This window comes from Rhinolophus hipposideros (genome assembly GCF_964194185.1).
Source record: "Rhinolophus hipposideros genome assembly, chromosome: 9".
In the NCBI taxonomy this organism is placed as follows: Eukaryota; Metazoa; Chordata; class Mammalia; order Chiroptera; family Rhinolophidae; genus Rhinolophus; species Rhinolophus hipposideros.
In genome coordinates, this window is record NC_138055.1 from 42,812,888 (window position 1) to 43,101,245 (window position 288,358).

At 34.3% G+C, this 288,358-nt stretch overlaps 1 protein-coding gene and 1 pseudogene across 2 annotated transcripts; both read right to left on the minus strand.

The window, feature by feature from the left end:
* Window positions 1–38,482: 38,482 nt before the first annotated feature.
* CPNE8 (copine 8) lies at window positions 38,483–214,713 on the minus strand. The gene is made up of 20 exons (XM_081058554.1): window positions 214,186–214,713; window positions 191,612–191,652; window positions 187,373–187,419; window positions 174,602–174,705; window positions 165,466–165,505; window positions 152,830–152,906; window positions 133,054–133,117; window positions 126,026–126,129; window positions 121,210–121,314; window positions 119,853–119,894; window positions 102,947–103,022; window positions 98,434–98,487; window positions 97,287–97,348; window positions 82,798–82,844; window positions 75,620–75,801; window positions 68,423–68,550; window positions 56,086–56,188; window positions 54,821–54,878; window positions 50,311–50,384; window positions 38,483–42,067 (listed from the first exon to the last, which is right to left on the minus strand). The coding sequence occupies exons 1-20, from the start codon at window positions 214,320–214,322 to the stop codon at window positions 41,879–41,881; spliced, it is 1,734 nt and encodes a 577-aa protein (XP_080914680.1). The 5' UTR covers window positions 214,323–214,713; the 3' UTR covers window positions 38,483–41,878.
* On the minus strand, window positions 195,792–196,621 carry LOC308502556 (small ribosomal subunit protein uS2-like; annotated as a pseudogene). The gene has a single exon. The product of its transcript is annotated as a small ribosomal subunit protein uS2-like (transcript).
* Window positions 214,714–288,358: the final 73,645 nt, after the last annotated feature.

Sequence of the window (288,358 nt, forward strand, 5' to 3'; positions counted from 1 at the left end):
AGAATGAAAGCTACAAGCTGAAAATAAGGAGACATGAAGCTGAAGAGACCAAGATTACATTATGAAGGATTTTAAAAATCAGGCCTGTAAGGAATACCTGCATTTTAAATAATCTAGATTAGTTTTCCAAATGATTTCTTTGAAAAAGTAGTCAATCATTAAATCAGATGCACAAATAGAATGGTCTCAGTATGAAGATAAACTTCTTTCCTTCCGAAAATTAACATGAGATATTCAGACCTCTTCAGTCAACCTAGTTTTAAACATAGGGGTGGAATATTTGTGGTCAGTAGAATTTGATAGAGAGACTTACTGCACAAGATTTTCAAGCTAAGAAAGAGATAAAGATACTCAGAATACTATTTGGTGTTTTCCATTCCCCACTTCCACTGTATACCTTACTGCGTTGTATGATTCCTCAAACCTTCCAAGGTCTCACAAGCCTCTATATCACTGTATATGTGCATTCTTCAGCCTCAAATGCCCCTCCCCTTGGTCCAAATGAAGAACTCTCACTTATTTTTCCTATTTCATTTTCTGTTCTCTCATAACACTTCATTATGCAAGCCCCAATTAGTCCACTTCTACAATTAAAAAACATTTTGCATGCTCCATCATTAAATTTTGAGCTTCTTAACAGACTTTAGAATGCCATATTTACCCTTATTTCTTCATAACTTAGTACAATGCTTCACAAGTAGTAGCAAATAAATGTTTGTTGTGTTATTTAACAGTTTAAAATGGCTTTATTTTCCATTGTAAGTAGGATAATTATGACACAAAATCCAGGAGTTAATGAAAAGAAGGGGTCTTATATCTCATGAAAATCCTGCAAGAAGAGACTTTAAATAAGAAGATGCTGAGGGAGACAGAGCCACAGCCAAATTAAGACCAACTTGGGATCAGCTCAAGACCCTGAACTTCAAAGAGAAGAAGCCTTGTAGACAATGGAAATCTTCAAATTATAAATATTTTCTCTCAAAATAATGGAGGTTAATGCGAAAAAACAACAACAGAAAAACAATTTGTGCAGTCAAAAGCTATGCAAGAAAGCTGAAGTTGGCATAGTCATATAAACTGGTGTATTTGGAATGCTGAAAATGCATATGGCAACCGTATAGGAGTATGTTCTTACCAAACTGCAGTGATTAGTTTATCATATTTTTGTTTCTTTGCATTTCCAGCTAAAGTCATCCTCTGTTGATACTAATCTTGAATTTTATTTTTGCACTTTAATATTTGAATAACCCAGTACTCAAAATTTCCTCCCAGTAAGAAGAAACTAGCCAATCAACACACTACAGAAATACTCTAATAACAAAAGAAATACTATCTTACTACTGTACCCAGTGTATTAGTTTCCTATTTATTGTCATAACAAATTACCACAAACTTAATGCCTTAAAACAACACAAGTTGATTATCTTACAGTTCTGTAGGTTAGAAGTCCAACATAGGCCTCACTGGGTTAAAATCAAAGTTTGACAGAGATGTACTACTTCTGGAAGTTCCAAGGGAAAATCCATTTCCTTGTTGTTGCTTTTTTCTAGCTTCTTGAGACCACCCACATTCCTTGGTTTATGGCCTCCCTTCTCCATCTTCAAGGCCAGCAACACAACAACTCTCTAACCCTGCTTCCATTGTCATATCTCTTTTTTTGACTCTCTCTTCTGCTTTCTTTCTCCACTTTCAAGGACCCTTGTGTTATACTGGGTCCACCCTGAGTAATCCAGGATCATCTCCCTATTTTAAGGTTACATAATTAGAAACCTTAATTACTCTGCAATCTTAATTCCCCTTTGCCATATAACTTGACATATTCATGAGTTCCACAGGTTAGGATGTGGATTTCTTTGTGAGGGAATTATTCTGTCTCACACACCTGGCAATGAAAATATATTTAGCCTCACTCAAAAATAGCATATGGCTTAAAGGTAATCCAGAGATGAGGTAACCAGTGATGTTAGGAAAGATTTATTCTGGCCAAGGTGTGCACATTTAAGTATAAGTTTAACAGTTACCATATTCCTTCCCTTCATATGTAAAAGGAAATATCCTATCAAACAGTTTTTCTTAACTTGGTCACATCCTTTTAAAATATATACTCCCAAAGAATATTTTTCAGTATTTTCATATTATGTTTTTAAATAAACCCAACAAAATATTGTAAAAATGTTTTCACTATTGACTCAACTGATGTAGAAATAGACCTGCAAGATGTTTCTAGTGCTAAGTTGGGCACAAGAAGCCATAATTATCTGTGCCATCTTCTTGACTCAGAAGTGATATTAATACTATTATCAGTATCAAAAATTATGTTGCAAATATTAATTTTTGTTTAAAGATCTACTCTACTATATTCAATTGTGTTTGAAAAGATCAAAGGATTGAAAAGAGTTCTAGTGTCTAGAAAGAAACCACAGAGGATTAATAAGGCCTTTATAATTAAATTGAAATAAAATCCCATATTTGAGAAAGATCATTAAAATCAAGTTATAATGTAGACATAAAGAGAATTCTTTGGAAGAGTCATGATATAGTTGTTCTGCAGGAGATGAAAGCTTAAAACAGCAGTCCATGTTTGACCTTAGTTGGATAAAGTTCAAATAGATAGACGCAGAGCAGGATATTTCCAAGTGAAAAGGAAGATGTTATGGCAGTTAATCTACATGTTCTGATAAGCAGTCAGGAGCTAGAAATATGATTTCATAGGTAAATAAAATTTTGGTTAAGTATTTGTTTTCTAACTAAAATAATAGTTACTTTCAAGTTGAAATGCATTACTCATACTAATCTGTCCATTTAATAATACTTATACAAGAAAAATATTTTAAATAATTAAAAATACCCACAATATTTAGTAAATCTATAACTATATAGCTATACCATTATACTCCACGTTTCAAATTAATCAGACATTAGCCCTAGCTTCACAAACGTTATAGTTTGATGATTTTATATTAGTATGGATATTAATAAGAAAAATGTACAGCTTAATAATGTCCCCAGAAACAATGTATCGTGAAGAACACAATTCAATATAAATAATATGCACGAGTACGTTTGAGACTGCATGAACAGAGTTACACTCTTACTAACTTAGTTCAAAGGGTGTTATTGCAAGAAGGAAGAACAGGAAACAGTCTAAGGAGTTGCACATTCAGATGTCATAAAACAGTGAAATATCATTCAGATTACTGTAATGACTCTCCCAATCCTCCAAACCCAGCAAGCTATCCAAAGGACATCTCTTGCTCCCTATTGTAGTGTTAACCATCTTTGTGTGACTTATGGGCCCTCTACCTACACTGCTATCTACCTCATGTTTTCTTCTTAGTGCCTTCTCTGTATTTTGACTGTTGCCTTACTCTTTCTGTACTTTCATTCATGCGCTCCAAGAAGAAGAGAATCTGAGTGCTTGATAATTACATCCAATACAGATTCATTCTTTTCATCAACAGAGATGCAGCTTTTGCAGAGCTGTTATAGTGGCTCATTTCAAGAGCTTCTGTTGTCTGCCTTGAGCTCCAATCCACCGTGACCAGGGAGTGGTTTCATGTAGCACAAATGTAAAAGGAAGCACTTGCGGCTATTTTTTTTCTTACGGAATGTAAACATGGCAGGAAATCAGGAAGCTTTATCTTGCTCATATATAATGAATATTCTGTGGGATTTAGGAAATTGTAATAGCCTAGAATTTTAGAATTCCTAGCATGATGACTTTTAAAACTTAATATTCACATCCTAACCATAGAAGACAGTATATTGATCATATTTTTCTATTTTAATATGTTTTTAGTAATCCATAATGTTCATTAGGCTTTCATTACGCTGTAACAGAGAACTCACAATAGCAGGATCTTAAACAAGATATAAGTTTATTTCCTTCTCTCATAAGATAAATCTTATTTTAGTCCCAGGCTGGTGGAATATGCTAGGGTAATAGTAACTGAATTTCCCAATAATATTTCTCTATTATCTTTAATGTATGGCTTCCATTCTATGTTTTAAGATGGCTCCTCAAACTTCAGATATCTGTATTTCAATCAGCACAATGAAGAAAACAACAAAAGAAAGGAATGACCTCTCCTACCTCTCTTTAATAATTTTTCCAAAAAATTGCACATAACACTTCTGCTTAATTCCATTTAGCAGCATTTTTCATCTGTTCACACAATAGCTTTAACACAATAGCTTTAACACAATAGCTTTAAGGGAAGCTGGGATATTATTCTTGTTAACCATGAGTCCAGTTAAAACCTGAGGGTTCTATTATCAAGAAAGAAGGGGAAATGAATATTTGGGGAAAATTAACTCACTCGTTGACCATGTTACCATCCACCCAAAGGAGTTTATTATCTTTTTAAAAATAATAATATCTTCCTTTAAATTTTAGTGAGTAAAATTTTCTCCAGTATCTCTAATGTATGTATATAGGTGTATGTATGTATATATGTGTACGAATAGATGTCTGTATCTATCATCTATCTATCTATCTGTATGTCTGTCTATCTATCTATCTATCTATCTATCTATCTATCTATCTATCCATCTATCATCTACCTACCCATCATCTATGAGGTATCAAATTAATTATCTACTTACCAATACACCCATCTAATTATCAATTTAGCCAACTATCTGTTTATCAATTTTTTAAAACGACATCATTGCTTCCAACGTTCTCTGGCCAGTCCATTTCTAAGAATTTTTTATTGTTGTTATCAACAGCTAGAAAAGGTGCTTAGAATGAAGATAAGGGCTGTATAAACATTGCAACTGTATGAGGGGTATTGTCATTGCTTGGCACGTGGGATTAATCAGCAAAGCTAAGAAATCATGTGGTGACAGCCATAGTCTCTCTGTTGCTGCATAGTGTGCTTGGAACTAGTCAAATAAGTACTTTTGATAAAGCCAAAGCAGTGCATATGAATCTGATGGGGAAATACAAGAATATCTCATCAGTACCAGAACAGTTTCTTGATGAGAGGCATCAATTTACAATATTTCCTATTTTGAGCTGTGTAGAGAAATTGATTGATCTCCATTATTATCCATAAATTTCACATCTCTTTTTATTTGCAAGAAAATGCAAGTAATTGGAGGTAGAGATCATGGTTTCAGAGTATGACTTTATTTTTCTTGAAATTAGCAAGAAAGAGCTGAAAGCTTCTTTCCCCATCATTCCTCTGTTCGTATTTAGTCCATTGAAAATAAATAATAAGTACACTGTTACATCCAGATGTCATAATTCCAGGCCATAAAGGATCTATCTGAGTGATAAAGAATGGAGATGACTAATATTAGTCTTCAGCCAGGGTGTTACAGGTATTATCAATGCAGGTGTTAAAGGTATTGAAGCTAATGGCAAGAAGTTGTCCTGGTTCCTTGAATATATGTCACAGGGAATAGAGATAGGATATTCCAAGTAGTAAGTAAAAAATTGGAGTAACCAGGAGTGTGCCAGACTATACTCTGGGGAAGACTGTAGGAGAAAAGCTCTTTCAAGATAAGAGTTTAATTATCCATGTATGGTGAAAGGCAGAATTTCAATTTGTGTACATGTTTAGAAATTCTTAGGACAAACTGAACTGAGAATAATTTTTTAAATGTTACTTCAGAGATATAAAGAATCTAAACCTCACAGAAATCTTTAGAAAAGACACCTATTGCTAATGTGCTTTTTAAAAATAATCATAAACACATTTAACAAATGTATTTGTAAAAATAAATCTTACACAGATCTGGATTCTTAAAGTTTAATGTTATTTCTTATGGAATACAATGATCAATCTTGCCTCGATAATTAATTTACAATATAACATCCGTTCTGTGGTGTTTATACCACCTAAAAAAACTATTTGAATTTTCTTTATTGTATAGGATACTTACCGATTCATATAGTCTCCATATTTTCCCTTCAGCTGATTATTAATGGCATTAATGATATTAAAAAATAATTTATCTTAAAAGTTTGCATATGACATTTTGCTTTTACTATTGATGTACAAGAATTATTTTCTCATCTGCACTAATTCCTCAGTTTGTATTCCAAAGTAGGGACCTCCACTCTTCAAACTAAACAGAAAGAATGTTTCCACCATTCTTTCTAACTCACTCCTCTCTAAAGAAAGAGAGCCTGTAGAATTGGAGAAGAACTGAGCTTATGGAATTCTGCCCATCATTCTTTGATTTTGGATTCGCCAGCATGCATAGAGGATAATTTGGCTCAATTCCTTATGAAATGTGGCAACTATACTGACACTAAGACCCAGAAATATCTTCTCCAAATAGGTCTAGGGGAGTCTATCTTCCTCTACCTCTCTACTCTCTTGTCTATATGGATATAAGACAGCTCCCCTTGGTCCCCGATGTATGGAATGGTTGTTGCTTAGCTTCATGGAACTCCATACCTAAGTCACATTGGGTACTCTATTTTCAGTCGTTTGATCTCCTTTGGTGCTCAGTTGCAGAATCAAGGATAACACGTTACTCATACTTTGTTTCTTGTATTATGTACATAATCACAAGTATATTTTCCCCTCCCTTTTCCTTACTAATTTATACAGAAGCAAGCCAGTTATCATCAAATTTTTAATTTAATCCTAAGAAGCCAGCAGACTGGCATCTCTTCTACCCTTCAAACAATTTGGTAAGCACTTTTGTTCTCTCTAGTGAGTCTCTTTCTGCTTGAAATACCTAACATATTTTCTACTTCCTGCATGTAACATTGCTTGGTATGTTATGACACTAGTTATATGACATTGATGAAACCTCAGTTTCCTCCCTGGAAAATGCTGATTATGATACATTACACAGTCCTGTGAGAACAAGAGAGAAGGTATACAAAGTGCTGAGCTATAATAAATACTCAGCAAATAATTGCTATTTTCACCAACATTAATGAATAATACAATTTTGTTTGAATATGAAGTGTATGCCCACTTTATAAGTTCTCTATTACGTTGTCAGAACAAGAAGAATACCAGATGATTATGGTTTTTGTATTATAGTCATTTCCACAAATTATAATTAAACAATTCTGTGGTTCCCTATTGTACATTAAGATATTTTCTTTGGGGTTCGTATAATAATTTCTTGCCCCTTTACCAATCATGCAATCCTTCCAATTTCAAATCAGGTTGGAAAAATTATAAGGTTTCCGATTTTCATAGGGATTACCATTCAGTTCTCTTTTGTTCACGAGAAGGTTCTGACTGAGAAAAAAGAGAGATAAAAGCCCATTATGTTATTCATAAATTTGGAATTTTCCCTCTGGGAATTTATGCAACATAGATTTGTCACATTAGAGGGAAATGTCATTTAATTTATGCTTTGCTTTTTTGTGTGTGTGTGTTTGTGTGTGTGTGTGTGTGTATGTGTGTGTGTGTGTTGAATTCTATAAACAGAAATTTTCTGAATATATTCTGCTGCACAATATTAAAGTTTGATTTTTTAAATAACATCTTTTGAGGAATGTGAGGTCCACATTCCTCTGTAATAAAGTAAGAAATAAAGAATCTCTCCGTGTGCTTCTGTGACCTTTGACAAGTGTCATAGCTAACTGGTCTTAGCAGCAGCAGGATTTATTTCTTTCACAGACGTTTGTGTTCTGCCAGGTGGAAATAATCACTAAAAATAAATGCCTCAGGTTTAAAGAAAAGTGTTTGCCTTTTTATTGTGCTTACTCTGACTCTGAATGGTCGATGTGTTGGGTATCCCACCAAGTCAGAATAAAAGGGCAGAGGAATATTTGGGGCAGGATGAACTTTGACTAGTTCTAGATCTTGCTTTGTTTACAAACTGATGACAGCTTTATAAACAAACCACCAGGGGTTCGGGTAATTTACTTGTAAATATATTGAAAATCCTCATTTCGGGATGTTTTCTGCCCCTGCTCATGTTCTCTCTGAAAACTGCTGATTCTTGAATTTCTACAAACATTTAGTCAAATTGACAATTCTGACTCATTTAGGGACCAAAAAAAAAATCAGGCTCAACTCTTTGATGGGAACATGTTATTGATGAGACTTGCTTTGTCCATATGTCATGATCCATAGATGTAGCTCTAACTTGACTCACCCCAGCATTTATAAAACCTGGCATAGTGAGTCAATATTAAATAGAATCCTATATCTAGTAAAATTGTCCTTCAAAAGTGAGAGAGAAATTAAGACATTTTTAGATAAACAAAAGATGAGGGAGTTTGTTACCCCTAGACATGCCCTTCAAGAAATGCCAAAGGGAGTACTACAGGTTGCAATGAAAGAAAAACAGAAACTTAAAGCTGTATGAAGAAATTAAAATCTCAGTAAAGGTAAATACATGGACAATTATAACAGCTAGCATTATTGTAACTTTGGTTTATAACTCTACTTTTGGTTTTCTTCATTATTTAAGAGCAAAATGCACTTTAAAAATGATTAGTCTAAAAATTAGTATTATTGTAAATTTGGTTTGTATCTTCACTTTTTGTTTTCTACAAAAAAGTCTTTTTGTTTTATTTGAGACTGATGCATTAAACTTTTTATTGTCCATGTTTTGGATGCAAATATATAAAGATGTATATTTTTGACATTAATAACTGAATGGGATTGGAGCTAGAGATGTGTAGGTAAAGTTTTTGCATGCTATGGAAGTTAAGCTGGCTTAAATTCAAATTAGAGTGTCCTACTTTAGCATGTTAAATGTAATCCCCATAGTAACCACAAATAAAATAGCTATAAAATATACATAAAAGGAAATGAGAAAAGAATTAAAGCATTCCACTACAAAAAAATTAATAATAAACTAAACACAAAAGAAGACAGAAATGCAGGAATTGAGGGACAAAAATACTACAAGGCATTTAGCAATCAAATAATAAAATGACAGAGGCAAGTCCTTTCTCATCTGTAATTACTTTAAATGTAAATGAATTAAACTATTTAATCATAAGACACAGATTGGCAGAATAAATTAATAAAACATTATCCAACTATGTGCTATCTATAGGAGACTCACTTGAGGTCCAAAGAAACAAATACGTTGAAAGTAAAAGGATGGAAAAAAGTATTTCATTTAAATAGTAACCAAAAGAAAGCAGGGGTGAATATACTAATATCAAACAAAATAGACTTTAAGTAAAAAAAAAAAGCTTATACGAGAACAAAAAACTCATTATATAATGTTCAATACGTCAAGAAGATATGACAATTATAAATATTTGTACAACTAATAACAGACCATCAAAATATAAGAAGCAAAAATTGACAATTTTAAGGGAGAAATAAGTCTATAATGATAATTGGAGACTTCAGCACATCACTCTAAATAATGGATAGAACAAACAGAAGAAGATAGGAAGGAAATAAAGAACATGACCAACACAATAAAACAGGTTAAATGTAACAGACATATACAGAACACTCCACCCAACAACAACAGCATACATATTCTTCTCAAGTGTACCTGGGAAAGTCTCCAGTATAGACCATATGTTAGGACACAAATTAAGTTTCAATATATTTAAAAATAGATATCATACAAAATGAGTTATCTGAACACTAAAGGATGAATCTAGAAATCAATAACAGAAGGAAAATAGGAAAATTTACAAATTTGTAGAAATTAAACAACGTAGATTTAAACAACTAATAGATCAAAGAAAAAAATCACAAATTAAAAAATACTTAGAGATGAATGAAAACATAACATACCAAAACTTATGGGACACAGTGAAAGCAGTGCTAAAAAAAAGGTTTGTAACTACATTAAAAAAACAAACAAACAAACAAAGATATCACATCAAAAAAACCTAAATTTACAACTAAAGGATCTGGAAAAAGAAGAATAAACTAAACCTAAAACGAGACAAAGGAAGGAAATAATAAAGGTTAGAAAAGAGATAAGTAATATAGAGAGTAAAAGAACAATAGTGAAAATGAATGACACCAAAATTTGGATCTGCATAAAGATTAACAAATTGACACACCTTTAGCTAGATGGGCAAGAAAAAGAGAGAAGACCCAAATTACTAAAATCAGAAATTAATGTCAAGACATTACTACTAATTCTACAGAAATAAAAAGGATTATAAAAGAATACTACAAACAATTACACATTAACAAATTGGATAACCTAGATGAAATGGAGAAATTCCTAGAAACAATGCCTACCAAGACTGACTCATGAAGAAACAGAAAATCTGATTATATGTATCACTAGTAAGGAGATTGAGTGGTGAATGCAGCGATTCTTCCTTTGTTCCTGACTTAGAAAAAGTTTTTTACAATTGAGTATGATGTTCTCTGTGGGTTTCTCATAAATAGCTTTTATTACTTTAAGGTTAATTCTTTCTATCCCTAGTTTGTTGAATGTTTTTATCATTAAAGGATTTTGGATTTTGTCAAATGCTTTTCTGCATCAATTGAGACGATCATGTGATTTTTCTCCTTCAGGCGGAGATACATGAGAATGGATCTATTTTCACCTACCCATTTTTTTGAGCTTCAATCTGAAACCTTATAACATTCAAAATTAGAAAATAATCAGCCATTATCTTCTCTTAGACTATTGTCTTTTTAACCTTTGCTTCATTACTAATTCTAGAATTTTTATTACTACATGTTAGATTTTCATTCACTACGTTTTATGTCCACAACCTACTTTATCCTGCATAAACTGCTAAGTCTATATTCCAATTTGTTATCCCTACCCAGTTGAATTTAATGTTCTATATAATATTTCCCTGTGTTCTTAATTTTGATAATTATGTTTGTCATTCTTAGAGATTTCATTTGGTTCTGTCCCAGATTTAGGTGTCGTTTTTTGTTTTTTGTTTTTTAATTTCATACTGTTCACATGGTGGGTTTTATTCCTCCTTGTATTTCTTTAATAACCTTAAGTGTCAATGCCTGATAGTGATGGTTAGACCTTTTTTATCTCTAGTTTTTCAAATATGAATTTTCACTTTTGCTGACTTGTTTTGCATTGCAATTAATTTTCATGTATAGTTTGAATTTTTAATTGTAATCTCATCTTCAGTAAGGGTGGATTTTCTTTGTGGGAGTCTCATATATTGTGGGCTCATATATTGTGTCTCATATATTGTAGATTCTGCTGAGACCAATGTTAATTTATTAACTTCTGGTTTCCTACCTCATGTGTAGTAAGCATTCAAACCTCACAACTTCTGATTTGGAATTGGGATTTTCATTTCTCCAAGGTTACATTTTTTCCATTTATGGATCTGGTAACTGGCACATTTCCTGATGCTTCCCTGGATCTATGCATTTTCTAAACCAATTTCCAGAGATATTGTAGCCGATTGTGACATCCAGTTCTTTTTTTCTTTGCAGAGGGTTTGATTCCAGCTAACCACCTTGTGAAGCAAAAACTATAGCTCTTGTTCTACCATGAGCAGCAGCACGCCAATCTGTCAACTTCATCCCAAATACCATACCTCTGAGCTACTTCAAAAACAGCCTAAAGTTCTGTCTTTATGTTTCCCCTTCATTTACAGCAATAAAAAAAATCCCATTTTTCTTCCTGATGAGTTTGGCTGTGTGTTTTCCAATGTATTTTTCTCTTGGAATTAAGTATTTTTCCTGTAGAAGTAAAATATTTGTGGAAGGAGTTTTGTAGCAGTATATAGCAGAATAGTATTAATAAAGTTTGCATAGATAATTTATTTTACCCACTTAATAATCAACATAGACATATTTGTAGTCATTGATCTCTTATTGTTATTACTGGCTTAAAACTATTTAATTACATTTATGTGTCCTATTTTATCCAACTAAATCCTCATTTTTGTTGTTTCTAGTGTTTCTCTCTCATAAATGTTTTCTCATAAAAATATTGCATTATATAATTTTCCCAAGTGTTCAGTAAAAAAAAAAAAATCAAGGGATATAGATAACATAATGACAAAGACACACAAAAAAGCTGAAAGTTCTAGAAAGTAAAGAACAATAGTGAAGGAAAGAGTTAACACACGAGAGTGTATCAAAATTTTCTCTGTGGCAATGTTTTAGCTATAGCAAAAGGGTTTGTGTTTTTGAAATAGGTCTGTTGGTTTCTTTTTGACAGTTATGAATAGCTCAGAAAATGAAAGAATTTTATAATAAATCAGAACCAAATTCCTTTGCTGGCACTGTATGTGAAAATGAGACCTCAGAAAAACATTAATATGATTGAAGCATACATTTTCTCTATTTTTTGTTGCCTTCTTTCTATTTTGAGGTGTCTAGTGGATGGTAACATATTACATACTGAAAAACTTTACTTTATCAGTCTTGAAAAGGGGTAGCAGTTGTGATTAGGATCTCTGAACTGAAACTATGGTAAGCTTGTTGGAACGAATCCCCCAAAGTGTTTATAATACCACAAAAGCCAGCGTTGCTTATAAAATCTGTGGTAGTCTAGCACTCTTTACAGCTTCCAGAATTCTCTTCCATCCCAGAAACAGTCTATTTCCATTAGACTGAATAGACATAAAAATATAACTAAAAACTTCCAGAAGAAGCAGAATAAAACGTTTTTAAAATAAAATAAAACAAACAACATGGAAGAACACAATACATAAATCAAGAATAATATACAATAGTTAAGACAAAAGTTGCTAAAAGAGACAAAAGAGGGGATTCGATTGCTAATGCTAATTTTCCTGAGGGAAAAAAAATTTAGTGACATTCATTGGAAACCAATTCCATCATCTTTACAATTAAGGTTTTCTTCATAAACTGACAGTAGACCCAAGTTCTTAATAGTATTTTCTTTCTGCTCACAGTGCCTTATGGAGAGATCTAATGTGTTTTAAGTTGAAGATAATGTAACTTATTTTCTATTTAATGGATCTAGTTTTACTCCCACAGTTAACGGAAAGCTAAACTGCCTTCAGCTGTCAATTGGCCAACTAATTTGATTGTCTGTTAGTCCCAGGAAATATAATTTCTGCTTACTTTCAAGTTTAATTAGGTTCCTATAGTGTTCTGAAATACAGCATTGCTTAATCCTTGATATATACACGATAAACCAAGCAGAGCTCAGTCTTGTAATTTTTTAATTTGGTCAATAGAGCTCAGACAGGTTAAGTGACTTGCCAAGAATGTCGGGCTGTTCTTCCAGGTTATTCAGGAAAGTCCTCACATGCGAGATAAATCCTGACCAAATTTTTTTTTTTTAATTTATTGGGGTGACAATTGTTAGTAAAATTACACAGATTTCAGGTGTATAATTCTGTATTACATCATTTATAAATCCCATTGTGTGTTCACCACCCAGAGTCAGTTCTCTTTCCATCACCATATATTTGATCCCCCTTACCTTCCTCTCCCACCCCCACCCCCCTTACCCTCTGGTAACCACTAAACTATTGTCTATGTCTATGAGTTTTTGTTTCTCATTTGTTTGTCTTCTTCTTTTGTTGATTTGGTTTATATACCACATATCAGTGAAATCATATCGTTCTCTGCTTTTTCTTACTTATTTTGCTTAGCATCATACTCTCAAGATCCATCCATGTTGTCACAAATGTTCCTATATCATCTTTTCTTACCGACGAATAGTATTCCATTGTGTATATATGCCACAACTTCTTTATCCATTCATCTATCGAAGGACATTTTGGTTGTTTCCATGTCTTGGCCACCGTAAATAAAGCTGCAATGAACATTGGAGCACACATGTCTTTATGGATAAATGTTTTCAGATTTTTTGGGTAGATACCCAGGAGAGGGATTGCTGGGTCATATGGTAATTCTATTCGTTATTTTTTGAGGAACCTCCACAGTGCCTTCCATAACGGCTGCACCAGTCTGCATTCCCACCAACAGTGCATGAGGGTTCCTTTTTCTCCACAGCCTCTCCAACACTTGTTGCTATTTGTCTTGTTGATGATAGCCATTCTGACTGGGGTGAGGTGATATCTCATTGTGGTTTTTATTAACATTTCTCTGATGATTAGTGATGTTGAGCATTTTTTCATGTTTATTTGCCATTTGTATGTCCTCTTTGGAGACATGTCTCTTCAGGTCTTCTGCCCTTTTCTCAATTGGGTTGTTTGTTTTTTTGTTGTTGAGTTTCATGAGTTCCTTGTATATTTTGGATATTAGCCCGTTATTGGAGGCACTGTTTGCAAAAATCTTCTCCCATTCAGTTGGTTCCCTCTTTATTTTGTCGATGGTTTCTTTTGCTGTACAGAAGCTTTCAAGTTTCATGTAGTCCCATTCGTTTATTTTAGCTTTTACTTCCATTGCTTTGGAGTCAAATTCATAAAATGCTCTTTGAACCCAAGGTCCATAAGTTTAGTACCTATGTTTTCTTCTATGCAGTTTATTGTGTCAGGTCTTATGCTTAAGTCTTTGATCCATTTTGAATTAATTTTGGTACATGGTGACAGATAACAGTCCAGTTTCATTCTTTTGCACGTGGCTATTCAATTCTCCCAGCACCATTTATTGAAGAGGCTGTCTTTCCTCCATTGTATGTTTTTAGCTTCTTTGTCAAAAATTATCTGTCCATATTTATGTGGTTTTATTTCTGGGTTCTCAATTCTATTCCATTGGTCTATGTGTCTGTTTTTCTGCCAATACCATGCTGTTTTGATTATTGTAGCCCTGTAGTACAAGCAAAAATCAGGGAGTGTGATACCTCCAGTATTGTTCTTTTTTCTTAAGATTGCTTTGGCTATTCGGGGTCTTTTGTGGTTTCAACAAATCTGATGATTTTTTGTTCTATTTCTTTAAAAAATGCCAATGGGATTTTGATGGGGATTCCATTAAATCTGTATATTGCTTTGGGTAATGTGGCCATTTTAACTATGTTGATTCTTCCAATCCATGAGCATGGAATGTCTTTCCATTTCTTTGTGTCTTCTTCCATTTCTTTCAAAAATGTCTTATAGTTTTCAGCATATAGGTCCTTCACATCCTTGGTTTAGTTTATTCCTAGGTATTTTATTCTTTTTGCTGCAATTGCAAAAGGAATTGTTTTTTGTATTTGTTTTTCTGAGATTTCATTGTTAGTATATAGGAATGCAATGGACTTTTGTACGTTGATTTTTTAGCCAGCAACTTTACTGTATTTGCCTTTGATATACTAGAAAGACATATTTTGATATACTAGAAAGATGTAATTTTGAAGGGAAAGGAGACCACCCTAAAAGGAAGATATAAAATTTAAAATTTTTATAGTAATTACTAGGGGAAACTTTAAGAAAATGTATTTCAGGATTAGTTCTACAATATATCTTAGTCATAGGAGTTTAAAAAAGTATGAAATCAGAGAGGTCTAATTTTAATCCTGGCTGCACTTGGGGAAATTCTAAAAATATGTCCACTCTAAAATAATCCATACTCACTTACCGAAGACCGATATAATTTGTCTGGAGTCAGGTATGAACATTGGAATGAAAACTAAAACAAACATCAAAAATCTCATAATTGATTATATTGTTCATCTATCATTGAGAATCACTGACTTCTGTCATTACAAAAGATTTTGTTGAAGAATGTATAACTAAATCCAACCCATAAAGGATGGATAGAGTTTGGGTTGCTGGGTACAATGGCAGAGTACAAATTAGATATTTCAAGACCAGCACAAGGTAAGTGTCAATGTCTTAAATGTTTCCTTATAAAAAAGGCATGTTGGACAACCAGGGGTTTAGGAAAATTATGTATATTCCGTCACCAACACTCTACTTCTATCTTTGATCTCATTTAGATTTCTCACTTTCCTCTGATGGTTTATATACAGAGTCTCCCTTTTTTTTAGCTCCCTTCTATGGAGCAGTCATCTGGACCTCTAGTTGACTCCTCCTGGCATCTCTTTCAAATCCTCATACTTTAATCACACGTGCATACATACATACATACATACATACATACATACATATACCATCAGTCAGTGTCAGCCAAATATTATTAACTGCTGTACCCAACCTAAGTTCCCATGACACTACAACCACAACCAATCATCCCTTGCATGCCATAGAAATGGAATGCCACAGAAGAAGTTTTAACAAAAACAAAAATCATCCAATGCAGAAACTTCTGGTTATAGATTATGAGTGTCCAACTCTTTTCGTGTAATTCACTTCATGTACAGATTTTTAAAAATTCCTTATTACTTCCAGGTTTTGGAGCCCACTCTCCTTAGACATTATTTCACTTTTATCTGGTCTACCAATCTCCATACTATTTCAAGGGTCAGCTCCAAACTGTGTTTCTCACTTAAATATTACAGTGCATCTAGAGCTGATTGGGAAAATGCCAAAGTTGGTAGAATAGCACTGTAGATACAACCTCTGGGTCCTGGGTGAAACTCAGAAGCATCCTTTTATTAGACAGTCTCTGGTTTAAGATCAAAATGACCCTATGGTAACATATACTATTTTCCAGAAGTATTTGAAATTTACTTAACTACTTATTTCAAGTAACTAATCAAAATCGCCTCTCTTGTAGTTACAGGTCATTTTATACTTATTCTACATTAACTCTGAAATCTCTCCTTCAGAGCTTGGCTATATAATTATGTTGATTGCATTCACACTTCTTTATTTCCAAAGTGCACACCAGGTAATTGTAGAGGTGAAGCAGAGTCTGTGTTAGATTCATACTCATTTACTGTGCTAATAAAAGGTTTAACCCTTTGGTCTTGGCAGCTTACTAAGCTCTCTCTGCAAATGTGCCTAAATTTTGTAGCATAAAGAAAATTCCTATCACTGTGAGCTAAATTAATAATCAAAACAGGATTATGGATGGCATTTTTTTAAAGATTAAGATGCTCAGATTTGCTGTTTTCCTCTCAATTGCCACCAAAGACAGTCACCAAAGCAAACTTAAGTAGAAAATAGAACATTTTATAGGACCTACCAAACACAAAGAAAATCACATTTGAAATGCAAAACCTTCTAGAGTCTACTAAGTATGGCAAATATGATATATGAGTAGAATTTAAATACATGTAGATAAAGCACAACTTCTTTCCATATATAAAGAACTTTTCAAATTAATAATAGCCCCACCATTTCACATCTAAGAATTTATCCTAGATATACAAACATGAGAGTGCAAATCAATGTCATTGCAGCATTATTTATAATAGAAATCTGAAATAAATCTAAATGCCTATTAATAAGAGATTGTTTATTACATTATAGTATAGCCAACAGTTAAGAAAACATGGTACAGGAAAGTAAATTATGGCTCAGGAGCAGTAATATATATATATATATATATATATATATATATATATATATATACACACACACACATACATATATGTATACACATATTATATGTATATATACGTGCATATGTATATATACGTATATAGATAGATATATACATAGATGTAGATATAGGTATATAGATAGATATAGATACATAGATATATCTGTCATAAACAAATAGTGTTTATCTCTGTGTGTGGTTACAATATCCAATATACTGATTAATGAAGGCAAATTTTAGAAAAACATGTATAATATAAGCAAATGCATGAACATGGAGGGAAAGCGTACCATAGATGCTGGTAGAGGAATAGATTTTGTGAAACTCTATGAAAGAAACTGCAGTAATCACTCCCGAGGAGTGACGCTTGCGTAATTGGAGGTAGAAGAGAATGATGAACAGGCCACTTTAAAACTATCTGAAATATTCTATTTTACTTAAATTTAAAAAAAGGGGGTGGGGGAATTGAAATCTCCAAGGAGGAGCAAAGAAACATTGAGTTCTGCTATTGCTCAATGCTTAATGTCCAGATATTTTACTTAGATGCTTACCCATGGCTGACCATTTCCTTTTGTCTTGGAACTGCTTGTAAGTTGCATCAATGAAGCATGGTTTTGTAGACTGACCTTGGTTTTCAAATTTCATTTCTGCATTAATAACTGCAGCCCAGGAAAACTAATCCATGAGCCTGAGAGGAAGGTGACCACAGAATGAAGCAATTAATTCTTGGCAAGAACAGGTGTATTCACTCTGAGTGTTCAGTACAAGCTACATTTGCCAAGCCGATTGTCACTGCCAAGACTTTGCCTGGGATAATAGCCTTATTCAAGGATTTCTTCCCCCTTGGCCAAACCAATAGCTGCTTTTTAGTACCCTCTTGGCTGACATTGAGAATTACAAAATTTTAGACCCGGAAGAGATTTTGAAAATAGTTTAGTCCAGTGTTTTCATTTGGTATATTTGTAGTACAGATTCAAATGATAGTCTGGTCATTCAGCTGGGTGAGGACAGAGGTGAAATTAATATGTTTCCTAACTGCTAGTCAAGTGCTATTGACACTTGATACATGGTGTTAGAAATCCAGTGATTTTCAACGATGTAGACAGATAACCATTTTGCTTCTTCCTTTTCTTGGTTGTTATTGACACTAACTGATTGGTTTTGATGAAATTTTAATTTTCACATCATGACTCATAACAACTGCACAAGCCCCATGCCTTCAGAAAAGTCCACAAATATCTATTCTTTTTGGCAGTCTTTTGAGGCATAATGGTCAAGCTCAAGGACTGTAGAATCACACTGCCTAATTTTGAATCCTAGCACCATAACTTACTAGCTGTACAAGCTGTGTTACTTAATCCCTTGTTTCCTCAGTTTCCTCATATATAAAAAGAGAAAATATAGTATCTATTTCATAGGGTGGTTATGAGAATTATGTAAAACAATACATGTAAAGATTAGAAAATTACCTGGTATATGAAAAGTACTCAATAACTGCTAGTTTTTTTCTACCATTAATAGTATTATTATTACTAGTTCTTGGAATTTTTCCCTGTTCTCCTACTGTGAGTATCTGATCCAAACTTTCAACTGAATTACTGAAACAACTTCTCAACTTTCCCTCCTGACCACAATCTTTCCTCATTCTTTCTCATCATTCCCAGAGCTGTTAGCTGTTAGCATAAGCTTTATATAATATTAAGTTTTATAATGTTATTTTCCTTATAAAACATTTCAATACCTACTTATAACCTGATTAAAAAATCTAAATTCCCTGGCATGGCACACAATGTCATCTGTGTCTGAGAGAGCCAATAGATCATTGTAAAACAGTGGCCCCTCTCCCCCATGCATGATAAAATTATTAGGAAGGAAAAACGGTAATTTTTTATAATTTGTCCTATCTTGCCTTAGAGCACAGACTCTTTTATAATGTAATCAAATGGTATTAAAGTGTAGTCCTGTGTAAAAGTTTTAAAGATATTCACATTTTGGTTTCATAAGATTAAAAAATTATGTCTTTTTAATTTTTTTTTAATTTATTGGGGTGACAATTGTTAGTGAAATTACATAGATTTCAGGTGTACAATTCTGTATTACATCATCTATAAATCCCATTGTATGTTCACAACCCAGAGTCAGTTCCCCTTCCATCATCATATATTTGATCCCCCTTACCCTCATCTCCCACAGACAATGTCTTTTTAATTTAACTTAATTCATTGTATTTAGATTCAGTAGGCCTAGAGATACTGTACAATAATGCTAATATGTGTGCCACATTTGTTTGTTTGGCTAAATTGCACATTTTAGAACCTTTTTCAACAGCGTAGGAGGCTAATGGTAGCACTGAAAACCCTTAAAATTGGTATAGTCATCTCTAGCCCAGAACTTTCTTCTCAATTTCAGATGTTTGATATGAATGGACTATTAGACATACGCACATGGAGATACCACAGGTATTTCAAACTTGGCAATGAAATACTGCTCTACCTCCCTTATTCTCTGTTCTTATACCAAGCATCAACATGTGCCCAGTTCCTTCAATTAAAATTCATTTGATATTTCTCCTTATTCACCTCAAAACTCCATCAGTCACAAATTCTTTTCTGATCGCTTTCAAAACTGTTGTATTCTCTCGCTTCCAGCAATGATTACTTTCACTATGCCTTCAGCTGGTCGCTCATCATTTCTTGTGTGGATGATTGCAATGACTGTGGAGATCTCCCTGCCTCTAGGCTCATTTCACTTGAGTCCACCTTCTCCACAGTTAGCAGAGACAAATATCTAAAATACAAACCTAATCCTTTTACTCCTTTGCTCAAAATCCTTGGTAGCCCTCCCATAATTCTTTAAGACAAAATTCAAATTCTTCAATCTAAGAGGTAAGATCTTTCTCAGTAAACTTTCTCTGATCTTCCTCTTTAAACTTACTCCTTTTTCCTGAAATACACTCTTTACTCTATACATACCTAAGCAATTGTCTTTCTCTGAATGCTGTGCTATTTTATGCCTCTATGCCTTTGTACTTTTAATCTTTTTACCTGGAACACCTGTATCTATTTCCTCCTGCTATCTTCCTCATTTGCTTAACTCCTTTCTACACATTTTTAAATAGTAGCTTCATTGTCCCTCCATTTATAGGAAACCTTTTTGACCCACCTGAATTAAATGATAATTAACCTGTGCTCTGTTAATTCTCCTGTGAATAGCCATTTATATAACACATACCACACTTTCCTAAAATTTTCAGTTCTCTTCTTTCTATCTCCCTCTGGAATATAATCTCTTTGAGGATAGGGACCACACATTATTTATCTTTAGAATGTACTCACAGGACCTAGCATTTAGTTGTAAGGAAATCCTAAGGTCAATGTGACAATGGCAGCTAGTTAGGGAGCAATTCCCAAAGAAAGAGAAGCATCCCTCTATTTTATAATACAATGTAATGTATTCTATTAGATGATTATTTTAGGGAATCTAGGAGGTTTTCTTATACTGACACTTATTTCCTTACATGGACATTCAAGAAATACATGTTGAATGAATGCATGCTTGGATGCATGAATGAACAGAACTGAGTTCTACTGGGAAAGTTTCATATCTCTTTCAATATACCAACCCCTTCCCAGACTGCATGTTTTCAGATTCTACAAGGAGAAGGACATCCCGGAAGATGGGTGCAATTCTACATTCATTATACTATGGACTATTATTGCACTTACTCAGAGAATGTGGAATCACGTGATTCTCAACATCTACTTGGGTATCTCATGGGACTGCTGAATTCTCAATAGTTCTCACAGACAGTTGGAAGTGAAAGATAGACCCTATCTCCTATTACAGCAATGAAGGAAAATAGCATTAACTTAGCCACAAAATACGGTTTTGTACCCCTCCCACACATAAAAATATCAGACTCTAGAAGTCTACATTTTTTTTTCCATTCACCTGAGTTGAATTTGTCCTATTTTTATTCACCCAAGAGCCTTAGTAAGATAAGAGTGTTTTTATAGCAATTACCTAATCCTTGCTTTGGCACAGATAGTAGCCTGTGCAAAGGAGAAAAAATGTCTCACAATTGAACATTCCATCATAGAGTTTATGAGATTGGTACTGCTTTGAAAAGCACTATTTCTCTTTATGTACATAAATCTCCTCATACTCAGTAAAATGGATAACATGTAAATATTTCTATGGATTTTATTCACTTAAAGGAAAAATAATCTATGTAGAATTCTTGCTAAAATACTAATACAGATATAATGATCTGTTTAACACTGACAAAAGAAAAAAGGTAAGCATCTTTAATGTTAAAAATCTGTAACTCCCAAATAAACGATGTTAAGGGTATGTCTGGGTAAGTTAGTTAAATTTATTCTCCCCTTACCCTAATTATCTAGTTTATTCTTTTATTGTGACAATCTAATTATCCAAACAATAATGACAGTGTGTACCTGATATTTTGAAATGGACCAAGGCGGGGGCCAATTTAATGAACTTCATTATTCTCTGTCATTCCCACTGAGAAGAAAGTTCCTTGAGAGCAGGAGTATGTTTTCATTTTTTCTCTTCACTGTTGGATCATATTGTGCAGCTTCATGAAAATGGTGGGCTCTCATTAAATATTTATTAAGTAAATAAATGGTATCCTTTGGAATAAAAGCTATAGAAATTAGGCAGGCAAGAAACAACCCATCCAGTAGGATTAAACAGGTAATGGTTTATTAATCTTTTTAACCCATCCAACAGGGCAAATGGGTAACAGAGCAAACAGAACATACATGAAGCTGTTCGCACTAATGCCTACGCAGTGGTGATTTTAGATTATGTATTTTTTTAGAATAGATTATACAGTCTCAAACAGGCAAGATCAAAGGAGTAAAATTTCATTAGGATATTTTTAGGAGTAATAAGCAGAATTTTCTGGGGAAATATATTTCATGCACAACCAGGAGCAAGGAATATTTTATTACAACGCTTCCTGAGAAAAAGTATTCACTTTTGAATGTACTAGGGCCTTCAGTTCAATAAATATTTTCTGAGTAACTCCCAGTCATGAGGCAGAGTCCTGGGCAGTACAGGAGAGAGTATCAAAATTATCCTCTACTAGTCCCTTCAAGGGGTCTCTTTGTTGGATCATCATTATTTTTTTAAATTGAAAATGCCATTTTTTTTTCTTTTTTAATTTCCCTTTGTCTGGTGTACTGAAGCAGGACCTACTGAAGTCATCCCAGAATTTCATGCATTATGGACTTCTGTGATCACAGAGTTATTTATATAGATCATCATACTTGAAGCCCTTCCAAAGCAGAGCCTGCATATTTGTGGGGGGAAAAAATCTCATCGCACATTGAATTTTAAATTAAAATGTTTAAAGCAGAATTCTTTTCATTGGTGATAGATGTCAAAAGCTCTTTGTGATTGCTGCCTCCATAGGAATTTATGAGTAAGTCCTCCGGATGTCCAGATGAAAATATCAGTGCCATGTAACTATAGAGGACATGAATTTAATTGTTCTGTTAAATTCAGCTTACTACATAAAGTGCGCCTTATTATCACAAGTCATTACAACCTGTATGAATTCTGAAGCTTGAACAAAATCATTTGTTTTTTAGATCCATCATGGCTTATTGAATACCTAGCTGGCATGAGCCCTGTGACTCAGTCGTAAAAAACAGAAAGAGAATATTATAGTGCAGTACAACAGGGGAGTTGGGGGAATACCAAAAAGGGTATGTCGGTTCAGGGTGGTTTCCCAAAAGCAAATAATAACAGATAAAGAGTAGCCAGGCAAAGGGAGAGGAGACAAAGATGTGTCACATTTAAGGAATTGAAAGGTTGAGTGGTGTGTGTGTATGTACATGTATGCTGGAAAAAGAACTAGGGATGACAGGAAGGATGGCTAAGACATAAAGCTGAACATGTAAATTGAAACCTAGAGGTCATGATAAAAAATGCAGACTTTTTTCTAAGGGCAGTAGGGAACCCTTGATAGAATTAATAGGGAGAGCGATGACACCAGATTAGTGAAGGTTCCAGGCTGCAGTGGGGAGAAAGGTTCACAGCGGGAAGGCAAGCAAGTTAGATGGCTGTTTTAGTCATTCACATCAGAGATGACAGTGGATTCATACAGAGTGGTAGCAATGGAAAATGAGAGAGTAGGTGGATTTTAGAGGTATTCAGATGTAGCATAGACAGGATGGACTAAATGACAAGACATGGAAGAAGAGAAAAAACGTTTAAAAGTGATTTCTGGATTTCTGGATTGAACACATGCGTTACTGTTTACAGACTTATTAATAGTAATTATTTCCTTGATTTTGGCAATGGCAAGAACTTGCATTTTTCCAACTCCAAAGTCACAGCTAGGCCTCATCCGTAAGGAAGAACACGCATGAGCAGAGCAGCTTCAGCATTGATCCTTGCCTCTCTTACTAAGCCATCATTCTTGGATAGAGATGGCAGTTCAGAACAGAGCTAGGGTATGGCAAGTAAATAATATAGATTTTCAACAAGTCAACCTGAGTTATGAGGTGTAGGAAAAAGTGGTGGCGACTAAGACAATTAAAAATCCAAGGAGAACAAGACAAATTTTGGAGACAGTGCTTTTATGAATAGCTTCCCATTTAATGATGTATTTCAAACTAAAGATGTCCCTGGGCAATCCCATAACATTTTTACATCAATCAGGTATTGAAGTACAGATAAAACTGACTTGACTTTGTATATACTGATGCTTCAAAGTACCCTATTTTAGTATTTCAATAAAAAAATAAAATGAAGTATTGGTTCAACACATGATTACTTAACAACTTTAGTTCACTCAAGGATTCTACAATTTGAATGTTAGGTTGAAAACTAAGATGGAAGTTTTCTATAGCCTGATAAGAAAGTGGGACAGATGAGAGGCAGGAGATTTAAGTGATTTTTTATTGAGGTGTAGCTAGGCCAGATGGCTATAGCTACACAGCATATGAAAAATTCAGATTTAGTTGATGCTATTAGAATTATTTTCTAAGACTTTAGAATGACTGTCAAGATATTCACTCCCAAAAATGGCCGATAAACTATACTAGTTTGATTAATTGTGTAAAGCACAACAAATATTCCTCATTCATTCTTTTATTTGACAAACATCCGTTGATTACCAAATATGAACAAACACTGCTAGGATCTAGAGTTTAAAGACAAATAATTATTTTCTCTCAAAAAGCAGTTTTAGTAGAGAACAGCCACTAACTTAACGATAACGGCACTATGTAGTAAATTCTGTGATCAAGAATGAACAGAAGAAGGGCAGGAAAAAAAAAGGTTATGTTTCAGCAGTAAATTAGATAAAGAAGTGGGGAGTGAGAAAAGTGAAAATTTTAAAGTGAGAAATCGGCGGCTCACAAGCATGATATCCAAGGGAACTGCAGAACGTTCCAAATGATGAAACCAAAGGTTTTGTGAGGACAATACTGGGAAATGAGCCTGAAGTAGCAGGCAGGAATCAGACATGTTATTAAAAGCCTGCATGGCAATCAAAAGGGTTTGATTTTATCCTGAAAGGTATGGGGAATTATTGCAAGATTTTAAGCAGAGAAGTGACATAATCCAATTGGCAATATGATGTTATGAAAGTTGGTGATCACACACGAACTGGCGGCAGCCAGTTTTGAGGATATGGAGAATTGTGCTTGCAAATGTCTCCCAAATATAATAATATGTGCAGGTCACATTCGAAGAATCACAAACCTTAACTAAAGTGAAGAGTACACAAAGCATCAGTAGGAATCATCTGACAGTGGAGCAGATTTATGCTGAAAAAGAAGAAGAGTCTTACCAATGGAAAGGCAAAATGTAAAATACATATGTGTATATATGGAAAATAGTGATTGGACTACATCCTAAGGTGTAATAAGCAGCCGAAGTAAATGGTTTGAAGCTGATTTGGCCAGAAACTGCTATTAAATCTTAATCCCCAGCAAATGCCCTGTGGTCTTATTTTGAATCTCAGACACCGAGAAAAAAATAGCTAAAGGTGCATCGGGGTTTTAGTAGGTCATTAAAATTTAATTGCCAGTGTGGAACACTTCCAAACACAAATTGTCTACTATAGGTATCTTGCAACACAAACACCTACAGCAGTGTAGCTTTAGTTTCATATAATATCCAGCTGAGAGATAATGAGACTGTTTCATAATCATGGAGGAGCTTATATATTGAAATGATGCTAATCGCCTTCATTATAGGCCATATGCTTATTCAAATAATTCTCTCTAACAATTCTATAGACTTACTCAAGGAAATTCTGAAATTTAAAATTTTATGAAAACATTTCCAACAAGTATAGCAGGAAAAATGGACTGAAAGGGAATTAGAACAAACAGAAAAATACATAAAAAGTGTAAATCCCCATATATTTTCATTTTTCTTTTATGACTACTTTTCTTTTCTCTATTGCTGTTACTTAAAAATAAAGGGATATACATAAGTTGTTTAGGAAACCAATAAAAAGTAATAAAGAATTACAAAGAACTATGAAATTCCATGGAGTAGCTATTGTACCAATACAGGAAAAACAATCATCAGGGATGTTCACTTGGGCCAAGGACCAATCCAGCCAACTTTTTATCCCAACACACTTGCTATTTACCATATTTTTGAACTTCTAATAAATGTCTGTCTGTCTCCTTATGAATTTCACCTTGTTCCCTAACTCTTACTGATTCTGAATATAGGTCAACATATGATTCTCTTTGCCAAGGTCCTGCATAAAAACCCTAGCTAATGCTTAGTTTTGCAGACGTGTAATGAATTCATGCCACACTTATCCCATTACAAGAGCAATGGGTTAAAGAGGGAGTTTTGGAGAGCTGCTATGACTTTCAGAGATTTATTAACCAAAAGTTCATTATCGAAAATGCTATGGAAGTGGTCAGGAAGATACGCAGCAAAATAGGTAAAGCATGATTTGTGAAACAAGTTATGTTTTATATTATTTAAAGTAATTGAGACTTTTGATTAAAAATGAGGTAAATTTGTTTAGAGTATTGCCTCTTAAAATGTTGGCTGCAATTGATTATAGCAGGCAATACTATTTTTCTGGCTTTTTAAAAAACAGTTCTGTTGAAGTATAATGTATATACCATAAAATTCACCATTTATAAATGTAAAATTCATTGATTTTACAGTTGTGCAGCTGTCACCACAATGCAGTTTTAGAACACTGGTATGTTAATTATTTGGTAAAATCAACATGCTCGAGACCTTTAATAAATAGAACAAAGTAAGGGAATATCAGATTAAGCCTAGGCCAGATCTACCACTGGGCTCAAACAATCTGAGGCTCTCTGGTGAATGGGTGGATTGAACCACTGAAGTCTAGTTACAAGAGGAAATACGGAATTTCCTTGAGGAAATTATTCTGAAGGAAGAAGCATTTTTATTAAGCAACAATGGATGGACCCATTCTTCTGACTCCAATGGTGTATGTTACTAGAAATTTGTTGCTTCTTCCACTCCCATATTCAAGTGGTTTTTTTGCCTGGTACATATTAGACACTAAAGAGATATTTGTTTATTAAAATATTTTTTGAGTGAGATAGTTTTATTTATATAGAGGGACCCAAAGAGCAGATTTTGAGACCATTAGAAATGTAGCAAAATATAATAGAATACATTACAATAAAGGAAAAGGAGATTTTTCATCTTCTCTGCAATAGGACTCTGAGCAGCTTTGACATATGACAGTTCTATTAGTTGGCTGCAAAAAGAAACCACACTACCTGCAGAGAGATGGCTTTACCTGAGAATAAAGTTGAACCTAGGAGACATGGTTTGGTGAAGGATCAAAGAAGAGTTATGAACACTGTGACATCAAATTGTCCTGAACATATCAATATGTTAGATGAATCTCAGCGACCCATGGGGAATTAGAGGTGTTGCTCTATTTTTCCACCTCATTCTCTACCATCCCTGCCCTTGCTCACAAGGTTCTTGCCACAGTGGCCCTCTTTCTGAACTTCTACCGTGATAAATTACTTCCTCCTTAAAGCCTTTTTGATAACTGTTTCCTCTTCATGAAATGGTCTTGTCTCCTACATCTTGGAGCTAATACTTTGTCTTCAGATTTCAGTTGACCTCCTGACTGCTCAATCTCAAATAAGCACTGAAACACTTTTTATCATATTGCTCAGTTTATTTTTCTTCATTGCACTTAGTATATAATAATATTAAACATGCTTATTGATGTACATAAGATATATTATATATAATATATATTAAAATATGTACATATATAAACACTTATAAAATATATATATAAGCATCATGTTAGAAGCATGACGAGAGAAATAATAATGAAGCAACTTTACTTGTATAAGAGTTTTAAGGTTATATTATAAAAATGTATTGCTAAAAACTTTCTATGACATCTCCTAGAGGTCATCTTGCCATTTAAGTATGTCAATAAGAGATTTGCTTTCTATTAGTTTCAGCCACTCTGTAGTTGAAAGTCGAAGTTTTAAAAAAAATTCTCATACTGATACAAAAGATGTTTTCTTGTACTTTTACAATTCATTCTGCTTTTTTCCCTTTGGAGCATATTGTCTTAATCTCTACTCAAAAAATTGGTCTGTATACCATATCTACACATTAGTTTTTTCCAATATTTGATGGACTCTAGGTTTTGCAATTTCAAACTTTAAACAGAAATGAGAACATTGTGATCTTCTGGGAAGATGGTTCTTGGGGAGTTTAAAAAAGATATCTAGGAAACAATAACCAAAACAATAACATTACCAGACAAAGAGCAAACAAGAGTTTACTGAAGTCACTAAAATGGTTAGTTAGACTTTCATTTTGCTGCCATAGAAATGAGGGAGGGAAGCCTTAGGCGTAAGGTAGAGCAGATTCAAGGTCAAGAAGCTGGGTTTGACTGGTGCTAGGCTCAAGTCTTCATCTCATAGTTTATTTTCACCAGAGGGTGAAGAAACATCAACTGCTGGAAATACCTTGAGGCTCTCAGAGCTATGTTTTTTTAACCTGTGATGATATTTTGTGGCAAAAATAATATCTTGCTACCAGCTTGCTGCTTTACATTGAGACTGGAGGACTGACTTCCATCATATGAGAGAAACAAAAAACAGTCTGTCAATGGCAATACAGATGACATCACAAAGGGATCAGAACAGTGTGAAAACTCTGATGAGCTTTACGTTTTTCCTGAAAAAGTTAGAATGGGTGAAATTAAAAATTTTCCTTCAAGTTGAATTGCATGTACATGGTTCTCAACTGTTTTTATAATTCAACTCACTGGATATTCAATTTGGTTTAACGTGCATTTATTGAGTACTGAAAATGTATCAGGCTCTGTGCTGGCTCTAAATAACCAAAATAGAAATGCAATCCCATCACCAGGAAGCTCACTGTATGGTGAGGAAAACAAATCAGTAAATGAGAAAGTATTATTGTCCAAACACAGTTGTGCGTAGGAATACTGAGCACTGGACCCTGGAGGAGCGTACACAGAGGACATCTGTCTAGTCTGAGAGGATCAGGGAAAGATCCTCAGGGAAATGACATCTGAAGTGAGACCTGAAGAAGAGGAAGAGATAACTAGAAGAGTGGGGGATGTGTATGGACTTACAAATAAAAGAGACCAGACCTCCTTTGACACACAGCAACTAATTCTGTGTGGCTGAAGCACATGTATCAAAGCTGGGAGATACAAAATTAAAAGGCTAGACAGATGAGTAGAAAGCAGATCTCGAAATGCTCCATGTTTGGTTATAAACCAAGGAGGAAAATAATGCAAATTAATTCTCATTCATATTCTCGCATTGCAGGTGACATTGCCCCTATGCAAGGCCTCAGTTTTCCCTGTGCTATTATATATTTCACTATCACACAGTACTCTGAAACTTAATAAATATTTGAATGAATGAATTTTGAACCTTGACTCTACAATTCTCTAAAATCAGATAGATGCCTGTTGGTTAATTCCTTTTCTTACTGCTCCAGGTTTGTTTTTTTTACTTCCTCTCCTCATAAAATGGGCATGTTATTTGTCTTTAGAAAATTTCCATTATGGTAGGAAATACAGACACGTTAATAATACTAGGAGCTTCCATTTCTAAATAGGATTAAGGAGCTTGTGACAGACCAATACTTACACACACACACACACACATATACACACTCACACACACACACACACACACATACAAACCTAGAAAAAGGGCGGGGAGGGGAAAGGTGGAGAAACTTTTTGGAAATCAAGTATGTGTCTAGCTAGTCTCAGTCCAGGCTACTATAAGAGCGTACAATCAGTAACCACCCTGGAGGATTAGGGAAAGGACCCAAAAGGAAATGATGTCAAAGCTGAAGCCTAGAGTCCAAAGTCTTCGAAAGAAGGGATGCTTGTTTAGTCAAGCTCAACATTCTGCACTGATTTTTTTCATTTGGGGTATTTGCTGAATTTTGGCTTGGGCTGTGGGGGTGGGTAGAGATTAAGACAAAATGCTTAGATCTGGTGCTAAGAAAGAGAGAATCTAGCCAAAATTTAAGCGTAACTTAAACTCTTGTTGAGTTACGCAAGAAAACCTGAGAGTTCAGAATTATAAAGGAGAGATCCATAAAGGACAGAACCTGATAAACACCCTTCAGTTTTATTTAGAAGCCTTGCAAAGCTGCACTCTAGGAGCCAGGGTGAAGCAGAGCCGAGGTAGGATCAGCCTAACACAGTGTGCCCTCCTGCCATGAAACAGCTCAGTCCTTCATTAGATTAAGGTGATCCCCTCAATAGGAACCGTCCTCCTACCTGTAAGAAAGTAGGAGAATACTCCATGGAGAAACAAATTTTCTAGAAATTCGGTAATTTTTTAATATGTTTCCCATATTAAATAAAAAATTAGCAAGCAAACCAAGAAACCAGGACAAGAGACTAAAAGAAAAATATACAAATAGATCCATCAATGTCCCAGATGTTGACGTTATCAGACACAGATTTTAAAATAACTGTGGTTAATATGCTCAAAAATAGAAAAGATGATGAAAATGCCCTCTAAAGAATGGAAATTTTTAAAATATAATGAAATAGAAAGTACAATAATCAAAATAGAATTTAATAGGTAAGTTTAACAGGAGATTGGACTCAAGAGAAGATTAATGAAATGGAAAACAGAGTAATAGAAAATATCAAGCTGAAGTACAAAGAAAAATGGATGGAATACACTTCAGAAGTGTATAATAATTTCTAGGGCATGTAACTAAAATCCCAGAAGGGGAGCAAGGCAACTATGCAGAAACAATTTTTAAAAGGATAACCACTGATAATTTTTAAAAATCTATCAAATGAAAAGCCACAATTTCAAGAAGTTCCATGGACCCACATAAAAATAAGTACAAGGGAAACTCCAGTTATATATAAATGTCATAGTAAAATTGCTGAGCAACAAAATAAAAAAAATACATTTCTGTGGGGAGAGGAAGGCACATTACCTTGAAGGATAAACTATAAGTCCTAGAAAGTTGATTTCTTAACAGTGGAAGTAAAGAGACAATGGAAGGACAACTTTAAGGTGCAAAACAAAACAAATAAATGTTAACGTAAAACTTTTTGCACAGAGGAAATATCATTAAAAGTGAATGCAAAATTAAAAACCTTACCAGAAAAAAAAATTTGAATTTTTCACCAGTAGACTCTTAATAAAAGAAAAATATAGAGTTCTTAAGGTAAAAGGAAAATTATCTCAGATGGTAATACTGAAATACAGGAAATAATGAAGAAAAATGGAAAAGATACATGGGTAAGTATAAACTATACAAAAATAATCACAGTGTCCTATGGAGTTTAACATATATGTAGAATTAAAATACATTAGAACAAAATCACAAGTTTAGAGTTAAGTCTGCAATCCTAGAATTATCTGGGATGTGGCATACATACTAAAATCTTTAGAATCTGATAAATCAGGACATATATTATAATCACCCATGCTTCAGGGTGTGCTCCATTTAAATTAACTTTTATCATTAAGAGAACCACAGAAGGATAGTGCTGTAAGGACCTCTGGAAATATCGCCCCAATATATAGATGATAAAAATTAGGTTTAAATATTTGGTGATATTTTACCAAAATCAGACAGCTGGGATGAAAGCTCAGGTCTTTTGACTCCAATATACATTATGTTAATGAGTTATCAAAGAATAGTAAAAGAACATGTGAACCAGAGGCTAATAGATTGGTAAGTTTATTATGACATAAAAAATACTTGATTAATTCAAAGCAAGTCAGGTAAGGAGAAAAAAACAAACACAATATGAGCAGAGCAAATTTTAAAAAATAGTAAGATGGTAGATATTAACCTAAGCATATCAGTAATTACATGAACTCCCACTATGGAATATTACCTCCCTAATAAATCACAGATGGTCCTTGTCTGGTCCTTGTCCACAGATGGACCGTATCCTGGTCCTTGTCTAGCAGAGAACATAAAATAAGAATTGTGGATTCTATCTTGCCATGTAAGGGGAACCACAATCAGGATTGGCAGTGCAGAGCCCTGCGGGAGATTGAGTAACACTGCAGTCAGGGAACTAACTCATTGGGAGACAGTTGGGATCTTTGAGAGGCTGGATAAATTACCCCCTTCTTCTCTGAAGCAATGATAAATAGGACAGAAGAGTAAAGCAGATGGGAGATAAAGCATTACCTTTATCTCTGACAAAGGTCATATTGGAGAATGTGACTCATATCTTTAGGCAGGTGGGCTTTCTCTTAATAATTCTCAGAAGTAGACAGATTGATTTCCACAGAGTTATGGCAGTAAAAGCTTCCCACTTGCAAGCATAGCCTGCCCATGGGGAGGCTGAGCAGAATACCTATATACAGGCTGGAGAAAAAGAGGCATTGACTCCTAGTTGTACTCTAGGGAATGCAGAAAGTTTTGTTGAAAATCAGCATTTGAGCTGAGGCTTGGTGGATGAGCTGAGTTTTGATAGGTATAGACAGAGGTTACATGTGAGATAGTGTTTTGTAAGTCATTATAGTCATTATTTCTATGGTGTAGGAAATAAGCTATCTAATGGAGGATGTAAGATTTTGAATATTTAGTCATTCCTTCTTAGAAAGTTAAATGGAATTCAGTCTTATCAATTAGTGGGTGGAATTCTGAGCTAAAATACCAATACATACTAATAATTTCAGTCCTCCAAATTTCTTCCTCACAGCCAAATTCATATTCATTAAATTCTTCTCCCGTGTTGAGCAGAGGATGCAAGAATACATTAAAAATCATAATATTAGCAGAATAGGATTTGCAAGTCAATCTGTCCTATTATGAATGCAGTTGTAAAGTTCTAACCTTCTGTGTTCTTAGCCACACTCTTTGCAGGCCGGGAATACTTCCCCTGATAGATAATCAGCACCAGGAAAGGCAGTAACTGCTTGTAAAGCGCTGTCATTTCTTTTGTAACCCCATGTCCTTGTTTACTGTCAGCACATTTAGTATTGCCTACCCATATCTGCAGGTACACACATGAGTGAAGGCATATATTCACCACCTACATACACAAACACACTCCACTTATAAATACACAAAACACAGACAAAATGCAAAGGTAGGAATACAGTACACTTTTCTAGTACCTAAACTATACATTCTTGTTGCTTTCATTTTTAAGGTAGAATGTGGGCCAGCATGCTTTTAGTTTAGATATGTTTTATTCAACATACTTGGTCAAAGGAAATTTCAGAGTAGAAATAATATAAGATACTGGCATTTGTGCATACTTCTCAGACTATCTTGAGTAAAGACCTGTGGCTACCAGATGTGTCAAATCTTCATTAATCTCTTCTCTTCTGCTGCCTGCCTGCCTGTCTTTGTATTGCACTGCTAATTAGCATGTGAGCAGGTGGAGAGAGAGAGAGATGCTGCTAATCTCTACTCATTGTCTTCACCATTCTCTAAACCATTCAGATCTGGTTTAGAGGAGGTATAAATAAATATGGAGAAAGTATGGTTTGCTATTGTTTTAAGATTTTACTGATCTCTTTCAGGTTTATCTTAAGATACCAAGTTACTGATTAATGTACATTCTTAGTGATCAGTCATTTGATTCAATTCACTTTCAATAATTCAATAGAATCTACTAATAGAAACAACAAATTATTAAAAATGTGATAAGTGAGGAGATCCAAGATGGCAGAGTAGGTAAACACTGTGCCTGCATCCTTCCATAAACACATTAAAATACAACTAAATTATAGAACAATCAAACTGAAGAACCATCTGAAGTCTAGCCAAACAGAAGTACGATAACTGAAAATATAAAAAAGAAGCCACATAAAAACTGGAATGAGGGACGGAGACGCAGAATGGGCTCCAAACCTCCCTGCAGCAGTTGAAAATCAGAGGGGACATCTCAGCTGCAAAGGTTCCCCCTGGAGGAGGGAGGGTACACACAAAGGGTGGTCTCAACAGTTATGAGAGCCCACTGGGGCAAATATCAGCCAGTGGGATAAGCCTCACACACAGCAGCCTATTAACTGTGGACATGGCCAAATCCCACAGCCAGTCAGCCTGAGGGTCAGTCCTAACTACTGACATGCCAATACCAATTAAGGCTCAACTATAACAGGAGGGTTTACACAACCCACACATGGGACACTCCTGGAGCACCTGACTCGAGTGTCCAGGGAGACTCTGTCACTGGGCCCCAAAGGACACCTACTACTACATAAGGCCACCTGGACAAGACGGGTAAACATAGCCTGGAGTACTGGTGCCGGGAAGGGGAGCCCCCACAACTTCTGGCTGTGAAAAACAGTGGGGATTCCGATAGTGCGGGTGGGACAGAAGGCTATAGAAAACTCAGATATCCTCTTAAATGGCCCGCATGTAAACTCGCTCGTTCGCAAGCACTCACCTTGGGCTCCAGTGGAGGGGTAGGGCCTCGTAGACATAATTAGGGGGCAGACGGAGGAATGTGGCTTCAGTGGGAGGACTGGAGAGCAGTCAGCATTTTTCCGGGCAGGGATTCTTCTCCTGAGCAGCTGTTAGGCAGGCGCCATCTTTCCTATGTTGAACCCGCCCCCACAGGCCAAATCTAAATCTGATTGGCCTGGTGACCTCTGCTGCTCTGCCCTGCTGACTCACTGGGCCCCCCGCCACACCCAACCTGTGTACTGCAAGAGGCACTTTTTAATGAGAGCAGTCAGCCCCTCCCTCATTGCACTCTTTTTTGGAACTATCAGAGTCCATGGGCCCCAGATGGGTGGTGACTAGCCTTGGGGTGCTCTGAGACTTTTGCTGAGTCACTCCAGGCTCAGCATTGGCACCAAACAAGAATTTACATTAACCTGATGACTACAACTCTCCCCACTCTAGGTGACTCCCTGAGACCTTTCCTTACCCAACTCACAAACTGCAAGAGGCTTTATCAGTGGCTGAACCTTAAGGGAGCTAGCAGGTGGCAGCAGGCCTCCAGGTGTACTGCTTTTGCAGTTATCCCAGGCCTGGTACTGGTGGCAGCCAATCTTGGTTCACACCATGGCCTCTCCCACATGCCTCCAGGTTTAGCACAGGCAGTGAACAACTATGGATCACTGTGTAGCTCCAACCAGGTAGCCCCTGGCCAGTCACAGGCAGTGGCTGACTTGGGCCTGCACCATAGACCCTCCTAAGAGTCCCCAGGACCAACATACTTGGAGGTTGGCTTCTGACAATAGCCCAGTACAACCCAATTAGCCCCACAAGTGGTACACACAAAGGGTGGTCTCAACAGTTATGAGAGCCCACTGGGGCAAATATCAGCCAGTGGGATAAGCCTCACACACAGCAGCCTATAAACTGTGGACATGGCCAAATCCCACAGCCAGTCAGCCTGAGGGTCAGTCCTAACTACTGACATGCCAATACCAATTAAGGCTCAACTATAACAGGAGGGTTTACACAACCCACACATGGGACACTCCTGGAGCACCTGACTCGAGTGTCCAGGGAGACTCTGTCACTGGGCCCCAAAGGACACCTACTACTACATAAGGCCACCTGGACAAGATCGGTAAACATAGCAGATCTACCTAATACATAGAAACAAACAGAGAGAGGAAGCCAAAATGAGGAAATAAGAAATGCATTCCAAATGAAAGAACAGGAGAAAAATCCAGAAAAATAACTAAATGAAATGGAGGCAAGCGACCTACCAGACAGAATTCAAAACAATGGTTATAAGGATGCTCAAGGAACTTAGTGAGAACTTCTACAAAGAGAATGCAACCATAAAAAGCAAATGAAAAAACAAACAAACAAACATAGAAACCATAAAAAAACAACAAGTTAGAAGTGAAGAATACAATAGCTGAAATGAAGAATGCACTAGAAGGAATCGCCAGCAGACTAGATGAAGCAGAGGATCGAATCAGTATTTGGAAGACAAAGTAGTAGAAAACACTGAATTGGAACAGCAAAAAAGAAAAAATAATTTTAAAAAATGAGGATAGTTTAAGAGACCTCTGGGACAACATCAAGCATCACAGCATTCACATCAGAGGGGTACCCGAAGCAGAAGAGCAAAAGCAAGAGATTGAGAACCCATTTGAAGAAATAATGACTGAAAACTTCATAACCTGGCAAAGGAAATAAACATACAAGTCCAGGAAGTTCAGAGTCCCAAACAGGATGAACCCAAATAGTCCCACACCTAGGCACATTATAATTAAAATGGCAAAGGTGAAAGACAAAGAGAGAATCCTAAAAGCAGCAAGAGAAAGTAACTAATAACTTATAAGGGAGCTCCCATAGACTGTCAATTAATTTCTCAACAGAAACTTTGCAGGTCAGAAGGGATTAGCAGGAAATATTCAATGTGATGTAAAGCAAGAGTTACAACCAAGACTACTCTACCCAGCAAGGCTATCATTTAAAATTGAAGAACAGATAAAGAGCTTCCCAGACAAGAAAAAGCTAAAAGAGTCCATCACCATCAAACAGTATTACAAGGAACGTTCGAGAGATTTCTTCAAAACAGGGGAAAAAAATCAAAATTACAAACAATAAAATGACAATAGTTACATAGCTATCAACAATTACTTGCAATGTAAATGGATTAAATGCTCCAATTAAAAGGCAAAAGAGGGATGAATGGCTAAGAAAACAAAACCCTTAATATGTTGCCTACAAAAGAATCACTTCAGGTTGAAAGACATACACGGACAGAATGCAAAGGGATAGAAAAAGATATTTTATGAAAATTGAAATGAAACAAACAAAAATCGGGGGTAGCAATACTTACACCAGACAAAACAGACTTTAAAACTAAGGCTATAAGAAGAGACGTAGAAGGACCCAGTAATCCTACTTCAGGGTATTTATCTGAAGAAACCCAAAACGCTGCTTCGAGGGGACATGTGCATTCACGTGTTCATTGCAGCCTTGTTTACAATGGCCAAGATGTGGCGGCAGCCTTGGCGTCTGTCAATAGAAGAATGGATAAAGAGGAGGTGGTACATACATAGAATGGAATATTGCTTGGCCAGGGAAGGGAATGTGTTCTTGCCATCTGTGGCAGCATAGATGGACCTGGAGGGTGTTGTGCTGAGTGGAATATATCAGACAGAGAAAGACAGATGCAATGTGATTTCACCTACATGTGGCATCTAAGAATAAAATTAACAAACAAAACAGAAACAAACTCATAGATACAGAAAACATTTTGATGGTTGCCAGTCTGAGGTGGAGGGGCGATAACTATGTATGGTGTCAGATGGGTACTAGATTTGTTGGGGTGATAGATGGGAGGGGGTTGAGGAGCAGGGTGAAAAAGGTGAAGGGATTAAAAAGTAAAAATTGGTAGCCACAAAATAGTCACAGGGATGTAAAACAGGAAGTATAGTCAATAATATGGTAATAACTATGTATAGTGCCAGATGGGTACTAGCCTAGTCAGGGGGATCACTTCTTAAATTATATAAATGTCTAACCTCTATGTTGTACACCTGAAATTAACATAACATTGAATGTCAACTATAATTGATAATTTAAAAACGGCAGGGGAGGTGAAGGGGAATAAGAGGTCCAAATTTCCAGGTATAAAACAAGTAAGTCATGGGAATGTAATATGCAGATGGGGAATATAGTCAATAATATTGTGATAGCATAATATGGATAGCATAACATAGTCAGATGGTTGCCGGACTTAACATGGTGATCACTTCTTTAGGTATATAAATGTTGAATAACTATGTTGTACCCCTGAAACTAATATAATATTGTATGTTAGCTAAAAATTTTAAAACATTTTTAAACTTTTAAAAAATTTAAAAATTTTACAAAATAAGTCACAGGAGGATAAGAGTAGAGAGACAGGCATGAGGGCACATACCAAGAAGTTCAAAGACATTTACAGAGGAGGGGGATTCTAGCTTTTTCTCCCATCTTTCCCACATCCTCCTGGTTCTCAGGCCAAGAAAAAGGCGGGAATATGTGGCTGACTTGGAATAATGGCTCAGTTAATGACATGCCTTTTTAACTAAGAAGCTGAGCCTTTTCACTTTCTGACCAATTTCTCAGAAGGCTCTTTGACAGCTCAGTACAGCAAGTTCATTCAATAAACCTCTCACCTCAGGTTCTTAAAGGGCCAAACTTCAGAGTATGCTCCAATTAAAATAACTTTTATCATTGAGAGAACCACCGAAGGATAGTGCTGTAAGGACCTCTGGAAATATTACCCTAAGTAATATTTTGTAAACATCAGACAGCTGAGATGGAACCTCAGGTCTTTTGACTCCAATATCTTAAAGAATTATCTTCTTTCTGGTGAAGCTTCTAGAAATTTTATAACCAACCTATAGTAGAGACCAAGCATGCATATAATCCTTTGGATTTAGATGTCAAATTATTGATTCAAAACCACTATATGTCCTCAAAACATAAATGAAAAAGTAAGAGTACTTACATCTTCATCTCTCCAGACGGCCATTTGATAACCTAACTCAGGGTTTGCAAACTGATATCATAGATGTTTTTTGTTAGGTCCATAATTTAGGGATGTAAGTTTGTTCTCGAGGAACACAAAGGGGTTTTTAGTGATTGTCGCTTTGTTTTATCAGCATCCCCACTTTCTTTTAAATCTTCTGGTGCAGAATTATAATCTAAAGTGCATGTTGCATTTACCCATCTCTAAATTATAGAATATGCCTTTTTCTATTGTTGAAAATGATGAACTAGTAAAACAATTTTGTTAATTTTAAGTAGATTGAGATTTTTTTTTTAAGTTGTGCTAGGTGTTTTATTTAGTGTATCCTGTCAGAATTATATTGTAGAAATTTTAAGAGTTATCAAACTGGCTGTTCTCTGTCAAAATTGCTGAATCAGTGTTATAATTTCTATTAACTTATTTTGTAGGGTGAGGAAGATCATGCTTATAAAAGTCACCTCGGGACAAAGAAAACAGCATACAGTAAAAATAAATAAGTAGTAAATAGTAAAAGGAAGAAAAAATATTATAAAGAAGTTACATTGTTGACACAAAAGGAGCTATTTTTAAGCCAACCCAAAGCATATTCCTTCCTTCATTCTTCCTCCTAATTTGTAAGGTCAATGATATCAATCTCTTTGGCTAATAGCAAATCCTATCTGTATGAAATCAGCTTATCTAAATACATTAGGAATGCCCAGCAGGCCTGTTTCATGAAAATTAAATTACTGAATAACTTTGTGATGAGAAAATCATGATGTCACAGCCACTACTGCTTTAAAACTAAATGAACAAACCTTTAGGTCAGTCTGCTTTTGCCCTTTCCATGGTAAGCACCTCAGTAGTCAACTTTTGGTTAGATTTTGGTCCTCGGGGCATCACCAAAGCCCAGCAAGAAGAGCAATGGCAGATGATGGCGTTAGGGGTGATTTGATCAAGTATGAAGTTAGCAACAGCTCCAGCCTTATGAGGTTTGAAGATGTTTCCTCTAAAACTGTTTAAAATTCAGTGATAGGAATCAGAACTATCATGTCTTTAGATAAAATTATTAGTACAAATATTATGTGTGGAGACTTCTGTTAATTATATGTTAGTATATTTTATTTAATTACAAATATTTCTAGACAGTAAAATAGTTGCTGGGAGGTCACAGCAATTTAAAGAAAAATAATTTTGACACATTTACCCTACTCTTTATTGGAAAAACACTTCTATTTGGTGGATCTTTACTCTGGTTGTGAAACTGGAATTCTGAGTTGTGAACATTGCTAGGCTGACCATCTATGAAAAGAGTGGTAAACAGAGCTCAAGCTTGCATTATTGGTTCTTTCATTTTCCCCTTCGTATTTTCAAATGCAGCCCTTTCCAGCATGCTCATGTACGCTCATGTTGTACCTAGACTTCCTCATCAAAGGGAAGAGGTATCTTATGAAAAGATCTAACGTAGAAAAGCCTTTCAGAAAAATAAAATGTCAGTATGTTTATAAAATGTGCTTATTAATTCTTAACAGTTCCACGTCTTTCATCTCAGCACTTCCCTATATTTTGTAGAATGAAAGGCTTTGCCTATTGTTAAGTAACTTTCCGGTATCAGCAGAACAAATGAAGGAATATTTGGTGGAAAGGTGGAGTAAGGGGCACAGCAATAGTGAGTAATTGTCTCTGGAAGTTTTCATTGCACAGCCTCTAACAGAAACTCAATAAAAAATTAGGTAGTTATGACAAATATTTTCATAATGGTAACAAGCTCTGATCTAGTTATGTAGTCTTAGATATTACTCAAACCCTTCAATCTTGGTTTCACCATTTATGTAATAAAGAGACAAGATTAGGTAGTTTCTAATCTTACACATAGAAATAATATCACATATGTTTCTGATAATTATCATCAGCCATACAAAGGATACATTTGTAACTGAGATGGTTTCATTCTTAGCTATCTACCCCCAATAGGTTTTAGCATACTGCTATTTAGATGAGAAGGGCATATCTTTCATATATACTGATCAGTTCAAAGAAAAATAACTGATGTTTGACAAGAAGGAAAGAATATTGATCTTATTTATTTTTGTTATTTTGGATGGATGAAGATAAATAAAAAATCTGTAGGTTAATAAACTATACTGGTATAATTATTTAAGATCAGTAAAGGAAATAATCAGACTCCAGGTCATTATACATAAAATTTACAGAGCAAGAGTTACCCTTTTAAAGATTTTAATACATACTTAAAAATGGACAATTTAGTATTACACAATTATATAACATTTATACTGTAAGATGTGTATGTATATATTTTTCTTTTCAGTAAAATAGTTTCATGCTTATAAAAGTCAACTTGGGACAAAGAGACAACATACAGTAAAAATAAACTAAGTAGTAAATAGTAAAAGTAAGAAAAAATATTATAAAGAAGTTACATTGTTGACACACAAAAAAATAAATAAATACACTTTTCTATTATTTGAAGGCAATTCACAATCATTTCCAGGAATTCTGTGAGAATTTAAGGCCATTTGTTCTAAAGAAATGCTTTAATTTGGACACATCACAAAATTGTAATTCTTGTAAAAACTGTACATGCAAAAACTCTTTACAATTAAGTGTGGACAGGCAGATTAGCATATAGGAGTGAGTTATTTCACAAATGGATTGTGCACTAAGTCACTGGGAATTCACAAAAAAAACTCCGGGATGTGCACCCTGTGTGGCAACGTGGAAAGGTGATAAGGAATCCAAGAGAGCCAGTATCCCTTTGAATTAAAATATCTAGACAAGGTATAATGGAATAAAAAGTTTAAAACTTCTGCTACGTGGTTCATAGTTAAATATTCTGGGTTTTAGCCTTTCTAAATAGCATAATATAAAGATGCTACTTTTTACACAAAGCATTTTCTGTGCACTTACAGTTCACAATGTTTTGACTTTTTCAAAAATTTCTACTTGGCATTACAAAACATAAAGTGACTGCAGTCTAAATTTAGAACCCAAACTCCATGAAAAATGCATGTTCTTGCAGGATACACATCTGCTAAACTTAAACTACCGTACTTGGCCAACAAGGCAGAGGAACTAAGCAGATGAAAATTCATAAGACAATTCACATACTGAGAAATACAAAAGTATCTTTCCTTTCCCTCGTTTGCAATTGTATTTGTCCAGACAGCCATCCAAAGAGATATTGCTCTTGTGATTATAGCTATTGTAATTTGAAGACAAAGGATTCAATATTCAAAACTCTTATTCTTAAGAACAGTTATAAAAGTATTGAAATTTAAAAAGTAGTAACATGTAAACATTGATACAGAGAGACTGCTTTCTTATACACAAAGCAGTCGAGGACAGTATTTGAGTTAAAAACATAATTTGTGCTTTTTACCAACAATAAAATGAAAATTAGCCGTTTTTGTCCAAAAAAAAAAAAAAACAAAACAGTAAAGATTCAGAGAAGACACCCATATTTTGCTTCAAGCATTCAGACAATATTTCTGTTGCTCATGCAACAATCATATTTACAGTTTTGGTTTAGGAAGAGAATTAATTTTGGATCCAGGAAGCATGTTAACCAGTACTGCTGAAAGCAAACGGAGAAAAGTTCCTCGTTCCCTGGTTCATGACTGAGCACCAGGAGCAAAGCTTGACTCAGCAGTTGTAACTGACGTGCACTTAACATTAACATTTCAGGGCACAGTCATATCTGAGTCTGTAGCATGTGTGTAGGCGGGGTGTACGGGGGAGGCGCAGGTGATGGCTTGATTCCTCGGGCCCTCATGTAGGAGAGAAACTGCTCTGGGATCTCAGCTAGGACATCTTTAGCCAGTCTAGCCATGCTCAGTATGTGGTTTCCACTTCTGTCAATATAATCTCTGAAGGGCACGAACTAAAACAGAGGTGAACAAATTTTACAGACTTTAGTATGCTATTTAGTAGACACAAGAATTAGCACATGTAAATGGTTATTGCAGTATCAGAGAAGCCTGGAGTCATGGTGACATGAATAATAATTACTGTGCATTTTAAAGATACATGATTTGTGACAAACAGCTATGACAGTGACCAAACTTTCTAATATGAACTTTATCTAAAAAGGGATGTAACTGTTTTTAAGTCCATAACTCATGTCTCCTGGTCCTGATAGGCCCACCGCATTGCCACATGTGTTTGGCAGTTTTGAGTTCTCCACGTCGGCTGACTCCTAATAGGATGCAGCATTGAACATTTTCAGGGCTCAGTTTCCTGTCAAATGGAGTTAGTACATATCTAATTCAGGTTTCAATCTAGAAATATTACCCAAAGCAGGGTGAGAAAAACAGTGTATGTTGTTAAAGATTCCCAAATACATGTATTTTTAATGATTACTACAACATCAAACCAATATGGACATATGAAATTCACACAGTTCATATTAGTGGGAACCTAAAATATTCAGTACATTGAATCTTGCCCCAGTGTCGATACTGAAATACCATCATTCTTATTTTTACACCGTATAAAAATTATTGCTCTGTCTTTATACAAGTAATTATGTGAGAGCCTTTATCAGCTCAACACCAAATACTCTGGCAATGGTTTGCCTGATTCCCTTCTCATTTATAATGATCACTTAAGTTAATAAACACAGAGTTGTTTGAGGACATTAGTTCAATTGCCCCTTAGAGATATGATGATTTTTAAAGCAACTCGGAAATTGGAACTGTTAATGAATGTTGTGATAGTTTGAGAACACAGTAATTTTAGGTCTTAAAGACAAGGCACAGGGAAGACACTTAAGGACGTTGAACAATTTCGAAGTATAATGTTTCAAATTTTAAAGTAAATCATTTTTCCCCATACATAGAGAAAGTAAGCACACTCCCACCTCATACAGTAACACAACTATTTTAAATTTATTTTGAAAAACTTACTCTTGATTTAAGCAATTACTCAAGATGTGCTTTCAAAAAACAACTGTTATTAGGAAGCAGGCTTCAAAATGGTCAACCGAGTTAAAATGTTATAGGTAAACCAAGTTAAAATGCTAAGAAATAAAATAGAAGGCATAATATCTTGTATGCAGTGAAAGCAGTCTCTTTTAAGGAAGAGTAGAAAATCACTCCTTTCTTTTTAGAATAAGACATGCTACAGGCAAAGCAAGACTATATTTTTACCCTATCTTTCTCAGAAGGAAAACTCAGCACAGCTTTTAGAAAAGTGTCATAGAAAGGTGACAAATCTTTCTCTTACCCCTAGAGGTAGTAGCTAAGTAAGGGTAAGAAAAAACTAACAGAGCAAATATAATCTTCAGCTGAGAACAAAACTAGGGGAATGTGAACTTTTATGAAGTCATATTAACTACCTATGGATAAGACTTGGCATTTTAAATACAAAAATCAAAGAGGTTAATGTTTATTTTCTCTGTGAAACAATAATTAGAAAAGAGAGAAAATAAGAATTAACATAGTTAAGGATTAATGAGAAAAGATGTCTAATTGTAGCAATAATTTATTTCATCCTTATTTTAAAAGGCCTAATATTTTAAAAATTAATACTTAGTAATGTTGGTACAGTTAGTATACATCTAATTATCTTTTAAGCTATTTTTAAAAAACAGAATATATTTTTCAAAATGTGTATGTAGCTAATACCTACGTTTCAGGAAAATGACACCTCTGGCAAATAGTTGGTACTTCTATGGGGAAGAAGGAGATCTCACCTACCTAGTCATTCCTTTACCTCAGCTTTGCTTTTTTATATTTTTATTTGATTCTTTACCTTTCATCTACACCAGGGACATTAAGCTAATTTACCTTTTGTACCACTTATTCTCACAGACTTTGGAATGAGACTTCCCAGGTTCAGAAGATGGTTTGCTACTTATTTAGCTACGTGATCTTGGAAAAATTACTTTCCATTCTGCTTTGGCTTCCTCTTCTATAAAATGAGGATAATGATAATACCTTCTTCATTAGGTTGTTATATTAAATAAGTTAACATGTAAAGTGCTTAACACAGTATTCAACTCATAATATGTACTATATATGATAGTTGTTATCACTATTCATCAATTTATACATTTATATATTCAATATAAATATGAAACTATCTTCTTAATAGTTTCCTTTTTACATTCATATCTAACATTATATACAAAGAACATTCTTATCTATTTATCTCTTTCAAATATAAGTACAATATCAGTATTGGGTAATCTGAAATAATAATTCCCAGACTTTTTGTAAATTTTAAAACACCTGTTGTTTCACCTTCCCAGCAAATTCTATAAGATATGTTAAATTTTTTATTGAAGTAAATTAAAATTCATTATTAAGAATGTTAAGGTTATGCTTCTCTGGAATGTCAAAACTAAGAAACAAGATCACTGCTTTCACAATATACACAGTTCTACTCATCTAAAAATAATTTTGTAAATAGTGGGCAAGAAAGAAATATGCATCACATTTAACTTTGGTTTGTTAAGTGGGTGCACAGATACGCCCCTTGAGCATTAAGGAATTTTGCCCTAGGTTACAAATCACTATCATAGCAAGTTACTGTTATCAACAGGAGTACACTTCATCCCACATGTGTGTTGGAGTTGGAAAAAAAAATGTTCATAACTTTCTACTCATGAACCTAATTTATCTAAACCTTTTCCAATGGAACATTCATCGATTCAGTCATGTCAGGACATACCCTCCTAAGTGAAAGACGAAAATAACAAGTGATTCTTCATTTTCTTTACCTGTTATTAATGTCAAATCTTAAAGTTTTCAAGAAAAACAAAATGCCCTCTTTCTTCTTAAACTATTGCTCATATCCTTCTACAATCAGTTTTCCACTCAACCTTTCAGACCACTCTGTTTATTGTCCCTTTTAGTCAATTATTTTTTATTATTGTACGTGGGAACCTGCTGTTCAAAATAATGCCCACATACCTGTAAATACAGTTGATCATTGACTATTACCACCAATTAACTTGGACCCTTAAAATGCTCAGGTTAGAGGAATAAATCAATTTTCACCTTGTACTAAGTTATCACATTCATGTGAAGAATACCGATAAATACATTCTGTTCCACAGAAATACCCTATATCCTTGATACTCTACATCTTTCTTTTAGCATCCATCCACCACAAGGAAAATGTCCCTCATGACTGCTCTACCAGGCGGCTTCGCCTATTTGTGAAAACAAGTTTAAATCAGTTTGGGCAAATGGGCTTTTAGTTGCGGCTCTGCTCAATTTTACTTGATTTTTCCTACTGTGCAGAGCTCCATTAGTGATTTTCCAGTCTAAGCCTTCAAGGTTATTAGTCACTTTTTAATGGAAAATATGATTTAAATATAATTTTTAAGGAAATGATAGCCTGGCCAGCAGCTGCATGCAACTAAGAGAAATGACATTGTACTTTATACAATGGCCAATTCATAGCACAAGCAAGGAAACAAATAGAAAGTGTATATATACAAAGTATATATATACACTGTATATATATATATATACAGTGTATATATATAAAGTGTATATTTAATATATATATATTAAATTTTTATTTATATATAATATATATTTATATATTATATAAATAATATATAAATATATATATATAATATATAAAAACATAAATATATATAAATATATCCACATATATACATATATGTGTACATACACACACACACACACACACACACACACAGTGCCAAAAAAATGTATATACATTTTAAGAAAGGAAAAAACTGTATTATTTCTAATACTCAATATAAACCAATAACAAAAGATGAATACAAGTCATGTTTGACTTCTGCAGTTACAAGAGGTGCTCAAAGTTGTTACCATCAGCATCCAGACACTTCTGATTACGGTGAATTACTGCTTGAGTAACATTGACCAGAATGTCCACTAGTATTTTTTTGATACCCTCTGTATATATACACACACATATACGTTGATCAAAGAAAATAAGTCATTTATGTTTTAGAATAACAACCACAGGATCTCATCCTGTTTACTGTTTATACTATAGTCATATGAGATTGAATCTTGAGGCAATGAATATAATCACACATAAGGCTGACTACAGTGTCATATGTCAAGGGACAGCCACTATAAAATAGTTACATAAAATGCTTTCCCACTGGACCATGCCAAATACTAACTAATCATAATAACAGACACTGATATGAATACATTTATTGAAAAACCAGAAGTGGGAAGCCTTCTGCTAAGGGATTTAGTACAATAGTTTACAATATTTAATTTTTATAAGCACATTATCCATATTTTGAAATTACAGAAGAGGAAACTGTAACTTAGAGAGTTTACTTAACTTACCCAATATTAGATAGCTATAAATATCAGAGTCATTATTTGAGCCCAAATTGATCTGACTCTGATACATTAACCATGACAGTAAGATGAAAATGGGAATAGATCCTAATAACCTTCATTAGAATTTTGCCTTTTGGGAGAGTACATGTGTTATCACAGAAAGAACACAGGTTTTGAAATCAGAGCTCTGTTTGAAAGTTGAATCTACCAATTTATGACCCAAATAACTTTGCAAAAGTTGTTTAACACCCCATCTTGTGCCTCAGTTTCCTTATTTATAAATTACTACAAGGAAATAACTAACCAGTATTTTTAGAAAGATGTAAAGTGATATGTGAATAAAGTGAACAAAAAGGGGAAATTAGTTCACGTGTGCAGAGAGAGGGCTTTGTAAGAGGCTGTATAGTGGGAAATTTCAAACTGTAGGATCTTAATCAGCCCAATGAGGAGGAAAACTTTGAGTAAAATGACAAGGGAAAATAAAGCAAGAGCAGTGGAACTGTGTGATGCAAAGATAGTCCTATTTGTCTAGACAAAGTGTGTGTGTGTGTGTGTGTGTGTGTGTGTGTGTGTGTGTGTGTGTGTGTATAGCTAAAGAGGAAGACTGGGGTCGGTCTTAGAGACTCTTGAATGCTACCTTAGGTTTTGGAATCAAAGTTACGCAGAATATTTGTTAAGAATTTTAGAATCTAGCATTTTAAGATTTTTAAGGTTAAACTGTGGCTCCACTTCTCACTGGCTATGTAACCACAGACAAGAGAAATTAAACTTCATTTCTTCTTTTTAAAAATATGGTAGTAAAAGTACCTGTCCCATAAAGTCAATTAAGGACTGACTGAGTGAAGTAATGCTATTGTCTTAGCCTACCTGCATAAGTGATTAAATGTTATTATTATAGGAAGAAGTTGGATGGTACTTAAGATTTGACATAATAATGAAAACCCCAACTACTACCCCCAATTTCTGCTGAACTCAGCTACCTACTATTATTTGCAGGCTTGGGGTTTTGTCCACTTAAGAAACATGGGGTTTCATTTGCCCTTGCATTAACTTGATTAGCTTCAACATGTAAGAAATAAAAAGTAGTGAAAAGGTAAGAGAGCCTAAATAGACCCTATTTTCTGATGATATTTTAGCCTTTGTTTATAGCATTGTTTATAGCATTGATTATGATGGCTTAGATATTTTTCTGATGATGGGAAGACTGACAATGTTATTCTTGGTGTGCCCTCACAACTCCAATATTCTAAATATTAAAGAATATTTCAATTCATGAAAATAACTCATTAAAAATGTTTTAGTGGATAGTTGAAGCTGGAAAACTGTGATGATGGAATGTTTTAAAATCTTATTCAAGACGAGAGAGAGGACACTAATTCTTCATCAATACATTGAGATATGTAAAGTATTACCTTGCTTACTATTTTTTAACCATCAATCACCATCTAGGGACGTCATAAAATTAGAAAAGGGCACATCAAATCTCCTTAACTAAAAGTAGGCATGTAAATCAAGATGTCACTGTCATTCAGGATGCTACTAGTTTTCTGGGGACATTTTAATTTCGTGTTCAGTATATGTAAGATCTCACAGTTCTTTCAGTTCAACTGTATGTAGTAAAATCCCTTCAGTGTTTAGCTATATTCCCAGGTGTCTTTAAAACCTTTGTGCATTCCAGTATCATACTATGGCGGTAGACTACTCTTAAGGATTCTGACTGGCAAAGAGAGAAACATATAATTATACTAATATACTGATAAATAAAAAATATTTTCATGTCTGTTACTTCTTCCGAGATGCAAAACATCATGGAGAGAGCAAAGATAAAATAATTTAGAGTTTAGAGGTAATGAAACAAAGGCTCAAAGAAATTTATTGACTTGTTCAAGATCAGAGTGCCAACGATATATTTTCATAGATCTGGATCCTGCCTCAATATTTTGTCCAATATACCATATCCACTGAGAGACTAAATACTTCTATGATCAAGGGAAATGTTATTTTACAAATAAAATAACAACTGCTGGTTGTCATTAATACAACGTATTAGTCCTCTTAAAAAAAACCTTAATGATGTGAGCAATTTTCACTACCTCCTAAAGGAGAAAAAGAATACCAAGTTTTCCGTAAGCACCATTTAGATGATACTATGAGATAGGGTAACTTTATAAAAATGCATTACAACAGCAACATAACACATTCTAAAGGACTTCAAATTCATACTTCCCTTTAGTAATTCAATTTTTGGAAACTGAGCTAGCATTATAGAGAGCTTTTAGATAAAGTGTAATTACTTGGACTTACAATTATGCTAATGAGGTTCAGGTGAATATTATATGTTTAATTAGGAAAACAAAACACTATGGGATTCTTATATAGATGACCAAATTATATGTTCCTTTTCTTAGGTGCTTTTAACCTTATCATTCATGTGTTTATCTGCTTTTTACGCTACCAAGAACATTAAGTTAAAAACTTTAACTCATACTTAATTGTCTTTGAAAAAAGTTTAAAAATGTTTCTAATTTAAAATTTAATTTTGTTGACTGATAAAAAACAATGCTTTTTAATCTTTATCAACATTAATCTTTATATTATCATATTAACAAATTATTTTAGTATATTCTCCCTCAAATTATTTTAATCATTTTTGTTGTATTATACTAAGTTCTATTTCAGGAATGTATTTTATATACATTATATCATTTAATCTTTACAACAATGCCAGAACACTGAAATTTATAATAGAAAGCCTGTCCATGTTATCACAGTGAGTAATTTCAACCAAACTCTACAGGATTCCAAATTAGATTCTCTTAATGACTGTATTATGCATGTGTGTGTGTGTGTGTGTGTGTATATATATATATATATATATATATATATATATATATATATATATATCTGTTATTATTTAGGAGTTAATACTGAAGTCCATTGTTTGTTCCTCCAAAACTTTTAGATCATGTACTTAAATGGTACTGAAAACTTCTTCCCTTTCCTATATTATGAAGATATACTTCACAGCCCTTTCCCTTCTGACATCCTAACAGATATGGAGACTATAAAATATGCACAAATTTAGTTGAATTAACTCCTTTCTTTCAATTACAAATTTTAAATATATTAATTACTGAATTTTTTTTTTCTATTCACTCCAAGAACAGCAGGCTTTAGTTAAGTAGTTTTTTTATTCGAACCAAATTGTGACTCATATATATCATTATTATTATATATGTCATATATTATCATATTATGTTATATATATATGATTATATATATAGCTTATATAATTTATACATTTATATATAGTTTTAAGATCTTTTTCTCCACTTTTTAAACCATCATCTATAGGGGAAATATAAAAACATCTACAGTGTTTGGTTTGTTTCTACTATATTTACCTATTCTGAATATGTATCAGCTGTCTTAAAATACATTTAGTCATTATTGAGGACTAAATAATGAATAGATAAGCATCATTAAAAAGGCTGTTATGTTTCTAGCCTCTTAATTTTACTAAAAATGTCAATGCCATTTTCTGATAATAATAAAGTAGGTAACAATAAAATAGTAATAAAAATAAACGGATTAACATTTCTGTTTTATTCATGGTGAACCTGAAGTACAGGGGAAAGGAATTTGTGTTTATTCTGGGCTCTACTACTTAACATGTATCTCATAGAGAATCAACCAAGTAGGTTAAACAGACCCCAGACTCTCAATTTCACTTTAAGTTGTTTATTTACAAATCAGAATTGACACGGGCTCTTCACAATGAACAAAATAAATCATTTTCAATAAATAAATTTCTTACCTGCACAATGTCCCTTTCAGCATATTTTCCTCTGGAAGAAACTCTTACATCATCTCCATCCAACTCAATCATTGCTTGAAAATAAAAGAGAATAATTTCTCCAGTGCATTTTAGTCATACACTAAAACAATGTAGGCAATAAGGAAACCAAGACATCAGAAGTACCAATACATCCTATGTAAAGGCAGAAAGCTATCGATCTCTTCATTTTCTCACTCATTTCTCCTACAAAATTTGACTGAGGGTAAGTTTTACAAATGAAGAAAGTAAGCCAAGACTTCGTGTGACTCTTTGAAAGATGAAAAGAGCCAATGCAGTGCAAAAGACTTTAGGTACACCTCCTCATCCTAAGGGTTCTGAATTCTGGGTTCGATACTTACATGACTGTTTGGGCAAGTGCTACTAATCTATTCAATTTTAATTTTTTCTTTCTAATTTAAGAAACGTGTTGCTAATCATCATAGAATTTCCAATAACAATTTGAACTTTATTCTCATTGAAACTACAACAAAGCTATCTGTCCTTATCACCCAATTTCTAATTTATAACATAGATTTAAAAACAAAGAGGCATTTGCTCGGCCCATATACTAATTGGATAAAGCATGATTTTTTTTCTGAAGTATGATTTTTTTGTTAGTTAAGAAATCATTTCAACATTACATATATCAGCTGGTATTTGGAAATGCTGCAATCTAATGGGACAGTTCACAGTGATACAGTAATGTTATGCTGCAATTAAGAACATTTTCCAGTGTTTGTTAGGTTTTCAGTAAGAATTCTCTAAATAATTAATTACATGAGGAATGCTAATCTGTGCTTAAAGTATAATTATATTACTGATAATTCATTTTGTACACACAGGACATTCACTAGACTCCAGAGAGCCACTTGCAGTTATAATGTTTACCTCAACCTCTAATAATATTGCTCAGTCAGAATACAATCCTCACCTTTCCTTGCTATTTTTTCTTCAGTGCTTGGATAATGCATTTGGGTTAAAATCATTGTTTTAAAATTTCCTTTTCTATACATGTTCATGAGTCAATGTCTGGGCTAAAGCATTGCTAGTACTCTAATTAATAGAGAGACATCACTCAATTTGCTTAGATATACCATATATGTCACAATTTAGTAAAATATTTTACTAAAAATATTTAGTAAAATATTTTGTAAAATATTTAGTAAAATATTGACAATAGTAAGTTAATTAACTTATTCAAAATACAAAAGACCTATGTTTTCTCCCCTACTTATTAGGGATGTAAATAAGAGAATTCATTATACTCAAACATTTTCAATAGTTAATTCCTCTTTTTGGTCTAGGTTTGTTTTAAAAATTTTCACATTGCTTTGAGACATAAATGTACATTGATGATGACATCCCAACAATAGCAGAAACTTCTCCTTTATTATGTAATTTGCTAACTAAAGAAAATGACAGTTATTCAGGCAGTAACATATTAGCATGAGATCCTATAAAATATCTCCCACTTTTCAGTATGTCCTTTGGATTCAAAGGCTGTAGGTAGCAAGAACTGGAGACCACACTTTTGAGAGCAAGGAGAAAAGAAATGGCATGTAAGTGGTGGAAGGGTAACATTCATCCTTCAGGTTTTCAGATTATCTGGTCCTCAAGGAGCCTGAAGATGTAAGCCCTGGTTCCCCTCCAGTACCCCTGCTTAGAAAAAAGGTGTGTTTGAGACAGACCTACACTACTTTGTAGCCATGGGAAACACCGTGAAGTTAGAGCCCTTTCTATTTCTCTTCTCCTAAAGCAAATCAAAGCAGATGCTGCTTTAATTTGACCTTTTGCCTTTTAAGGATAAAGAAATCCTGCCTTGAGAAATCTTTCCTCTTATTGAAGGTGCATTATAGAGGAGTAAAAAAAAAATCATTGGGAGAAACTTGTACAGAAAGTTGTAAATTGTGCTTATTAAAAAACAGAAATAAAAAACTGGAATACTCATTCATCTGAGAGTTTATTCCTATTTCCTCTACTTTCAAAGAACGGATGGCCAAGTATTACCTTTCTTGCCCATGCAAATAATGCCCTTCTGGTTAAAAATGCGTAGATGTTGAATTTAGGTGGTCAACTGATAAAATTTGCAAGTTTTATTTCAGTCTTTTCCTATGTCAGTTTATATGTGGGACATATAAACTTACTCTGTGGTAGAGTTGGAAGTGCCCAGAGAAAGACTCTTCTGATAGGAGAGTAGTAATTTGAATGTAAGTCAGACATTTTTCTACATGAAACATGAGTATTCTGTCCTTTTCTTCTTAGCCATTGATGAAAAGAAAATCCTTTCGAGAAGCATCTACTGTCTCTTAGTGGGATAGCCTACTTTTCTAGAACTGGCCTGGAAGATTCTCTGTCCTGTTTAAACTTCCATCATGGTGAAAACAGAAACCAGGGGTTGCAGAGTCCTAATTCCCTGTTCATATGTCCTCCCACAGGAAAGTTCCATTCTAATTCCCAGGAGGGAATTCTACTGGGAAAGCAACTTCCCTCTTTGTCTACAATCGTCACTCACTTTTCCACATGGAAAAAGGAGTGATTTCTAGGATTACTAAGATTAGAAGAAACTGACCTTGAGTCTCTTTTTTTGGAGCAGCCTTTCCTCAGGCTGAAGGCAATTTCTCCCTGTGGCACACTTAATAGGCAGACTCTGCCCCTTTACGGAAGTAGGCCTGGAGATAAGGGTTGAGGTCATTTAATCTTGTGGGAGAAGTAGTGAGAAGTCTGACTTTGTGTACAGGTTAATCCAAATTCTCCAATTCTGCATTGCTAATAATACAGCTTATATTCTGGTCTCTGTCTGAATGTTTCCTGCATTTCATTTTTTAAAGTTACCTCAGTAAATCAGAGAAGGAAACGATGAATTATCATACCTCAAAACCTTAATAAATAATTAACTGGGAACAAAAGAAAAAAACAAAATATATAGGTGTGGCAGTTAGATGAGGGCAGTACCCAAATAGCTGTGCCTGCTGCACTGAATGGAAATATATGACTAGAAATATACGCCAGGAATGGTCAGTCTCTCCATAATAAATATTATGTGTGGGACTCTTGAAGAACAGGTGACTGAGTTCACACACTTACTAGTGGCCTTCCATAATAGTCTGGGAGACCTGAGATGTACCCAATCAGAGGTGTATCCTTGATAGGAAAAAGCAAATTAGTAGCTGAAGAAGAAAGCATGAGTCATTTTAAACCTAGCAATGGGTGAAGTTTGGGAATTTCAGTTTGTCACTTATTAATGCAGATGGTCAAGTGCACAAAGCATTAAGAAGAAAGATGTGTCTCAGCTTTCCTGACTCCAGAGAGGTGTCTCAAATTCATGCCTGAAGTACAATGCAAACAAGATACAAATATCCAGAGACAGAGAACATATTAGCAGAAGCAGTAGCCATCAGAGCTAAATGACTTTTGCTTTAGAAAATGGAAGATTATAAAAATGAAAAGGGTTACCAGCCAAGCATGGAATTGAAGGAAAGAATTGACTGGATCAACAATATAATTTTGCCTGTAGTTCTTTACCTGAGGCTGACAGATATATACTACGCTTATGGAGGAGGCACTGGTGGTTAAACGAGCATCATCCCAATGTGAGTTACTCATACTAAAAGTAGATACCTACATGCTTAAATTAACCTGCAACATACCAAAGGTCGTTCCAAATATTCTAAAATTATTTTCATTTCCGAAGTCCCAACATAAAGAAATTGTCATTGTTAATATAAAAACACCTGAACCAGGTGAATGTTATGTAGACATGCCGGTGCGGTCTAGCACAGAGTTTTCTTAAAGGAATTCACCAAATGACAAAGAGCAGACCATCCTTAAAGAAGTTGACCCAGATCACTGGTTACACAGACACCTGTCACTTAATTAGCACTTGAACAAGGCCTGAGCCCAAGCAGAAAACTGCCCCGTAAGTCAATTCAGCATAATTATACAATGTCTCATTAAAGCTAAGATGGTCAATTCCATTTTCATTGTACTTTGCTCTTTCATATTCAGAATTTGTATATTTATAAAGCTAATGTCTATCAACTAGCTGGGGTTGGAAAGTCCATTATGCTTATGTTAACATTTCTATTCACAACCTAATGGTTTATTAATCTAGTGCACATCCTTGAAAATTTTTAGTGAACACAGAGAGTATTTTGCTTTGGGAACAAAAACTCAATTTATCACTCTGTAAGTCTTAAAATGTATTATTTTGAGGTACAAACCATCGCTAATGAAATGGAAAGATACACGTTGAATTAATCTATACTAGAGAGCTAATGTTCTACTCAGAAGACAATCTTTTAATTTGTTCACCTTAATAGACTTCATCGTGAGATATCTGTATTTATATCTAAATGTATGTTGACATTATATGCAAATCCACATGCACACTCATATCCATATATTTTAACAAGAGTGATAGAAACTTACTATCATGATGAGTCAGAATAAATAAACTCTCATGGAATACAACTGAAATTTTATTACTCACCATCAAATTCTGCTGGTCCAACTCCTACTATAATTATTGACATTGGAAGTTTTGAAGCCTTCAAAGAGAATACACAATTAGTTCACAATTAAGAAACTGAGTTCTTAAGAAAAGAATTAAGAAGAAAGTTAACATCCTGTTTTATTTGATATTTTTTCACAGGTGTTCATTAAAATAGTTTTGAACATATTTAAAAATAACAGAATAATATACTTGATTCCACTCTTAAGCTTTCTGAACTCTGTACATATGTTAATTCAGTGGGACATTCTTCAGAAATGACTAACTTTGGGTAGCATAAAAAATAAAAGGTTTGAACATCAGCTTTTGCTTGCTATTATCAGCCAAAGTCCACCTGAGCTGACTTTGGGTATCTTTGATCTCTTTTCTCACGTTCTCTCTCCTTTGGTCTCTTGTTTCACATTCTCTTCCTATATGCTAATGAGGAAATAAAAGGTACCATATTTGTGAAATAGTAGTGTCCTATTCTTCCTCATATATACCCAAGATTAGGAAAAGCAATTTTCATAGTAAATGAGTGAATACAAATGATAATTACAGAAAGTTATTATTAGTATGTATTTATTGGTATTATTAGTAAAGTTATTATTAGTATTAATTCATATACTAAATATCCATGAGATTGTGAGGAATACTGATTACTTGATGTTATGGCATGTTTTTCCATTATATGTACCACTTAAATGATATCATCACTTTAAATATTTTACTGGTAAAACTGTGAGCTACAACAACTGATAGAGTGAACACTATAGCAACCACATCTTCAACTATGAAAGTCATTGAATTATGAAAATTTGTTGCTCAGTGCATCATGTCCTATTAGTTTAAACCTAAATTATTAAGTCCATATTTTAAATTGAACACTAATATCACTGACCAGAATATAACGGAAATCCATATAAATTCAATCCAAGTGTGTCTAGTTAAAAAATAAACAAATAAATGTGTGAGCCTTTACTCCTCCTCCTTTTTACATTTGCACGTGAAGGTAGTGCTATTAACTTATTTATTTTTATATTTTGGAAATAATTTTGTTACAACTCACTTATCCACACCCTTAGCTTTGTCCTCATAAATTAATAGCACAAATGTATCTGAGTTGTCTGGGTAATGTGTAGAATGCAATTGGTTCCAAAAGCATGGGCATTTTGTTTCAGTGTCAAGTGAACAGACTCTGGTCTCAGCCTGAGTAGCACAATGCTGTCATTTAGAGAGCCCAAGACTGAATGACCTCTACTTACGTTAACTATAGACTCCTTAGTTTGAGCCATATCTGAGATCACACCATCTGTCACAATCAGGAGCACAAAATACTGGGAACCATCCTTTACAGAGGAAGCATATCTGAAAGGGAACAAAAAAGGTAAAGAAGACCACCGAAAATAAAACAGTTCTTCTCTACGTGATGACTGCTAAGCATCATTTGGAATAGTCAACAGACTTTTTAATCTCCAGAAAATATTTAAACATATGTTAGGAGTCTATACCATGCAAACTCTCAAACATAACATTTTCCTGAAAGAGCACACTAGAAGAACAGCAACATCACTGTAATGCTGGGGCATAGTAATGCCTGGGTGTCTTAGAAAGTCATTTCGCTAATAAAAAGTGAGCTGGATGAGAGGATGTTTAGTGGAATGGATATAACTTTTGAAAGAAACGTCCTGGCTAAGCAACACATTACGTGTATGAATCAGTAAATTACTTGAGCTATCTGAACTCTATTTTCTTACCTTTAAAATCAAGATAACACACTTTTGTATAGAGCAACTGTATGTATGGTACTCAATGTATAACACAGTTCTGTAAGTGTAAGCAATAATCATAAATGCTTCTTGTTTTGGAACTAGACAGAGGCGAAGGTTACACAACATTGTGAAAGTCACTGAACTGTACACTTTAAAATGGTTACTTTTACGTTATGTGAATTTCACCTGAATAAAAAATTGCCATAGAAAAGCTTGTGACACATCCATGGTTCAAGTTCCTAAGACATGTTAAATTGCTAGAGATGTGTGGGGACAGAGCCCCAGAGAGCAGTTTCCAGGCTCTTGGCCTCACCTGGAGGAATGCTGGCTCGGGTGACCATCAACTGTGATTGGTTGGCCATCAGCTATAACCGGTTAGCCAATTGACTACTGATGTAACTGCATGGCTGCGTTGATTGGTTGGTTGGTTAGCAGGCAGAGAAATGAATGGCGGACTGCAGATCATGCAGCTACTACTGCATGTGTCTCGCTAGGCCGCCAGTGAGAATATAGTGGTATGACTCCCCTATCTATGGCTCCGTGGGCGTTCCTTTTTGGCCTAGCCATATCCTGTGTTCTTATGTGGGGAGCGGGACCAGAGACCCCGCAGGCAACCCCACATGACAAGATGGAAAGGAGAATTATACCCACAAAAGACAAAATTAGGTTATGTAATATAACATGTCTAGTACTTGAAGAAGTTTCTCAAAATTCTCGCCAAATAACACTCAGTAATTTGAAGGGGAATTTTATGAATATGTTATATTTTATTATATCTCTTTTTTCCATCATGTTGTATATTCTGGGTGTCTAGATTTTATTATCAACAAATATAACTTTTATGATCTTTAGTATATAACTAGTATTCAGGTCACACCTAGGAATGAGCAAGAACCTAAGGAATTAAGTTTGAACAGGTCAGGGACAGACCAATAACATAATATATCAGGGCAAAACTTTTTTCTTGGAGAGCAGGATTAACAACCATTTGTGAACAAGAAAAATATTTACAACTTTGCAATAGACTATAGAAATTAATAATTGCTCATGCTACTAATAAAATGACTGGTAATTTTATAGGTTGATAAAGACACTATAGTATGTGGTCTGTTCACACTCTGTAAAGATACTGTTCAATTGGTTCCACAACTTATAGTGAAAAATACTCCCACAATATTGAACGGTTGATCTTGGACATTAAGCATTTTGTATTAATTTGATGGTAACACAATCAATCGAAAACAATCCAAAGCAGATATATAAGCCTCTTCTATTTTACACTTACCGTTTTTCTTAAGAAAAGAAGTTGGATAATCTCCCTCAGGAACTCATTTTTAAATTTTTAACTATCCATTATTTTTTAAAAAGTATCTTTGCTTCAGAAACATAGGATTTTGTATTTCGTATGATTAATGGAAGGCTATAAATAGTAGTGAGAAGAGCTCCTATGAGTACAACAGCATGGCTTTTATGCTTTTATTGCCACATGATGCTCTTAAAATGGCAAATGTCTACCAAATTCAAAAACAATATGGAAAGTTGAGTATTGTGCAGTCTTATAAATACAACTTCAAGTGGCTTAATGGACTGATTCATTCATTTCCTTCCTTCCTTCTTTCCTTCCTTCCTTCCTTCCTTCCTTCCTTCCTTCCTTCCTTCCTTCCTTCCTTCCTTCCTTCCTTCCTTCCTTCCTTCCTTCCTTCCTTCCTTCCTTCCTTCCTTCCTTCCTTCCTTCCTTCCTTCCTTCCTTCCTTCCTTTTTACTTTTTATTTCTGCTTCAGTGCTTCTGGTTACCCATGGAGAAAAGCTCAGTTGTTAGTATGTCTTTTTTCTCCCAGCTTTAGTAAGGTATAATTGGTATACAGAAAACTGCACATAGTTAATGGATACAATTTGATGAGTTTCAACATCCGCATACACTTGTGTTACCATCAAAACAATCAAGGTAATAAATATATCCATAACCTCCAAAAGTTTCTTTGTGTCTGTGTGTGTGTGTGTGTGTGTGTGTGCAGAACATTTTAAATGACATCTACCCTTAACAAATTTTAAGTGCGCAATACTTTATTCTTAACTATAGGTACTATGTTGTACAGTAGATCTCCAGAATTTACTCATCTTGTACATATGCAACTTTATACGAACAACTACTCTATGGAACCCTTTCCCCCAACCCCTGATAATTACCATTCCATTGTCTACTTCTACATGTTTGACTATTTTAGATGCTCATCTAAGAGGAATCATGCAGTATTTGCCTTTCTATGACTGACTTATTTCTCATAGCATGATATCTTCTGGTCCACCCATGTTGTTGCAAATGGTAAGATTTCTTTCTTTTTTTAAGGCTGAATAATATCTCATTGTATGTATGCACCACATTTTATTTACCCCTTCATTTGTTTATGGATATTTGGGTTGTTACCATTTTTTTCTATTGTGAATAATGCTGCAGATATCTCTTCAAGATCCTGATTTCAATTCTTTTAGATATATATACTCAGAAGTGGGATTGCTGATACCATGTTTCCCTGAAAATAAGACCTAGCCAGACAATCAGCTCTAAAGCATCCTTTGGAGCAAAAATTAATGTAAGACTTGGTCTTATGTTACATATGGCCTGGTCTTATTTTACTATAAGACGCATTAGAGCTGATTGTCTGGCTAGGTTTTATTTTCGGGGACACACAGTAACTCTAATTTTAGTTTTTGAGGAGTCTATATTGTTTTTCATAGTGGCTGAACCAATTTACATTGTTACCAAGAGTGCACAAGGGTTCCACTTTTTCCACATCCCCACTAACGCTTATCTTTTGACTTTTTGATAATAGCCACCCTAACAAGTGATAGATGATAGCTCATTGTGGTTTTGATTTGCATTTTCCTGTTTAGTAATGTTGAGCATTTCTGTGTATACCTGTTGGTCATCTGTATGTCTTCTTTGGAGAAATGTCTGTGCAAGTCCTTTATCCATTTTTAAATTTGGGTTGTCCTTTGCTATTGAGTTGTAGGTGTTACTAATATATTTAGGAAATTAACACCTCATCAGCTATAGGGTTCATAAATATTTCCTTGCATTCCGTAAGTTGCTTTTTCATTTTGTTGTTTTCTTTTGCTGTGTAGAAACAATTTAGTTTGCTGTAGTTTCACTCATCTATTTATATTGCATGCTTGTGCTTTTAAGACCAATGTTAAGAAGCTTTAACTCTATTTTCTTGTAAAAGTTTCAGTTTCAGATGTTAGGTTTAAGTCTTTAACCTATTTTAAGTTAATTTTTGTGAGTGGTTGTAAGATATGGATCAATTTCATTCTTTTGCATGTGGATATTCAGGTTTCCCAGGGCCATTTATTGAAGAATTTACCCCTTTTCCATTGTATATTCTTGCTATCCTTGTCAAAGGTCAATTGACTGTACATGTGAAGTTTTTTTCTGAGCTATTTTCTCTCGCATTGATCTATATGTTTACTTTTTATGTCAGTACCTTGTTGTTTGGTACTGTAGCTTTGTAGTAAATTTTAAACATCAAGCAGTGTTATGCCTCCAGCTTTGTTTGTCTTGCTTAAGATTGCTTTGGCTATTCGGGATCTTTTGTGATTTCATATAAATTTTAGGATTGTTTTTCCTATTTCTGCAAAAAAAAATTGCCATTGGGATGTAGATAAGTATTTCATTGAATCTGTAGAACACTTTGCATAGTACGGATATTTCAACAATATTAATTCTTGCAATACATGAAGACAGGATGTCTTTTCATTTATTTGTTTCTGCTTTAATTTTTCTCATTGTTGTTTTATAGTTTTCAGTGTAAAAGTCTTTTGCCTTCTTGCTTAAGTTTATTCCTAAGTATGTTATTGTTTTTGGTGTTATTGTAAATGAGATTATTTTCTTTTCTGACAGTTTATTGTTAGTTTCCATTTATTTGTGAGTATTCCTGATTTCCTTTTATTTTTGATTCATAGTTTTTTTTGTTTTGTTTTGTTTTTATTGTGGTCAGAAGAGATATGTGGGAATGATTTCAAGCTTCTTAATTTGTTAAGACTTGTTTTGTGACTTAGCATGTGATCTAATCTAGAGAATATGCCATGTGTGTTTGAAAAGAGAATGTGTATTCTCCTGCTGTTGAGTGGAATGTTCTGTAATATCTGTTAGGCCCATGTGGTCTAGAGAGTTGCTCAATTTTGCTGTTTCCTTATTGATTTTCTGGATTATCTATCTATTGTGAAAGTAAGGTATCAAAGTTTTCTAATATTGTACTGCAGTCTATTTCTCACTTCAGATATGTCAGTTTTTGCTTATATAAATTAGGTGCCTTGATTTTAGGTGCATACATATTTATACTTATATCTTTCTGTGAATTGATCCTTTAAATTTTTTTCATTCTTTTTAATAAGTTGTATTTATTTAAATTATATATGAATATATTTATATTCATATATTCATATATAGAGGGTGCCAAAACTGTATACATATTTTAATAAAGGAAAAGTGTATTAAAATTGTAATAATATATACCGATAACAAAAGGTAAATACAAGTCCCTTGTGACTTCTGAAATTACATGAGGTGCTCAAAGTCATTACCATAAGCATCCAGACACTTTTGATTACAGCAAACTACTGCTTGAGCAACGTTGACCAAAGAGTCCGCTTGTATACATTTTTTTGGCATATATATATGGTTATTAGTCAAGCTAATTAACATATCTCACATAGTTACCATAGTTTGTGTGTGTGTGTGTGTGTAATTAGTGAACCTGAAATTTACTCTTAGCAAATTTCCATATCCAGTATACTATTAACCACAGTAATCATACAATACATTAGATCTCTAGACTTATTCAACCTACATAAAATAACTTTGTACCCATTGACCAATATCTCCCCTATTTCCCCTTCTTCCACCTTTGGTAACCACCATTCCACTCTCTGCTTCTATGTATTCAACTTTTAAAAATTCCACATATAATTGAGATAATGCAGTTTTTTTCTTTTTGTGTCATTTCACCTAGCATAACATTCTCCAGATTCATCCATGTTGTTGCAGGTGTTCCTTTTTTTTAAGGCTGAATTACATATATATATATATATATATATATATATACACACACATATATATAATACATATGTAATATATATTATCTATATTATATATATTACATATATAATATATTATCTATATTATATATATTACATATATAATATATATGACATATATGTCATAAATATATATGATGATAAATATGAATATATATAAATATATATAAATATATATATGACATATAAATATGTCATAAATATTTGATGTGTTATCAAATAATGTGGTGTTTAAATTTAAAAAAAGTTATTGTAGTAAAAGACACATTGCCATTAATCCCCCTCAAAATACTCTCCCTCCCTTCAAACACACTTATCCTATCATTCTTGCCACTTTCTGAAGCAGTTCTGGAAGTCCTTTTTCATGAATGTCTTTAGTTGTGATGTCGTGGCTGCCTTGATGTCCTAATTCTATTCAAAATGTTTACCTTTCACGGTCATTTTGACTTGGAGAAGAGCCAGAAGTCACATAGTGCCAGATCTAGTGAATAAGGCGGATGAAGGCACATGGTAATATTTTATTTGACAGAAATTGCTGTACCAGAAGTGATGTGTGACACAAAACCTTTCATTGTGGTCACAAAATATGGTGAATGCTGCTGCCGAGTGCCAGCCAACAGAAAGGCAGGGATCTTCAATATGGGAAGTGGCGCAAGGAACCTTGGCAACATTGTGTGACAATTTTCAACTTGTTCGGTGCAGTCAGTCAGGTGTGAGCTACGGTTGAGAGAAGGTGTGTTTTAAAGTGTGCTATAAATCATCCTCCATCATGACAACGCTCCACGTCACACATCACTTCTGGTATATGGCAATTTCTGTCAAATAAAAACATGACAGTGTGTCCTCATCCATCTTACTCACCAAATCTGACACCGTGTGACCTCTGGCTCTTCCCCAAAGTCAGAATGATTCTGGATGTAGGCAGCAACAACAGCACAACTGAAGACATTCAGGAAAGAGGACTTCCAGAACTGCTTCAGAAAGTGGCAAGAACGATAAGTGTGTTCAAAGCAAGGGGGAAGATTTTGAGGGAGATTAATGGCAATGTGATTTTTACTATAATAATATTTTTTTTATTTAAACATTGACCGTATTGTTTAATCATACCTTGCATGCGTGTGCATGCACGCACGTACACACACACACACATACACACACACAAAATCACATAAGTTGACCTTTTTACTATGTAATGACCTTCTTTGTTTCTTGTGACAGTTTTTCACTTAAATTCTATTTTATCTGATACAAATATAGACACCCCTGCTGCTCTCTTTTGGTTTACATTTGCATGGAATAGCTTTTTTATCCCTTCATTTTCAGCTTATGTTGGTCCTTAAATCTAAGTTTAGTGTCTTATAGACAGCATATAGTTGGATCTTGTATTTTTAACCATTCAGCCACTATGTATGTTTTGATTGGTGCATTTAACTCATTTACATTTTGGTTTTCATTTGAATCACTAGTGCTTTATATTTGTTAACTGAAAAAAATTAATGCTGTACAAAGATATGTGAGAATACGTGTGGCTCTCACTATTGCTTAGATACATTGCTTTGAAAATAAATTCCCCTCTACAAAAGAACTATTCAATCCATTTTAGTCTGTATCACCATCAGCACCATAAATCAATCATTTTAAACTACTCATTGTTTTTCTGGTATTTACTCTACACATTCACATACCGTTGCACTTTGCTAGTTAATCTAAATTTCAAACAAAATCATATTTTATACTAAAAGTATTATATATTTATGATAAAGTAATTTAAATGCTACAGAAATGTAGAAAGTAGAAAGTTAAATGCTGATCACATCCTAATCTTCAAAAAGGTAGCACTGATATACAGACTTACAGATTCAAATTATATTTTAAATGTATTAAATAAGCTTGCTTCTTAAAAGAACCTAATGATGAAGCCTTTTATAAATTGCATCATAAAATTCTTATTATTGAAAGCCCACTGTCTTTTTTCATATATAGGCAATCTATAAGTTATATTTTAATATTACTCTGACAAATTTGAGGGAGAGAGGTTAGCTTTCTCAGGGTTTTGGTGCCCAAAATCACATTTCTTTGGAGTCTTTGTGAAATATGTTTCTGGGATTGTTTTTTTAGAAAGTCATAAATGGTTGGCTCAGATTTGTGGAATATTCTTTCTGCTCATTAGTTCACAGGACTAGAGAAGGCAACAAAACAAGAAACTGACTCAGTAATGTTTTATTTAAGTAGTTTAATTTTGACATACACAATGAATTAAACCTTCGTGCTATATAAAGCTGCTATATAAAGCAATACGTTTAAACAGTTCAATACAAAGTAACACAGTAATGTTTATGTTACTAAGTTGTTTTCCAAACTACTTTTGGCAGTATAATGAAGTGACCAACTGTGTCCACATAACTGGTTGTTTTGTTGCACTTTCTTTTGTGTGTCTTTACCTCTGTAGCAGAGATAAAAAGGTTTAAGTATGCAAGGCATTATAACATGGTAATCTGAAATCAGATTATTTTATTTGGAATTTTAGCTCCACCACAAATGGCCATTCTACATTGTAATAGTAAAATATGAATAACAACACTCTTGTCACCTCTTAGAGTTGCGAAGATTAAAAGAAATAATCTACATTATAACACTAAATATGTTGCCTGAGATCGATTATGAGCTCAATAATGACTGTTATTTTGATTTTATTATTATTGATCATACAAATGAAAGAAATACAACACATTCTTTAGATTAATTTGAAAATTAGTTATGGACATTCCAAAATAAAGAAATGTCATTTCCTGAAAAGTGAAAATTAACTTTAGCTGATTATCTGGATCCTGGATCTTTCTCAATATCAGAAAAAGAACAAAAGAAAAAAAATTGCCAATAATTAGAAATTGATAGATTTCTCTAAAAAGTATAATGTGACATCCTCAAAACAAGTAATTGGTTAGGCACAGGAAAAAAAGGACTATCAGTTAGGAAACAGTGAATATTATTTAAGTCAAGCAAAAAAAAAACAGTGACATTTTCATGATAGACTGAAAAGATAATTGATATTTTCATTAGTATATTTGTTTATTTGTGAAGTAATAAATTGGTCAAATATACCAACAAATATATTACAGATAATTTTAAGTTATTGAGGTATGAAAATAAACCTTTGGAAAAAATGACCTAAACAGAAATGTGAAAGTAGTAACTTCCATATCCAATAGGAAACTGAGATTAATCAGGGGATGAGTAAACCTCCATTATAGTCAAATGATGTATCTATAAACACATGATTTCCTTAACATTTTTCTTCCTACTGTTATTGATTAATGAGGTTTAAATATAGTGCTATAGACATTATATATATTATTACACTCATATACAATAGGACCTAGAAGTATTTCTCTGATTTTAAATTTGTTTTCAATTTACAACATAATGGTAATAAATTTCTTTTGGTAGATGTGACGGTTAGTCTAATGTGTCAAGTTTTCTAGGTTATAAGATCCAGTTATTTAGTTAAACCCCAATCAAGGTATTACTATGAAGGTATTTTGTAGATGTGGTTAACATCTACAATCAGATGACTTTAAGGAAACAAAATTACTTGATAATGTGGGTGGGCCTCACCTAATCAACTGAAGGCTTTAACAAAAACTAGTTTCCTGAAGAAAAAAGAATTCTGACTCAAGACTGCAACAATATCAAATCCTGCCTTAGTTTACAAACTGCCTGCTTGCCCTATAAATTTATGACTTCCCAGCACCTACCACTGCATAAGCCAATTCTTTAAAATCAATCTCTTTATCTATCTATCTATCTATCTATCTATCTATCTATCTATCTATCTATCTATCTATCTATACACGTAGATCCTATTGGTTCCATTTCCCCTGTGAACCCTGACTGATATAGTAGGTATTAGTCACAATCATATTTCCCACAGGTCATTAAGATTGACTAAGGATTATCATTAGTTTCCTATTATAACCTTATTTATTAAAATACACTCATAATGTATGGCATTCAGAAAATTCAATTAAAGAAACAGGTATGGATTTCTCAGTATAAAGTGTTGTGAGGTTAAATCACATTTCTTCTCTTCAATTTGGAAAAGATCTATATGTAACAATGGAGTAGGATCAAATTAGTGAGTGCGATGAGAGCTATATAGGGAATGACATCACAGACCAGAAGTAGCAATTCTCTATGACTGAATTGTAGCACATTTGGGAGAGCATGGAGGAAAAATGAAGTTGGATGGGTGAGTGGTAGTTGGAGATTGCAAGTTCTTGAACACGAAAGTGTTTGAACTTAAATTTGTGACAAGGCATCAATAGCTGTTGAGTAGGGTTTTTTTTTTTTTTTTTTTTTTACATTATTTGAAATGCTCTTCCCTGGACAACTCTGTGAAACGAGGACTGAGAAGGCAGAGAATTAGAAGCAAGGGATTGGAAAGCCCCAGAAGAGCAAAAATAACCTTCAAGTTTTGCAAACTTGATGCCTTGCGTCTTGACTATTTCCCTGTGTTGTTATCTCATTATTATTATCTCAAAAGTCAATAGTCTTATGACATAGATTTTAATTCTAGAAATAAGCATGCACTTAAATTATTATTTTTTAAAAAGAGTAAGAGTTAGCATTTATCAAGATGCTTATATAAAAGTATTACAAAAAACTACGCTTTTACCAATAAAGAAAACTCACGTTTTGAAACGGAACAAAAATCAAGTAAATAAGAAAGTATGGAAAAAACATTTGCTTTTGACATTCCAAAAAATAATTTTTAACGACAAATATTATAACACACACATAATTTATTCATTAGACATTTGGTGAGTACTTACCTCCTATATGATAAGCATGGTGAAGTACAGTTGAAATGCGTTTAAGAGTGACAAATGCACAAACATCTTAGAAACAAGTAGTAACTTGTCTTTTACTTGATAATTTTACAATTTCTGTCTGAATGAATAAAAACTTAAAAATAAAACAAAACTCTCAAAGAGAAAAGAGAAAGACATTTCTTATATAGAGTCATAATAAGAAATACTATATATATGAAACTTCAAATTGTATTGGAAGGAAGAAATGATTCCCCCAAAGCAATATCTTACTGGGTTTCTTATTTTCTTTCATTAAAAAACAACAATAAGAAATTATTATATCCCAGATTATTTTCAAAGATCCTGAAAATCTTAGCTGGCAACTATCCCTATATTTGAGAATTTTTAAAATGCTGGACAAAATATAAAAAATGGTAATAGAACCATGTGGAGCCTGTATTTTTAAATGGTATACAGAAATGCACCTAGAAATTGTATATCTAAAAGCCTAACTTTTAAAGTAGACACATACCAGGACAAAAATACAAAATTAATTGGTAAGCACTGATAAGAAGATCTATAATAACCACCATGAGTTCACACAAAATAAGTCCTATCATTTTCCTCTTATCTTTGTATAGAAAACAGTGATTTGTATGGTAGTATGTGAAGTGAGCGTTGACTATAATTTATTGTGCATTAATATTTTTTAAATATTTTAAATCATTTTTTGGGTCAAAACTTGCATTGGAAAAATAATAGGAAAGAATAAGATACCATGGAAATAAAGAGAAAATATGAGATAATAAATATTATTTCATAAATAACCTTTTTTTTTTACTTGTGTGTGTCCAATGTTGACATGTAAAATTTATAACTTAGTACAGATTGTAGATAAAAATGTTTGAAAACCTGCGTTATAGGGTCACACTCAGAGAATGGTCATTGATAAATCAACCTGAGGTGGAATCTCACAGGAGAGTTCCACTGGGGTCAGCCCTGGGTGCCGGGGTATTTTAGCATCTTGTCTATGTCCTAGATAATGGAAAGTAGAACACATTTAAGTTGCTCATGATGTCCAATAGGGACATGGTAAACTTCCAGAACCTTCCAACAGAGAATTGAGGTTTCATATTGCCTTTGTGCATTGATAAACTGATCCAAATGTAGTAAGTTTTTAAGTGCTGATTGAATATTAGGAAGAATACAAGAGCTATAATTTTTTAGTTATCTAAAAATAAGGCAAGATTTCATGGAATTTGCAATTGGGTCAACTCAAACTTTTTAGGAATTATGAAAGTGAAGTCTAATTTATTTATGCACTAATGAAGAAATGATAAGCAAATATATATAGATTTTCACATTAAATTTTTTTTCCAGAACGTGTACTTGGAATCATAAGCAATTACATTCTGATCTCAAAACTCTGTATTATATACAGGTAGAGCTCTGAGAATTTGTAAAATTTTCTATTATTTTAATTTCAGAGAGGTGAAAATAATGTGCCCTATATATCACTGAATGGCTTTGGTCATTTTCATGGAGCTCAATTTCTTATTACTTCTATGCTACTATGAAACGTGATATTAGACATGAATAATTTACACAGTTCAGATCATGATTGATCTTGTTATTGCTCTCATGGATGTCTTTTCAAAGAAAAAATTTTTTTCTTTGGCTGAACAAATGCAGGTCCTTAACATAACCCAGTGTATATTTCTTCACTTGAGATTTCGATGTAAATCTTTAGCCAAGTATCCTGATAGCTCATTGGAGATGCTTTCTACTGTGTATCTTTTTCCTCACTCTCTTGGAGGTAAATTAGAAGGAAATAACTTTTATCTGTGGGGTCATGATAACAATCATGTAATGATTTTACTATGGTCCAGTACATTAGAATAAATATGTTGTGTACTTCTACTTACCGCGCTACGTGATTAATTACAGGAGCAAAGTTGGTTGGCCCATACAGTTGTACAGATTTCAGACTCCTATAATAAGCCTCCATGACCCCTTCAATGCCATCACAGTAGGGGTTTTGAGGGTTCCCATTCTGCAGAACATTACAGGCAAAAATCAGTAAAAACTTAATAGTGTCTATAACAATCAATTGAAAAAGAATAATAAACATTGATACTCATAAAGAATTTTTGAAAGAACACTCATTTATATATTTGTAATAGCAAAAAAATAATGTAAGTGGTCAACAATAGGTTACAATATATTACATTGATTGTGATATGGTGATATAATGTGCAATCACTAAAATGGATACTGTTCAAAAATGGGGCAAGAGAAAATTCTATATCATCTTGAGAAGCTGAATATCACAACATTCTGTAATAAATAGTGTCTTAATTTTACACAAGTCTTTCTATATGTAGAGATGAACACACAAAAACCTTGAAAAAAAGTAAATAAAGTACTGAGTGGTTAACTCTGGGTGGTTATATACCGTATTTTGCCATGTATAATGTGCACCTTTTTGCCCAAATTTGTGAGGGAAAAAATAAGGATGTGCATTATATATGGGTAGTACTAATTCCGTATCTACATAAATGTTTTCAATTCTTTTATTTATGCTTACAAGTTAAAAGTGTAACTCTAGAAATCAATAATGATATCCGTATGCAAAATAATACCCTGGAAAACGATAATTTTTTGAACTTACAATGATGAAGAGTTCTTGGCCTTCTATGATGAATAAATATCATAAATTTATTACCGGTACATAACATTTCTTGTTTCTTGTATCTGTTCTTGTGTTTTGTAATTATTACATACAATTTCTTGTACCATAATAGGTTAAAAAATAAATGCTGAAATCCCTTTATAATACAAAAAACAAGTACCTAAATATAAACAAATAAAAATTTGAATTAAAATGAAAGATTTTTTCCCCCTGAAAGTCTGGACCAAAAATGTGGGTGTACACTACACACAGGAGCACATTATACACAGCAAAATATAGTAATTGGTGACTTGTATTTCACTCTTTATTCTATATTTTCCAAGTTTCTGTAGCAATGTATTAAAATTAAAAATAAAATGTTATCCATTTAATTTTTACCTTACAGAAGAAAAAATGTAAAATATCTGCCACATGAACATTTTCAAGTCATACTTGATAACCGTAACTGGAGAAAGGGTCAGAGGGAATGGAATTTGGTATGAGAAATACCAAGACAAGGTAGAAAGAAATCAAAGAAATATATTCATTTTGCTCAAGGGAAATGGAGCTTGTCACCAAGGAGTTCATATTCTGAAAAAGAGTACCCAGTAGGGCACCGTTGAGTTAAGGGGACAATTCCCCTTAGGAGACCTGGTCTAGCTTTGTCATACCTTAAATGCTCTGTTATTATTAGGTTGAATTCTCCTAGCCCAGATTCCACAAATAAGGCAGTGTATTAGTTATCTATTTTATGTGGCAAATTACCCCAAAAGTCAGTGGCTTAAAACATTAAGCATTTATTATTTCACACATTTTTTAGGTGTCAGGAATGCAGCAGCAGCTTAGCCAGGTGGTTCCCCCTCAGAATTTCTCATGAGTTTTCAGTCAAGTACAGATGTGGCCATCTGGCCAGCTTGACCAGAGCTGGAAGATCTGCTTCCTAGAAGGCTCACTTATGCAGCTACTGATAGAGGGCCAACAAGGACTCTCCATAGGGCTGCTTAGGTGTTCACAAAACATGGCCATCAACTTCGCCAGAATGAACAATCAAAGAGAGAGAGCAAGACAAAAGTCCCAATGCCTTCATAAGCTGGTCTCATAAGTTGCATACCACTGCTTCTGTGTTAATCTATTTGCTAGAAATGAGTCACTAGGTATAGCCCATACTCAAAGGAAGGGGAATTAGGTTCTATCTCTCAAAGGGAGGAGATAGAAATAAAATTTGTAGATATATTTAAAAACAATAAGGACAATAACTATACTTTAACAAAGCAATAATTTTAGCATGCATGTTTTTATGTGAACAATTACAACAACTGCTAATTTATAACTAAAATTGAACTTCTAATACCAAGCTTTATTTAAAAATACTTATATACATTAGTTTTTTTATAACAACTCTAAACAAGTAGATAAAACACTGTTACTATCCCTACTTTACGGACGAAGGAACTAAGGCACTGAGAGCTTAGATATTTTACCCAAAAGTCACACCAGTGAGAGAGCTAGTATTTGAATCCATACAGACTAACTCTAGAGACCAACCATTATGCCACCATTTTATGAAATCCTAAACATTTTGAAAGACCGGGGATCTTAGGAAACTAAGCCAGCTGGTACCAACAACTTCAATTTTGCTATTTGTGAGAGAAGGATTTATACCCACTTTTTTCTTTTGTTTGCTTCTTTTCTTCCAACTTTTTATTAATTAACCCTCATGTAAATTTTTAAAAACATAAAAATAATAAAAGGCTTCTTCATATTAGAAAATTTAGTTACATCAATTGATTGAAATTAAAATGTACAAGTTTAATATTTAGCACAAAGCAGTTAATGGTGGGTTTTGATATTAATCTGAGCTGACCTATTTAACTTTGCTTTTAAGTAAAATTTTACAGTGCTTTATTCCCTTGAAAAGCATAAAGGTAATTAAAATTAAAAATGATTATTGATTTTGGGCATAAAAATGTATTATATGTCTGCTTTAAAGAAATAATTACAAACAGAATAATTCTAAGCTACTTTTTTATTGTCTTTTTAAAGACAATTGGCTGGGGTTTATATTTCTATAAAACTATTTCCTCTATTTCTATGGAATTGAAATTACAAGGTCACCATTTTTCTCACTTATTTCATTTTTCTTAGTGGAAAGATAATCTTTGGATGTTCCATTCATCATTATGGAATATTTAAAGCACTGATTTCTGTATTAGTCCTACTTCCATAATAAATTGCTCTAAGATTTTCTCATATGCTTTCGATGATAAGAATACTTAATTCCATAAAATTATACATTCTTTTAAGTACATGCTTTGCATTACATCAGGATTATTTTAAATAATTTACAACCATTAATATGAGATTTTTTCCTCTTAATAACAAAGTTGTAATGAGTTATAAATTGTTTTTTTAAGTCTTTTTAAAGACTCGTTTCTTAAAATAATCATGCCAGGAATTAGTTTTTTGCTCTTAAAATAAAGTAACATAAACTCGTATGTGGATCCAGCACAAAAAACACAGGATGTGAAAAAAGAGCATTCAATTTTGTTTCATAGTAATGAAGACAGCAATGGATGCTCTATTTTATATTTCCACAACGTTTCCATTTATTAATGTGATGAATGTCAATTTGTGGAGCACATGTAGAGTAATATATAGAACAGAATTTAAAATGAGCAATAATCCCACTGCGCAGACTTAAGTGGGAAGGGCTCTCCAGCTTTCACCCACTATCCCTCCATTTGGCTCCCCAAGGGACTGTAATTGGGAAGTTAGATTCAGTTCTGGGCAAGAAGCCTATAGTCTATTGTTACCCACAGCCTATAATATTTTTCAACAGGGCTAACATGCTGACAAAATGGTACTGAAGAGAAACTCTCAGGGGCTGTTATTGCAGTTACTCTTTGAAACTGTTGCTGCTCAGAGATTGATTGCTTACTGTAGGGGAAAGCTGAGAGAATTTTCCCCTTAACTCAATAAACAAACATCTACTGAGCTGCTCTTTTGTGCATACAGTGTGTTAAGGATCCTTGGTTGTTACGCTGTTAGCATCTAGTGGAAAGAAAAAGCAGATACATAAATATTAAATTGCATAGATTCCTATAAATGCCAAAATAAGTGAAAAGCATGCAAGTGCTTTTACATTATTTAGTAGGAGAAATTGCTTGGACAGGTGTAGCATTTCTCTACTGATCAATGCAGAAGGCCTTTTATGGGTCACTGGCCACGTGCCCATTACAAATACTTCCTCTAAAGCCCTGTACGTATTTTCAGTTATAACACCATAAGGAGTCATCAAGAATCATGAGAGAAGAGCAGTGATTCAACCTTTTCACAACCCAAAGTGCTAGCCTGGCAATACTAGAAAGTCTCCCCTCCCCTCCCCTCCACTCCCCTCCCCTCCTCTCCTCTCCTCTCTTTTCCCCTCCTTGCTCCTCACTTCTCCTCCTCCCTCACTTCCTCAACCCCTGTTCTTTTCTGACTAGATTGGTTTTTATACAAATTTCACATGAAAAGCTGTGGTTTACCTAAGATCCTTTTGATTCACCAAAGCTCAATTTCAGCGGTTGAGCTAACGCAAAACATCAACTAGGGATTATTTAATTTTTTCAAAGGGCTCCTTTGCCATCTGAAAGATTATTTGATAAATAGATTAACGGTTGTGAATGCATATCACAAATTCTTACTAGGGAAACCTGAAAGTTTGCTAACATTAAGTAGTACATTAAGTGCAGAGTGACATGGGACTGAAGTTTTTGTATTTGTTATTTTTGGCACTTACAGGATATATATTGCAGGTTTTTAGGTTGAGGTAAATATAGAATACTTTAGCTGAAATCAAGTCAAATACTGTCTCACTGAAGATCCACTTAACCTTTGCTAGCTAAGTTTTTCAAAACAAAAGTGCTTTGAAAAAAATTAAAGTGTTATAACAATTAAGTAATATTAAAGTTGAAGCATTATCATCATCATCATCATCATCATCATCAACATCATGATTGTTGGTTTCATTATCCATTTGGGAGACTATTTTTCATAAATTAAAGGGGTATGACTCTACCCTATAAGGATTTGAGTTGGGTTCAAAGAACAGTTTAAGAAAAAAGACTTCTTTATCAGTAGATATTTGCATAGGTTTGGTTACAAGGAATGAATGTGGAGGTAGAAAAAGCAGAAAAGAAGAGGATTAGATGGAGAGATAAAGGGAAAAAAAATCATACACAAGGGTGAGAAAAAACTTATGGAAGGAAAATTAATAAACCTCATTTAGTTTAACAAAATTATTCATTTTCTTAGGCTTAAAATAGCTCGTAACCTTTTTCCGGAGGCACTTCAGACTTAGGATCACATGAGTGATTTTTGTGATCTTATAAATTTCTGAAAGATTTTAATTCTCTAAGACACAAAATCCCAACAGATACTCATTTTCAGATGACATTGGGAGTGTGCCATATGGACTATTTCATGGAGAAAGAATTAAACCCTCCAGCAAACTTTTCAGAAACTGTGCAGGTGATGAAATAGAAAAGTAAGGATAAGTACAGAAATAAACATATTAAAATACTTAAATATTTAAAAATACATACATTTAAGAAAAATAAAATATCGCTTAAAAGCTTCTGGAAAAACACACACACACACACACACACACACACACACATATATTTAACAAAGCACATTTCTGAGTAGCTGTATTATAGGTACTTTTATACAATGTGATTTAGTAGTTGGTTAAGAGCATTGATTCTGAAATAAGCTGATCTGTGTTCAAGTCCTGTCCTTTGGAACCCTGGTTCAACCTCTGAGCCTCTGAGCTGAGTTATATAATTTTTGGGTGCACACTTCTTACTGTATTCAGTATGAATGGCACGTGCTAGAATGATGTAATGTGACAGCCAAGATATACCTACTCCATAGGAATTTTATGAAATGAGGAGTTTTATTAAGAAAATGAGTATAATATACTTAGATCAAAACTCAGTAATTACTTAATAAATTGTATTATTATTATTATTTACTTTTGTCCATTTTACTTGCAGAACTTAAAAATTCCTATAAAGATTATGCATTGCTTTTGTAATAAGAATAAAAACAACGAAGACCTACAAAAATATTGATGGGAGACTTTATCTCCTTGCTGCAACATGTAGGGTGAGCTAGGGAGGCACTTCTATTAGGAAAACCTACATTTTTTCCAAAATGGTAGCTCACTATCCTATATTGATTTTCTCATTATTTATTTGAGAGTGCATATGAGAGTAAGGCTGACTGAACCTGTCAATAATAACTGTGTGTTTATTTTTGAAGATAGACTGCTGCCCATTGCTTATCTGCAATCATACAATATGGAAGTAGATCCATGTAAATTAAACATTAACTAGAGAAACATTTTTATTCCAGTCATTTCTACTCCATTATGTTGAAATTTTAATTCATTATAGTCATAAATATTGCTTCACATTTACAAACATTAATTCCAGCCATGGCTAGGTCTTTAAATTTGAAATGCCATTTTAGGAGATGTCCTTGGGAAGATTTATAAATCAGATGCACTGTCGGTAGATTAGGAATATCTATACGTTCTTTGATCCGCCTCCCCCTGAGTGGTACAAGTTACTTCCCCTACCTTGAAACGGGGCTGGCCTTATTAGTAACTTGCTTGACAAAGAGAATGTGGCAGAAGGAATGTTCTGGGACTTCCAAGGATGTGACGATATATATAAAGAGCCCTACAACCTCTGCCCCAGCCTTTTGTAATAGTCACTCTGGGGAAGCTGGCTGTCATGTAAGAAATAGTTATCATGAGACCAACTGTGATGAAGCCCATAATAACCGCATGGACAAGTTATGTGTAGAAAGAGGGAGAGATGTCCAAGCATCCCAGCTATTTCAGCCATCCCAGCTCAGGCATCAGACATAGCAAAGATGCTATCTTAGGAGGCATGCTAGCCCAGGAGACATAACATGGAGAAGAGGGGAATCCAAGTGACAGCCCGAAACAAGCCCAGATATATGGCTTCAGCTGAACAATTCCAGTCATCTCTAGCCATTCAAGCCATCCCAGGTGAGGCCCCAGACATCACACACACAGAAAGAAAGCATCCCCCATTGTATTCTCCTCGAATTCCTGACCCACAAATCATGACTATAATGAAATGGTGAGGTTTGCATCTCTAACTTCTAGGGAGTTTTGTTATGAAGCAATAGATAACCAGAATATAGACTCCCTATTTGTAAATGAGATGCACTTTAGGTAGATTTACTGCTAATCTATTTAACTTTTTTTCTCCGATAAATGCCACACTCCTAAATCAATCATTTAAGAAAATTAAGCTGAGTCTATAGTCACAAAAGCTTGCTACGTGATTGACTAAAGCATAAATTGTGAACCAATATTTAAAAATCCAACTTTTTTTCCCCAAAATATCAAAGCCTTGTGATGTATTCTTACCAATGCAAACTCATGAGATATCCTTCCATCTGGAGGTAGCTTTGCACCAAAACCTAGAGCTGGGAACATTTTATCACTGTCATAATCTTGAACGATTTCTCCCACTGCTTTCAGTGCCATACCGTAGGCATTCAGTTGATAAGGATTTATGTAGTGGAGAGAAGTGGGATGGGCAGGGTTGCCTGATGACAGAAAAATATTTCAAACGTGAATGATCAGGATAAATATATATATATTTTTGACAATATTTTTCTTGATATCTATTTCAGAATGAAACATTTAAAAGTACATTTTTTTCTGCCTCCATCCATAGTGTATCAAATAGTTTTTAACATTTATTTACAGATATTAACAGAGAAATATTTATCATATTAGACCAGACATGGAGAATGTGTCCCAAAGATATGCCAAAGCATAGGCAGGTATGTTTCAGAAATTATTCCTCATTGTCAGTGCCACAGGCTATTTTTGAATTTCAGTTCCAGAAGAAGTATAAAAGCACTTTTGCTAATCTTATTTTATTGTAATCTTTATTTTTTAAAAAATCATGTGCCTTTAGTTTGAATCCTTAGGTCTATAATCAGGACCCAACTGATTAAATGGGCTTCAGTAATTAAGAGGTCTTCCTAAAATTATCGCAAATGTTAACCTGAAAATAAAAAGGCCTTTCAAAGTGAGAGGCAACAAGAGTCTATTTGAGACCAGTTAAGAACAGCTATTCGAGAGAGCATTTGAGGTCTTTCTCCCTGGCATACATTGTCAGTTTAGCTCAAATCAACTTATAACAATTATGAAAAAAAAGAATAGCTATTTGAGAATCATTAATTTGGGCAGAAGTCTAAATAATGTTCTGATTAGAATAAAAGGCAATAGGTATTTATGAAAAGTGGAAGGGGTACAATTACATCAACAGAAGGAAGGTGTTTCCATTGGTGCAGATAACATAACATAGTAATATTAATTCTAAACATTGTTTTTAAGTTCAGTCCAGGAGTCATCAGTATAGTAGTTAACTGCTGTCTTGTTATCTTCATAAATAGTTCTTTGGGACACAATGTTGCCCTAGGCTCAGTTTAAAGGTTACTTTGCCCTGTTGCAACATTCCAAGATTTGAAGCATGAGACATGTAAGGTAGTTCCTCTGGCATGACAGCTCTGGCTCCATTTTAATGCAGCTCCATTTATATTATTGTTCATACAAACAAAAATTAAACATGTGAGAAGTATCCCAATATCACTTAAAAAAGGAGAGTGCAGTGATTTTTAAATTCATGGTAATTTAATATCTAGATCTGAAAAATTATTCAGTTTCTAACTAGACATTAAACTAGGAGATAGACGACCCACAGTTGAGTCTTGCTATTTGCAGGACAACATTTATAAAATGCCTGCAGTAAATCCTACCAGTGTTTATTGGGAAGACAAAATTAGATTACGTGTGTGGAAGTGATTAAAAATAATAAATCACCACAGAAATGTTAGGTTTAACTATTACTGTCATTATTGTCTGGGTCATCCACAAGCTTTTAAATTTTCAATATGCTTATAATTTAGGTAGGATGTTCTATTTGAATAGAGATGAATTTGAGAGAGAATATATGTGTTACAACTCAGACACACTGAGTCACAATGAGTTACCCTAATTACCAGCACAAGGCAGTCTGAAAGTCCATTTAGTTTCTTAAGTGAAAATGGAAAGGTAAATAGGACTTGTAATAACACATAGAGCTCAAGTCCACATTAAAAACATTGCCTGAAGAAAAGCCTCAGGGTATAGTTCTGTTCTGATAAGGAAAAATAATAAGACTTGAGATCCAGAGAGAAACAAAATAGAGATCTCTCCTTGGTTTAGAATACATATAATTGTAACCAAAACATTTTTGTTCTAAAACTAATTTATTGTGTAAGTGAATTTATAATTCCAAAGGGTTATCATCATTCAAGGGGTGGTTGCACATGACAAAATCTCTAAACAAATGTGTCTTCTGACCAAAATGGCCTTAAATGTTCCCCTCAGCTTGACAAAACTTTGGACAGGTTTCTCCTGCGGAGCTCCCTTTTCTTAGAGGATTTACTTTAGATAACTTGTAATTGTAAATTCTTTCTCTGCCCCATTGAGATTTAAATCTTTTACAACTCAGGAATGTCTTTTTCAAGGACTTGGAAGCCAGCCCATTTAAATATCATCATAGGAAAGATAGTATCCCTATTGCCTAGTCTCTGTCGGAGGGTAGGAGTCTAACTTCAATAAGTATTAAACAGCAAGCACCGGTGGCCTATTCACACAGGCCAGCCTTCCCTATAATGTCCCCCAGTACTTTTCTATGAGTTTACTGAAGCCACTTATAATCTCCCCCACCTTTTTTGTTTTGGAGGAGTTAGGTTCCATGTCTCTCTTATCGCAATAGCTTTGATCTCTATACCCACAGTCCTGAATAAAGTCTTCCTTGCCTGTTTAATTCATCTGGTACAATTTTTCTTTGACACTCTCTTCTAAAGTAGGAATTTTGCCACTTGGTTAAAAGTCCACTGAAGCCACAGATAAGCAATACCATTACTTGACTACGGGGTTATTTAACATAACTCTCAAATATAAGTAGAGTTGTTACCCAATGGTTGCAATAAAGCAATTAATTCTGTTTCACTAAGAAAACCATAACTTAGTTAAAATTAAAATACCATTAATACCCCAGCACATCTAACTATCCTAGCCTATCAGGCATCGCAGGGCCCAATCCTACCCATTGAAAGATGTCTTTGTCTTTCTAGCATCTTCATCCACACCACTCTTCACTGAACCACTAATGACATCTGCCTTCCTACCCCTACCTCTCTAGTTACCACTCTGACCTTGAAATTTACTTTTTCCTCAGCTTATGTCTCACATATACCAGGCCACCTTCCTTGTTTATTCCAGCCCTTACTGTCCTCTCCCACTCTTACAGCTCTTGAGTTCTGCACCACACAAACTGGCAGTTAAAAATTGCCAAACGGTCAGTTCCTTGAATCTGGAACCATGTTTGTATCACTTCTGTATTTGCAACAATATATATGAAGAATGAACATAAATTAAGTCGATAACATTGGACCCAACTAATAACAATGAGAATTATAATAGCATGGAATATACCACGTATTGAACACCTTACTTCATATCCCAATTAATCCTTTTTCAACAAACCTGTGGGTACTTTTATTATGACCACTTTTTAGATTAAATAACTGCTCCAAATCACACAGTAATACTTGGTAAAATTAGAACTGTGAATCTAGGCAGACAGATTCCATAGTCTTTACTCTTAGCTATAACTCTTAAGGATTTTGCAATATTTTAAAACTTGAATATTATCAATCTTTTATATCTGATTTCGTTTTAGAGGTACACTGTGTTTTGCCAAAAATCATACTTGGATAGACTTTTTTTAAAAAGTATTATTGAGATACAATTAACTTAACTTACAATTCACCCTTCATTTAAACTGTATAATTCAATAGTTTTAAGTATATTCACAAATACGTATAACTATCACTACAGTCAATTTTAGAACATTTTTATCACCTTAAGAAAAAACCCTGTACTTATTCCTTATCATTCCCTTATCACTCAATCCAGTCCAGCCCTACACTGACTAATGGACCTTTTGTCTCTATTAATTTAGCTATTCTGGACATTTCATATAAATAGAATCACATAATATGTGGTCTTTTGTGACAACTTCGTTCACTTGGCATAGTGATTTCAAAGCTTATTTGTGATGTAGCATGCTTCACTACTTCGTATTTCATTATTGTTTATTGCTGAATAGTATTCCATTGTTTGAATATACCAACATTTTTAAAATCTATTTATGAGTTGATGGATATTTGGATTGTTTCCACATTTTTGTTATTATGCTGCTATAAATATTCATGCACAAGTTGTGTGGAAATATGGTTTCATCTCTCTTCTATATATATCTAGGAGTGGAATTGCAGTTATATGGTAACTGTAACAACTTGAAGAACTTCTGAAGTGTTTTCCAATGGCTGCACCATTTTATATTCTCTCCAACTGTGTACGAAGGTTCCATTTCTCCACATTCTTGCCAACATTGGTTGTTACCTGATTTTTGATTATTGCCATCGTAGTGGGTATGAAATAATATATCATTATGGTTTTGATTTGCATTTCCTCATTTCTATGTATGCCCAGTACCTTTCATGTGGTTATTGGTCATTTGTATATCTTTGGAGAAATGTATATTCTTGCTTTTAATTGCATTATTTGTCTTTCTATTGAATTATAAGAGTTCTTTATACATTCTATGTACAAGTCTCCTATGAGATATGATTTGCTAATATTTTCTTTCATTCTGGGTTTGTTTGTCTTTTCACTTTGTTAATAGTGTTCTGTGAAGCAAAAAGATGTTTTAATTTTGGTGGAATTCAATTTATCTATTTTTTTCTTTTGCTGTTCATGTTTTTGGTGTCATATCTAACTATCAAATGCCAATCCAAGGTCATAAAAATGTATCCCTATGTTTTCTTCTAATAGTTCTATAATTTTAACACTTACATTTATGTCTTTGACATATTTTGCATTAACTTGCATATGATATGAGGTAAAGGTCCAACTTCATTCTATTGCATGTGGCTATCCAGTTGTCCCAGCACCATTTGTTGAAAAATATTCTTTCCCCATTGAATTGTCTTTGTACCTGTCTCAAAACCAGTGAACCACAGACACATGGGTTTATTTATAGAATCTCAATTCTATTTTCATTTATCTCTATAGCTATCTTCATGCCAGCACCAACGGCCTTGATTACTGTTGCTTTGTAGTAAGTTTCAAATACCGGAAATGTCAATCTTTACTATTTTTTCCAAGTCTACATTGCCTCTTCCGAGTCTGTTGAAATTCCATATGAACTGTTGGGTCAGTTACTCATTTCTTCAAAAAACGCCTTTTAGATTTTGATGACATTGCAGTGAATATGTGAGTCATTTTGCAAAATATTGCCATTTTAACAATGTTGAATTTTCCAATCAATAAACATGGCTAGTTTTTCCACCTATTTAGATCTTTAATCTTTCAACAATTTCCTTTGGAATGTAGTTTTAGAGTATATGTTTTGATTCACTTTGTTAAATTTATTCCTAAGTATTTTATTCCTTTTGATACTATTGTAAGTGGAATTGTTTTATTAATTTCATTTTCAGATCATTCATTGGAAATGTATAGAAAAAGAATTGATTTTACATATTAGTCTTCTATCCTTCAATCTTGCTGAGCTCATTTGTTAGTTCTAAGACATTTTTAGTGAATTACTTAGGATTACCCATATACAAGATTAAGTCAGTTGCAAATGAAAATAATTTTATTTCTTCCTTTCCAATTTGGATATCTTTTATTTCTTTTTCTCATCTGATTGCCATGACCACAACATCCAGTACTATGTTGAATAGAAGTAGCAAGAACAGACATTCTTGTCCTATTCCTTCTCTTAAGTATAATGTTAGCTATGGGTTTTTCCTATTTTCCCCTTCATTAGTAAGTCAATTTCTACTCCCAGATTGTTAAGTGTTTTTATCATGAAAATGTGTTAGACTTTGTTAAATACTTTTTCTAAGTCAATTGAGATGATCATGTGGTTTTTACATTTCTTCTATTGACATAGTGTGTTACATTATTTGTTTTTTGAATATTAAGCCAGCTTTGCATTCCTGAGATAAATTTTACTTGGTCAGAATGTATAATTCTCTTTCTATGTTGCTGGATTCAGTTTGCAAGCATTTTTTTTTTTTTTAATTTTTATATCCATATCCATATCCAGTGAAGCCATCTGGACCTGGGTCCAGATAAATTCTGTGGGTAGTTTTATTATTATTATTATTATTATTAATTCAATCTTTTATCATACATTTATTCAGATTGTTCACTTCTTCTTAAGTCAGTTTCAGTAGTCTGTGTCTTACTATTAAATAGTCAATCTTCTAGTTGTACTAATGTTCATTAGTAAACAAAAGCTAGCATTTTAAACCAGCTGGACTTTATGTGTTAGTTTTTTATGTTCCATATTTTACTGAATAAAACATATGAGTAAAAATAATTAACTTGATTTTAATGATTTTAATAATGTTGGAGAATAAACTTAATATAGGTCAAAGGAGAGCTGAATTAGAGTCTGGTCTTCTCATCTCTATTCCTAACTCTAGTACTAGTAAGTCAAGATGTATTTATTAGTAAAAAGACTTTCTGGATCAGAGTTTTCTCATATGTGTAAGAGGACAGTTTGAGTAAGTTATCTCTAAGATGCTTTCTTCACCAAAAATTCTATTATTTTGTGAAATGTGAGTGAATGTGAGATATGTTTGAAGTAAAGAGAATATAATGGGAAAGCCATAGAATAGCAAGCAATTTGGAAAAAAAAAAAAACTAGATAAATAGAAACTGATGGCAACTTCTGGTAAAAATTAAATAATAAGATTTATATTCTTACAATACATAATTGATTTCAAATGATTGGTCTGTTTGAAACAAATTTATTTAAAAATAAAATTAAAAGTTCACTATATTCTCTGTCTTAAAATGTTTGATATACAAATTATGATTATCTGTACATAGGGTATTATGTAACAGCCCTTCCAAATTAATTAAATATAAATATAAATATAAATATAAATATAAATATAAATATAAATATAAATATATTAACATGAGTAATTCTTAAATATAAATAATCGAATAAAAATGAAGCATGTTGCATAAGGTACACATACTTGAATTACAGTTATATAAATTAAGACACACAGAAGTACTACAAAAATGAGAATTATAATTAGAGACAGTTTACAATTATAGTTATGTATGGAGAAGAAGGGACCGTAAAAGAAATTGAGCAGGGGCACACAATGGCATTAACTAGATCTAAAGCTTTATTTTATAAAATATGTGAAACAAAAATGACAATATTACAATATTTAATAAATTTGAATAGGACTACTAGGCACTTTTATTTCCTATAGTCTTTTGTATACCTGAAGTAATTCATAATATTAAAAAGAAACATTTCTGAATTTTATATGAAACACTTTAAAAGTATGAAAATGTGGAAATAAAATATTTAAACCATAAAAATAAATATTTATTTTTCACCTAATTGCTGATAATTTTTATTAGAAGATAGTCACAATACTCACCATTTGATGCTGTAAAATCAATAGCCACTGTGAAATTGATTTGCGTTCTACAATATAAGTAAATAGGAATTATTAGTAATGAAATAACCTCACAAAAAGGAGTTTGATTTCCATTTGTGTTATATTTTTAATGTAACTAATTTTCTTAAATGTTACAGTACACGCTGGATAGCATCAGATAAGCAGTATCTACAAGGTAAGAACTTGGCACAATACCTTTAAAATCGTACAACTGTAAAACAAAAAAGTGTCAAGAATAAAAATAACTTCTACAAGTATTTGGGAACATAATAACCAAGCAAGGAGTTCATAATGAAGTCAAACTTATTTGCCAGTTTCCAATGTCAGCATTTATTCTTCATTTGTTTTAAAACTATTCTATAGTCAATGTGAAATTATTATGTCCTTAAAAGTGTGGCATAACTCGTCATTCCTAATAATATCATTTCTTAAACTATTTTCAACAATGCTGAAAACACATGATTTTTTCCTGTTTTCTTCAAAGGTACTGATCTATCCCTCAATATTCACAGCATTCCTGTGTGTGTGTGTGTGTGTGTGTGTGTGTATGTGTTTCTACAGATATAAATATTTATACAATAAAATTGATTCTATATATTTTAATTTTCAGCACATGGTAATTACCCAAAATGATTTCACTAGGGTTTTTTTTTTCTTCTTTTTTTCTGATAAAAACCAACAGGTGACATTTACATGAAAATATCACTCTTTTGTATATACCTCTGATTCTTTATGTAATCCAGCCTCTTTCTCACCAAAGAAGACATTAAAACACAAATAAATGACAATGATATGATTACTGGGATAATCTACAATCACATCAAATTTTAAAATAACTTTAAAAAGTAAATCATTTGAAAATATGTGTATTTAGACTATTTTCAGTAACAATTACTTCTGACACACTGCACAATTGATTTACCACTTCAAGTTTGGAACTGTGGTTTAAATGGCAGTGGTGGGGGTAGTGGTGGTGATGATGATGATAGGTACTATGGCAAAGGAGCCCTTATAATTCTGTTAGTATTAAGTATAGTAATATTTCTATCTTCCTTTAAAAATTCAGCCTGAAAAGACTGAAATACTACTCAGGTATTGAAATAAGCTCACAATTCTTTCCCCCTAAGGAATGAATCTTTTGTGCTTTACATTTAATAAAATCTAATATAGTAGACTCTCTTTATAGCTATCAGGTAATTTTTTTCTCAGAGTAGAAATTAGGTTTATAGACTAAGAAGAATACAGGTTAATTTGGTTCATAACCAGTATGAACAAAAATGAGTTAATTTTTTAATAAAAAGAATATAGGAAGACATTTGGGAGAACATTTAGAGATAACAAATCCCTTCAAGAAACTGAAAAGAACGGTCACCGTCAGTACATTGCTTTGTCATTCTGCTAGTGAGAAAAGTCACTATAATACAGGGTAGGATGGTATATTAGAAAGGTTACAACTTTTGAGTCTGAAAGAACTGGGTTGAACAACCAAATTGCTGACATCGGCCAAGTTTCAAAAGTCTTAGAGGGCAAGTGCCTGGCACACAATAATGAAGCCAGGACTGACAAAAAAAAAACTACACAAAATCTATCTATCTATCTATCTATCTATCTATCTATCTATCTATCTATCTATCTATCTATCTATCATCTGCATAGGTATATAATACAAATTATGTACATGTACATTATATATTATATGTGTTTTACATAGTGCGTATCAATTAACCTATAATAATTTTTGAAAGAAGATACTATTATTCTCCTTTAACAAACAAAGATATCTGTGCTCAGAAACTTTAATAACTTTCTACACAAGTAATAAATGCTAGTACTGGAATTTGAATTCATGTCTAACCTCAAAGACCATATTCATAAACTCTATACTACTCTATTCTATAATCAAATATTTGTAAACGCCTGGCTATAGTCAGAACACAATACAAGACAGTGATTATTATGTTGCAAATCTAAAAATTATACTGCATGGATATCCTTAATTATAAAGATGCCAGGACATATCCTCATGAGTGAGCAAATTTGTTGTTCTACTAAGTATGTTATAAATACACAAATCACAAAATTAGCAGTACAAACGCTTTTTTATGCTATTTTATTCAAATGACACCTCGTTGGGAATAGAAAATAACTCTGAGCTTCAAGAACACGTTTTAGCCCATTATAAAGATCAATTTAGGAGTTGAGTCTTTGGTTCAATCTCCCTTAGGTTGTAGGAATAGACAACTTGTCTTGATTCAACTGTCTTTTACAGCAGCACCTGTACAACACTTTCCACATATTGGAATACACATCTGGTGGTAGACTGATTTCAAGATTTGATTAGTTCTGTGCCTCATTCTACATGTCAGAAAGAATCTTACTCCTTTACTGTTTGAATCAACAGTATTCAAATCAGACAGAAAATACGATGACATATTACATAAAACAACTCATGGTTGTGATGGTATCTTAGCCTATTATCACACCATTTGGATTTTTTCACTTAAAAAACTATAATTCAACAATTATTTATTGACAATCTTCTGATTGTCAAGCACTGTGTTTAAGTGATAAAGAGAAAACAGGAGCAAACCAAACACTATCCTTGAACTCACAGACCTTACATTTCCATCTTCCTACCGTTAAAAAAAAAAAGTGACAAAAACAGCACAGCAGATTGTCATTGAATTCATAATCGATAGCATAATCTAAAACTCAAGTGAACAATATCTTGTTCATTCTCATGATTTCTAAGAGTTTCCATTCATAGTATAATATCTACTTAGTATATCAAGTGTCACATTCTATGTATTTTGAAAATATTAACTAATACAAATTTTAAAGAAAGTTGCTAGCAATACTATAACTTTAGTCTATAAGGCAGATTTCTTGAAAACTTTGATAAATGATTTGTGTCATAAAAGTAAACCAAACAAAACATCTTCATCAGGAATCCTTTTATCCATTTTCATTCTTTAATATTGCTTGAAGCCTACTGTTAAAGAAAAAAAAAGCAATCATGTGTCAAAGTAAAATATCAGAATTCACATGAATTGACTCCTGACAGAAGAATATTCATAAAACTATTACATATAAGTCCTCAAAATATTTTGCTTAGGAAGTGTTAGTTCAGCTGTCATTTTATGTTTTGCTATATTCTATATTTATGTTATATGCTAGAGTATAAAAAAGGCAGGCATGACAAATTTCATGAGTTAGTAGTAACATTTCATGAGACTTCGCAATGCATGTGTCCTAGTACAGCTAAAATACATACTTGGAAACTGGCCGTATTTCACTCTGCCACCTTTCCAAAAGCAGTGAATAACAGATAAATCAGATGTCAAGATGGAAGATTTAACTAGCACAGCAAAGACCCATAGAAAACAAGTATATATGTGCACATCGAAGAAAACTACACATACTCATATGTACGCGCCGCCCCCACACAGAGTACTACCATCTTAGATAACTTTTCTACAGCTGTCATTATGAATTAATTATTGAGAACTAACAACTGTGATGGCGGTGTGCTGAAGGATTGCTTTACTTTCTTCCCAATTTCAAATTCTGTTCAGTTGCACAAACTGAACATCATCGGTGTGAAAGATGAACTCTCCCCATTTTTCTTTAAATTACTCTTGACAAATGCAGATTCAGATCCGCAAACTATTGGAATCTAGAACACATACATGCAGTTGAGATATGCATACACTCTTAATATTCCTCTCATTCTTGCCATGCTGGTACCAAGACTATGCTTCTGCCTTGACTCACTGATATGCACTCTAGTTCACGCTTTGGTTCGAGATCCTGCCCTGCGCCCTGGCACACATGTCTCTGGCACTGTCATCTAGCCTAATCTTTCATAACCCTAGCTCACCCTAGCTCAGGATTCAAGGGCTAAACCTTGAATCCTTTTCTGTCTTACCTTTTCCCTCTTTCTTAAAAGTAGTTCAACTACCTAAATGGCGACACACAGAGCAGTCTGATTCCAAGTTTTGCTATATCTTCAAAATCCCTGCTTTCATGCCCATAAAATACTCACAAGATTCATTGCCCTTGTGAGATCTGCTAGAATAAGGGCAGGCGTTGAGATACACAAATGCAAATTCAAATATAACTACTTTCACCTACCTGTAATATAATCTTGAAAAAGCTATTTAACCTCTCTGTACCTCATTTGTAGTAAATTAAGGATACTAAAACCCTCCTCCGATTGTTGTTGTGAGGACAAGAAAAGTACCTGTCCTTTAGTAGGCACTTAGTAAGTAGTTGTCATGTTTACTATCACCGTCACTCATGCTAGTTTTGTAGGACTTAAGTTTAGCATATTTCTTTGACAACCAAGGTATGCAGTGCCTACTAATTTGTGGATCTACCAGAGTTTCAGGTCATTTCTCAAAGCCTGACCTTCCCATGTCTTATTCCCTTTCCTTCATACCAGCTGGTAAGGTCCCAACATGCCCAACCCTAAACTGCACCACAAATGATCTAAACTTTTAGAAGGTTCTATATGAATACTTCCTCAAACTTCCCTCTGCGTTAAGTAATTGTAAACTTTGACCTCTGCCTTATTTTCCTTCCTATCCCTCCAGGCATTCTGGATTTTTGAGGGATCAGTGAAATATCAAAAGAATAAAAAGAAACTGGAAACAAGTGATATGATTATTCAATGATTTATGTTAATATTGTTGGTCCTTACTAAATCTAGTTTTCACAAATTAACAAACCTTTGTGCTTTCTCCAAACTTTGAAAATTTCAGGGTTTGTTTTTTGTTTTTTTCTTCTTTAAACACAATCAGAATCTTCCAAAGTACAACTTCACAAGGTTTTAGAGTTCAAGAACTCATTAAGGAAGGTATGCAAAATGGTCTACCTTTTTTCAAACCACTAGTTTAGAAAATATGTCCTAAGTGACATAATCAAAATAAACAAAACTAAATACCAATCCCAAACAAAAAATACAAGCACTACCCAACAGAATCCCTTTTAAAATAAGGTAGGTGCCGAAGATGCCTCCTAGAAATACCATGAACTTTTGAATCATTGATTGGAGTTTGAGTCTTAGAGTCACAACCAGCTAGCTTGTTATGACTTCTCTGAAAAATTGCCAAGTCTCTGAACCCCAGTTATTTCATATAATAAATAGGTAATAGCCACTTTGAAGAAGTCCTTTAATTATTAGAAATAAAACCCCAAAGAACCTGCACATAACAAATATTCTACATGCTGGAGAACAAATCTCTTGATGACAAATCAATGTCATTTTCTCCTCGTTCATATTCATCCTTTCCTCTGTTGGGTCAGAAGAGACAGTTCTCTCTTTACATTAACAAATTTTTTTTTCATTAATTATTACCATAGTGTTTGAGTGGAACAAAGGTGACTCCATCTTGAAGCTAATCCACCATTTTGACTCCTGAATGAACCCAGACCCTTGACTGTCCCCTGCGTTTTGGAATGTACATAAGAGCTCTGGGCTAATCATGTGATTCCCATTAGTTCTACCTCCAGAGCAAGACACCCTCAATGTCATCTATTTCTTAACTCCTTCTGGCGACAGAGCCTCCTGGTACCTGGTCTCTTTGATCACCCATTCCCAGAACGCAGGCTCACTGCTCAGGAGATATAAATACATAGTCTAGGGGTGGAAAGCATGAAAGATATCCAGATCTTCTTGTCACTGCCCAACATGTGCCTCATTTGTAAGTTCCCTTAACAAATTCTTGATATAATGATGGAGTCGACAGCTTCTTTCTCTGGTCCCTTGGCCCTGGGGAATTTTACGTAAAGTCAGTGGTGTATCAACGGTGGGGCAAAGAATCCCCAGCCAGTGTAGGCAGTAGGAGTTGTCTGTAGAGAACTTAAAAAGAATAATGTAATCTTCTAATACTCAATTTACATTCTAACATCACCATCTACCAGGAATGCTAAGCAATGACAGTAATAAATTCTCCCTCTCTACCACAAACTACCCTTAGTAAGGCACTCTTATTTACCTGTTTCTCCTTCCTCCAGTCCCCAACTTTTTAATTGCACACCAAAGAAAAAACATTTTAAAGATAGCGTGGCTAAAAGTGCACACTCTGATCATGAAACACAACTAAGAAACTGCCTGATACAAAACAGATTGTTGATATTTTGGCTAAGTTAGCGTTAGTTCTGATGACGACACATACATGAATTTCCTTTGACTTTAAAATGCCTAGCTCTGAAAAACTCATTTGAAAAATAACATAAGCTGGCAATGACATCACACTCTTAAAGGAGATAACTGGAAATATCTAGACTTTTCAGGTATGCATTTTACATGTACAAAAATTATAATTAAAGCATTAACCAAAACAATGTTAAGAGTCTTAACCTTTGAGTCTAAAACTTTCTTTTATAAATCTTTTTATATTAGTTTCATTTAGTTTATATATGATAATGTCCTATATGAATGTATTTATAGAAGGCAGAATGGCTTTATTTTTATTAGACTTATCCCCATTCAGCACTGCAGGGTTTAGCTCTCCACTGATATGATAAAAGCAAAACACTTGGGTGCCACAACTAGCAGCACTATAAAAAATCCTAGACGTGTATATTAAGCTTTAAAATAAGAAATGTGATTAGGAAAAAGAAAACCTTATAGTGTTGCATGTTCTGGCAAGATGTGTTCCCTGAGGCAACATGTCCAATATAATGTCACCAATTTTATATAATTAAGGCAAACATTTAATAGCATCATTTTACTGCTTCAAGTATTTTTAAGAAACAAAAAAGATCCTTATGGGGTTTGTTGATTGCAGGACTTAATGATATTCAACTCACCTTTAAAATAAGCAGTATTAATAAGCCCACTTTAGCCTTTAAAATTTGCTTGTAATAGGTAGGTAGCTTTTCCCTCCACCCCCTACCCCCCCGCCATCAAGACTTTTTGTACTTCTTTTAAGTGGAATATAAACCTTTTATCTTTAATTTCAGACAAGTTTTGGATCAGGGTCAAGAGTTTGGGTGGAGACTGACTGGAACGGCAGGAATGTCCTGACATTCCTGCAAAAGTATTGAACCTCAAAAAATGACTTTTATGGACTTTGGAAGTCTGAATATATCTTTTTCTTTCCATGTCTCTGATAATTAGGACAATCATCACCAACAATATTGTGATCATCAAATGAGATAAGACATATTGGAACTTTAAACAAATTGAAATTATTCAGAAAAATGATACGTAGCATTCACAGAGGGTTAACTATATGCTATTTAATCTACATAGACCCTCTATGAGATAGGCGTTCTATTTTTATTCCTATTTCCTAGAAAAGGAACCAGGTTATGCTAACAAGAGGCAGATCTAGGATTTGAACTCAGCAGTCAAGGTCCGAACTCAACTTCTTGGTCACTACCATGTACTGCCTTTGCTGTCAGCAACCACATCTTGGCAACAGATTTTGTGCCAAACATTTATCTCTTTGATTCTTTCCCAGAACTTGGCATCTCCCCTATTACCTTCTCTCATGCTCCCTTTTTTTTTAAAGTGTAAGGAAAACAAGGAATTCATGCTTCTAATCTTGATCTTGCCTTCCATCCAAGTTACTACAAACCCAGGTACAGTCTTAAACTGCGATAATTTCTGGCAGAGGCAACACAAAAGCATTTTTTCTTATTCCAGAAAGCCTGGTCCATCGGTTTTGTTTGGTAATTGTTGTATGAGGTGTGGAATGAGGAAGGTCACAAGGTGATCAAGTTTGAGACAGACACACACAGGGGTTTAAAATCCAGTTCACTGAATTGTCACACTCTTTGTTTAAATGCCCTATTTATATATAATATTTCATTACATTAAGGGATTTGGGGAAAAGGGTAGAAAGTCAGGCTTAAAATGGCTTTCTAATTAATCTATATTTATTCAGTGGCTACTGTGTGTTCAGCTCTCTAAAAATATTTAAAAATGGCCAGTCTCTTTTAGAAGACAAATCATACAAATGGACAATTCAAATCACACCCAGGGAAACTAGCTACCACTGGATATAAGTAGTAGGGACTTGTGTAGCACATTAGGACCAGTTGGATGAGAGTTTGGGCTTTCCTCAGAGGAAGAAAATGACAATCTGTAGATCTGCAAGTTCCTAATATACTCAAGTTTCTGATAAAAACATAGACTAGGGTTTCGTGTTGATGTGAAATTCTGGAGCTTAGAAGAACTTAGTGTGCATTAGAATTTGTGATATGTTTCCCCCCTTCATCTGCCAGTCAGAGATGTGGAAAACATTATAGACATTTTTTCATGGTTATGTTTGTTAGTGGTGGAGTGAACAGTTTCATGAAAACTTAAGACACATGGAGAACTGAAGGGCAGAGAAAACCAAATTGAAATTTATAATTCTGCCCTCAGATAATTATCGTGTGAGCTGTTGGGAATATGGAAATATGTATTCTACAATGTATAGGTCAATAAATCCATTTCACCAACAATAACAATTTTTTAATAATGACGATGCTACCCTAAAGGAGTATCTTAGATTTCAGAAGAATCTATGATTTTAAATGCATCTGACATTGTCCTGATTAATGGCAATTGGGATATTCAATGTCATAGATTGATTACTGAATAAATATCTTTAGTTGCCAATTATATCAGACTTTCAATATTTAAAATAATTTCTTAATAAGAGAAAAAAAATAGCACTGGGACAAACGTACAGAGTATGATTAAAAATAATGACCCCAAGGTCAACAATCCAAAAGTGGCAATCAGTTTTTAGTATTCTACAGTAAGATTTCCTTTGTGGATATTATTCTTCTATTTAGAAAATAAAACTCTTTACTACCTCAAGTCATAAAATATATCTTATGCTTCAGGAGAAGCATAGGAGTGCTTAAGCAAACAAAAAATGTTCTAACAATTAGATTTTTATTTCACAGAATATTTGCATAAAAATTGGATCTTGGCTGATTTAGAATGCATCTGTCTCATCCGCTCAGTACGTACCAAAATCCATAAACCAGTCGACTGCAGCTAAACAGTGTTTTATTGAGACAGTGAATGAAAGTAACAAGCTAATAATACAGGTTCACAATCAAGGTTATATTTTCATGTAAATATCTACCTCAATAACGACTCAAGTAATGGAAGCCTAGACTATCTAACACCAAAAATTAGGCCTAGAGAAAAGTTATTTTGAATGGAAAGATATTAAAGGACTATGAAAAAGTTTTGTTTAGTATTTAAATGTGTTCCTTCTTAACTCTGCATAATTTCTATTTGGATTCATGCAAAAACAAATAACATTTTTATAATTTGCTTTTCTATTATCTTTTTTGTGAGATGAAAAAATCGAGATGAAATTTTAAAGTGCAATTCAAGAGTTTGTTTCTCAGAATTTAATCACAAACTGTTAGTCCTACATATTCCACATCAGTCACCTGTTTTACCTCCTTTATTTATTCTCATGCTCCCACACATCCAGTGTAAGGAAAATGGTTTATAAAATAACTGTAGAAAACTGGATGAACACAGGAAAACCTCAACTAACTTTATTTTAAATGGCCCGGAGTTATCCAGAGTACTGATTTAATTGTTACCCATATTTTATATGATGATTTTTCACCTTTTTAAAAAACCTCTAGCTTGTCAGTTAAGATTCAGCATAAGCAAAATTCAACAATAGTTTCTCCTAAACTAGAAAGCATACGGTGAGTAAGTCACTGAACTGATATCACCGAAATTAGCAACAATTATGCTAATCCAAATTAACAACAAAACAATCCACAACTACCAGTACCAAATACTGATATCTTAGTTTTTTAAGTTAAAAGTGAGTAGTTACTATTATTTATTATAATAACAAAACTGAAGTCAACACTTTGTTCCAATAGCCTCTGATATATCATACTTATTTGGAAATATGGTGGAGCATTTCTTCAAAAAAGCTAACCTTGATTAATTCCACAGATCCTCAAATGTGTTACTATAACCTCCAAAACACTACTTTGGATTGCTTTATTGATTGCAGCCCAAAGTATTAGTTTATTTTACTGTTCTTCTTCAGTGTGATTACAGGACAAAAGGCAAGGCCAGATAGCTAATTTAAAAATAGTCTTTTTAGATGGTGTGCTGAAGAAGGGCAGTGTCAAAGACCAAGAGATGTGAATATTGGGAAAGTTTAGCTGAAGTGTTGACAGCACTAAAGGATGTAGCTGCCAGCCAGCTACCTTTCTGTCTTCTGTCCTCACTTGAAAATATTCAGTCTTTTTTGTTGGGACTTTTGGAAAAAGAAGCAGAGAAAAAGAAAAAAGAAAGAAAAAAAAGAAGGGTTCTGAAATCTGTTTCCAAAGACACAGCTGTTTAAACATCAGCTTTTACAAAGAACATCACAATTAATAAAAAGAGGTTTCACGGATAAAAAAAACTGATAACTTATAATACTAATCTATTAAATTAGCAAAAATGAAAAAGGAGTAGCACTATTCAGTAAGGATAAGGGTAAGGATATGGTAAACTTTCAATTACAAATGTTAGCAATCTAAATTGTTATTACCCTTTGAGCAACCCCATTTAGAAAAATCAAACACACTGTAAAACACATGTACCATTTTATTCAACAACGGTATTTCTAGGAAGTGACGCTGTTGACTGTAGACATGCTTAATGAAGTGCACAAAAAGGTATTCACCAGGGGTTTACATTGCAGCCTTGTTTATAATAGGAAAATAAAATGGATGCAACTAAAGTGTGCAGGAAATTTTTAAACTAAAGTGTGTACATCCATACAATTAAAAGCTATTAAAACAAGGTAGACATATAAGTACTGACGTGTAAATACATACAAAATATATTTAATGAACAAAATACACACTATAGAATATTTGCACAGTGTAATCCCACGGTTATGAAAATAACATATGCTTGAGAATAAACAAATTCCTAACAGTGATTATCTCTAGAGAGTATGATTACAGGGGATCAAGCTTTATAATAAGTTATTTTCATTTAATTTTTCTTTTTACCATTTCACATTTTATGTTTATAATGTCAAACACAAGTATAGATTCTTACGTTTAAAATTTGGGAGACATAATGTTTCTTTTACCAAAACCCTGAAAACAGCACACTAATAAAAGTATTCTGTGGTTTTCAAAAAAGAACTATGAAGAATACTAAATATTATTGAGGTGTTTAACAGTTTCATATTTTTTTTAGTTGCAAGAGACTAGGAATTCTGACTGATTTTGTTCACAAGAGACTCAATAGCCATTATTGAAACTATACATAATTAATTGTCAATTATTATAATTAATTCTAATCTGAAGTGAGTGCAGCTTATTATATTCTATTTTGCTATTATTCAGAAATTTTCTGTAATTATGTGTTTGCTTTTAAGGCGATTTTCCATCACTGCAGTACATTTATCCACTTAGAGGTTGAGGTTTCTTAATAAGCAAGGGCAGAAAGCCCAAAAGGCTTGTCTAAAACAAATAAACACAAAAAAACAAAAAAAGTCAACAGAAAATTTATCAAGAAAAATAAAAATAATTTACTGTAATATTTAGAAAGATGTTTGTAGTTATATTTCCACATAGGTTTTCATCCTGGTGTTCTCCATTTAAAATTGCTATGATTTGTTATTTTCAGACTTATAGAGATTTTTAAGAAAGACAGAAACATGTAATTCTGCTCTTCATTTCTTACAACTCTGAGTTCATCAGGTATTCTATGAAGTAAATGTCCTGATCAATCCCCATGACTCAAAGTTAAATAAAGTTTAAATCTTCATAAATATCTAATAATAAATTCTTAGATAGTCTACATGTTAAAACATCACTTTCCCTTAAGGTATGTAAATTAAATTGTATTTTTGAGTGGCAGCAATTAGGTGGTAAATGTTAGTTATAAAAAGACTGAAAGTTAACCATACAAATAAATTAATTTAGTTTTAATTATTTTTTATAAAAGAAAATTATCAATATGAACATTGCTCATGAGGGAAAGAGGGAGGAGGAAGTGGGTGAGCAAAGGGGAAAGAGCACATGGAGAGATAGGTAGAATTAATTCCCAGGAGGCACTTAGCTCAGGGGCTGACACACAATAAGTGGTCAGTAGATGTTAGCTATTATTATACACAAATTACATTGTATAGCAAGCTGATAAGTTAGAGTAAATCTTCTGCAACAAGAGAAACTAAAGAGTGAAGGAAAATATATATCATTAAAGCCATGAAAAAATTGGAAAACCTAGTTAAATACCATCATTTTACAGGTGAACTATAAAACTACAGAGCCTCGTGTACTAGAGGAAACTGAAAATTAGATATATGAAATAATTTGCCTACCATTATATAGCATGAGAAGTGTCATGATAAAGCCAGATCTCCTCACGATATCATTAACAAAAATCAGAATTTAAAATTTTTGCCTGGTTGTTACAATAAGACCTTAAGAACAAAGACACACACTACAATAATGATTTTGTTTGCTGATTTGCATTTCATTATCTAAAAGGACACTATATTAAAAGATATATATTTATTACATACATCTTCATATAAAAATATATTATATGTAAATATTTTAATGTCTTTTTTAGATATGGTTATAAGCCCAGTTAGATTAATTATGTAGTGAAATTCAAACTATTTCCCCAGTCCCCATTGGTAAATCAAAAATGGGTTCTTAGAAGTCATGAGAGTCAGGATTGGAACAAAGTGTACCTCATAGGTTGGGGCTCCATTTATATAAAGATTTCTGGCAGAAAATGGTCTCTAGCACTTCTTCCAATATAGGCAGTGATATAAGTAGAAAATGTGAAAGCCAAAAAAAAAAGCATCTTGGAGGTTGTAAGTGCGTAGCAGAAAAATATGAGTGTGATATAGTCAAGACTGTCATTGCTCTAGGTACTACAGAAACCCATTTGTTCTCATTAGCCCTCAGGATCCTCAAAAGGAGAATGTGAACAATCAATAAAAGTGTTCTATTGGTAACAGATTCTGAAAATGTTGTTTACTGATAGACACATACAAATGTTATAGGTTTGCATTGCTGACAAAACATATTGGGTATTTCATTCACACATACACATTTCTCATGCTCACAAAGCAAACAAAACAATTTTTAACAATTAAAAACTTTAAATCATTATTTCAAAAGGAAAATTATAGCTAGACATAGCACTTTTTTTAAGTTTATAAAGCATATGTAAGGGATATCCATGGTCTTACTGTCATTTTTTGTCGACAATTATTTATAGCTACTAATAAGTTTATTTATACAAGAATGTATTTTTATAAATTCAACTTTCTATTTTTCCATCTTCTAAAGGTAAGAATATGCACAGATATTGGAATACCAAAGAAATTTGGCAATCTGTATGTTTTCCTTTAACTTTATTAAAACAACCACCATAACTTCTGAGTCTGTGTAACCAGGTGGCAGGTTGCAATATGTTCATATGTAGTAAAAATTCTCCATATAGGCAAGCATCATTTTTGTTTGTTTTGTTGTTTCCTCAACTAAGAGCAAACAGGGAAATCTCTGTTTTTGTTTTTGGTTTTTTGGGGGGTATTTTTGGAAACTACCTTTGTCCCTCTGGCCCCTTCATTCTCTTATCCCTTCCTTTTGCCTCATGACATTTGGTCAGTAAATTAGTATTGGGGGGGAAATTTGTTGAAGAGATTTACATGAGTACTGTCTCTGACTGCTATTATTTGTCATGAAGTCACTAAACATTCAAATTTGCCTCTCACCATTTTTTTATATATTGTAATACAAGGCAACAGCAAATAAATTAGAAAATATGGATATTTTACAGTGGATGGTAATGAATGATTGCAATACCTGGGGATTCTTGGTTAGGTAAAAACTGGGAACACCAAGGTTAAAAATAGCAACAACTTGGGAAAACTTTCTTATTTACCAGGGTATAAGAATCCATAATACATTAACTAGACAAACTCTGTCTGGACTCTGGAACATTTTAAGAATGGTTACAACAACCAGTTTTTTTTTTTATATAATATGTATTCCTGCCTAGAAGCTTAGGGGGCAACTAAATGACTAGTCACCGTCTATGTCGGCATTATGATTTCATGACAAGATACAGTCTTTAATATTCTGGAGCTAGAATAAATATTTACAACAAGCCCTCAAGCTTTTCTTCTATTTTAAAAATAATATGAAGTACATCTAAAAAGTCCCATGTGTTAAGCAAATGAAAACTTTCTATGGAAGCACACAATAGCTTTATCTACAATTATTACTAACACAATAAAGTTTTTTCTCTTGGTCAAAGAAAAGTGACAATGTTTCCTAAAAGTAATAGCTCTTGGATATAATTTTATCTCAATAGGTCTGAAACAAAGGTGCAACTGATGTGGCATCAAAATATAACATATGTGATCATATCAGTTGCCTGTTTCCTAGGGGCAGCACTTGCTACACATTTCAAGAAATGCTGAAGCAATAAGACAATTTTAGAGATGACTTACCCTCCTTTAATATAGTCAAGGAATGAAACTTCTGTTTCTACCAAGAAGGAGAGTAAGGTAACCTGAAAGAAAAATAAATGAATGAATGAATGAATGAATGAATGAATGAATGAATAAAAGAAAAACAAGGCAGAATTACCTGCTAGTCCTAACTGCAATCCCAAATGGACTTTTTTCTAACTATTAGGGAGAAAAATCATATTTCCTAGCATGTAAAAATCAATAAGGATATTATTCTTTATTTAAATCAGCAGGACCGATTGTTCTTACATTTAAAATTATCAGATGGAAAAGAGCCTAAAAAACGAACTAACTCATTTCTATAACCAGTTTACTTCCTTTGGAACAGCATGAAAATTATCTGCAAGGACACTGTGTTCCTTCCCATTTTAGATAAAAGGAAAGATGAAAGGGAGTTGGAAAATGGTTAAAACGAAAAACAGCAAAATCAGTGAGTTAAGCCGTATAAGAGGAAATGTGTGTTTTTGTCTTGGTCCTGTAATGAAGCCATTTAATATTTTAAGTGTCTTGCTTTATAGAGATCTTTAAAAGGAAACTTGGAGAGAACTTAGATTTTGCTTCTCCCAAGAAGAATTAATCTTAGGACAAAATCTTCAGTATATGTATATTTTAACGAAATAGGATGATTTTGATTTTTCACAATTTTAAGGTACTTTAATCTTTGTACCTTCCTGTACTGATTTAGTCCAACATTCCTACAGAGTTATAAATTTTAATGTTGTGTAAACAAGTACTCTCACATCTTGTATAAAATGAGTCATAACAGTTAAGTGGAGCCTACAAAGTGTATAGTATTTTGTACTACCACTTAAACTTTTCATGTCTTTTTGATTCTCTCCAGTGGGATCCCACTGAATGAAGAATTTGTAGCAAAACTTCAGCTTCCCTCGGAGATCTTACAAGCCCAGGAGCAACCTGCAGGAAGCTGGGTCACAACCTCCTATTAGGTGTTGTTCTCTATTACAACCATTCCCATAGCAAGTTTATTTTTCTATTATATACCTTCATACTAAATTCCTAAGTGAAATACCTCAGTCTTGAGTTTCTTCTATTCTGATTAAAAATTGTTACATATGTTTTATTCATTTATTTAAATCCTCAATGAATAACATGAAATTTGACTTACTGTTCCTGAATTAATATATTTTTTCTTCTTTCCTTTCTTTTTCGGATTCACCACCTTAAAAAGCAGATAAAACTATTACAATGTGTTAGGTTTTACACTACATGTTTAAAAAAACATGTGGTTCAACGTACTGCCTTTACTTCTTATGTATCTATTCATTTACAAATTCCTTTAGCATGACTCCTGCACAGTCATTTAACCAAAACTTCTCTGCAAGTTACTAGGGATCAGCGTCTTAAAACTTTTTTCTATAACGTTCTCAATCACTTTATTCATTGCATCTGCATCTGCTTGATGCAGAGATCTTTAATACCTAAGGTTCTCAATAATATTAATTGCTCTGTAGAAAAAGCAAAAGTGGTGAAAGAAAAGTATACTCAAAAGACAATTGTTAGTAGGTTAAATACACTAACGTAGCAAGTCACACAAATATGTGAATATATAAGGGCTCTATTGACTCTATTTCTTTATACTGGGAGTAATTTCTACCAGATACCCAGGCTGCATCATAATTGGTAAGGATCTGGTTTGTGGACATAAGACTAAAATTGTGACTGTTTATTACAAGAGGAACTATTATTGTATTCCTACTCGTACAAGACAGTGGAGGATATAGGCAATATAAAGACAAGTAAGACCTGTCAATCTAATAGAGTAAATAAAACACATAAGTGCCTATCTCAATCCAAAATATAGAGGAAGCATTTTGACAGGGAGAGAAAAAGAATTCATGAATAAGAATTATTTGAACTGTAATTTATTAATTTAAACTAGGGCTCCAATGAAAAGGAATAGACAAATACAACATTCTAAGGAGAGGAAACAGTAATTGGACCAGGTTGGCTGGAGCAGAGAGCAAATACATAGAGACTGAAAAGGAAATTGAAGGCCTGCTGGCTTTGGGGGCAGCAGGAGACACTGTCATCGGCACTCTTGGGGATCCTGAAAGGCCCTATGCCGGGGTCCAGGCCCCTCCCAGCTGCCGTGCACCAACAGTCCTGTGGAGCCAGGGTTTCAGTGGGACATGATCCTGTCTGTTCCAGCCCCTCTCAGTCACAGTCTGTGAGCAATTTTGCTGGCACACGGACCCATCAGGAAACACTCATGTCTGTACCTCAGGAGATCCTGAAATGTCTCTATATTGGATCCAGACTCTCCAGCCTTGGTAGAGAGCAATCCACCCGCCCAGGGACCTCGTGGGAGACATGCCCACCTGTGCCTCCAGACCCAGGTCTATACAGCTCAGTCTTGGCTATAGAACCTGGAACGGTGATGGGGCTCAGTTCCAGGCCCTCTTAGGCCTGGTCCAGGGCCAGACCTGCCCACTCAGGGAAAAAAACCTCCCAGGGACCTGACAGGAGCCACAACTTCCTGCACACCTAGTAACAGGCCACGTGACTAAAGACCCACCTGTGCAACCTAAAGAGGAAACTTGTCCCCGTGCCACCTTACTGACCGAGGTACTGGAGCCAGTCTCATCCACTGGGGACCCAATCCATACCTGACCGAGCTCCTGGTAACAAGCATGCCAACCAGGGTCCCCGCTGCACGCCTAGAGCAGCCTCCAAACCAGCTCCAACTCAGTATGACGACGATTCTGAAGGTAATCCTATCAGCCCAGGAATCAGACAGAAGATACACCTGCCAGACCCGCTTGGGTTTTTTAAAGCTCAGGCCTATTCCTGGGAATCTAGAAGGTCAAATAGGTCTCGGCAGGTCTGGGCACATGGCCAGGGAAGACCTGACGATGTCCTAATCCTTAATCTCTTACTGACCTTGAGTCTGCTCAAATAGTAAGTGAAAGCCAAGGCAGGATTTTACACTGTTGGAGCACATAAGGAGTGCATCAAGATACACATACACAAATCTCTGTCAGATCACATGCAGACCACTTCCTAACCAGGCAAAGACTTCAAGGGCCCACACCACCACCACAACAATTAAAAAAGATTTTAGAGTATTAGTCCAGGAAAGTTACTAAATAAACAGCAACAACAATAAACCCTGGAGAACGCGGGGATCAGATCTCCAGTGTTACTAAATCATATTTTTAAAAATTTCCAGATTCATCAATAACAAAAGGTACAAGACATGCATAGAAACAGTAAAGTATGGTTCATTCATAGGAAAAAAGCAGTCAATAGAAATTGTCCCTGGGAACTCACAGACATGGGATTTATTTATTTGAAAAAGTCTTTAAATCAGCTATGTTAAGCATGTTTAAATAACAAAAGAAAACCATGTATAAAGAATTAAAGTATGAAATAATGTCTCATAATTTAGTGGTTACCAGAGGGTAAGGGGGTGGGGGGTGGGTGATGAGGGTAAAGGGGATCAAATATATGGTGATGGAAGGAGAACTGACTCTGGGTGGTGAACACACAATGGGATTTATAGATGATGTAATACAGAATTGTACACCTGAAATCTATGTAAATTTACTAACAATTGTCACCCCAATAAAATTAATTAAAAAAAAAAACATTTAATTACTCTGAAAGATAAATGACCATCAAAGCAAAAAAAAAAAAAAAAAAAAAAGAAATAATGTCTCATGAAATAGAAAAAAATAAGTACATCAAAATTATAAAAAAGAATCAAATAGAAATGATCAACTATTGAAAAGCACAATAATTGAAATGAAAAATTTACTCGAGGGGTTTAATAGAACATTTGAGCTGTCAGAAACAATAATTAGTCATCTTAAGAATAGCCAATTGAGTTGAAGTTTTAGAGTTTAAGGAGGAAAAAAAATAATAAAATAAAAAATATGAACAGAGCTTGAAAGACCTGTGGAGCACAATCAAGCATAACAACATATTCATAATGGGAGTACCACAAGGAGAAGGGAGAGAGAAAAGGGGAAGAAATAATGGCTGAAAATTTCCATGGTTGTCTCAACAAAATTCAATCCTTTGCCTGTGTGTAAAAGAGGACGTTTCCAATGTATTGGACCAAGAATTGTCCACTAAAATCCTAGAACTGCCTGTACATTATACATAACAGCCTCCCAGATTTTCTTCAGACGGGTCTCTTCTATTGATAACATGTGTAACAAGAAAACATTTATATTTGAAATTATGGCACAAATATCCACACAGGTAATAATTGTTATGAAGCTTCTTTGCCATCTCAGCAAATATGGCACCAATGTCATTAAACTAGCTTTGTTGGATAAGAGAGTTCCAAAGTGCAGAAGGTATTGTAAAAGCTAGGGAAACTCAAGATGTTTGCTTATGGAGGGTTATGTGGTGTCTGGCAGTAGATGAGTCCTAAGTACAAGGATCATCTGTGATATTCCTCCTCAGCTTTGAGGGTAGACAGGGAAAACAGGCATCTATCTAAGTACAGCTCTTATACTACATTCATTGCCCGTTTTGAGCCTTAATATTCCTTCCTTAGAAGATCCAGATAGAAAAATTGATCCATTAGTTCATCTTTGTCCTTGCATGGGAAGCTTTCTTGGGTTGAGTTTGTCCTCCCTCCATCAATATCTCATAGTCTGCTAAATATAATAGTAGTATATATAATATATATATACATATGGCACTTATCAAGATACACTAAACATATTTCATGTGTTTGTCTCTCACATTAGACACTGAAATTTTTATTTATCTCTATATCCCAAGAGCCTGGGGTATATAGACACCATGTAATAAATAGTTATTTATAAGTTAATTAATGAATGCATGGAATACAACTGCTTTAGCCCAGTAAGAAGTGGTAGAAAAAGGTGATTCCTCTACTCTTCATTTAAGAGGTCGATTTAGTGGCAATCTGGCAGCAAGAGTTACCATTATCGACTAAATACAGATATACTTGTATTTAGTATTTAGTATTCTTCTTTGCTTTCCATGTATATTAAAATTGAAAAGTATAGAGAATGTACAACAGATAGCATAGCTCAAGGATTAACAGTGCTAAAACATACCATATGCTCAACACATATCTGGTAGTTAACTGGCAAGGTAGGCAAAGTTTTTTTTAAGACAAAAATAACTAGTGATTTCCTTTAGTAACTTGGATTTCTTTAATCATTGAATCATGCCTTGTCATTTCCTTCAGTGTTCATCTAAACAACAGTGAAGGAGCTCAAACACACTAAACGACCACAGCTCATTTTATAACACCATGTTGACACAACTGAAATCTGTATTTTTCTATTTTTGTTAAAACCAGGTTGAGGAGGAGGTTTGTAGGAAGGCAAAACATAAAGGCTGAAACTTCGGGAAAAATAAACTTGCATCCATGTTGAATTTTTTAAAAACAAGAAAAAGTTACATAGGCAAGAATTTTAAATCTCTCAAAATAGATTTAAAAGACCACGTGACTTGAAGAGAAATAATATCATTTAATCTCAGAAACAAGTCTACTCAATAAATTTAAAGACTCTTACATATATTGGTACTTGTACTTAGCTAACCTTTGACAATTATCCTTTGCAAAGTCTACTTTTAAAACATAAATATACTTATACCAGAGGGAAATAATCAAATAACATTCCTCTTACCTCATATACGTTGAATTGTGATTGCCCTCTAGAAAGTTCCCTATAACTTGTCATAAATTCTCCAATGAAATCATGACTAAAATTAAGGGGAAAAATATATAGTATTAGTTTTTACACATTTGTCAATTATTTTTTAAAGTTTGTTAGAAATGTATAGTTTAAACATGAAAAATGCTTGTTATGTTATGAACATAACATATTTTTAAAGAGACTGATACATATTTCATTGTTCTTTAACCCAAAGTTATGTATACTCAAAAATTACATTTTGTTACTATTCAAATAATATATAATTTATCCCACCAATATTAATATTTCAAACAAATATATTAGTTTTAATAACTCATATGTCCCAAACAGTTTATCTTCAACAGTATCCAAATGACTATTAGGATGAAACTTTAAGACACTCAAAAATTTATTATTAATCATACCAATATTCACAAATACGTAAAGTCACCAAACTTTCCTACGATCAGGATGTAATAGGACATTCTTTTTAAAGGGTTTCCCATGTTAAAAAAGTCACCGAGCCTTATTTTCAATAATGATCATTTAATAGTACATTGCTAATACCAACATGGTTATTCTGAATTTCTTCACCTTTTTAAAGCAATCCTCACTGCCTCCTCTGAAAGCAGGCCTTCTAAAGATGTCTTCTCAGTTTAGGTGGGGAGGGACAAGGATTGAGTAAGCATGTGTTAATTCTACTATAAAATGCTTATCAGTGTGATTACTGAGGCTGACGTATGCGACTGTAAAACATGTAAGGCGTTGGCAGTGTACAGGGGACTTGTTTTGCACTACTACTAACGTAATGGTCAACACGAGGTTCAACACACACTGCTGAGAAAGAAGAGTAAAATGCTGGTGTCCAGTGCAATGGTGAAATGTAATGAGTTAGAGGAAGAAACGATTATAGGAGATAAAGTAGTATAACAAACATAAGGGATGTTGCTGCTATTTTTATCATAGTATTTAAGGTTGGCCCATTTGCTTTGCAAATGGAAAGTGTTCATGACCATAAAATACACATATGTGCAAACCCCTATGCAGGTTTAATGCTTAGTTGTGCATCACTAAAATCCACAAACCTTCCATAGATCTGGTGACCAATGCCAAGCCACAAAGGAACTGTGTCTAGCCAACCAAGATATTGATTTCTAAAGATGGGATTTGGAAAAAAAAAACTAGCCATCATTTAATTTTATTAGAGTTTTTGAAATAAGAAGTTATTTTTTTATTATTTAAAATATAGCTCATTTAGACATCCAGCCTCCCAGTTCTCCTTATCACAATGATCTTGTACATGTGTCACAGTTTTCTATACAGAACATTCCTCTTTACACCAATATCACCTTGACCTCATCTAGATTTAATTTTTAGGAATAGATCTAAACACATGAAAATGGTGAAGGGAACAGGTAATTGAAGACTGTGATAAACATATTTGTATTTATGAACCCAAATCCCTAGCACTCACTCCTTCAAGTTACACAAGGAAAATTATAAAACAGTACTTTGGTGCTACACATTTCTTGTAAATAATTCTATTTGACCTTCCGAAGTGAAAGCTAATACTTGTAATATTTTTCCTGAAGATCTTAAAACCTCTTAAGTTATGGAGATTCTATTTAGAATCTATCCTCCTCCATTGCTATACATGTTTCTGATCTTAATAATCATTGAGATAAAGGTTCTATTGTAACACTTCAAGCATAATGCTTTGATATTGATAAGTATGGACAAGCCTTATGTAACCAGAGCTCACCATACTAATGGTGGGAATCTAATATAGAGTCCTTAAAAAAAACACGCCTGGATCATGTAAGCCCTTCTGGCAGTTTCCTGATTGTGTAAGTCGTACCTCCATTTAGTTAGTTGTTTAAATTCAACGTTCAGCTGTTACTGTTAACACTAAATTCCTGCCACTCAACATTATTCAAAAACTTGGTAGAGACAAGCAATATTCACTGTTTTCAAGTAAATGCAATTACTTCATCAAGTACCAAGTACTACATCTATCTGGATGAAGACAAATATGGATGAGTAGCAAATCTGGACCCAACACTAAATGGTCAGGTTTACCAAACTGCACATTGACTTGCCCCATGTTGAAGTCATTGTGGAACTTTATAAGAAGCAGTTCTTTGATATTTGGTTGTTTTGTTCTTGTTAAATTTGTTACTGTACAGAATTGAGTGATGGACAATGGAATACAATTTTCTTTGTTCTCAGTGCTAGGAATCTGTTCTTATTTGTGTTTCCTATTCTGAAAGTACCCTGTTTATCATGAAACAGACACTTCCCGCTCTAAGTAGTTGTTAGAGGGATGAAGGCCAAATTTATGGTCCATTTTATAGCAGCATATGTCTTCATGATGTACTGTTCTCGGCCAACTTTTCGGATAGCTCACCATTATTTCCCCTTTGCTTCAATTTCCTCACATAGTTGAATTAATCATGTCTTATTATATGCTTTCTGTAAGTGGTCTTGGATCCTTTTTAAGAATAAGACAGATCATCAATCAATCAATCAATCAATCAATAACTTGCTCCCCATTCTGAATCTTGTTCAATGTGGTTATTTTGAATGAAATGCTGAATTTTCATATCATACAAATAAAATGTTATTCTTGTGTTGTAGAAGAGAAAATGTATTGAGTTATATGTTACATTTCAGCCTCCAAGACAATATTTCTGTGAGATTAAAAAAAAAAAATCATTGTATATATCCAGAGAAATGGATGATCAAGAGGTGAGAATTTGTTAAAAAGCCATAAACATAAGTGGAAAAAAGCAATACAATAGCCAACCCTAGCTATGAGGTGCTTTGTCTCCAGAATAAATCAGAACACTCTGGGTGGATAAGTGGATACATTCTTAGCTCAATTTTGTTATAGATTTCTTAGAATATTGGAAATTTTTATATTTTCCTTTGTAAACTTTTCTACTTCAAAAAGTGTGTATTAAATTATAAATACTTTAAAGAAAGTATTAAACATGGTTTTCACTGATTTATTCTTATAATTATCTTTTTCCTTATCAATTATTCCTAATTTTACTAAGATTAAAAGAAAATTTAATTTGCTTTAATATTTATATCTGTTCATGATTTCCAATAATATATATTGAAACATTTTCACTATACAAAGAAGTATAATGAAGACTTTCAATAAATCACAACAATTTCCTTGTGATTCAATAATACTGGCTTGCATTTCCTGTTAACTTAATTGTAACTAAATAATTATTCTATGTTGTAAGTCTCAAGCTCTCTGACTGCATTTACAAAATAAAATTTACTCCAGGTCTATTTATCTGATTTGTGTCTGTTTACATCTCCAATTTGTTCCCCAGACTCCTTTGTGTGTGTGTGTGTGTGTGTGTGTGTGTGTAACTGAAAATCTGAAGAAATAAAATTAAAAAGATATTTAAAGCAAATTGGTACTATAGCTAGTACTTTGGCTCCAAAAAGCCTTGAGTAAAATGATTTAATTGTTAAATAAAATCTTTATAGTATTACAATCATTGCTATGTTCTATGAACAGTGGGAAAAAAATGGGTATTACATGTATTCATATTTCTATCTGAAACCTGTACGACAATCCCTTTTTAACAAATGCTTCCATCCTCCCCTACTTTAGGCATCTTCTCCTGCATAACCTATCTTTTATTCTACAGCGTAGCTATTAAGTCCTCCAAGATTTTCCTGCTTCATGCCCTTCCTCTTTGCTCTCAAAGAACCCCAAGATCGTTTCTATCATTATGCTTCCTGTATTGTATTATACCTGTTGTTTATATATCTCATCTCTCAGAATTGATCATACTTGAAGTTAAGAAAGGTGATAATTCATCTCAGTATTTTCAGCACCTACCTCAATGCCTGGGACACAATGGGCACTGTTGAATGTGGCGACTATACTCAAGTTAATATCACAGGCATGCAGTGACCTTTCATTGCCAGTAACATTAACAAATTTGCTTCGCATCAATTACATTCAGTAGAAAGAATGGCACAAGTGCCTATCATATTAACCATTGCTACTCTCTCTACCTCCTTATATCAACTCTGTGAGTAATGAAGACAAGGGTTATTTTCCCACAGAAATACACCCACATAATCACACAAAATGCCTTTGGTTGGTGTTTCAGGGGATGTTCTTGCAGGCCACGACTTGTGTACAATGGATGATACTTATTTTCTTGACTGTCATTAAACTAGTTTTTCACAGAAGTGGCAAGTACGTACTGAATCCATCTCACCCCTTTCTCTGCCATGACATGACCTTGAGTAAATCTGTCAACTTCTGGGTCTTATGACTTTACCTAAAAGTTGGAGGCAGTACCTCCTCACTGTTTCAAAAAATAAACCCAGATTTCATTTGATATTTTCTGTGAAAGACATTTAACTCCTTAAAAAAGACACTATTAAAATGCATTTTTCTAATTATTAAGAATATGACTCCAAAAACTATTATGTAGTTTTAAAGAAGCTCTAAACAACATAACTTGTAAAGATATAATGGTTTTATGAATTGATCCATGATGTCTTGAGATATTTTGGAGTTAAACATACACCTGTGGCTTGTATTGCCCTGGTGCAATAATGTCTAATGCATTAGGCATGCCTCTGCTTTGGAGTAAACCACAGTGACCTGTTTCAGGTGTGCATTGAAGGGTATCTCAAATGAGGACTTGTAAACATATTGTATATTAAAGACAATTCTTTGATTGGAATGTAGAAAATATTTCAGCACAAAAACTGGCATGATCTTTCTTTTGGTAACAACAGCCTCAGATATGGTCTCCTCCATTTGTCTTTCAACAGTGTGATTTCCCATGCTCCTCTATGTTGTCTAATCTATTCCAGTCCTAGCAAACATAGCAAGAATTTCGAAAATAGCAAAAGACTGAACAGTCACAAAATGACAAATGCTTTTCATTGAAGTGTAGTTGTGGTGATCTTAATTCAATGCATAGGTTGCAGACATTTCTACTGTTGAAACCTATATTTGCAGGACAGCAGCAGTGGTTTTTTGGAGGTGACTAGAAATCAATCCACTAATTCCATGATTACAAGTAAAATGTACCATGGGACTTGTGATTTTCCCTGATTGTCACAGAAAAGTCTTCAGAAGTCCAGATAACAGATAACAACATATTAGCTGTCCCTGGCTTAATTTTCTTTGCTTTTCTTCCAGTCAAAGCCTTTGACACTTTTCAGCATCTAAGAATTTTCTATAACAAGGTAACACCAGCATTCATGGATTCTTAAAGAAAAATGTCCCATTTTAAAATTTTAACAAAATCCATATTTTTCCTTGTGACTTCCACAAATCATGATGGAGAATTTTGTCTCCCTTAAAAAGTCCAAAAATATGGCCTTTAAACATTCCTCGATTATGAGCTGGTCTAGATCTACATCTGTAGAATTACTATGATTCTTAATTGCCCCAATAAACATAGATTATAAACACATTCTGACAAAAGTAATTTTTTTCTTCATAAAGTCTGGTTTATGTTTTTACTGGTAGAAATTATTATATATAAGATCTTTATGAATGTATGCAATGTAGAAGTGATCATTTATCTTCAGCTTTGTTGAAATTTTAAGTAATTTCGAGAGGTTTACATTTTCTTTGCTCCCTCTGTAGATTGCAATAATACTTCTGGTCCTTCAAGAGGGAAATAGATATAATCATTCTCAAATATTAACAATTTAGGAGGAAAAATAGGCTAATTTTATCAGTCTTATTCACACCTGCCCTTCGATCCATTTCTAATATAAATTTTTAAAAGATAAACATACCATAGTTATAGATATAGACATATGATATAGGTATATACATATAGTAAGTCTTATTGTCTTCTGGGTATAGATATATAAAATTTTATATAATAACTTAGAATAGTACATCTACATAAATATCTATTTTAGTATGTATTTCACCTATTATTTAAATTTTGTTTAACTTTATCTTCACTGATTTATTGTATCTACACAAAGACAAATCACATATTCTAAGATAAAGACAATATTTTAATTTGGTTTACACTGATATAGTAAATGACATATACCACAATAAAGAAAATGTACTATAAGATGATTTATCACATTTAAGCCAAAATTATATGCCTACATAGATACTCCAAATTAAAATAAAAACACAGGGTATAAATATACTTTTTTAGTGTTCTCATAATGCTAGATTATTTCAATTGTATGTGTATCTATCTATTAGACATGATGTAAATTTTAACTATAAAGGTTAACTTTTTAAATATAATGCATTACCTTTAATTCTTTTGTATTGCATTTAATAAGCTTATTGCACCAAAATATAGTCAACTCCTCATTCAAATTAAATTTTACCTGATCAAATAAAAAACATATCATATTTAAGGTAAAAAAAATTCTTAATATTAAATAACTTTTACCTTGCATTAGTTTCCCAAATGCAATTTAATCCATTGACAGGTAGGGTGGAGTTTCTTTAGCTAGATAGGATCTTTGGATATTTTTCTAGGATTATATGTTGGAAAGTTAACTAAGATTATGTCTGCAGTTAAAATCTCCAGCTTCATGGATTTTTAAATATTTATTTCATCCATGTCATTTTTTTCTTTGTAATTCCAAACTGATTGAATTCTAGTGATTAGCTTGAACAATAATCTCTAGAAAGAAAGGTCTATGTGAATCAGTATCCTACTTCTAAACTTTTATACTTCAGCCAATGAGTGTTATTTTTTCAAACTAATGAGAATTAATTAGTATTATTATAATAAGCAAAACAACAAAAAAGAATCACACAATAGTAGCATAAAATAATGATAAATTCAGTGCTGGCCAAAGGATCAAAGTTAAAAAAAAATGAGATACTAAATCTCTATTCTTGTACCTTTTTGTTCTTTCTGTGTCATTGGTCTACGGCCAAATAAATGCAATTAAAAGTAATTACTTCCTTTCCCACATATTAATAACCTTTAATACGATACCTTTATTCACAAATTTTAAAAAAACTTCAGTCATAAAAGGATGAATTCATTTCATATTTTTAGAAAAATTGGTATTAATCATGCATCACATGATTAATATATTCTTTATATTCTTTATATTCTTTATATTAATATATTCTTTAACTATGAGGCTCCAAGAAACTATGAAGCAAAATTTCAGAAGTACTAAATTCCCAATAGATAAAAATCTAAAACATTAATCAAAGAATTAAAAATACTGAGTAAGTTAATGTCCAGTCTGCTAAGATGACACAATACCTATTCATAGAAACTTTTATTTTTTAAAATAATAAACATTGTGGAAAACGTGTCCTTAAATACATTATAAAAATTGAAAATTTTCTAATGGAAATTAAAGAAATATCCATGCAACCCCCCAAAAATAATTTCTGCCTATTGGTTCCACCTTTGGGTTCCAATGACTTTGGTCAGTCATTAGGCTTTCTAATAAATTTTTTTCACCCTTCAAAACCGTAAAACATATTTTCCTATTCACTTTGAAAAGAAAAGCTGAGCTGATTAACTTGAGTTGTTTTGAACAACTCACCAGAAATTTGATTAAGATTCTTAGAAAATGGCCATAAATGCAGTCCTAATATCAATATATGTTAAAATTAATATTAGAGATTAAAATGTAAATTTATAATATATATGCTCCATTGTCTGTTCATTTAGACTATGCTCTAATATATGCTAATATATTAACCTGTGATCTAAAGTACGTATGGTAAACTCTACGTATTAAATATCTTATTCTATACTTTTCAGAAAAAGAACACTAAGGAACTGTTTACATAGTAATGACTTCAAATAGGCATTAAGAATGTGTGAAGGTTTAAATAAAGGATATTTTTCTATAGATATAAATAAACATTCCAATTGTGAATTCACTTTAAACATAAATCATAAGGAAAATAGCATATCAGAAATTTGTCTCGCTTATATGTTTATTTTGTTCTACTTTTGCACAAAATTACATATAGAAGCCAAAATATATGTTAAGTTTATATCGCTATCCTAAAGTTATAATCATAAAATAATGCTAGTAAACCAAGCAACTTAAGTAGCACAATCTATGAATATTCATGGTTTTGATATGTTTATAATGTTTTATTTCCAGAATGTATCAATCTGAATATTTAGAAGATTTGGTTTCAGGAAAAAGTTGCCAATAATTCTGCAACACTACTTAGCATAATATATATTATTATAATTAACACATGTCACTTGTATTCTAACTATATGTATAATTAGCCTAAAAACCCAAAACTCCAGATTATTTTGATATCCTTAGAAATGTTATATTTAATCACAGGAGAAATTGTGAAACCAAAAAAAATCTAGTTCTTTTTAAGGACCATATTTTCTAGTCCAAAAAATGTTACCAAGGACTTCCTATAATGACCTCAATGCCAAATGTTTACATTTAATCTGCTGAAATATACACAGAGAATAAATAAGAAAAATGCAAAAGAATGGCTTATTGTCAGTTATTCTTTGATGGTGTCTAATTTGGTGCAATGCCAATGATATAAATTTTATGTGGTGTTAGCTTAAAATTAAAATGTTGCTAAATTTTAGTAGCATGCATCTTAATGTGGACTATATAAACTAGTTTAAACTGTAATGCAGAAATAATTTAAGATATTATGAAATATTGTACAAACACAAGAAAGTTGTGCCTTAAATTTCTAATGAAGTGGATAATTAAGTATATTATTTAGATAATTCAAATACACAATTACCTGTATATTTCAAATAAAACTATTTTGAAGGCTTTGTTTTCCCTCTTCAACTTGCATATATAGACACAATTTAGAAATTGCAAGAACCAGAACTATGCAAGCTAGAACTAAGAATATTATGGTTGAACACCAAAGCTTAAATATCAAAAATAGAGTAGAAATGTTTGATGGAGGAGAGCAGCAAATCAAACTTTAGGACATAAAATAGCATTTAGAGAGCTCAGCTTTTACCTATACCAGGAAGGAATATGTCAGTCATCAGGTCAAAAAGTCCAAAAAAAAAAAAAAAAAAAAATACCAGCACCAGCTCTCTAATGTATTTGAATATTTACCAAAGCTAAACTTTCATTGGTAGTGACAATATTCTATGTGTCTTAGTTTTCCTCAAGATCAGCAACTGCAAAACTTTCCTTTCTATGCATGATTTGACTGTAACATAAATAAATGGCTAAAATACATTTTTGTCTTGTTTTAATTCTCTCAGGTTGTGTCTACTATAGTTAACATCAAATGCTAAAGATAGGAATTTATGTTTCAAAGGGAAGATTCTGGACTTCTAAATATCATGCTCCATTTTTCCTACCAAAAAAACAAAGGGTGATGGGAGATTAAAGCAGCACTTAGAAAGACAATTATGGCAGAATAATAAACACAGTCATTTAGTTTGAAAGCCAATGACTACTTAACAGTCATGTAAAATGGACAAATCATTTCCACATTCTGAGCCATACTTTTCATATCTAAAAAGGAAAAAGAACAATAATATTCCTTATTTGAATTTTTTTTGAGACTGAAGAGAGAATGTGTAAAATTGTTTGGAATATCAAATTAAATTTAAAACTTTTATAATGAATAATTATGAAATTGGATTATCAAACAATTCCATAAGAGCAGTTTATATAACAAAAATACCACACCACACTAATCTCTCTTTCTCATTTATATTCTCGTTCTCTCCATCTCCATCTCTCCCTTTCTGACTAGCCAATTTCAATGTAATACTAAAATTATAAAGCAAAGGTATTTTGCAAAATCATGTTTGCAAGGAGCTTTTCACTTACTAAATTTAATGAACTGTTTTTTATTTCGCAAGACTTAGATGTTCCTAAGCTTAGTTGTGCGTGTATTTCAAACACTAATATATGATAGACAAATGCTATACAGCTACACAGGTTTGTAACACAAAAATCTCAAATTGTCCTAGTGTTTAGAGAAACGGAGAAAATAGTGGGGGACAATTAGCTACCAGAAATCACTCTATTGTACAAAGGACACACACCATTACTATCACAAATTGTTCATCATTCACAACCAGAAGTTTCACTTAACTGGAAGACTTTTATGGCAATCTCTGCACAAGTTTCTCCCCAAATTCTCATTAAGCCATCAATATACTTCTGTTTCAAATACATCTCTCCAATTTATACCTTTAATTTATACTCCAGCAATTCTCTGATTCCCTGGTCTCTTCTTTGCAATAGCCTGATACACACCTCCACTGTCATATATGTGTGTGTGTGTGTGTGTGTGTGTGTGTGTGTGTGTGTGTATATATATTTTTTTTTAAAGAATTGGAGTGGGAAAGAGAAAAGCAAGTACAGTGAATGACAGAGTCTTTAGCAATGCAATCGTGGAAAAAATAAAGAGAAGCAGGGTAAAACCTAGCCAGGTCTTAAAAACACCTGTATCTATTAGAAAAAGTTCAGTCTTGTTGTATAAGAAGGCATAAAAAAGTACGTTGATGTGATCTGAAATGTTTCATTTCTCTGGATGAAGTGGATGAGGTGAATAGTAGAACAAGTTCTACTATTGTCTGGGTGAGACCATCCACGAGGTTTACATTTAAGAGTCTCCTCATCAAAACTAACCAGAAGTTAATATTAGAATTTTAAATTCACTAAGTCCAAAACCAAGTCCATCATATACACCTCGGTCCTCACAAACTGACCCAGTGCCCCATTAACTTCCTAATCCCCTATTTGGATCAATGATGCACATGGTTTTTGTCAACTATACTCTAAAACTAAGAATTGTGTTTTACTTCAATCTTCAACTAAAACCAATCAACTGCTACAAAGTCATAGATTCCATTTCTTTAACACTGGCCCTAGTATCCAGTTTCACTTGGTGTGAGGCACTGAATAGCTCACAAACCATGTAGGCAATCTTGGGCAAGAAACTTACTTACCTCAATTCATTTATTAACAAAATTAGGAAGCTATTAAGTCATGAATGCTTAACAGGACTCTTGAAAAGATCAAATGAGAAAATTTGTAAGAAAGCACTTTGTAAACTGCAAAGCTCTATGCATATTCAAAATATAACTAAGTTGCTTTTTATGGCAATGTTTTATTTTTATTGCCTTTGTCCCCAACTTAATGCAGGTTTTAATTACTGTCTCAATAACCTCCATTACCTCCTAACTAGATTTTGCACTTCTGCCTCTCCCTGGTTCTAGTTCATTCTACAGATATCTTCCTGTAGCTCTGATCATACTAAAATATCCCTGGCTCATGATTCAGAGTCAAAATCTCTTAATAACTCTCTAGGTCACCCCATAATCCAGCAATTATAAGGTTAACCCTGGCCAAGAAAAGGGCTTCCAGGACCATATTTCTATTGTCTGGCTCTCATCTATTTTGATGGTGATAAACATTTCGAATATCACCCCTGATACTTACAATGGAATAAAACCCACAATGGGAAAGGCAGAGTTAATGAAGTTTCTGATTAATTCAAAATTAGAAATAATTAAATAGACTCAGCCCCCTCCTTATAAAATAAAATGTTAACTCTAAAGGTCCCTTCTATCCCTAAGGACTCAAATATTACCTTATACTAAAATTAGAAATTAATTTATATTCCAAATTTGACTGATCCCATTATAAAGGAGGCAAATAAAATTTTAAAAAAGGTAATCAAATATAAAAATTTATACTATAAATGTATTTGTTGATTTGAGTTTAATAATTCTGCTATTGAGTTGGTGAAAGTCATCACTATCTGAACATGGGATAAAGCAGAAAAATTAATCTGTATGACAAGAAGATCACAGATATGTGAATATAAAATCTAAGATGTCTGTAAATGGGAAAAAAAAAAGAGAGACTAAGAAAATGACAGCTGAATTAATTATTCACTGCCTGAAATTTCACTAGAGAAATAAAAGCCCTAATATTTTTCAAGATTATTTCATAATCTCAAATAAAGGGTGGAAATGAGGAGATATAAAAGCACTGATGGAGAATTGAGAGTTCCTTAGAAAGATGACAGAATTATTTCAAATAATCTCTTCTATAACATTGAAATCACATGACAGAGCAAGAAGCTACTATATTAAAGGCACTAAAATCTACTCCAGGAGGAATAATAAAACACAGTTCTTAACCTTAGGGAGTTTACAGTTTAGATTGAAAGATAAAGCAGAAACAAATAATTTCAACATAAATCATAATGTCTTAGATACACTGATAAACATTCCAAAATGGTAAACACACACATACACAACATATAGGAGAAAAGGATTAAATCAATTTAGATGTTTTTTAAGAAAGTTTTCAGACAATTGATGGCATTTAAATTGGGCCTGAACAGAAAACCAACAGGCAAAAATGAAAACAGAAGGGCTTTCAAAGTACTGAGGGTATCAAAGCAAGGGCATGGAGACAGAAGAGCACAGGGCAAACTGAAACAGCGCAGTTGAAGCTGGATAGACTATCACTTCTCAAAATCTATCATGTAAATATATTTTAGTAAAGGGCCGATGTGAAATGTTGATATCATTTTCTTTAAAATCTTACTAAAAATGAGAAAAAGCTTTTTTCCTTGAAATATAGGTCTGAGAAAATCCAAAACCACTCCAGAGGAGTGGAAGGATCCAAAAAAAAAAAAAAGCAAAACAAAACAGAAACCATCTTTTCTTATGGCAGAATAGTATTGGGGGAGGTAGATGAGGGTAAAAGGGATTAAATATATGGTAATGGAAGGAGAACGCACAATGTGATATATAGATGATGTAATACAGAATTGTACACCTAAAACTTATATAACTTTACTAACAATTGTCACCCCAATAAACTTTAAAAAAAAGTACTAAGGAAAATGAAAATATTATCATATAAAGATTGGAGTTTTTCATTAAGTCACATCGCCTGGCAAACTGTTTAGTACATAATAAATGCTCAATAACAATTTCTTCCAAAATAAATTAATAGAATTTCTATTGGATCATAAGTAAATAAAAACACACAGAAGTAAAAAATTGATTACCACATAAGGTATCCGTTATATACATAAGTTAATCATCCTTCCATGAGGACAAGAATGATAGATTGTAGAGAAAAAGGGGGAAAAAAACCCCAACAAGCTACATTCCCTAAAATTTTAATAGGTGGAAGAAAAAACAGTGTATCAGTAAATAACATGTAGTTTGTGAATATTCCACTTATCATCATTTTTTTTGTCTCAAAGAAGTGACAGGTAATGGCATAGGGAAAGAGGCTAAATCTTGTCTATTGAACATACTCTTAGGACATCCAAGATAAACTGCAAGCAAATACAGGTTGATTGTTAGGGAAAGATTAATTAGAATATGTGAGGATATTTAAAATAAATGAGAAAAGTATAAAAGATTTACACATGCTCCTCCTAAAGGAGTTATAATGTCTTAGACAACTGACAGGTATGTTCCTGAGTGAAGCCCTAGACCAAGAACCACTTATTTCATACCTTGATGATGTATAGACACAGAAATAAAACATCAAATTCATTTATCAAATAATATCTTCAACGGTAACATACTAGAAAATGATAGTACCCATACAGCATTTCACTGATAAATGAGGTTTATACTTACTTATAATAAGTATCCCTATTGAAAATGACTACATTTGATAAACTGCAGAATAGTAATGACGAAACGTTTACTCTCCAGTGGACTTCACGAGCTGGGATTTTTATGACTGGCAGTTCACTGGATGAGCCTTTTCATCAAATCATCATTTTCTGGGAGACAGCGATCTAATTGGTGGCCCATTTACAATCAGTCTCACATTAGAGCCACATGGTTTTAATGCAGAGCTCTTCCATTAATGCTTCCTGAATTTTAAATTAAGCTACAAAGTCAGCTGACACAACTTCAAGCATTTGAAGCTTTTCAAGGATACCACCACTGATTGCTTTGCAACCCAGACTAGTCTGCTTCTCAGCACTTCAGCTTTTCAGTTGTTAAAATGAGGTTTAAATATTCTTTTTTCACATCCCTTGAAGAAATGGTGTAGTTTATAGAGATGATTTAAGTACAGTGATTTAATTTCTAGAAAATTAAGTACACTTAAACTGATTTTCATACCAAGGTCAAGCAATGCCTCTGAACTCCCAGATCATTATCAAAGTTTTTAAATAAAAAAGGACAAATGACTATATTTCTTCTATTCTAGATGAGCTCAAGGTACCTAATTTCATGCCAACTAGTTACTTGATCAATACATTACCACACTTTTGTATGCCTCATAGATGTACGAGATGTTCACTACAGAAATGATTTCAAGTTGATGACTGAATCTAACACACCATCAGAATTTTGACTCAAGATCACACCACTACCTGAGGCTCCTGATCTGTGGATATCATTATCACCTCAATTATCTGAAGTACTCCAGCTGGTAAAACAAAATGCGATTTTAAAAAAGTAACACTGTAAAGCATTTTCCACTGGAATTTTTGACTGAAATATTTTCTCGCGATTGAAAGATGACATTATTTCTTTGCTTCCTATGGTTAAATTTATACACAAAATAATACAGAAGTCCGAACAGTTTTTCCAAAGTTTATAAGGGAACAATTCTAAATTTCTGTTCCATGCAGGCAAAGCATTCCATCTGCTATGAAGTTACTTATGATGCATATTATATACTTCATTAAAGTCTACATGGAGCTTTCCAATATGGTAGCCAGCAACTGTATGTTGCTAGAGGGCACTTGAAATGTAGCGAGTCTGAATTGAGATGTGCTGTAAGCATAAAATACACACCAGAGGGGTGGCCGATTGGCCCAGTTGGTTAGAGTGCAGTGCTCATAACACCAAAGTTGTCGGTTTGATTCCCACATGCGCCAATGAGCTGCACCCTCCATAACTAGATTGAAAACGACTTTACTTGGAGTTGTACTGCGCCCTCCACAACTAGACTGAAAACAACGACTTGAGTTGGAGCTGATGGGTTCTAGAAAAACACACTGTTCCTCAATACTCCCGAATGAAAATTAAAGAAAATACACACCAGATTTCAGAGACGTAGTACTAAAAAATGTAAAATTTCTTATGAATAATTTTTATATTTATCCCACATTAAAATAACATTTGGAAATATAGGATTAAATAAAACGTTACATTAATTTCATGGGTTTATTTTCACTTTTTAATGTTGCCACTAGCAAATTTAAAATTACATACATGACTCACCTTATATTTCTATTGGAAATGCTGGTCTAGACTGTCAAAAAAAATCCACTGAGCTAATAATCCTTTCTAATGAGAATGATACATGTACAGGATTTACCACAAATATTAAAAATGACAGGAAAAGAAGCATAAAGATAGGAAACAGTCTCACTAATAACTGACTACATTGTATCATGACATATAATGAGTGCCATATATTCATTCTGATTTAAGGAAAGAACATTTACATTGGGAAATTATGCCATGTAAACAAAAGTGCATGTAAAAAGTATAATAACCCTATGTTATTATACCAGGAGCTGGAATATCAACTTGTATAACAATCCACACTAAAATTGCATTATAAAACTAATATCTGGATTTTATAGCTTTTATACATCATTTTTATTGAAGACTGGTATGCTTTTCAAATTTCATATATATTACTTAGTTGAAAAAGTTTTCAAGAATTATTTAACCATGATTTTAATTTTCCTTTTTATATGTTATCCACAAACGGATAATTTTGCTAACATTGAAAAAGGCTGCTTTAGTAAACATGGATTATACCGAATTATGCACTAAATTTTTTCATATAAAATATAGAGCTAGAATTTGGATTAGAAAGAGCATTTTGCCCCAACATGAAAAATTTATTAGACTACTTATAAAATTATAATGCATTCCTCTAATTATTCTACTAATCATAATTCATTTCCAAGGAATATTTAAAGTTCGCCCTAACAATTTTTTCATCCCAATTTCATCCCTTTTATAATAAGTCATTCTTGAACTCCTCAGGCTTCTTTTGAATGTGCTGTTAATGATGGTATGTTGAAGTGAAATTTTAAAATTAATCAACATCATATCCACCACTGCCAACCTTTCCCCCAAATACTTGATGATCCAATGACATGAGCTTACAAAAATCTCCTACTTAAATATTTCAATTGCTTCAAAATTCATGTTTCAAAAAGTAAATAATTCTATTTTTCAATTACAGTTGACATGTAATATCATTTTATATTAGTTTCAGGTGTACAGCATAGAGGTTAGATATTTATATAATTTATGAAGTGATCCCTGGCTTAGTTTAGTATCCACATGGCACCATACTCGTATACGGTTATTACAATATTATGGACTATATTCCCTATGCTACAGTGTTAGCCTTTAACATCTGCTGTGAAATGCAGAGGGAGACCGTGATTGTAGATCTCTGAACAACTATTTGTGTTCGCAATCACCAGACATAATTCTAGAGTTTTATTTTGTTGTTGTTTTGTGACGTGTATGTCTTCTTGAAGGGAGGGGGCAGACTCAGATGTGCCCCTATGAATTATATGGATATATTAAGTTAAAGGAATCTTCGGAGAGAGTGTGAGACACAGAAATTTGAGAATCAAATTATACCTACAGCTATAAAACTAGACATCTGTAAGTTGGACACATGAAAAATCACCAGATTCAAATTGAAAATCTTTACTATGTTACTGGAAATGAAGACAACATCTATTTTAATCTCCAAGTTGAAGAAAATACACTCATTCTTAAAATCTCACGTAAACACTTCAGTAATATTTGGGAAAATATGACAAAATATGCAATCTGAAAATTAAAATAAAAAATATGGTCATTTCAGTATAGTTGTTTCTTAAAGTATATTAAGTTTCAAGGGCAAGAATAAAGAAAAGATGTCTTACCTACCATCCCGATCCCAGTCATATACCTCTATTTTGATTGTTCTATCCATGGGAAAAACATACACAGAGTAAAGTTACTTAGTAAGACCAAAACAACATATCGCTGAGAATTTAAAAGTAAGTTGCAATTTTTAAAAATGAAATAGTGTATGCTGGAAGGTTTTAAAAAGTATTTTGAAGTTGATTGTGCTAATTTTATGGCTATAATTCAATTTATATCTTAAAATCTGTATTGAATCTTTAAAGGGAGGGTGTGGGGAAAGTATATAAAGAAGCATGTGTAATTTGACAGAGCTTCTCAAACAGGAGGCATGCAGCTACTTCTCTTGCAAACCACTGTGTTAGAGAAGATTTCTCATCCCAGCATGGATCAGAACTACATGGAGGGCTTGTCAAAACACAGATTGCTGGACCTCATGCCCAGAGTTCCTGGTTCAGCTTGCCTGGGTTGGGGACTGAGAACTTGAATTTCTACACGGTTAACCAGGTGAGCTGAACCACATTATGAGAACCACTGTCTTAGAGAAAGAATGAGTCCAATTAAATTAAGTTATAATCCAATTAAAGTGGCTTTAATTAAATTTTAAAATAAATATAATGACATATTGGTAATTAATAGTTCTTCGATGATATTAGTTAATAGAATAAATTCCCATTTTTCTAATATACTAGCAACAAGATAAAAATAAAGCGATTGAGTTTTTACTTTCTATTCATTTGCTTTTCTTTTGAGGTGAGCAGGGGTTTTTATATGATAACCTTACAATCAACTTACATAAGAAAAAGAAAAAAATGATATTAAGAAATATTCAGGTTTATTATGGGAAGATCTTCAGGGCCACCTCTTGCATGTACATGTAAAACACCAGAATCTCGCTGTTCTACATCTACAGAACTTTTAAAGTTCAGCAACCATGAGAACAGTGATGTCAGATAGAATTTTCCAGGGTTTGTCAGGGTTGATAACATAACTAGTCTTAAATCTCCCATATTTACTTATTGCAGCCTAGAAAGATAATATCAAATGAAAGACTTGAGGCAATGAAAATTCTGGGATGACTTTTGAATAATATGTTAAAACTTAAACTAATATTCAATATATTTTTAGCACTTTCCACATTTTTGTTTTTGGAAAAACAGTTAGTTTAACCAATTTTAATTCACCAATTTATCCCTCTGTGTGGATTATAAAAAAGTTATTTAAACAATTCTAAATAAATCATTCATTCTTTTGTAAATATGCATTTACATCTGTAAAGAAGCCACTTTAGATTTTTTAAAAATTGATTTAGGATTATTGCATACAAAATCTATAGTGAATAATCAAAGTTCTCAGGAAAGTTGTCATTTGTTTTACCTGTCATGGTCGCCATTACATAATGCTCTGACTGAGATCTTGAATGCTTGCCATACAGGATTTAGAGTGTTTTTGACAACTTCTGTTTTATGACAAATTGTAAAACTGTAAAAAAAAAAAAAAAGTTTCCAGTTATTTTCATGATTCAATTATGATATATTATTTTAGTCATCATTCTTCTCTTTCTGTGCAGAATAAATGTTGCCAGTCCCAATGGCGCTGATCTATCATTTAATAGGAAGGGGTTTATGGTTCCAAAACTTGTACGATTAGCTCACTATAATATAAAGCAAAACTACTTTGAATTAAGTTTGCTAAAAAATGATCTTCTGCACATTCAATAAATTCTAAAGCTGCTCTGTAACCATTCTCTAAAAATAGTAATGACATATCAATGCAGCAAAAAAATATCCAGAGTCACTCAAAATAGCAAGGTCATCAGTAACCCTGAGAAGAACAGTTTTGTTAGAGTGATGGCAACAAAAACTTTGTTGGAGTGGGTTTTAGAAAGAAAGGAGAAATCGAGGCAGAGTGTGTCAACAACATTTTGAGGATTTTAGCTTTAAAGAGAAAAAGAGTAACTGGAGTTAGCTCAAGGGGAAAAATTAGTCAAGTGAAGGGTTTGGGTTTTTTTTGTTGTTGTTACTTTTTCACTCTTTTTTCAAGAAGAAAGAAATAACAGCAAGGTTGTATGCTAAAGGAAAGACCTGGTAGAGAGGAAATAATTTGTGATGCATGAGAGAAAGGTTGGAGCAATGTCCTCAAGGAAATGAAAATAGATAGGATTCAGGGCCTCCAGGGAGGAATGGGCCTTGGAAACATAGTCATTGTGCAGGAACGCTCAGGAAAGCACAGTATTATAGTATAGGGCAGATGCTACGATGAGATCATCAGATGAGATCATGAGAAAGTTCTCCAGTTGCTTCCATTGTCCTATGTACCATACAAGAAACATGGTCATCAGCAAAGAAGGAAGAGGGCAGAAGTGCTAATGTTTTTGGGAGGATTCCCGGGGAGTTCCAAGGGCCCATTTAAAATGCACGTCATGAATTTATAGTGAGACCACTCAGTATGTGGTTCTTTATCTAAATTCTTGGCGCTATATATCTAAAGACTTCGTAGAAAGAAGGAAGATAGCAATTCAAGAATACACAATAAGGAGTACAATCCATGGAGCCTTAAACTCAGTTTTCTGATTCAAATTCCAGTGGTGTTTCCACCAAACCATCCCATCTCCAGATGTCAGTCAGGTCCTGGAAATGTTCTTGCCTAATGTGAATTTATGCAGCAGTTCATGAGTTATAAAATGTTTAAAATGATCTTGGTTAGAACAATACATAAACACAGCCCCTCACCAAGCCCTTAGCCCTTAATATTCCAAATTCAGGAATCTAACAGTGATGAACATGAGAATACTACAGAATCACCATAGTGAATATATTGCACCTAACCCCCCACAAGAAAATATTCTCATTTTGAAAAGCCTTTCAGTCTACTTGCGTCCTCTCAAGAAAGAAGGGTTTGTTTCTACTAATTTAGCAAATAAATAAAAATATAATATAAAGAGATCAAGTATTCATTACAAGAATTAGAACATAGTGCCATCCCCTTCCTGGTAGTATCCTCACCTATGTAAAGAAACTTACGTTACTAAATTGAAAGAGCTCTGTGGTCAGTTGTTCTCAGAGTTGACTTACTTAAACAATTTAGGGGCCAGGGGGTAAAGCTATTAAAAGACAGAGAAGACTCAAAAAATATAGAGAAGACTGGAGACATCTAAAGCAGAGGGAAGAAAAGCCAAGGAGATAAGGGATAAGTAGGCAGGGAAAAAATGGAATCAAAAGAGAAAAGGCAAAAGTACACAAAAATGGTTAAGAAAAACTCATAGCGACAAAATTATGTATACAATTTTGGAAGAAATCTGCCTTCCTTTATTATACAATACATTCGAAAAGTTCTACAAAGGTGCTTTCTCCTCCTTTCTTGTATCATATTCTAATATTTACCAAGTCTTTTTGTATGGCAACATAAAATGATAGCTAGATGACAGATACTCATAGATACAGTGTTTCCCCAAAAGTGAGACCTAGCCGGACAATCAGCTCTAATGTGTCTTTTGGAGCAAAAATTAATATAAGACGTGGTGGTCTTATTTTACTATAATATAAAACCGGGTCTTGAATAGAATAGAATAGAATAGAATAGAATAGAATAGAATAGAATAGAATAGAATAGAATAGAATAGAATAGAATAGAATAGAATAGAATAGAATAGAATACTGGGTCTTACACAAATTTTTGTTCCAAAAGACGCATTAGAGCTGATTGTCTGCCTAGGTCTTATTTTCAGGGAAACACGGTAGATAGACAGATAGACAGACAAATAGATAGATGATAGATAGACAGATGGATACTGATTTTTTGGCCTCTTTGCTTATAGTTAAATCAAAACTTCTGTTATAGTCTTAGCATCACCACAATGGTAATTACTTTGACACTTGAAACTTCATTTAAGACAGTGACTCATCTTCTTAGTGAGCTATTTCTCAGCCAGGTAGTCATCTGTCTTCTAGTAATCATTCTCACTTGTAATGCATTACGTGTGATCTAGACAGCAAAATCTCACTAGAAATTCCAGTGCTAGTGTAACTAGTGAAAATTCTGATGAGAGTCTGATGTAGTTCTTCCCAACATTCAGGAGTACTGTTACATAAACATAACATGTATGCATGAATGCATTACAAATAGTATTATAAAAAATTATTAAATAACATGTATTGAAGCTATCTACCAATAAACAGATATTCCAAAGGAAAATTATTACCTAACTATAAATACAGGTCAACTTACCAAATAAATGTGAAAGCAAGAAAATAAAAATTTATAATCATATGTTATTAAGATTTTTTGTTAATTTTACTCTTTCCTTTAAAATGAGCTACAAACACACAAGACAACAATAATTTTTGAAACAGCTCCATATTAAAATAAATGCTAAAAATAAGGCTACAATCTTTGCATTCAAAAATAAAGACTTATATATAAAAAGTGAATAAAAGCATTTTTGCTCATTTAAACAAAACATTCATATATTAATATACATATATATGTGCATATATATGTATATGTATATATGGATTTGGCTGGTGAACTAGTTTACGTAAATATATGTGGAACATTTTCTGAAATGAGATTCATCAAATTTTAGCAATAGTTGTTTATAAATGATTTGAAATTTTTGGATTAGTTGTACTTTTCTCTTATTATTTAGATTCCATTTAATGAAAAAGCTAATATCATTCATACAAACATAATAATTTCTGCTATGTAACTCTCACCAGTAGCATTAAATGTGACAGATTAAAATTCTATAATCGTACAAATAATCTTTATGAATAATGAAAAGTAGAAGAATAAAAATAGAAAATTTAAGACACAAGTAGTTCAGACAGGAGGAGACATAAGAACATTGTGATTCAAGATATTTTGAACTCATTCTTTAGTTTTTCTCTATCTTTGAAATGATTGGCAAATACAATTATTTTCTTCACTATTCAATATTTTTCACATGGGTAAAATTAGTGCTCAGATGTAAATACTACTCTGACATTTTAACCATCAAAATAGAAGGAAAGTACGCAAAATCCAACAATATGACACCATAACAAAAACAGCCAAGAGTTGACCAGTAACTGCATCAACAAAATTCCACAATAAGTAACGCATCATTTTTTGCTGCACAGTGTATTCACTTTAAATAGCAAATGTTTTATTTTCATGTAACATTTTATACACTTATTATATAATGTTAACATGTTGTATAATTTTAATTATAAATGGAACAGTAGTGACAAGTTATTTTTTTCCCTTCTATTCCCCTCATTTTAATCCCTAAATGATGTTTTCTCTTTAGCTAATATTTTATTATGCATAATTAAGGAAAACTAAATGAAACATTATACTATAATAATAACAACAAAAGCAACTAACACTTAAATTATTTTATATGTTAGGCAAGCTTCTAAATGTTTTTTTGTAGTAACCCATGTAATACTCTCAACAACTCTGTGAGGTAGCTGATTATTAGTCCATTTTACAGATGAGGAAACTGAGTCTCATATAGCTTTAAAAACTTGCCAATGGTTCCATAGCTATTAAGTAGCAGGGTCATAATTTAAACCTAGGAAATAAAACCTTAGCCCATAATTTTAGCCACCAAACTTTCCCATGAATACTGACAGTACAAAATGAATCAAAGAAAACAATAAAACATATTTAGTGATAGTCATATGTATTAAATTATAATCTATAACCCATGGATACAGTTTCAAACCACAAAGAAATCAGTCTAATTATGACTGGTAAAAATATTCAAATTACTAGAATGTAATGAAACATTGTATTGAATGTTAGACTTAAATATTATTGAAAAAAAACAACAAAACCTGTAGTATAAAAAGCAATCCACATAGTCCATATCCTTCTCCTAGAAAATGGTTAGAGTTCAATTCTATAACAAAATACATTAGATTTCCACAAAAATGTAATTCCTTCATACTGTTTTAAGACAATACTATATTTTTATAAAAAGTAAAGAGAAAATGTTTCCATGAAGCTGATAATCATTTATTTTAAATACCAAACAAAACATACGAAATGCTTATAAAGTTATGCATTGTTACTGAGATTTAAAAATCACATCAATTTTTAAAATACCAAAATGTTTTACTCTGTTTATCAATTTAATGAGCTTCTCTGAGAAAAGTAACAATTCCATTCTCACTACAGAGTGAAAATGTATAAAATATAAATCTACCTGCCATCTTCATTACTTCGATAAAATACAAGAAAAGGATCTGATTTTCCAAAGAAGTCCTTCTTGTCCAATTTGTTAGCACAAAATTGCATCAGAACAGCATCCTGAAAACAACATTAATAAAATAGGTCAAAGTCTGGGTTATAAATAACTAGAAACTGAAGCTCACAAGCAAGACTTGACAAGAAAACAAATTTGCCATTTTAAAGCAAATGACCAAGTGGGCGAGAATCCCAGATAACATAAAACTGCTATTTAAAGGGAGGTAAGACTGAAAAATTGACTCTGTCAGTTTTTGTTCTAGTCACAAAACTAACTTTTTAAAAATCTGTAACATTTCCTCCCTAAAAACCTAGATGACTCTAGGTACCCAATATTATAATACAAATTCTACATTCACATCTTCAGTTAGTGAAGTACACATTTTAAGAACTTAAGTGGCTTTTTTTAGTTCCTGGGGAAATATTTATTGAGCATCCACCAAGTATCTACCATGTATTAGATGTATTAGATGAGGAACAAGACAGGTCCAGATTCTGACCACCTAGTTTGCAATCAGGTAGGGGGCAGAGGGTTTCCTTCTTAATTACACACTAATGCACTATAATGTCTCAATAACCACATTTAAAAATAATTCCTATTATACTGGGCTTCAAGAAAAGCAAAGCGCCTTCATTTTTATCTGTAACTTAAATTACATATTTGTATGTTAACCACTATACCAAACCAATCATTTTTATCAATTTATATACTCAAGCACTCATACATAATCTATGTGATTTAGCTTAAAGGTAAACAAACTGGGGTATCATAAATCAAGGAAGTGAAACATTATTCAATTAGGTAGGATAAGCTTTTTTAAAGGTAGAAAATGTACAGTAATTTTAACAATAAAAAAATCACTATTTTTTGTTTGCATTTTTACCTGCAAGAGACTCATAATTTTGAAAAGAGATAGAGGGTCAAAGTAATTCAAAGTAAACCAAGATTTCACGGCTTTAAATATTATTTGATGAAGATGTTAACAATGACTAAAATGGCACTCGCTTATTAACCACTTCTTTTTTTGGTTTCATTTTTTTTTCATTCTCCAGAGTCTAGCAGTACTAATTAAGCATCCACCGAAAGTTCTCATGATTTTCTTTCAGTAATTCCAGGACACTATCCAAGAGATGATGTTATCTCGTTTTCATTCATGGATACCTATACTTACTTAGCAAACATTTCTCAAGTAATAATCAGGTTGCAATCTGGGAATAGGGAGATGAAGAAGACATATCTCTGCCCTCAGACAATTGCACAGCTCTAGATTTTTAATTTTCAAAAGCATTGGTAGAGTGTCATTTCTCTGTGTTACTTAGAATATAGATGTGGTAACTTCTGCCAGAGGAATACTCATAAGAAAGCAGCATTACGCTTCTAAGCAGGCATGGTGACAATACACACTTCAAGAAAATTAAAAGAACAGAGTCAAGAACAGTATGGACACCTCAAGCTTCTCACCCATGATCACTTCTCAGATTTGAAGTTTAAAGATCAAAAATTTATATATTATCCATTAAGGAAGCAGTGAAAGAATCACCCTGGATGATCCAAGCACAAAATCAAGGACAAAATTGAAAAGGAAAGGCTGTTGTTTTGTTTGTTTTGAATGTCCTTTCATCTTCACATATATTAACTGCCCTTGGGACAGGGTGGTTTTCTAAGAACATGGGACAAGGACACTGTTCTTGCCCCTGAAAACAAAAAAAAAAAAATAGCCTCTTGAAGACATTCTCCCAAAGCAGCTGGACCAAAATACAAATTTCCCCCAAAATTCTGATATACTTAAAATGCATAATAGATCAATGAAATGTGTGTATTATAAACGGATTGTGAATTAAACTTCCAAGAGATCAAACATATTATTAAAAAATAAATTTTTGTATGATCACTGGTAAATGTAATACCAAGTTGCAATTTTTCAAATTATTTTCTTTAAAACATGCAAAACAAATTACTGATTCAAAACAAGATGTCTTTCGATGCATCAAATTATATAACATTAGGGAAAATATATTTTGCAATTACCCAGGTTAATAACTTAGCAGGAATTTCATCTGCAACAAGCACAAAAGAAATCTAATTTCTGGAGAAAAAAATCAAGGCATCTTGCAAATTTTTTTTAGTCTCTTATGCTTAATGCCACCTGAGAGAATTTAAAAATCTTTCTTCAACACTCCACACCAATATAATAACTTCCTATTGAAGAAGTCCACTTATATGTTTCACAGGAACTTCCAACAAGTTCAGATCTAACTTGCTTCTTCTACAATTTTTCCAGCTCAATTAGTGGCTCATCATCCTCCCAAGTGATCAAGGAGCCATTCTCAGTTTCTCCTTTTTCCTTACCCTTCATCCAATCCTTCACCAAGTCGCACCATTCAATCTCCGAAACATGTCTCACATTTTCACTTCAGATACACTGGCACCACCTTAGTCCAAGCCAACCTCTTCCCTCACCCGGACACGTACAATGGCATTAATTCCTTTCTCCCTCTTCCACTGTTGGACCTACCCAATCCATTCTCCATTCAGCAGGCAGAGCAATGTTTTTAAGAAAAGGAATGATGCTGTTCAAAACTTAAAATGCTTCAAGGCTTTCTTTTGCATTCTGGATAGACACATAATCTTTAACATGGTCTACAAAGCCCACTACCACACCGACTCGGAGCAGCCATTTCCACCATCATCTGGTAGTTTTACCTCACTCATCCCCCACTCCCAGGCCCTGGTCACCAACACCAGACACACTCCTGTCGCTCCTTAGGACCTTACACAAGCTGTGCACTCTGCTGAAATTCTTATCCTTTTGCTGGCAAACCATTCCTTAGGGTTTGGCTTAAATGTCATTTTCTCAAAGAGGCCTGCGTGACACCCTCCCCCATATAAATTAGATTTTCCATTGACTTTTTGTAATATATTTGATTACTTAGTACATATCATGACATATTTACTTACATTGTCATCTGATTAATGTCTGTCTTTCCCATAAACTATATGTTCATTAAAGACAAAGACTAAACTTGTTTCCCCCTCCCCCACCATTGTAGTCTAAACATCCATCTCAGAGACAAGCACATGGTACAATTTACAAACACTGGTAAATCAATCAGAATGAAAAATATTCTTTGTGGATAATTTCAAGCTACTTTTTAAGCTATGGTTTATACATCTCTCAAACGCTGCTTTTTTTTTTTGACAGAGTAAACATCTTGGGAAGTATTAAGAATATCAGCATTTTATGCTCAACATTACTAATCATCAGAGAAATGCAAATGAAAACCACAATGACATATCACCTCACCCCAGTTAGAATGGCTATCATCAACAAGATAAATAATAACAAGTTTTGGAGAGGCTGTGGAGAAAAAAAGGAACCCTCATACACTGTTGGTGGTAATGCAGACTGGTGCAGCCACTATGGAAGGCAGTGTGGAGGTTCCTCAAAAAATTTTTGGAAGTTCCTCAAAAAATTACGAATAGAATTACCATATGACCCAGCAATCCCTCTCTTGGGTATCTACTCCAAAAATCTGAAAACATTTATACATAAAGACACGTGTGCTCCAATGTTCATTGCAGCTTTGTTTACGGTGGCCAAGACATGGAAACAACCAAAATGTCCTTCGATAGATGAATGGATAAAGAAGTTGTGGTATATATACACAATGGAATCCTATTCAGCGGTAAGAAAAGATGAAATAGGACCATTTGTGACAACATGGATGGATCTTGAGATTATAATGTTAAGCAAAATAAGTCAGACAGAAAAAGCAGAGAACCATGATTTCACTGACATGTGGTACATAAACCAAAAACTACAAAAGAACAAGACAAACAAATGAGAAAAAAACCTCATAGAAACAGACAATAGTTTAGTGGTTACCAGAGGGTAAGGGGGGATGGGGTGGTAGATGAGGGTAAAAGGGATCAAATATATGATGATGGAAGGAGAGCTGACTCTGGGTGGTGAACACACAATGGGATTTATAGATGATGTAATACAGAATTGTACACCTGAAATCTATGTAAATTTACTAACAATTTTCACCCCAATAAACTTAAAAACAAAAGAGAGAGAGAGAGAAAAAAAAATCAGCATTTTAGAAGCTCCAAGAACATAACTCTTCACTCAGGTGAATAGTAAAAGACATAAAACTGAAATTTAGGTGTCTTGACTCCAAAGCTTATTCTCAAATTAATAACTGACAATGTGTTTTAAAGGAAAAAAAGATGTTAATTAGTGTGATGTCAAATGTGAAGTAACATTATTTCATTAAAAATTCTAAATAGTTTTAAAGTACCCTAAAATGCAAATTTAAAAGGCATTCTCTCTTCTGAAGTCATTATGATCATTGCTTTGAATACATTTCTTCCTTCTAGTATACTAGCATAGTAGTGAAGTATTATTTCAAGGCTCTTACCTATTAATAATGGTGCTAATAATGAATAAGGCTGTAGTTAAGAATCAGAGCATAGGATAGGTAAGACAATCTTAGATTCTGATTTTAAATAACACTTTAAAAATATTAGATCTATAATTTCTAAGTATGAGAAATATGTATGTTCTTATTGAAAGATAATTCCAGATGTTCTTAAAGCTTTAGTAGTAGAAAGGGTTGTGAAAATGACTCTAGATCACTAAGTAACAGATTCCACTTCATTTTCCTGTTCTTCCAAGTAAGACAGTAGAATTGAAAGTGGAAGATATATAAGATGCAGCCTGGTCATACTCAGTATATGTCTTTGGTATCTTGATTCTCTTTTGAAATAAAACTAATAATGAATTTATTGGTATATTTATACAAAATTATCTTAATATCAAGATTTTGACAAAATAGCATGTTGATGTCACTGTAAAGAAATTGTATCTGACTGATCTTGAACTTCTTTTTCTCTTTCCTCCCTCATTATACAAAACAAGTTTTCATACATATAAACAAATTCAGAGACAAGAAGTATAAAAGATGCTTAGATGATATAATTAAAAGAAATCATTGGGTCAGTGTAACTAAAAAAATACGATGGCATGGATTAGCTCTGCATTTAATTAATTGTACTATGTTTTGTAAGGCATTTTCAGTACACATAAAATGCTTTCATATACATTCTATTTTCAGACTTAATGCTATGGTAGTTGATTTTCAGAGATGGAAGAATTTTTAAAAACATTCTAGTGACTGGTTTACATGTTTGGCTTTTTCCCCTCCTGCAAATATGGAAAGTAAAACTTGGAGCAATCAAGTGACTTGATAAGACGAACTGCACATTATTAGCAAAACTGAAACTCAACTCAGTCTGATGGTCTTTAACCACATTATACTGGAGTAGGTTCTGGCGTTGTATACATGAGAAAACTGCGACTGACGTGGCTGTGACCTGCTCACAGGGATAAAGGCAATGGGAGGAAAAATAATAGAAATGCCTCAATCCGAATCCATTTTTAACAGCTTACATTCTAATATTCTTGTTCAATTATCTCCACAAGCCTGATACTAACTTTCCTTTTGTTATCTCATTGTCCCAACCCCCAGAATCCCAAAGGTATTTAATCAATTAGAATACTCAGTTTCCATCATTTGTTGGCAAGTAATGCCATGGTTTTTCTGACCATATTGCCTTGGAAATATATTATGTATATAAAGCTATAATAATTACCTTTAGAAAAACCTGGAGATTAAAGTTACAGATTCAGATAATAAATAATAGCTCTCTATATGAAAACTGCGGCCAATGTAGAAGTATTAAGTTTTGGTACTTTTGGGGAGATGCTTTTCCTAAAATCATGAAGCAAACATTGTAAATAAAGAGTCCTGATATATAACCTAGGGTAAACTTCTTTTCCCTAGAGATAATTCCTGAGGATCCACTGGGCCACGTTAAACAGAGAATATTGACTTCAGATTCAGAGAGCCATCATTACTTCCAGTGTGGAGTGTCATAGTTATCAGCTCACTTCTTGACAACAAAGAAGTCATCATTGAACATGAATCAATGGCTGCATCAGGAAATCACAACTGAAATAGCAGTTTTCTAAAAATATTGACTATGCACTTTTTATCATCTTTTTCATAGTTGAAGTGGTCCTATCTTCAAATGTGGATGTCCCAAGCTAACAAACAAAAGTTGGGTATGTACATATTCTGAATTAATTCAATTAGAAATATGGAAAAACAAGTATGTTATGCAAAAGGGCAAAAGTCAACTGTCTATAGATATACTCCTTCAGAATCACACATCAATCTTCAAAATTTTTGCAAGAACTGATCAGATTGGTACAATTGACAATTCTTTATATTAATGCTACCAAAATGATCCTGGCATTAGGCTTTATTTTAAAAATTTATATTCTTTAAAAAGACTATCAAATGCCTGTTTATCCTGTTTGGACTATGGAATATAGTCTCTCTGGTTAAAGTACTACCACGTTTCCCCAAAAATAAGACCTACGCGGACAATCAGCTCTAATGTGTCTTTTGGAGCAAAAATTAATATAAGATCCAGTCTTATTTTACTATAATGTAAAACCGGGTCTTATATAGTATAATATAATGTAATGTAATGTAATACAATACAATACAATACAATACAATACAATACAATACAATAGCCGGTCTTATTTTAGTATAAGACTAAGTCTAATGTAATATAATACAATACCCAGTCTTATTTTACAATAATATACACTGGGTCTTATATATTATTATATTATATTAATTTAAGGTCTTATATTAATTAAATGAATATAAGGTCTTATATTAATTTTTGCTCCAAAAGACACATTAGAGCTGATTGGCTAGGTCTTATTTTCGGGGAAACACGGTATGTATCTCAAGTGATATTTTATGGATTATAGAATTATATAAAGCATAGTTTTAATTATATTTTGTTAAAATTACTCAAGAATTAATTAAGCATAGTTTCAGAAATATCATTTTTAAAAAGGTGTTAGAAATAGTATTTAAACCAAAGAAATATTTACTTACCCTACAACAGTTTAATTCCTCTGCTGTAAGTATGATTGTTCCACATTTCTTCCCTGGAATTCCTCTAAAACAACAAAATATATATTTATATTTATATATATATATATATATATATATATATATATATGCATTAATATCTTATATTTATAATATTACATACATATTTTTTATATAACCAAATAAAGAGAATACTACCAATAGGTAGACTATTTCCTAACAAAATATACTTCCAGTTCCAACCTTAAATTTTTCATATACGTCCACATTTCCTGATGAAGTTAAACTTTGATCACTTTCAACATGTTAGTCTGTGGTCCAAGAATTTTCAATAGCTTCATATTGTCTACCACATGTAATTAATGTAATATCTATAGTATATTTTCTCCTATGGTTTTCAAGGTTTTAATTATGTGATTACAAACTATCCCTATTCTTGATTTTCAATATTTCTTTTTCCTTTCATCAACATGCTTATTTATTTGCACTTAATTCTTTGTGTCCGCTCCCCGGGCCTGACATAGCACAGTATGGTAACTCTTCCCTATTCTGCCTCAAACACTTCATACCCCCAGATGAAGTTCCACATGTTTCAGGAAACATCCCAGTCAGTCACCCTCACACAAAGCTCAGCCTTCTCTGTAATCCTATTGCACTTACAGGTTTAACATTTAATTATTCTAAGATTATTAAAATTACATAGTTTCATCCTTTCTTTTTTCAAGTAGATTATAAGCTATATAAGAGCAAAATTCATGACACAAACCTCTTGTAAACCAATATAATTACATATCTATGCATAGCAGGTAGTCAATATTTAAGAAAAATATATAATAAATAAGCAAAATTAAGCAAATTGAAACTCTTATTCAATTTTCTTTCTACACATCTCTGGTATATATGTGCTCACATAGCTTCTAGCTGACATCAAGAGCAAAGTTCTCTAGGAAAATGCAAGATGTGTACTTGGGGTCCCTGCTTTACGTTAGGGAATATAGAGACAAGTCCATAGGAATCCTCTAAAGAGTAATCCTAATGCTCTAAAGAAATACTTCACACTTCATTTAGTCTTATGACAAATCAGAGTTCAACTCTTCTGTCTGTCCTGGGAACTATAAGTTGTGGAATTAGAGCCCAACGAGTGTTTTGTCCTCAAGAATATGCTTCATCCCCAATGAGTTACGCCAGCATGTATGCAACAAATACATAACCCCCTGTTCTCCATATACAAAGGAAGTGGAGTCTTAGTATTTTGATTGGGAACAAGGTAAAGAATGGAAAGTTAAAATATTCTGAATTATAAACACATCAATGTAAATTATACTCAGTCTACAATTGTTGTTTCTTTCTGTTCTGAAATTTCTTCTAGAGAGCATCACTCAGTTTTGAGCTAAAAATGCCATCTCATAGCTTGTGCAGGAAACCGCCTATCACAAAATCTTGTTTCCTCTATCTCTTTACTCCCCATTAGGTTAACTGTTCATGTCAGGATCTTCTACTTTCTCTGAGTCTTTATACCTAACAGATGAATTAATTTATCCTTGCATGTTTTTCTTACAATATTACCGTGTTTCTCTGAAAATAAGACCTAGCGGGACCATCAGCTCTAATGTGTCTTTTAGAGCAAAAATTAATGATAAAGCACATCGGAAAAAGTTAACATCTATTTAAGTAAACATCCTGGGGAAAGGGCATACAGGGGTTTCTGTTACTACTACTCTAGTAAATTTTCCTTACAATTGGAACTAAATCAAAACAGAAAGTTACCCCTCTGAAAAAAATTTTCAGAATAGTTTCCCATTCTCGTATTCTTCTATAATGTTTTGTGACATATAGAAAGAATAATAGAACTTAAGCCCAAAAACAGCTGAAGATATGTCTGAAGAGAATTATTAAAGAAGAGTAATCCTTTCCAAAATTGAGCACGTGAAGGATAAAAGGTCTTTGGAGAGATTGCAGAGCTGGTTTTCGTTTGATTTGGGTTGTTTTCCTTTTTGTTGATTGTTGCAGTTTTTTTGTGTGTTTTTTTAAAGTTCAGGTCGTGTAACTTTTTTTTTTTTTTTAATTATTGGGGAAGGGGAACAGGACTTTACTGGGGAACAGTGTGTACTTCCAGGATTTTTTCCAAGTCAAGTTGTTGTCCTTTCAATCTTAGTTGTGGAGGGCGTAGTTCAGCTCCAGGTCCAGTTGCTCAGCTCAAGGTGCCGCATTCAATCTTAGTTGCAGGGGGCAGAGCCCACCATCCCTTGCAGGAGTTGAGGAATCAAACTGACAACTTTGTGATTGAGAGCCCGTGCTCCAACCAACGGAGCCATCCAGGAGCTCAGCAGCAGCTCAGCTCAAGGTGCCTTGTTCAATCTTAGTTGCAGGGGGGTGGAGCCCACCATCTCTTGCGGGACTCGAGGAGTTGAACCGGCAACCTTGTGGTTGAGAGCCCGCTGGCCCATGTGGGAATCAAACCGGCAGCCTTCAGAGTCAGGAGCACGGAGCTCCAACCGCCTGAGCCACCGGGCTGACCCCAAGTTTTTTTGTGTGTGTGTGTCTGTTTTTTCCCTAACTGAAACATTTTTCCATATCTCGTACTACTTCTGCATTACCTTTACAACTGCCTTAGTTCATACCTTTATACTTTTGGTTAGGTTAGTGCAGTTTTCTTGTTTCTAACTGGTCTCAGGCTGGTACTTTTTAACTTATCCTCTCCACTGATACCAGACAGATCTGATCATGAATTCTAATCACAAAGCCTTTCATCTTCCAGCGGCCCTATATAGATCCTACAATAATTTCAAACTTATTAATTGGGACTTAATAACCTTCATAAAATTCAGCCACTGTTAAGTCTCTAGTTTCATCTTCCCTACCACTTTTCAATAGTAACACACTTTTAGTTCCCTGAATCCATAGCAATGTTTCATTTCTCCCTGACTTCACCTGGAATATTCACCCAACAACCACTCAAGAAATCTTTTTCATCTCAGTGATTTCTCCTCATTCTTCAAATTTTCTTTAACTTATGGAACATTTACTAAAATTGACTACATACTAGGTCACAGAATATTTACTAAATTAGGTCACATTTACTGGCCAAAATTTTTTGAGTTAGATTAATGACAAAAGGCAATTTTTAAAACATTTTTGAAAACTCATTATTAAAAAAAAGAAATAATAGAAGACAGCATACTTAGAATTGCATAATAAAAATAACACCTGAGAGATTCTACTAGCCTAGTATTTTGTATGCAAAAATACATAAACTAAATGGTATTAAACAAATGACCAGCAGTGTGTTAACAAAAAATAATACAAGACAATAATAGTAGGGAACTTCAATACTCCACTTTCAATAATGAATAAAACAACTAGACAGAATATCAATAAGGAAACAGAGGACTTGAACAATACTGTAGACTAACTGGATTTAATAGATATATCTAGCACACCCATGCAATAACAGAATATACATTCTTCTCAAGGGTGTGTGGAACAATCTCCAGGAGAGACAACATGTTAGTCCATGAAACAAGCCTAAACAAACATAAGAAGCTTGAAATTATACAAAGTATATTTTCCAATCACACTGAAACAAAATTAGATGTTAATAGTGAACAAAAAATTAGAAAATGCACAAATATGTAGATATTAAAGAATACACTCTCATATAAGCAATGGGTTAAAGAAAAAGTCACAAGGGAAATTAGAAAATACCTTGAAATGAATGAAACTGAAAACACAAAATACCAAAACATGAGATGCAATGAAAGCAGTGAAAGCCAAGAAGGGAGTTCATACTTGTAAATGCATATATTTAAAAAGAAAAGAACTACAAATCAAGAACCCAGCGTCATACCTAAAAGAACAACAACAACAACAACAACAACAAAAGAACAAACTAATGCAAATCTAGCACAAAAACTGAAATAATGCAGAACAGAGATAAAGGGAATAGAAAATAAAAAATACAAAAAAGTTAATATAACTGAGTTGGTGTTCTAAAAAGATCAACAAAATTGACAAATCCTTAGGTAGATTAAGGAAAAAAAGAGAGCACTCAAATAAATAAAAGCAGAAATGAAAGAGTATATTACAATAAATGCCACAAATATAAAAAAAAAGTTTATAAGAGAAAATAATGAATAAATGTAAGCCAACAAACTGGATAACCTAGAAGAAATGGATAAGTTCCTAGAAACACACAACCTACCAAGACTGAATCAGGAAGAAATAAAAAATCTGAACAGACTGATAACTAGTAGATTAAATCAGTAATCAAACACCTCTCAAAACAGAAAAGCCCAGGACCAAATGTTTTTACGGTGAAATTCTCCCAAACATTTAAGAATTAACATAAATTTTTCTAAAACTCTTCCAATAAGTTAAAGGTGGGGGGCACATTTCCATGTTTATTCTATGAAGCCAGCATTACCTTGATACCAAAATCAGACAAAGACACCAAAAGGAAAAAACAAACAAACCAACTAAAACAACTATAGACCAATATCTATGATGACTATTGATGCAAAAGTCCTCAATAAAATACTAGTAAACTGAAATCAACAACACATGAAAGGATTATACACCATGACCAAGTGGATTTATTCCTGAAATGCAAGCATAGCTCAATATATTAAAATCAATTTAATACACATTAACAAAACGAATGACAAAAACCATGTAATCATCTCAATTGGTGCAGAAAAAGTATTTGACAAGATTCAATATCCTTTCATGATAAAAACACTCAACAAACTAAGAATAGAAGAAAACTACCTCAACATTATAATAGCTATATATGAAAAGCCCACAGCTAACCTCATACTCAATGATGAAAGAATGAAAGCATTTCCCCTAAGGTCATGAAAAAGGCAAGATATCTACCCTTGCTACTTCTATTCAATACCATACTGGAAATTCAGCCAGAGCAATTAGGTACGAAAAAAATAAATAAAAGACATCTAAATTGGAAAGGAAGATGCAAAATTGTTGATATAATTTTATGTGTAGAAAGCCTTAAAGATACCACATTTTAAAAAAATGTTAGAACTAATAAATTCAGTAAAGTTACAAGACACCAAATCAACATAACAAAATCAGTTGTGTTTCCATATATTAATAATGAACAGTCCAAAAAAGAAATTAAGAAAATAATTCCATTTACAATAGCGTAAAAATAATGAAATACTTAAGAATAAACTTAATCAAGGAGATAAAAGACATTTACACTAAAAACTATAAAGCATTGCTAAAAAAAATCATATGGAAATATATGGAAAATATATTTGGAAAGACAAATATATGGAAAGACACCCTGTGTTCAAGGATTGAAAGACTTCATATTGTTAGGATGCCCATATTATCCAATCTACAGATTCAACATAATCCCTATCAAAATCCCAGTGGCTATTTTTTTTGCAGAAATATACAGAAAAAGTAATCATAAAATTCATATAAAATCTCAAGAGACCTGAAATTGGCAAAACAATTTTGAAAAAGAACAAAGTTGGAGAACTCACACTTTCTGATTTCAAAACATTACAAAGGAGCTACAGTAATTGAAATGGTGAGGTACTGACATAAAGACAATCAAATAAACCTATGAAATAGAACAGAGTACCATGAATAAGCCCTCATATACATGGTCAGATGATCTTCAAGAAGGATACCAATTATTCAATGAGGAAAGTACAGTCTCTTCAATAAATGGTATGGAGAAAAGTGTATATCCACATAAAAAAGAATGAAGTTGGACCTTTATGTTATACCATACATAAAAATCAATGCAAAGTGAATTAAAGACAAATATAAAACTTGAAGCTATAAAACTTCTAGAAGGAAATACAGCGGGAAAGATTCATGATATGGGTCTTAACTGATTTCTTGAATATGACACCAAAATCACAACAAAAATGGGACATCACACTTTCAAACTTTTGCACCCCATAGAACATAATAAATAGAGTGCAAAACCAACCTACAGAATGGGAGGATGTATTTGCAAAACATCTATCTGATAAAGGGTTACTATCCAAAATATCTGATAAAAGTTAACATATATAAAAAACCCCTACAACTCAATAGGAAAACAATCATATAGCTTGATTTAAAAGTGGACAAAGGACTTGATTAGACATTTCTCCAAAGATAATATAAAAATGCCCAAAAAGCATATAAAAAGATGCTCAACATTATTACTAATCATCAGAGAAATGCAAATCATAACCACAATGAGATATTACCTCAAACCTATAGGATAGCTACTATCAAAACAGAAACTAACAAGTGTTGGTGAAGATGTGGAGAAACTACAGCCTCTGTTGGTGGGATTATAAAATGGTACAGCCACTATGAAAAACAGTATGGAGGCTCGATCAAAATATTAAAAGTAGAACTACTTTTAAAGAGCTACTTTTAACTATTACTATGATCCAGCAATCCTGCTTATGGTTATATAGCCAAAAGAAATATAAACAAAGTGTCAAAGAGTTATCTATATACCCATGTTCATAGTAGCACTATTCTCAAAAGTCAAGAGGCAGAAGCAATCCAAATGTCCTTCAACAGATGAAGGGAGAAACAAAATATGATACATACATACAATATTATTCATGGCTAAAAAGGAAGGAAATCCTGTCATTGGCTACAACATGAATGATCCCTGAGGACATTTTGCTAAGTGAAATAAGCCAATCACAAAAAGACAAATACTATATAATTCTACTTATATGAGATATCTAAAGTAGTCAAATTCATAGAAACAGAAAGTAGAATGGTGATTACCAGTGGCTGGGAGTAGGAAAAAAATAGAAGTTGTTGTTTAATGGGTATAGAGTTTTAGTTTTGCAACATGAAAAAGTTCTAGAGATCTGTTTCACAACAATGTGAATATACTTAACACTATGGAACTGTACACTTACAATGCTGAAGACAGTAAATAAACAAATCAATCAATCAAACAATCAATAATATAACAATGACCAATTAAGGTCATCTTTAGAAGAAAATGTCACTTCAGAATAATGAAGAATTTTTTTAACAATTGATTTTTAAAAAGTACAAATGAGAAAGGAAATGGCTGAAAGTTTGACATTAAATTTGAGAATTTCTGTTCACCAAAACACACCATAAAGAAAATTTCAAGTTGATGTACCTTTTTCTCGTTTTACTGTAGTTTATTCATTTTTCATCGCTGTGTAGTAATTGATTTTAAGAATTACAAACAGATTTACTTAATATTAAATTAATAGACATTTTTGTAGCTTTTAGTTTTTTCTATGTAAGCAATCATGCAATAAAAATTATTATATATCTCCTTATTATATGTGTAGTAATGAACTTCCAGGATCAAAGAGTATATGGGGTATGGTGGAAGACAGAATGTTAAATAATGAATATAGTAATTAATAATACTTATGGTACTCTTTTCTCTGAGAGTAAAAGGCTGTAAAAGTAAAAGGCTGGGAGAAGAGGAAAAGGTGTGTGATGGGGGGCTTGAAGAAAGTTACAGTTGTTCCCTACCATCTCTTCTGCAGTTTTGCTTTCCATGGTTTCAGTTACCTGAGGTCAACCATGGTCCAAAAATATTAAATGGAAAATTCCAGAAATAAACAATTCATAAGTGTTAAATTGCATGCTGTTGAAGTAGTGGAACAAAATCTCCCACGTCCTGCTTTATCCTTCATAGGATGTGAATCACATTTTTGTCCAGTGTATCCATACTGCATAAGCTACCCACCTGTTAGTCACTTAGTATCCATCAGGGTTACCACATAAATAGCCCAATAATTGAAAACTGTAACACTAATATTCGAGGGGTAAGAAACTTAGTATATTACTTTCTTTTTGGACATCTAATTATCTTGAGAAATTATGTCATTTCCAAAGTCAAAAATAAAAGATCCATTAGTTTTTCAAAACTAATGATTCATTTAATTTAAATCTGAGACATTTATTTTTCTATGCAGAATGTTTCACGTCTAAAATATTAACCAAATGTCATTTGTAAGATTTTACCAAATTAGTTATTACAAAAGGAAACACTTCATTCACTGGGGAAATACGTCATATGCCAGAAAACTGCAACTTTTGTTTAAAATTTGAAACACTGGGCTCATGAAGAATCTGTTACCCTGTAATTTTTTAACATTGTAATTAAATTAAATGTGTTATAGTTAGAATGTAAATGTTGACATTTAAAGGAAACCAAGATGGTGATTATCAGGGTGCAGAAGCATAATGAGTACAATGATTTGATATGTAGTTTTTCAGTTAACAAACACAAAGTGAACTGGTCATAATCTCTGGAAATTGAGATTTTCTTTAAAAACAATTTTTGACAAGAATGATGTGATCCTAGCTCTTAAATACCACATATGTGAAAAAAAAAAATTTGTCAAAAAACTTTCTAGGAAATTACTTTGCTTGTGATAAATTAGATCTATTCATCTGTCTACAGAAATATTAGGTTGCCAATATTACTAAAAATATATTCTGTATTTGCAATGTAGTAAAATACATATGTAGTAATGATACTATAGTCTTAAAATTCCCAAATCCTGCGAAACTTATAAAAGTTATAATATGCATGAGAGTCATTTAGTGTCCTTGACAAAAGAGAAAAGCCATATAAATGTGACTGTTATTTTGGAAAACACAGCTGAATAAACATTTATTGAATTCTTACTATTTACAAAACATAACAACAGTTTCTATAATATAGAGGACATAATAGTTTCTTTTTAAGTCTTTTCACAATTGTTATATGAAGAAAGGGACAGGGAAAGTATTCAGCCTCTTGATTGAATTTTACAAGGTTGTTCAGGTGCTTTGCTCCAGCATGCTGTGGAACCCACATGTGTCAGGGCTCACAGAAGAATTAATAAAAAGAGAGTAGGAACATGTACTGTGTATTCCTTTGATTTTTTTCCCAGTGGACCTGCTTAAGAAAGGATAGAGAATTTAAAATAAATTTTTAAAAATATATAAAAAGAAGGGGGAAAGAACCTTCACTATAATGCTGAGAGAAGCTAACAATTCACTTAGCTAGAAAATGGCATATTTATATATTCAAAAAAATGAATACACTGACTAAAAATATACGTTGGAATCTAGATGTATCTGGAAATGCCACTTTACTCAATTGCTCTTCATGCTTAGAATCTTTCATCAGAGTTAACTCAAACTGAGAAAAAGTTGAAATTCAATTCATCTGTCTCCATGATTACTGAGAGGGTCCAACTAATACTGGTGTCAAAGCAGAGAGACGCAAAGGTTGTTGAGATTTTTTCACTTAATGGATTTTATTCTCAGAGCAGTCTGCTACACCATAAGCATTTACCTGTACCTAAAATGACACCATAGCCCAACAATGCTAAATAATTGTAAATACTTTCTTGAAAATAGATAGATGATTATAGAGATAGATAGATAGATAGATAGATAGATAGATAGATAGATAGACAGACAGATAGACAGATAGATGATATGAAGGAAGGAAGAGAGGGAGCGAGCGAGGGAGGGAGGGAGGGAGGGAGGGAGGGAGGGAGGGAGGGAGGGAGAGAGGGAGGGAAGGAGGGAGAGAAGGAGGGAGGGAAGGAAGGAAAGAAGGAAGCAAGCAAGATGATAGGTAGGTAGGTATGCAGGCAGGCAGGCAGGCAGACAGACAGACAGACAGACAGACAGATGAAGGAGAGAGGGAGGAAAGGGGGAGAAAGAGAGAGAGAGAGAGAGAGAGAGAGAGAGAGACTTGATACACTTATTTACTTCTTCCCAAAGCTAGACATAAATTTATTTGCAAATTTCTGTCCAATTGTCTTCCTATTTAGGCTGTGCTAGCTCTGAGGAAATGTAATGCTACCCCTGGAAAAAAGTACTTTCATCTTAGCTGACCACAGAAAGAGTGGCTGCAGTTCCCTTGGAATAGAGACTGGGAGAACTAAAAAGCCACACTTCCCCTCTCTTCTAGGGTTATTGTTGTCTTCTCAGTAACCACAGGGAAGAGTCTCAGAGCACATTCTATGGAGTAGCCCATAGAAGCTGAGTCTTTCTTCATAACCCAGGATGGATGCAAGAAGCAGAAACTCCTGGAGGGATGAGCACTGTTTAGCTCAGGAAAATCTGGAACATTGGACTATGCTTGCAGAAGAGCTGTGTGGGTAAGATAAGAAGAAGCCTTGTCCTTGAACTGAACTAAGTCAGAAAGGGTATCCCTTGAAAGCTCTTCTTATCATCCAGAGATGTTCTTGACTTTTAAGTAAACACTTTTGTATTACTAAAATGAAACAAAAATTTTTGAATTTATTTCAAAACTGTATATAAATGTATTCATTTATTGAGAGCAATATAGTGTTATGGTTAAGCATATACATAGGGATAATAACAATACCTATCTACCTCACAATGGTGCTATGAGGGTTAAAGAAGTTATGTGTAAAATAGGTAGAATAGCAACCGATACATGGTAAGAACTCAATCAAGTCAGCTGCTTCCTTTCACTTGCGTTGATGACAAAACCAATTAAGTGTAACTACAGGAGCACACACCATCCCCAGATGTTTGTACCAAACATTTATTTCATCAGTGGGCTGGAGATCAGACCAAGATGCATATTCCAAGGTTGGCCCATAAAGGTCTCTCCTCACCTAGTAGTTTGCTTAACTACAGAACTATAGTTATCGTTGCTTAATATAGAATATTCCTCACCCGCATTTTGAATCCCGGAGTCAGCAAATTAAGCCATACACAAGAGGAGAGAAAGAAGAGCAACAAATTGCACTACAGAGGATGTTTTAGCTTTTCTGAAAGTTTTTATCCCAATGTGATTTCTAAGCATTGTCTGTGCAAAGGGCAACCCTTTAGAAACTTAGCTGATATTAGAACTAAGTGAAACTAAGAATTCAATAAAGACAGGTACTAGAACCCATCCTCCGAAATAGCACAGATGTCTTTTCTTTCCATCAGGATTTTCTACCAGTTTTTTCAACCCAACTCAATGAGATTAGGCAAATTCAAACAACAACAAAAAAAGTTCTGCAAATGTTTACACTCTGGGTGTACATCGGCATCTACAAAACAAGGACAGAATGACCCATCTCTTCCTAAAGCCTACTGATCAGTTGCGGCAAACCCAGAAACGGGTGATCTTCCCTTTGTCAGAATATGGTACATCCATCAGCCCAGTTACTTGTGCAAGAAATCTGAAAGTCATCCTTGAAATCTTCTTCATCCAAGACTATCAACCTATCACCAAGCCCTGTGAAATCAACCTTCAAACTATATTTTTACCCTGCTCATTTATTCTCATCTCCTTAGTCCAAACTACTTGCCTCTTGCAAACTAGATTATTTCAATAGTAATTAACTTAACAGATCTTTCTGTTAACCACCCACAACCATTCTCCACACAAAAGTGAATGCTTTTGAACAAAAGCATTTTTGAACAAAAATCACGAATTTCCCCCTGCATTTATAATAAAATTCAAAATATTAAAAGTGGCTTCATATGCTAGCCTAAGAATGTACTCTAATTTTCATAAAGCGTATACTAATATGTAATACTATTTATCTCTGTGATTATTCATTTAATGACTAGACGGTAAACTCCATGAAGACAGAAACAACTCTGTGTTTTCAAAATTGTATGCTTAGTGCCTAACAGTTTCTGGTCTACAATGTATTCACAATAAAGATTTGTTGAATAAGTGAATTAATAAAAAGAATCCCTAAGACTTCTCCTATACTCAAGTTGTGTGTGACAGAAAAGGAAACAAATGCAGTCACTAAATATAGTCTATAGAGTAAGCATCGACATACAATGATTTTCCCTTTTTTTTTTTTTTTTTGTTTTGTTTTTTCTTAAACTGGAGTGGCTAAAAGAGTTCATTATATACAGCATCTTAAGAAGAGGGAAATATCACATCCAAGTCAGAACAACAGACCAACTATTCTGGGGTTTGTCTCCGAGGATGACATTAAGAGCTATTGTGAGAAAAAATGTGTTTGTCTTATCCATCTCTCTCATGACTGGCCACATCCTTCATAGGCCTTTCTATCCAAAAAAGCCCGTCTATATGCTTTTGGCTGTAACCACTGAAATTTCTAAGTAGAGCAGAGAAGTGTGGGAGCTTGAAACTTATACAGTTTGCTTATTTAGGGTAAACAATTACATCCCTGCAGATCCTTCCAGAGTATAAGCTCAGATCCACAAATGAATGTAAGAAAGTAGTCCAACTGAACATTTGTTAAATTTCCATTATATGGGAAACTAATAATCTTGGCCAAGTTACATAAGGAAATGTACTAAAATTCTCTCTACATTTGGCCTTTAAAGAATACACTATTTTTCATGTAGGCTCTCCTACATGAAAGAGGTAGATAAATGCTTTATTCTATGTCCATGAAGCATCTAATATCTCTCTAAGACGCAATCAGTGCTTTAATTTTTAATGTGTTGGGTTGTATGAAGATTACTGATATATATACACATCTATGTCATCTTTGCAAAGTAAAGAATATAAATAATTTTTAAATGATATTGAACTCTAGATTACATTTTGCAATTATTTGAACATGGGTCCAAAAACTTTAGAAATTCAGGGCATTCCCAACAAAATAATACCAGTATCTTAGAAAACCCAAACTAATGAAAAGCAGAAATTTAAATAACTTCCCCAATGTGATTGTTCAGCTCTATACTGAGAATAGACAAAACAATTAATATTTTATACTTCGTCAATACTTAACAATTTATGTAAATGCAATCAAACTCAGTTCTAAATTGTCCTTTATCTAAGCTTGTTGAATTTCTAACTAACAACTTCTCTAAGGAAAATAAAGACACAGCAAGAGAAGAAAGGAAGGAAGGAAGGAAGGGAGGGAAAGAGAGAAGGAGGAAGAGAGAGGATTATTAAGTGATTCAATTTAAGAGGTCTCTCCTAAAAGATATAGCCTATATTAAATAACAAATACATTAAGATAACCACCATTGGATGTTTATTAAATTCTGGTGTTCTCCATGACAAATGTATTGTACAGGTAACCCCCGTATAACTTGGAACTTCTATAACACGGTTTCCCTCTAACACAGTTAGAGAACTGGGGGGAACCCTCATACAACACGGCATCCTAGAACACGGTTTCACTCTAACATGGTTTGAGAATTAGAGAAATCCCCAAACAACACGGAATGAAATAAGAATTTTTGAGAGCAAAAGATATCTCATTTGAAATTTTTCATTCAAGCATGGATGTCAAATCAGATTTGATTACAAAATTTTAAAATTTATTAGAATTTTAAATTCATTTTGTTCGTGGAGTATTAAGTTCAGAGGATGAAGATATCTTGTCAAAAAGAAAACGTCCTCGGTTAATGGTGCTTAGTAGAGATGACGAAGAAAACATTACTTAATACATATTAATATGTTATACTTTAGGTGAAATACTTTAATAAAGATATTTATCTTAATTATAAAAATATAATAGTATGTTGTTGTTGTTTTTTAATTTTTGGAACCTAACCCCTTTTTTTGTGCTAGTTCTTTGTTTTGTATAACACAGATTCACATAACACAGCATTTTTAGGAACTTAACAGCCGTGTTCTATGGGGGTTACCTGTATAAAGTATTGCTATTTCTTACAACAACCCTTTTAAAAGTGTATTATTCATGTTTCAGATGAGAAAACAGGAGCTCAGGAATCTAAAGCAATTTGCTAAAATTATACACCTCTTAAATTATGAAACCCAGGTCTGACTGCCCCTCAAGGCCATGTTCTATCGCCTCCTTTCCAATGGTTATTTATCTCTAGATTAAATTCTTCATACTGCAAATGTGGCCGGCAGATATAAAAATATGATGTAGTTGTACAAATTTTGTAATACTACATAGCAAGTTAGTAGCAAAGATGAGACTAAAAACATCATCTGCTGATTCCTAGTTCAATATCCTTGCCAATAAAATAAACCAGAGTATAACATCAGTCTAATTTGCAGGGAAGTTAATAAAGTTAAAATGACTTTAAAGGTCAGATTTCCCCCCAAAGTTGACTGACTGTATTTTCACATGCAAAAGATACAGAATAAAGCCATGCAGTGCTTTAGTGTAAACTTGTATGTTTCTCCCCTTCAAGGCTAACCATTCTCTTCTCCTATCTCCTCCTCTGCCTTCTCACACTACCACTTATCTCTACAAGCACTCACAGCCACAACATAGCTTTCGGAATGAGGCCACATTTGAGTCAGATCTTTAAGTCGGCCTTTTAAGGCTCTGCTTCAAGTCTTCCTCAAGCCCTATTCTTCTGCATCAGCCTTCTGCATTATTCTCAAGCTTCCTTTCTGTTTTGTTCCTTTTGCCACATTTCTCTCTTTGAACTTCAACACACATCCAGCTCTATCTTTGGATCCTATGTCAGAGCTGGGATTCCAGACAACAGCGAGCTGGTCTTTCAATTTTCCCCTTCCTCTGAGTCTCTGTCCCCATATTCTTCAACACCTATCAGGATGCTCACTAATCCAGGGGTGTCCAAATTTTTTTCAACAAATTTTTTCCAAATTGTTTTCTACCAAGGGCCATACGTGGTAAAATACACAAACAGCAGGGCCACTCACTCGAGGTGAAGTACGTATTGCCTCACCTGGTTTATTTAAGTAAACTAAATATATTTTTGGAATTTGCTGCGGTCCAATTAACAATGGATTGTGGGCCGCAGTTTGGAAACCCCTGCACTAATCCCTCTTGGATCCCTCCCTTTATCCTCTACTCTCTACTGATCGCCTATTTCATATGCTGCTATAGCCAGCCTAGGAAGAACATGATCTTTTCCCTAAGCCAAAGCAGCTGCTGGTTCAGTTATCTATAAATTCCAGCTCTTCCCCAGAGAAAGAATCTTCTTTCTAATCACAACCTAATCACAACCAGTCCCTGCGTCTTTGTCCCATGCTTTTCTAGGGAACCGCTCATGCCTGGATGAGAGTAACAGGAATAAACCATGCTATTACTGGATGAACATAATAAATGCTTTCTTCCCAGGGTAGAAAAACGGCAATCTTTCTTAAACTTGGTACTGATTCTCGCATTTTGGAAGACTTTCTGAATCCATCACTGAGAACCCTAAAGATAGAAGTGTAACTCTGACAGCATCACGCAGAAAATTGGATACAATCTCACAGCATGAGAAGACACACTGCTGAGTGGGTATAATGCCAGATAATAATGGGACGATCTAAAGAGAGGAGCCAATGAGTCATAGGAAGACACAGTAAATGTTGCAGACAAATTAAGTAGCACAAGACTCATTTTTGGAGTGTTCAGGAAAAAAGACCAAAGTGTAGGATGGAATTAAAATATGAGAAATGTGTTTCCTCAAAACTTGAATGCAACAGAACAGATTTTTGGAAATTGCAAATATCTTGAGTTTCTATTATAAAAATAAATTAAAAATTCTTGAACATCAATTTAAAAAAATTCACCTAACTTCCTACAAAATATTAAAAAAAATAATTTTATATTTTCATTAAAAAGTGAGAAAAATCTATTTTTAAAAGTGACAAAAATAACTGAAGTGCAGAAAATAAAAACATGAGTCTGAATTATAATTCTGATTATTTAATAGGGCATACGGCTATGTACCAGAAAGCACTTTTTCTTTGTAATAAACATAACTTAGTTCTCAAAATGTTGATTAATAATAAACAATTTAAAGCTCTAGTATGTCTGTTTTAAATCTCCAAATTTTATAGTTATCTTCATTTAAGAAAGACCACCTCTGAGGAAATATTATAATACAATTGCAATTAAGAAGCTAGAAGAAATTTTTCTGAATATTTAACAGAAAATAATTCAAATGAGGCCATTTAAAGGGAAGAAAACAAGGGAATATTATGAATAATTTAGACTATAAATGGGAAACTAATTGGGAAATGAATCTCTAATCTAAAACAAATTAGTAAATAAACACTAAATCACTCAGATAATGCTATTTAAGATAAATAACATCTGGGACACAGGAAGACTTTCAAAATTCAAGATGAGTCAATTTTGTTAATTGAGGGTGGATTATCTGCCTCAGGAGATGTCCTGGGCTGCAGTTCCAAAGCCTAAACCCACTCACATAGGGAAAATCCCCTGACTCCTGAACAAGACGTCTGAAGTAGGAAAGTGTACATTTCTATCTCCAGCCATGAGGAACAGACCACAAAAAACAGTAGGATGTTTAGTGACCACCCTACAATGCTATCTTTAACTATTAATAGATAGCTAAGCCCTGGCCAGGGCAGGTTCACAAGGGAGGAGACGGGTGGAGGGTGGGGGAGGAGAGGAGGCAGGCAAAAGGGTCTATGAGATACAGATGTAAGAGCTACATGTTATTCCTTTAATGTGAACTTCATCATTTCTGCCATGCTTTCATAAATTCATATCTATATCTATATCTATCTATCTATTCTGACAATTAAGTTTGAGAACTTGTTGCAATGATGTTACTAACCTTTTTTGACATCAGAGGGATTATTCATTATGAGTTTGTACCAACTGGACAGTTAACCAAGTTTACTATTTGGAAGTGCTGAAAAGGCCTGAAAATGACCTGAACTTTTCGCCAACAATTCATGGTTCTTATATTACAACAATGCACCAGCTCACACGGCGCTGTCCGTGAGGGAGTTTTTCGCCAGTAAACAAATAACTATATTGGAACACACTCCCTACTCACCTGATCTGGCCCCCAATGACTTCTTTCTTTACCCAAAGATAATGGAAATATTGAAAGAAAGACATTTTGAAGACATTCAAGACATCAGGGTAATACAGTGTCAGCTCTGATGGCCATTCCAGAAAAAGAGTTCCAAAATTGCTTTGAAGGGTGGGTTAGGAGCTGGTGTCAATGCATAGCTTCCCAGGGGGAGCACTTCGAGGGTGACTGTAGTGATATTCAGCAATGAGGTACGTGGCACTTTTTCTAGGGTGAGTTTACAAACTTAATTGTCCTCCAATTTCATATATATACATACACATATATACATATATAAACATACACATATATACATATATAAAACCTGGAATCTTTACAAGGTGTGTTTGTCATAAAACTCCCTGTCAGAGAAGAATACATTTCCCTGACCTTGTATTATCCTCAATATTCATCCTGGCCCCATCTTTTCTTCCAAAACTATTCCATTCTTCTATTGAAATATCTCATATCTCCCAACTTTCCCATCTCTCCCCACCATCTGTCCATTAGATTGATCTAAAAAATTGAGTACATGGAAAAGGATGTCACTGAGCAGGGGTTAGCAGGGAAGCAGATGCAATCTGAAAGCAGCTGCTTTGAAGGGCTTCTTTGACATGGTGAGATAAAGCTTCCATGCAAAGAGCATTTCACTCTCTTCCTCAACCATCAACTATGTTTTTCCAAACACAAAGAATGAATGGTTTTGATTGCATTTCATTGAGTTGAGGTAAGGGGGTACAATGACATTTGAACAGAAGCTGCATCTTTTCATAAAGCTCTTGAACTCCCAAGAGCCCAAGAGGGCATGCTCAGTCCAGTGGATTTGTTTTTTTAATCCACATATGCTCCTTTCTCTAGACGCATTCCTCTCTCATAGGTAGAATTTTTAATAAAAGCCATTATTTTCTTAAGCTACAGGCTGAGTGACTACACAATGTTGTTGTTTTTTTTTTCCAATTCAGTGTTCACTTGTGTTGGACTAACTGCTCAGGTGAGAGCACTTAAGTGCATCACTTCATGCTTTGGCTTAATAAATCCAAAATATCTTTCCACTAGGAAGTAAACTGCATTCCATTTTATTGTCCCATTTTTTATTACTCTCCCATCTCTTTTAATTCCATCTCTCATCTCTTTTCCTCTGTCTCTTTATCGCATGTATCTAATTTAATTCCCTCATAATAGGCCACACCATTCTATAGTTCTTATAGTTTTGTTCTTTATTTCTTTCTTTGTAGCCAATTTCTTTGCTATACTCAAGTTCCACATTTCATTACTCATTTAGTACCAATACTTGCCAAGCCAAACTTAGAAAAATCAAAAAATCTCCCACTGCTCAAACAATAGGCGCACCTTTTAACCCTTGTCATAATGTTTATTTGCCTGAGAAGATTGCCCAATAAGGTCAAAGGCTGAATTAAGGATTAGTTACATATACTTTTAAAAATTGAATCAATTATACCTTTCTCAACAAGATAGATATAATATCAACACTTTACTAAATTACAAAATACCCTATAGATGACATAAAGTGTGTAGCTTCATGCTATCTGAACAGGTTTCTAAGGCTTTGCCTCATTTATGCTTCTCTATCCTCAGCAGGAACTAAGAAAAACCTAAAGGGCATCTCATCTTTTCTGATTATGTAAAATGATCATGACTCAAATGCCAACAAATATTCCCAATATTTGCATATTCTGCCAATCACTACTCTAGGTATTTCCATCCCTTAGTATGAATTTTTTTTTCTTAGTCTTATCCAGTAGGAATTGTTAAATCAGTTGAACAAGGGCCACATCTTACAATATAGATATTCTATTTACCACATACCCCAATCAATACAGTGTCAATTTTTTAACAAGTTTCAAGACTAATATCTCAATGATTTTTCCACTGGGAAAAACTCTATGCAATTTAACAGTTAAGAGTTATGATTTCCTTTTATGGAGAAAATATCATATAAAAATTTCTAATAAAGTGATCAATTTAAAAATATGAGTGCAAGCTCCATAAAAACCTCTACTCTCTTACTCTGAAATAAAATTTCTATATTTTAACTGCTTTTGTTTTCTGTCAAAAATATTGAAGGCATCTTTAAGGTGACATTGTATATATTATTGATTTTTTTCAACAAAATTTAGTGATCTTCCAAGAATCTTCATGAGCCTGAGTCACTAGACTAGAAAATGCTATCTAAATTATATACATTTAATAAAATATTTATATTTGCTTTATAAATAACACATTACTTATATATTAAAGTGAGCATAAATACATTTAAATCATAAGCTTCCACATCGTATAATATGTAAAAACAAATTACACCTGAGAAGAATGTTTAAAAGGTGGCTGATGTGCAAAAGTTTTCAAACTAACATTTGGTAATAATTGTCTAAGAAAATCAAGTTAAATACAAGAAGTTAGAATTCATAGACGTCTTATAATCTTAAGAAGTTCTTGCATAGCACTGAACACATTAAGTATAAAGTTTAATTTTATACAGGGTATGTAAGAAGGATGCCTTGGCCATTTCAAGTGTTTGATGTCAAAGGTGAGATTTGTGGAGTTTTGACATTTATTTTGTAAGGTTGAGATTCTTAAAAGATTGGTGAAGATATAGACTTCAAAATTCCCCAAACCTTTACACATTGTATTTAGCTGTGCATATGCCATAGTATTCTTCCTCGATCTTTTATTTTTTATAAATAGTTAAATAAGTCCAAATAAGATTAGCCAGGGGAGAAGAAAGATGGAAAGAGGAAAGGATTAGGAAAAATGTCTACAATTAGTTTTCTGCCTTATTTGGAACTGGAGAAAATAGGATTATCCCATGCAACTGGTAGAAAAATGAATCATAATTTTGTGAACATTATGTAGCATAACATATGACAGCTGAAATATGAACTATCCTTTACAAACATGTCAAAATCATTTTCTGAAAGAAAAAAAATTTCAAATAAAAATTTAAAACCCAGTTTTGGTGAACAACCATGTATTCATCAATTCCACTGCCAAAATAAAAACTAGATAGTTAACATTGCATTGTCTGAATTAAAAAATACTTACACTATTGGCTTTTCCAGGCGACTTCCCTGTGAACCAACAATCTCCCCCAATGTACAAAACACTTGTCCCAGAAAGTCCTAAAATAGATAAAAGGATTAAAGCTCATAAGTTGCCAAAGTGTCTTTGCACTATATATTTTGCACATCATATTTGCATCATCTTCATTGCTGAAATACTGAATTCTCTAATTCCCAATAATAAGTAAAATAAGCTCCATAAGCATTAATTTTAACAATGTGACTTTCTCCCTTAAGTTTGCATAACATTTTGTTCTTTCAATCACAGATCAGGCTTATTATTGTGAGTGTTTGGACATCGCAGTTTTTTTTCTTTTTTAAATGAAAATGAAAAAAAGTTCCAGGGTTTGTATTCACAATTGGCTTGCCTTTGGGTGTCTCTAAACTACTAAACTTTTGGCTGAGAGACAAACTGTGAAAGCACAGAGCAGCAGTGGCTAACAATACAGTGCTATCTATAGAGAGATCGTGTGATGTAGTGGCTACAAACGGGGTCCAGAGCCACCCTGCCAGGTGTCTCTTCAGTACCACCACTACTGCCTGTGACTGTGGGCAATTAGTTAAGCTTTTCAGTTTCCTCATCCCTAACATGTATCGGTTCTCATCACAGAGTTGCTTTGAGGATCTAGTGAGTTACTACATGAGTTGATATTAGCATCTACAAGGTGTGATAAAAAAAAAAAAAAAACACGGTGGATGCTGCGGCCAAATGCCATCCAACAGAAAGGCAGGGGTCTTCAATATGGGAAGTGGCACGTCGAACCTTAGTAACAATGTGTGACAAGTTTCAACTTGCTCCGCACAGTCAGTCGAGTGTCAGCTATGGTTGAGAGAAGGTGCGTTGTAAAGTGTGCCGTATGTTAGAGGGATAGTGGATGGGAGCAGGGGGTTGACACAGTGTGAGGGATATAAACGATAAAATCTAAGTATAAAAATAAATAAATAAATAAAGTGTGCCGTAAATCACCCTCCACTGTGACAATGCTCCGTGTCACGCATTGCTTCTGGTACATGGAAATTTCTGTCAAATAAAAACATTAGGGTGTGTCCTCATTCACCTTATTCACCAGATCTGGTACTGTGGGACTTCTGGCCCTTCCCCATAGTCAAAATGACCATGAAAGGTAAATGTTTTGAATCAATTCAGGACATCAAGGCAGCCACAACGGCACAACTAAAGACTGTCAGGAAAGAAGACTTCCAGAACTGCTTCAGAAAGTGGCACAAACAATGGGATAAGTGTGTTCTAAGAGAGGGGGAGTATATTGAGGGAGATTAATGGCAATGTGTCTTTTACTGTAATACATTTTTTTAATATAAACACTTACTGTATTTTTTATCACATCTTGTATTAAATGCCTAAAAATGGGTTAAGTATAAAACATTATAAAATTCATTAACATACAAGTAGGTGATTTTTATTTTCAAGACTCAGAATAACCTTGCAAAATGCAAGGTGTATTATTAATACTTCACGTAAAAAGAAGCTAATCATCTAGGAGATTGACTTTTCCATATTTTAAGCAATCAGTAAATAGCAGTCAAGACTAACCCAGACAGACAATAAAATAGTAAGGTAATACACACGAAGTATTTACAACAGATGCTTGGAACATGGTAAACATCTAATAAATACATGCCCCCCTTCTATTCCCCTAATCCCCTAGGGTTAAAAGTATATTATTATATACTCAAAACTTATCACTTGCCACTGGATTTAAGTATTGGAGATACCATAATTATCTGATAAAATAATATATTTATTTTCCAAATCCACTTCACACTCATGGTCAATAAAAATGCTTATTTTGTGTGCCATTATAAAATCTGAATGTGTCTTACACACCAACTTATTTTACATGTTAACTAGTATACATATAAACATATATATGAAAAGAATGATGTTTTCCAAACAATAGTAAACCAAAAGGCTTTAATAGTTAGTAAAATTTCTGATTTCTATCCTATTAGAAAGCTTATCGATGCGTATAGTTTTTCATTAGCATCATAATAAACAATTTCATAAGCATTCAACAGTGTGGTATCTATCTCCTAAAAGGTCTACAAAGATAATTTTTAAATGGCTTTCTTGGTTTTCAAAATGATTGATGAGCATCTGAAATATCTCTAATAATTTAAATTAAAAGATATTAAATAGGCTTATTGATAGCCAAAGTTTTAGTACAACACAGTAATTGGGTGTAGTCAACTGTTCAGGAATTAATCATTTGATTTCTTGATAATATAGAGTCATGATTTGCCTCCACTAATTGTTTCTACCTTGTGTTCATTATACTGATTCTAAGCACATTCACACTAAGCCAGTCAGAGCAAGAGAAAATAAGTGATACAAAATTTCTTGCTTTTACAATATTTCAACTATGTGGAAAAAATTGGTCAGGAAAGTTTGTATTATCAGTGGAATTGTATTATTTTTGGCATTATCTACTAATATTCCATTGTTGGAAATCCTTGCTAATATTGCTGACTTCCTCTGCATTTAATTAATCCATACTAATCACATCAACTATAAAGATTGAGGTAGGATCTATATTATGCACTATGTACTAATATGGTAATCGTTTCTAATAATCGAACACAGTGCTCTTTTGCTCCAATAATAACTCCTAATATCTTAAGGGTTGTTTGCACATCTATGTGTTATTTTTGGAATAAGGCAAACTCAACATGAAACAATTGAATTCAATATTTTAGTAAAAATAATTTGTCACATTTTAACCTTATTATAATATTGCCTTTTTTTGTCTTTTTAATGAACACATTGATCTACAAACCAAAAATGCTAATCCTCCAATCAAGAGATTAATAAAAAGCTCTAAACTTAGACATCAGTAGTTAAATGATAAATACAATTTCAAAATTATACTGTAAAGCTGAATTTATTTCTTCAAACAGCACAACTGTTGATTTTCAAAATATTTTGTCCTTTTTAAGAGTCCAAATAAAGGCAGTTAAATAAGACACTGAATGAAAATTAAGCTTTTAACAATGAATATGTGGTCATTGATCTAAATTAAGCAATTTTTTAAAAATTATCCACAACATACATATTTAACACTTGCAAACTATGTGATATGTAGACTTAAAAATAAAATGATACAATTCACAAATATAACAAGTGGATATAAAATATTTACCTCCTGAGAGTATATCACTTTTTGTAGAATACTAGTACTCATCAGTAAAGAAATGAGAAATGTAACATGCTAACAGAAAATAAGTAAATATTCTCACTACTATTAAACATGGTGAGCCAATGGATAGGCCCAGTAATTAGAAAACATATTAAATATTATTATTATTAAATTAAATTAAATATATTATAGCATGATTAAATAATAATATGGAGTATCACATCACACTATCAAACAATATTATTAAACACTAAATACTCTTGAGTAAGGCTCAGTTTGATATAAGGCTCAGTTTGATATACAAACAATCCCACTTTATATAACTTAAAGAATGCTGAAGATACTGTCATCAAAGTATCTATCTCTATGTCAAAGTATAGATAGATTCTACAAAGCCCTATTAAAAATGCAAATGTTAAAAATAAATAAATAAATAAATAAATGCAAAGGTAGACATAATCCATTTACAGAGAGCATCAGTTATAAATTCTTTAGTTTGAATATGCTTATAAAGCTAACTCTCATCATCTAATAAGGACCAGAAAGCATATTACATAGAAAAAGAAAGTTATTACTGAAAAAGCATCAGAGGATAACATGCAGAGCTCTTTTACACCAGGCAGTCAGGCAAGGCCTCTCAGTAGGTGACAATTTTGTAGAACTCTGAACAATGTGAAGGACAGAGCCATGTGACCATTTCGGACAAAAGCATTTCAGGCAAAAGAAAAAGCAAAAACAAAGGCCCTGAGACAAGACTATAGTTGGGGTGTTAAGGAAAAGCAAGAGGGCCAATGGGGCTAGTGCAGAATCGGCAAAAAAGAGAATGGAAGGAGAGGGAAGCAAGGTCCCACGAAGGTCTATGAATTTTATCATAAGTGTGGAGGGAAGCCATTGGAGTATTTGAATTAGAAAGTAATATGACCTGAACAGACTATTAAGATGGTAATTTTAGCTATCTTCTTCCACCACATTTCTAAATGCTGAAGTTCCCCCAAGGCTGTATCCTATTCTCTTCTCCATTTATTCTTTTATTATCTAACTTTGAGTTCCAACTCTATGAACTGATGGTTCCCAAATCTACATCTCCAGTTTCCAGATATGGCCTAGTCAGTATCTCCAGTTGGATGCTTATTGGGGTCTCTCAAACAATATAAATCTGCCCTGACCACTGATATCTCTATCCCCACTTCCATCACCTCAATCTCTTCCTCCCCAACGTACCCCATTGCAAAAATACTGTATCACTATTTATCCAGTTGCTCTCCCCACTGACTACTCATAGTCATTCTAACTTCTCTTATATTCACACCTGACATCTAATTCATTAGCCATCATATCACAAAAATATATTCCAAATCTAACCACTTCTTACCACTTCAAGGGCTATATCCACCAAATATTGGTCAACTAACCAAATTACAGCAGTTTTATAACTGGTCTCTGTTGGTTCGCAACAACGGGAATTGCCTGGGTGAAATCTGAAACTGGCTCCCTAACACAAAGGACAAGAAGAGACTGAAGAGTCAGACCACTCTAGATTAGTAGATGGCAATTTTGATAAGCAAAACTTGATAAGCAAAGTTTTGACAAGCAAAACTTATACATAGGCATATCTTGGGCGGCCTAAAAACAAGAAAGTCACTACCTCCACCCTCTGGAAACTTAAATTTATATAGAGGCCTTAGTGGGGTTCAGTCATGTATTCAGTCCAGGCGGTCTAATAACTCATTAATCTATCAAGCCTGTGTTCTTGAAATGGCTGCAGCTATGGGCAGAACATACATTTCAAGAATAGGGGAGGAGTGTAGGAGCCTCTGTTTGCCTGGGTCCAGCTTGCAGGTCAACTGTCAATCATGTCCTCTCAATGACCTCCTCCAACAGTGTCCTTAACTCTAGTCTTGCTTCCTTACCCCACTCTCCGTTTCAGCTGCCAGTCATTATTTAAATGTATACATAAGATCACATCATCCTACAGTGAAATTCATGGGGAAGAAAAATCCAAACTCTTTTTAAAATCATGTTCTACAAATTTCCACATCATCTGAATCCTGTGTACCTTTCCAAACTATTTCATTCCACTCTCTTCATCATCACAACATTCTATATACGGTAGCTATCTTTCAGACACACCAACATTCCAAACTCTTTTCTAACTCAAGGTAACTTCACTGCTGTTCCTTTTGCCTGAAATGCTCTTCCCTTACATTTTTAATAATTCCTTCCTTCTTTTTAGTAAGTACACCCAGGGGGAGAACTGGTGCAGAATGATACTGCCTGGTTGGGAGAAACCTAAGCTTCTAGCTAATGGGCTTCATTAGTCACACTCTCTCAGTATCAATATCTTATTAATATAGGTGCTATAAAGAAGTTATCTTAACCATTTATTTGCATTTATTTTTATTGAATAAACCTGCCCACTCCACCTACTCAACTTCAAAATGTAAGCTGTTTTAGAACATGGCACTGTTTGTCTTATTCATTGCTATATTACTCATTACTAAAACACTGCTTGGCATATTTTTATTGCTTGCCTGATTGTATGAGTATACATTAAAATTCAGCTCAGTTTTATATGAGGTAAATTGGCTTTTATTTTAATGAAAGAATCTTGTTCCACTTACAAATCTATTCCTATGAGAAAATGCATTTCATGGTCCAATTAACTTTCAAATAAATTTTTTAAAGACAACTGATCTCCATGTGGAAGTTTATGTATATAACATTAGGTTGGTGCAAAAGTAATTGCAGTTTTTGCGATTATTTTCAACCTTTTAAACTGCAATTACTTTTGCACCAACCTAATATTTAGAAAGTATATTAAAGAATATACTCACTTTCACTGAAGGCTGGTGTTTGGAAACCAAAATAATGCAGAGAGCCATTAACAAGTCTCAAACAAAAATTTTAGTGGGTACCTTCTGAGATTAAGTGGATAAATACATTTTGGATTGCCTCATGGGTATGAAAATTTAGTACACGAAGTACAGTTTCGATGTCATCTGGTCCAGAACACTAAGCAGAGTCTAAGATACACCAATTATGGGCCTATGATTAATATTTTCATTAATGATTTGGCTGATGCAATTATGCAAATGAAAGTATGTCATGTAGTTCTGCTAATGGCATTAAGATGAGTGGGTTCAACAGCAACTTAGAGAAAAAGCTGGAATTCACAATGTCAGATTTTGTTCATAGTATCTAACAGTCTTGTGGGATAATACTTTAGTAATTTCCTCAGAGAATGATAAAATGGATAAATCCTCTAAAGGAACATGTCCCTGGATTTCACAAGTCATCCTGGAGCATAATGTTTTTCTCCACTAAAAACTTTTCCACCACCAACAGAATCAATTACAGTTACACTGATACTTTATTAACTTAGCTCATACTCATTTGCAATGTCAGAAATCTAAGGTACAGCTCTGCATCTCTATGTTGCATAATACTACCAAAAAAATTTAAAAGTTTGACCTAAAATATTTAAGTACCGGAAACTAAATAAAGTCATCATGAAAGGGGTTTCTTTCAAAATCATCAGAAATGAAAATTTTCAAAAGATTTTATTACTGCTAACTCAAGGAGTCTCTTGATACCAAATTCCTTTTGTAAAAGATAAGTGCCTTCACTTGACAGCAAGCCCAGGCACTTAGCAGTCTTTCCTAAAAGGATCCAGTTTTTATTTCACTTTGCAAAACTGGCAGGTAGGCAACCACACTTCTAAAAATTGTAACCTCAGGGAATAGACCTAGCTTGTTTTGTGGCTCTTCTGATTTTCCAAATACCTCCTGAATTCCTTCTAGGTTGAATGAGTTATATGCTCTTTTACCTAAAAACTGTACTTGGATGTATTGAAATAAAGGCTTTTGTTGTTAATTTCTGACAGAAATTCAAAGCAGTTATCTCTAACAATTCTTGAAACAATTCAAAACACATTTCCTTCCTCTTTTGACATACTTCATCCACTTATAAATTCAGGCACTTATTAACTAATTTGTATTACTTACTAAATATGTTTAAGAAAAATAACAGAGTAATGTACAGTATACATTGAAATGTGAGATAATATAAACCACGGGAACTATAGGTAGGAGTATTGCACTAAGAACTAAGGCAGTAACATCAAGAAAGAAAGAAGACAGAAGAGAAACAAATTTTTGCTGGAATGAACAGGATTTGGTAACTCACTAGATGTGGTGTGTGAGAGAAAGTTGTTAAGGAAGACTGACCCTGAAATACAAGTGAAGAAAGATGTTAAGCAACTCCACCTAAGAGAGTTAGTGTTTAGATTCTACCGAAGCAAGGAAATGGGGTAAGATTCATAAAGAAGTGAAGACTTAACAAGAAACATGAGTTCCAAAGTGACTGACTCAGAACCTCCCCTGGGTTGGAGCTGTTACTGTTCTCTAAAGGCATCACTCCAGCCCTGAGTGGAATATCCTAGGTGAAATATCTCAGAGTACCTGTCTGAAGGAGATGGATTTAAGGTGTTTTAAGTTAAACACAATTTGATTCTCAGTTCCTTTTAAAAGGGTCTCTAGACCACTGTGCTATGATGTTAAATAAGCCAATATAAGATGTGTTGTTATTTATTTTTACTCTCAGTTGTTCAAGAACTAGATATATCATTTTTAAAGGAATTATTTCAGAAATTTGAAATGTTTTTGTCATAATAAGGACCAGGAGAATTGTATGGAAGTTTCATTCAAGTCCATCCCCACTACTATGAATGAATGAATCAAAGAACGGAACAAACAAACAAATAACTTAGAGGTTGACAATACATCCAAGTTTCAACCTGACAGCTTTCTTTTCTAACAAAAACAGGAAGACTGATCCTGAAATACAAAGGAAGGGAGATGTTAAGCAATTCCATATGAGAAGCAATTCCATTAAACGATTCCACTAAATATACTCTGTTGAGGACAATTCTCAAGACAGATAATACAGGCAGAACAGCAAAATTGGGATGGAAAAGGTTATGCATTTTAGGTATATTCGAGTTTTAGTCTTCTGCAGAATATCTACTAAGTAATCTCTAACAAGCAGATGGAACTTGGAATTGCTGAGGTTACAGAGGGATAGACACTTGGGAGTCATGAGAGTAAGGCGTGGAAATGGTAGAACTCTCCAGAGAATAGCTTATACAGTGAGATGAGATGAAAATTGAAAATAAAGCCATGAGAAACACTAAGGTTAAGAAATAGAAGGAGAAAGAGAAACTAAAAAATGATGGATAATGAGGAAAGAAAGATCTAGGAAACGAAGTAAGGAATGTTTCCATGGAAGTCAGGGCGGTATTTCAAGAATATAGTCAATTGTGCCCAAAGTAATGGGGACGTCAAGTAAGGTAATGAATGAAGAGAGGCCACCAAATTTTGATCTGCTCTACGTTAGAAGAGTTTAAGCAGAAACAAAAGCCAGAATATAGTAAATCAAGTTGAATAGAGAATGAAAAGAAAGTTATGATAGAAACCAGGCTGTTCTGTAAAGAAGTACGGTACTGAGAAGATAGCAACAAAGACTTCATGAAGGCAAAGCAGAGTCAAGATAAGAATTTTTATAATAAGGAAGACATAAAACTTTTACTATTGGAAATAAAAAAAGGTATTCTAAAAAAAATTTTTGCAAAGATATGTACCTTCATGGCTTCTACAAGATATATCTATCACACCATCAACCAAACGAAAAGACAACCTACGGAATGGGAGAAGGTACTGTGCCGCTCCTGAACCTGTAAACTCCCCAGGTAATGGTTGTTGCCAATGATACATCCGATAAGGCATTAATGTAAGGAATTCATACAACTTAACACCAAAAATAAATAAATAAAAAATACAATTAAAAAACGGGCAGAGAATCTGAATAGACATTTCTCCCAAGAGGACATACAGACAGCCAATGGACATGAAAAAATGTTCAACATCATTAATCATTAGAGAAACTGAAATTAAAACCACAATGGGATATCACCTCACACCTGTCAGAATGGCTATCATCAATAAACCAACAAATAACAAGTGTAGGTGAGGATGTAGAAAAAAGAGAACCCTTGTGTATTGTTGGTGGGGTTGTAAACTGGTGCAGCCACTATGGAAAATAATATGGAGGTTCTCCAAAAAGTTAAAATTAGAACTACTATATGACTCAGAAATTCCACTTCTGGGTATTTATCCAAAGAAATCCAAAACACTAATTTGAAAAGATATATGCACCCCTATGCTCACTGCATCACTATTCATAATAGTGAAGATATGGCAGCAACCCAAGTGCCCATCAATAGATGATTGGATAAAGAAGATGTGGTACATGTACACAAGAAAATATTACTCGGCCTTAAAAAATAATGAAATCTTGCCACTTGTGACATAGGTGGACCTAGACAATATTGTGCTAAGTGAAATAAATTGCACAGAGAAACAAATACCATATGATTTCACTTATCTGTGGAATATAAAGCACAAGTGAACAAACAAAACAGAAACAAACTCATAGATACAGAGAGCAAACTGATGGTCACTAGATGGGAGGGAGGTTGGAGGGATAGCTGGAAAAGGTGAAAGGGATTAAGAAGTACACATGGCCAGTTTTAAAAATAGTCAGGGATGTAAAGCACAGCACAGAGAATACAGTCAATAATATTGTAATGGTGTCAGATGGATACTAGACTTATCAGGGTGGTCACTTCATAAGGTATATAAATGTCTAATCACTATGTTGTACACTTAAAAATAATATAATATTGTATGGCAACTGTACTTGAAAAATAATTTAAAATTTTTTTAATTAAAAATATAAAAGAATGAATCAACTCTAAAAAAGAAATATCGCTTACATAATAATATTTAGTCATTACTGATTATTGAAGATAAGGTTAATCAGGTTTGAGGTAACTTCCTATCCCACTACTACTCTCGGCCTTGAACACAAGGTAACTACGCTAGTAAAAACCACGTTATTACTTTCACACTCACCCTGAAAACATTCTACCCCATGGAAATGTCCTTAAGTGCCCAGTTGCCATGCCCTATGAAGACTGTTTGTTCTTTTTGGTTTATATACCACATATCAGTGAAATCATAGGGTTCTCTGCTTTTTCTGTCTGACTTATTTCACTTAGCATTATACTCTCAAGATCCATCCATGTTGTCACAAATGCTCCTATATCATCTTTCCTTAACGCTGAATAATAGTATTCCATTGTGTATATGTACCACAACTTCTTTATCCATTCATCTATCGAAGGACATTTTAGTTGTTTCCATGTCTTGGCCACCGTAAACAAAGCTGCAATGAACATTACGAAAGAAAAACTCATAGACACAGACAATAATTTAGTGGTTACCAGAGGGTAAGGGGGTGGGGGGTGGGTGATGAGGGTAAGGGGGTCAAATATATGGTGATGGAAGGAGAACTGACTCTGGGTGGTGAACATTCAATGGGATTTATAGACGATGTGATACAGAATTGTACACCTGAAATCTATGTAAATTTGCTAACAATTGTCACCCCAATAAATTTAATAAAAAAAAAAAAAGACTGTTTGAACAAGTCTTCAAAATGCAAAAATTACATTCAGGGAGAGTGGGCACTTGGAAGTCTATGTCCAGTCTGGGTTAGGGAGGTCATTTTCCCTATGTGCACAATGATAGATAAACAGAGAAACTTGGTCTTCAGAGAGAAGCAGCTCAGAGAAAAGTCATAGTGTGAAGAATATGTGGCCATGGAGGGAGAAAAAGAGGGGAAGAGAGGGAGAGAGAGAGAATGAATAGCTATCTCACTTCCAACCCCGGGCCTGTTTCTAGCTGCATTTCCCATAAATGTAAGTAATACATCACATGAGATGTTCCTAATTCCCCTTAGTTTACCACCTACGTGTGAGATAAGTGAATGCATTTTCTTTTCTTGAAACTAAATTTTGACTAAACAATGTGATTTCTGATTCTTCCAATGAAATCTGGAAAAGTTCCTATACAAAGTCATGGAAATTTTAAATGTCCAGCCACAATGCTATAAATCTTATTGTGAGGAACAGGAAGGTGGCATGGTAACCACAATGAAATTTACCTATGGAAAGGAATAACCTCATTACAGCATTGCTTTTTCAATTTCTGGAAAAGTCAATCAAACAAACTGTTCTTTGAATCTTTCTTTAAATGATTCTACTCTGTGCTTCATAACAAAATAAACATCATAACTATCCCTTTAATGAAAAAAAAGAGTAAATTATGATTTTTACTACCACACCCAGGCTTCCAGCTTCTCTAAATCAGTCTCTGAGCTTGGGATTACCCCTTATATCCCTTCTTTTCTCTAAATTATGACATTCCCCCTCTTCAGACTACACTGGAAATTATATGTATATACATATATACATATATGTATATATATATATATAATATGTAAAAATATGCATATATCATATATAAGCAAATATCATGTATAATCATATATATACGTGTGTGTGTGTGTGTGTGTGTGTGTGTATATATATATATATATATATATATATATATATATATTATCTTCCAGTTAACCTACAACAATGGAAAAGTGGAAAAATCTCACTCTCCTGAGCCTCTGGATATGAAAAGTAGGCCAACTGGCCTCTCAACCCTGGCACAGCTGCCAAGTCTCCATCTATGTACTTAGATTTGACTTGGCACCTAGTAAAGCCCCTTTCAGAATGCTCTTTTCACCCTCATTCAGCCTTTCTTACCAGGTGTGGCCTGAGTCCAATCCCTCATGTCAATAAACAAGCTGATCAGAGTACCAGTGCTTAGCCAGAGAATCTCACTCCCACCTCTCCCTGCCCACCTCCACCTCTTTACCTGCCTAGCTCTGACACCGCTGCTGCTCCTGAACCTGTAAACTCCCCAGGTGAAGGTTGTTACCTGGTGAGTAGAGCTCTTAACAAAAGAGGAAAGGGAAGTTCAGGGCCCAAAAAGAACAAAAGAGACTGTAAGTGATTTGAGGACAGAATCTATGTCTGTCTTGCTCACAATGTACCCCCAGAAACTGGCATGGGGCCTGGCACGAGCAGGTACTTAGAAAATATTGTTGAAGAAATGAACTACAAGGATAACAGAATAGCAAATTACGCTGCCTGTGTTTCCCATTCTTTCAGAGTGGCACCTTCCCAAAACACAGACTATTTCATCGTTATTAACTGGATCCAGCATCAAATATTACAGGGAAATGGCATAAGTTCTTTAAAAAAAATAAATAAATAAGACTAACCCATTTCACATACCGAAGTTATCTTTCTTTTAATATGCTCCTCCAAATGTTATTCTAGGGGTCTTTTAAAGTGTTATTTATTTTCTATGACAGTTATTACATGAATGTTGTGGACAGTTAATTTTAATATTAATAAATCAGCATTATCAATCATAAATCATGATATTGTAATTTATATTTACATTATGTAATCATCATAAATAAAAACATAAAAAATATGAACTTACATGTTTGGACAAGTTGGGGCTCTTTGAATCGACATCATACCTAAAATATTAAAATACAAAACTCAAATTATTTCCACAAAATACAGCTAGAGAAAAGAATCAGTATTTTCCAAAAAAAACATAAATAATATATAAATAAATCAAAATTATACCAATGGGGAGAAAAACTTAGCAAATTTAGATCTACGGTCTATATGCCAATGGCAGAATTTACGATCTCTGGGTCCTTTTATTTCACAACCTAAGTGGAAGTCCTAATAGTTTTAGTCGTCATATTGGCTGCTTGATAAGACCCGTTTAAAATTTCTCTTTCCTGTGAGTCAATAGTATTATTGTAATACCGTTCCACATTTCCTAAAAACTGCAATTCCTCTTCTCTTGGACGACATTAAAAAATAAACAGGGCTGGTGATAGGCTATTATTTGTGTACACTTTATTTCTTAATTAATATCTTAAATGCTGTTATTAACTTTGAATTTGGCTAAAGTAGTGAGACATTATTTTTCCTCAATCCCAGGACTTGGGGAAACCCTATATTTTATGAAAAGAAAACTATATTTACATAGGATTCGTATATGTCCTGTCTAGACCACATGGTACTGGAAATGATTTCTTGCAGAGATCCTGGGAAATATCACTCACTATCACTTAAGCCCCTCATTTTAAAGAATTTGTAGACATGGAAAGATCACTAACAGTCAAAACAACCTCAATTTGCTGAATTCTTGAATAAGGAACTATTTGTGCTGGCTCCAGTCTTTCTCCTAAACCATATACCTTGCACATTCCTTGTGCATCGCTTCCTACCAGAAATTAACTGCCTTTTTTAAAGGTTAATTAAAGTCTTCACTCTCGCATAACAAGAATGTTTTCACAAAGAAACAAAGCATCTCAATCAATAAAAGGCCAAGAATCAGAGTTCACTGAGTGTACTGATGCTGAGCAGTGATGCACCTATTCCCCAGCAAAGAATGTTTACCATAGATTGGCTTTAAAATTATCTGATGCCAATACCTGCCTCAGAAGAATTACAAATTACTCTCCTTCATATCAGGGCACGCTGATCACTCTCAACAACTGTGCCTAGAATTTTAAATCAGTAAATTGCCAACATCTACCAAAGACCTACAGATGTTAGTACAAAAAACTATTTACTCAAGACATGTTTTCTTATTAAAGACAATGTTTTAAGGGTAAGACTGAAATTGGCAACGGTAGCAATGACAAAGGTGAAATATAACTGTACTGGCTCCTCCCAAAGAATCAGTCCTAGAAACTGTTTTCTACAAAGGGTTTAGTGTGGACTAGAATAAAAAAAAAACATGGTGTGTTCAGTAAGAAGAAGCAAACGTTTTCATCACAGAGTTTATCTTCAAATATAATCCTCTTTTATTCTTTTTAACAAAGCTTTTTAATGCTGTTATCTCAAAAGAAAGGTAATTTACAACATACCTCTGAATGCTTTACATAATATGTTGAATTACAATGCCTTCAAAATTACCATGATTTTTCTTTTAATGGAATTTTCCTTTTAACTTTTCTAAAAGTATCAACACTAACTGATCTGCACCCTCACAGGTCAGAACATAAACACTATATCCTAAATGGTTAGTGTGTGTGTGTGTGTGTGTGTGTGTGTGTGTGTGTGTGTGTGTCTAGGTTTATGAGTGCCATACTCTCCTTAAGGAAGAGAGAATACACTGCAAAGCAGGAAAGCTCAGTAGTTTATCCTGAGGAGGGTACATCCTACCACGCCTAAATTTACTAAGGAAATTTTGTAAACAACTTCATCCTTCTGTTAAAAGCTTATTATTAGAGTATTGAGTTGGCAGTAACTACTTTGGGTGGATCTTAAGGGTTTTGTTTTCTATTGCAAGGTAACAGATGTTGACTGGAATTATTTTTGTATTGTCAAATTCCAAATATGGTCCAAAGCTCAAAATAAAAGATGCTAAGTAACCTCATGCTTAGCTTGGAGATACCAAGGAATCCGTGAGTCCTCACATTAGGGTCAGACCCTCCTCCACAAAAGTTACTCATACAGTGATAGGATCTTCCCTACCTCTTGGGAGGGCAGGAGGAGGTTCTTTCCATTCCCCAAAGCCAAATGAAGGGGAGCTCTAAAATATGGGGTGTTCGTGAGAAGGGGAGGATAGGATCTGGTTCCCCAGTCAGCTATAGAACCTGCCCGCAGGTCCACACTTAGGTTGCCAATGGAAGAGAATGTCAGGGGACCGTCCTAGGAAGTGCCCTCTGAGAGCTGAGGAACAAGGAACAATGTCACTTTTGGTCTTTCCTCCACAATGAGAAGGCAAGCAGCATGTTTGACACAGCTCCCTTGAGGCTGGTACCCTGTAAGGTCTTCTGATTTTTCAGAAGGTAGGAGACCCACATCTCTGCTTTCCAACTCCCAAACATTTCTGCCCTTCCACCTCTCTTCTCTCCTGAAAGTAGCTGAGACAATAGCTCCAATTGAGGGTAGAGGAAGTGAATTAAGTTTGAGATTGAAGTTTTAAAGTGAAGAGTACATAACAATTAATAAAATGAGATTAGTCTGATAAACAAAGGTGGCAGAAAAGTACTTATATTAGACCATAGCTTTGTTGAGGGAGTCCTAAACCAATATGGAAAACTGTAATTGATATTGTTGAGACAATTATTGGAAAAAATAAAACAACTTATTTTCCCTACCAGTGCTGAGATCCTTCAAAAATAGATTGTAACAATATTCCATAATTATCACCATTTGATTTGGCAAGAAGAAAAATAATTTCTTAGGTAAGTCAACCCTAGGCTCATAACTCCTTTGTTGGTGTTCTGGTTTAAATGGAAAAATAAGAGTGAAAAGAGTTATATCTTATTTTTCCTATTTTCTAGCATATACTACGTAGTGATATGGCTAACCACACTTCTTGCTCAAAGACATTTTTGTACAGCTGTTCTGCCAATAATAGTTTTCAACTATGAAAACCAAGGTGACTTATTATTATTGGTGTGATAATTATAACAAAATAAAGTTTATGATTTTATTTGTGATATATACATAGCATGATAACAGAGACCATGTCTCTTGAATGCATGAGTAACAAATCAGATCAAAAAGGCAGGAAAATTTTAAGACTCATAGCTAATAAACTAACCTTAAAACTATATCTCAGGTATATCACAATTACAATACCCTGTTTCCCTGAAAATAAGACCTAGTCGGATAATCAGCTCTAATGCATCTTTTGGAGCAAAAATTAACATAAGACCCGGTCTTATATTATACAAGACCCAGATAGTAAAATAAGACCGGGTCTTATGTTAATTTTTGCTCCAAAAGACACATTAGAGCTGATTGCCTGGCTAGGTCTTACTTTTGGGGGAAATACGGTAATAATTACTATGTATTAATCAGAATTTCCAGGAATTTGGGGCAGTGATGCCAGGAATACATATTCATTCATATTTATTCTCTCTCTAAGTCATTAATATTTTTAAGATCAATGGACAGGTTAGCTAAATAATAAACTATTTTGAAAACCACTTATAACTATTTGTTGGCCAATTTAGACTACCATATTCTTCAGTATTGCTGTTCCCCAAGGAGACATGTAAATATGTTGGAGGATTTGCGGTAGCTCTCTGAGTGATATTGGTTGGAGTTACAGGTGATTTTATGACCTACTTTATCCTTTTTTTATTTTCCAAGTTTTCTACAATGTACATTTTACCTAGGAACAACACATTGCTAAGACAAAATTTAAAAAACAATCATAGTTAGGCATAATGGATAACTACATACACATAATAGTGAACAATTACACTGTTTACCACACTTATTTAGGTAGATACGCTGGAAAAATCACAATGTAAAAAGAAAGAAAAGAAAGCTTGCTCTCACAGGTTAAGTGTTATGTGAGATATTCTAATCAATGGGAAATCACAAGGACTTAATTAAAGTGATATCAAAACTGTTACATAAAAAAAAAAGAATATACTTTTTGCTTTTCTTGATAATCTTCTCCCTGTATTTTTTTCTCTAGCCCTAATTATTTGAATTTTTTAGAGGTCATATAAACTTGAAATAATGTTATTTGAAAAAATTTCTAAAATTAATCAAATACATTCAAAAGGTAAAATGATATTTAATTCAATTTTGCAATACACTTTCACATTTTAAACATTATACAATGTCTGTGAGATTTACTATAATTTTTAGGAATAATAACTCTGAAGAGTATAAAATATATCAATTTTCCTACACTAATTTGTTACTTTATTTGTTCTTGTCATACTAAAATAAAAATAACACAAGATGCTCCCATTCTAATCAAACATAATAATAATTTTCTAGACATTAGGATTAAAAATATTCTGTTATGTTCAGTGGAATACTTCAAACATATACTTTTATCAGTATTAAACAACAAAAGCAAAAATAAAAATACCCCAGTTTAGGCATTATTTTTAATCTTCATAAAATTTTGGAAATTCAAGTTTTGTACCATTTAATTATAAAATATTTTAGACAAAATTTTATTCAATATTGCAGAGTACAGATCCCTTGAACATTTTAAACTCTCTAGACCTCAGTTTTCTCATTTATAAAAATTAGATTAACTCCACCTCAGAAATTTGTCATGTACGTTAAATATGGTTACATATGTGAATGATTCTATTACAAACTGTGAATAAGAGTAGTAGTATTACTATCATAAATCACCTCTTTTTAAATGTGTTTATAAAACTTATGTACTAACTGTCCAACATCATGCACTTCTGTAATTATTTAATTTAATTTATAAATAACTGGAAGATATTAGTAACAAACACATTAAAACATCTAATCATTTCTTCCTTCCATATTTCCACCAGTAAGAGTATTAAAGTTCCCTTTTTTTTTTAATATCCTGAATCACATACAGTGAAGTTAAGCAATATTATTGAGCTATCATCAAGTATAGAAAAGTACATTAAGGTCTATCAATACCCAAACGTTCTTCTTACCTTTAAGTCTTTCCTTGTCTATGCTAAGCATACCTAGCAAGTTTGACAAGCATGATATACACTAGGTATCAGGCATCTCCCTCACCTAGTATATTCTTCTTTGGACTCACTATTTGTCAAAGCAATTCTTGAAATGCTACTTGGTGAAACAGACTTACTATTTAAATGACTAACCAGCATTGAGTACATTTCTTGAACTGGACAATCCTTAAAATGCATTTAGCTTCCATAGCCTCATCTTCAGTATAGATGAGCATGTGATCACTAGCCTCTGTGTACAGGTAAATCTTTCTTTACCTTCGCCTCTCCAGAATGATTAACCGAGCTCTTAATTTTTGCTCATTGTTCTATTGACTCATACTTGATTACTATCATCCTTTTGAGAGCACCATTTCCTTTCTTTTCATTCTAATTGTGCAATTCTAGAACAGACACAGTTATGAATATCAAGTGATAAATGATAAGCAGGGCATGAACTTCAGAGACCAGTACAGAAGGGCCAAAATGAGACAAGAATGTGGGAAAGTGGGTGAGAACAGTCACCTGGCAGCAATTGCTTGTGATGGTGACAGGGGCCTGCTGGCAGACAGCAACCAAAACAAAACAGAAAAACGGTGCTAACAAGTATGCAGTTCAGAGAACTAACAAAGCTTATAGAATCTCTACGTTGGTCTCAAAGATTAGAACCAAGCAGTGAGTATCTTGTCCATATCCTTTCATGTTAACATTTGACTCTGAGTAATTTATCTTCTAAAAGTGCAAAAAAAATAAAAAATAAAAAAATTTGCATACAAGGATACTCACTGCAGCATGGCATGTCATGGTAAAAAGAGGACCAGCCAACATGTCCATCAGTAAATGTTTGGTTAAGTAAATCGTAGTTTTTCAAACAATGGAAATCATACAGACATTAAAATGAATAATACATGTATAGTAGGAAAGAGGGTTTGTTTTTGGTTTTTGGTATTGAAATTACAGGGAACTTTCATTTTTTTAAATGCCTATATTATTTAAAGTTTATAATAAATTTTTATCACTTTTAAATGAAAGAAAACAATACAGATGAATAAAAAAGAGAAATAAAGAGAGAACAAAGAATTATGGAATTGTGGCTGGTTTTAGGATACAGTTAAGTCTGAAACTAAAAGGAAAAAAAATTAAGGGGGTTAAAGGATACCATGCTAGTGTTAAGATAAAAGGAAAATTCATTTAAAAATGACTATAGGGCTCTGAACAATGGGAGAATGAAACCACATTCTAAATGATTTATATGTCTGTTTTTAAATAAAAACACTATGTGCATGCAATCTCCATGATAAGCACAGTCAGGAAATCATTAAATTCCACTATAAGGTTTTTTTCTCATGAGCCTCATTTTTATTACTTCAAAAGGGGTTTCAAGGAAATAAAAACCAAATGGAACATAAAAACTTTTATTTGATAAATATAATGAATACTTAGAACTCCTACAATTCTTGAAGGAAAAAGGCTGGTATAAAATTTTATTTTTTTAAGCAAGCACTGCAGGTTATTTTACTGCACACATTGTAGAGAAAAATGAGAAAGACTACTAATAGTAGAAACTTTTTTTTTTTTACATTAGGACGCAAATTATGACTTTTCCAAGTAAGATTTTTAAAATCTTTATAAATTGTGAGAGGATGGTATACTTTATTGTTTTCAGCTAGTATTTAAGATAAGATATCTATCTTTTTAAATACTTATGATATTAATAAATTCTTTAATTATTTTAATATATTAGGCACATACTACAATGTATGCTATACTTTTCCCTCTCAATAGATTTTGTTAACAATATCCAGATACTTCAACAATCACCACACTTTTGTGGAACAAAAACTCAGTAATAATATCTTATAAACAGACTGATTCCAGATTCTCTGTGGACAGGGAGTGGATTTGAATGATAATATTTTAATATGCTTGATGCAGCATTAAGAATAACAAGAATATTAAAAATATCAAAAATTCTGACTCTAGCATCCTGGGTCTTAGAAATATGACACTATGAAGTGATTAAAAAGAAACCATAGTTAGGCAAAGATCCGTGTACTATACAAAGAAGTAACTTAGAGAAAATTAAAGATCTGAGAGAAGGACCACCAAGGAGTAGATGAGATCACTCTGGAGTATATGCAGAACTTGTAAGAAACTGACTGAGACACAGAAAGGTTTAAAAGAATGCCCATATATACTACCCAGCATTTTTACATAGTTAAATTGTTCACTTATTTTTTTCAATAAACATAGCCAAAAGCCTATAGAGTGCAAAGCAGTGCTGGGGACAATGCTCAGGACATGTTCTAAATAGAATTTATCTGGTTTACTGCCAATATAATGTATTATTCAGTGCAACCATAGGACCCAGCCTTACATTATGAAAATTGCCTGTAGCAATTAATTTTTTGAAAGTGCAAATTTTACCTAAAATTTATATGGAACCACCAAAGACCCCAAATAGCCAAAGAAAGCTTGAGAAAGAAGAACAAAGTTGTAGGCGTCATGCTACCTGATATCAAACAAGGCTATAGTAATCAAAACGGCATGGTACTGGCATAAAAACAGACACAGAGATCAGTGGAATAGAAGAGAAAGCCCAGAAATTAATAACCATGTCTATATGGTCAATTAATCTATGAAAAAGGAGGCAAGAATATACAATGGGGTAAAGATAGTCTATTCAATAAATGGTGTTGAAAAAACTGGACAAATACATACAAAAAATTATATTAGATCATATACAAAAATAAACTCAAAATTGATTGAAGACTTAAATACAAAAATGGAAACAAAACTCCTAAAAGAAAGCATAGGCAATAATCTCTCAAACATGCTCTTAGTAATATTTTCTTGGATATATCTCCTCAGGCAAGAGAAACAAAAGAAAAAATAAGCAAATGGGACTATATCAAACTAAAACATTTCTGGACAGCAAAGGAAACCATTAACAAAACGAAAAGACAAACACCCGATTGGGAGAAAATATTTGCCAATGGTACTTCTGATAAGGGGTTAATATCCAAAATTTATAAAGAACTCATAAAACCTAACACAAAAAAAACAAAACACAAATAATCCAGTAAAAATGGGCTAAAGACCTAGGTAGGCATTTCTCCAAAGAGAACATACAGATGGTCAACAGACACATTAAAAGATGCTCAATGCACTATTTGTCAGGGAAATACAAATTAAAACCACAATGAGATATCACCTCAAATCTGTCAGAATGACCATCACCAATAAATCAACAAACAACAAGTACTGGCGAGGATGTGTAGAAAAGGGAACTGTCGTGCACTGTTGGTGGGATTGCAAATTGGTGCAGCCACTACAGAAAACAATATGGAGGTTCCTCAAAACATTAAAAATAGAACTACTATATGACCCAGCAAATCCACTTCTGGAATTTATCCAAAGAAACCCAAAATACTAATTTGAAAAGATATATGCATCCTTATGTTCACTGCAGCACTATTCACAATAGCCAAGATACGGAAGCAACCCAATTGGCCATCAATAGACGACTGGATAAAGAAGATGTGGTACATATTCACAATAGAATATTACTCTGCCATAAAAAGAATGAAATCTTACCATTTGCGACTAATGGATGGACCAAGAGGGTATTATGCTCAATGAAATAAGTCAGACTGAGAAAGACAAACACCATATTATCTTACTTTTATATGTGGAATCAAAAGAACAATATAAACAAACAAAACAGAAACAGACTCATAGATACAGAGAACAAACTGATGGTTGCCAAATAGGACAGGGGGCGGGGGACTGGGGTGAAAAAGGTGAAGAGAGGAAGAAACACAATTGTTAGTTACAAAACAGCTATGGAGATATAAAGTACAGCATAGGGAATATAGTCGATAATACTGCAATAACTATGTATACTGCCAGGTGGATACTAGACTTATCGTGGGGATCACTTCGTAAGTTATACAAATGTCTAACCATTATGCTGTATACCTGAAACCAATACAAAACAATATTGAAAAAATAAAAATAAAAAACTATGTGCAAACACCTTTCAAAAATAAAAATAAAAGGGACTTTAAGAAGTATAAAAAAATGAAATTAAAAAAATCAAAATGCAATTTTAGTAGTACTTACAAGTCAAAACGGAGATTCTCTCTTTCTTCAAAAAAGTAGTCCAGGATAAATTTTCTTACAAAATCTGGATTTAACGTATTATCAATTACTTCAGTCCTTCCAAACTGTTGAAAAAGAATGAGAGAAAGGTTAAAAGCAAGGCTTACATGGTTAGTTATTACAGTATAGTACTTAGTATTAATGAACATAATTCCTTGAAAACATAAGCAATAAATATCCAAGTAACATGATAAAATAAAGACCTTCAAAAAAGTTTTTAGAGATCTAATCACTCCCTCTTACTCAGGGAAATCAGGAAATGAGCGCTGAGTTCATTCAAATTACTAGAAAAGCAGCTTCTGAAAATTAACATAACAAGCTGTAACACTTTCTCCTTTCTTCTCTGACTTGAAAGCCAAATCCTTTTCATAGACAAACTATATATAACTCAGGTAACTAATTCAACATTTCCAAAATACTGAAGATTTATTTTGAACAATAGTAATAATTACAGCCACCATTTATTGAGTATTTACATGTTTCAAAGCACTGTTCACACATTACTTTAAATCTTTACCGCAACCTTGAAAGATAGGTATTATTTATTCCACTTTATAGATGAGAAAATTGAGGCAGAAGGTCCCAATCCAAGTCACTTAGGCTACAAAATCTGTATTCTTTCTAGGACTCTCTATTTCAGCACAGAACATATTAGGCCTCGGAATGATTCAACAATGAGCCTATCCATGATTTCCAATTTTAAAGGAATGAGAACAAGAGCATGTACCTAATAACCACAGGCTGACAGGGCCCACCTGCCCCAAAAGAGCAGTGCACAGGTCAAGGAATACAAGTCTGAAACAGAGAGAGCCTGGGCCCTCCCAGGCTTTCTACTGCCTGGAGGTAAAATGGTTTCCAAACCAGGGCAGAGAACATCAATCTGGCAAAAGCCAATGCTCTTAAAGAGAAACTCAGTCAATATTCATATTCCCCAGCACCCAAATCCTTTTTTGTGGATTTTAACCAAAACTCACACTCAGAGGGAAAAAGATAGAGCGAAATTCCCCAGGTTAAACCCCACTGAAATGCAGGCTAGCAATTCCCAAGGGCCTATGAGCCATTAAAACACCCACAAGCCTATTCCTTAGGGAACACTGGCTTGTCCACAAATGTGGGTGGCTTCGTATCTCTGCTATCTCAAGTGAAGATTAACATGCAGACATTAAAATTGTAGCTAACCATCTATGAATTATGACACATATTATAATATGCTTTCTGACACATAGCCCCGAAATGGCTTTTGACAATATCACCAGTAACTTTCATATTGCTAAAGCCAGTGGTCACTTTCTGGCCCTCCTCACACTAGACTGCTCAGCAGCACTTGACACAGCTGTCCACTCCTTTCTTTCCGGAGCTGTCATCTCTGGCTTTTAGACAGCACACTCCCCTGTTTTTCCGCTCTTCTTCGATTCTCAGGCATGCAATCCCTCATTGTCAGAGCAGTTCTGGGCCCTCTTCATCTGTCTATCTTCACTCTTCTGTTATTTTACCTACTCCTTTAGCTTTCAATCCCATCTATATGCTGATAACTTCCAAATGTGTATCATCAGCCCAGACTCACCTGAGAATAGACTCATGCATACAACTATCTTCTTGACTTAGACATTTGGTTGTCTTACAGGCCCCTTAGAATTATCATATAAACTTTAAATACTTATTTTACACACAACCACCACCCCAATTCTGGTCCTTACCCATCCACCCCTTGTCAATAAGTGATACCACCATCCACTTGATTCCTTAGGCAACAAATGGGAGTCATCGTCCTCAACTCCTTTTGAATTCAACAACTCCTATTCATTACCAACTCACAAATTGTTAATTCCAACTCCAAAACATATCACACAGCTCTTGACTTCTCTTCATAGTTCCTATCATCAGCTTAATTTAAGCTTTTCATGTTTCTCATGGACCCACCTCAAAAGCCTCCTAAATCACATCTCTGCTTATCCTTGTCACCTCTCCAATTCATCCTCCATACTCATATAACATCCAGATGAATCTTTTGAAAAATGTAAGTATTGTCATGCAATTTCACCATTCTAAAAGTCTTTAATAGTTTCCCATAGTACTTGGAATAAAATCTCTTTTCTTGGGTCTATGGGACCTACTCCTATCTACTGCTTAAACTTCATCATGGGCCAGTATTCCCTCTTTCTCTTTGCCCCAGCCAGCTGACCTTCCTTTAGATTACTTTGCACACCAAACTCCTCCCATATTATGGCCTTTGCACCTGCTGTTTCTTCTTCCTAAAATGCTCTTAATCCCACTCTTACATGACTGACTTTTTTTCATTCTTTAAGCATCTGCCCAAATGTCAGTATTCTGGCTTTATATAACACCCAACTCTAAAGTTGGTCCCACTCCTAAAATTATTCACCTTCATAAAACCTGTTTTTTTCTTCATAATACTTATATATTGGAATTATACTTTTATTTATTTGCTTGTTTTATATTTCCCTCCTTAGACAATTAAGCTTCATGAAGGTATAAGACATACACATCTGTTTGATTTACACCTGTACAAAATTAAAGAAATGGTTAACTAATGGAGATCTGTAATATATTGTCCAGAGGAAAAAAATATCAAGGATAATGTATAGTGTAATATCAATTTTGATTAAAATAGAAGTTTATATACATACACATAAAAATAGAAGAAGGTATACCAGAATGTAGAAATTATCTTTTATTATTTTTTTATTATGTATTTTAGGCTTTCCTAATTTCTTGCAATAAGTATATTTTACTTATAAAATCAGAAACATAAAACTTTTAAGCACTGCTCCTGTTAATGTATTCTATAATGAAAAGTGAAAATTGGCACTAATAAGAAATCCACAGATACTGATGACTAGTTCAGCTCATGGGAAATATGTCAGTACTTTCCCAGAGGCTGGAATATATTAGCTATCAACCAAGTGATTAATCTTTTTGACTTCAAATAAAATTTGTCTTAGCTAATGCCTTATATTACTAAATAAAACTTTTGTAATTCCTTGGAAAATGTACAGTTGCATATAATGCTATGTAGATCAAAGGGGATTAAAATTTTGAGGAAAGACAATTACTAATATTTATGATGGTATACACCCAGAAACAACTATATCTGAAAGAATTATAACTGGTATCCTAAAAAATATTTTTTCTGAATATCAACAATGCTATATTGTCAGAAATACCTACAAACCTGATTACAATAATCTCTAGCACAATGAACATACCCAAATATGTGGACAGTCAAGCACTTTTACGTAATTATACAGTATTAAATTTTATCATCTCATGATTTTAAAAAATGTTAGAAAAAATGTTCTTTTGCTCACCAAGTGTAAAAGTTTTCAGTCATTTGAAAAAAGTATATAAACTTAATTTTGTTAGAACATAAAACCTTGTTTTCTTGTAAGACTTTAAGCAAAAAATAAAAAACAATTCACAAGTAAGTCTTTAAAAGTTTTCCTTTGTTTTATGCTTGAGCTAATTGGATAAATATGTACTTTTTCAATTTAGGAACAAATCTTGCAGAAAATGATAGATGAAAACACCCCTGCTTTCTAAATCAACTAATTGTTAAACTGCTTCAGAGGAGCAGTACTGGAAAAAATATTGATCTATTTATGGCACCTAGCAGATGAACTCTATTTTGAGAAAATTTTCAGAAATGCTTAACATATTGTGATAGCCCAGAACAACCCCGAATATCATATTTATTCCTCAACTGAAGTCAAAGTGATGAAGGAAAAAGGTCATCTGGACTAGCGCACATCTTTAATTCAGTCATTCTATTAGCATTACATCTTACAAGTGATGATATACAGAGGACAGTCTCCAGAGATTAGATGAGAAAAATAGATTAACTGAATAGTGCAGATGGCATATTAAGATAAATTAAATAAAAACAACCTCAGTTTAGAACTAAACATATTTAACATGCATAAAAAGATACCAAGCAGAAACCCAAAATTGAAGATTTACATTTTATATAATTCCTCTTGGAAGTTAAATACTGGAATTACCAGAGAATCCATGGACTTTTTTCTCTACGGGAAAGAGATATAGTTCTGTCACGTAACTCATTATCCAAGACATTTGTTTTAACAAATCAGTGGTCTGAAATTCATTTATTTATAAGAAGACAAGCAGGAAATCTGAAGGCTTTATTTAGATCTTACATTATTATACATCAATAAGATGTAGTTATAGATGCAGATATATATGTACACACACACAGAGGGAGAGAGGAAGAGAAGTAAACTGATTTCCTTCTAATAGCTTCGTTAAGTCAGAATGTTTCACATAAGAGACTTTGACTTTTTAGGATCTTCTATTTTTAGAAATGAACCTAAATTATTAACCATAAAAAAAAAGGACACCTTGATCCTGTCTCTTTGTCACACGTGAATATAGAAAGGACTAAACTCCATCAATTTTTAAAATTAGCTAATAGTATTTTAAAACTTTAGTTACAACATTTTAATATTAAATTATACTCCAAAAATAACAATATTTTAAGGAACTGCTTTTACCATGTCTTTGCTTGCTATTAATTCTGTGATTAGTAACATGTTTTACCATCTGAAGAGGAAAAAAAAATGGACTCAGATTATCTGGGAAGTTCTTACTGGGGGTTATGGGTTAATTTTATTATATATCTGTTGTTCATTTATATGAGACAATATTTTTAAATGAATTGGGCCAATTATTTTAATCATTTTAATTTAAATTAGATTCCCCAATTATTTTAAGTAAGATTATTTTATTTAGATGGTTATCTAAATTAAATTGAAAATAAACTTTAAAAATGTATTCCTGGTGTTTTTGAATATTTAAAAGCAATTCTACATACAAATGCACACTAAATGTTGTTGACTGATGTTAATTAAAAAGTAGGCAATCATATATTTCAAATACTCAAAATTAACTTTTGGTCAAATTCTTCAAATTAATAATTCAAATTAATAATTCCTAGATTTTTAAGAATTATTAAATTCTATTACTGCTTTTCTTAAGATTTGAAATACATTTTCTCCCCTTCCTGATATTATTGTATAAGATAGACCTTTAAGGCACAGTTTCAGCAATGAGATTCTTAAATTCTCAGTACTCATTTTTACGAGTTTTATTCGGTTTAAATTTTTGCTGAGATTTTTAAAGGAAAATAGAAACATTGCAAAGCTAAATCTGAGAATTATTTTCATCCAAAAGTGGTCGCAACAATCTTTTAGTTCTGTCAATGGCAAATTGGGTCATTTCAGACCAACTCTTCCCCTGAAAACTAGAAAAGTTGAACAAAATATTAAAATAATCTCTTTGCAGGCACCAGAGAGCAAATAAAAGTTTTAAGTTGTGGAAACAAAAACCTGGAGGAAAACCAAGCCAAAAGAGGAGCATTGTAGGGTCCCGAATTTAAAAGGGAGAAGCCAAGCTGAGCAGAGATTTCCAGTGTCATCAAATTGGAGAAGACAGTGGAATTTATAAAAACTCACAAAGAGGGTATATGCCCATACAGTCTATATTTCTTTCCACTTGTCAATATGTTCGAATTTAAATAAAGGGGGGAGGGGCTTAAAAATAAGGTAACAAAGGCTGTGGGTTGAGACCCCCAAAAGCTATACCAAAGAGTAAGAATGAATTAATCAGAAAAACATTTCTCAGGTGGAATGAAGTTCACCTTAGAGTTAGTCAAATCTTTAACTGAATTAAGGTGAATTCTTTCTAACTTCGCTGTCTCCCCAAAAGCAAAAGCAAATCCATTTTGGAGAAATACAAAATCATCCAAAGCCTCAAGTTATCACTAACTTTTCCTATTCAATATTCAGCAATTATTAGCAGAAATTAGGACTTCTGCCTCCTCCTCTAATGGAGTCACTTGTAACACACCAACATTCCTGTTGAGAACCACAAAAGGTAGATAAAATACAAAATGTATTGTTTGGGATTATTGCGGGATGCGAGGCAGCCAAGAGGTGATGGGCCCGATGCTAGAGAGAAGGGAAGCATTAATTAGTGTTACCCAGTTTTAGCTTGGAACAGCCAGTGACAAAGAAAAGAGAAAATTCAGATTACAATGGACAGAGAAACAAAGCCAGGAAGTTTCAGCACATTGACACAGCTAAGAGACTTTAACTTATTCTTATAAACTATGGGCAACTTACAGTAAGCCACAGCTTCTAATTATCTATAGCCAGGAATATTTGAAAAACTATTTTGTGTCCTTTTCTAAATAGAAAAATCTCAAGGCCAATCTGCAGTCTTTTTTCCAAAACTAGTATGGCTGACATTGGGAATCTAAATAAGTGTACACAATATTTTCCTTAGGAACACACAACATATTTTCACTAAAATAGTAATGCCTTAAGACTGACTACACATTCCATAAAATATCTTGGTTTTACGAAGTTCTTACAACCACATGCTATACTACTGTTCTTATAAGAGAACTTCAAAAGTTTTCTGTTACAATCTCCTCAAGCAGTCACAGTGGAGAAGTCACAATACCTATAGTGAGAATCCTTCAAGTATCTACTAGAGGAATACAATCTCTACAAAGTGAATGCTCGGCAGTATATCGTAATTAAAGTATTTTTTTAAAAAAGAAAACCAAACCAAACCAAAATATTCAGTTGCTCTGCAACATGAATCCAATAGTGAAGACAGTGTTGGTAGCCATGCAGGACCCTCAAGAGTTTAGCAACAGGCTGTCTAAACACAGCCCCTTCCTCTTTCCTGTACCAGTAACTTTAGAAACACTTCCTCTTTCCTGTACCAGTAACTTTAGGTGTTTCACTCTAAGATTTCTATAGTACAAAAAGGAGAGAACAAAATGACTACCCCCCTAAGCTGTAAGAGGTAAATAGCATGTTTTTAAGAGATGCTATAATTCAAATTTCAAAACTATGTCATTAAAGTTATGGTAAAGAGCAGGGAGAATAAGATGTGGGCTCTCAGAGCTAATTAGCATATCACATAAATGTTCTCACATGAAACATGTGACCTTTGTACCAAACGATCTAATGGGATTCTTCCAACTCATAAATTCTGAAACCATGGTAAGTGTGTGTGTAATTGAGGATATCCTCAAATGTATCTTTTCAACAAGTAGTAATTGAGCACCTTCTAAGAATAAAGCCCTACCCTAAATGCTCTAGTGCAGGAGCTTGACCTTTAAGGAGCACTGAGTTAAAAAGTGAAGCTAAGACATAAGAAAAGAAGTTCACAAAAAAGTCCTTGATGTTTGTTGAATGATCAAGGAAAAGAGGACGAGGACCATAAGAAAGACACAGAAGTTTTGGAATTTCAAAGGTGCGAGGAGAAAATGCTAGCTATGAAAATTAGAAAAGACTACTAGGTAAAGTAGTATGTAAGCTGAAGTATGAAGAATTTTCTCATCTTTTCTGTTTATGTGTGTGTTTTATATATTATGCATATATTATTTAGAATGGAGATGAATAAATGTTAAAGTAGCTCAGTGTCAGTGGGATGGCGCAGAAGCAGAGACAATGTCAAACTGTGCTAATCAGCATTTGGTAGTACATCTGCCTCCATACTGCAATCACTGTGGGTTAGAAACAACTCCGGCTTGCTTTCTTTCATCACATGCTAACTGAGAGAATCGGGAACCAGCTCTATAATTTTAAATGTTTAAAAGTAATTCACAGGGCTGGCCCGGTGGCGCAGGTGGTTGGAGCTCCATGCTCGTAATGCCAAAGGCTGCCGGTTCGATTCCCACATGGGCCAGTGTGCTCTCAACCACAAGGTTGCTAGTTAGACTCCTCGACTCCTGCAAAGGACAGTAGGCTACAGGGCACCTTGAGCTAAGCTGCCACTGAGCTCCCGGATGGCTCAGTTGGTTGGAGGGCGTCCTCTCAACCACAAGGTTGCCAGTTCGACTCCCACAAGGGATGGTGGGCTGTGCCCTCTGCAACTAACAACAGCAACTGGACCTGGAGCTGAACTGTGCCCTCCACAATTAAGATGGAAAAGACAACTACTTGACCTGGCAAAAGTCCTGGAAGTACACACTGTTCCCCAATAAAGTCCTCTTCCCCTTCCCCAATAAAATCTTAAAAAAAAAAAAAAAGTAATTCACAAAATAGATTACCAATGGATAACTAAAACTTAAAGAAGTTAACTGCAACATTTTCAGAACCTCTCAAAGTCAAGCACAGATCCTTAGGGATATTATTTTGCTATTTCCACTCACCATTAAGAGGTTTTATATTTTCATAATTTGTGGCACTTAAAGTATCATTTCTAGCTCTGAAATTATTATGCACTAAAATATAATTTTAGTTTTAAAAGATCCATTACTTTGAAAACTTTTGGTAATTCACAATCATTATAAAGAATTTATTGAACATGTGCAGGTAATTTTAATAGTGTCAGATACAATTTTTAAATTTCAGATTTTAACTACAGAAGACATTTAAATTAATTTTTCTATCACTTTATTTGGAACATTTGTTTCAACATATTTAAGCTTTTATTATTTTATTCTTCCTTACTATCTATCTGAAAGTAATTCATCTCAGAACACAAAATCATGTGGCTAGTTACTATGTACTTTTCCAGAATACATTTAAATTCAAACACAACTACTGTATTATTGACATAGTGCTGATACCTAAATCAGTAACCTGATTGCACAGACACACTGAAGTTCCTGGTAAAACTCTCCAACTATATTGCATGTTCCTTGAGGTAAAAATGCTATTTTAAAATTTTATTCACCACTGTAGCTACATGATAATAAACATAGGCCAAATGAATAAATGGATAGATATATTTAAAATTGATAAAGCATCTATAATATTATTTTATTTGTGTGATTCCAAATATCCTGAGAATGATTCTTGAAGGGGTTCAGAACAGGCATCCCCAAGATGTGCTACCTGGGCATGTGGATTACTTTGAGCTGAAGGCAACTGAGACACCATGGGCTCACAAGAAACTCTTACCTCTCCTTTAAATAATTTAAATAAGGGGACTTTCTCATAATAAGAGTTATCACCAGAAATAACTTTTTATGACCTATCTGTACTGCAGGGAAAACTCCTAATTATTGAACATGTATTCTTCTTATTGTCTTGCAATGACCTTCCTCTCCACTGACGTGGGTACCTTACCTCATCCTTAGCTCAAAATACCATATATACCTCAGTTTTCCTTTCTGTCTCTGACCCTGCTTATGTACTCTGGATCTCTAACTCTCTCATGTATGTGGGGTTCCCATAAATACGTATGTAATTAAATTTGGTCATTTTCTCTTGTTACTCTGTCTCATATATATTTGATTATTAGACCAACTGAAAGAATCTAGAAGGGCAGAAGGAAGTTTCATCCTTCCTCAAATTATCATACTGGCTTTTGTCATTATCTTGTAAATTAATGTTCAATACTGAAAAGATACTTGAAAGAACTGATAAAATGAGTAGAAAACTCTTTTTAAACTCTATACCACCATAAAATCGCAGAATTATGAGGAAATTAGAGCTAATCAAGTATGACTTCTTACCTGATGAATCAGTCTAACACAGGTTTGAATACAAGACAACCACTAGAGTCCCAGGATACAGTTCTAGAAAACCCATACTACACTGGGATACTCTAAATGTTACAAAGGTCTTCCTCACAGTAGAAGAAATAATGCCTCTTTGTCTCTCAATACTTTGGGTCAAAATTTTTGTTTCCCTTTTTATGTTTCAACATCAAGTAAGTATATCTCCATTTCTAAATGAAAATACTTTAAGAATCTGAGGACAACTATTATGATTATTCAGAGTCTTTGCATCTTTCAGGTTAAATATTCCTTCATTTACATGGTATAGTTCCATCCCTTTCTTCAAGATGGTAGCCCTCCTTAAATATATACTTGGGATTTCAATGGTCTCAAATGTAGAACTGAAAAGTAACACTCCAGATTTGTTCCCAGAGCAAAATACAATAATATTCGATTGAATCACATGAAATATCCAACACTCCACCATTTCTGACCTACAAAAATGACAATTTCATGTAGCTCAACATAATAGCATTATCTTTTTTGATGTAAGCACTGTACATCCATCAATGAATCCTCAGATTACATTAGCTTTTTAGCAGCTGTGAAACACCACAGCTGCATATTAGGTTTGAGGCCAAGTAAATCCCGTATGTCATTTTCCCATCAACTACTGCACGTATACAACGAATTTTACACAATTTTACAGAATTTACTTATCTGCAACTTATGAGTTTGGTTATGCTTATACGATTTTTGATCTCTTAGAGTCCCAGTGTGTCTTTTATCCTATAATGTTTACTGTGTGCCAGACACTGTTATCAGTGGTTCATATTTAATCCTCACGACAACTACATGAGCTAGAATCATTACCATCATTCCCCATATTACAGAGGGGGAAACAGAGACACTGAGAGGTCAAGTACACTCCCTTAACCACTACAGCATACTAACTCTGAAAACAAGGAAACTGTCTTTATCAAATGGTTTTGGGGAATTTAATAACATATATAGTGTATTTCATTTTGCCACCCCTTTCCTTTATCCAGCAAGTTCAATTAGCTGCTAAATGCAATGGATTTTAGCTACAAAATTCTTGTCTCTTGTATCTGGCATTTCCTTTCTATACTTCTATATCATTCTCTAGTTCATAACACCTTTAATTCTTTTGAAATTCTGTCTGTTGAAATTGCCTGTTAACTGGTATCTCAGATTCATCCAACTGCTTCTATCTACTCTATGTGATTCTGGGTCCTATTTCTCATTACTTTCTCAAGTTTTATATCACCTTTGACTATTTTATTTCACCTTTGACCTCTTACTAATACTTTCTAGTCCTTCCAAGAGAAAAAATAAACATGTTAAATATTGTTTTCCTTTTTTTATTATTTTAAAATTATGCCATTTTCCCTAAATAGTTGGCCTCCCGCTCTTATTTGTCATAGTCAAGCTTAAGAAAATAATTACCAAGCCCCAAAGATCAATTTTTAGAATTTCTTTCCATTAATAACACCAGAATGTAAAAATTGGGATTAGATAAGGATTCTGTAAAGGAAGTCTAATAGCAGGGGCTCTGGAGGCAGATGACCGGGGTTGAAATCTCTGCTCTGTTTTTAATAACTGGGTCACTTTGGTCAAGTCACTTAAGGTTTCTGTGCTTCAGTTTCCTCATTTAAAAACATCTACCTGTTAAGGTTGTTGTGCAAACTAAATTAGTCAATATATATATAAAGGGCTCAGAACATTAGTTAGTCATTATTATTACAAAAGACCTTATAAATTAAGTAAGAAATTTATATCTCATCACTTAGGCCATAGGAAAGCCTCATCAAGGGGGAATTACATTGGTTCAGATGCCTACTCCTATACCTGTGGATTCTCAGCTCAGTTCCTTTATTGGTCTCTCAGACAATGTTATTTTCTGAACCCTCCTGGTAAATGCTCAGCGCTGTCTAGCCCAACCTATGCTCAGTTAGTAGTTCCAAAGCATTGTCCCAGGCCTTTGAAAGGGAACTGCAGAGTGAATGACAAAAGGAAAACATATCTTTCAGGAAAATAATCAAAGGAATAATTAGAGAAACAAGAGAAAGGGGCATAGACTCATCGGAAGATAAAAGATAACATGGGTCTGAATAAAAGAGGTAGCTCATCTGAGATTTTTGTGTGTGTGAAAGAAAATTCATAATACTGGATAACTGATTCAATAGGGAAGGTGTGGGAAAGAGAGTCAGGGATGGCTGAAAAACTGCACTTTGATGTCGGTAATGTTATTAGCTATATTTGGAGCAAAGAAGAAGTAGGCATGGTGAATTTATATTTGGTTATGTAGAGTTTGACATAAGTATCGAATAAACATATGGAAATGTGCAGAAAGAATTAGATAAGAGAAACTGGTGCTCAGTATCCCATGTGCCCATTATCAATAGGGACAATTTTGAATTGGTTTATTCTCTCAGTTTTGAGAATAAATTGCAATGATCTATTCTTAACCACCTATCTCACGATCAAGACACATTGGTAAAACGGCTGGCTGCATAGCAGTCTGTGGCAACAAATAGCACAAATCTCACTGGGGAAATCTCGCCAGAAACTGTAACCTCATTAAAACAATGCACTAACTTCTTGAGGTAACCAGCAACTACAAGCAGATGGAAATACCTTTTATTTTAATATGCCTTATTCCCCTCCAACATGCATCCTTCCATTTACACATAGATATACTCTATAAAATAAATTAACTAATAACTCTGCCTCTTTGTTTTTGTTTCACTAAACAAGGTATATTTGTATTAGGAAACTGAGTTTCTTCTTTATTTTCAAATAATAAATTACTAACTGGCAAAAAGCAGGTGATAGCTGATATCACACACCACACTCATAAAATCTGTTAGTGTGATATTTTATAAAATCAGCAGCTGACCTCTAAAAGTGAGACTAAGTCCACAGACTTCAGTTACATAAGGATTGCAACACATTAAATTTACTTTTGACTGAGGAAAACACAAGTTTCAAGGCAAGAATATTCCACAGGAAGTTCATAAATCAGCCAAACATTCAGAATTATTAAAAATAAAACACAAAGGTTACTTTCATAAAATGAAGAAGAAATTCAATCTTTGGGTTTTAAAGACTTAAAACAACTAAAAACAGGAAAGTATCATCTTGATCAAATTGTACCTTACACGGTATCTTCCAGCACAGTGATTTTAAAACAAAAAATTAATCCTTACCTCTCTCCATTCTTTATTTCCAACTCCTTGTACATATAAGACACAGACTACAAAAGATGAAAATATATATGTCATTGATAAACATCAGATATGAACGTGTATAATTTGTTTTTCAACTGTGCAAAACCAACATCAAAATTAGTTCCTAATCCCTAGCCTTACACTTGCAAGAAAATTGCTAGTAAATTATTAAAGGATTGAAATATTTTGTAAATAAAAAAATAAACAATATCAGATCTTTAGAACTTAATATATAGAGCCTGGCACATAAAAAATATAATAATGATTTACTAATGTCTTACACATTATGCTAGAGATGTAGATAAATTTTAAATTGACAGTTTAACAGTTTGAAATATTTCAGTAAATCACTAGAAGCTTTTTTAAAATACCTATTGTGCTCAAAGCCATCATAGGAAGGACAATCTCTATACGTAATTTCTGCAACTCCAATCCTCAATACAGGCATATCTCATTTTATCACACTTTGTAGATATTTCGGTTTTTACAAATAGAAGATACGTGGCAACCCTGTGTCGAGCAAGTCCGTTTATCCAACAGCATTTGGTCACTTCATGTCTCTCTGTCACATTTTGGTAATTCTCTCAATATTTTTAATATTTTCATTATTATTACACTTGCTATAGTGATCTGTGATCAGTGATCTTTGATGATAGATATTATAATTGTTTGGGGGTGCCAACATGAGATGGCAAATTTAATTGACAAATGTGCGTGTTCTGACTGCTCCATTGACTGGCCATTCCTGCATCTCTCACCCTCTCATCAGACCTGGCTATTCCCTGAGACACAGCATTATGGAAATTAGGCCAATGAATAACCTTATAATGGCCTCTAAGTATTCAAGTGAAAAGAAGAGTTGTCTGTCTCTCATTTTAAATTAAAAGCTAGAAATGATTAAGTTTGGTGAGGAAAGCATGTTGAAAGCCAAGACAGGCTGAAAGCTAAGTCTCTTGTGCCAGTTAGACAAGTTGTGAATGCAAAGGAAAAGTTCATAAAGGAAATTAAAAGTACTATTCCAATAAATGCATGAATGATAAGAAACAGCCTTATTGCTGATATAGAGAAAGTCTTAGTGACCTGGAGAGAAGATCAAACAAGCTACAACGCTCCTTTAAGCCAAAGATTAATCCAGAGCAAGGCTCTAATTCTCTACAATTCTCTGAAGGCTGAGAGAGGTAAAGAAGTTGTAGACGGAAAGTGTGAAGCTAGAAGGGATGGGTTCCTGAGGTTTAAAGAAAGAAACTGTCTCTGTAACATAAAAGTGCAAGGTGAAGCAGCAAGTGCTGATGTAGAAGCTGCAGCAAGTTATCCAGAGATCTAGCTAAGATAATGAAGGGGGCTAAACAACAGATTTCCAATGCAGATGAAACACACCTACCGTGTTTCCCGCAAAGAAAGACCTAGCCGGACAATCAGTTCTAATGCGTCTTTTGGAGCAAAAATTAATTTAAGACCTGGTCTTATTTTACTATAAGACCAGTATAAAATAAGACCGGACCATATATTAATTTTTGCTCCAAAAGACACATTAGAGATGATTGTCCAGCTAGGTTTTATTTTCGGGGAAACAGGGTAATATTAGAAGATGCCACCTAGGATTTTCATAGTTAGAAAGAAGTCAATGCCTGGCTCCAAAGCTTAAAAGTACTGGTTGGGCCGGCCTGGTGGCTCAGGTGGTTGGAGCGCTGTGCTCCTAATGCCAAGGTCACTGGTTCGATTCCCACGTGGGCCAGTGAGCTGTGCCCTCTACAGCTAAGATTGTGAACAACAGCTCTCCCTGGAGCTGGGCTGCTGTGAGCAGCCCAGAAGCCATGAGCAGCCGGAGGTTGGTGTGAGCTGCCGCAGGCTGCTGTGTGCTGCCGTGGGTGGCCAGCGGCCAGTGTGAGTGGCTGGCCACTGGCGAGAGCTGCTGTGAGTGGCTGACCAATGACCAGAGACCAATTGCCTCAGCCAGGGGGAGCACAAGGCTCATAATACCAGCATGGACCAAGGAGCTGTGTCCTACACAACTAGACTGAGAAATGACGACTTGAAACAGAGGGGGCTGGGAAGCGGAAGAAGGGGGTAAAAGAAAAGTACAGGCTGACTCTCTTGTTAGAGCTAATGTAGCTGGTGACTTCATTGCTCATTTACCATTCTAATTATTCTAGGGCCCTCAAAAATTATGCTAACTCTACTCTACCTGTGCTCTATAAATGTACAAAGCCTGGATGACAGCACACCTGTTTACAACATGGCTTACTGAATATTTTAAGCCCACGTTAAGACCAACTGCTCAGAAAAAATATTCCTTTCACAGTATTACTGCTCATTGACAATGCACCTGGTCATCCAACAGCTCTAATGGAGATGCACAAGAGTAATGTTGTTTTCATGCCTGCTAATACAAAAACCACTCTGCAGCTCATGAATCAAGGAGAAATTTTGACTTTTGAGTCTTACTAAATTAATTAAGAACTGCATTTCATAAGGCTTTAGCTGCCATACATTGTAATTCCTCTAATGAATCTGGGCAAAGTAAATTGAAAACCTTCTGGAAAGGATTCACCATTCTAGATGCCATTAAGAACATTTGTGACTCATGGGATGAGGTCAAAATATCAACATTAACAAGAGTTTGGAAGAGTTCGGAATTCCAAACCTCATGGATGACTTTGAGGGGTTCAAGACTTCAGGCAATAACTGTAAATGTGGTGGAAATAGAAAGAGAACTAGAATTACAAGTGGAGTCTGAAGATGTGACTGAACTGCTGTAACCTCATGGTAAAACTTTAATGGATGAGGAGTTGCTTCCTATGGAAAGAGCAAAGTGATTTCTTGAGATGGAATCTACCCTAGTGAAGATACTGTGAAGACCAGTGAAATGACAACAAAGGATTTAGAACATTACATAAACTTAGTTGATAAAGCAGCAGCAGGGTTTGAAAGGATTGACTCCAATCTTTAAAGAAGTTCTACCGTGGGTAAATGCTATCAAACTGCTGTAAAAGCTATCAAACACATGCTATAGAGAAACAGTTCAGGAAAGGAAGAGTCAATCAATGTGACAAACTTTGTTGTCTTATTTTAAGAAATTGCCACAGCCACCCCAACCTTTAGCAACCACCATCCTGATCAGTCAGCAGGCATCAACACTGTGGTAATACCATCTACCAGCGAAAAGATTACTACTTACTGAAAGCTCAGATGACAGATAGCATTTGTTAGCAATAAAGTACTCTTTAATTAAAGTATGAATTTTTTAGACATAATGACATTGTACACTTAATGAACATTGTATAGTGTAAACATAATTTTTGTATTCACTTGGAAACCAAAAACATCTGTGTGATTCTCTTTATTGCAATGTTTGCTTTATTGTGGTGGTCTGTAACAAAACCCACAATATCTCCAAAGCATAGCCATTGTAAACAGGTAAGAAATCTTGTCAACCACAAAGGGAAGTTGCAAAAGGAAGATTAAGAGTTTAGGGTAAAGATTAGAGATTAAAAAAAAGTCTCACCCATTTGTCAAATGAGCCCTAGAAATTTTTATACCCACAAATGATAATGCTGTTTCCCAATGACTACCTCAAGAATTCTAACTTCTGACAAAATCCTTTGCTCTATAATTAAACTATATTTCTTCACATATTTGTAGAGAAGGAGAGCTGCTGGATATCAATTTCTAAATATTACAAGATTTGTAAACACTAGATGATTTATACATTAATTCTCCTGTTTTCTAAGTCAAAGTGTTTTTTTTTAAATTTCACAAGTTATCTCTAATATTCAAAATCTGTAATTAGAAATGAAAAAATTCAGCTCACACAAAAAGATGTTATATATTTTATTTGGTTGTATATGCCTTTATATACTGCTTTTACTTACCAAAAAAAAAAAAAGAAGGGAAAATATTACTCAGTGACTAAATCATGGTCCATTATGATTGTCTTTCAAATATAATTTCTACCATATGGCCATAACATGAGGTTGTAATTTCAAAGTTGAACTGTGCTATATGGGGTCATCTGCATTTCTATCTTATTTTCAAATTGCTAAGCAACACCCTCTTTATCCAGAGTACTGCTCAGAGAGATGAGTATGCAAAGGCTTGAGATCATTCCCCTTCTTGCTTTATAGGCTTTAAAACAAACTATGAGTTTCATACAATTTTTGCAAAATCAAGTAAGTAAAATAAGTACACTGTTTAAAAAGCAATTTAATAGACACTTACTTGGGTCAGATTTAGAAAAGGTGTCTCTGTCAAGAAGATTTCTGTTGAATAAAATAGAAAATGTTAGATGAATATAAGGCCAAATTATTTATATAAATATATACTTACATAAATGTGTATATATTCAATATAGTGTGTGTATAGTGTATATATATGTGTATATGTATATATACATACATATACATGTGTATGTACATACACACACACACACACACACACACACACATAGTGCCAAAACAATGTATAAACATTTTAAGAAAGGAAAACTGTGTTAAAATTGTAATAATATATATCGATAACAAAAGTTGAATACAATTCACGTTTGACTTCTGCAATTACAAGAGACGCTCAAAGTGGTTACCATCAGCATCCAGGCAAGTCTGATTACAGAGAACTACTGCTTGAGCACCATTGACCAAAGTGTCAACTTGTATACATTCTTTTGGCACCCCCAGTATATACATGACTAAATAAAAACTTGCTAAAGATCTACTTGTACTTATTTAAAGGACATCACTGGAGTTTGAGAGGCCAAGAGGGCTTATTCGTTTAGCCTTCCACTGCAGTTAGCCAATAACAAGACTCTCTACATTCTGAGATCAAAATCTCTGACAGAATTAACTGCTTTAGGTTTCCTTTTATCCCTTCATTAAAGAGTACATAGATGCCCAAAATGTTTCCTGAACTGAACTGTGAGTTTTTATTACTGCAAACTAGTTTGAGATTCAGAGCACATGATCACATTAGTCCACACAATTAGAAGGTAACAGTGAAGCACCATCTATTGACATTTGAGTGACATTAAGCCTAATGAATGTTATGCGGTTATTATGGTTTGGGAATTTAAGATGAACATATAGATCTTCCTTGAAGATTCTTCTTAGTAAAGGAAAAGATTAAAAAGGCAGACAAGGCCTTTATTAGCACCTATTTAGTGTTTTTTTTTTTTTAACAGATATTTCCACATCTACAACAGAATAAAAATGGAAACTCAGAAAGTGTGAAATCTGGATTCTTCTGGTATTGGGGTACCCTGTTAACCTTTAATGATAGTAATGCAGTCCTTTATGCTCACAACAATAACCCTGAGTAATAATAAAAAATAAAAAAATAAAAAGTTCACTATGTTCTAATTAATAAGACTGTCAATTACTAGAAAAATTTTTGTCTAAAACTTTTTTGTCTAAAATGTGATCATTTGAAGCTGTATCCTTGTCTGAAAAACTTGGCTGTCTAGTATGAAAGTTCCAAAAGTTAAATCTGTGTTTGAAGTTTCCTCAAGTTAGTTCTGCTTCATGTTCATCCTCCGTTATTTGGTAATAATTTGTAACAGCTAAATTATATTACTATATTTAATACTGATAACTATCTCATGTTTAAGCTGTCTTATTCCTCCACCAGGACTATACTCATGTGCATTCATCTGTTCTGCCCTTGGTATTTGAGAGGCCTTCTTTTTTTTTATATCAATCTGAAATCCTTCCTTATTTCAGGTTCTCAAAAGTTATGGCTTCCATGGAATAACTGTACACCGAACAAGCAGAGACCAAAAAAAGAAAAAAAATGAGATTATGTCTTGAAATATTCCTAGAAAATATCAGACATGTTTATATTTGGAATTAAGTCAGAGTCAAAGACCCTAGTCAGAAATCAAATTAAAATAATCCTTCTGTCCCCTAAGCAGACACTGTGACTCCAGCAATCGTTGGTAAACAGTAAATTAAAACATTTCCATTTGAGAAATTAATGTGATGTATGTTTACAAAAAGTACTTCTCCACTTACTCTTCTTTACAAAAAGAAATTCTCCAGCTCTTCCTGTTTTGTCAGTTTTTGCTCATTAAGTGCCCCCCCCAAAAATGCAATTCAACTCCTTCTTTCAGAGTTCATAAAAATCAAGAGATATCAGTGGAAAATACTGTAGTGTGGGTGGGATTCAAAAACTATGTTACACACATATTTAAAAGAAAATCATGTAATTTCAGTGCTTTGTTTTTCTAAAAAAAAACTATAATTTTTACCCACAAACATACAATAGATTTCTATCAACAATAAAGATAATTATTCTTAATCACAGATTTTACTGGTCACATTGTTTCTTCCAGTCATTTTGATCCATAACACATAATAAGGTCAAAAACTAACAAAGAAACAAAAAAAAATCTTAGATCCTTTATATAATAAGAAATAAAACTCCATAAACTCTTCATAACAGTCCCTGAAATTTACAGTTTAACTTTCCCATTGTCTGACGATACATTTCATCTATACTTTGGTCATATGAATGTAATAGAATGGACTATCTCTGACTACATTTAATTCCTAAAGACTTATTCAAACCTATGATTTTAAAGTTTGGAAAACACAAATATTCTTAAATGACGAATAGCCTGCCAAATACAAGGGATTATCAAAATATATCATCCAGTCTGGATTTATGGTAGGAATGCAAGAGTTTCACCTTCCCAAATCCTATTAGAAACAAAGCACATTCACATTAAGTGAGATAGGTGTTATTACCGAGGCCGTTTTATAAGAAATGAAACTAAGCTGAGGCTCAGAGATACTGAGTAAATGAGTAAGCGCACACAACCCGGCACACAATCCAATGCAGCCAACTCCTTCTGAATCTGATTTCCCTGTTCTTCACAAAATGCCACACAATCTAGAGAAGTCCACAAGAAACAATTTGGTTTCCTGTGAATGTTGAAAATGTAGAAGGTCTCAAAATTATACCTACTCGTTGAAAACAGGAGTATAAAATAAAATAAATTCCAGTTCATGGACCAATATGAAGAGAGATGCTGCCTATGGAATGAAGAGAAAGAAGGCCAAACATAACTGTACTTAAGAGGAAAATATTTTTGTTTTCCATGAGGTGCGTTAAAAAATAGCACATGCACGCACAAGCACATGCATCACATCAGCTCTCTCTTTTTTTTTTAACTTTTCAATTACAGTTGACACACAATATTATAGTAGCTCCAGGTATACAAGATTGTGATTAGATATTTATATGGGAAGGCTACTCCTTCCCTTCATGGGGGTCATCTGCTTGAGCTAGAATGCCTATAACTTTATGTCTATAATTTTATAACATGATATCAAACTTCACTAGGTGGAAAGTCCTGAACGTGTCTTTGTATTCTGTAAATCTAGATGTAGCCAAACCAAGGAAGATAGCAAATTCCTGAAAATAAACTATGGAAATATGCAGTGTATGATTTAAAAAATATACCGGAAGAAATAATGTATTCAAAATTATGATCTGTGAATTGCCTGAGTTGTTCTAGTAACCACTCATCCTCAAATTTCAATTAAAAATGCTTGGATTATGGATTTAAATGAGCATAACTGAAATAGCATAACTAAAGCTAAGCTCAATCAAACTCTAACCTGCCTGAAGATACTGGGTTAATGGAAGAAGTATATTTTGTATGAAACCTGAAAAAGAAGTTGATAAGCAAGAATTTAGTAACACCTTTCTAGGACCATCCAGGAGAAAGACTTCCCTGACTTACCCCTTCACTATTCAATCCTCATAGATGTTAGTCTTTAGAGAAGATGGATGCATTAAGTATCTCCCTCGCGATGACAGTTGTCAGCTCATCCGATAATCTTGCCTGCTCTGATTTTACGCTCAACAAGTCACCTTCTGATTTTAAGATACTTTCTTGTATAGTTATTAGCACAGAACTGTGTTTAGCGGCCAAACATAAATATTACAGTTTTATTGACCATAATAAATTTTATTCTCAATTGGCATTCCAACACCTATGCAGCCAGTTAGCCTCTGTAAATGACATCTCAGGTTTATCTTTCTCTACCTGGAAAATAGAAATTCTCTTTAAACTTCAGTGCAATTCTGCAAGTATTTTTCAAGCAAATACTCTACGCCTAAGAACTAACTAAGCACAACCAAAGATACAATACATATTAAAGACATATTCCCTTATTTCAAGAAGCCTGAATTTTCCTAGGAAGACAAATTCACAGAAGTAACTAAATAGCAATACTGGATAGTATATAAAATAAGTATATTGTGGGGAGAAGGAACAATAACCTAAAAACAAAGTCAAAGTTCTTCAGCTACAACTGAAAAAAAAAAAAAAAAAGGTACAATGGTTAGCTCTCATCCCAACTTTTTTTTTTTTTTTTTTTTAGTAACTGTTTATTTTCCATCAACCGTAAGACCACTCTGGTTGTTCCTTCCCATTCAGTGGCCTGAGCAGTGGGGGCTACAGACCAGTCTTCAGTGGCTGGCTGAGCACTCAAGTGTTCAGTAGGAAACTGCTGAATAGGCACAGAGGGCCCCCACACACCTTTAGACCGGTCTGTGACCTCAAGTTGAGCAGCAGTGAACTCAGGAGCAGTCCATTTACCATGAAATTCCTCCTTGGTCACAGCCTTTTCAGCAGCGGCCTTTTCTTCCTTCATAATCTCTTCAGGATTTCTGTTGAGGTAGAGATCAGGTGCGACCTTCCACAGGTGTTCACGGGACATAGTGCCACACATGCACAGAGCTTCTCGGGCTAGCATTCACATGAGATCCACTGGGTGAGCTCCCTTGTTGTATGGATGGCAATGTCATAACACAGAGGACAGTCTGTGTTACACAGAGCAATGGTCCACAGGTTAACAGTCCTGGGATCAGTGACCACCAGAAGTCTCGGCTCTTGGGAGGCTGCCTGGGTCTGGTTAGTGAAGGTCCCAGGAGTGAAGCAGCCAGCAATAGGAAGTTTGCCATGGCAGCAGCAAACTTCAGCACAGCTCGCTGGCCAGTATTCCTGGACAACAGGACCCTGACATCAGCCTGGTTTTCAATGGCACAAGCTGCCAGCAGAAGCTTCTCCCAGGTTCTCTTCAGATTTATGATGTAGATGCCATCACTTTTCCTTTTGTAGATGTACATTTGGAAGTCGAAGTTGGTGCCACCTAGATAGGTTTCTGCTGCAAGGAATTTGAGGACATTTTCCTGCCTCATTTGCAGAACATCAAGGTTTCCAGACATTGTGCAAGTTTCCCTTTAAATTACATGGGATCCGAGAACAATGACAAATGGGCCCCTCTCTGGGTAGTACAGAATAGCATATCCCAACTATTTTTTAAAATATACTAGAAAAAAGCAATTTATAGGTATGTCTATATATTAATAATTAAAATAACCTAAACAAATGTGTATCTTGAAATGCGTACCTTGTTTTGAAAAAGCTCAAGTATCCTTTTCTTATGTTTATATATAATGAGGCTTTATTAGTTGAAAATTAAAACGAATTCTTATGTAAAATGAGCACAATAACATGATCTCTGTTAAGGAAAAAGGGATTTTTAAGTGAGTTAACAGAAAGTTGCAGTCCCGCTGCTCTTTCCTAGTCAGTAAATGCAATCACCTAATAAATATTGTTCTTTGATAGTGTAGTAAGTATTGAATTAAAAAAAAAATCTTTAAAGGGGTAGCAAATATCATTACCCTAACACAGACATAACTTCGAATAAAAAGATCCACTTTAGAAAATCTATTACGAATGTTAAAGTTAATAGTTTCAGAGTAAAGACAATCTTACTATTTGTAACCTTTTAAAATGCTAATTTAACAAAATGTACAATATAACTTGTTATAGGGCATGAGTCCCCAAACTGAAGGTATGAAGTGAGTTTCAAAACGCACTGTTACTTGTGGCCAACAAAGCTTAGACAACAAATAAAGGGGCTCTACTGCTGTACCTGAGTGGAATTGTTCTATTTAATTTTCAATAAGAACAAAAACATAGCTTGTAAACAGAGCTAAACAAAAAATTGTTCTATTTCATTTTCCATAGGAATAAAAATATGGCCTATTGAGCTGAATAATGCTTTATCATTTTATAAACATTATCCAGCATAAATCTTCCAGATGTGAACAGAGAACCACATCTCCGTATCATATAATCTTCCCTGAAAATCGTTCTGTATCTATAATCAAAATGATTCTGGGTTTAACAAAAATATAGGATATTATTAAGGCACTTTTGTTTACCTGTTATTCAGTGTAGTCTCAGGCTCATTGACCGCCATCAAGGTGTTTATCAAATATCATTGAGGCAGCCAGGGAACCTAGCAAAGGCTTGCACACAAGCAAGGTCTCAACAGCATCGAATGAATGAATGAATGGTTCCAGTATCCAATCACAAGTATCAGCTTTTATACTTTAAATATGGTGAGATGTTTTATTATGGAAAGAAGGGTAAAAGAGGAAGGTGGCATTTGGGGCCTTTGCCCTAATAAGTAATCCACTAACTGAAAATATCTGAAAGTGACTGCTTTACTGGGATTGAAAAAAAAAATCCCATGTCACTGGGCCACGCCCAGGGCCCTTATTTAGGGCATTGTATTGTCTTACAGATTGAAATTAGGAAGTTCTTGGTATATATGTAACCATTCACACAAAATGGTTTCCGCAGATTTTTTTTTTTTTAAGATAAAGACAAGGAAATCAAAACTTTAACTGAACAAAAGTTGTTCAAATATTTGGAGGTGATGTGAATGTAACCCTTAATCCCCTTGGATTTATTTATTCATTCTCTATTTTATTCATTACACAAACATTATCTCTGGAAATTTAGCTATATGAATTTAAGGAAAAACATCTTTCCTGAAACTGCAATTTCTATGGCAAGGGGAAACAGACTGTGCATGAGCAAAAACTAAAGCTTTTGAAATGAAAAAATGAAGTATTTTGAAATTGAAGCTTACTGAAAAGTCAGCTAGAACCTAAGATACCAAGTAATTCTAAAAGATAGGATCATTGGAAAGTATGTAACAAGATTATCAGGCTTTCAAGAAAATAAGAATAGATTTTCAGATTTGTAGTTGAGCAAACAAACTGAAAATTCAGCTCAACAGCATCCTCTCATACCCTGAGCATATAAGTAGAACTTGACTATACATGATACCTATTAGCCCCAAACGTAATACATAAAAAAAGAGAATAAAGTTTAAGATATTTTTCAATTTTGCAGAAATTGGTTATTTAAAGTGTTTATTAATTAGTACTATTGAGCTAAAAAGTCAGGGATAAAAATAACAGTTTCAACCTTTGCATAGGTTGAATTTGGTTTAGATCCTAAAAGAAATTTGAAGGGAAAATAATTAACGATGAAAACTTTTATGATTCCCCTGAGGCTTTCACCTATGACTAATATTCTTGAAAATTACTTAAAAGGAAACCCAGGCTTTTTCAAAATCTGACATGTCAGAGCTTTGGTTTACCTGAGCTAAAAATAAACAGAATAACCCATTGGTTGGACATATTGTAAGGCTAACTCAGGATGATGCAAAGTTTCAGAAAAAAAGATATAGAATCCAATCCTTGATTTCAGCTGGAGAAGAGAAACATAACATCATGTTAACAAAAATAGTCAGGCTACAAAGAGACTGAGAACAGAATACACATCTTCTTAAAAACCTAAAACTTATGTACAAAACTAATCTCACTATCTTTTCCTCAATGTTGTAGCTCCCCTATTTCCTATCTCAGTGAAATGGCAAACATGGAAGGTAGAATAATGGCCCTCCAAACATATTAGGTCCTAATATGTTATTAGGACCTAATATGTTTGTTCCTAATCACTGGAACCTACAAATATGACCTTATTTGGGGAGTGGAGGGTCTTTACAGATGTGATTAAAATACAGATCCTGAGATGAGAGAGGATACTGTCCTGGATTATGTGAGTGGGCCTTAAATGCAATCACATACAAGTAAATCCTTATGAGAAAAAGGCAGAGATTTGACCCAGAAGAGAGGAGAATGTGAATAGAGAAAGAGATTTCTAGACTCTACCTTTAAAGACTGAAGTGATGCAGCCACAAGCCAAGGTATGCCAGTAGCCACCCAGAAGCTGGAAAAGGCCAGGAATGGCTGAATGCTCCACTAGAGCTTCCAGAGGGAGAGTGGCCCTACCAACGCCTTGGTTTCAGCTAAGCAATGATTTCAGACTGCTGGCCTCAAGCATTGTGAGAGAATAAAGTTATGTTGTGTTAAGCCAATGAATTTGTGGTAATTTGTTATAACAACCTCAGGAAACTAAGACAGCAACACTGTCCAACCCTCTTCCAAATGAGACCCCGGTGTCATCCTCCCTTTTCCTTCACCCTCTCCGCTAATGCTTCCCCACTTTGGCTTCTGCTCCAGGTCCAATTACTTCCCAGACCTCAGAGTTCTTAACTGGTCTTTCTGCCTCCTATCTCCCAGTTCATTGGCCATGATGTCTCCAAGAAAAAAGTTCTCTACTGTAAAACTTGACCAAATGGCTCCCTTGCATAAAACCCATTACCTATAGAAACTCCAAACTTCTTAATATAGCACTAAGTACCTATCACATTCTGACCCCAGCTTGATCTCCAGCTGCACATCTATCCATATTTCATATCATAGACTCTGCTCTAGACATTTCAGATTTTTTTGCAGCCTCTGAAACTAATATTGCCTCACATTTTCTGTACTCACGACTTACCCCTTTCCCTGAAATTTCCTCACCAACCTCATTCCTTCTGGAAAAGGTGAACCTCTTTCAGCTTCTCCCCACCGCTGTGTCCAGGGCAGGTAGAACTGATTACTCCCTTCTGTGAGCCCTTTCATACCCAATGGGAACCTATATCACAAGTTCTTCACCTGCTCATTATTTACTGAACCAGGTGGCAGACACGGTGCAGGGTACTTTAAATATAAGTCGCTGTCTTTATCCTTGGTATAATCCTAACAAGTAGCAAGTATTATCAGAATTCATTTTCCACATGATATAATAAAATTCAGAGAGGTTAAATAAAGTATCCAAAGTCACAAGATAGTAAAGGCGTAAGGTTGCCTTTTTGTAAATGTTTTATTGATTTTCAATTTTGATTTTTGTATTGGTTATATTATTGAGAATAAAATGAACTGTAAACAATGTCATCATTCATATCACTTTGGAAGCTCCTAGGAATAAGATATAAAATAACAATGAGACAACACTGGAAAGAGAAACATTCAATTATCATTACTTGCAAAAGAAATAACTAACAAAATCTTTCAAAATGAACAAGATAATTCAGTATAGTGGTTTGAGGCCCAATGAACATACAATATAGGGTCAATGGTTTTCTGGGTATCAGTTGTTAATAACTCTCCTATCCAATTAATACATTTTGGTACTTATCTGCCAGAGAAACTTTCCTGCAGAAAGTGGGACTCAAAGCAATCACACAATATGCTCTACAAGTTTAATCAAGGTCAAGCTCTGTGTGCTTTCAAGCATTTGGAAAAGCACCTGAAGACTGAGACACCAATATTCTGACATAAAGAGGGAAATGCATGATGAAAAGATGGAGAAGTTTTACAGAGCCCAGAGTCAGGAACGTCGCTGACCTTATGGGAAGAACTAACTAAGAACAGAACCACAGAGCTTTGCTAAATCAACAGAGACCAACACCAGGAGACCGTGAGCAGGGCTCCAAGGGCAGCCAGCAGCAAGACTGCACACATGCCAGGCCCTGCAGCCAAAGGGCATTCCTATAACTTCCCAGTGGCGTGTCTGCAGAGACACTTTAACAACAGTAGTGCTGGCTCTGTGGAAGCAGCAGAGAAAGGAAGAGGGATTTCCTGGGATGGCAGCTGAGGTCACTAGCTCAGAAGTTGCCCTGGAGTTCCTGCCCCCAGGTGGGGCACCAGGTTTGCAGAGAGGAACCATGCTCAAGTATTAAAATCTGGAGTGGAAAACCCAAAGAAAGAACTGTGTCCATCTTGTCTAAGTCATAAAAAAAAATGGGTGTTAATGATACATGCTCTTTATATATATCTAAATAAATGCACAGAGAGCTATCTGATTAGTATGTATGCTCTATCACTCGGTAGAATTTGGGGTGATTTGAATGTTCTCCTTTGATTTTTTAAATGTTGTTTGGTTTGTTTCTTTGTGTGTTTTTACAATGAGCATGTAGCACTTTTCTAAAAATTATAGTTGTTTTTTAGAGAGCCTTCGCTATCTTCATGATATGATCCAACTATTTCTGTTGAATGCCAGTATAAAAAACAAGAATTCCTTGCTAAGTGACAGGAACTTTCTAAACACTTTATAATAATTTTATGTCATACAATCCTCGCAGCAACTATATGAGAAGGAATTTCTATCTTCATTTATAAACCAAAGCACAGAGAGTTTAACTCACTTATCTGAACTCTCATAGTTAGTAATATGTGGAATTGCAGTTTAAATCCAGATCTTTCAATCTCTAAACTTGTGCTCTGTTCCTTAATGCATTATATCATTGTACTAATTTTGTTATAACACGTTAGATTGTGCATCGTCATTTTCCTCAGTCCCTCCTCCTGCCTACTCCAAAAGCAGTAATCACTTTTAGTTCACTTGGCAACAAACAGCGAGGTGGGAATGAGCTTACACCACGTATTTTAAACAATTAGCCAGATAAGCAATCTGTCAGAGTTTATTACTGCTCACAGAGTCAGTGCACAGTGTTTGTAGGTGACAATCACTTGTCCAAAAACCAAGAGCTGATGACTGTGATAGGTTCACAAATCACCACAAAGTCAAAAGATGAAGGCTAACTCTACTCTGCCCGACATCAGCTCAGATGTTGTTACCTTCCAAGCACCACTCCCAAATATATGTTGGTCACATGATTAGGTTTTCTATTTCTTTGTCTATTAGCTGTTGAGCAATATGTTGCTTCTATGCCAGGAAATAGTCATGTGTCTTCAGGCTCTAAATTTCAAAATCTTTATCTATATGCAGGGCTGTCCTGAGTCAGCTCCCTTTAAGATTTATCAATCAATACCTAGGTTATGCCAATGAGAAAAGTAACATGCCTATACAGATCAGGCTAGGTTGGCAAGGATTTGTTTTGTTTGGCCTCCAGATTTTAGGACATAAGATATTGTCCGTAATTTCTTTGAATCCATAATCACTGAACAATTCAAATGTCCTTAAGAGCAACCTGAGCTTTACAGAGTCAACAACAGAATTGAAACAGAAGGAATTAATCTGGAAAGGAAATTTGTCTGTAAGCATAAATGACCAACCAGCTGAGATAGGGAGACTGAAAACAATTTTCTAATAAGCATCTGTTATCCTTGTCACAAGAGACACTTTGGAGACCTGAGTAGACAAGTTTCAATGAGTCATCAGTCACTGTAAGTAAGTCAAAGATAATAACAATTAAAAAGTAACAGCATACATGCCACATAATATTGGTTGCCTTTATTTCAAAAGCCAACTATATCACTCTTTCTCCCAAAGCCCAGAAGTCTCCTAGGATCCTTCCAGGTACTACTCCAGGCAGCCAGCACCAGCAACAACTACTCAGTTAACATAAGATTGACCCCATCTTCCATCACCATTACAAACACTATGTTTGCCACAGATATATAAAGCATGTAAAAAATTTAATATATTCCAAAAGTGAATTGTAAGAAAGGCACAGATATCTATTAATATTAAACACTGCTCATTTTCACGATGAAGAAAACAAGTTATAGATCGCCATTGAAAGGAAAAACTAGAACATCAATAGCAGAACTTGACATCCCTTTGGGAGAATATTAAGTGAAATGAGGAGTTTGAAGTAGGAAGTAGTTAGCATTAGAAATAATCTACGTACCTTATTATCCCTTAAACAACTCAAACACACGAAATTTTCAAATGGGCATTGACAATCACAAGATTTTCCTAAAGCAGAACATGTTTATATTTTATTTCAATGTCCTGCTTCTAGTAGTATAATATCAAGCTCCAAGTAACATCCCAGGTCATCTAGACCAGATTCAACCTTTCTTAGGAACTAATGCCCAGAGAAGTGGCAGAATTGTCAAAGGTCACAGAGTCAGTGTCAGACAGAAACAGAATGAAAGCTCGAGGAGTCCACCATACTTTGCCGACATATTCCATAAAGAAGCAAGAATTCAAATAAATGTCATTCAAATAACAAAATAATTTAAGCAAAACAAAGAAATTGAAACCATTTAATTTAAATTATATGAGACAAACCTGGAGTTGAAAAAAATCAATCTTTTAGCTAGTATATTTCAAACTTCCATCCAAAAATATTTTTAAAATTCATTAAATAGCCAATTAGGAGAAACATTCACTTAATATTATGTCTCCTTCTCCCAATGCCTGTAAAGAGGCTTTGGATGAAATCACTGGGATAAAAATCAATTGCAATCAGCTTTCTACTATTTCTGCTTCTGCAATTCATTTGAAAGTTGAGATATTAAAATGTGTCAGATAGTAATCTATGTCCAAAATAGGTGATATAAATGGGCTCAGCAAATAAGTCATTGTTCTGTATCGTTCTCAGGTATTGCTTTCACTCACTCATTTGCTTTCCCTCTACTAGCTCTCTCATATTCTTTGCTTTATAGCTGGAAAATGTAAAAACCTATTGAAGACATCAAAGAAGAATGAGTGAGCTTTCGATTACTGAGAAAACCACAAATGATGTAATATTCCCTTTACAGGAGTACATTTAGATAAAACCTAAGCATTTGTAAGAATGCTCACAGAGTTATGCACATTGAGTTGACCCAATAACGAAGATCTGTGGACAGTGAGAAACAAATATCTCAAAATTATTTTGAAAACCACTATTAATCTAAGTAAAGCTGAGAAATGTGTTGGTTTCAACCAGTTATGGAAATTATAATCATATCTGGTTCATTACACTCTCTAACATTTGAGACCATTTTTAATAAAATTAATGTCACTTGTTACTTATTAATATATAGAGAGAGAGAAAGAGAGAGAAAGAAAACAGCTAATTAACAGAGTAAAAAATACTGACTTTTACAAATTCATGTCACAATTCACATAGCCAAAATTCTGTAGTGACATTTTTGACGTCTAAGTAATTATTTTATTTACATGGAATGCTGAAGAACATAATTGTCATAAAGGAAGCCTTGGATTTATTATTGAAAAGCTAGCAAGTTAAATGGTAACTTCATCATTAAGAAAGCAGTGGATTGAAATGATAGGGTGTGAGGTAAATTCCCAAATCTAATGACAAATATGAACATCACATAGTCAATTCAATTAATTTTCCTCTACTTTTCATTTGTCCAGTCCATCACCTTCCTCCAATATTTAGCTTTCATCTCACCCTGCCTGCAGATTTCTATTTAAATAGTCTTTTCATTACTTAATTTCCCACAGCTTCATTAGGTAACTCTGCAGCAGAAAAAAAAGGTGAGACTCAATACTTTGAAATTAAACAAGTTGTTAAGTTTATGCCACTCATCTGAATTATTCTACCCACAGCTCTCACTAATTGGGAACACAAAACACAAAAGACTTTTGTATTCCCGTTTGTGACAGCACTGAAATTGTCTATTATTGTGTCTCCCAGCTTTGTAATCTCCCTTCAGTCACCAACACATAGATACTGATAGGAATGAGCCCTAGCCTTAAAACCTAAACTAAAGAACTTATGGAAGAGTGACAAAATATGACTAGTGGTCGGAAAAATAAGAATTAGAGATACTGTTTATGGATTAGGAATGCAGACTTGCCATCTCCTAGATGTGTGATTTAGGACAAATTATTATTTAAATTTTCTCCGAACCTCAATCTTCTCACCCATAAAATAGGACATAACATCACCTGTTTTACCAAATTATTGTAAGGATCAGTGAATTAGTATGTGTTAAGTGCTTTACACATTGTCTCACACAGATTTCAATTTTGACATTAATTTAAATAAAATATATAGCAAACGTCCAAAGCTTCTGTGTTTCTTGGCCTCTTTTAGTACAGCTTTTATATCGGAATAGCTTTACTGTTTAATAAATAGAAATATTTCCCAGAGACTATAAATGATATTTTGTTTCTTCAGAATTTAAAGAAGTTAACTGATAATTCCCTCAGGATGTTTGAAGTATTAGTCATTATAGAATAAACATGACGAAATAGCTCACAACTTGAAAAAGAATGCTTGCTGTCTGATGTCCCTGGCTGATAAGGCATTAACATTGATGGCTGTCATAAGTTTGAAAATATTAAGGTATTGTGTGTCAGGCAGTAAATATTGGCCATGGCAGCAAGGAATCTTTTAAAATACATCTCATTTTATTATAGGCAATAAAGGCTTGCTCTCCTTCAGCCTGTGTTGTCATCTACATTGATATCTGTTTTATCACATATTCAACAGAAAAGAGCTGTCTAAATGTCAGCCCATTGCTTTTATTGATCAGATGTAAGAAATGTGCTAGAATGTGCTTTCATTCTAAAACTTTGTTGTTAAATCTACTACCTCCTATCTGTCAAATCCCCTTAGGTCCATATGTCTGATTGTGTGTGTTGATACAGGGGAGCTGTCGGGTGACAGCTCTGTAGAAGTTGAGTATGCATGTCCAAATCCACACTCTTGCTACAGTTTTATTCTACACCCCCTCCACATTTAGTAAGCATTCAGCCTGGGCGGTAATGTATGGTCTCTAACATGCAGCTTTGTAATTGTCACACTGCATTTCATGTCTCTATGACTCCCCAAATTGATTTTAAATTTGTGCAACCTATGGGTACCCTCTCTTCTATGTTGCTATGTGCCACCCGGTAACATACTCATAAGAAACTGAGACTAACAGCCATGAAGTGCTTTTTTTTGTGTGACAGACATGGTGGTAGGCACTCTACAGATTTTGTTTCATTTACTTCTCCAATAATACTATATATTTGGTTTTAAATAATTTTCATATTACTGATTAGGAAATGATATTCCAAAAGTTGAAAGAAGTTACCCAAAATAACACTCCAAAAAGGGACAAAAATGAGATTTAAAGACATCTGTCTGACTCCTAATTCCATTTTCTTGCTGCTATACTCTACTGCCCCAAATTCTCATGAATCTTTAACTGCAACTTTCTCATAGAAATAAAAATATTTAGAAAGGTACAGCCAGTTGTTTAGACTTGACTCTGCTTATTTAAAGAGGTATAGGGGGGAAATAACCAAAACAAGGTATTAAAATCCCCTTGAGAAGATAGCTCATTAATAACTTTAGCTCTAGAAAACTATCCCCAGGGGGAAAAAAATCACATATGTTGTCAAGTGCTGTTGAATAAGAATGCTCATCTATAGCATTATTTTGAATAGTAACTTTTTGAAATAAATTTTAGAAAGAGGTAAGTTAAATAAATATAGGATGCCCATATAATAGACTACTACACAGTCATGGAAGGATATGTTTTCCAAAACTAATGACAGCAACATCTACATGATATAATATTAACAGAAAAGTACAGAAGATAAATTGTGTAGAATATAGTACAGTTTCATTATAAAATGTGTGTGAGCATATATATAACACACACAAGGAAGAGGGACTATAAATGTAATGTTATAAATAAGAGAGAAATGAACTAAATGCTAATAGTACAATGGAATAGTGTGTGGTTTTTATTTTGTGTCTATTTCCATTGTAATTACTGAGTGCTTAACTAATGAAACAAGTAGTGTTTTAACTCATGTAGATGTATTAACTTATATAACCCTTCAAATAAATATAAAAGTTAGGAGCTACTATTATGCCCACTTTACAGATGAGGAAATTGAGGAACAGAGTGATTAAGCAACTGGTAAAGCTGGTCTAGTTCCACACCCATGCTCTTGAAGGCTAAGGAAAACTGGCTATAATAAACAAGTGTTAGTATTATAAAACAGGCTAACAACCGAATAGAAAACCCTTTGAGAGGAACTGTTTTTCTTCCCTGCCTTATATAAACACAAATAGGGAATGCAGGCTTCTGCCTTTTTTCCACAAATAAAGTAGCTAAAAGAGCACAGCTATTAACACCTTATTCCATGGGGCCTCTCTTTTTGAATTGCTTCTAGACTCACACTCTCCACAACGCAGGGTTGTTTTAGAACACCTCAGGTCCCAAATGCTGAAAAATGCAAGGCAGACAAAAATATTGGCCGAACAACATGAATAAGGCTTTACTCTCCTAAGATATATCTGGGCAACTCCCATATTGCGATTCCAAAAATCACTGTCCAGAAATGTCCCTAGAACAAATTTTCTTGAAACTCTTCAGCTAAAACAAACACAAATATGGTCCAAAAGAGGCACTATGGAGTGACAACAATTTTGAACCATAGGACCTTAGGAACTGCAGAGCCAAAAGACTGGGAGGTTATGGCTATGCCACAACTTGACCCTTGGTTTGCCTGTAATATGCCTCATTAGCAGGAAAGAGGCATTCTAATTTCCCTAGCTTATAGTAACATTATAATTTATTAATTAACGACATAATTTGAAAACCTGTTTACACATTAACTTCAAACTTTTTGTCTGACTAAAGAAAGGTAAAATCTAGGAGATAAACCAACTTAGACTGGGGTGGAACCCCCAACTGTTGTGTTTGAACACTTCGATCCTTTTTCACACAGATAATCAGAACAGCATAGGCATCTGCTTCAAACTGGGCCAATTTCTACTGGGCCAACCAAATTCTCCCTCGTGGAATCAAACCTTTGCTTTCCCAGGTGGTCAGTAATCACTAAGTTTAACTGGAACTGTGACATGTAAACTTGCAAAGTATATGCCGCAAGTGGATGGAGAAACAGAAAAAAAACAAAAAAAAACATAAAAAAAACTCTTCAAAGTAAGAGAAAAATAAGATGTACAGAGGACCACATTAAAATGAGAAGAAAGTAAAACGCATACAAAATTTCAATCGTCTTCCTGTTTCATTCGCAGTACACTTGCAGGCTGTCACACCTTTCATGGATTATAAAAATCACACGACCCCACTAATTCCAGTAGAGAAGCAAGACCAGAAACAGTGCTGAACTTAACACTATCATTTCTAATAGTCTAACAGCAGCAATTTTGTTCGTCTATACAATGCTTTATCTTTTACAAAAGGCCTATAAAGAGTATGTGCAAGTATATGTTTAACAACAGGCTTTCCAAAAAAAAGCTGAATGTGTGTGTGTTCACATAATTACACAATTTATTGTACGTTTTATTGATATAAAGTATGTATAGCTGAGCACACAATTTACAAATAATAGTAATATATATAATATGTTTTAATTGTAAATTCCATAGGGCTAATTGATTCCCATAGAATGTCTTAAGTGCAGACAACAAAATAATACATCAAGCCCGGATTTGCAGTGTTTGACAGTTTCTATGGTGCAAATATTCCCACCATGGCCGATTATAAACTACCAATGTGATGTCATTGAACATGGATTGTGAAGAGATGAAAAGTAGCACGACTGCATAATATTTTCACCATACAGATTAAAAAGATAAAAAACAGATGACAGCAAAGAGTATAGCTAATAGTGAAACGCAGTAAAATAATTAGGAAGGGATAACTTGAGTATGTCTTCACTTTCTTTTAAAATATAATTGATTTAAATTTAGGATTCCTCCTATATATTTAATTGTTAATAATCACTTTATTTAACAACCGGCAACTGTCTCAATCCCATTTAAACCAACTCCAGCACAACACTGAAAACTATTGTCCTAACACCTTAGTAGGGCCGGTATTGCTAATCTAGATCAAGTGACTACAGTCACAGAGTCATTTACTTAGCAAACTAGTAGATTAAAAGTTTTAATGTGAATAACTAGTACATGGTGAACCTAGAGATTTTGATTCAATAAATCTGTTGTGGGGACCTAGGAGTCTGCATTTTAACAGGCAAAGTGCCTTCCTCATGCCAGATGATTCATTCAGAGAATTACAGCGTCCAGCATTTCTTGACTACATAATAATATTCTGTGCCATGTTAGGAATACACAATGGATGACAAATGGGTTCTGTAGCAAAACTGATCAATCCAGTGACAGAGAGTAACCTCACAGGTTGATTCAACCGTAAATTCCTAACTGGGCAGGTCGAGGTGGGTAGTCACATCCCAAGCTTATGACTTCCTTCGTAAAAGGCTTATCTTTGCCGTAAGCAAGCTCCATCCATTATTTCTGGGCATCTAGGTTAACACACTTTTGAAGTGCCTTTTTCAGATCCCTAGGAAGTGTAATCACCTTCAAGAGAGTACATAATCTTGTGAACAATCCTGTAATCCAATCCCCGTCTTGCTTTCTTCCACCTTCTTGTAGTCTTCCTATGTTCCCTCCTTATTTCTAAATAAATAAAAGAAACTGCAAATTGTCATTCTGAGAGGCATTTTTCTCAGTCTGTTGAAATCTTGCTTCCAGGCTCATCCTCTGTTTGGCTCAAACAAACTCTTACAAAAATTCTGTACTGGATTGGACATTCTTACATAGACAACATGGGCACAAAAGAGACCAGGAGAATATGAAGACCAAGAATTATAATACAACCATTGAAGTGGAGCTGTGTTTGCCACCCCAAAATATGCCTCTTTGGGGATATTTAACATTTTAGACTGGTTAATTTTAAGAAACAGCAGACCTGGCAGAAGCTCTGAAAATCAAGTACAGCAGCCTTGAAGGGGGAAAAAATTTTTTTTCCTCCCCAACACTAAGATACTGGTACATACCAGATACTTTGGGAAAACAGCAAAATTTAGCTTGGGAGAGGAGACATAAGAGAAAACATTGTTTGACCTGAGTCTTGACAGAGACCAAGCTAATCGAGAAAAGGGCAAGAGAGGAAGGGATGTTCAGGGCAGAGAGAGTGGCATGTATATGATATGGTCTAGTAGGCAAAAAGAATTTGGTCTACTAGGATGACAGCACCTGCTTTGGGGATGTGATTATTTGTCTTTTGCAGTCACATTTATCTGGCATAGGTTTTAGCATATAGCAGGCATGTATTTGTTAGACTATGTTCAGTCACAGAACACATGTAAGGATATGGTGGAAGATTAGGCAAAAGACTTATGATCAGTCAGATCAGGAAGGACTTTTTAGAATGCCCAATACAAAGTAGGTGATCAACAAATCTCCACTTTGCACTCTTTCCTAGACATTAGTGTTTAAAATTAGTTTTATCACCATTACAGGATTATTGCTGTGAAAGGATTTACATATGATAGCTAACCCATAATGTCTAGAAACACAGAATTTTCTCACTGCATTTATAATTACTAATTTCTCAGAGAAAATGACAAAAACCAGCAAAATGATGTTAGAAATAGTGCAACAAACCAAAGTCCCAGAGAAAACAGGAAATCACTGCATATTATTTTTCTCATTGGTTTTTACCTCATTCTAATTAATCTGTTTTCAGCATAAAATGGGAATGCTATAGATGTTATTTTCTGTTTCTAAGGTTATCATTTCAGCTATAGACATTTTAATAAGGTAACCCAATTAACTTAAAAATCTATTAACTAACATAATAAAGAAAAATTAATGCAAGAGCTAAATAATGGGTAGGAGGGATATCAAAGAGTAGGAGCTGTACATAAATCCAGCAAGAAAAGTATACTTGTCATCCTAACACACCAAGTTTGTAGCCACTTTACAACCTCTGTGTACACTGTCACTTCCCTAATATAATCTGCCCGTTTGTCTTGTCTCCGCTCAAGCCCCATGGCTTGGTAGTATACGGCAAACACTGTTCCATAATGATCTGTTCCCTCCCTGTGCATGAACCTCATCTTTGAATTTAGTCCTACATTATCTTGTTTTATGTCATTTTTATCTCCCAACCAGACTTTACATTTTCAGTGAACTTCTCTTGCATTTCTCGTGGAGAATGGCATAATGCTAGATATATAAGAGACACTCAAACACTGGGTGAGTGAATAGACTAAATCATTTCCAGAAACTATGTTTAGCTTCTACCTTCAATTGTTGATTTTCTCACCTCCCCACAAAATGAAGATGAAAATGTCATAAAGCTTTTAAACAGTCTTAGACTGGGGACAGTGAAAGGCGGTTATCAAAAGCAATTCTATTATGGAGTTTTGTGGGTTTTTTATAAGTTTATTGGGGTGACAATTGTTAGTAAAGTATGTGGTATGTAAAACTGAAAACAACAAAAGAACAAGACAAACAAATGAGGACATAAAAACTCACAGACATAGACAATAGTTTAGTGGTTATCAGAGGGTAACTTTACTAACAATTGTCACCTGAGTTGTTTTTTAAGTGTCAGCAAATCATCAGAGGGCTCTGATTAAAAAGGCAAGGGATTCTTCTTTTTTTTTTTTTTTTTTTTTTTCTCTGCTTGCCCATTGTAAGGCTGAGGGGCCTACAATTGGTGTTGCTAAGTGAAATGCCCACAAACATGCTAGGATATGTGCTCTTGATGCACATCAAAGAAGAAAGAGAAAGAGGGAACAGGTGTCTCAAGGCTGCTTTAACCTTGTCTTCTTTAACCAATTTATTGAAATTCAAAAGAGAAGGACTATTTACAGAATTCCAAAACTGAATCATATGATACATTTATTCAGTAAATACTGTTTCCAATATCATAACAATAGCTAACATTCTGAACACTTTCTTCTGTGTGATATGTTGTATAAGCACTTTTCAGACATCATCTTAGAAAACTCTGACAACACTCTCTATATAAATACCCTAATTCCCCACATTTTAGAAATGAAGAAGCTTAAATTAGATAAGAATTTGCTCCAAGGTAACAACATGAGTGAATCACAAAGCCAAAATCTGTAACCAGGTCTCTTATGCCAAAGCCCAAAGAACACCAACATCTAGGATTACAAGATTCAACTCTCAACAATATAAGTACAATAAGTACTTGGGTTCCCTTTCGGGACTTTATTTTTTCTATTTGAAACATTCAAAACAAGACACCAAATCCATGCTATGAAAAAAAGCTGGAACAAGGGAATTTCCAGGGTCTGAGGTAGCAAGGATGAAACAAACTGACTTAAAGCCAACAGACTTCAGGATTTCCAACATACTCACAGCAAACAAGCATCCAAACAAACAAACAAATAAACAAAACCCATGGTTAAATGTGGACCCTTGGCAGAAAGACCAGCTAAGGTATAATTTCACTAAAGATATAGTCACCCTAAAGCGCTTATGGGAAATTCAGATTTAATTTATAACGTATTTATATTCATTCCATGTATGGGCCATATGCCATTCAGACTTTGCAGGATGTTCAGCAGAGAACAAGAGCTCCAGAAAATGCTATTATTGTAGGACTTTTGGCTATGCATTATCTGTACATCTTAATAACCTCCCTCTAGCACCCAAAGCTAGCTTCACAGACAAGAAAAAGGCCTAGGAATTAATGTTGAAAAAGAGTTTTCTAAACAGCTTCACCTGTTCAATTGACAGAAAGAAATCTCTGGCTGCACTTAAAGCAGTGGCCACAATAAAACAAGAGCTTAATGTTTAGCTCTCATTATCAGCATTGTTGTTTCCACAGTTGGAGGTCAGCAGTAAGAGGAATCAAGCCATCCCTGGATATAGTTTCAGGGATAGCTAATGGCTATTCTCTAGCCCCTAATTAACACCTCTGCTGAGGTGGTTGGTGCTTGAATTTCCACCGCCCCCCCCCCTCACAAAAAAAAAATCATTCCTTTGGCTTTAGATTTTGTCTTGTGAAAAGGCAAAATCAAGTACCACTGGTTGACAGCACTTTAAGCTTCGGGGCTTATTTACATGGAAGATTCCCCATGTTTATCAGATTTCTTTACAGCAAGTTTTACCAAGGAAAGGAAGAGGAGGGTTTGAGGGCATTAAAAACAATTTTGGGGCAAAAGTGGACAAGCCAGAACAGAGTTTTCCAATGAGACAGATCAAAGTATGCAAACAATGGAGTGGGCTCTGGAGTCAATATTATAACAGCAAAGTCTCCCTCTCCTTCTGTTGCCATTAGCAGTTTAGTGTACCCTGTTCAGCTACTCAAAATCTTCTACGATAGAGCAAATATGCTGCTTTATTTACAGGTTAACTGACCCAAAGAACGTCAGGCAAAGGAGTTTGAAATTTATAGTCAGGGTGAAATTTGCAGGCAGGGTGTCAGTTGTTATAAGCATTCATATGTGTCTCCTTGCTGACAGAAAATCGTGACTTCCCAGATTTTAGGAAAGGCAGATTCCTCTGCAAAGAGGGCTGGAGCCGAAATCCCTACCTATCAGCCATGAGTCAAAAAGCCTGGAAGGGTGGGGGGAAAGCAAGCTGGACGGCTCCAGGAAGTGGGTGGGGGAGGAAGTTGCCGAGGTTTGAGCCAACCGTGACAACAGCAGGTTTGCCTAGTAGGGGGTGTCCCGGGCCACTGCGCGCAGCGGTCACATGCGCTTTGGGCAATGCTGTCCGATTTCGATTCCCGTCATCACCGGCACAGCTCTGGTTTGGGACGTAAAAAGGGACCGTAAAGTGGGCAGCCGCAGGGGTTTCCACCGCTGAGTCAGAGCCCAGCTAACTTTTACAGCATTTCCCAGAAAGAAAACAGGAAGTCTCAGTCCCGCAGCCCACCACTCGCTTCTACTTTCTTTTAACCGCTCTCTGCCACTCGACCCGGGGGTGACGCCAGACCCGCAACTTGAGTGCCTCCCATTCATCGCGCAACTTCTCACCCGCGCAAAACCTCGGAGAATTCCGAGCGTTTGCCAAGCGCTACCCACCGGGCAGAGAGGACAGGAAGAAGGAAGGGAAAGGCTGCGTCCTCACCTGCAGGACACGGACACCTCCACCCGCGTGGCCGGGATGGCCGCACTCAGCTGGTTCAAGTCCCCGATGCCCGCCGTGCTGGTGTACCGGCTGTCCATCTTGGGTGGAGGAGCCGTGGACTTGTCCCGCGCCCACATCCAGAGCTCAGGCCGACTGAGAGTTCCGAACCCAGCTCCAGCCAGACGGGGATAGGGGTGGAGGGTGGAGGCAGAGGAAGGAGGAGGAGGCAGTTCGCTGGATGGAGGAGGGAGGAGGGAGGAGGACCTCCGAGCAGAGCCGCGAGGGAACAGCGCGAGCCAGTCCCGCCAGAGGCTGAAGCTGCCAGGGAAGTGGTGGCACCGGGCTCCCGGCTTCCCTGCTCTCTCTTTGCAGGATGCAGCTCCAGAGAGGGACACTCCGTAATCCTTTTCTGGCTCTGGAACGTCCGGCTCCGCGATGCCACACTGCAGCCTGGCGGGATAGGTGGCACCAGACCCAGACCGTCTAGGAGACCGAGCCCGGGCCCGCTTTACGTGCGATTTGGGTTTTGTCTCCGCCTCTACACACCCACACCCTCCTGCTGGGCCAGGACTCTCCTGTCAATCATGTGTGAACGGGAATGTCACGCAGTTTCTTCGCCTGGGTTGGAAGCTGGAAGTGTAGGTGCTTCTGCCGGTTCCTAACTCCCGTAGAAGTGCACCCCTCTCCACCCTGGGCTGGTCCTCACCTCATCCTCGGAGCCCACGGAGGTTCCTCCCACTATGCCTTCGGGCAGATGAACCGGGTCCCTGCTGCTGGACTGCCCCCCAACCCCCCAAACCCCCACCCGCCACTTGAGGGTTGGGGAATGTGGGACACGAGGACGATATTCAACCTTCTGTAAGCGGAGGTAAAGTGACAGGTCAATGTATGGGACAAAGCGGGAACAGGGTGAACTCTAAGGTGGGGGAAAAAACTAGGATTTAAGGAAGTCATCTGGTTTCCCTCTTCCCTCAGTTCTTCGGAACCTGGGGGAAGGGTCTAATGGTGACAATCCTCCTACAGTCAGGGCTCCTCTGAGCCCTTACGTTTACAAATGCCTGTAAGTCCTACCATAAAACCCTTAGGTCACAACCCTATCATGCCCCCTCCCCTTACCCCGACTGCCACCGGGCAACACCTGAATGAAATTGGACGGGTAGAAGCAGAGGAACGGGATTGAGCGCCGCGTTTGGTAAACGGCATTCCGGGGCAGCCAGACCCGTGCCAGGGTGCCGAAGCCGCAAAAGCATAGGGAGCTACCCGCCGCTCCCCTCCCTTGCAGCGTCTTTTATTGCCGGCACCTTTGCTCCGGCCTTGCCCATGCGCCTGCGGGTCCCGGGGCGTTCGCCACCAGGGGGCGATCGAGAACAGGACGTAGTGTAGGGCAAACACCCAGAGGAGCAGAGGGTTTCTGCCTTTTTTTAACGCGCCAAACACTGAGTTTACCACCTTGTAGGACTAACTCAGGGAGGAACAGTTTTCATAAGTGAGGACCTGCCATACGTGGTAACATTTAAATCCACTTGGACCCACCTGCCTAGAGAATTTACATAGTTGCAGGTGAGGAGGTGTAGGCAGAGTCTAGTGGCTTCCCAAGTATCCTTCCATGTTTCATTCTTAGTGTCCTTGCCTGATCTCCCCACCCATCACTTGTCACCCCTTAAGTCCAGAGGTTCTCTGTTTCGCTTCTTCTTTCCCTATCACATATTAAACTGTAGTTTATTGCTGTTTAAAAAGTCCTAAAACTCCAGGTATTTTTTATTATTATTATTTTGCCCAAAATGAATTTGGGGCAAGAGAGTTACTGTATTTTTTAAAGCTAACTAAACTTTTATAGAAGCCTGCCGGAGAAGTAAAAGTTGAAAGCTTTAAAATAGTACTCAAGTCATAGAACCTTTACTTCTTATTTTTTCTACTTTATTGAGCTGTAATGATATATAATAAACTGCACATATTTCAAGTGTACCACTTGATAAATTATGATGCATATAGTCGTGTGAAGCCAAAACAACAATCAAAATAATCATGCAGGGACCCTGGTCCCGCTCCCCGTATAAGAACGCAGGATATGGTGAGGCCAAAAAGGAACACCAACTGGAGCCATGGATAGGGGTCATACCACTATATTCTCCCTGGCTGCTTGGTTGGAGACACAGGAAGCAGGAGCTGCAGGACCCACAACCTGCCTTCCGCTTCTCTGCCAGCCAACCAACCCCTTGCTAACTGCAATCAGCGCTTGCTAGCTCAGTCTAGGCAGTTATATCAGTGGCCAATGGCTAACCGGTAACAGCTGATGGCCGCCCAGCCACAGTGGATGGCCATATGATTACAGCTGATGGCCATCTAATAACCAAGCCAGCACCTTTCCACGTGAGACCGAGAGCCTGGAAACTGCTCTCTGGGACTCTGTTCCCACACCATTCTATCACTCAAAAAGTTTTCTCATGTCTCTTTTATAATCACTCCCTTCTTTCATCACTAAAGACAACCCTCTGAGCAACCACCAATATTCTTTGTATCACTATAGATGAGTTTGCATTTCTATAAATATATGTAGTATATGGAATCATACAACATGTGTTATTTATTGTGTGGCTTCTTCCACAGAGCAAAATTCTTTTGATATTCATCTATCTTGTTGAGTACATCAATAATTCATTTCTTTTTATTGCTGGCTGGTATTCCATTGTATGGATGTGTCACAAATTGTTTACCTATTCATGCATTGAATGTTTAGTTGTTTCCAAGTTTGGGTTATTACAAATAAAACTGCTATGATCATTTATGTACAAGTCTTGTACATAATATAGATATATACTTTCATTACTTTTTTTTAGGTAAATTTCCAAGAGTGGAATAGTTGGGTCATGTGGAATGTGAATGTTTAACTTTTTAGGAAACTGCTAAAGTGTTATCCAAAATAGCTTTACTATTTTTCATCCCCACGGTGTTATACTGTGTTTCCCTGAAAATAAGACCTAGCCGGACCATCAGCTCTAATGCATCTTTTGGAGCAAAAATTAATATAAGACCCAGTCTTATTTTAATATAATGTAAGACTGGGTCTATATTATATTATATTATATTATATTATATTATATTATATTATATTATATTATATTATATTATATTATAACATAATACCGGATCTTTAATTAATTTTTGCTCCAAAAGACGCATTACAGTTGATGGTCCGGCTAGGTCTTATTTTTGAGGAAACACGGTATAAGTTCTAGGTGCTCCACATCCATACTAACACTTATTGTTGTTAGTCTTTTAAATTTTAGCCAATCTAACAGATATGTAAGGTTAATGACTAATGATGTTGAGCATATTTTCCTGCCTATTGGCTATCTGTATACCTTCTTTGGTAAAGTGTCTGTTCAAATATTTTGGTCATTTTTATTGAGTTTTATTATTTTTGAGTTTGAGAATTCTTTATATATTCAATAATCGTAAGTTCATCATATTGAAGTAAGCTTTAAAAGATAAAATTTGTAAAGTATATTCAAACTCTGTTCATATAGTCAGCACATAAAGAACCACAATTTTTAAAAATAATTTTTAATAACCTAATAAATATCATGAATCATGATGTCTGTTTCTTTACACTTTTAGCAAATTTTTCATAAAGTTTATTTATAGTCATTAAAATTGATTTAAATAATATAAATGACTTTAAAATGTGCTAAAAATTAAAGATGGATTTCATTTACTAAAATTTATAAGCGGCCATATTCACCAAGTCAGTGATTCAGTAACATTACGTGAATGTTTACTATGAACGAGGCACTGTACTAGATAGGGGGTAAAGCGCCTTCGGGCAAGGAGATGTATGACTGGGTAGAGATTATAGTGAATGAATCATTGAGTTCTTTATTATTTCTCAGATTTTATTATTCCACAAGATTAGAGAAGATCTCAGTTTGTAAATGAAATTGTCATTGTCCATTATTTTTCAGAAGCATTTATTTATAAAAGAATCAGCTAGCCTGAAAGAGCCTTACAAGACAAGGACAAAGTTCATTTACTTCATCTGGCAAGTGCTGTATCAGCTCATGCAGAAATCTAAAACAAATTGGACTGAGCAGTTCTTCAGGCTGTAGCTCCATCAGTGGAAAATTTGCTCTGTTGGGCCCACGAACTATTCCACCCCAACCCAAGCCAGAAATACCAGCATTGCCATATGCTCACCTTCAAAATGTCTTCAGGAAATCCAAAGGAACAGATAGCTATGTCATTCCTTAACCTCTATGGATAGCTATATAATCAATTTAACTACTTAACCTGCTCTCTAAAGGTACAAATTATAAAATAAACTTAAATAATAGCAAAGAATGGACTAGCTGTTTAATTATGGGGAAAATGCAGCTGAGTGAAGACATTTTGATGAGTGTTTGTCATGCAGGGTGTCATGCGGGGTCTCAGCTTCTGCTCCCCACATAGGAACACAGGATGTGGTGAGGCCAAAAAGGAACACCCACGGAGCCATAGATAGGTGGTTCATACCACTATAGTCTCACTGGCAGCTGGGTTGGAGATACAGGAAGCAGGAGCCATACTATCCATAACCTGCTGTCCACTTCTCTGCAATCCGCAACCTGCACTCTGCCGCCTGCTAGCTTAGCCACGGCAGTTATATCAGTGGCTAATGGCTCAGTGGTTACAGCTGACAGCCAACTAGCCACAGCTGATGGCCATCCAATCACAGTTGATTGCCATTTACTACCCAAGTGAGCACTTTTCCACGTGAGGGCGAGAGCCTGGAAACTGCACTCCTGGCTCTGTCCCCACAGTGTTCAAAACATGTTCTCTGAGTACCTACTTCTGACCTGCTAAGCATTTAGAGACGATTTACCCAAAGTGGATCAAATCTGAGATAATCCCATCATTTCAGACATTAAAATAGGATATTTTTAGCTTGAAGGTGACTTTGTGACTAAATAAGATCAATATGTCACCAATCATATAAATGCCACCTTTCCAATGGTTAATTAAGGCAGTCAGAAAAATATAACTTTTATAATTTTACAAATAACTTTTATGGGTGGTGACGAACCCGTAGAAAGCGCTATGAAGTTATGAAGTGTTCCGGCATGCTACGAGAATACAGGTTGTGGGCTGATGTGTGCCCACCCCGCAAGTGCCTCATGCTGCCCCTCTACCACAAGTGTTTTTGCGCCTAACCATGTGGTCCCCAAGTCTTGCTTCTGATACTTTGTGTCTCAGCTGAAGAAGATGAAGAAGTCTTCAGGGGAAATTGTCTACTGTGGGCAGATATTCGAGAAATCCCCCCTATGGGTGAAGAACTTTGGCATCTCGCTGCACTACGACAACCGCATTGGCACCCACAACATGTACCTGGAGTATGTGGACCCGACAATCACCGGTGCATTGCCTAATGCTGTCGAGATATGAGGGCCAAGCACCACTCCCGTGCCCACTCAATCCAGATCATGAAGGTGGAGGCCACAGATCGCAGCTAGCAAGTGACACCAACCTGCCGTCAAGCAGTTCCATGACTCCAAGATCAAGTTCCCCTTACCCTATTGGGTCCTTTGTCGCCAGCACAAGCCATACTTCACGACCAAGAGGCACAGCACCTTCTTTTATATTCAAGACCTTTCTGTCCCTGGGTCTGCCTAAGTAAACTCTTTGAGAAAACAACAAAAAAATTATAACAAATAATAGCAAAATTAAGATATGTTCTGAATAAGTGTCCAGAAACATTAAATCCAATATTTTCATCAAGTAACACCTTACCAAAGGTTCTTGGATGGTTATTTTGGTAAACTTATTCTCAAGCAAAAATTTTCTTTTCTGTTTGATAAGTAAATTTTATACTCAAGGGACCACTTAGAATACAGGATGCTTTCAATTTCAGAATTTCATACTTAATATTTAAGCATATAGAAGAATGTTTCAAATTATGTTTTGAAAGTCTTGGGTTGGTTTGAGTAATACTTGTTTTTCCGTTATCACAGAGTCATTTGGTTCAACACTGGCTGTTCAATAAAGAGATGCCATAAACTTGTGGGGGTTGGGGAAATGGTGGACCAGGAAAGTGATCAAACTGAGGTTAGTTATCTTACTATGACTGAATCTTTTTTAATGATAACATTTTAGTCATTTATTGCTGTGTAACAAGCCAGTCCAAAAGGTAACTACTCAAAACAATAATGGTTTTACTTTTTTTCATGATTCTTTGAATCAGCAATTAGGGCAGCGTTTGTCCAGGCAGTTCTGCTCCATGTAATATCAGTTGGGGTCATGCACATGGTTACATTCAGCTGGAGGCAGGCTAGCCTGAAAAATCCAAGAAGTCTTCATTACTACATCTGGCAGCTCAATGCCCTTCCTTCAGGTGGCTTCCCTGGTTTCTCCTCATTCAGTAGTCCAACCAGAACTTCACAGCATGGTGACTGGCTTTCCTAGAGCCAAAGTGGAAGCTGCCAGGACCTGAAAGTCTAGGCCTGGAACTAGCACAGTGTTACTTCCACTGGTTTCTATTTGTCAAAGCGAGTCATAAGGCTGGCCCAAGTTCAAAGGGGAAAGGGGAGGTGGCTGGGTTGACTTAAAGAGTGGAGCAACATGTACGTATTGGAAGGGAAGGAATTGAAAGTAGTCATCTTTGGGGACTACCCACTAAAAATAGTGAATTCAATTAAGGCTAAAATAATTATGTATTCCTCATTTTAAAAAAATCCCACTGATCTAATTTTTCCACTACTTTTAATTTGTTCTGTTTGAGAAAACAAAACTGTATAAGGAACCAGGCGTCTTGTAGCATACATTGTAATAAGAGCAGAGTAGTAAGTAAGGATTTGTCTTTAAGAATGACTTGCTAAATATATGCTTAACGGAGGAGGAAAAAATATAGAAAATATGAAGAATATGTTCCCTGCTTTAAAGCATCTTAGTTTAGAGTGAGATCCAGCATTAACTTATTACACCAATAAAAAATATTAAAGAGCAGGAAATAAACTGTGACTTATCATGAGATCATGTGGTATAGACCGACATGACTGATGCTCAAGGAAAGACATATTAATGAGAAAGAATAATCATTAAAATTTTCCTGGGAAAATGGAACTTGATACTTTTCAATAATAAAAGGAAAGAACAGAGCAATGTAAGTAAGGAAATATGAGCAAATGTAGAAGTAAAAATCAGTATTGCATATGTTTGTACAGTAATGAGAAGACCAAACTCACCAGAGAAGAAGCATGCAAATTTGGATATAGTGAGGTTATCTTAACAGACCTTGTAATTAGAGAGAGTATGTGTAAAAGGAGAGTAAGCTAAAGTTATTCAATCCTGCCGTGTCCAGAAAAGTAACCATAAGTCACAAGTGGCTATTTCAATTTAAATTAATTAATATTAAATAAAATTTTAAATGCAAGTTTCTTGGTTGCATTTGTTACATTTCAAATGCTCAATAACAACATATGGCTAGTGGCTACCCTATTGTATTATGCAGATTACAGAACATTTCTTTCACACTACAGAGGTTTATTGAACATCACTGACAATCTATTCTACCTCCTAATAGTTCCGAAATCTATTGAGCTTTCACTTCCCCTATGCCACTACCATTAGTTCAGTTTACTACCATCTTTTAGCTGGGGTAATGTAACGTTCTCCTACCTTGTCTCCCTGTTTCCAGTCATGCCCTTCTTCAATCTGATCCCCATTCTGCAGCTAGAATGAACTTTATACAACACTAATCTGGTCTTCTCCAAGTCCTGCCAAAATCACTCATGTCCTCTCTTTTCCTGGAATGTTCCTCTATGCCTCATTACCTAACTAACTCTGCATCCCAAGTTAAATGTTACTTCCTCAATGAAGCCTTTTCAAATATCTCTGAGCCTCAGTATTCTTATCTTTAAAGTGACGCTAACGTCTATAATACAAAGTTGATGAAAATTAATGATACTATGTATGACTCATTTAGTGTTCAGCACTTAAAATGAGAGTAGTGAGGATGTTTATGGTGATGATAATAATTTGGTGATGGTTTAAACTCCCTAGCTCTATTTTGCCATGTAAGCTACCCAAAGTTGCATTCAAAGAAGTGCGGCCTATCTGTCAAATAATAATTTAAAATTACTTACATAGCTCATATGACTAAAGGGGATTCACATGCACACTCACTATAATTCTGTCACATGACCTTCCCTGAACCATTCTAACCTATCATGCTCCTCTCCTAAGATTTTTATCATATATATATATATATATATATATATATATATATATATATATATATATATATGGTGTATGCACGTATATATGTGGTGCCAAAAAACTGTATACACATTTTAAGAAAGGAAAACTGTATTAAAATTATAATAATATATAACAATAACAAAAGATGAATACAAGTCACTTTTGACTTTTGCAATTACAAGAGGAGCTCAAAGTGGTTACCATCAGTGTCCAGACACTTCTGATTATGGTGAACTACTGCTTGAGCAATGTTGACCAAAGTGTCCACCTGTATATATATATTTTTTGGCATCCTCTGTGTGTGAGTGTGTGTGTGTGTGTGTGTGTGTGTGTGTACTATATATATATACATTTTGGATATTAGCCCATTATTAGAAGTGACACTTTAGATAGGTCATTTTAGAAGGATGAATAGGAGTTTGACCAAGTAAAGAAGGAGTTAAAAACATTATATATATATATTATATATATATATATAAAATGTTTATAATGTTTATAATGTATATAATACATTATAAACATTATATAATGTTTATAATGTATATAATGTTTATAATGTTTAAAAACATATATATATATATAATGTTTTTAACTCCTTCTTTACTTGGTCAAACTCCTATTCATCCTTCTAAAATGACCTATCTAAAGTGTCACTTCTAATAATGGGCTAATATCCAAAATGTATAAAGAACTCATACAACTCAACAACAAAAACCAAACAATCCAATTAAAAAATGGGCAAAAGACCTGAACAGATACTTCTCTCAAGGAGGCATACAAACGGCCAACAGACATAGTGAAGCTCAACTTCACTAGCTATTAAGGAGATGCAAATCAAAAACCATAATGAGATATCACCTCACATCTGTTAGAAAGGCTATCATCAATAAGACGTGTAATAATAATGTGTTGGAGAGGCTGTGGAGAAAAAGGAAGCCTCATGCACTGCTGGTGGGAATGTAAATTGGTACAGCCACTATGGAAGGCAGTGTGGAGGTACCTCCAAAAATTAAGAACATAATTGCCATATGACCCAGCACTCCCTCTTCTGGGTATCTAAATATGTGAAAACATTTGTCTGTAAAGATATGTGTACCCCTATGTTCACTGCAGCATTATTCACAATGGCCAAGACATAGAAACAACCAAAGCGTCCTTTGATAGATGATTAGATAAAGGTGTAGTATATATACACAATGGAATATTACTTGGCCATAAGAAAAGATGGAATTCTGCCATTTGTGACAACATGGATGGGTCTGATCTTGAGGTTATCATGCTAAGTGAAATAAATTAGACAAAAATATTGAGAACCATATGCCTTCACTCATATGTAGGATAGAAAACTGAAAGCAACAAAGGAACAAGACAAACAAAGAAAAAAATCCTCATAGACACAGACAACAATTTAGTTGTTACCGGAGGGTAAGGGGGTGAGGGTGGTAGAAAAGGGTAAAGGACATCAAATATATGGTGATGGAAGGAGAATTTACTCTGGGTGGAGAACACACAATGCAATATATAGATGACGTATAGAAATGTACACTTGAAACTTATATAATTTTACTAACCAATGCCACCCCAATAAATTTAATTTAAAAATCAGCAATAAATAAGTATACAAAGTTCAAATCAGCAATATTAAGTATCTTTTAAATGCACATATCTTGACATGATATTCAATACTGCCACCTTAAAAATATAGTAAAGCTAGTATTTAATAAACATGTTTTTTTAATTACAAAAATAGTAATAAAAAAATAAAATGTCACTTTCTCATAGAAGTGTCCAATAAGCAGCTTTGCATTGCTTTTAAATAACTAATCTAACAGGAAAACTTACGTTACACATAGGGAAGAGACAAAGATGAAAATTCTTGTATGTAGCAAGGAAAACATGGCAGTTTGCATTTCTTTTAGACTTATAGACATTTATTTGAATATGATTATCCAGTAATAACCAATTAACATTAAGTACTTTCATAGAATAAACCTTATATTTCTTGAAATCCAGATGTCTTTAAAAGAAGCTTGTTATAAGAATTTTGTAAGGACATATTTTCATGGTTACTAAACAGAGAATAGGTCTTATTTTTTATAACTATTTTCAGCCTTCAGATTTATCTAAAGTTTCTTCCAAGTAGCTTTTCACTGAAACTGCTAATTTAGAGAGTGATTTTTCAAAGCTGCCAGAAGAAATCATTCGCAAGAATGGGTCAGGAAGGGCAGGCTTATAGAATTTTGAAATTTATCCAGTAATATAGGAAAGAAAAGATTCTTATAAAAGGACTATGAAGTCTAAAATATTTTGTTCCTGCAAGAGCCTTCCTAAATGCCCTAAATAGGCTAAATCATAGTACCTTTTACCTTTAAATATTATAATTAGAATAAGTATTGTGAGACAACTCGTTTAATACCTATTTTCCCAGCTAGACTTTGAGTTTCAAGAACATATGGACCAGTCTATCTTTTTCATTGACTATCTCCTGCACCCAGCATACTGACAGATATAAGACAAGTGCTGTGTGACTAGTGACCACTGATACTTGTTTTGATACAGTGAGTTCAGGTGAGACCCGAGCACTCAAGTGGAATGTCCAACAGGAATTTGGGGCTATGGTGAGGAGATAGGATTGTCAAGGTTGGAGTCAATAGCTCACAGTTAGTTGAAGGCAAGGATTTAGGTGAAAAATCCAGGGAAAAACGAAAGAGTAATAAAAAATAAAATATGATGAGTTACTTCCCTGGGCATTGGAGGGCAAGCAAGGGTCACACCAAACAAATGGGTGGGGAAGAAGCACTTGGACAAATGGAGGAGAGAAACCCCAGGATCCAGATACTAAGAACAAGGAAGAAAGTGCTTGTAAGAAGAACGAAGCCAATGGTGCCTTGTTTTGTTGGTGCTATGGGTTGTCTCATTCTCTTTCTTGGTAGTTTCCAATATCACAGAATCTTTTAAAATTTTTCATTTATCATTGTAGGTCTGCCTTTCAGATTCTTCTGCTGAAATGACCCTGGAAGCTCATCTTGAGCCCCACTTCACTGCCTCGAGCATGAAGCCCACCCTACTCCAGAAGTCTGCAGTGCAGAAAATAGATGCCTAGGAAGCAATTGCATACTCAGGACCTCACCCAGGAACGACCCTATGTTATTTTACAGTTATGAAGTGTAAAGAATGTCTAATTTTCAAATTTGATTTAGATCACTTCTAGAGCAGGGCAGATAAGCATTAACTAGGATATGGTTAGTGTGGTCTACTCTGGTTTCTTTCCTACTTTGACAATTAGAATGTGCAACCATGGGAAAGAATAAAAGTTGTGTTGGAAACTAGAGAGACACACACACACAAGAATATAAATCTTGAGTACTTAAAAACTTGGTGAAATTAACATTCTTCTGGGATAACCCAACCTTTTATTATATTTAAAATACTTACTTTAATGTGAAAGTGCTAAAGTTTTGCAGGACCATTCCCCTAACTGTCCAATACATTTCTGCAGAATTTTGTAATTTATAAAACTGTTCTTCATAACCATGATAATTGCTGTTAAATTTACCATTTGTCACAGAGGATGGAGTATTTTCTATTCAAGTTCAGATCGTTAAATTATTGTATTTCCCAACTGAGTCCTTTAGAATATTATAAGGTTTACAGAAATAAATTGTTTTGAGGTTTTTTGGTTTGTTTTTTGGGGGGTGAGGTTGTTTGTTTGTTTAGGTTCTCAGATGTTGAGGAAAAGTTTTCATAGTCACCAAGAATGGTAACTTTGCTTTAGGAGTAAGGACTTGAGTTATTTATTCTAAGAGAATGTGTTAAGGTTTAGTTTCTTCTTTAATAAAAGGATAATTTATGGCATTTATTAAGCTCTTCTTAAAATTCATCTATGAAGAGCTGTCCAAATGTTACTGTAGGCAGAAGGAATAGGGCCACAGGGAGAAAGGGGTGAAGGAAGGAAGGAGGATGTGAGGGGAGGCAAAGAAGAGAGGAGATGAGGTCATTCTTAAGAAAAAGTGCATCTATAGCTAATTGTAATGGATTATAATACTATTAGCATTGCAGGCAGGGAAAAAATCTCCACTTCTTGTTTTGCCATGACAGTTCCAACAAGGGCCAAGTAAGGACAAAGGAATCCCACCTCCTGAAGGGAAGGTATAGTCAGCTAGGACCCACCTTGAGAATGCTTATAACGCCACTCCTATATCTTGAACACTGTATTTTGTGCCCTCATTCAAATAAAATCCTAAGCCTCTTTGTTCTTTGAGGAAGGTGCTCTTCTCCTGCCCACTCCCACCATTTTGGGAATATGCTGTCTCCTTTTCCTTTAATAAATCCACTGCTTCCTTGGCTTTGTTTGCTTGGCTTATTCAGTGTGTCCTTGAGTTTTTCACTATGATGATTCCAAGCACCTCTTCTCTGGTAACACAGGGAACAATTATCTTTAAGTTTCAACATCATAAAATCTACCTATTTTTGCCTGTTGATGTTGAGGGACCAACATTCCATAGATGATACTTTTGCTAAATAACACTGATGCTGTTAAGGAGAGCCACAGCAGGAAATCCTTCTCTTGAATATCCACACATATTTTATAGACTGGAGCCAAGTTTTTGTGTTATGTCGTCTTGTTTTGCAAATATAGACAGTGAAAAACAGTAAAATATTTAGTCTATTTAAGTCAAAATAGCTATTTACATGGCTTCTGTATGCCTCTGGACTTTTCAAATTCTGGTCTAGTCCGTCGGTGTTACTGAAAATTATCTTGATGAATTAAGAGATTTGAATCTTAAAGTCCCATATTTAACTCAGCTATAGTTTTCTAATGAAGTAATACTCTATTTTAGTGTGTTAGAAGGTCAAATATTTTTACAAACTCTGTGTTCATGTGTTACACTATGAAAGTTATTCTAATTTTTTAAAAAGCAATCAAATGGAATTCAAAATTTTAAATTTTCTAAAAGAAAACGAAAATCAACCCAATAGAAAATCCTGAGCAAAGGACAGAAATAGTTCACAGAGAAAGGAAATGCAAATAGCTCTAAATTATATGAAATTATGCTGAACTCACTTATAATTTAAAAAGGCAATTTAACAATAGAAGAAGATACTACTTTTTCCCCGGTTGATAAGTGTTGAGAGAGACCTCATACGAAGGTCTGACAGTGAAGTTTGCAAACTTGTTGCAACGATGTTGCTAACCTTTTTTGATATCACAGGGATTATTCACTATGAATTTATATCAACTGGACAAACAGTTAACCAAGTTTACTATTTGGAAATGATGAAAAGACGGAGTGAAAAATTTAAACGAACTGAACTTTTCACCAACAATTCATGGCTCTTGCATCACGACAATGCACCAGCTCACATGGCACTGTCTGTGAGGGAGTTTTTAGCCACTGAAAAACTAATTGTATTGGAACACCCTCCCTACTCATCTGATCTGGTACCCAGTGACTTCTTTCTTTACTCGAAGATAAAGGAAATATTGAAAGGAAGACATTTTGATGACATTCAGGACAGCAAGGATAATACAACAGCTCTGATGGCCATTCCAGAGAAAGAGTTCCAAAATTGCTTTGAAGGATGGACTAGGCACGGGTGGGGACGCATAGCTTCCCAAGGGGAGTACTTCGAGAGTGACCGTAGTGATATTCAGCAATGAGGTATTGCTGATACATAATGATATTCAAAATGAGGTACTCATTTTTCTAGGATGAGTTTGCGAACTTAGTTGTGAGACCTCATACGTTGCTGGTAGAAGTGTAAAATGGTGTAACCTTCATAGAGAACAATCTGGCAATATTTATCAAAGTTAAAATGGTTCAACTGGATATCAATTTGAAAAAAAATTTTTAATCCGTACCTTATATCATATGCAAAAATTTACCCAAAATGTGTCTAAGATCTCAATGTAAAACTTAAAATTATAAAACTTGTAGAAGAAAATATAGGAGAAAATTTTTATGACCCTTGAGTTAGGCAAAGATTTCATAGATAATGACACCAAAAGCATAAAAAAATAAATTGATACATCAGACTTTATAAAAATTAAAAATTTCTATTTTTTGAAAGATATTGTGAAGAAAATAAAAAGTCAAAGCATACATTAGAGGAAATATTTTATAAAACATATATCTAATCTGGTCAATGACTTGCATCCAGAATATATAAAAACCCTTAAAACTCAATAAAAGAGCTAACAACTTCACCAAAAAAAAAAGAAATACACATAGCAAATAAGTATGTGAAAAATGCTCAATATCATTAGTTATTAGAAAAGTATAAATTAAAACTACAGTGAGATATTAACACACACTTTCTAAGATGGCTAAAATTAAAGAGATTGATCAGACCAAATGTTGGCAAGAGTCTTGAGCACCTGGAACTTTCATATATTGCTAGTGGAAATGTAGAATGTACAGCCACTTTGCAAAATAGATTGGCAGTTTCTTAAAAGTTAAATATACACTGACCATATGATCCAGCTATTCTTCTACTAGGCATTTTCCCAAGATAAATAAATGCATATGTCCATACAAAGATGTATGTGTGAATGTTCATAGCTTTATCTGTAATCAGCAAAAATTGGAAACAAAAGGTAGATGAATAAACAAATGATTGTATGTCATACAATGGAATACTAGGGAACAAAAAAAGGAATGAACACATCCACCTGATCTTCACTTAAGATCTCACTATAAAGAGTTCTTCTGTACCCATAAGATTTATTTTGTCTGGTAAGGATGTTTCTCAATAGTTCTGTTGGACATGCAATTCTCACAGAAGTATTTCTATAATAATAATCCTGTTTCTGTTATAATACAGTTTCTGTAACAACAGTACTTTTATTACAGAAAATTATGATAGGGTCACTATTATTATTCTAAAGTTTTTATTTCAAATTGTTTAGAGGATGGAAATTCTTTCTCCCAAGTTGTTTTTACTTTTGATTTGGGGTTTGTTTGTTTGTATGTTTGAAACTTTGGTCTTTTTAGGATTTTGTTCAATGACAGAATATCTTCTTTTGCTTCAGTACATGTTGTGGCTGAAGAGTTACCTCTGGTATTTGTTAGCTTGTGGTGCACACACACACACAAAAGTCCAAAAAAATGAACTATGGTTACAGGCAACAATATGAATCTCAAAAGAATTATGCTTCATGAAAGAAACCAGACAAAAAGAGCACATAGTGTATGATTCCATTATTATAAAATTTTAGAAAATGTAAATAATCCATAGTGAAAGACAGCAGATAATTGGTTGCCTAAGAACCAGGAAATGGGGTGGGGATAGGTGAGCCAAGAAGGAGAGATTACAAAGGTGCATAAAGATATTTTGGGAGGTGACAGGTATGTTTATAATCTTGACTGTGGTGATAGTTTTTACAGTTGTATATGTATGTCAAAACTTACTACATGGAACACTGTAATTATATGTAGTTTATTGTATATCAATAATACCTCAATAAAGTCATTTTTAAAATGCATGGCCATTTGACTTGACAATTCTAATTCAAGAATCTATTCTACAGAAATATTTGCAAGTGTGTGATATTATTTTGCCAAAGGTTACTTATTATTTATTCCACCAGAGTTAAGAATACCAAAAGACTGGAAACAAATTAAATGTTCATCAATGGGAAACTTGATAAATAATTTGAGATGCATAATTGAATATTAGGCGGGCATAATAAAATGTAAGTTCTTTGCTGCTAGGGAACTATCTTCAAGATATTGAGCAATAAAAACCAGAGGCCAAACAATGGGTATAACCATGCAAACCTTTGTGTTTAAAAATTAAACCTATATAGAGTCACATTTGCATATAGGTATAGATATATAGATGATATATAGATATATAGATGTATAGATGTATAGATATGGCACCGGGGGTGCCAAAAAATGTATACATGTTTTAAGAGGTGTTAACACTTTAGTCAAAGTTGCTCAAGCAGTAGTTTGCCGTAATCAGAAGTGTCTGGATGCTGATGGTAACCACTTTGAGCACCTCTTGTAATTGCAGAAGTCAAATGAGATTTGTATTCATCTTTTGTTATTGTATATATTAATACAATTTTTCCTTTTCTTAAAATGTGTATACATATTTTTGTCACCCTCTGTATATGGAAGGGTCCACATAAAACTGACACTAGTAGCTTGTTTCTTGCCCAGAATGTGGAAGATTTGGAGACAGGAGCATGAGTGAGATTTTTACTGTACACTCACTGTTTTTTCTTGAATTTTGCTCATTTCTTTTGCAGAGCCATGTCTGTAAAATGCCTAATCTATTCATTGCATTTTATTCCTTTTAAAATTATTTTACTTCTTGTTATATTGCATACCACTACCAAAACGCAAATGGCTGAACATTAACAGAAATTTATTGTATTGCTTTAAATGTTATTTGCTATACCTTTTGGTGTAAGTAGACTGTAAGTAAAGTAGTAGCTGAGATTATCCAAGAGGACAAATGACATGAAAATTAAATCTTCCAAGACTTAGCAATAATGACTATTACATAATCTTGTCATTCAGTTAAAGAAAGACAGCTTTTAGCCCCAAATCTTTATAATACACACATTTAAACTTCTAATTCTTTAAATATTTAATAAATACGTATTAGATCTTTGGGAAAATATCAAGCAATTCAATTTTACCAACTATGACTCATTGTCCATTCTTGGCTGGCATCCTTTCCAACTCCGCTGACCACAGACTGACCACAAAAGCAAGTTGCAGGCAGCCGGGTTGCCCAGTTGGTTAGAGCGCGGTGCTCTTAACAAGATTGCTGGTGCCATCCCCACATGGGCCACTGTGAGCTGAGCCCTCCACACCTAGATTGAAACAACTGTGTGACTTGGAGCTGATAGGTCCTGGAAAAACACAAATAAATAAAAGTCTAAAAAAATAAAAAAAAAAAAGCAAGTTGCTTGGAGGTGGTTATTCTCTAACTTCCCTTCCAACCATTTCATTCTTTCTGCATTCTTCTGTTTTTCTGTGTGTGCGATTTTTTTTCATAATCTTTTACAAGGCCACAGGAATGTGAGTGGCCTGTGGGATACTCTGGTTTAGTGTATAGTAGATCTCTGTCAGATAGAGTGATGACTCACTATTCCTATTCATTCCATCCGGTATTTATGGGATCTCAAGCCTATGTCAGCAACTTTTAAAATTCAGACAAGTAAATTCATGCTTATTCCAATAATGTTTAACAGACATAAAACAAAGATTAACATTTAATTTGTGTAGTAGCTGATTCCACATACATTTTAGCATGGCTTACCTTTTAGAGGGGGCCATTAAGAACAATTCCCTTTATATCCTAGATTTTTTTGTTCATGGTGGTAACAGTGGTAGTGTTGGTGTGCTTGTTTTAAGAAGCTTTTCTAGTGCAATTTATTGCATTAGCTGAGCAGATAATTATTCTGATTACTAAGATTACTAAGATATACAATGGCTTTATAAAATTATTTTAAATTCTGGTATCTTTTCCTTCTTGAAAAAGTACTAAGGTTTAAAGAATCAGATTGGAAGGGCACAATTTCCTTATTCTTTTCAAGGAATTTCACCCTGCCACTTTGTTTTTATAATGGCTATAGCCCAAAATAGCAGGATGTTATGTAATCACAACAGTGGGAATGTTTGATACTTTCAGTGTGAATCCCTTCAGAAACCTGCTTTTTTTCATGTAAGTAGTGGTTCCATGAGTCAAGCATTTGCAAATAACTGCTGAAGTTTAAGATGGTTATTTAGCAACCATGTAAAAAGTCCACATAAACAGATTCACTTCAGGAAGCAAGCAGTTGTATGTATGTTGTCCAATCACATAGTCGAACCAGTGGGGGGGAAATTAAACAACATTTAAATGTTCAAATAAGCCCTCTTCCTATTCATTGAAACTGATCTGTACCCTGCCCTCCAACAACTGCAACAACAAACATGTCTTCACCTAAAACAAAAACATGGACAAAAAAAATAATAAAGCCAGTTTCCAAGAGACCAGCTGAGGATGACCCAAGGCATTTGATTGCTGAGCCCAGCGTCTGGCACATGGTTATTTATTGTAAATATGCATTGAATGAATTACTAATGGGAGATCTTTTTTTTAATGCAGAAAAAAATTGGCAGAGTTAATTAGGAGACAGTATGATGTTTCAATTCAAAATCTAAATTCTAATCATAAAGGTGCTTTTTTTTTACATATGTATTATAGTTTAGCAAATGGCATTTTAGATTATACACGTTAAGCATTTTACATTCTTGAATAAAATTTCCTGTATCAGAGTACTTCTTAGGAAATGAAAACCAAAGTCGAAGTATATTAAATAATGTTAATAACTACCATTATTTAATACTCACCCAAACCTTGTGAAGTAGGTATTATTTAAAATAAGTATTACTTATTCTTTTTTTTCAAGTAAGAAAATTTAGATTTAGGGATGCTCAGTAACTTAGCTGGATCAAACATCCAGAGTAAGTGGCAGATGGCTCTAATCCAGTAACTCTAAAGTTTGGGTTCTTCTCACTGTAGCACATTATCTTCCCTCAGAGTTAATCTGTTCCTCCACTGAACTCCACTGGCATTTATTATTGCTCATAATCATTTAGCTCTGCTGATGCTGCATGTTTTGTGCGTCATGTTGTTTCATATACCATTGATTTCTATTATGCTCTTTTATATGTCTTTTGCCTTTACTGTCTCATTTTTCTGACTGATTAAGTTAAATGCTTAGTTTATTATTATTTTTTTATATTAGAATAAATAATTTAAAGCTATAAATTTCCCTATAGCACTGCTTTAGCTGCATAGGACAAGTTTTGGTATACAATCCTTTGAGTGTTGTTCAACCCCAAATACTTTAAAATTTTCACTTTGAATTTATCTATAAACAATTGACTATTTAGGAGTTCAACTTTTTTTTCCAAAGAGTTTTTTTTTATCTTTTATTATTGATTACTAACTTAATTGCAGTTGTCAGATAACATGGTTTATGTGCTAACAGTTTAGAATTTGTCGACTTCTTTTATGAGTTTGTATATCATCACTTGAAGAAGTTGTCCATAAATCTTTGAACATCACCAAAAGAGGCATTGATGGGCCACTTATTCTGTATCCCACCTCAGACCTTTATGGAAAGATAGATGAGTCTTCTCCCAAGGATTATTTCTATAATTCAATTGCAAATTCTCTTATATCTGCTTTGGTGGAAAGGGAAATTCAGTAAATAGGAAAAACAATAACATCAAAGCTAGAGTTTATGTTTGTGCAGAAAGTTGATTTAGTTCAAATATGTAACTAATGTTATGGTTTCACAAATTAAATCAACAGGGTATTGAAAGTCTAATTTGAGGGTTATGCTACAATATATACTTCCTTTTAGTACAGAAAAGAAAAAAGAGCCACTCCCACTCCTACGAGGTTTTGCTTTGTAAAAATATAGCCCGCCCCTCTTTAGTCTGACTCATGCTTGTAGCTTAATGGGAATAGTGGAAGCACAAACTGACCAGTAGGTGGCACATGCCTCCCTGCTAGTGGGCACAAATAATCAGTAACCATATTATCTACCAGTGTCTTCCTGCTGTTGTCAACAGCTGTGACTGATCAGATTTAGATTTTTTTTTAATTACTTTTGTTTTCCTAAACATTTTTGCCCCTTCCTTCTGCATAAAGTCTTGCTTGAGTCAAATAGAAATAAGATTTCAATTTTAAAAACAATTAAGGACATCTGTTCTTCAATGCATTATTTCCCCAAACTTTATACTTAAGCTATTCCATATAATAAAATCAAGTTATTCAAATCAAGTTTAAACTTAATTTTAAATTCCAAAGAAGTGATTAAATCTAAAATGTAATAATGTAAATTGACATAAATTGGCAGAAAAGTTGACTGAGTTTCTTTTTGTGCATTATTTATAGTAGAACAAAGATTTTGCTATGATAGCTAAAGACCCTGAGAAAGAGTTAATAGATGGACTTCAATAGGCCCAGGAATCCTATAAACTTATTTACAAAATATTGTTTGAGGAAGTGCTTTTTCTAAGGAGAGGTATAGCTTTTATTGTTAAATTCTCTGGGACAAGGAGAACATGAACTTAAAGAAAAAACAACAAAGATATAGTAGTAGACATAATTTCTTCAAATTATTGTAAATTATCAACATAAATAATTTGCACATTTCTAGTACCTCTGTAAATGTTTGGGTTTTTTTTTAATCTTTCACTAAATGATTTTATTTTAGAACCAAGTTAATTTCAAGAAGCATGAAATGTTTAGCATTTGCCAACCTTGGGTAGCTCTCATTAATGCCTTCTGTAACAAATATACAGTAGTTTAACTTTATTTAACTGGTGTTAAATTTAGCCATCTCTGAATTTCCAAGCAACAGCATTTAAAGGTAATTTTCCAGTTTTATTTAAACAGTCTTTTTCTTTTTTACTGTCTCATGTTAACCCAAATAAAATTAAAAGTAAAATTTAGAAACCATTTAAGACAGAAAAAGAAATTGAGAGGACCCCCAACAAGAAATCCAAAGAATATAATCAATAATGTTGTAAAGATTTTGTAGGGTGTCAGATGGTCATATGTCTTTTTCGGGAGACCACTTCATGGATGGTGTAGATGCTTGACCACTGTACTGTACACCTGAAGCTGAAGCTGAATAATATTGTATGTCAACTATAACTATATATATAACTATATAACTATATATATATATGTATATGTATAGCCATGGGATATGGAGTATAGCATAGGGAATAGAGTCTATGGAATTGTAATAGATATATACAGAAGGTCAATAAATTGGGGAAAGGTGGTTATCAATTTGTTAGTGGGGAAATGCCTAACTATTGCATTGTTTTGTACACCTGAAACTAAAAAAAAAAAAAAAAGAAAAAAGAAAAAAAGAAACCCCTAAAAATATAGCACATAAGAAAATTTATATTTAAGGTAGGATTGTTCAATCTTATTTTAGGGAGGTAACTTAGGATACCCTTAAATGATAATTTTTTTAAATGTTATAAGAGACAGGTTCTTGTGGGTTTAATCTAGGTGTGGGAATGAAATTCCAAGGCTCATATTCAAAAGAAGAATGTAATCAGGGAAGAATGAAGACATCCCTGTTGTCAGAAGAACTGACAAAACCTCTCCCTGACGCCACATACCTTTCTCTCTCAGAGGAAGATTTTAAATCAACAGGTCTTATCAGTCAAGTTATTTAATTGCAAGCAATCAAATTGTTGTTGGTTGGTTGAACCAGAAAATTAATTAGGGAACCAGTCTCAAAGGCAACGAAGTTAGAAACAATGCCCATAGATTATACCTTCAAGAGTCTAATGAGTCTACCATTACTCCTACCAATAAATAATAGACAGATGTATTGTCCTGTATTATTGCTATTTACTAATACAGGCTACTCAGTACCACCCCTAGTGTCACTTGATTATTGTCCCTGGAAAACTGACCTGCATGCAGCACCATAGCCCTAACTGTCATCTTTGCTACCATTGTCAACAGTTCTTACACCTCTACTGCTATGCCTTCACCATTGCCAACACTACCTACACCATTTATACCACCTATGCCACTGCCACCACTAGCAAAGAGAGAATATTTCAGTCTCTTTTTCCTGGAGATACTGAGCCAAGAGAAAGAGCCCATATTCCAGATGCAAGGGAGGCTGGGAAAATGAGTATCAAGAATTTATTAGCATTTATATTGAGAAATGGGCTATGTCTCCAACCAAAACTCACAAAGTGAGAATATTCCAAATGTAGAAAGGAATAATGGCACTGAACAGGCAAAAAATATTCAGCGAGGTGTTCTCCTATTATAACTTCTAAATATGTATTTGGATGCATACATCTACACCTACATGTATGATTACATATAACACATAATAACTGCCTTGCACATCAAAGACACAACAATTCCCTCCCCAAAGATTTATTAGTTTCCACATTTCACTTCAAGATATAGAGGATACCCAATTATTTTCCTATTTTGACGTAATCCTGCCTCAATAATCTTTAATGGACGGGCTAACATAAAATAATATGTGAGAGAGGAAAAGAAAGAAAATGAAAATCAGTTTGTAGTGCGGACGTGTATACACATGACTGCAAGAAAAAAAATGTGGGCATACCCTTCTTTGTATTTAGAACTTGTTATAAGGTTACAGTTGGTATTTATGACCTCCATATCTCCTTACTCATTCCCTGTTCTTTCAACCAACACCTAATCTGGCCTGAGTTCCTTGCCTAAGTTTTTTGCCTAAAGCTTCATTTCTTAGAAACCAGATCCTGGATGTCCTGCCTCTATAGTATTGCTTTTTATTCCATTTAATGGATATGGATGTAACAGAACCCCTTCTGGGTTTTATCTGTACTTCTTTTTGTCCCCATTGTAGAGTAGCAGATTTTTTTCCCATGGAGAGTTAGGCTAAATCACCAAGCCACTTGAGTATTTTTGCCTCTCATTAAGTGGCAGTAGGAGCCTAAAATTGTTGGGTAGCAACTTCTGTTCCTGCTCAATGAAACTGTTATGGTATGTCCAGGGAAATCATTCCTCACTGGGTATACTCAAACCTGTAAACAAGAAGAACAAAAAGTTGTATACATAAGGAGCAAATACCGTGGCTATGAGAGAAAACGCACTATTCAAAGAATTCAGAGCACATAAGCCATCCTATAAGAAAACACCACAACTTCATGAAAATTTGACTCCTAGCTGGCACTGTAACTGAGTCTTCCACTTTTATAAGATAAACTGCTTCTCAATGTTAGGGTATATGGCAAACCCAGGAAATCCCATGCAAGTCCGCTCACTGTACCACAAATATGTATCTTCTGAATACTGGTTGACTGAAAAGCCTCAAAAAACCAGATAAGAAGCATGTGCCCAACAGGGAGTCACAGCTTCTAATTCAAAAGAATCATTACATGTTGATAAGCTGAAAGCATTCCTGCCTTGAGTCTTAATACATCCAAACCTTAATCACTGTCATGGAATACCATACAAAATGCTTCTGTTCAAGGAGCTTATCTTACAGCAAAATAAGTCATAAAGTAGAGGCCAGGAACATAGGGATAGGAATCAGACATGAATAGATTTTCAGTTTTAATGGTACTAACAGACATTCAACCTTTTGGATCTTGGACATATGCTCCCATGAAGCCCCAAGAAATTAAAGGTTAACCTAGGAAGAGAAGATTGGAAGAGAATATCATAGAGTGATTGTGTTTACCCTAACTTTGCAAGATTAGGTTACCACTACTGATTAGAATAGGAACTTGAGACTGAGAGTAAGTTCAGTTTTAGAAAAAATAAAGTTATTTTGGGAGACATGAGTTTTGTAAAATGAGAATTTATCCCTCTCTGTATAAGCAATTTAATGTATAATACATCCTTAACAGACAAAATTTCTTCCAATCAGTCTCACTTAAATATTTAGTCAGTTGCAACACCAAATTTAAATGAGTAGCTATTAAAAAAAAATCTCCCCTTATCCTCAAAGGTGAAATTTAACTCTCACTAGACATTTTTAATTTCTAGAGACCAGGTATCATGTTGTATTCACTTTTCTATTTACTATTCTCAGCACATATGATAGTACTCTCAGTATAAAATACTCAAAAGTGTTAAATGAATGAATGAGTAAAGTATGGAACAGATTAGCAGAATGATTCTGTTAGTTGTACAACATCAATAGTGATGAACTCATACCATTATCTTACACACACATACCTTTACTCAATGAAAATTCAGTTGACTAGAATTAAGAACATTTCTAAAATTATACGTACTAAGTTAGTAGACTCCTTTTCTCCCCAGTTCCTAAGTCACTTATTGTTAACAAGCCTGGAATTTAGACTGAAAAATGTAACCCCTATGGGCCACTTGGCAGAAAAAGCTAGTATCACAAGTCCAGTGTTCTGAAATTGTAGCCAAATGACCCAAAGATGCTGAAGCCACAGACCACACACTTCATGTCTTCCTTACAAGATGAAATGCAATGTCTTACTTGTACTTTGATTTTTGGTATTAAGTAGTACTGTGTAATCATGCCTACAATTAGATGGAAAGAATTGCTTTTTTTTCAAGATTTGCTTTTATTGAAAGATGGTGACTTGAAAACTTTTATTCACCATTCCCTTTTATATAATTCCTATCAAGTAATTGTAGGAAATATACACAAGACACTCTCTCTCTCTTTGAAAAGGCCGGAAATTTTAACACAGAGGATTTAGATGGAGAATACATCTTTAGAAAATGTATTTCCTAATATAGTCCATGTTATGACACTTGCTCCAGAGGACTCCAACTGACTTAAGAGACATAACAAATGAAGAGGAAATTGAGCTAAACTTAATTTTTTTAATCAGAAAGAGATATTTTTACATGAACATTTATTTCTATAGTAATGCACTAAACAGGAGTTAGAGAAATATTGTGTAAGTGCCATAGTGGTTACTGTAGGTGACAAGGTATCACAAATAATAGCCTCAAAATGTGGAGTTCTGACCTACCTTAAAACACAAAGACTTTTTCCCCCAGAGCCTGTAAGCAACATACAATTCTCCAGAATAAGTAGACACAGAACAATCAAGAATATGAGAAGTTGGTCTTTAAAGCATTGCATTGTTCTAGGTTCCAATGGTATAATTGAATTCAAGTACCACAGGATGTAAATATCAATCACTCCTCCACAACCTCTTTCTTTGGTTCCATTGGAAGTCATTAATTAACACATCTTGGAGATCTTTTATGACTCAGACTCTAAGGAGAGGTCTAAAAACTATTATTTGGTGGAAAGGCTAGGAAAATCCAACAATTGTCATGGCAAAAAGGATTAGTAATCTATCCATTTATGGAAAAATATCTAAACAAGTAACAAATTTAAGTCATATGACCTACATATGACCTACAAGTTCTTTATGGTATAGACATATATTACTTCTCAAATTTTAGCAGCTAAATCATATGGCCCCAAACTTACTGCAAGGGAGGTAAAGAAATAGGATGTTTTGCATTAACTAAGAATCTCTGCCCAAATTGAATTTTCAATTGCTTTGCTTTTAACAATACTCTACAGCAATTCCAACTCAAGATGTCCAAAAGAAGTCATATCCGGTCAAAAGAGCAGAGTAGGTAAATGCTGTGCTCACCTCCTCTCAGGACCACATCAGTTACAATTAAAGTACAGAACAACTATCATTGAGAATAAACTGAAGTTGAATTGAACCGAGGCCTTACAATTACGGACATACAGAAGAAGCCACCTCGAGACTGGTAGGAAGGACAGAGACCTGGAACAGACTGGGCCCATACATGTGTGTGACCATTAAAAATCAAGAGGAATATCTGGGCTGCAGAGGGGATCCCTGGGAAGCAAGGGGTCCCCACCCGTCCCCAGCCCAGGGTTTCAGTGCTTGGGTGAGAAGTCCCTATCATTTCTGGCTGTGAAAACCAGCAGAGATTGTGGCTGAGACCCAAGGCTGGGGCACTTTCAGGCACTCCTCTTAAAGGGACTACACAAGGACTTCCTGTCTGATGAACTCACTGGCTCTGGGCTCTAGTGCTGGGGCCACAGCTCAAAAGATACCAGGGACATATGGGGGGGAACTGAGTTGTCTGGCTTTAGAGTGAGGCCTGGTGGGGCCACTTTCTTCTGAAAGGAGGCGCTGGTGGAAGCTATTATTCTTTGTTGAGTCTTCCCTCTCCCTACATGATACACTCAGATGCCAATCTGAGTCCCATCCAACTGGTTATCACCTTTCATCTGTCCCACCCTAGTGAATCCCTGAGACCATGCCTCACCCAACTTTTGGGTACACCAAGCTGTTTCCCGTGGCTTTTCTGTATAAATGTCCTACCTTGGCTCATACTGGGGACATTCCTAAAATCTCTCAAAGGTTAACGAAACCCAAACAAGCAGCATCTGGCTTTGGTGTGCCCTGTACCTTTGGCTGAGTAGCTCTAAGCCTGGCACTAGAGACAGCTGGCCTTGGTTTTTGACTTGGCCTTTCAAGGCACCTCCAAGCACAGCATGGGCAGAGGCCATCTCTGGATTGCTTTGTGGCTCATGCCAGGTGGTTCCAGGCAGGGTCCAGACTGCAGCTGAAATTGGCCTGCAGTAGGCCCCAGGGCTGGCAGGCCCAGTGGCCAGCTTTGGACTAGGCCAGAGCATCACCTGGCCACCTCTGAGGACAACACATACACCCAAAGAGCAGACTAGGCAGGCACCATAAACCCCCTAGAGTGAACACTGCTCTGTAGGGTCAGAACAAGGAATATTATTTCCCTTACTACAATATTGTGGCAAGTACAGTGCAAGACTAACTTAATTCTTACACAACCCATGATGTAGGTATTATTAGCTGCAATTTTGAAAGTTTCTGAAATTTAGGAAGGCATGATAATATAACTTGCCCTTGTACAGAAAGCTTGTAAGTTATGAAGCCAGCTACCAAACTAATCCTATATCTCCAAAGCTCATTCTTTTAAACGAATGCTTTACATTTCCATGAAAACCATTTACTCAAATTTTATAAGCCTCAACTTTTACTCCCCATTGATTGTAGAATACAGTAAAAAAAAAAAAGTCTTATCATTGTACATAAAACATTTTCTGACTTTTTTTTAACTTCTGTGGCCTACCCTATCATAATCTCATCCCTTTAATAAATTTATTTCAGCCATACTAAAAAACGTGCATTTTCATACTAGCCCTGAATTTTTTCTCACTTTAATCAGTCTTCTTGCTACACTTCTTGTCTTTGTTATTTAATTTCCATCTATATGTTAAATCTTACCTTAGACATTACACTTATTAAAATGTCTGAAAATATGAAAAAAAGTACTTGTAAAAATTTAGGAAAAATCAACATTGTGAAAGAGAATCACTGAAATGGGTCAACAAAACGACCAACACTGGATGGGGGGCATGAGCAGAACACCACATTAAACACATTAAAATAAAAATAATGTCCTAAAAGAAACTAAAAAAGCTATTACATCCATAAAACATTAATGAATTTTTAGAAAAAAGTTTGTGGAAATGTCAAAAGTTATTATTAAAATATAAAAAAATTCAACAAATGGACTTTACCTGCTATATAAATATAGCTAAAGATTGTATTATTGAGCTGTAAGATGAACTAAAGAAATTCCCCTGGAATGCAATTTGAAACACAGTATTCCATAATTTTCCCACAGTGTTTGTTCTTGTTATGGTTTTTGAAAGGTGTTGTATTTTTAAAAATTGGGTTGTTTATCCTCTAGAGTTTGTCATATCCTCTAGAGTTCTGCTGACTACATTTTTTCTTTACCTATTAGCATGTTCTTCTGTCTCCTGTATTTCTTAGAAATTGGTATTTATATTAAGTGGATTAATTATAGTACTGTCTCTTATCTATCCATGGGGGATATGTTTCAGGACCCCCAGTGGATGCCTAAAACTGCAGATAATACCAAACGCTATATATTGTGTTTTTTTTCTATACATACATACCCATGATAAAATTTAATTTATAAATTAGGTACAGTAAGAGATTAGCAACAATAACTAAAAATGAAATAGAACAATTATAACAATTTACGGTAATAAAAGTTATGTGAATGTGGTCTCTTTTTCTCTCTTAAAGTATTTTATTGTACTGTATTGTACCATACTCACCGTTCTCGGCGGTGATATAAGGTAATACAATGCCAACGTGATGAGCAGAAGTGAGGTGAATACCACACACATTGTGACGTAGTGTTAGGATTCCATTGACCTAAGGATAATCAGAAAAAAAGCCCCTTAAGTTATGATGATGTTATATCCTCCACCCACAAATTTAATGCTTTTTCCATCTTTACTAAGCAATTATCATGCACTGTGGCTGTAACTTCTGCAATTTGAGGTGCAACAGCAAAACAAACACAAATTTCTTTTCCCTTGCTTACAACTTCATGGATAGAAGATTGGTTCTTACCACAGATTTTAGCAAACTCAGCATATGACTTCTTCTTTTCTTCCCTTATTAAATCTAAAACTGTCATCTTTTTACTTAAAGGAAGCACTTGACGGCTCTTTCTGGCATAATCTGAAGGCCAACATCACTACTCTTGCACTTTGGGCCTATTGTTAAGTAAAATAAGAGTTACTTGAATACAAACACTGTGATACTGCAAAACTTGATCTGACAACCAAGACCTCTACTGAGGGACTAAAGAGAGGGGAGCCTCTATAGAGTGGAGATGCTGAACAAAGTGATGAGTCATGTCCTGGGTGGGACAGGGCAGGACTCGTGAGATTTCATCATGATACCCAGGAGACCTTGCAATTTAAAAGTTATGAATTATTTATCTCTGGAATTTTCCATTGTGATATTTTCAGACCACAGTTGACTACAGGTAACTGAAACCACAGAAAGTGAAAACACAGATAAGGGAAGACTCAGTTTCCTTTTTGCATGGCAAGAGTACTTGATAAGTGGAGATGTAAACTTCTGTTAAAATGTACATAATGTGTGTTTGTCCTTATGCAATGTTAGCAACCATTGATTATAATTGCCAAGATGCACTTAATTAACTAGATATTTCAAAATGGCAATGATTCTTTGGTTATTTTCTGGAATGCTTCTATAAAAGAAAACATCTCCTCCTCAAATATTTTGTTAACTCTAAAATACTGTTTATATAGGAAAGGCATGGTAACTAATTATTTTTTCTTTGTCAGTTTTTCCAAATAATGAGTTCCTTAGCAATCTCCAAAGTAAACAAATGCTTTTTTTAGTGTCATTGTGAGTGTATGGATTTATACATATTTTTGTTTCAAACCATTGCAGATACTACATTTGTTAGTCTACTCAACTTGGCTCCTACTCTTTTTTGACATGACCCTAGTAGTCTTTGATAGCTTCAGTCTTTGGGGTCTGAAAAATACATGTTCTTGTCCCAGAGCTGGAATAAACATGCTAATGAACTGTCTAATAGCCTTGGGAATAAAACTATTAAATTTGACTGAAAGGTATGGAAGAACCCTCAAGATGTATTTTGTTTTTGCCAATAAATTAAAACCCAATTTCTGAAATTACTCTACAAATTCAATGAAATTATGGAAAAATACCAGCAGGGATTTGGGATTCTAAGGGTTAAAAGAATAGAAAATGGACACGAATAGTCAAATCTTTGAAAATCGTTCATAAAATATTTATAAAATATTTATACTTATTATATTATGTGTATTTCACATTACATATTTGACATATACCAATAATATATGTTAAAATATGTGAAAGTTTTCGCTAATTAAAATAAACAAAAAATACCACCATGTTGCCAAAAGAATTTGTTTAAAAAAAAAGTTTTAATGGAAATACAGTTTATGACAACAGTGACGATTTAAATCAATAGGGAAAAGATAGTTTATCTAATAAATGCTATTAAGAGAATTAACAATCAAGTTGAGGGGGAAAATTCTATTTCACACCCTGTTAAAAATTTTTCAAATGGATTGTAAGTCAAGATATATAAAACAAGTCTATAAAACTACTAGAAGTAAACATCAAAAAATCAAAATATACATGTACTTTTTTTGATGTGCAGGAAGGCTTTCTTAGCAAGAAACAATACTACATACACTACAAAATTACACAAAAATTAAAATTTCTTTATGTCAAACGATACCACAATCAAAATTGAAGACAAGCAAAAGACTGAAAGAGAATATCTGATATTAACATAATAGAAAAAGAAAATCTGTTGTATAGAAAGAGTATCTACAAAAATTACTTTTAATAGGCAAAGAATAGAGAGGAGATTTTACAAAAGTAGAAGAAATGATCTATAAATCTGTAAATGACATTCAAACTTATTGGGAATCAGAAAAATATGAGCTACTACTTTTTGTACATAAAATTTAATTGGATTGATAATAACTCTTATTACTATGCACGTGGGGAAATGAGTTCTGAGACTCACTGCTGGCAAGTAAGTAATTTATATAGCCTTTTGGAGGGCAATTTAGTAGTACTGAATATAATTTTAAAGAAAACCACTGACCCAGCAATTCCACTTTTACAGAAATAGGCATTTAATCCTACAGAAATACATTCACATGATAACAGTTACATGTAGGCATGTAGGATGTTTACCAGAATAATGTTTGTAATACAAACACTGGAAAGAACTTAAACATATACCAGTAAGGAAATAGTTAAATTATGGTGCATTTATACCACTTACTAAAATTAAATGGTTAAAGAGAATGAAGAAGTCTACATAAGTTTGCAAGAATTGTATGTTAATAATTATTTGTTAAGGGGAAGAAGCAAGCCACAGGAAAACAATGTATAGAATGATCCTGTTTATATATTATAAAAATAAAGATCAAATATACATATAGATATAAACCCATAGAAAATTCTGAATAGATACACACTAAACTGTTAACAGTGGGTATTTCTAAGGAGAATAGTTTGTGGAGAAGTAGGATTTCTTTTTTAGCTCTTTATATTTCCTGAGTTGCTTTTTGTTTTCACAATGAGTATTTACCTATTTCTTGAGTAATTAGGAAAAAAAACAAACAAATAACTTTCTTTCCTTAGAGATAAAGCTTTTTATTATTTTATAGCTGCAATTTGTCCAGGACTAAAAGAAGAAGGTGTACACTTTATCATTTATAGTTAATCAAATGAAAATGATCTGTATACACAAAATTCATCACTTAATAAAAATTAAAAAGTAAAAACAAAAAAAAAAACAGAGAGAATGAGAGAACATCAGTTCTATGTCCTCATCAGATTTTTCAACCATATTTACTCTCAAAGAGATTTGCATCCACATCAGATATTTTTGAGAGTCCAAGGAAAGGAAAGGATCTTTATTCCAGGGAGAAAATATGCAAAAATAAGGACACACACACACACACACGCACACACACACAATTGCACAAATATTTCTTGCAGGGATATAAATTTAATGATCTTTATTCCAAAACTGCTCATTTGGAAATTGATACACCTTGGATAAGTCACTTAATATCTCCTAGCGTCCATTTCCTCATTAAAAAGAGAAAGAGAGAAACAGAGAGAGATTGGAAGAGGAGGAGGTGGTGGAATAAAAGGATTGACTCTTTCTCTTAGAGATTTTTTTGGGGGGCAGGGAATTATTATCAGAGTTTTCAAATATAAAAATGTATAAAGAATAGTATAATAAAACCCCATACATTCATCACCTATCTTATGTAATTTTCTACTCAAAGCCAATTTTGTTTCATCTACACTTGCTTCTACCCTTCCCCAGATTAGTTTGAAGCAAATCTCAGACATCATATCATTTTATCTACAAATACTTCAACATATACAAGCTCTTAAAGATAAGGATTCCTGTTTAAAAACATAATCACAAAACCAGACATCCCACCTAAAAAGTTAACCACGCTTCTCATTATTATTCAATATCCACATTTCCCTGATAATTTTCCTTTTCCCACTTTTGATGTTTATTTCCTTGAATCAGAGTCAAAATAAAGTCCACACACTGCAAATTGTTGGTGTATCTATTAAGTTTATATTAATGTAGAGTTTCTCCCTCCTTTCTTTTTCTCAATCTCTCCCTCTCTCATCCTTGCAATGTATTTGTAGTAGAAACTGTGCCATTTGTCTTGTAGAATTCCCCACAATCTGAGTTGTACTGATTACATATCTGTTGTGCCAATGAACATGCACCTCTACCTCCTATATTTCCTGTAAATTGATTGTTAGACCCAAAGGTTTGATCAGACTCAGATTCAATTGTTTGGAATAATTACTACAAAACACTAGATGGTATCAGGAGCTACATAGTTTCTGGTTGTCTGCCTTGTGATTTGGGTACCCATTAATGTCACTGCCTAGAGTTTTAGAGATGTACAGTTTTGAAAAGAGTTTAAGCTATTATGTTGTAAAGTTTGCTCTCACAAGTTGACAGGCATGGTACTAGTTTCTCCATTTTACTATTTATTTCTCCAAATAACTACAACACAGGTGTGGGAATAGTAGAGCCAGGATGAACCCACGCAACTTAATCCAGCTCACTAAAACACTAGAAAGATTGTTACCCTATTCCTTCGTGAATACATTTAATTTTATTTTCAGGGGAACAAAAGGTTTTTTGCATTCATTTAGGTATGAGGAATTGTATGCCTCATCTCCAAACTAATTGCTTGGTTGGGTGGCAGTAGGAACAATGGGGACAGGGTATAGGTAGAAAAATATGCACAGGCAATTTTTATTCTGTACATATATGTGTTTATTCTTATATCTCTTTATGCCATATATATATCAGTCACAACAATAAGCATGAGACAAAACAAAAGGAAGAAAAATATCTTACAACTTGGTCTAATTCAATGTGGCTTCAATGAAGAATAGGTCAAAGTTATAGGTTTTCAAAAGATCAACAGCAAATATTTGAGGCACACTAGTAAAAAAATAAATCAATTTTTCCAATCAAACCATGTTGGAATTAACACATAGAGACTTACTCAGATCTACCATTCATTAGAACAGAATGATAAGCATGATTACTCTCTTCATCTTTGCTTTAAAATCTCATTTATTTATTCAGTAATTTACCTAACAAATATGAATTGAGTGTCTACTATCATGGCAGACATTTTGCCAGAAATTTAAATATATAAGAAGCAAAATTAACAACTTAGAAATTAAAAAAAGCAAAGAGCACAGATAAATTACAAGAAGAGATACATTTTAAGAGAATATAATAGGAAGACTTGACCTAGACTGGAGCATCAGAGACTGTTTTCATGGATGAGAGAGAAGCCAAATTGGCATGGATTGTGGAGTGAATAGAAAATAAGAAAAAGTAAGCATCTCTTTGTTTAAAGTTTGGCTGAAAAAATGGAAAATGTGGTGTCCAGTAGAGAAATCTGAGTTGAAAAATGAAGGATGAGTTGATGAGATAACATAGTGAGAGGACAGGAAGAAGTGTGTTCCAGTGAGTGAAGAAACCCTGGGCAAAAGCCCTAGATCAGCAAAGAGGAAGCATGTGATTGTGGTGCTGGAGTATTTTTAAGTGGTGGGGATGAAATATGAGATGAGAGTTAGAGAGTGAGTGGATCAGTAAGAAATTACATTGTCTGACTGTAAGTCCCAGTTTTCCAAGAGTATTCCAGGTTTCTATAAGTTGACCTAATGTATCTACACATATTAATACTTCCCCCTTTTGCTTTCAAAAGTGTCCCATTTAAGACAATAAGGTATATAAGTATAGTTGCCTTATTTATAGGCCATCCTACAAAACTTATCCCAAGAATAACTGATAGAAAATTTTTTAACCAAAGAAGTAACATGATCAGACTTGATTGTAAAAAATATCACTCTGGTCTCAATAAAATTGTGTTGTATGAAGTATGAGATTTATAAGACTAGTTAGATATTCTTGAAGAAGTTTAGGCAAGAATTAAAAATAAGTCTGACAAGAGCGACGACTTACACATAACAAGAAGTAAATTAAGTTGAGAGATATTTGGGATACTACATGGAAAGAACTTGGTGATATATTGAAAATGGGTATCAGAGATAAGGGAGAGGAGCTTTAAGGATGATACCCAGTTTTTTCTGTGGTGTGTGTTGGGTGGTGGTACAAAGTTGTGGTATAAAAATAGAGAAAGCAAATAATGGAGTCATTTAGGTTTTCATTTTTAACCTGAATGGTGAGAGGAACAAGCTGAAGAACAGAGCACTACAGACATTAGCATGAGTGTTACTTAATAAGGAACCATGCAATCTAAGTTGTTAAAAGTGGATGTAAAGAAGGGAGAAGGCTGATGGATTGGAAATGAGCACAGAGATTAACCGCCTGGAGGCTTTGGTGATGCCAAAGAAAGATCGTAATTGGACAAATTTATCAAAGCAAGCTGGAATGCTATGAACTTTTGGTTGTAGGGCTGAAGTCTTGAGCAGAGGAATGAGGACAAGTCTGTGATGTTACCTCAGGAGAATGTGACCAAGTTGACAAACTCCTCCACTTTCTCATTTTGATCAAGGCTCTACCATTTCTCTCCTTGCCTAAGGCAACACTCTAGCTTCCACTCATATCATTCTTATTTCTCTTATTCTTAGTACTTTCTGCACTTCAACCAGAGTAATCCTTTTAAAATGCAAATTATCTTACATCTCCTTTTGTTCAAAACCCTCCAAAGGCTCTTTAGAATTAAATTCAAAATTGCTTCCACCTATAAGGCCATGTGTATCTGGCTTCTGGTTACCTCTCCAAGTTCCTTTTCTGTCACTTTTTTCCTCTGCTCCAGGGATGGGCTTCTTTCTGTCTCCAACATAGCAAGCAAGCTCTGGCTGTTCCATTAGTTTCCTCCCAAGCTGTTGCATGGAATTACCCCTTAGGTCACTGAAATCTTTACTTAAATGTCACTTCTCAGAGTCCTTTCCTGACCACTCTAAATAGTATTCCCTGTATCTTTGTAATATTTCATTTTACATCACTTAACTACTTGACATTATATGATATAGTTATTATTTTTCAAGTTTTTCCAGTGAAACATAAGCTCTTTGAGGGCAGAAAATTTCTAGGTAACTGTTAATGATGACTAGGAGCTTGATAGATATTCATTATATTTAGTTGCAAGTAGGAAATAAGATCAGGAACTGAGCAGCCAGGTTTTGAATGGGTAAACACAGAGATGTTGAGGTACCCCAGGCTAGTTAAATGTTATCAGATATGTGGATCATGACAGGGAACTATAAAAAGACAGCAATTAAGAAAGGAAGATTTATATGTCACGTGTTATTGATTCAGTAGTTCAATAGGCAAGTTAAATTTTGTTGGTTCTCATACACTTTGTGTTTTCCTCCTATAAATGATTCAAGATGTGGCAAGACTTCTGACTCTCATGGATATAAGCCTAAATGAAGAACTTCACTAATTTTGAATCAAAGGAGTTTTTTGGTCAGAACAATGTTGTCAATGGAAATCATAATATTGAAAAAACAAAAAAACATTTACCAAGTCTTTAGATTATAATACTGGCAAAAAACATTATGGGCAGGGAAAACAAATTTCTATTTTTAGTGCCTGGTGCAGTGAAGTAAAGTTGCTGCCCCTCCTATAATGGAAAGTAAGATGGTTAGGTGATTCTTTAGGAACTAGTGTGATATCAGATACTCATTGTTGGTCTTTGCTGCTAGCAAGTATGTTAGTCAGCAAGTACTGAATTATTTATTCTAATTATGGATTCAGAAACTTGGTAAATAACTCAAGGGTAGACTCATCGATTTAGGGGTCCACTTCAAAAAGAACATGAGCCCAAACTCTATCTCCTGGCTTCCATAATTCCCCACTGTGACTGATACAGCATGAAGTCATTTTAGGTCCTCTGGGATTCATGTCAGTTCAGGGCCAGTGGTCTATTATTCCTGAAATTCCTTGGCATTTCATCTTCTGCATTGCATAGTCATCCTAATAAGTGGCTATAATTTTTTCATTAAAGACTAAGAGTATTTTACTTTTGCCACTATTGAAAGGTGCTTCCTCAAATTGACTTGGCCTTCTAGTTATCCAAGATGAAACCACTGAATTCTAGATTCTGCCAATCAAACACATCTGCACAAGTCTTACATGTGGAAATGTGTATTATATGGCGGCAATTATGGTCAGGAAAGTTGATTTCCTGTCTTGTGTGATACAGACATTAGTTTATTAGAGAAACCAATATTGGAGGTTCTAACTTCCAGTTCTGAGGGTCATAGAAACCAAGCAGCAATGCTGGTGACGGACGTTTTAGCTAGAAACGTCCTGAAATATGGTTGGATATTATTTTGACTGGTTTGCTTCTTTGCCTCACCAGCAGATTCTGTGACCTAACCTATATCTTTTAAATAAACTCTTTCTCTGTGGAAGTAGTGGAAGTAGATTGTATTTTGAAACAAAACAAAACAAAACAAAACAAAACAAAACACTGACTGAACCCTTGTGTAGAACAGTAGGAAATTATAAGTGCTCAGGAATATTTAAAGCAGAGATTTCTCCTTATCTGAATAACTATTCCCCATAAGTACAGGAAGATTAGAAGGACAAAATTATCAATACAATACAGAATACTTTTTCAGACTAAGGAAAGATCAATCAAAGACTTATTACCTCTATTGATAAGTGCAATTACTAAGCTAGTATTAAAATCAATGTCACCAGCTCAATCAGAGAAGAGCAAGTGCTGAATGAGTTACAGATCTGAACTTAACCCATGATCTGAAATATTGACCAGCTGTGAAACCTTTGCAAAATCGCTTAATTTCTTTTAGTCAATTTTCCCATTTTTCAATTGGAGATAATAACACTTGACTTGCAGAGTCATCAGCAAGATTTAATAAGAAAATGGAAGTGCCTATCATCATGTTTCATACACAATTAGTGCTCTATAAACATGATTTTTTTTTACTCCATTCTACTTTACTGACTGAAAGACCATGGTCTTATAATTTGACATATAGTTAGTGATGATAAGGCTCTTATAAAAAGAATTATAGAAACAAAAATTCTATTCATTGCAGTGTGAGATTTCTTTTGACTTTAAAGACCTACAATGAATTTGTCACATTTTATAGAACACAGAAATATTTCCAGCTGGAAACTGTTCATTCATTCACTGTTTTGATTAATTGATAAGTTACATAAATGCTATCAAACAGTTCTTTTTTTATATACTAAGTGGTTTAGTTTCTAATGTCAGTAATGTGATCAGATTGTGATAATCAATATATTCTAACCAACTCTATGTACCTTTAGTATATGCTAAAAGAATAGTTCCAATTCTGTGAACCTAATTTAAGCCCAATACAATGAGTCAATAACACCAACAAAGTACAAACATCCTTCACACAATATCTTCCCAGTTAATGCTTTTGTAAAATACTTTTTTATTTTAATATAGTTTACGACCCACAAGAAGTTACAAAATGAAAATAGCGCAGAGTTCTCCTTTACCCTTCACCTTGCTTCCTCACTGAAAATATCCTATTTAACCATAATACATTGTCAAAACCAGAAAATTGATACTGATACAATACTAATAACTCAGCTATAAACCGTATTCATATTTCACCAGTTTTTACATCCTTCTTAATTTTTAGTACCTATATGTATAGAATGCAAGTATTTTATTTGACAATGTTTATATGGTAAAAGTATATTAATTTCCTCCAAACTCAAATACAACATATTTTAAAAATAGATGTGCCAAAAAATTACATTCTATGTACAATTGGCTGGACTGTCAGAACCATGTGTTAGACATTTTGAAAACCATACTAAGTGAATGTGCATTTGAACTCTATTTCATTCACAACTTTCAAGTTGTAAGTTTGTACTTTACTTGGGAAGTAAAGTATATTACACATTTCTTTGCTAATTGTTAATTTTGTCTGCCTTATTTATAATAATATTATTTATCACTGGATTTGTTTTTTTCTGTGTGTTTATCATGATATTTCATGCAAATTCTACATGTTACTGTTTAGAAAGCAAATGTTGTACTTAAAAAAAAAATCACTGGTGATCAGGAAGTTGTGCTTAAAGCATTGTAGACCTTAATATTACAGTATGCTACATACATATGTATTTACAGGGTTTTAGCTTAATTCCAGAAACTTACTGGGGAGTTGGGGGTGATGTATAATGAATTATAACTTTCCTCTTTTAAAATAATGGGGTATATGATCTTGGTTAGTATTCTCACATAAAACTTCTGATATTCAGTGACAGATTATTGACGTTAAGTGAGAGATGCCAGTAACACAGAGAGATTTAGTAACACAGAGATTTCCTAAAGCAGATCAACCAATGGAATGGGATAGTTCAGCTATCCTATAGGATAAACTGGTCCATCTAAGAATTTTAAATACGACTAAAGTAGTAGTCATACTCAATAGTTAAGGGAAAACTAGCATACTATCTGAAAACAAACATTTTGAACACTTCACCTCATCAATCTTTGTTTCTATTCATCTTTTTTCCTTTCCTATTCACTAACATTCAACAACCTACTCTTCATTCAAAGAGTGATTCCTCTGGCCTATCTCTCACCTCTTCCTCCCCCAAACTGCAACACTTCCCTGGATCTTTTTCATTGGAATGAGTCAGGCTCTCACTTGTTCTCCTAAACCACATAGTCTGTACCTCTACTAGAGCACTCATTTCAACTGCTTCATTTTGTGAATGGTGTGCTAATGATGAACTCTTTGGCTCTACAATTGAGTTTTGAGGGAAATTTGGTTCAAGTGATCCCAAAGCAATTGTATCTGATTTGCTACTGAGGGAATTTATAGTGCCAGAAAGATGGCATTGAGTTTGTTGAAGAGGGGCTAAGACATAAGTCCACACCTGCTGCTGCTTCTTTTCCTTTGGGGATGCTATCAGAGAACGCTGATAATAGACAGTTCCTGGTGAATCCTGGGCACTCTATCATCTCTCTTCTGCCTCCACTTAGTTCCAACAATGCCATCATTGATCTCCTTTCCACGTCTTCCTCCTCCTAAAGATCTCGTGATTTCTCCCAATACAGATATGTACATTTACACAAGATCTAGGACATAACATTGGTCATGACTATAGATAGGTAACCTGATTGCTTCATTTAAGTATATCTTTGCATCCTCCATCTGCTAAGCCCTATTTCAGTCTCTTGCTAATTATATCTAAGAAGATGTAAATAAATTACCTTTGTGGTTCTGCAGTAATATATAGTTATCTAGGCTTTTATACAGTTATCTAGGCTTAAAGGTGGGAGCAAAAGTTGTATTTGTGTTGATGCTAATACAAAAATCAAGTCTCTGAGGAGAAAAAGTTTTTATTTGTAGATTATTCTGATCCTATGAGTGTGTTTGGTAATATTTATATCAAATAATTTAAATATGAATGTGGTCTTGTATTTCTTTTTCAATAATATTTTTCCCTTAAGAAAATCTTGATCAAATAATCCTCCATTATAACACTCAACTTAAAATTCATGCTTCAAAATTTGTAATCAAGGGGGGTGGCCGGTTAGCTCAGTTGATTACAGAGCTGCACTCTTAACAAGGTTGCACGTTCCATCCCTACTGTGAGCTGCACCCTCCACAATTAGATTGAAACAACTACTTGACTTGGAGCTGATGGGTCCTGGAAAAACATACTTTAAAAAATGTTTACAAAAGAAAAAATTAAAACTTGTGCTTCCATGGACATCATCAAGAAAGTGAAAGAGAAACCCACAGGACCGGAGAAAAATATCTGCAAATCATATATCTGATGAAGGGATTGTATCTAGAATATATTTTTAAAAATTCTTACAATTCCATAATAAAAAGAGAACCTAATTTTAAAAAAAATGCAATCAAGGAATTTCACTCAGAAGTTGGCAGCTAGAGTATATGAATGTGAAATAATCTCACTTGATCATTCATCTTTTCAATAGAGATTAACACATTTTTGTGAGAGATTATCATCATGTTAACAATTCCATTTGCTCAGTATCATCTTTGTATTTTTCACTTAGTATTGGTTGTGGATGCTATTTGAAAGTTCATTATTGGCTGATAACTCCATGTGGAAGGAATCTGGCATCTTTGTGTGTATGTGTATAGAATCTGATTAAAATAAATGACGTGTTATTCAAGAAACAAAGAGGCCTGAAATGTTCCTGCTTTTAAATTTGTTTCCTTCATGGAACTTCAATATTTTAGGCTTTTCGACAGAAAAATGTCAAAAAAATTCCTTTCTAACAATTTGTTTTTCCCAAATGAAGAATATGGGAAAATTTGGAGTTGAATTAATTAATAGTTTGCCCATAGTGATTGATCTTAAATATTATGAACTTCAAATTCAGCACTAATCTTTCTGCAGAACACCCAGAATTCAGCTAATTTTATTTTAGGACACCCCATTGAAGAAATTGTTTAATTCTATGCAAAAACAAAACAAAACAAAAAGATGAGAAGTGTCTATGATACTTTATCGTTCTATAAGAGGGGCAAGATTTAGTCATGGGCAGGTGTTTCCTGCCTTTCCTCTTTTCTCCTCCACTAATACTGCTTAGGAGAGGCTGCCTCTGCCCACTCAGTATCCCTTCCCTCAAGGAGAGTTTTAGGAGATACCAGCTGCTGAGCGATTGTAATGTAAAACATGAGGAATAGGCAGGGAAAATCTAGAGGGCTTTGTGATGGGGGAGGAGAGGAAAGGAGTAACCAAGCCAAGGCCAGGACCATTCTTGCCTCTTGCTGGGGTTTGGGGAGTTGAAGAGAGTGAAATATTCAACAGGGTATAACACAGTTCAGCTGCAGGGTGTGATAGAAATGGATTTTATGAAGAACTATTGGGAATTAGAAATTGTACCTTTTAATAGTATTTGAAAGGTGGAAGCATTTTAGAATTGGATTAACATTGGTTGGTGGCTTAGATTTGTATATTAGCAGGTTAGAACTCAGTTTCTAAAATGACATTTGATTTCTTTGACTCTAACAATCTTTGGCTGCTTTCACAGAAACATAAATCAGCTCTCTTATCTCTGGTCCCCTGATCTACAAATTCTAGCTGCCTTGGCCTCCTGACTCCAACTGTGTCTCCTGCCCTACAGTGTCAGCTGGGCGGCTATGCCTGCATCCCTTCCATCCCCTCCTGCATCCCTGAGCTATGTCCTGGAAGCTCTGTCCTTGAAGGAAGCTGGAGCACTCCTAAAGGTCATCTCTTTTGTTTCCCATCTCCAGTGATGTTTACCCAAGAAATGTGGTCTAGACTACACTTGTCTGCAATATGAACATTTCATTTCATATATATTTGATCAGTGTTAGGAATCCTTTCTGTTGGTGTGCTGTAAGTCGCCTACAAATCCACCTACAAAATGAGGATGTAGGATGTGCTACTGACATTATTGTGTCTGCCTAGCTCTGAGCACTTTACTACCACATATAAAAAAAGCACTTAAAGAGTAAAAACTGTAAAGCCCTTGATGATGACAATCCATTCACAGTTGGGTTTTCTCTTGTACACAATTAACACCTCAAGAAATGATCTATTTTAACACATATAGAATTCTCTTGGGTTAGGGGGGAGACAGATGGAATGGAGAATGCAAATGGAAAAATGTGATGGTACAATGAACACCACAGCATGCATTTTAAATAATTTAAACAAATCTGTTGCAATTTGTGAGCCAGAATAAAAATAGCACAATTTGTCAAATATAAGTTAAAACTTTGTTGAAAATTATAAGCCTTGATTTATCCATCATACTGTTACATTTGCCATTATTAAACATCCCATAAGGGCAGCAATCTAAATATGCCCTGGTTCACAGCTGCACAATTGTCTTAATTGGCACTAATTTCCCTCCAATTGCAGTATCACTTGTTTTCCTTGGTGTGGAAAAGCAGAGTGAGTTTGCTTTCTGTATCAATGCACTAACGAAAATAAGCAGAGGGCTTTGTTTTGCTTGGAAATAAGAAAAATTGATTCATAATCAATACGTGAAATACATTTTGTGATATAGCCCCCATCTTGCTCACCTTTTTACATATGCTGGGGCTGTAGAAAGACATAGATAATATTATTTTGATATATGCTTTGTTTGAATTCGTGTTTTCTGTGGGTTAGGAATAGGCAGTAGTTATTCTTCAGAATATATTTGAAAATAATCACGTTCTCTGTGTATGGTTGGGCTTGACAACCATATCTCCATTGAACTTTGTTAAATATTGCTTATTTCTTATAAAATAAATACACTAATCTTATATGCTATTTAGAACCAAAACGCCACAGAAACCATACAAGCCGTCATTGATGGGTGGCACACCCATCTTCGTTATAAGTGATCTCAGGTTTTAAAAAGTTCTGGGAGATTGGTTTAAGAAAGTGTCAGAGGACAGTTTAAGGAATATTTATAGGTGATAGTCAACTAACTAGTTTCAATATGTCTTAAAATTATTCTTTAAAACATCACATCTGTTTTGGACACTGCAGCATGAGGGAACTTTCATGTTCTCAAAGAGCTAAGAATTCACTGGAGTCACTTGGAAGATGCTTATAGCAGAGGTGGCGTGTTCCAGGAGGGAGTCCTGATGTGACGTTTTGATGGGATGCAATGCACTGTCTTGTGATGTGGTCTGTCTCTCTGGTAAAGAAATGTTTATCTTATATAGTTCTTTTAAAGTTCATCCTGGAAATTTCAAATACCTCTGGAGGTCAGTTTATAGAGTAAGATGTTCCTCAACAGTCAGAAATACTTGATGCCTTTTCCCTTGGTCATCAAAGACGGAGTAGAGTTTTTTAAAATCCCCCACTGTCTCTTCTGATCTGCAGGAGTCTCTGCAAGGGGCTTTGGGAAATTTTATTCTGGCCCCAAGGCCTTTTGGACTTTGAGCTCTGGACTCGGGATCAGCATCTGGGACTTTTAAGGAAGGTGGGCAAGATTCATGGTCTTTGCTACAAGTTGCCCTCTTTCCTCATTGGCCCTGACATGACTTCTTAAAAAGGGTAGAAATGCACTAGAGACCTGAGATGATGTCTTCTTCCTCTCATATTCCCAGTGATTAGCATAATGCTTGTCACACAGGCGCCCATGACAGACTTCAGAAATAAGGGAGTTTATTTACCTCATGTCGACAGTACTAGGAGTTACAAACTGAGTATCATTAAATAAATCCACAGGATATTTATTACATCTCTGTAATTCTGGATCAAACATAAATTTAATACTGGAGCAATCTGGATTTCAATAACAGTTTCGTTAGAATAGTGTAAACATCTGGAAGCTCTTGAAATTAAAAAGATAATTATATTTCCATAACTGTTTTACGCTGTGCATGAGCTTAAGATAACCAGCCACTTTGTTACAAATGCCATATTGGTGTCACAGCAACTTTGGAGGAAGTCATAATGAATGGGAAGCTAAAATGGTGACGACCTGAAGAGATAATTTAACGGTGACTGCAGTGACTCCTGCTGGGAAGTCAATGCCAAATTCAGGCAAATATGTGAACTCTTGCGAAGCTCCATATGCTTTCTTTTCCGTAAACTTTTTTATTTTACAAAAATTCTTCCATAAAAATATTTACAGAAAAGTCTCAATAATAGCACAGTCTCCATATACCCAATGGAGAAGCTGGGTAGCTTCTCCTATTGTTAGCATCTTATATTTCTATGGTACCTATGTCATAATTAATTAATCAATATCGATACATTAACTAAACTCAATACTTCATCAGATTTCACTAGTTTTCCCCTAATGGTCTTTTTCTGTTCCAGGAGCCTCTTCAACATATCACATTATATTTGTCATCATTATTTCCTTTGGTTCCTCTCAACCATGACAGTTTCTCAGACTTGGCTTGATTTTAATGATCTTGACAGTATTTAAGAGTACTTGTAAGGTGTTTCGCAGAATATCCCTCAATTTGGTCTTGTCTGATGTTTTTCTCACAGTTAGACGGGGATTTTAGATTTGAGGGAGGAAAATCACAGAGGTTGAAATGTCATTTGCAGTACAACACATCCAGAGAACATACTATGAACATTACTTATCAGTGATGATATTAAACTTGATCACCTAGGTGAGGAAGTGTTTATGAGGTTTCTTCTCTGTAGAGTTACTTTTTTATTTCCCCTTTTCCTTAATATATTCTTTGAAAGGAAATCACTAAACATAGCCCACAGTTGAAGTTTCTTCATAAATTATCTGGAATTCTTCTGAAAGATATATTTCTTCTCCCCCATTTACTTATGTATTCAATTATCTAATTATATCATTTTGGATCATAGATACTTATTTTATACTCAGGGTTAAAATCTAATACTTTACTATTAATTTTGTTGCTCAAATTTTTCCCACTTTGGCCACTGGAAACTCTTTAAGTTGGTTCCTGTGTCCCTTTGACAAACTTCCATCATGTCGCTTTTTTCAGAACTTGCTTACTTTTTGGCACAACATTGTGCTCCCCATTCATCTTATGTAGTTCCTGTCCCAGCCCCAGAACAGTCATTTCTCCAAGGATTCCCCGTTCCTTTTATTGAAGAATGTTATTTGAAAATGAGATCTGAGTCTTGGGTATGTCCATTGCTACTGGGTGTTGTTGCTATATATATACACCTACTAAAGGACATCTTGGTCGCTTCCAGTTTTTGGTGATTATGAATAAAACTGTTACAAAAATTTGCACGCAAGTTTTTTACATGGGCAGAAGTTTTCAGATCAGCTGAATTGGGAGCATAATTGCTGGGTCACGTAGTAAGTCTGTGTTTAGCTTTATGAGAAACTGTCTTCTAAAGTGTCTCTACCATTTTGCATTCCGAAATAAGAGTTCTTCTTGCTCTGTGTCCTCACCATGCAATTTTTACTAACATTAGTAAAAATATTACTAATTTTTAGATGACTTTAGCCATTCTAATAGGTGTGGTGTAGGTTTTTTTGTTTGGATTTGTTTTGGACTAAGTCTTAAAGAGAATAGATCTAAACACAGACTGTAGACATCACCAAATTATTGCCTACAGTTTATTTTTAAATCATACAAAACTCAACATGCATAGCACATTTGTGACAAGTATTTGTCTAACAGACACTACCCATATAAAGTTAACTTCTAGAATTCCACTCTCCCACTGCCAACTTTCCGACTTCCTCTCTCTCCACCTCACTGGGACTTCTGATCTATTGACACTGCCCTTTTTTTTTTTCTGTACCTCCCATTCTACATGTCCTTATTTCTTTCCTTACCAAACTGATTCCATAACCCATCATATTATTCTATTTTATCCTTCAGTGTCTTTGCCCTTTTCTCCTTTCTTTTCAATCCCTTGGCAAAATTTTCACCTCAGTTAAATTCTACTCTCATACTAGTTCCCACACACAACCAAACAGCTGAATTTGGCTAGAAAAATCATGCTAACTGGTCTAACTTTAAGTGGGATCTCAAGGCTAAGCAACAATCCCAATTTACTCTTCCTCTCCCTCCCACCTTCTCTCTTCCCAATTTTCCAACACCTTTTATACTGTCCTCATTTTCAGCTGATGACATTGCTTATTTCATTAAGAACAGAGAAGCCGTTGAAATGAACTCCCACGTTTCCACTAAATCCATAAATCAGCCTATATTTTCACAAACACATATGCTGTCTTTCATCCTGTTGGAACAGGTGAATTCTCTGTGCTTGTAGCTAATGCCAAATTTTCCACTTGTGCATTAGAGTCCATCCATTCACATTTATTTAAGGACTTAGCTCCTGAAGATTCTCCCTGTATTATCTGTTATCAATTTTTATCCCCTCATTTTTATTAATCATGCTGGAAAAGCTTTTCATCTTAAAAAAAAATAACAAGTCTCCACCCACATTTCCTCCAACCAGGGCCTCATCTCTGCTGCCTCTTACAACTAAGCTCCTCTAAAGATTCGTCTATCATAGATACAGAAAACAGATGGCTGCCAGAGGGAAGGAGGGTTGGGGGCTGGGTGAAAAAAGGTGAAGGGATTAAGAAATACAATTGGTAGTTTAAAAAAATAGTCACAGTGATGTAAACTATAGCATAGGGAATATAGTCAGTAATGTTGCAACAACTATGTATAGTGCCAGCTGGGTATTAAGCCCACCTGCAAAAATTATATAAATGTCTAACCACTATGCTTCCCACCTAAAACTAATATAATGTTGAATATCAACTGTAACTGAAAAATATAATTAAAATAAGTAGAGCTCTGGCCAAGATGACAGAGTATATTAACACTGTGCTTACCTTCTCTCATGACCACATCAAAATTACAACTAAACTACAAAACAACCATCACTGAGAATCACCTGAAATCTTTCTGAACCAAAGCCCTACAACTAAGGACATACGAAAGAAGCCACCTGGAGATGGGTAGGAGGGGCAGTGACATGGAACAGGCTGGTCCCACACCCACGTGTGACCATTAAAAATCAGGAGGGATATCTTGGCTGCAGAAGTCCCCCCTAAAGGAGCAAGGGGTGCCAGTGCAATACCAGGCTCCCCAGCCCAGAATTCCAGTGCTGGGGAGAGAAGTCCCTATAATTTCTGGTTGTAAAAAGTAGCAGAGATTGTTGCCGAGCAACACGGAGGGTGGCTGAAGTCCCAAGCACTCCTCTGAAAGGTACCGTGCGCAAACTTACTTGGTGAAAGACTCACTGGCTCTGAGCTCCAGGGCTGGGGCAGCATCTTGAAAAGCACCAGGGACATAAAGGGGAGGACTGAGTTGTCTCACTTTAGGACAAGGGCTGGAGGGGCAGCTTTCTCCCAAATGGAGGAGCTGACAGAAGAGCCATTGATTCTTTGTTGAGCCCTCCCCCTCCCTGGGTGCACATGCATACAGACGTCATATCTGAGTCTCTATCTAACTGGCTATAACCTTTTGTCTCCTCTGCCCTAGTGATTACCTGACAACATGCCCCACCCAACTTTTGGGCACACCTAAGCCATTTCTGATGGCTTTTCTGTATAAATGGCCTGCTTTGGCTAATACTGCAGACATTCCTAAAATCTCTCAAAGGTTAACAAAACCTAAACAAGCAGCATCTGGCTTGAGCATGTCCTGTGCCTCTGGCTGAGCAGCCCTAAGTCTGACACAAGTGGCAGCTGGGCTTGATTTGATGCTTGTCCTCTTCAGGCACTTCCAAATTTCCAAACACAGTGTGGGCCATTGCCATGTATGGATTGCTTTGTGGCTCCTGCTGGGTGGCCCAGGGTTAGACACAGGCTGCAGCTGAACTTGGCCTTCAGTGGGTCCCCACCCAGGTGGCCCTGGGGCTGGTGTGCCAGTGTCCAGCTTCCAAATGAACTGGAACATCACCAAGCTGCCTCCAAGGATGACACACCAAAGGGGTGAATTGGGCAGGCACCAGAGCACTGTTCTGTAGGGTCAGCCCCTGCACCACAGCTCCTCCACTTTAGTTACGTCCAGTCCTCATAACCAATGAGTCTGAGGGTCAATCCCTCCCAGTGACATGCAAACAGCAACCAAGGCTTAACTACAAGAGGAGGGCCCACACAACTCACACAAGGCACACACCTGGAGTGCACAGCTCAGTTGACCAGGAAGACTACACCACTGAGCCCCGCAGCATATCTACTATATAAGGCCACTCTACTAACACCAGGAGACAGAGCAGCCTTACCTAATACATAGAAACAAACACAGTGAGGCAGCCAAAATGGGGGGATGAAGAAACATATCCCAGATAAAAGAACAGAACAAAGCTCTAGGGAAAAACTGAACAAAATGTAGACAAGCAATCTATGAGATGCAGAGTTCCAAACACTGATCATAAGGATGCTTATGATCTCAGGGAGAATTTCAACAAAGAGATAGGAAACATAAAAAATGAAGACAGAAAACATAAGAAAAAAGAACCAATCAGAAATAAAGAATACAATAAAGGAAATAAAGAATACATTATAGGGAATGAACAGGTTAGAGGAAGCAGAGGATCGAATCAGCGATTTAGAAGATAATGCAGCAGAAGGTACCCAATCAGAACAGCCAAAACTAAACAAACTAAACAAAGAAAAGATAATCCAAAAAACTGAGGAGAGTTTAAGGGACCTATGGGACAACATCAAGCATACCAATATTTGCTTTATAGAGATACCAGAAGGAGAAGAGAGAGGTCAAGGAATTGAAAACCTATTTGAAAAAATAATGATGGAAAACTTCCCTAATCTAGCAAAGGAAGTAGATATACAAGCCCAGGAAGTGCAAAGAGTCCCAAACAAGATGAACCCAAAGAGGCCAACACCAAGACACATCATAACTAAAATGCCAAATGTTAAAGACAAAGAAAGTATCTTAAAAGCAGCAAGAGAAAAGCAGTGAGTTACTTAAAAGGGAACTCCCATAAGACTGTCAGCTGATTTCTCAACAGAAATTTTGCAGGCCAGAAGGGATTTGCAGGAAATATTCAAAGTGATGAAAAACAAGGAACTATAACCAAGATTACTCTACCCAGCAGAGCTATCATTTAGATTTGAATGACAGAGAAAGAGCTTCCCAGACAAGAAAAAGCTAACTGATATTAATACTAAGCTAAATACTACCAAACCAGTATTATAATGAATCTTAGAGGGATCTATTTAAGATGAAAAAAATATGAATAATAAAATGGCAATAACTACAAACTTATCAACAATTACTTTCAGTGTAAATGTGTTAAATGCTCCAACAAAAAGATATGGTGGCTGAATGGATAAGAAACAAAAAGCCCTTACATATGCTGCCTACAAGAGACTCATTTTGGATCGAAACACACACACAGACTGAAAGTAAAGGGTTAAGAAAAAGACATTTCATGAAAATGGAAACAAACAAACAAAAAAATCTGGGGTAGCAATACTTATACCAGACAAAACAGACTTTAAAACAAAGATTATCACAAGAGTCAAAGAAAGACCTAGTAATCTCACTTTGGGTATTTATCTGAAGAAACCTAAAACACCACCTCGAGGGAATGTGCTCATCCATATGACATTGCAGCATTATTTACAATAGCCAAGATATGAAGGCAACCTGGATGTCCCTGAATGGATGAATGCATAAAGAAGAGGTGGTACATATATACAATGGAATATTACTCAGCCATAAAAAAGAAGGGACTCTTGTCATCTGTGACAACATGGATAGACCTAGATGATATTGTGATGAGTGTAGTAAGTCAGGCAAGGAAAGACAAATATCATATGACTTCACTTACAAGTGGAACCTAAAGAACTAAACAAACAAACGAAACAGAAACAAACTCATAGATACAGAGAACATTTTGAAGATTGCCAGATGGGAGGGGGTGTTGGCAAGGGTGAAAAAGGGGAAGGGATTAAGAAGTACAAATTGGTTGTTACACAGTAGTCATGGGGATGTAGGACATAAGAAATATAGTCAATAATATTGCAATAACTATGTACAGTGTCAGATGGGTACTAGATTTATCCAGGTGATAGACGGGAGGAGGTTTGGGGGCAGTGTAAAAAAGGTGAAGGGATTAAGAAATACAAATTGGCAGTTATAAAATAGTCATGGGGATATAAATAAAGCGTACAGAATATAATCAATAATATGGTAATATCTCTGTATAGTACAAGGTGGGTACTAGCTAGGGGGATCACTTCGTAAATTACATAAATGTCTAACCACTATGCTATACACCCAAAATTAATGTAAAATATTATTGAATGTCAACTGTGTTTGAAAAATTAAAAAGAGAGAGAAGGTAAAGGGGAATAAGATGTTCAAAGTTCCCAGTATAAAACAAATAAGTCTTGGGGATGCAATATAAAGCATTGGGAATATAGTCGATAATAGTGTGATAGCATGGTACAGGGGAAGATGGTTGCTGGACTTATCAAGTTGATCACTTCTTTAACATAGGGAACATAATCAATAATATAGTAATAACTATATACAGTGCCAGGTAGGTTGAATAACTGTTGAATAACTATGATGTACATCTGAAACCAATATTATGTTAGCTATATTTTAATACAACTCTTTAAAAACTAATTAAATAAAGATTTGTCTATACTCACTCCTCCTTCACATTCTCTCTTGGACCCACCCCAGTCCACTTGATCCCTTCTTGTCACGTTTCGAACAACACCCACCTTGACCAACCCAATGGGTCACTCCTCAGTGCCTATTTATTTGACCTGTCCACAGCATTTTATCCAGAGGTCTACTCATTTCCCTTCATGAAAGTCACAAAAGACTTTCTTTTCTTGGCTTTGGGAGCCTGAACTCTCTCTTGGTTTCCTTCTACCTCAGTACTTTAGTCACCATTGAAAAATTAACAGGATGCAGTAAGGTGCTTTGAAAATTTAAACAGTTTCTTGAAATACCTGACTCCCACTAGTAAATTTGTGATCAGAGAATTTTTCAGCTCACTAAAACCAAAAATTGTACTTTATTATTTTACTCCTAAGAATCAATTCAGATAATCTAAATGGAAATCAAATATGTGTTCCCAATTAAAAAAAAAAAGGACCTTTTCTGCTGAAAACTTAGGGTTTGCAAAAAGTTACCTTTTGCTAGAAACCCCGTTTCATTGGGCTCACAAGCCTTCTGTACAACTAGAAACATCACAATGAATTTTTCAGACTTGCTTTGAAGACTAAGAAACATAATGTTACTCACCAACTCATCATTTCAACATATATCAGTCCTTATAAGGTAGAGGAACTTTAATCCAGCATCTTGTCCAGCTGTTGTAAGAGAGACTGTCAGAGAATTTGAGTAATACAAACAGGCAACACACAAGATTGAAATACTATAATTGTATTTCTTTTCAAATGAAACAACAATTTGCATATATTCAAATAATTTTTAATTGTTCTAAGTAACTGTTGTAGATAACTTTTACTACTGTTGTTTTGGTTGTTACTGAAGTAAATTTTTTCAGTACTCAAATGAAATGGTCAGCTCCTGGAAAAGGGGTACAGATATCCATAAGGTAGTTTTCTGTAACAGATGAGAGAAGTAGTAAATTAGCAAAAGTAAATCAATATAAAGAAACTTAGCTATAGTTGAAGTTATTAAATCATGATGCTATAAAGATAATCAAATGTTATCAATTGTTAAGGGATAACTTAAATATTTACATGTAATGCACATTATATATGCAATTTATGTAATATATAACATATATTGGAGTAAATCACAGTTATTAAGTGATTTACAGACTAACAATATTAGTCTATACAACCCTCCAATTAACTTATTTTATTCAAAAGAGATCTTTGCATCCTACAGAACTGTATTAAGTTCTTCTGGGATTTTTTTTCCTCTTATTTAAGATCAACCACATACATGCATAAAACCAAAATTTGTGAAACTAATTTCCCAACAGACGTGTTTTTATTTTATTTCTTGACTTAATCAATCACTTTTCATTTATCTGGAACTTAGAAAAGAGAAAGAGTACAGAGGGACAAGAAAGGGTAGCTTAGGTTTCCTGTCACTTAGTTACTAACAGTAAAATGATTCTATGACACTGTTTTTTCTTCTCTTACATCTGGATGATAATATTGGCCACACATTCCTATGTCCAGGAGTATGGTGAGAATCAAACAGACTCATGTTGCTGAAAATCCTTTGTAAGTTATAAAACTTCAAGTAAAGAATTACTATTATGATTAAGATATCAAACAACTTATTTAACTAAACTCCCCAGATTGAAAATTAAAGAGGGGTAAATTTAAAATAGACTATTATTCAAATGACTTTGTTATCAATTAGCTTTTAATTTTAAAGAAATGAAAATTCAGTATCTTAAGCTCTGTGTCTCTGTTCTGTATAAGTATTAAAGACCATTATGTTATGTTATATGATAAGGTTTTAGAAATGCAATGAGGGCTTCAGAGGCTCTGAAATCTATAGATGCACCCTTCTATTATAGGGCTTTGGTATCTATTCCGCATGCTATTAAATTCATCAGGGTTGAGGATTGTGTCTTATATCTATAAACATATTTTTATTGCAAATACACACTTCCAATCTTAGTATGAGTTCAATAAATAAATGTTTAATTTCCAAATGGAACAGAGTAGAAGGAAAGAGCTGTGAAATGGCTGAAGTTTCAAGATCAAGACTCAGTTCTGTCAATTATTAAAGTATACGGCCTTGGTAAGTAACTTCACCTAACTGGATGTTCAGTTTTCTCATCTGCCAAATGAAGGAACTGAAACACAGTCTTTCCAGAACCTTTCCACTTCCAATTTTCTATGAACTTTATTCTCATTTATTTTAGCCACCCATCTTATCCTTTCTTTATATTACATTTGCCGAGGAACACACCAACCTTTGCATGATAACATTTGTGACATATAATCCAACAAAATTTCTAGCCCTGACATGGGCATGCATTTATCTAGAAATATAATGCTGTGCTAATTGTTCTTCCTTGAGTTTAAGAAATATGCAAGTTGTTATTTCAGAAAAGTGATTTGTGTTTTTTGCAAGGAATCCATATTCAGGGAAAATTCCATTATTAGCACTTAAGATTTAATAAGGAAAATTTGTCTTTCAAGTCGATAGTGCGTAATTCTTACCCCATTGGAACTATACTGTATTCTGTTGCTTGGGATGGTTTGTCCATTCAGAAAAACAACATTTGGCTTTGAAGTGAAACCAAGGAACTGAATAGTGTCGTATGCCAGAGTTGCAATTCCACGGTAACCATTTTTAATCACAGTTGCTTTTAGAGCTTTCTGTTGTTAAGGAGGAGAGAAAAGAATTTTAAACAAATGAAGGTTGAACATAGAGGTTTACGGCACAATGTGGTTTGGAGAATGGCCAATACTTTGAAACACTTCTTATTTTTTTTAAATCCCTTAGAATACATTTTTCTTCATAAAAATGAATTATTATGTCACAACAAATACCGAACGTTTAAACTTACATTACTGAATTGGTACTCAACATAGAAGTACTCTTCCCTTTCAATGGAATCTGCAAAATAAGTATTAATATTAGAAAACAAAGGTCAATTTTACCTTTTAATATTTTTTTAATTTAAATTCTGATCAATAAAACTCCAAGTCCACAAAGTCTTGGCTAAGCCTTGTACTTGGAATCCTTTAAATTTTCTAGCAATTATTGGGCAAAAAATAGTTGAATTATCACTGGCTTCAGACTTACATTTTTCATGATGCTCTTTGAAAAAGATAAAAAGTGAACCTGTTTTTTAAGTAGGCCTCATCATACCACGCCTCCCACTTTTTCCCTCAGTTTTCATCCTTACTTTATGTGGAAAACTAGAGAGAAAAGAGTTTTGTTTTAGACATGTTTCAACACTTTAGTTTGGTAAGGAGGGATATAACATATCAACTTTAGAGACAACCTCCTCCCACATATCTCTCCGTTGTCCACATGTATGCAAACTCAAAATCACAGACGGACATATCTACCTTTCTCCCCAGTCACCAATAGTTTTTTTAACTTCACTCCCTGGCCTCTAAAATTTAAAAATAATCTCTTTCAAGTGTTAGAGTTTTAATCAGTCTATCCTGAGGTAATTCACTGAAAAAAAGGAAAAGGACCCAAAAGAATGCTGATTATCATGAAAATACAGGCATTCACAGCCTCTAGACTGTCTTCTTCATTTCTACCACAGAAGCAACCAGCCATATTGTCTGTATGTAAGATGAGGAGCGTATCTTCCTATTTATCTTTTTCTACCTTTTTATCTTCCTCATGAAAATAATTCTCCTTCTTCCCTGTCTTTCTTGCTTATGAAAGAGGGGCAATAAAAGAATGATGGATGTAAAGTCAACTAATATGGGGATAGAAGAAATGTTCTTAGCAGTAACCCCATAGGCATTATAATCTCTGTGGGTTAGTGCCCATCTCCTTGAAAACCCACTGCTGATTTTTAAAATGTGGCTATTTTGAATATATTTATCATATACAGTAAGCACTTATCTTCTTAACAATATAATCACTTCTATTGTTCCCGGGAAAGCCTTTCTATAGTTTGCTGATCTATGAGATTAAAATGAAGAAAATGGGAATGAGAAATAAATGACTAAGTAAAACCATTGATATTGTGCCTTAGCCAGCTAAGTCTTGATTCTCTTTTCTCAGTTCAAGCTGTACCTCTTCCTCTACTAGACATCATTCTTCAAATGATGGTCCATGTCTCCTCACCACAGAATCTCAGCAGTTCTTCCTTCCGTTAGCCTAGCAGCTATGCCACCAAAGCCAAGTTCTTACAAATTTCCACTGAAAGTTTGATTCCTTAAGACTGGTAACTCCACCCTTTCCAAAGTGAAAATAAATCAATGAGAAAAATTTTACTTTAGCTTACTAATAAGATAAATGCTCTCCCCTCTCAGGTAACCATAGTGTAATCTGTTAGCACTTTCCTGGAGATAATGGTGTCACCTGTGTTGTGTATCACAGAGAAGTGGCCAGATCTCAGTAAAATTTCAGGTTCTTGGACAGTAATGTTGGGGAAAGCAGAATCTTGCCATGGTGTCCATTATATCTTACTTTATTAGTATAAGTCTCCAATTTTTAATTTTATGTAAAGTCATATTAAAATCCAGAATATTTCAACTGTTGTACGTGTTGATCTACTTACCAATAGAATCACCATCATCCCAGAAAAGGGAGCCAGATGCTTCTCCCTGTTCATCTGGAGCAATTATGAGGCTAAAAGGATTCTGACGGCTATTAAAAAAAAAAAAAAAAAGAGTAAAAACTATGTTTTCAGAGTTACAAGGACCTAACTCCAAACATCTCATGAAACTGCTGAGAAAAATGTTGAGTCCTTTCTTAAGCATTTTTACCTAACTTCCACTAAATTTATCCTTGAATATCTCCAGTGATTAGAAACTTAAAACATCCTTAAGCAACCTCTTTCTGCTCTGAACAGCTCAATCTGAGGGAGTTGAGAGAGTTGGGGTAGGGAGTGATTGCAATAGCTCAGACCTCTTAAATGTGTTCCACTTGGAAAAAGTAAAGGTTTTTATAACTAATAGGGTGATAAAATAATTATTACATCATGATAATTGAAGGTGCACCCCCTCAGTTTCTTTGGCTTATCTACAACGAAGAAAAAGTTATAATAAAATTGCCAAAGTCATTGGCACTGGGAACCTGGAAGCTGATTTTAAAGTATGATCAATGGGATTCCAGGGAAATAAAGCTTGTATAGTAATATGGAGAGTCTGCTCTGCTGGGAGTTGTCTTAACATCTCGGGAGCAAGGATGACAGGATCTGTATGACCTATTTTTGTGATTCCACAATGAAAGCAAAACTCAAAGATTTGATCCTAACCACTTGGCAACAGAAAATTGCATAATGAGAAAAGAACTGCACAGTATAAATGATAAAACAACCTTACTTTTGCAGAAATTGAGTTATAGTGAGAATTCCTTAAGAAAAATATTTTGGTTTTATATAAAATACACTTATTTTATTAAATTTTTTCTATCGAAATGAATAGTTAGGCATGGGACCCTCTCTTTTTTCTTGGCAATGAACAATAATATATTAACTTGAAATAAAATGAATCTAAATTTTCAAATCAGTATTTGGAAACTAAAGATCTAGTATATAGTTCAAGGTATACCCAGGGAGTTCTCAGTATTTCAAAAATGTCTAGCCAAAACTTCTCTCTAATAATGGTGCATATTTTTAGCTGATTTTATTTTCAATTATGCAGACTAGAGATTTGTATTTGCTATTATAAATCTTTGACATACAATAGAAATATAAAATAATTATTGCTGCTTAAAAATCCGCTTGTTTGCTAGAAAAATCTTTCATTATATATCTATATAGGAAAAAAAGGCTAATCAAATATAACCTAAATGGATAGAAACACAAGGATCCTGACCTAGCCTCCATATAAAACCTCGGGGAGAATGCATGAATTAGAAATCACTGGCTGTCTTAAAAATGAGAAAGTGAAAATATTTAGGGCAAGATAGCTTGGAACTGCATCAAATGTTCAAGCATATCATCTAGTAGTCTTTCTCATTCCTTTTTTTTCTCTTCATTCTCTTCTTTTTCTCTTATCTACACACATGACCACACTGACTCACACAAACACATATACAAATACACACATATTGACCAGTAATTAATTGCACTGCTGATTGAGCCACTCTCCTATCACTGGCCACCTACTCACAAACAACCCCTCCTCAGATACTCCCCAAGCGGGAAGTTTGACCTCAACAGGAAGGTCAAATCCCTAATTTAGTATGAAATCTCCTGACAGCATGTGACTCTTACCTCAGCTCTGTTGTTCTGGCTGGAAACTGTGTTGGCAGAATATATCCTCCACGAATGAAAAGAGGAATTACATCCAGAGGAGCAGGAACCTCAACAAACCTCTTCTTCCATGAAACTGATACACGATCCCCCTAGCACAGAACAAGCCAGTGTTAACCACTCCAATGACATAGATCATTTCAGGAGACACAAGAAGTTAAAATCCAAACTTCTGTTTAAATTCAACAAAGTACTCATGGAATTCACTGATAGGAAGGGTGATTTAAATGTCTACATCTGTGTTTAAAAAAAGATTTAAAAAAACTACATAAACTCCAATATGTAAAACACATGAACTTATTTCAGAAGTTCAACTTTATAACCACATATAACCACATTTATTTACGAAAAAAGTTAAACAAGAACACAAATTAACATGACATTGGGCTCCATAGAATTAAACTCTGATGTAGTAACACTTGTGTGTGAGCGTTTTTATTACTCTCTTCTTAAAAGTTCAATTTTATTAATAAATGAAATTTAATGCAAATATTTAAGGAAATTTATGAAGTATGTTTTTAAAATGTAGTATAAAACACATTGGTTTAATTGTTTTAAGGTATTATAATAATCTGATCACAAGATGGAGAATTCTTAATACCACTTAATCAGTCACCTAATTGATAATTTGAAAATAGATCACATATCTTTTCTTCCAATTTGGGATTAGTCCTATGTTTATCATTAAAACTTATTCCCATAAAAATTTCTTGAAGACTGGGTGAGATAAGCCAACGTTCAGTAAAACATACTAAAAGAATGGGAGAACTGAAGTCAATTAAAATAGCTGTTCTACAGTAGAGATGTCTCATTGCTTCCCCTCACGTTCTATCACTCTCCTCCATCTTGGAGACCATAGTTACCACTGCCTAGGAGCCTAGGTAGAAAAAATGAGTTAGATCAATATTGTATTTTTGGGAAATTTGAACTATAAACAGGGAAAGAACCTGACACTTATCTCAGGAGCACAAAGGATGTATCAAAATATAAGTGCATTAGATTCTGAGGCCCTTTAGTAGCCAGTTGTTAGTAAAACAAAAATGGTCCCATGGAATTCTGAGTCCTGGTAATGATACAAACTGGATGAAATCTCACAGACTTTTGTGATAGAATCCTGAATTTCTCTGGGAAATCCAGTGCTACGTGTATTACAGTTGCTGCTCTTAGATTTCAATAAAATTTCTTTTGTCAGTTTACGTATAGCCCCCATAATAAAGCCCATAGTTGAGCTAGCTTGAATGGGTTCTGTTTATTTAAGATAAAGTATCTAATTCATGGATTATAATATCTACTTCACACTGCTATAAAGAACCATCACTATGGAGAGTCATATGCTTTTAAACATTTAAATGTTTGCGTAAAAGAAATGCCTACTCTTCTTCTAAAAAAATTCATTCCATCTCTCACCTTAAATATTTGGCCTAATTCTATCATTTTGAGAAGAGTAAACAGTTGTAACCAAAGGGCTTCAGAAAGACTTAAGTCATCAGAATTATACAGTCCAAGACTCTAGAAGTCATATAAAAATAGTGAAAAAGAGACCATATATTAATAAACCTCTGAGTTCATGGTTGTACAGTATTTTTTTCTATAAAATGTCCAAAATACATACTGTATAAAAGTCAAACCAGGATGCTTCAGGGAAATACACGTCCACAGCTCTTGCTCCCTTTGAAAAAAGAAAACATTTTACTTTTCAAAACATTTTGTTGAATTAAAATTTTCCAGTAAAAATTAACATTCAGCTCTCTGGATATTGAATCCTATCTTATTTAGCATTAAAACGAGTGCCAGTCATCTCATAAATGATTATTTATGCAGGAGAGCTAGAGAATCTCCATGAAACACACATGATCTATCAGAAAATATGTTTCATGTCTAGATTATAGAATTTTAATGTACACTGTTGATAATGTTTTCTAAAGAACCTAATTGGTTTTGCTATATTTTGAAATATTTAGTTTCAGTACAATGTAGATATATTCCATTACTAACCATGCAATTAGTTAGTGTCATTTTAGCTTAATGGTAATTGTGAAAGAATTATTTAAAAATGTACAATATGAAACTCATATATATGTATATATATACGTTTACATATATACATATACATATATACCTATGTTATGTGTGTTGTGTGTGTGTGTGTGTGTTTAGATACGAGTTGTGACATAGTCAAGAGCAATCCAGAAATATAGAAAATAGTTGCTGTGAAGAATCCCATAAAAACCCAATTTTAGGTCTCCTGTAGCTGTGACAAGTTCATTAAAGCTAGAGAAAGTCAACACAAGAAACAGGCAGCCTTGAAAGTATTTTTTCTATCACTGGGAATTCTAATATTTAGTCCTGAAAGTTTGCACAGATTTGTTGTCAAAGCATTCTCATGACATCTATTCTGCCTATTCTCCTGCATAAGTGGCTTTCACCCCCTGTTCTCTCAGATTACATTCATGTTATCCCTTCCCCTTGTGACCAAAGTATGGATAGGGCAACTATCTGGAGGAGAAAGATAAATGGATCTGAACCAGGAATTTGGGTTTATTTGGAAAAGGCTAATGAAGCAACTGATGTTCTCAGAATAGGTTTCTTGCTATTATATCGGCATAGGTGAACAAAGGACTTTGTCGCTCTTATTTTTAATGTGGCATGTATTTGGGAGTCAATATCTTCTGCAAATTATCTTGAGAACAAATTCAGACTCTCTGAATAGCAGAAGAATATATTTCAGTTTTGCTGAGATTTACTTAACATGAAGTACACTTTCTACAACACAAAATAAACATAAATACATTGTTTCCACATAAAAAAATGAAAATGATGGAAGAAAAGTAAGAGACTATGGCAAGCCTGTACTGGTTGTAAGTATCAAATGGCAGCAATAGAAACTGCTGTGAATAATTATATTGGGCTGATATAAAATTCCAGTGCTTACCTCTTCAAGAACTGGAGCAATCATTAAAGCTGGCCCCCAAAGGAATGCTCTGTCAATTTCCTGAGCTTGAGGATCTGAAGTAAATCTAGAGTTTTAGGGTGAGAAACCATTAATTTAATCAAATTAATGTCCTTGGATGAGTAACTGACATCTTAACCACCTCAGGTTCATGGTGACAACACCAAGAAAACCAAAAAGATAAAAACAGGGTTTAGAGTACAAGCAGTGCTTTAGGAATAAAATCTAATAGTCAAGTGAAGCAATTGGAATCAGTTGTTTTCCCTGACCAAAAGATAAATGAGCATTAAAGCTTAGGTCAAAATAGTGCCAAGCAATCAAATTGTCTAAGGTTTTGTTGTTCCCTTTCGCATCCTAAACAGCCTTTAAGGATTCAGTATCAATCCTACGTTTTCATAAAGCTGTCCCTGTTTCATTTAACAATGACCTTGCCTTTCGTGGAATTTTTCTAGCACTTTTTAAAGCATTTTATAGCCTAGGCCACACAAACAAGATATAAACATATAATGTTCTATATTATATTCTATTTTTTTTCAAATCTGTTAGTTGCAATCTTCCCAGTTCTCTGTGGACGGGACCATGTGTCATCTTTTTTCTATATTCCACACTACTGAGAAAGCAAGACACAGCCTTTTCTCTTAATGATTGAAAATATTTTCTTAACTAAATTCTTCAAATCTCTAAATTATTTCTAATCATAGTCAGTGGAGGAAAAACTAATTTGCCTATTTCTTTTTCTCCTAAATAATTCCCTTACTAGGAGAATCCAGGCTTCTAGAATCCATGTGATAGAAAAATCTAATACAAGAACAATATTAAGTGTGATTTACTCATGCATCAATCCTCGGACCACTGTATTCCCATTGACATGAGACTGGTAGAAGAGGGTGTATAAGTAAGGCAGTAATAAGTATCTAGTCCTTAATGCAGAACGGGAAATTTCAGCAAACTCTTCTCCAAATGCTCCAGGGTCTTGTTCCTATGAAAGAGAAACATTTCAATAGACTTATTACCCAAAGAGGGAAATTTTAAGTGTTATTTTTTTTTTCTCTTTGTGGGGGAGGATTAGAAAGAAGCAGACATTTTAAAGATATTATTTCTCTCTGCTTGAAAGCCTTTCACAGTTGTAGGTTATTGCAGAGTTGCTTCTCAATTAAGTAGTTTCTATAAAGTTTAAAAATTACAGTATGTAATATATATAGTGTGTGTATATATATATATATATATATATATATATATATATATATATATATATATACATAGTATGCCCAGCTAACAGAAAAATTTCAAATCATTTCTAATGCAAGATCATCACAATACCCTCTCCTTGAAAGAAAACAAGTTATAGCCATTGGCTGAGGAATGATTTTGCCTTCAGACTGAAGAGAGATGCTTGTATCACATTATACTATAATATCTGCCTGCCATTAGAGCAAAAACTTGAAATTTGGTAGATTATGAGCTACTAAGGAAGGATTACTATACATATCACAGGTTTGTCTACAGCTACCTTGTGTTACAAAGGCAAAATTTAAAATGATGCTCTTTTAGAAGTTTAGCAAAGCTATTGCTCCAACATTTATTTCTTATTATTCTCTCACAGTTCTTGATAAAATCAGTAACATGTAATTTTTAAAAAAAAAACCCAATCACATATTTCAACAGCTACGTTGAAAAACAGTTTGACTTTTTAAATTCATATTTTTATGAGCATCTATAGATATTTTTCTAACCCCAGTTCCTAAATACAGGTTAATACTGAATGTAGCAGTTATATGTTATATTAACTTTCACTCACCTTATTTCCAATTGCATTATGGTTTCTGGAAAAGGGATAAAACGCCCCAAGTTGCATCCAACGGAGGCAAAGTTCATAAGTTGTCTCTTCGTTAAAGCCACATATATCAGCTCCAACCTGGGGAAAGATTTTCATAACTTCAAAATATAGCACTTATTAATTTAGCCATAAAACCCACAGTGAAATATTTCAGGTTATGCGAGTATTTTTAATGACAAACGTGTTTAAGGCCACAAAGATATTGTTTTCATGACGTGGAATCTGAAAGTGTAAAAATCCTCCTTGAGAAGAACATTTGGAATAAAATAGTGACAGGTCCCTCTTGTCAAACCTTGATTAAAGAAAAACTGCAGGCTACATTGTGGTACAAGAAAGGAGTCTCCCCCCCCCAAAAAAAGGAGTCTTTTTGGGTAACCCAGCATGCCTACAAATGCTTCCCCCCCACCAAGTACAGTATTGTCAATTTCCTGTCTCAATATGAGAGTTAAAGACATAGAACATGTAGCTAATCCAAAACCTTAGTGACTAACCACTCAGGCTGAGAAAAAAAGGCCCCAGGAATATCGCACGTGACTGTGCTCTCCTTTTATCATATAAAGGTACAGATACTTTGTTTCCTGACATCTGATGAAGGCCTTTCTCAGTCTTCAAATTATTTATTCCAGAGCCCCTCTTGTTCTCTCAGAAATGCAATCTTTAACCCCAAAACTCAATTAATGTCAAAGTTTGTAGGCTAAAAAGTGATGACAAAGTAAAGCAAGGAGTTATAAAACATGTCACTTGTCATTAAAATGTTCGTCTCCCAAAGCACAGAGGTTGTCATCTATGCTCTACTAAAACTTTAAGATCTTTGGTGGAGAAAGACCATGCATGTCATGCTCCCTTTCTCTCTAAGGCTGCTTATATTATACGTTTTGCCTGTCAGTTTCTGGCCCAAAAAAACTTGAAGCTGTATTTCATTTTCAATATTTATTTAGCCAGTTCCTCTTTGAAAGTACCTAATCTATCACTTGAACAACAAATGCAATTCTCACTAAATTTGAAAGTGTCCAACAATGTTATTTGCAGCTTTCCAAAATAAAGTAAGTATTACTCTGTATTTTTTCTTGTAAAAAGTCATTGGCATATGGAGAATCTTCTACAATAAAACTTCTCAATTTGTTAACATAGCAGCAAATTCTTTAATAGCTAAATTGTTTATCACTAGGGCTCAGATGAGGAAATATTTTTGTTGTGTGTTTGGAGTACTTTGTTGGTTTATTAATAATTTCACTTCCTCCCTCGATAGAAGATGGAGACACAGCTGGGTAAACTTTCTATACCTCCTTCCAAGATGTTTATCCCTCCTTTTTTCATCCATTATCTATAAAGCTCATAATAATAGGTTGTATAAGAATTGTGGATGGGGAATACATGTGAATGACAGAGGAAATAAACTTCTCCAATTTTACCATGACTAAGTGTCTCAGTGACACAAAATAAACAACAAAAAAATTAAGAATTATGTGATTCTCCTGAGATTTGTCTAGATGGAGGGCAATTTTACAATGATTAAGTGCAGTGTATTATATATAATGCCCTGAAGACAACTTGAGTGTATTTTATCTTCATAGAAGTAAGTTTGACTCATGCAAATAATATTGATTGACAGATAGGCGTTAATTTAATTAATTGCTTAATTTTAAAACTTACATATGGAATTCCAAAGAGATTAAATTCTAGCATGCCAATGATTGACATGTGCATATCTTTCCAACGTGAGAAGTTATCACCTAGCCAATGGCCAGTGTATTTCCCACTCCCAACAAATGTGGAACGACTCAAAACAAATGCTCGCTTTCCTGTAGCATTCTGAGAAGCACTGGAGAAAACATAAGAAAACCATCTTCAGTGTTATTCTAAAAGGATCCTCCTTCCCCAAAAAAACACATGATCTTAAAGTGTATGAACAAGTCCCAATTTCATGTAATTTAACTATTTTATCAAAGATATAAATCTCTGTGAACATGAAATGGAGGGAATGAGGAGAATTAAAAGAGAAATTACCATAGGTAAACTATTTTATACATTTCATGAAACAGTGAAAAGACAATGATAAACATCCAAACCAAATTTTCTTACACTAAACTTTTCTTCTGAGTTATAGTATTGTGCAAGTAGTACAGGTTTTACAACCGTGGCTGTATGTTAGAACTATCTGAGAGCTTTATGAAAAAATAAAAGCAATGCAAAGGCACCATCCTTGATTAATTAAATCAGACTATTTAGGATTGGGACCTGGTCTCAACATTTTTAAAGATCTTTATTTTAACATGCAGCCATGGTGGCTTTCATACTAACTTTGAAAATGCCAGTAATTTTTGTTTGATTATATTTCCTTAGTGAAACCTTACATGTATATGAAAAAGAATATTTGTGTCAATTTTTAGTAGCATTATTATAAGTTTAGTAGCATTATTATAAGTTTTTATATAGTTGTTCTTTTGTTTGAACTTAACTTGAATGCTCAACCTTTTCTTTTTCCTTAACATTTACATTCTAAATTTGGTCTCCACTTTATTTCAATTTCACTCCTAATTTTGACCACCATTCATATTCTTCTATATTTCGTTTTTGCCTTTTATATCAAATCACGTTGTAACTTCAGTGAAATTCTGACAGTTGTTTCAATCCATAAATGTACAGTATTATACACAATAAAATCGATTTATTTACAAAGTTGATATACTTCTTTCCATACTGGAAAACTTTGCTAAAATCTAGTGAAACATAAAGGAGGCAGGGACTTGTTTCTGTTTTGTTTATTGATTATCCCCAGTGTTTAGAACAATGCCTGTCACATACTAGGTGCTCAATAAATATTTTTTGAAAGAGTGAGGGAAGAAAAAGTAATTTAATATTTTCTCGGATGTTGAAATAGATGACAATCATACCATCATGATATACAAACTTCTTAGAATATTAATTTATATTTAGGTATGTAAAGAAAAATATCATTTAGCTTTATCCAATAAATATGGCATTCCTAAATTAATTCTCAGGAAGAGAACATATAAATTTGAACAATGATAATCATTAAGAATGGAGACTCATCTCATGGACAATTTAATACTTTTAATCCTATTTTACAAGAGGGTATACAGTTTTGAAGGATGAGTATTGTTTGTTGCATTCTGTAGGGGCTGGAAAGATTCAAGATGAGTTACCTAGGCAAAGTCACATAGAGTCCTCGTTAGAGTCAACAGAAAAAAATCAAGGATTTTTCAGTCACTTTGAGAATAAGGACTGTGCCAGGCCCTCCCAATATTTCTTTCAATGTATTGGGGTTAGAGTTAAAATTATAGCTAAGGGAAAAACTGCAAGGTATTTGGGGGCTATGTTTAGCCGTTTTTAAATCAAACTTATAAATAAAAAATGAACTGAAATAACTTTGAGCATGTTACTTAATAAAATGAGGCTAACAACGCTTAACTTCATAGGGTTGTAATGTTGAAATGAAAAAAAATATATATATGAAAGCACCTCTCCCAACCAGGTAGTACATAACACGTGCTTGGTAAAGACTCATTTTCGTCCTGTGCTTTATAAACTGTGCCTAACAGTTAGAGCCCCAGATCTGCTTCAGCCTAGTTATACAGCTGGAATCTCAGTTTTAGCTATTATTTACCTAGAGCTCCAACACTAATCATTTAGTTTCTCAAGGGTAAAATAATGAGGGGGGAACAAAGTTAAATTGTTAGATTAAATTGATTGACAGAAGCTTTAATAATAAATTCAGTAAAACACTATGCTTTCTCTAGAGGCAGCTTGCTAATGCTTCCACTTAAAACTATTTTTATGCCTTCCGGAAAATAACTTTCATTGTTTGAATTTCATTACGCTCAGAATTTGGAAGGCATGTTCATTTTATCCCTGAGATAAGAAAAGTGTTCAGAAGTATAATTTTGAACATTGAAGAGGAAACATGTCTAAATTTACTTCTAGTTCTCTTTTTCCTCCATCTCCTTCTTGTCTACTACATTCCTTGATGAGTTAAACACAATTATCAATTTCTTGGGTAACCTAGGTTTGAGTGGTACATTCTAAAATCTAAAGAACTGATTCCTTGCCTTTTCAATAGAAATCTGAAATGGCTTATTAAAATAAGACAAATAAACTTCAAATAATTATAAGTCATTTAAACTTCTCTGTTTTACATTGATGACATATGATTCTATTTTTGAATTAGCCACATTAAAAAAAATGTATTCAGAATGTTGTCTACCAAGTTTACTATATGTGTATTAATTTTGTTTTCAGTCAAATCAAGACCTAAAAATTTTTCAGTAGTAGGTAAGAGAGAGACTGGCTAAATGACCCCTATCTTGTTTTTCAGCTTTGTAATTTTCTATCATGTTCACCAAATTTCATTAAGTTCCCTGAACTCATAGCTCTAGGAAAATGGCTATATTCCAAAGTATAAACATGGGTTATATTTGTATATGACCAAAATAATCAGTTCTATTTTGATCCTCATACCTTAAAAACCCATATTTCTGAGAGTTCATTTTATAAATCAAACAAGAGAACTCTGAGTCATATATATTTTGTCTATATTTATGACAAATTGTTAAAGTGCTCTAATGAACTTGACTTGGAATGAACACCTATTTTAGACAGACGAGGATGACGCATTAAATGGTAACACAGTGCTCTACACCTGAAGCCAGAAACCTAATTCCACTAATATAGGCTACAAGAGTGTCCCGATAGACATACCTAAGAAAAGACCGAAATGGTATAACACAGAGGACAGCTTGAATCAGGTAGTCACTGAGAGGATGTTCTAAAACCTAAGGGGATTGTTAATTATGGGAGAGAAGAGGAGTGTCTGCCAAGCTTTCAGGGTATGCACTCAGTGACAGCACAAATCCTGACTTATGCTTTTCATGGTGAGCACTTTATAACCAGGCTTAAAACGGCTCTATTCAGACGTGATAAAGTAAGACACAGGCAGTATTAGTGCACAAGACCCTAAAAACTGTACAGTTTATTAACAATTACTTCCTACATTATAAAAGTGTCCCAAAATTGTCTCTAATATTTATCTGAAATCAATGTTTTAGCTTTAGCTATTTTAGACAAGTTTTGATGCCCCTAATAAGGCCATTCTGTTCTGCTTTTGTGCTATTGCAACAGGTTGTTAAAAATATTTATAAAGTCAAAAAGAACATTTAATAAAACAATAAATCAGCAAGATAAAGCTTAGAAGAGGAAGATTATTTTCTAGTCCTTGAAAAAAAATTAAGAAAATAATAACATGTAACATCTGCTTAAAACAAATTTTCTCCTATTTTTTAAAGGATATTTTAATAAAAATTTGTGGATATTAAAACATTTCAAGAAGATTTACAAACCACTCACTAGAAAGTAGGTTTTGCTTGTGACCAGCCAAACAGAGAATGTGTATCGTAATGATATCCCAGATAAGTCTTGGAATTGGGACATAATGTTTTCTCAGCCAAAAGTCCTCCTGTGATATCTAAAAATGAAATAAGATAAAAATATGCATTCTTAACATAATTTAAATATCCTTATTGTATTTTATTTGTCTGTTTATATATTGGTCACCCTTACTAGCGTATGAGCTTCTTGAGACATTGACTATTTTTTAATTGGTGACAACAGTGGTATAATAACATGACAAAAATTTTTTAATTGTATCTTGAATGTATGAGACATAGTTGGCTATTATCAAGTATCAAGTATTAGTATCAAGACTAAGTTGGATTTGTCTCAAATACAAAGTTAGTTTAACACTAGAAAATCAACATAATTTATGCATAAACATATTTAAAAAGAAGCATATGATCATCTCAACAGACATTCTAAAAACGTTTAATAAAATTCAACTTCATGTATGACAAAATCTCTCAATGAAATAGTAATAAAACAAAATTTCCTTAATCCTGTTAAGATTATCTGCAAAAATACCTATAGCCAAATTCATACATGATTATCAAATATTAAAAACATTTTATTGAGATTGCAAAAGAATTGGCTGCTATTACCAATTCTGTTTAATCCTGTACTGGAGTCTTATCCAGGGCAATAAGGCAAGGAAAAATAAATCAAAGATGAAAGGATTAGAATGGAAGAACAAATGCTACGCATAATCCATACATAATATAAATGTCTACATAGAACGAAAATCATAAAGAATCAACAGATAAATTATGAGAATTAATCTTGCAGTATAGCACATTTTCTGGATTAAAAAAATCAATAAACAAATACAACCAATTAGTTTGTTAAGTCAGCAACAAATACAAGGCGAAATGATTAAAAGAGGTATTTAAAATAGAATCAAAACTATAGAGAAACCTAGAAATTAGATTAACCAAATAAGTCTAAAATTGCATAAAAACATAAAACTTTATGAAAAGTAATTTTAAAAGACAAATGGGGGTTAGGGAGACTACCGTACTCTCATCCCATCGGAAATCCTGTATTACAAGGATGCCAATTCTTTCCAAATTGATTTATGGATTTAATGTCCAATAGCCAAAACACTCTTGAAGAAGGTCAAGGTAAAAAGATCTATTTCCCACATTACTTCAAGGCTTATTGTAAATCAGAAGAAATTAAGACAGTGTCAAATTGGTGAAGAGAAAGAAAAACCAATGGAACAGAAAACAGTCCAGAAGCAACAACTATAGTATATATGAATGTTTGTCATAAGAAAAAGTTAAGTACTGCAAATCAGTGAGGGTAGGGGAAATAGCCTTTTCATTAGTTCTGGGGAAAGTCTTTCTTCATATTAAAAAAAAAAAATGAAGTTAGACTGTTGTCTCATACTGCTCAAAATCAACTGCAAGTAGATTATAAAGTATAAAAATATTTTATCTTCAGACCTCAACATATCTTTATGACCTCAGGTTCAAAAGTATTTCTTAAGTTACAAATTGATAAAGAAAAGGATTGATAAATTTGACAATATTTTAGCTAGGAACTTGTGTTCAACAAAAAAAATACTTAAAAAGAAGTAAAAAGATAAGGCAGGAATTAGTAGAGATATTTGTAACACAACTGAAAAATAAGTATGATAAAGCTAATGGCTCAATAGAAAAATGAGGAAAACCATTGAATAGGTTCTTAAAACCTGAAAAGCCAATGAAGAGGAAAAATGATTAATTTCATTTATAAGCATAGGTATGCAGATTAAATACATAATGAACTGACATTTCACTCTTACCAGATTAACAAAAATTAAGATGACTGAACAATTTGTTCTATTTTGTTGTGAAGCTCTGGCCCATTCAGTACAACGCCATCTTGAATTTGTTTTCCTTCTTCCCCTAATTCATTTTCCTTTTTCCTTTTTTTCCTGTCTTGGGATTGCTTCCCTTCCTTCTCTTCCCCTCCTCCCCATGACTTCCAAAAAAAAAAAACAAAAAACAAACCCACCTTTAACAAAAAGTTTTGCCTCAGGCTCTGTTTTCTAGGCCCTTGGATACATAGAATAGATAGTACATAGGTGTCTAGCATTTTGTGTTTTGCATAACAGAGAACAAAAGTCCTTCATCAAGGGTATAAAGAATTCTCACATGGAGCACAACTAGGAAATTATCTCCTATTTCTACAAAAAACTGAAGAGGAAATAAATTTGAAGTATAGAAAGTTTAGGTTAAATATAGAAAATTTAGGTTAAATATAGTATAGAAAGTATAGAAAGTTTAGGTTAAATATGAGGGGGAAAAAGGCAAACCAAAAAATGACTTTCTTCCTGAAAATTTTTAAAAATAGAAAAGACTTCACAACTATATAAAAAAAACTTGACCATTTTCATAGGTATGTAGGGGAGATACGAGGTACCACTAACATTCTCTACTTGCTGTAAGAGTCCTGGCCTCTTCGTATACACAGAAGCAAATAAGTGTTATATTTTGATGGCAGAAACTCAGGGTTTCTGGAAAGGAGAGATCAGGACAGGAAGGGATTCTTCTCCCAAATTAACTCAGTCTTGAAATAAATAATAGAGTCAAAGTTGAGTTTTTTGAGAGAGGGTACTGGAGATTAACTCTTGTTTTCTAAAAGCTGTTCGCAGGAAGTATTAACCCATCTTTTTCAATTTTTCCTTTTTATTTTTTTTTAAAAAGCTTTATTGAGGTATAACTGATACAGACAAAACTGCACATATTTAATATATACAAGTTGATGAGTTTGGACATATGAACATGCCCATGAAATCATCACCACGATCAAACATATTTATATTTATTAGCTCCAAAAATTTCCTCATGTTCTCTCTACCCCCCCTCTGTGATAAGAACACATAACATGAGATTTACCCCCTTAAAAATATTTTAAGTGCACAATACAGTATTGTAGGCACTATGCTGCACAGCAGAATTCTAGAATTTATTCATCTTGTATGAGTGATAACAGAGGTGAATGAGATGTAAATAATCAAGCATACCATGTTTCCCCTAAAATAAGACGTAGCCGAACCATCAGCTCTAATGCATCTTTTGGAGCAAAAATTAATATAAGACCTGGTCTTATATTATATTTATTATACTATATTATATTATATTATATTATACCCGGTCTTATATTACATAAGACCCAGCCTTATATTAAAATAAGATCGGGTCTTATATTAACTTTTGTTCCAAAAGATGCATTAGAGCTGATGGTCCAGCTAGGTCTTATTTTCAGGGAAACACGGTAGTACCTAGTACTCTATAGGTATCCCCAAAATATATATATATTTGTCATATCATATGAACTGACAAAAAAATACTCATCTCTGAAGTTTATTTGGATTACATAGGGAAGCAAGATGAGTAAAGAAAAATTTGCTGCACAAAATCTAAAATTTAAAAAGTAGAGGCATATCTCAGAAAGGTTATTAAAAGATATACTCACTAAGGATAGACTTTTCAAAGTGCTTGTAAGAAGAATTTCATTTCTTTTAATGTAGCACCCTTATAATTTTACTTAAGTTTGGAGATAAGTTTGCCTTAGAAAATTATTTTTCCCCATGCCTTGGACTGTATGGAATATAAACTCAATAAGTTACTGTAATACAAAAAAAAGTCTGAAAAGAATTTGCCTTTTTGTTCTGCTTTATAATGCGCATTATTTGAGTAACATGACAATGAACTTAAGAGGTTTTCTAACTGACAAAGATTAATAGAAATGAGTGAGACTGACATAGTTGTATGTGTGTTGTCTGCCTGCTTGCACTGAATCCTGTCAAAGTCCAAAGATGAAAGCTCAGTTTCTAGAGCCAGCTTCAAACCTAAATTTTCTCTGCTACATGACAGTCCTGCTCAGCTTGCAACTCCAGACAGAAATTTACTGATATGTGCATTTTCACTGTAAGCAGCATAGCATGGTGTTAAAAGAATCCAGAGCTGGAATCAGATAGACATGGGCTCAAATCCTGGTACTGCCATTTTTTGTAACCCTGTGACTTCGAGTACGGCACTTCACTATTCTGAGCCTCAGTTTCTTCATCTGGAAGATGGAAATAGTAATTTTTTTATAAGCTTTACAAAAAATCTTTTCCTTATTTCATTGCTCTAAGGACATTGCTTTTAAATACGGTAAGACACATGGAGACGTCTAACAGATTTTTAAATTACTTGTAATTCTTATTTCATTTATGTTGTGAGAATTAAATGAAAAAGTTCATATAAATAATAGGTCTTTTATATTATTCTTAGTATTTTAATTACTATATATTATCAATAATAAGCATTATTAATATTTATAATAAATATTACTAATAATTGTCATTACGTCATATGAAATAAAAGTATTTCCTATTTTACATATTTTCTTTGTACAATTTAGACCTTTTAAGTGTCTAAATTGGGACTCTTAGTGGGACTCTTATGTTCATGTGTTTAGCCTAAAATTATGGAACCTAATCTCAAGGTATTTGGTGCAACTTGAGGCTAAAGGACAATAGAACCAGCCTTGGAATGACAGAGATCTATAATATCAATTAAAGTGTAGTATGGAGGAGTCATTGATCAAGTTATTAACTTGTGTTTCATTCCAGCAATTTTTTTCCCTTTTATTTTAAGATGTTTCAAGATGTCTCTTTTATTTCAACAGATGTTTATAAAGGCTTTCTAACAAGCTGTAGTTGTAGGAGTGGCCTCCATTGGTTAGAGCATGGTGCTAATAACACCACAGTTGCTGGTTCGATCCCCGTATGGGCTACTGTGAGCTGTGCCCTCAGGGGAAAAAGAAAAATCTGTAGTTCTTAGCAGACAAATTTATTTCTACTCATAATTTTCCCTCCAAAAATTTATTTCCTTTCTTTCTAGGAAAGTATGTGGAGAGATAAGAGAAAGAGGTGTTTGCATATTAGAAGGTACTAATTTTAAAAGCACTAAGAAAGCAGAGCTTTGCTGCTCTGCTTTTGGTCCACACTCTAACAGTACCCTAGAGAAGAGGACAGACATTTGTAAGGACATAGGTATGTGGAGCACCTCAGGAGGGGCTATCTGGATCTGTGGAATCCAAGGTTCCCCAAGCTCTGCAAAGATTTCCCATGTGCAATGTAAGGAAACAACAGACAGACCAGACTTCAGGCAGACACTGGGCTTGGACAGTTGGGCTTGCATCTCAGCAGAAGCCAAAGACTAAAGGGTCTTCCTCAAATAGTTTTTCTCTAAAACCATTAGTCTCTTTCATGACACTGAAAGTAGGGATAAGTGTGATTTAGTAAATGACTGAGAAAGATTTTTTTCCACTTGGAAGATTGAGATGAGGGCTGAGAAACATATTTGATTTGTTTGAAAGGAAATAAAATAATACAATACTTCCTGTCTAGCCATGATTTACATTAAGACGGAATATTATGAAATCCAGAGAGTTTGATGAGTAAGAAGAATATCAGCTTAATAGAAAAAAATTGAGGAGGGGACTTTTGAAAATGATCAAGTCCAAGAAATGTAATTATTTGGTTGAGAAGGTTTGTGCACAATTTGGTACCAAAGTAAGGAAAACGTCAACTGAACCTACATATTAGCAAAAGAAGAATAGAGAGTAATAAAACTTACAGTGAAGAAGTGGTAGGTAGAATAATGGTCCCCCCAAATTTTCCATGTACTAATCCTTGGAACCTGTCAATATGTTACCTACATGTGAAAAGGGACTTGGCAGATATGATGATAAGATAAGAACCTTGATATAGGAAGATTAGTCAAGATTATCCAGGTGGGTCTGATCTAATGACATGGTCCTTAAAAGGAGAGAACCTCTAAACTGTGTTCAAAAAGATGTGAAGGGGAAACAAGAGCTAGGGACAGATGCAACATTGCTGGTTTTGAAGACGGAGGAAAGGGGCCAGGAGCCCAGGAAAGTGGGGAAGCATCCGGAAGCTGGAAAGGAGAAGGGATTCTCCCTAGGAGCTTCCAAAAAGGAACACAGCTCTGCCAACACCTTGATTTTAAAACCAATGAACCCCATGTCAGATTTCTAACCTACAGAACTGCAAGAGAATAAATTTGTGGTAATTTGTTATGGTAGCAATAGAAAACTAATCCACAAGAAGGAGTTCTAAGTATCCCTACTAATAGGATGGTACCAATTATAAGGCAATTGAGAGGTAACATGTATGTTTGCCATCACTCTGAGTTGGGAAGCACTCATCTCAAGTGAAAAGAAATATTATACTTTTGCATTCAGTACAACTGCTTTTACAATAGTTTGCAAAACATACAAGGATGTACTATTCCCTGTGGTACTTAATCCTATTGCATTTTATTTTACTGTTTCTTAGTATATGTCCAGTCTCCCCAACTGCTGTACATTAAAAGCAGTTAAGATTCAGCTACTCTTCATAATAACTCCCTAACTCTATCATTGCATTAAACACCTGGAGTAAGTGAATTAGATGTGGATTTGATTATACATGACTAAATCATATTATCTGTGATCTTAATCACACTAAGAGTATCCTACTAAAACACAAGGTCCTAAAATATATAGATCTTTCTTATTGTACATTCTCAATAGTTCTCCAAAGTAGTATGGGTATAAAAACCTACAATGTGGGAAAGGAGAAATTGATAAAAGGCCCTGGTAAAAGGGTGTGTTATATGGTGAAAGCCATGTAGTACTGAGCGTTCATGCAGCACTGAGGCAAAAGTTGCTACACCTGGCCAAACATCTGTCTTTCAAGAGCCGCACGCTGACCCTTGCATTGGAGGGGTTAGCTAAGAGGAACGTTTGGCTGTAGATGATATGCCTCCAACAGTGGTACTCCTGGAAAAGCACAAACTATGAAGATGTTTCTGGTATTTGAACAAATATTCCAAAATCCCCCGTCTGCCTATTTCCTTTGTACATAGATTCAAAGATTCTCAAGGTCAACTCATACCTCTCAAAACATATACAGAATGTATCAATCACAAGAGAGTGACTTAAAACATATCTACTCAGAGACAGCTCTTTGTATAGCGGCTTTGATGGGCTTCCCCTGTATGGATCCTCTCTAGGAGTTGCCCTACCCTTATTTTTCTGTAGTTTCTTGGCTTTTTCTCCTGGAAACATTAATTTTAGATTTTATGGCTTTTAAAATGCTGTTGACAGCAAGGATGGAAGTAGTATAACACACAAAGAAATGTAAGACTAACAGATTCTGCTGCCTTGAAATTTTTGCCTCTCTTCTAGATCATCAAAATTGAAATTTTAGTATCATTTCAAAGCTGAAGATATACTGAAGATACACAAGATCATAAATACTAAAAGGAGTTGGTCTCCCTGGAAAGGGGAGTGGAGGTGGGGGGAGGGGGAGAATCATGTCCATTTATGCACTTTGTTTTCTACCATAAACTTTTCTTTCAATCTGTTATTATTTTGAAAACAACGTGTTTCTAAAGAGATGTAGAGCCTCTTTACATTTAATTTCTAAATCTATGCATTTGAGAATAAGTTTAATGAAACTTTTAATGTTTTTTTCTATATGTAAAGTACAACTGAATCACCTTACCTTGGCCATCAGTTATGGTTTAAATTTAACTACATACATAGCTCAGCTCAAGTTAAGCCATTTGCAGTACATGTAAAACAGTAACACAGGAATTTAGACATTGCGTAATAATTTTCTTACTCCCGGTAGATGAAGGAAGCAGCCTCATCATATTGTTTCACTTCTGAGAGAACATTTTGAGCACTAACTATATCATAATAGAGCGAACCTGTTTGGCCACAAAGAAGAAAATGGAACAAACGTGGATAATTACCCGCTGGAATGCAGTGGATAATTATGGCACTCCTGTACTTTAACCGGAATATAACTCCTAATTATCTCAAAAGCCTAACTTTATACATTCAGAAATGGTTACCATTCAAAGAGATTACGCAAAATGGTAAAACCTTGGATC

Coding starts and splice junctions, on each gene's coding strand:
- CPNE8 (XM_081058554.1), bottom strand. CDS start 214,322: ATGTGGGCGCGGGACAAGTCCACGGCTCCTCCACCCAAGATGGACAGC. Junction 165,506..174,601: donor GAGAATCTCCGTTTTGACTT/GTAAGTACTACT, acceptor TTAATATTTTAG/GTATGATGTCGATTCAAAGA. Junction 103,023..119,852: donor GACTGGGATCGGGATGGTAG/GTAAGACATCTT, acceptor CCTTAATTTTAG/TCATGATTTCATTGGAGAAT.